This window comes from Bos taurus, chromosome 11 (genome assembly GCF_002263795.3).
Source record: "Bos taurus isolate L1 Dominette 01449 registration number 42190680 breed Hereford chromosome 11, ARS-UCD2.0, whole genome shotgun sequence".
Classification (NCBI taxonomy): Eukaryota; Metazoa; Chordata; class Mammalia; order Artiodactyla; family Bovidae; genus Bos; species Bos taurus.
Window position 1 is genome coordinate 97111249 of NC_037338.1, and position 286209 is coordinate 97397457.

Here is a 286209-nt window from a genome sequence, read left to right on the forward strand (position 1 = left end):
AAGTGAGCTGAGCTGAAAGATTGGTCTGGGGTCCCGTAAAGCATAGGAGGGCTGAGTGTTCCTGCAAAAGGGGTGTGTGTGTGTGTGTCCCAGTCCCTGCAAGAGGCATGCGGGTGTATGGGGGTGTGTAACATTTATCCCAGGTTCCAAGAGGCTGGGTGTCCCTGCAAAAGGCGTGTGTGTGTGTCGGGGGGGAGGGGGGGGCGGGTGTCCCTGTCCCTGCAAGAGGCATGTGGGTGTGTGTGGGTGTGTAACATTTATCCCAGGTTCCAAGAGGCCTGGGGGCTTCCGGAAAAGGAGGGCTGGGTGTCCCTGCAAGAGGCATGTGGGGGTGTGTGTGTGTGTCCCTGTCCCTGCAAGAGGCATGTGGGTGTGTGCGGGGTGTGTGTGGGTGTGTAACGTTTATCCCAGGTTCCAAGAGGCCTGGAGGCTTCCAGGGATGTAAGGACTGGTCTAGGGTGTAGTGATATAGTGAGGCCTAGGAGAGCAGAGGGGGCTGCGGGTCCCTGGAAGAGACCAGCTTGGCGGAGGGGGAAATCGGGGCCCAGGCTCCAAGAGGCCCGGGGCTCCCTCGGGTCTGGGCTGCTCCGAGGGGCCGTTGCGGACTCTTTGAGAGGCCGGGTCGGCGGCGCCAGGGCCCTCCCCGGGCTAACGGGCCAGGCCGTGGGGGAGGCCGGCGGCAGGGGGGGCGGGGGCGGGGTGCCGACCGGGCGGCGGCGCGGGCTCCGGACGCGAGGGCTCCCGCTCCCTCCTCCCGCCCGAGCTAGCCTCAGGCGCCCGGCGCCTCCCCCGGAGCCAGAGCCAGAGCCGGGAGGCCCGGAGCCCGGCCTGCCGCCGCGGCCCGCGAGGGAGCCGCAGCCGCCGTTGTCGCCGCCGCCGCCGCCAGGCCGCGCCCCGCCCCTGCCGCCGCCGCCGCCGCCGCCGCCGCTCCCCGGTGAGGCTCGCGCTCGAGCTGCCGGCCCCGCCGCCTGGGCCCCGGGCCCGGCCCCTTCCGCGCCGCCCGGGCGATGAGAAGCTGCTTCTGCGTGAGACGGAGCCGGGACCCGCCACCGCCGCAGCCGCCGCCGCCGCCGCCCCAGCGGGGAACAGTTAAGTGAGGGCGGGCCGGGCGCCGCGGAGGCTCGGCCGAGCCGGCCCTGCTCCTTCGGGGCACGGGCGGGCGGGCGGGCGCGGAACCCGGGCCGAGGGGCGGGCGGGCGGGCGGAGCCGGGCTGCACCGAGGCCTTGCGGGCTCCGTGCCCGGCCAGCCGCGGGGACAGGCCCGGCGGCCTCTGCTCGGCCCTGCGCGCGCCGCGGCTTCGCGTCCTGGCTTGGCCTTGCAGCCGGCAGGCGGGAGGATAGCGCGGGGACCCCGGGGCGAGCAGCGACCCCCTGGGCCGTGGCAGGTGAGGTCGCCGAGAGCCACGTCCGTACGGTGAAAGGTGAGGCGGCCCACCTGTGCCGGGGCGCGGCGGCCACCTGCACAGACCCGGACCTTCGTTTCACTGGCGGGGCCCGGGGTCCACTCTCTGTGGTCACGTGGGTGCCGAGCAGATTGCACCTGAGCCTCGGGCATGATCTGCGGCCTCATCTGTGACCTGAGCAGAGCAGAGAGGACAGCCAAACTCCAGGGCACCTGTCTGCAAGGTGACGTGCTGGTCGAGGCACCCAGGACCCAGAGTACCATCCTTGAAGGGTAGTGAGCCTGTTGATAGTCACCCCATGGGGACTCCAGTGCAAATGAGGCTCAAGGGCAGGGGCCAAGTGAAGAAGCCAGACCCATGAGCATCTTTGTCCTCTTTGTTACCAACACACAACTCTTCCTAAATCATCAGCCTTTCCCAACCATTAAAAATGATTCTTGTATTCTCTACCCCTCCACAGCCTCTTCAGCCTGGCCCAGAGGAGGTCCCACTGGAGGGCAAAAAGGGAGTGGCTGTTGCCCCTTCTCTGCTCCCTGCCCCCACCCATGAGCCAGCCCCGACTCAGTTTTCTGCCACAAAGCAGACAGCAAGCTGGAATCTCTTTAGGGGCCTTTGTCTCTGGTGGTTCCTTCTCAATATAATCTCATTGTACATTTCTGGACAGCTGGCTGGATCTCATCTCATTTTAACAGGGCAAGAAAATCTTATCAGCTGCACCAGAAAAACCTTAGAAAAGTTAGGAGATAAGCTCAGTGGAAGCCTAGACTAACTCAAAAACTCAGCGTACTCAGAAAGTTAGCACAGGAGACAGGTGACACCTTTCTTGCTTGTGGGAAATTGAACTGGCTATTTCAAGATGTTATGCCTTGCATAGAATATTTAAATGGGGCCTCTGAGAGATGGGGCCTCTTCTGGGACCTGGGCACCAAGACCTGTGCAAAGCAATTGACATAGCAATTACTGGTTCACTTGAACCCAGAATCATCTTCTCTGATCCACATTTTTCATTCCTTCCTTCTAGCTTTTAGGCCACACTCCTGATTTATGCTAAAGGCATTTCTCTGCTTTGCCTCCTTCCCACTGGTGGGGTTTTCCCCCACTTCTAGATGGAAGAGTACAGTACACCATGATTAAATGCGAGAACATCAGAATTAGACCTCAGCTTATGCCTTGGCTCTCCTTATTGTGTGTTCTTACGCAAATTAGTGAACTTTTCTGAGCCTCAGTTTCCTCATCTGTAGAGTGAGGCTCATGATAATGTCTATCTCATAGGATTATAGTTAAGAAATAAGAGAAAAATAACAGGAGCAATGCTCAGCTCCGTGCCTGCCACAGGGCAAGTGGTCAGTAAAAATTAGTGGTTAGTATTCAGGGTTTGTTAACTGGTTAATCAGAAGAGTAGCTTCAGTTTTGTTTACTGTGCTTCTCTGTTAGTGGTTGTATTGAGGGCCACTAGGAAAGGATGCGGAGAAGGCAATGGCACCCCACTCCAGTACTCTTGCCTGGAAAATCCCATGGACGGAGGAGCCTGGTAGGCTGCAGTCCATGGGGTCGCTAAGAGTCAGAGATGACCGAGCAACTTCCCTTTCACTTTTCACTTTCATGCATTGGAGAAGGAAATGGCAACCCACTCCAGTGTTCTTGCCTGGAGAATCCCAGGGATGGGGGAGCCTGGTGGGCTGCCGTCTCTGGGGTCGCACAGAGTCGGTCACGACTGAAGCAGTTTAGCAGCAGCAGCAGCAGGAAAGGATGGGAGTAGAATGAACACTGGGCTTGGAATCTCAGGATACCTCCTGGAACCTAGGTAACCCTAGGCAAGTCATGGAACCTCATGGGACCTTTCAGAATCCCCATTTGCTTATTTATTAAAGAGACCTAAGCGTAAAACCTACTCTGTAAGGCTGAACGAGTTAAGGTATGTGAATATGTGTGACACTGTGGATGGGGTGGGGGGATCCTCACTAAATTTAAGTGGGGTCTAACCCTAACCCCTAGTCAATTAACTAGGGGTCTAAGACCCTAGTTTTGTGGGTCTGCCATTTTGACAATTTGTTGTGGGTCTGCCATTTTGACAATTTGTTGTGGGTGGGAGGGGCTGGAAGAAAAACAATGCAAGAATATCTTGCTGTACATTTTACAAAACCACACGACCACGTGAACACTTTGTGATCTGCTCTCAGGGCCTTAGAAGGGGTAAGTGGGGGCTGGGGCAGGGGCTGTCTGGGTCCAAGCGTCCTGGGCCCCGCTGCCATAGCAGGTTGAAAGTGCTCCGTGCCTCGTGCTCAGAGCGCGGCGTCCTTGCCACGCTGAAAAGCAATGATGGTGTTGGAGTCAAGCGTGGGAAACGTCAGAGGTGCTGTTATGATGATGAAGATAACAAATGACTACATGGCTGGATATGATGGGCTGAGAACACTGCGTTTAGTTGGCTGCGGCTGAGTGAGCAGGGTCTTGTTTGCTCACTGGGTTGTGGGAGGGGAGGCCTGGGTTCCCTGAATGAGCTGCCTTTCTGCAGGCTGTCCTGGCTGTATCTGAGGCTCTCCCTGGCCTGTGGTGCCTGGCCACACGGGCTCTCCTTGGCCCCCTGCTCACTGGGCCGCCACTGGGAATTGTGGTTTCCCTAGTTGTCTGCACTGTTTGCAGTGGGGTTGCTTGCCTCAGATCTCTTCTTCCCCGCTGCTTGGGAGGCAGGGTGTGCTTGACATTACCTCCTTGCTGGGGACATCCTGTGGGCAAGCGTTGGGTTACACGACACACTTCTGGTGAGATGCAGAGCTTGTGTAGGCTGAAATGTGAGAGGCCTGTGGGCCCAGAGCCCAGGGGTCATGTACTTGAGCTTTGTAGCAGCTCAGACTCCCCTGAAAACTGGAGGGCCATCTTGTTGGGCCTGTGGCTTTGGGATTGTTCTACACACATACACACACACACACACACGCGTGCGCACACACACACACACACATTTTTTTTTTTTCAGGTACTGATCTGCCCAGGAAAATGTTCAAAAGAATATCCTTTGATCCTTTAGAAGAGAGAAATAAATGAATTCTTAATGAGCTAAATATCCCCAGGATGTTGATTGAAATGCAGATCCCAAGGCCTCAAACCCAGACTTTGAATCAGAATATCTGGGGAAGGGACCCCAGAATCTGCCTGTTGAACAAGAATCTTAGGTTGTACTTAATGCTTACTGAAATTTGAGGACCACAGTTACAGATGCTTTTTAAAAATACGGTGAAACACACAAAATAAAGTTTGCCATCCTAATTTGCTACCTAATGCATTGGTGGCATTAAGTGCATTCAAGTTGTTGTACAACTAACCGCTAGAACTTTTTCATTTTGCAGAACTGAAACTCTGTACAGTTGACCCTTGAACAACATGCGTATGAACTGCTCAGGTCCACTTACAGATGGAATTTTTTCAATAATAACTGTTGCAGTACTACACCTTTCCCAGTGAGTTGAACCCCCACATGGGAGGGACCGTGAATTTGGAGGGCCACCTATAAGGTATATTCAGATTTCTGACGACTCGGAGAGTTGGTATTCCTAACTCCTGCATTGTTCAAGGGCCGTCTGTGCTCATTATGCAACTCCCATTTTCTCCTCCTCCAGCATCTGGCAACCACCATTCTACTTTCTATGAATTTGACTACTGTGAGTACCTCATACCTCATATAAATGGAATCATGTAGTATTTGTCTTTTTGTGACTGTCTTATTTCACTTAGCCTAACAACGTCAATGTTCATCCACACTGTAGCATGTGTCAGAATTTCCTTCCTTTTTAGCAATAGTACTCCATTGTATGTAAAGACCCCATTTTACTTATCCATTTATCTGTCTGTGGACACTTGGGTTACTTCCACCTTTTGGCTATCGTGAATAATGCTGCTGTGAACATATACATACAAATATCTCTTCGAGACTCTATATCCAGTTCTTTTGGGTATATATCCAGAAGTGGATTTGCCAGATCATATAGTCATTCTACTTTTAATTTTTTGAGGAATCACCATACTGTTTTCCATAGTTGCTGCATTTCCTTTTCCACCAAGAGTGCCCCAGGTTTCCCATTTTTCCACATCCTCAACTATACTAATTTTCTGGGTTTTGCTAGTAACCATCTGGAGGGCATAGCAACCCCTTCCAGTATTCTTGCCTGGAGAATCCCCATGGACAGAAGAGACCGGTGGGCTACAGTCCATGGGGTGGCAAAGAGTCGGACACGATTAAGCGACTAAGCACAGCACAGTAACCGTCCTCATGGGTCTGAGATGATATCTCACTGTGGTTTTGGTTTGCATTTCCCTAGTGAGTAGTGACACTGAACATCTTTTCAGATGCTTTTTGGACATTTGTATATCTCCCTTGGAGAAAAGCCTTTTCAAGTCCTTTACCCTTTTTTTTTCATCAAGTTACTTGCTTTCTGTTATTGCTCTGTTGTAGGAGTTCTTTATAGACTTGGATTTTAACCTTGCATATATTTTGTTTGTTTTTCTTTCATTTATTTTTGGCTGCACTGGGTCTTCATTGCTGCATGTAGACTTTCTCTAGTTTCGGTGTATGGACTTCTCATTTTGGTGGCTTCTCTCATTGCTGAGCACAGGTTCTAGAGCACAGGCTCAATAATTATGATGCACAGGCTTATTGCCCTTTGGCATGTGAGATCTTCCCAGACCAGGGATCAAACCCATATGCCCCACATTGCAAAGTGAAAAGTGAAAGTTTCTCAGTCATGTCCAACTCTGTGCAACCCCATGGACTCTGTGTGTGTGTGTGTGTGTGTGTGTGTGTTAGTCGCTCAGTCGTGTCCAATTCTTTGCAACCCCATGGACTGTAGCCCACCAGGCTTCTCTGTCCAGGCAAGAATACTGGAGTGGATTGCCATTCCCTTCTCCAGAGGAACTTCCCAACCCAGGAATTGAACCCTGGTCTCCTGCATGGCAGGCAGATTCTTTACCATTTGAGCTTCTCCAGGCCAGAATACTGGAGTGGGTAGCCTTTCCCTCCTCCAGGGGATCTTCCCAACCCAGGGATCAAACCTAGGTCTCCTGCATTGCGGGAGGATTCTTTACCAGCTGAACCACCAGGGAAGGCCAAGAATACTGGAGAGGGTAGCCTATCCCTTCTCCAGGGGATCTTCCAGATCCAGGAATCAAACTGGGGTCTCCTGCATTGCAGGCAGATTCTTTACCAACTGAGCTATCAGGGAAGTGTGTATTGCAAGGCAGATTCTTAACCACTGGACCACCAAGGAAGCCTGGATTTTTAACCTCTTATCAGATATATATGGTTTGCAAATATTTTCTCCCATTCTTTTGTTTCTTTTAATGGAAGTCCTACAAGTACTTTATATAGTTTAAAACCCTGTAAAGAGAATATTATGCATTGTTCCAGTTTTATAGGAGTGGAAACTCAGGCCCAGTGCAGTTTGCCTGCCTGCGGTCACACAGCTGTGTCTGAGTTGCAGCTCAAGCCCTGGTTCCTCTGAGTCCAAAGCCCACACCTTTCCTATTTGTCTACTTTACCACCCAGCCCTCCCCGGAGCTAACAGCGTAGAGGCCCTGCCGGGTCTGCAGGAAGTGGCAATAGCTTGAGAAGCGTTCAGCTTCAGGAGAGGAAATGGGAACCCAAGACTTGGGAATCTCCCTTCCGACGACTGGGGCGCTCCTTAGATCCTCATCATTGCTTGGACCTTAGAAGGAGCAGAGAAGCGCAGACAGGTTTGGAAAGGTTTTGCTTGTTTAGCATTTCGTGAGCTTGTTTCAGAGCCCCTTGCTCCTAACAGTTCCCTAGACAGCCCGGCGCTTCGTGCCACTGCTATTGCCCTGTGCTCTCCCCGCACCTCTTGCAGCACTCTGTGCCCGCTATCTTTCAGGAAGGCCAGCACCCTGTCCGCACCCTCACCACCTGCCCCCGGCAGAAGGGAGTGTCCCCTTCATTTACAGTTCCTTTCTTTGAGGACATTTCCTCTAGCCTGTGAGCCCCGTGGGTGGTGGCCATGACTTACCTGTCGCTGTGTCACCCAGCACAGTGCCACTGCACCTGGGCAGTGCATTATCCAGCCTCTGCCCCAGCCCAGACCAATCAGATCAGAACCTGGAGAGTAGCTGTAGTTTTTACAAACTCCATGGGGAGTCTTCACGGAGCCCCCGGCCAGGTCCTTATCCAGCCTACTCTGGATCTAGGGCAGACCTGCTTCTGGAACTGCCCAGAGTACTGAGGTCCCACCTCCCTTGCTCGGCAGGTGGCTCGGCCCTGGAGTTGTGGTGTTTGTCCTGCACCAGGCATCAATGACCCAGCGGGGCACGCTCACCATTGCTCCTGCTGCTTTACGTGCCCCCTTAGTCCAGTGGAACACAGACAGTTTTGAAAGCAGGACAGGGACTTCGTTTATCCATCCTCCCATCCATCCATCCATTTATCTATAGTCTATTTATTGATGATGCAAATTTATTGAGTATTCACTATAGACTAGGTACTATGATGGACATATACCTTTGAACAACTAATGCTCTGCTTAGGAAAGTGTTGTAACCTTCTGAGAGTCAAGACCGTGTTTCTTTACGTGTGTGTGTATGTATATGTGTGTGTGCGCATGTGTGCCCATGTGCTAAGGTCATGTCCTTGGACAACATCAGGATTCTTAGTGACAGCATCTGTCTGGCTGGGCAGTGGGGAAGATTTGGGGTGAATAGGAGATGTGACCCAGAGTTTGAATGGTGGGGTGGGTGCCATAGGGGAGGGTTTGGGTGCTCTTGGGTAACCTGTGTTAGGGAGGGAAAGACTGAAGGACTTACTCTGAGGCTGCTCCCCAGGGATGATGACCTTTAGGTTCCTTCTTCCCTCTTCCCTCCCTGCCTCAATTTCCTTCCTTCATCAAACATCCCATGAGTACCTACTGCCTTTTACTCAGACTTTGGACTGTGGACCAGCTGTTTCAGCATCTACCTGGATCTTGTTAGAAATGCAGCTTCTCAGGCACCGAGTCAGCACCTCGGGGAGTGGGTGTACGACTTTGTTTTCGTAAATTCTCTAGGTGACTCAAGCATGCTAGAGTTCGAGAATGTCGGGCTTCCCATCTTCGTCGCTGCTCCATGCTCAGCACAAGAGCTTTCCACAGACATCTGTGAGCTGACTGTTATGCACCAGGTCCTGTTCGGTACTAGGGATGTGGAGATGCCTCGGGGGGAGGATGACGAGGTCAGCCAGGTTGAAGGTATCAATGGGACACGCAGGTGGCAATAGCCAGCAGGGCACCAGATACACATATCTGAGTCTCAGGAGAAAAATGCCAGCCTTGGAGGTAATTTGGAGTCATCAGCACACACAGGTAGAATGAGTGCATGACCAAAGAAACTCTTAAGGCCCATGTGAAAGTCAAGAGCGTGGGTGGTGATGAGGTGGGGTATCTACTGACCTGAAGCCAGGTGTTCTGACGATTCTGGCCTCAGGGCCCATTGCCCAATGTTGAGGTGACATGTTAGCATTTTTACTCAGCAGACACTGCTCATCAAGCCAAGGCTGTGACCGTTTCCCGTCACCGAATATTAGGCAAACGGCCAGCCGGCTCTTGGGGCCTCCTGGGATGGTTTCATTTGTAGGGTGTCTGCCTTCCATGGGGGTCCACCTTCTGCCTTCTCTCCAGGGGGCACTATGGCACTAAGACCTGATGGGAGTGGGTAGGGACGGCCTTCATCTGCAGTAAAGGTGAGCAAGCTGGGGTGGGGCTCACAGTGTTCTAGAGAATGCCCCCTCCTCCCCAGCACCAGGCTCCCTGGTTTTGCAGAGCTGGGCCTGTAGGGGCAGGCCTTTAGCCACGGCCGTGCTGTAGAACTTGATCCGGATTTATTTTGGGAGAGTATATTCTGGGATCCAGCACTGCACTGTACTGCAGCCACCCAAACCCCAGGTGTGCCTCACATGGTTTATGATAAATCTGTTTGGCTATCAAATGGTTAATGCCAGTCTAAGCAGAGGTCTGATGGGGTGGATGCATTTGTACACCAGATTCTTCTATTAGAAGTAACAGACTTTTACTGGGAAAAAAAGGAAGTGCTCGCCATTGTTAGTTCCCTGGCTGGAAAGTTCTTTGTGATCCAGGGGAGCTTAGGAAAATACTTGCTTTCATTCCCCAGTATCTTAGCAGCCTTCCCAGCAGCCTGTGGCCTGTTGCCACCAGATCGTACTCGACAGCATTTGTCAGAACGATTTGGTTTCTGACTGGTCACTCGGATCAAATGTCCAGGCCAAAGTACAGGACGCACCAGGAGGCTATCCTGAGGTTCCACGGTGGCCGCCTCTCAGCCTGTGTGCGCTATCCCTATGGGTGGTGCCCAGAGCTAGCTGGCCGTTTGCCTGGGTGCTGCATGGACCCTGACCTCAGCCTGCAGTCTCCTGAGGAGGTAGGGCTCTGCATGCGCCATGGCTGCCTGCGGTGGCCGGGTTTGTGTATTTGTGTGTGTTGTGGGTACCTGGGTGAAGCCTAGCCACCAACTTCCTCCCCTGTCCTTCTGTCCCCCGCTTAAGATTTGTTAGCAGGAAGGAACCGGTAGTTATGGGGTAACAGAGACGAGCAGGGGTTCCTGCAGCCCACCGCCACCACCGAGCTGCTGGGAAGCAGGCAGAGAGCTGCCTCACGCCGGGCTGCAGCTTTTCCGCAGGGAGGCTCTGCTCTTCGGCCGTTTGCCACGGGGAGTGAAATATTTATCCACTGCTTTTCCCCAGCTCTGCAAGCTGGTAGATGTGGGCAGACAATTTATGTCTTTTCTGCCCTTGACTTTGGATTTCAGACAATCCGATCTCAAGTTCATCCTTCTGTAGAGACTTAATTAACCCACTGGTTTTGTCATTTCAATCCCAGTAGCCCTATCTAACCTGCCCCACCCCCCAATACTTTGATATTACTCTCCTCCAAAGCTGTGTGCAAGTCCCACCTTCAGCCCTGGTGGGCAGCACTGGCTCCGCTTCTGAGCTGGTCTTCCTTCCTTGTCCTGGGTTCCTGCTGTGCCTCCTTTGAAGGCAGCATCCCCTGCCCCCCGGCAGTTGTTGCCTCCCCCCACCCCCAATGTGCTTTAAACTCCTCGGCTCATGCCCTACCCTGCTGCTGGAAGGGCCTCGGTGGAGAGAGGTCTCAGCTCTGTTAGTTGGGTTTTGATTTCAGTACAGGAGTTGATAAAACGAGATAAACCCCAGGCTCACAGGGCCGGGGAAATTAAACAGAGATGATATCAAAGTTCCCCTGAGTTTTCAACTGTGATTCAGTAGCTTAGTTTTCTCCCAGACTGCGGCTGGGAGGCACGCCTTTGATACTGAAACAATGTTGAGCATCAGTTAAGCCCAGCACTGCTGACTTTTAGGGATTAAGCACACTGTCGTAGTAATTCTTTGATCAGCTACAAGGGAGCCGTGTGCTGTCTGTGTGAAGGGGCTTTATAGTTAAAGTTCATTTCTCTGTGAACCTGGGGCGACAGCCTTGGTGAGGTGCTGCCGTGCCGGGGGGCTGGGACCTCCCCCGGGCACTGTTCGGTGCACACTCAGGAAGCTCTTCTCTTACCCAGTGTTGCTGGATGGAAATCATTGAGCACGGCTGGAAAAAATCCTGCTGGGTCTGGAAAACACACCTCGCCCTAACTGGCCCCATCCAGTCCCCCAGTCCCAGGATGTACAACACACACACTTACTCTCATCCTCGCGCTCGCTGTCTCTCTCTTTCTCCCCCTGCTTTGTGGAGAAATCCTCTTGGGACAGACACAGGCACAGCTGCCCAGGGTGAGGCTCTGTAGCCCCCAGCCTTGGCGATGGTCTGAGTGAGGCTGGCTGCACGCTCGGGATAGACAGGGACTGGACGACCTGTGAGGTTAAGCTAGGAGGACTAGGTCAAGGTCAGTGCTGCCAGGGTACTCTCTACTCTTCCGACCCTGCCCGAAATCAGACGTGACTCCCAGGTGCTGCTACTGTCGTCATTCCTCTCCTGACATTTCCTGGAAATCCACTTAGCTTCAGGTTGGCTCCTTCCTAGAGTTCTCAGAAATCTCGGTCTCTGTTATCTTGTCATCTAAAACACTGAGTGAACTTTTGGCTTTTCCTCTAGGGACCCTCCTTGCAGCCACAGCTGGGGCAGTAGAAGTTTCCCCATCCCCTGCCCCCGCCTCCGCTGGCGGTGCAACTTGCAGTTGGCAATGGAGGCTCCCCCGCCGGCCCCCCCCCGGGTGCTGTTGATTGTGTTCACACCATGCTGTACATCACCCCGTTCCCTCCTGTGCAGCACGCGGGTCTCCCTCATTAGGCCTAAATTTACCTCTGTCCTACACAAACATGGCCTTAGCTCATTTTTATTGCTGTAAATTATTTATGAGGGAAATGTTGCATCTCGAAACTGAGGTGTGAGGAAAATTAATCCCATGTTACTTTTATCTCTCAATACTTTTCTCCCCCTCGCTTCACTTACTGGGTTACTGCTAGAGAAAAGAGAGCTTTGGCATTTTAAAATATAATTGGTGCTGAGAGCACTTTCTTGATCAGGTATGGGATGGGAAGTTGGGTCTGTCTCTGCCCAGTGTGTGGAAAGTAGACCAGACTGGGGAGGGAGGGTCAGAGGCCCCTGGGGCTCTGCCTTCTGCCAGCCCATGGCATCTGAGAACTCCAGGCCTCTGTTTCTTTCCTCTGAAATAGGGATTAATATGCTCCAGTCCACTTCCTAGGTTTGGTGTGAGCATCAGTTGAGAAGGAGCTGGTGAAAGCTTTTTTGGTAATTGCAGGGCACTGCTCAGATGCGGGGAGGTGTGTGAGTGCGTTCTGTGTGCAGCTAGAATTTGGAGCTGGAGGTGGATGCCAGGCTGGGCAAAGAGAGCTGAGGAGGATGCCTGTTGTTGCAAGCAGGCCTGGCATTTTCTGCTTCAGCCCAGCGTCAGCGTCTTGCCAGACAGGTTAATGGTGGTCTTAAACACCCCCGCTCGTCTGCCCCTCTCCCCAGGCAGCTCTGCTCTGCAGCACCCACCCCCCCACCCCCCCCCACCCCCCCACCCCATTAATGGCCTCTTCTCCCCTTCGCCGAGGCCTGGCTTGTGACCCGGGCAGCCGCGGCCGCTGCCGTGCCATCCCCTTCGGGCCGGAGGTTCCGCGCAGCCCAGGGAGCGCCGAGTGCTAGTTAATAAATGGCCTTTTGTGAGGAAGGTCAATTGAAGTGACGGTAGAGACGCTGTTAAGAGTAATTTGCAGTCAGAAAATATGTAATTCAGGGCAAGCGGCTCTGAGTGATTGCCTCTGCCATGGATATCTTGGGCGTTTCTCATTAAAAGCTTCCTTTGCTGGTGGTGGCGCTTTCCTCCGCCGTCCCAGCGAGGAGTCATTTGTCTGTATTTCACAAAGGCTGCTGGATCCCCCAGGGCACTGCCACTGGGGGTGTGTGTGGGGTGTGGGGGCGGGGGTGGAGGCGTGCATCTGAGATGCTCAGTGCTAATGCCCTGCCCGCCGCATCCTCCCACCCTGCAGGCCCGCAGCCCGCCGGCCGGCTCCTTTGTCTGCTCAGGAGGCTGCCCGCAGCCATCTTGGGGCCCGGTGCCCGGCTGCCCGGTGCATTGTGGGAGCAGCGGCGTCAGCTTCCCCCGCTCCCGCAACTTGCTCGCGCTGCAGAGCAGAGGAGGGCGGTTGGTACCTGGACCGGGATGCAGTGACCCGAGGATGGGGCATCCCTCAGCGAATAAAATATTTCTTATTTATTCCCATGCTCCCCACCCCCACCTCAGATAGTAGAGGCAGCACTATCTTAATAATAATAATAATAATAAAACTTACGTCTTATGTTCTTTATTAAATTCACAGCATGATATTTTAGCACTGGCAGAATTCAGTGTCTTCTGTTAATGAGTTGTTAATTGCAAAGCATTTCGGTAACCAACAACAGGTATAACAGTATTTTGCTAACGGCAGCGATGTTATTTCCATGTTAACCAAGAATACCGAGTTTTCCAAATGAAGTACTTTTTGATCAGTTTGCTTTGGATTCTGCTGGTGCAGATAGTGAATTCTAAACCTTCCTGACTGGGGGCATCCCTGCGGATTCATTCAGGAAATATTCACTCAGTGCCTACTGTGTGCAGGAAGCACTGAGCCCTGTGCTTTATGCAGATAAACTCGCCTGGTAAATAAGATCTGAAAATAGAAAACGATTCAGTGATGCGGTGTGATGTCCTGCCCCCCTGCCCTTTACTTCCAGAAGCTTATTTTCAGTAGAATTAAGTAAAGCTTAACTTAGTTTGGCTTTTGTCATAAACAGAAGCTGAGACTGTGGCTGCTGGCAGGCGCTTCCTAGCCTTGATCAGAGAATTAGCTCCCTGGCACTGACGAGCCTGTTTCTGGAGCCTTTCGTGGGTTCCAGGGAATGCTGATTACACGGTGACTTGCATACAGCCCTCTGGTTGTTTTTACGGAGGAGGCTGTAGTCATTTTTAATGGCCTCTGCCTTTTCTGATTCTAGGCTGAGAACTTAAAATATTCCTACTGGCTGCCCAGTTAGACGAGAGTGTTTGGTTTGCTTTAGCAGCAGTAACCAGCCTTGAGAGATCTGACAGACCCTACAGCCAGTGGAATGAAATCGCTGCAGAAGGAGGTAGAATTTAACTTGCTGTTTTCCACTGCTGGTCCTTTGAAAAAGCTCTAGAAGTCATTTACATAAGGTGTTACCATTTTATATGCTTTCTGGTACACTGCCACTGGAGCTGCCCAGACCCAGTGCTCTCTACATTCTGTTGGTCTCCTCCGGTCACATCAGGAGGCAGGCAGCAGCAGAATAATAATTTCATTTCCCTCCCTTCCTCCCAGTGTCCAACAAGAATTACAGTCATTGTTCGTGTTTAGCTTTGAGTAAGTGTCCACATGACCCTGGGATTAAACACAACAAAGGGACCCCCCGGTCCTCTTGGGAACAGCTGTGACCACGCTTCTGGCTGACTACACTGGACCTTTGTGTCCCTCACCCACCCTTCTCACCTGCATTTTGCTGAGGGCCTACTGTGTGCCAGGGGACCTCTCCAGGCCCTTCGTTTACGGGATTCCCTTAGTTGTCACAGCAGCTCTGCAGCTGTCGGTGTCCTGAATCTTTGCTTGCCTGCTCACCAGCTGTAGTCATGGAGCCTGGACTCCATTGCCTTTCTGTGTCCTCCATGGCAAGAGCACTTTCCTCTATGTGTTCACAAAGCTCTGCCTCCCCAACAGCCCACCCTTGGATGTAGTCATGGCTGTGGATTTGGAGGGCTGTTCTTCTGCCAGGAGATGCTGTGAGGGGGAGAGATGGAAGGTGTTGCTAGATTTAACCATGTCTGATTTATCCTCAGAGAAGCTGCTGGTATCTGTACAGAAGTCAGACAGCAGGGCGGGAGAGTGTTCAAAACTCACTTGAGACGAGCAGGAGCTGGAGATGACTTGATTTCTTTTTTTTTTTTTTTAATAGAGTATTTGTTTATGTATTTGGCTGTGCCAGGTCTTAGTTGGGGCATATGGGATCTTTGATCTTTGTTGAAGCATGTGAACTCTTAATTGTGGCATGTGGGATCTAGTTCCCTGACCAGGGATCGAACCCAGGCCTCCTGGCTTTGGGAGCACAGAGCCTTAGCCACTGGACCACCAGGGAAATCCCTACTTGAATTCTTGATCTGAGGAAAGGGTCGGGTAAAGCCAGGGCTCCCTTAGCTGGTCCATGTATGTGAAGCTGAGTTCAGGATATTTGCCCCAGGATTCTGGTTCTGTTTGAGACTTTGTATTGCTCACTTTAAATGCTCCATTTGAATTTTGTGCTTTCTTTTTCCTTTTTGGAATCAGGAGCAAGCCACCATGCCTGAAGTCAAAGACCTTTCAGAAGCCTTGCCAGAGACGTCAATGGATCCCATCACAGGAGTCGGGGTGGTGGCTTCTCGGAACCGAGCCCCAACAGGCTATGATGTGGTAAGTCAAGATTCACTGATTTGGCAAATATTTGTTTACTTTGTTCAAGACCCTCTGAACGTCGTGTGTAAGATGTGTTTCTGCACTCTAGGAACTTAAACAGGAAGGGAAAGCACCACCAGCGGCAAGGTGTGGCAAGTGTCCTGGCTGGACCTGAGCCCATCTGGGCTGTTGCTTGGCCTTAGCTGGGTCACTTGACCTCTGTGATGGTCATCTTCACATTCTGTAAAATTAAGGGATTGAATTAGTTGATTTCCAAAGTCATTTTTAGTTGTGACATTTCATGAAAAGAATCCAAGCATCTGAAAGACCCTTGGTTGTCACAGATTGTCTTGTATAAATGTTAAAAATATATTGACATGTGTTTATATAGCTTCTTACAGTTTACAAAGCAGTTTTTCCCACCCATGAACTCAGCTGGCTCTTACAATTCCCTGAAGGGTGGGAGGGCAAGTTGCCTTCTGTCCACTGTGCTGATCAGGAGAACACAAGCTCCGAGAAGGGAAGTGATGGAGACCCAGCGCTTGGGAGTGGTGAATCTGGTGACTCAAGCCCAGGGCTGTGATGACCGCATCACCACAATTTAGTAGAGAATTGGCTTTGCTTTTCAGCACACGTCTGTGGTGATGTTCAGTAGTACCGATGGCTTGAATTAATTATATTGTTTTTTCAGTAGATAAATTCCAACTTGGGTGGGGCTTAAAATGTGCAGAGGAACTATTGGGAGGCTTTAGTTAACGGTGACTATTGTCATGTGTTCTGAACTTCTAAGGTGGAGGGTTTTTTTTAATTATTATTTATTTTTGGTTGTGCTCGATCTTCATGGCTGTGCGAAGGCTTCTCTCTAGTTACGGTGAGCGGGGACTACTCTCTAGCTGTGGTGTGAGGGTGTCTCACTGCAGTGGCTTCTCCTGTGGCAGAGCGCAGGCTCTAGGGCATGCGGGCTTCAGTAGTTGTGGCACAGGGCTTAGTCGCTCCGTGGCATGTGGGATCTTCCCGGATCAGGCTCAAACCTGCGTCTTCTGCATCGGCAGATGGATTCTTTACCACTGAACCACCAGGGAAACCCCTAAGGTGGTCTTATTTTTCACTTTCCTTATTTTGTTTGATGACAGAGGACGAGATGGCTGGATTGCATCACTGACTCAATGGATATGAGTTTGGGTAAACTCCGGGAGTTGGAGATAGACAGGGAGGCCTGGCATGCTGCGGTTCATGGGTTCGCAAAGAGTTAGAGACGACTGAGAGACTGAACCGAACTGAACTGATTTTGTTTGGGATGACGTTTTATTCTTGCTCATTGAAAATGTATACCCAGAATACGTAAAAGAATATAAGTCTCATTTGTCAGCACTGAACACCTGGCGCAGTGATAAAATCAGTGTCTGATGTGAGGTGTGAGTTGGGGGGGCATGCCATGCCTAGTCCAGAAGAAGCCCTAAGGCAGGGTTTCTCACCCTTGGCATTACTGACGTCTTGGGCCAGATGATCAGATAGTAGTATGTGGTGGGGCTGTCTCGTGCATGGTGGGGACAGCATCCCTGGCCTCTTCCTGCTCGATGCCAGTAGCCCCAACCCCCAAGGTGTGACAGCCAAAAATGTGTTCAGACTTGCACAAGTCCTCAGGCGGAGGGGGCAGGCAGGCAAAATCAGCCCCATGGTGAACAGTGCCTGTCGCGTCAGCCCACGCTGGCTCCCGTGTGAGGAAGGGGGAGCCTGTTACAATCCTCCACATCACTTTCCCAGCTGCTGGAAAGCTTATAAACATTTTTAAAGTGAATGAACGGGGGAATCTTTTTTTTTTGACAAAGATTTGAGTTTCACCTGCTGCCTGACTTCAAAGCACTGTTTGAATGTATAACTTGCCATAAAATAGAATCATTAGGTATGGCTTTGTGCCATAAAACTCTTGGGGAAGCTAATAAAAATGTTCCTTATTTGAGAAGCCCAAGTGTCTTTTGATGAATTAGATATGAAGCAGTGCGTCGTGAATCAGGGCAGGGGCTTGGTGCGCGCCTGTCTCTGGGAGGACCGTCTCCAGGGTGACTCTCTGGGTGGGGGGCAGGGCTGGGGGGGAGGTGGAAACCCGGGTCTTCTGACTGTTCCCTCGTGTGGATCTGTGTCTTTAACATTCTGCTGGCCCCTTTGGGGTCACTGTGAATGCCGAGCAAGTGGGCGGCAGATGGCCTTTGATAGTCTGGTTTTCTGAAAGTCTTGGTGAGTCTGACAGGAGCAGAATCTATCCCTATCATTTTCTCCTAACGTCGAGCTCAGGGCAGAAGAGCGCGGTGTCAAATGAGTGAGATTAATAAGCACATTTCACGGTGGGGCTGCACCAGGCATCATCGTGAAAGGTGAGCAGGCCAGGAGGCTCCAGAGGGTCAGCTCGGCAATTACCCAGCCTCCACACGCCAAGACTGAGTGTCCGAGCTCCTCCAAAAGCTCTTCTGGGGAGAGATGTAGGAGTCCTGTCTTTGTGCTGACCGCTAGACAAGCATCTGCTTCCTCAGAGGTCTGACCCTGAGTTCAAGGGGGATGGGGGAGGACACCCCCCTTCCCTTTATCCAGAGTTTAGTGGGAGGTTGACATCCAAACCGAAGTGCCAGGCTTTTGGCGGTGGCCGGGCTACAGAGATGCTGAGACAGAAGTGCGGCGGCCGAAGGAGGCTCTGCTGTGGACTACGGCTGGGGCCTCTCCAGCATGTGCTGGAGGCCTAATCCCTCTGTGCGCTCAGAGCACGCTAGGTACCCTGACACACAAACCCGAGAGTGGACGCCAGATGGACCGCTGACTCTCAGTGGCACAACCATTTTAAAATGAGCAGAGGCCCTGGTGCTGCTTGAAGTAAAAGATGCCAAGTGTTTGTTTATAAAAATTGAATTTGACAAATTCTCTGCCCGTCAGGGGATGGTTCCTCAGGTAGGGGCTGGGGATCACTTGCTAAACTTCTCAGTTTACCGTCTCTGTTTCTGCAGCTGCCTCTGAAATAGCCTCCCCTAGCCTCCCCTTCCTGCCTGGCAGCCACAGGCTCAGATCTAGAACGTTGCTGCCAAGGCCCAGGTCTTTCCTCTGGCCCCTCCGTGCCCAGCTTCTGCCCTCTCCTGGCTGCCTTCACTCTCCCTGACGGCAGCGTTTAGAACTGCCAGGTGTGGAGGCCCAGCCAAACTGAGTCTTGGCCTCCGAGAGACTTGGAGATTTTTTTTGTCTTTTTCTTCACTGTGCTCCAAGAGCTCCTTCCTTCCCTTCCTGAGAAACCCCGTGTGCAAATGGGAGTCTTTGTGGCATGGTGACCCAGAAGTGACAGTTTATCACCTAGTTCAAGGACTGTTCCCAGACGCCCAGGTCGGGGGTTCTCGCGCTTCGGAGGGCCTCAGTCCTCTGGAGAACCCCACACCCCAGATTCCTGCTGCAGTAGGTCTGGGGTGGGGCTGAGAGCTTGCATTCTAACCGATTGCCCACTGATGTTGATGCTGCTGGTTCAGGGGCCACACTTTGAGAACTGCTGGTCTAAGTTAAGTCATTCTTAAATAATATGTACCTGTGGACCCCACAAGTCTAACTCAGGAAGGGCTGTACTAGCTTTTCCTGTTAATTTTTGACGTGTCCTGATTTAGAGTTTAGAAGGTCTCGGGAGACTTTCTGTGTATGTGTTTGTGGGTTTTTTAAAAATACAAATGAGATGGTACCATTTATACTCTCATAACTTAAAAAATTTATTGTGGGCTTAGCTCAGTATCAGTCTATATAGATGTATCCCCTCCTCTTAATAATGCATATTTATTGTTTGGCTGTTTCCTAGGTGGTGCAAGCAGTAAAGAAGCTGCCTGCCAATACAGGAGACATAAGAGGAGTGGGTTCAATCCCTGGGTTGGGAGGATTCTCCTGGAGAAGGGCATGGCAACCCACTCCAGTTTTCTTGCCTGGAGAATCTCCTGGACAGAAGAGCCTGGCAGGCTAAAGTCCATGGTGTCGCAAAGAGTCGGACAGGATTGAAGTGACTTAGCACACATGCACACCAAAATTTGGCTAATAATTCAATATTGAAGAATATTGAATTTGTTCCCATTTTTGTTTTCAATGCAATAAACAACACCCTTGTGTCTGTATTTTGGCATGGTCATCCTGTTAGTGCCATAGAATAATTTCATAGGTTGAAATTACCGGGTCAGAGTGTTCACATTTTAAACTTGATAAGTGTTGCCTATTGTCTTCGAAAAATGTTGTTACATTTTGTGTTTCTGTTCTCACTCAAGCAAGTGTTGAGTAAAGTGAAATTTTGGGGCTGGGGGATGAATTGATCAAGTCCCCCTTCTTCCAGACTCTGTGTCCAGTTTCCCATCACCAGTAAGTCCAGGCAGTCCTCTGGGGTGAGGGCCTGGGCAGTAAGCAATAAGTGGTAGCCATGGATCTTCTCTCTAAGAGCATCCTCTTCTCAGACAACCAGAGAGAGGACAGATACCCAAATCCTTTAACTTGACACACGTGTCTTCCAGTCTCACTTCCTTCTACTCTCTTCTCCTCCAACCTCATCAGACCTCTAGTTTCTCACATTTGGAATAAGGGGCTTCCCTGGTGGCTGAGACGGTAAAGCGTCTGCCTGCAATGAGGGAGACCTGGGTTCGATTCCTGGGTCGGGAAGATCCCCTGGAGAAGGCAATGGCAACCCACTCCAGCACTCTTGCCTGGAAAAATCCCATGGATGGAGGAGCCTAATAGGCTACAGTCTATGGGGTCACGAAGAGTTGGACACGACTGAGCGACTTCACTTTGTACCATCAAACCCTTGAACCCACTTGGCCCATATTTTCAAAATTCCTGTGTTCCCACCTTTTTGGATAAAATTTTTCTCATCCTTCAGAACCCAGTTTGAAAACTCCTTGGTGAGGCTTTTCCCGATGTTATGCGTTTATTGCTTCTCACATCGGCTTCACAGGTGTTTATTGACCCCCTACTATTGTGCAGAAGCCCCGGGAATTCCAGTATCCTGGGAGGGGTTCCATCATGTGAAAGGGGAAAGGTGAGAGATGAGGTAGTGGGGGTGGATAAGGTCGTGTCACACCAGAGGATTACAAGCTACACAAAGGCATTGGCCATAATTCTGAGGGTGGTAGGAGTCATTAAAGGACTTTAAGAAAAAGGTTCTTACATTTGTGTTTTTAAAAGTTTCCTTGATGTGTGTAGAAGGAGAATTGGAGGGCATAGATATTGAGTCAGGGGGCTCAGTTTGTAGGGTCTGTGTTGGTGTAGGGTGTGAGGGTAGAAACCTAACCCACCAACAATGGAGGGAAGTGGGAGCATGGGGCCTGGGGACCCAAATGCACATTCTTTCACAGAAAAAAACATAGGCTGAATGTTGGGAGATAGGTGCAGAGGTGAAGAAAGGGAAGGACCAGAGCGACATGAAGGGTGTCGTGCTGAGCAGCTGGGGGGATGTTGATGCTCTCTGTTGAGATGGGGACATAGACAACCAGAAAGATTGAGGGTGGAGGGGAACCGTTGGTTCAGTTGTGGACACACTGAGCTTGGGGTGCTCATGTGATATCTGGGTAGGGATGTTGAGCAGCCTTAGGTCTGAAGTCCAGGGAGATGTCTGAGTGTTATCATCACATGGGAGACCCTGTAGCATCATGGAGATGGTCCTGTCACCTCAGACTCCTTGTCAGAGTCCACTGTAGCATCAACAATTAGGAGTGGGGAGAAGGAGGCACTCGGGGGCCTAGGGCTGAGCATCCAGAGAGGTGGATGGAAAATTAGTAAGAAACGGGGGAAAAATGAGTATTTCTAGAAGGGGTGGTCAGTATTAGTCAAAGCTCTGTAAGGGGTAAATAAAATGAGGCTGAACTGTTTCTGGGAGAAAGCAATGGCACCCCACTCCAGTACTCTTGCCTGGAAAATCCCATGGACGGAGGAGCCTGGTAGGCTGAAGTCCAAGGGGTCGCTAAGAGTCAGACCTGACTGATCGACTTCACTTTCACTTTTCACTTTCATGCATTGGAGAAGGAAACGGCAACCCACTCCAGTGTTCTTGCCTGGAGAATCCCAGGGACGGGGAAGCCTAGTGGGCTGCCATCTATGGGGTCGCACAGAGTCGGACACGACTGGAGCGACTTAGCAGCAGTAGCAGAACTGTTTCTACTGGGCTGAGTTACTAGAAGGTGCTTGTGAAGTTGGTGGTGGCTCAGAAGACTGCCAGTGGGCTCAAAGGGTCCACCTGAAGTGGGAGGTATGGGCACAGATGCCTTAAAGAAGGGAGGGTGGCGGCTAGAGGATGCCTTGGGATCAGGAGTCTTCTTGCCTTTGTTTAAGGGTGGGCAGGTGTTGAGTGAGTGTGGTCGGTGATAGCTGTCTGATGAAGCAAGGCCCCCGAGGAGCCGAGGACTTGGTGTCCAGAGACTGGTCAGAGAAAAGCCCAGGAAGTCGTGTGTTTTTAAAATTAATGAATGTTTGGGCTGTGCTAGATCTTCTCTGTTGCCCGCCAGCTTGCTGTAGTTGCGGTGAGCCGGGGCTGCTCTTCATCGTGGTGTGTGGGCTTCTCATTGCGGTGGCTTCTCTTGTTGGGGAGCGCAGACTCTAAAGCACAGGCTCAGTAGTTGTGGTGCCTAGGCTTAGTTGCCCCTTGGCTTGTGGGATCTTCCCAGACTAGAGATGGAACCTGTGTCTCCTGCGTTGGCAGGCAGACTCGCACTCAGTGGCCCACCAAAGATGTCCCAGAAGGCTGTGTTTGTGTCATTCTTGGCCCCTCCCAGGGCTGCGTGCTAGGAAGCCAGCCTTGCTCATGGCCTCTGACCAGCAAATGGGCCCCCGAGGGCCATGCGTGGACCCATCCTCCCCTAGGTCTTTACTTCCCGTTTCTTCTGTGCTTCCTCTTCTCCCGCTTCCTTTCTCTCAACACTCCCATTTATTTCTGGGACTGATTAAACAGCAAAACATTTCTTATAAACTGCTGGACCTGTATAGTTTATATATTTGAGATTCCTAAATAATGGGAAATTATTCAAAGATTCTGATGCTTAAACTGCCAAATGAGGGGCTCTGGGGTGCTAGGAGAGGCCAGCCCCCCTCTGGGGCTGTGGGCTGTTGTCCAGTGCCATAGAGAAGGATGAGTTTAAATCTGCAAGTGAAGTTCAGCCTACAAAACTGGAGAAAGAAAAAAATAATTCGCCAAGTGCTGAAGCCTAATTCAAGCACGTTGGTATTTTTACATACAGCTCAAGAAATTTTAAAAAGTCAGTGAAAGACATGCGAAGATGGTCATGATATCTAATTAAAAGCATATTGTAGATATCAGGTGGAAACTGTGGAACATAATCACACGTCCGGCCTGAGCACAGCTGTCACGTGAGTCTCCAGAAAGCTGATGCTGTGGGGAGGCCCGAGCCAGGCAGGAGGACCACCCCACTCCTCGGGGCCAGAAGACAGGAGGGCCTCGCCCTCCTCCCCGCCCCCGAAGCTCTGGCTCCACGAAGCAGATGCAGAAGCAGGTGCGGCAGCCTCTTCCCACTCTCCCCAGCTCCTGCCCCATGTGGCTTCGCTGCCCAGGGCCTGCTCCCAAGGGCGGATGTGACCGCAGACCCGAGCCCCACCACACGCTGGTTCATTTTCAGAACCAGAGCTGGTTTTCATAAAAGGCACCAGGTGTTCCTGCCTTTTGTTTTGTGGGAAAATAAAATGATAAAGATTCACTGAAAACACAGAAGGTGACTTTATGGCCCGCCCTTGGGCCTTTGTTTCCTGTGGTCTGGATTAGCCAGCTTCAGTAACAGCATCAGCCCTGCACCTTCCCGGGTGCCCTGCAGAGCCCTGGCCAGTGGAGCTGCACCGGGTGGCTGGGCAGGGCCACTAACATGCGCACGTGCCTGGCTTCCAGGAGGGGCGTGCAACGCAAGCATCGCTGTTGTCAGGATGACTCTCAGAGATCCTGGCTTGAATTGCCTCCTTCTAGGCTGCTCTCCCCCACCAAGTATGCATTTTGGTTTTGACCCAAAGACTTTATTCTCGCTAATGACTTGTTCCATAGTGGGATCAGTGGGAAAGGAGAGAGGACTGGGGGGCACTGCAGCGTGCTGGCACTCCATCCTGCTCACTGCAACCTCCTATTCACCATTTACAAAGGCTCCTGACAAAGAAACCTCACAGAGTGGATTAATGGGAAAGAAGAGGGACTTGCTTTAATCTTTCTTTCATTTTTTTTCAGTCAAACTTTTAATTTTGAGATAGTTAGATTCACATGCATTTGTAAGACATACTACTGGGAGAGCTTGTTTTTAACCTGTTTCCCCCCAACGGTAACATCTTTGAAACTCTAGTAGAGCATCATAACCAGGATATGGACAGGGATACGGTCAAAATGCAAAACATTTCACTTCTAAAATGTACTACCTGGGATTTTATTTTTATTCGGGTGTGGTGAGGCCAACAGATCAGCAGAACACTGCCACTGGAAGGAGAGTTTATTCTCACAGTTTAAGAGGAGGGATCCATCCACTCCATGGAGGGCCACACGGGGAGGCACCAGGGCTTGGTCAGCAGGCAGAGGGAGGGAGGAGCGATTTCTGTGGGGAAGGCAAGGCAAGGCAGCATAAGCAGATTTAGGATTGTCTAGTTTAAATAATTTCAGCTTGCTCTGGGCTTTCAGGGTGGCCTTAGTTGTCACATCGCTGGCCTTGGGGTGATTTAGGGCAGGGAGAGAGTGTTTCAGACTGAAGGAGCCTGAGAAAAGAAGGCAGGTGGGCATATGGCCTCAGGATTGGTTGGTTTGCATATCAAATTGTGTTCTGTCTCTAGAAATTAACTAACTCCTCTTTAACCACTGACAACCATTAATTTGTTCTTCATTTCTATAATTTTGTCTTTTCAGGAATGTTATATGAATGAAATCATATACCATGTAATATTTTGCAAGTTTTTTTGTTACGTTTTCAAAAACTCGGCATAACTCTCTGGAGATTTCATCTAGAAAATCTATTGCGTATGTCAATAGTTTGTTCCTTTTTATTGCTGCATAGATTTAATTGATACGACTGCAGCGCAAATTGTTTAACGATTTACCCATTGAAGGACATCTTGGTTGTTTATCCAATTTGGAGCTATCATGATTAAAGCTACTATAAATGCTTTTCACAGGTTTCTGTGTTAATGTGCCCTTTCATTCCTCCGGGATAAATGCCTAGGAGTGTGCTTGCTGGTCGTGTGGTAGTTGGATATTCAGTTTTGTAAGAATATGCCAAACTGCTTTCCTGGGTGGCCCGTAACCTTTTACATTTCTCCCCATTTTGCCACTTCTTTTCCAGCGTCTTTCACTGTCAACATTTGTTGTTCTTGTTTTTGTTTTTAGCCATTCTGATAGGGTTGTGGTAATAACTCGTTTGGTTTTCATTTATGTTCATCTAGTGGCTAATGATGATCTTTTCCTGTGCTTATCTGCCATCTCTGTTTCTTCAGTGAAATGTTGCTTCATTTCTTACTCATTTTATAATTGGATTGTTTGGTTTTTTACTGTTGAGTTTTAAGAGTTCTTTGTATATTATAAATGTGAGTCTTGTTGTTTGGAAACATTTTCTTCTAGTTTTCACTTGTCTTTTTATCTTATCAGGATCTTATATAGAGCAAAAGCTTTAAATTTTGATGAAATCCAATTTATCAGTTTATCAATCGTATTTTTGGTGTTAAGTCTTATAACTTTTAGTCTAGCCCTGGATCCTGGAGATTTTCTCTTATATTTTTTCTACATATTTTACAGTTTTACATTTAACAAGTCTGTGTTAAATTTTGACTTAGTTTTTGTATAAGGTGTGGATTTAGGTCAGAGTTCTTATTTTCCTCAATGCATGAACAGCTGCTTCCGTACCATTTGTTCAAAGTTGAATTGCTTTTGAACCTTTATAAAACAAATCAGTCGGGCATATTTGTGTGACTCACCGTTCAGTTTTATTCTGTGTGTCTAGCCCTCTGCCAGTACCACTGAGTACTGATTGTTTTAGCTTTATAGAAAGTTTTGAAATTGGGTAAAATGTTTTCTTCAACTTAATACTTCATTTAAGGTATTGTTTTTAACTATTCAAGTTCCTTTGTCTTTCCATATAAATTTTAGAATAATCTTACTGGAATTTAGATGGGAATTAATGTGTAAAAGGGGCTGTGGACCAACAGGGAGGTGGTTCCCTATATCAACAACAAGCAGTTCTCGGACACCACCTGTAGGTGCCCTATAGTTGAACACTTCTGACACTGTCTACCTGGAAGTAGCTTCAGAGTCCACAGGTTAAGAGCTCAATCCCACAAGACTGCGCCGTGCCCCACCCCAACTTAGGTGCTAATCACCAGCCCAGATTATCACCTGTGTATCTAACCAGTTGGCTGTAGTTCAGGGGTTCGAATGACCTCATTCCTTAGGTTCAATTACTTTGCTAAAGTGACTTACAGAACTCAGAGAAACATTTTACTTACTAGGTCATTGGTTTATTATGAGAGGCTATACCACTGGAGCAGCCAGATGGAAGAGTTTATAGAGCAGGGTGTATGGAAAGGGTGAGGATCTTCCATGCTGTTTTTCCTAGCATGCAACTCTCCCCAAATCTCCTATGTTCACCAAGCCGGAAGCGCTCCGAACCTCATCCTTTTGGGTTTTTATGGATGCTTCTTTACATGGGTATGACTGATTAAATTCATGCCCATTGGTAACTGATTCAACCTCCAGCCCCTCTCCCCTTCCTGGAGATCAAGGAATAGGACTAAAGTTCCAGCCCTTTATTCATGGTTGGTTTCCCTGGCAACCAGTCCCCACCTTTAGGTGCTTTCCAAAAGTTACCACATTAACATTAACCCAGTTGTGAAAAGGGACTTGTTATGAATAACAAGACACATACTTCACTTTTATGGCTCTGAAGTGATTGCAGGAACTAAGGAGAAGAGACCAAATATTCTGACAAGGGACTTCCCTGGCAGTCCCTGTTGAGACTGTGTACTTACACTGTAGGGGCCATGGATTTGCTCCCTGTTTGGGGAACTAAGATCCTGCATGCTGCATGGCATGACCAAAATTTCTTTTTAAAATAAATGTTATGACAAAAGATGCTCCCATTGCCCTTATTATTCAGGAGATTCCAAAGTTTTGGGGAGCTGTGAGCCAGGAACTGTGGGTGAAGACCAAAGATGCATTTTTTATTATAAATCACATTATCACAGCCTTAAATTTGTACATAAATTTGAGGAGACTTCACATCTTTATTATGTTATGTCTTACAACTCATGAACATAGTATGTCCATCCGTTTATTTGTTATTTTTAAAATTACTTTCAGCAGCATTTTGTAGATTCAAGCAGATAAGCTTTGTATGTGTTTTGGTTGATTTAAGCCTAAGTGCTTTATTTTTTTTTTTGAACAATTGTTAATGGAATTGTATTTTTAATTTTGATGTCCATGTGTTCATTGCTATTATATAGAAATATTTCAGTAAAATTGAGTTTTGTATGTTTGTTTTTGCTGAATTTTAAGACCTTGCTGAACTCACTTATTAGTGTATATTCCTTGGGATTTCTCTGTAGACTATCCCATCATCCTTTTTTCCTTTCTAGCTGGTATGTCTCTTATTTCTCTTTCTTGCTTTATTGTAATGGCTAGAACTTCTAGCACTATTTTGAAAAGAGTGGTAAGAGTAGACATCTTTGCTTTATTCTTGATCATAGGGGGAAAGCATTCAGTCTTTCACCATTAAGTATGACATTAGCTGTGGGGTTTTATTTTTTATAGATGCTCTTTATCAAGTTGAGAAACTTTCTTTCTTTTTCTGTTTTTCTAAGAATTTTTATTATGAATGGGTATTTTGTCAAATGCCTTTTTTGCATTGATTAATATATCATGTGATTTTTTTTCCTTTAGCCTGTTAACATGGTGAATTACATTGATCTTTAAAGAATGAACTGGCCTTGCATCCCTTGAATAAGTCCCAATTAGTCATGGTGTATTGCTGAATTTTCTTTCCTAATATGTTGTTTAGGATTTTTGAGTCTGTATTCATGAGGAATGTTTATCTGTAGTTTCCTTTTTGTACCATTTTTATCTAGTTTGGTAATACTGGATTCATAAAATGAATTGAAAAGTGTTCCCTCCTATTCCATTTTCTGGAAGAGATTATGTAGAGTTGGTGTTAATAAAATGTTGTTGTTACTGTTCAGTCACTCAGTTGTATCCACCCCTTTGCGACCCCAGGGACTGCAGCAAACCAGGCTTCCCTGTCCTTCACCATCAAGTTTGCTCAAACTCATGTCCATTGAGTCGATGATGCCATCCAGCCATCTCATCCTCTGTTGCCCCCTTTGCCTCCTGCTCTCAGTCTTTCCCAGCATCAGAGTCTTTTCCAATGAGTTGGCTCCTCACATCGTGGCTCAGCCTCTTCATTCCTTCTGCAGCTATTTCTCTGCTCTTCTCCGGTAGCATATTGGGCACCTACCAACCTGGGGGTTCATCTTTCAATGTCATATCTTTTTGCCTTTTCATACTGTTAATGGGGTTCTCAAGCTAACAATGCTGAAATGGATTGCTGTTTCCTTCTCCAGTGGACCATGTTTTGTCAGAACTCTCCATGGCCTGTCTGTCTTGGTTGGCCCTACATGGCATGGCTCATAGTTTCATTGAGTTACAGAAAGCTGTGATCCATGTGATCATTTTGGCTAGTTTTCTGTAATTGTGGTTTTCATTCTGCCTGCCCTCTGATGGATGAGGATAAGAGGCTTGGATAGGCTTTAAACATTAGGTCAAATTGTCTAGTGAGGTCTAGACCTGGAAATTCATTTTTTGAAAGTTTTAAAATGATGAATTCTCTTTTCTTACTAGTTATAGGGCTATTCAAATAATGTATTTCATATTGGGTAAGTTGTGATAATTTTTGTTTTTCAAGGACTTGACCTATTTCATTCAAGTTACCAAATTTACGTGTGTAGAATTGTTCGTAGCATTCCTTTATTATCCTTTTGATGTCTGCAAAGTCTATAATACTACTCTGTGTTTCTGATATTAATAATTTGTCTTCTCTCTTTATCTGTCTTCCTAGATAGAAGTTTGTCAATTTTATTAACATTTAAAGCAATTTTTCTTTATTTCATTGTATTTTCTATATTGTGTTTTCAAATTCATTGATTTCTGCTTTTATCTTTATTATTCCTTTCCTTCTGCTTGCTTTGAGTTTATTTTGCTCTTTTTCTTGATCCTTGAGGTAGGAGCTTAGATTATTGATATAAGTCTTCTTCATTTCTAATATATGCATGTAGTGCTAAGAATTTCCTTCTCAGCACTGCTTAAGCTGTATCCCACAAATTTTCATATGCTTTATTTTTGTTTTCATTCTCTCCAAAATATTTTTAAATTTCTCTTTAGAGTTCTTTGACCCATGGAGTATTTAGAATTGTGTTGTTTAGTTTCCAAGAATTTAGACTTTCCGTAATCTTTCTGTTATTGATTTCTAGTTTGATTCCATTGTGATTGGTGAACACACTCTGAATGACTTCAGTTCTCTTCAGTTTGTTGAGGTTTGTTTTATAGCCCATGAAATGGTCCATTTTGGCATGCATTCATGGTTGCTTGAAAAGACTGTGTTGTCTTCTGTTACTGAGTGGGATTTTCTTTAAGTATCAATTAGATCCTTTTGCTTAATAGTGCTGTTTGTGTTTCTCTGTATCCTTGCTGATTTTCCGTACATGCATTTTATTAATTTTTGAGAAAGGAAAGTCTCAAACTGTAATTTTGGAATTGTCTTTTTTTTCCTTTCATTTGTATCAGTTTTTTTCTTCACATATTTTTCAGCATTGTTGTTTTTACACTTACCATTTAGGATTGCTATGTCTTTTTGGTGTATTGGCCATTTTGTCATTATATAATATCCCTTTCTGGTAATTTTCTTGGCTCTGAAGTCTGTTTTATTTGATATCAGTATAGCTACTCCTGCTTCCTTTTTATTAAAACTTTCATAATATATCTTTTTCCATACTTTTACTTTCAACTTGCCTATAGAATTATGTTTGAAATAAGTTTCTTGTAGATGTCACATAATTTGATCAAAGGTTTAAATCTCCTTTGCCAATCTCTTTTAATTGGTATATTAAGACTTTGTATTTAGTGCAATTATTGATATGGTAAGGCTTAAAGCTGCCGTTTTATTTTTTATTTTCTAGACGTTTTTTCCCCTGTATTTTTCTCCTGACTTCCTGTGAGTTACCTGAACATTCTTTAGAATTTCATTTTTAGCTTAGCGAAGTGTTTTTGCGTGTGCTTGTCTGTATGGCGTTTTTAGAGGTTGCTCTAGGTCTTGCATTTTTTTGGTATCTATGTGTGTGCCTTGTAACACTCGCCTGGTGACATCATTTTACTGGTTTATATGAAGTGCGGAACCTCTGCTCTCTTCTGTATCGTTTTGTTGTTTGTGACTGCTGTTCATGTCGGACAATTTGTGACCCCATGAACCGCAGCACACCAGGCTTCCCTGTCCATCACCATCTCCCTGAATTTCCTCAGACTTATGTCTATTGAGTCAGTGATGCCATCCAGCCGTCTCATCCTCTGTCTCCCACTTCTCCTCTTGCTGTCAGCTTTTCCCAGCATCAGAGTCTTTTCCAGTGAGTCAGCTCTTCACATCAGGTGGCCAAAGTATTGGAGCTTCAGTTTCAGCATCAGTCCTTCCAGTGAATATCAGGGTTGATTTCCTTTAGGATGGACTAGTTTGATCTCCTTACAGTTTGAAAGTGGCAATTCTTCGGTGCTCAGCCTTCCTTATGGTCCAACTCTCACATCCATACATGACTACTTTTACTCTCCTTCATTTATAAATATGATTATCTTAAATATTTTTTTCTACATATATATAGAACCATGTCAGCAGCGTTACAATTTTTGTTTCTAATTATCAAACATAATTTTAAAAATTCAAGAGGCATGAAAAGTCTACTTTATTTGCTCATATTTTTGCTTGGCATATTTTTTCTTCCTGCCCAGTGTTTTGAAGTTCCTTCTTTTATCATTTCTTTTCTGCTTAGTGAGTGTCCTTTAATGTTTTAGAGTATGTCTGCTGGAGACAAATTCACTTAGTTTTTCTTTATCTGAAAATGTCTCTATTTCTTGTTCATTCATGAAGGATATTTCACTGGATATAGGATTCTGGGTTGATAGTTCTTTTAGCACTTGAAAAAGGATATGTCATTTCCTTCTGGCCACTATGATTACCAATGAGAAATCTGCAGTCATTCAAATTGTTCTTCCCCTTGTAAGTAAAGTGTCATTTTTTTCTCAATTCTTCAAAAATGTTTCTTTGTCCTAATTTTTCAGAAGTTTGACTGTGATGTGTCTTGGTGTGGATTTATTTGGATTTATTTATGTGGATTTATTCTGTTTGAAGTTTGCTTACCTTCTTGATTCTGTGAATTTGTGCCTGTTGCTAAATCTGAGAAAGTTTTTAGACATTATTTTAAGTTCTTTTTCAGCCTCACCCTTTCTTCTCTCCTGAAACTCTGATGGCAGGAATGTTAGATCTTTTGTTATAGTCCCATGGGTCCCTGAAACTGTGTTCATTTTTTGTTTCAGTCTGTTTTCTCTTTGTTGTTCATACTGGATAATTTCTATACTCTCTCTCAGTTCACTGATTCTTTCTTCTCTGTCTTCTTTTCTGATGTTGGGCCCATCTATTATATTGATTTCAGTTATTATATTTTTCAGTCCTAAAATTTCATTTTGGTTCTTCTTTTATTTTCTATTTATTTATGAAACTTTATGTTTCTTTGCTGAGACTTTTTGTCTTTTCATCTTCTCCAAGCATGTTCATCATTGATCAGTGAAGCATTTTCACAATGACTGCTTTAAAAATTTTTTTCTGGTCATTCTGACATCTCTGTAATCATGACCTTGGCATATTCATTTTTTAATTTGTGTTCAGTTTGAGATCTTTCTGTTTCTTGATGATTTTCTTTGATTAGTGAGTTTTGATAGGAGACTGGAAATTTGGGGTACTATGCTACATGACTTTCGATTTTATTTAATCTATTTTACCTGGCTTCTTTTGACACTGCTCTGATTCCCGACAGGAAGTAGTAGTCCAGTTTCTCCCCTTGGTGACACCTGAGGAGTTGGGGCTCCTCATTACTGCTAGATGGAGGTGGGGGGTTCTAACTCCCTACTGCTGCTGCTGCTAAGTCGCTTCAGTCCGACTCTGTGCGACCCCATGGACGACAGCCCAGCAGGCTCCTCCATCCCTGGGACTCTCCAGGCAAGAGTACTGGAGTGGGGTTCCATTGCCTTCTCTGCTGCTGCTGTTGCTAAGTCGCTTCAGTCTGACTCTGCGACCACATGGACGACAGCCCAGCTGGCTCCTCTTTCCCTGGAACTCTCCAGGCAAGAGTACTGGAGTGGGTTGCCATTTCCTTCTCCAATGCGTGAAAGTGAAGTCGCTCAGTCATGTCCACTCTGTGCGACCCCATGGACGGCAGCCCAGCAGGCTCCTCTGTCCCTGGGATTCTCTAGGGAAGAGTATTGGAGTGGGTTGCCATTTCCTTCTCCAATGCATGAAAGTGAAAAGTGAAAGTGAAGTCGCTCAGTCGTGTTGGACTCTGTGCGACCCCATGGACTGCAGCCTTCCAGGCTCCCCCATCCCTGGGAATCTCCAGGCGAGAGTAGTGGAGTGGGGTGCCACTGCCTTCTCCAGGCCTCACTTAAACCTTCCTAGCAGGAGTTTCTCATTACAGCTCCCCCTGTGGCCTCCACTGACATCACAGGGCTGGGGAGCTGGCCTCGGTAGACAGATTATCATGGTGAAAGTCCTGGCTCCCTACTTGGCCTTCCCTGGCACCATCTTGAGGTGTGGGGATATCTTGTTATAGCTTGGTGAGAATGGAAGTCTGGGCTCCCTATCTTGGTTTTGCTGGCATGAGTAGGGGTGGGGCTGCTGTATTTTATGTGATATTTGGCTGGAATCTGTTACCGCCTGAAAGTGTCTGTCTTGCTAGGAGCCGCTCTAGCAAAAGCAGCTGTCAGGGGCGGGGGGCAATTTTTGGTCTGTGTCTGTTGCTGTTTCCGGGTTGCTGGCCTCTTTCACTCCAAGTCAGGGATGTGTCAGGCCGACGGAAACCCAGAAACTCACCGCCATGTTGTACCTTGGGTCCCGAGGTCCCTACCTGCTTGCCTTCTTCTCTCACCTTTCAGAGTCCACTTACTGTTTGTTTCATATAATGTTCAGGGTTTTCAGTTGTACGTAGGAGGAATAGGAAAAAGTATATCTATTCCATACTCCTGGAAGTGGAAGTTCTGGTTCGCTTTAATTTTATGTTAATTCAGGGTTAACTAGAGAATCTGTTTGTTTCTAAGCCTGTCAGAAATCTTCCCCCTAAATTTATGATCCAGGCTTACATTACATATGTAGGCAAGAAATACACTATTGCATGCTTGTGAAATACTTGTTGGATTACTCCTTAATGCCCAAGACTCAGAATGCTTCAGGGCCACCTTTCTCAAGTTTTGTGGTCCACATTTACAGTGTTAAGAGGCTGTTTGTGTGAGGATGGTGTGTATCAGGAAGAGGAGATGTGGCTGGAGTTGAGAGCTGTGGGTGGTGAGCTGTGTTTTTGAAAGATCCAAATCACTGAAAGGGAGAGTTGGTACGATGTCTCCAGATAAGGGAGATGAGACCTGAAGGGAGCATCTGCACTGGTTCTTGAATAGGCAGACATCCAGGGGATCTAGTAACTGGTTCTATTCGTTAACTAGCGCATTATTTCGGAGAAGGCAATGGCACCCCACTCCAGTACTCTTGCCTGGAAAATCCCATGGACGGAGGAGCCTGGAAGGCTGTAGTCCATGGGGTCGCTGAGGGTCGGACACGACTGAGCGACTTCACTTTCACTTTTCAATTCCATGCATTGGAGAAGGAAATGGCAACCCACTCCAGTGTTCTTGCCTGGAGAATCCCAGGGATGGGGGAGCCTGGTGAGCTGCCATCTATGGGGTCGCACAGAGTCGGACACAACTGAAGCGACCTAGCAGCAGCAGCAGCTCATTATTTGTAAAGTGTTGTTTTACCCCAATAACAAGTAACTGTTGTTAACAGTTTGGTCTGTATCCTTCCCATTCTTTTTTGTGAATTTGCAAGTACCTGTTTATATATAGAGAGAGGCTGTAGTCTAGTGGTCAGAAGCATAGACTCTAACTCTCCAACCTGGGTTCAGATCTTGGCTCCTCCAAGTATCCTTGGACCAAGTATCCTTGGTCAGGATACTCTACCTCTTACTGCCTCAGTTTCCTTGTCTCTAAAGTAAGATCAACAACAGAACTTTCCTCAGTTTAATCCTTTCCTGGTGAGGATTAAATGAGCTAATAATGTTCATAGAGTAGCCTGAAACTGCCCAAGCTATGTAGCTGTTAGTATGTTGTTGTTATTATTATTTGTGTAAATGCTATATATAATATTCTTTGACTTTCCTCTTTCCTTAACAGTATGTATAAGAAATCTATCCATGTTATGTCTGGGCAAATATATCAGTCTCATGTTTTCCAGTGGCTGTTTTCCTGCTGGGTAGTAAGTAGCTTGTTAACCCCTTGTTCTGCAAATGAAAACTCAGGTTTTTTGTCTTTGTAAAGCAATGCTAAGTATCCTGGTACATACATCTCTAGGTGTGCGCTGATGGATCAAAAGATATGTACATGTATAATTTTTCCATCAGTAGTTACTATCAGTAGCTTTTCACAAATGCTTTACCAGTTTATCTACACTCCCAGTAAATGATTTACAAAAGTTTCTATTTACCCTCATCCTTACCATCGTTGTTTATTATCAGTCTTCCTATTTTTATTTTTCCAAACTAGGGGTTTGTGGTGTAAATTTGCAGTTCTGTAAATAAGGTTGAGCACCTTTTCATGTTCATTGGCCATTTGTGCTTTTTCTATTAATTTCCTGTTTTTACATTTGATTCATTTGGTTGGCTTTTTCTTATTGATTTATACAAATCCCTCATATTTTCTGTTTATTAATTCTTCGTCTGTTATATTTGTTACATATATTTTTCTCAGACTATCATTGTCTTTCAAATTTGTTCCTAGTATCAAACTTTGATTCATCTTATCAGTTTTTCATTTTATGTAGTCACATCTGTCAGATTATTTCTTTTTTAAAAATATTTATCTTTGGCTGCACTGGCTCTTTCTTGTTGCATGCGGGCTTTCTCAAGCTTCGGTGAACAGAGGTTGCTCTCTATTAGATGCTCAGGCTTCTTATTGCCGAGGCTTCTCTTGTGGAGCAGGGACTGTAGGCCCACTGGTGTCAGGAGCTGGGGCTTGAGATTCAGTATCTGCAGCACACAGGCCACTAGCTGTGGCTTGTGGGCTCTAGAGCTCAGGCTCAACTGTTGTGCTGCATGGACTTAGTTGCTCCATGCCGTGTGGGATCTTCCCGGATCAGGGATCAAACCCGTGTCCCCTGCGTTGGCAGGCAGACTCTTAACCACTGGATCACAAGGGAAGTCCCCAGTTTTTTTCTTTTTGGACTTAATGGTTTAAAAGATCTGTCTAGATGCTAAAACTAGTAGGTACGAGTTTTAGGGGGGAAAAAACGTATATTTACATAGTCCTGAAGTATCTCTCACAAAATACAAAAGAATAAAAGTGGGTAAACCAAGCAGATACCACCTTAAGCAAGTCATAGAAGTTAACATTACCAGTGACAAATCAATATCATGTTCTCTTGACATGGTTATAAATATTACATATATAATGTACGTGAGAGGAAAGAAAAGAGAGAAGAAGCAAATATGGTAAAATGTTAACATTTCGGGGAATCTGGGTAGAGGGTATGTAGGAATTTTTTATATTATTTTTGTAACAGCTCTAAATCTTACAAAATAAAAATTAAAGATACAAAGCACCTTCCTGTCTCGAGATTATAGAAATATTATCCTATAGTTTTTACTAATACTTCATCTTATTGATTTGGCTTTTTAAACATCCAGATTTTATTCTGGAGTACAGTGTAAGGTGGAGTCTAACTTATTTTTTCCAAATGTGTAGCCACACTCTGAGCACACCTTCTACCTATCTGATGTGCTGCTGTTGTAAGCTCCATCCTCCAGTGGGTTGTGCTTGAGAAGCTTGTTTCCTGACCCAGCGGTGGAACTCTTCTCCTTAGGGACAGGGCCCTTCTGCAAACAACACAGGATGTGAAACAAACAAAAATATTGCAGTCTCCTTCTGACCTGTGCTGACCCCCCAACCAGACCACCAGAGTTGAGGTTATGGAGTAGGGGAGAGAGAGCCGCTCTGGCGGTTGGCGGGTGGGGTGGGGGGTCCTGCAAGGAATGCTGGGTAGCCCTTGCCTGTAGGGCTGGGACGTGAGGTCCATGTGCCTTGTTAGTAGGTTTAACAGCTCCACTGCAGCAGGCCCAGGGCCAGAGATAACACCCCAGTTTGGTCAAATTATACCACTGACAGCAAATTGTGCCCTTAATATTCAACCCTGGCTTTTGTGCTTAAATCTAAACTACTGTATTATATCAGTGTGGCAACATCTGCTTCTAGCTGGAGGCCTGCAGCCATCAACTGATTTAGGAAGCAGTTTGTTGACCAGTCTTGTCACAGGATAGCATTTGCTGGAGTCCCAAAGAGGGGAATTTTCCAGACTATTTTCTTCTGTTCCATTAATTTATCTAACCTGTTCTTCTACAGTAACACACTAGTTTAGTTATTGAAATTTTATAGCACATGGGTTTTCTTGAACTCAGCAATTCCTTGGTTTTCTAAAAACATACATGAAATTCCTGTAACATAAAATTAACCATTTTAAAGTGAGCAGCTCAGAGGTGTTTCATGCAATCACAGTGTTGTGCAACCATCACCTCTGTCTAGTTCCATAACATTTGGTCACCCCAAAAGGAAACCCTCTACCCCTTAAGAGGAGAAGGCAATGGCAACCCACTCCAGTACTCTTGCCTGGAAAATCCCAAATGGGCGGAGGAGCCTGGTGGGCTGCAGTCCATGGGGTCGCTAGGAGTCGGACACGACTGAGCGACTTCACTTTCACTTTTCACTTTCATGCACTGGAGAAGGAAATGGCAACCCACTCCAGTGTTCTTGCCTGGAGAATCCCAGGGACGGGGGAGCCTGGTGGGCTGCCGTCTATGGGGTCGCACAGAGTTGGACACGACTGAAGTGACTTAGTAGCAGTAGCAGCTACCCCTTAAGAAGTCACTGCCTCCCATGTTCTGGTCTCTGGTAACCAGCACTGAGGTTCTGTCTCTATGGGTTTATCTATCCTGGGTATTTTGTTTATTTGGAATCATCTAAGTATGACTTCTTTTCCTTTCACTCACCATAAAGTTTGCAAGGTTTTCATCGCATGTGTGATATTTGATGGAGTGGTTTCCTTCCTTTTTCTCATTTTTCCAAAATATTTGGTTATTACAATCTATGATCTTTTCTGAAAGAACTTGAGAATCGACTTGTCACATTCCACAAAATATTATGTTTTGACTCTCAGTACAATTATGCTGAGTTAAACATTGATTTTAGGGGAATATGTATATTTATGATATTGAATTTTTCCATCTAGACACATGGTTTACATTTCTATTTATTTAGGTCTTATTTTATCAATGTGTCCTTAAGTAAGGTTTGTAGTGTTCCTCATATGTCTTATCATTTCTAGAAGTGCTTTACTTTGATTTCTGTTATATATGGGTTTTTTCTAATACAGATTGTTAAGATATAATTGATCTATTGCATACATCTAGTGTTCAGTTTGATGAATTTTGATGTAGGTATGTATACATTTGTGAAGCCATCATCACAATCAAGTTGATGAGCAGGTCAGCCAGTGCCCCAAACCATCCCCAGAACAATACTGGTCTACTTTCCTTTATTGGAGACTAGGTTGCATTTTTTGCAATTTTATATAAATTTTTTTTATTTGACTTTTTTTCTCTCAGGTTTTTTTTTTTTTGGTCTGACTTTTTGCTCTCAGAATATTTATTCTGAGGTTCATTCATATTGTTGAGCATGTCAGTAGTTTTTATTTTCTTGTTCAGTTCAGTTCAGTCGCTCAGTCATGTCTGACTCTTTGCGACCCCATGAATCGCAGCACGCCAGGCCTCCCTGTCCATCACCATCTCCCGGAGTTCACTCAGACTCACGTCCATCGAGTCAGTGATGCCATCCAGCCTTGTTAATGAGTGGTAAATACTTCATTGAATTCTTACAGTTTGCTTGTTGATGACTTTTTGGGTTTTTTCCAGTTTGGACTATTAAAAGTTAAACTTCTGAACTTTCAGATACAAGTCTCTGTGTGCACATATGCTTTCATTTCTCCTGGGTAAATGCCTAGGACTGGATGCTGCTTTGAATGGCAGATGTATGTTTAAACTTTTAAGAAACTGCCAGACTATTTTCTAAGTTCTTAAATCATTTTACATTCCTACCAGCAGGACATTAGAGTTCAGTTGTTTTTATATCTTTGTCGACACTTAATATGTTCATTCTTTTAAAGTTTACCATTCTAGTGCATGTGTACCCACTCCAGTGTTCTTGCCTGGAGAATCCCAGGGCTGGGGGAGCCTGGTGGGCTGCCGTCCGTGGGGTCACCCAGAGTCGGACACCACTGAAGCGATTTAGCAGCAGCAGCAGTGCATGTGTAGTGGCTTTAGATTATGGTTTGGGTTTGCGTTTCTCTAATCACCAGTGATTTTCACAAGTGTCTTACCTTGTGCTTTTTTCCATTAGTATATCTTCTTTGGTGAAGTGTTTGCTCAGTTTTTTTTTGCCTGTTTTCTTATTGGGCTGTTTGTCTCACTGCTCAGTTTGAAGCGTTCTTTATATATTTGAAATGCAAGTCCTTTATTGGATATATGTTTTACAAATATTTTCTACCAGTCTCTAGATGACCTTTTCATTTTCTTCACAGTGTTTTTGAAACTTTTAAACTTTGATGAATTCAATTCATTAATTTTTTTGTAGTTAGCATTTTGTATTGCATTTTTTAAAAATTGCCTAGATCAGATCAAGATTTTTCTTTATAGTCCCTTCTAGGGGTTGTATGATTTTAGTTCTTAACATTTAGGTCAATGACTTCTTTCAAACTGATTTTTGAGTGTGCTATAAGGATCAAGTGTCGCTTTTACGTACAGCTGTCAAATTGTCCTAGTGCTCTTTCTTTAAAAATGATTGTCCTTTCTTCACTGAATTGCTTTGGCACTTCTGTCAAAAATCAGTTGATTTAGTGTATAGGTGTATCGCTGGACACTATTCTGTTACTGACGATCCTTCAGTTCTGCCGTCTCCCACCTCCTCTCCCTCCTCCACTTGATGCCAGTCCCTGAATGCCAGCTCTTATACTGTACTACTGTACCTTCCAAGGTATTTTTCAGTAAGCTTTGGAACATTTTTTCATTGTTTGTATTTGGTGTATTATTTGTGTGAAAAGCATTGTAAACCTATTACAGTACAGTGCTATATAGCTGATTTTGTTAGGTGAATACCCAGGCTAACTTAGTTGGACTTAACAAATGTACTCTCGGAACTAAACTTGTTCACATGTAGGGAACTTACTGTCTACTTAATGTTATTTATTAACATCTTATTTAATTCCATGTCATCAGAGAATAACTCAGTTTTATGGCCTAGCATAAATCAGCAAGAGATGCAGGTTTGATCCCTGGGTGAGGAAGATTCCCTGGAGGAGGAAATGGCAAGCCATTCCAATATTCTTTCCTGGAGAATCCCATGGACAGAAAAACCTGGCAGGCTACAGTCCATGGTATTGCAAAGAGTCAGACACGACTGACCATGCATGCACACAAGTCAACAAACATTTTCTGTAAATGTTCACATAGTAAATATTTTGAGTTTTGTGGGCCACATATGGTATCAATTGCATACTGATTTTTTTAACCCTTTAAAAAACATAAAAACCATTTGTAACTCACAGTCTGTACACAATCTACAGTCTGGATTGGCTTACCTGACCCCAAGCCTAAACGATGATCCATCTTGGTAAATGTTTCTTTTCTCCTAAAAGGAATGTAGATTCTGCTGTTACTGCAGTTGAAAAGTTTCTGATAGTTATTAAAATTAAGTTTTTCATCTCTCCTTTTCTCTGAGACTCTGATTACATGTATGTAGACTACTTTATATTGTCCCAGCTATACCTAGATGAACACATGGAAGGAAATAATACAGATATAATCAGAAATTAGAAGTAAGAAAGAAGAGAGGAGAGTTGTTAATTGAGAATCAATTCTCAAGCATAATAAACTTGGCAAATATAATAGTAAAAGAAAATAAAATAATTGTAAGCAGAATTTAGATGGCAAAGAGTAAAGTAAAAGTGTAAGGAGATTTGAAAATTATAAAAGAATATGTTGCTTAGCTCTTACGTGTAGCCCTATACAGCTAAGATTGAAATTCTTGATGAGTTAAATCATTTCTACTGCTATTTAAAAAGAAGGAATTGGATGTCAAACCCATATCGAAGGAAAAAATTGGAAAAGTCATTAGAGAATTATTTCCAACAAAAGCACTTGACCCAACTCTTTTTAAGGTTCAGTTCAGTTCAGTCGCTCAGTTGTGTCTGACTCTTTGTGACCCCATGAATCACAGCACGCCAGGCCTCCCTGTCCATCACCAACTCCCAGAGTTCACTCAAACTCACATCCATGAGTCAGTGATGCCATCCAGCCATCTCATCCTCTGTCGTCCCCTTCTCCTCCTGCCCCCAATCCCTCCCAGCATCAGAGTCTTTTCCAATGAGTCAACTCTTTGCATGAGGTGGCCAAAGTACTGGAGTTTCAGCTTTAGCATCATTCCTTCCAAAGAAATCCCAGGGCTAATCTTCTTCAGAATGGACTGGTTGGATCTCCTTGCAGTCCAAGGGACTCTCAAGAGTCTTCTCCAACACCACACTTCAAAAGCATCAATTCTTCGGTGCTCAGCCTTCTTCACAGTCCAACTCTCACATCCATACACGACCACAGGAAAAACCATAGCCTTGACTAGACGGACCGTTGTTGGCAAAGTAATGTCTCTGCTTTTCAATATGCTTTTTAAGGTAGAATTCTATAAAATTCTCAACAAAAGGTAATCCCCCCATTCTGCGAACTATCTTAAAACTTTGAAAAAAGATGGGAAGCTTCTCAGTTTGTGTAGTGGAAAACGAATCTTTTAAAAATACATTTATCGTATGTTCAACAACCTCATTGAATTCTTTTATTGTTTCTACTTTCCCACCTTCTTTCTTGGCTATTTCATGACCCTTTGGATTATGTTTGGGGCTGATAAGTTTATGAGTTTTATGTGATAGGAATTATGTGATTGCAGATTCCATGATGTTTGTGAAGAGGAGCAAATGAGAGGGGAGAAGTTAGCAAACTTCCAGTGATTCTATTCTCCCCTCCTTTTTCAGTCCTGTTGAATGGACTCCCAGCATCTCTCCCTGACTCCATTCTAACCTGTCTTTCCTGCATTCTCACCAGTGGAAATTTTCTAAAGATCAGATTACTCACCTGCTTAGAATTGTCCTCCAACCCTCCATTTTTAGACTCAAAGGCAAGTTCATTGATTTATTTACTACTGGATGCTCACAGCTAACACTCAGTAGGTGTCTATGCAATGGGTGGACCTCCCTGGAGTCCAGGACGTTTTTAGATGTGCCCCCTCCCTACCTTTCTAGCCCTCCTCCTGTCAGGGGAACTCCATGCAGTTCTCCAGACCTGCTGCTGCCATTTTTGCCTTTGTGCACACTCCGTTCCTCTCCCTGTGGGTTATGTTCGGCTCTGTGTTGTGATAGTGCCTTTATTTCCCTCCATTGCAGCTCGTACCACTCTAGGCACGGGGCAGTGAGCGTGCCTCTCCCTGCAGCCAGGGCCCCTGGAGGCCATACGAGGTGCCTTTCACCCGCCCTCCCTCCAGCACGCTGCTCGGGTGTGTCCGTGCTCCAGGAGGCATGCAGCAAGCCTTCATTGAGTTGTAGTCGCTGGCTCCTTTCTGGTTGGCGTTTCTATGTCTGGGATATTGGATGCCAACCTCCAGCTAAGTTATGTTTGTGTTAAACATGAATTGAAATGTAATTACACCTGGCAGTGTGGTTTGGGGGCTGAGTAATAGAGTAAATAAGAAGGGTGGCTTCGTCCCGAGCGCCAGTTCATCTCCTTTGCTTTCCTGCCTCCTGTCATTGAGCGTGACTCATGAGTTCAGCTTGTCTCCTCTTAAATCCCATCACTTTCGCTCTTCCTGTCCTTCTTGCATTGTAGGAGCGCTTGCAGGGCCCCTTTGTTAAAGCCAGTCAGAAGCCCACGAGCCAGGCCTTTGCGGTCTGGTTGGCCTCCACAGCACCTCTGCAGCTGGCTCCGGTGGTCTGTGTGGAGCCTGGGCAGAGGGGCCACTCAATAGCTCTTTCCTAATTCTTATTCTTCTTGACCTCATCTCAACTCTGGATGCTGTTGACCAATTTCTTCCTTCCTTAATATATTCATTTTCTGAATATAGAACTAACGCATGCTCATTGTAGCCAACTTGGAAGAAAAGTACAAGGGAAAAAATGGCTCATAATTCTACAACTCAAAAGAAATATGCTGTTAACATTTTGAGATGCATCCTTTAGTTTTTTCCCGCCTCCATGTGTGTGTTAGCGATAATGGGATGCTATCATATATGCTCTTGGATAACATGCTTGTTATTGCACTGCATGTTGTTGTTATGCTACCGCAGTGTTTTCTTGGCTCATCAAGTATTCTGTAGCCCTTCTTTCCTGAAGCACTCTCATCCCTTAGATGTAACCTCACCTCTCTTCTCCCTTGTGTTTTCCCGATTTCCCCTTCGCTTGGGGTCTCTGCCACGCTGTACACGTGACCCAGCCTCCTTCCCTGTGAGCCCTCCTCCAGCCTGGGGCCCAGCCACTCCCTTCCCCACCAGTCACCTGCGCCAGCCTCTCTCCTTAGCCAGGCCCACGTTTCCTGCCACTTCTGTGTCCTCTCCACTCCCCACCCAGGCCCCCAACCCACAGCCTCCCCTGGCCTGAACTTCCTCCCAGGTGGAGGCCAGGTTCTTCCTAGGGCTCCTCTGCCCTCCCCCACCCCTCCCGTACCCCGTCTGGCAGTTTCTTGGATTCTCCTTCTGCCTCATCCTTTGCATCATCCTTTCCTGTCTTTGCCTCCCCATGCAGGTCCTCACCATTCTTGTTCTGGATGGGCTCTTCCAGGGGGACTCTAGTCCCTCCCTTCTCAGTGCCAGGTTTTCTCCTCTAAGCGTCACTCTTAGAATTTCAGCTCCTGCTCTGAGCTCCCCAGAGACTGTCCCTCTTGCACAGGGCCGAGTCCTGACTCCTGCACTTTCCCTGACACCCCAGCCCTCTGTCTGCTCTCACCGTCCAGCCATTCCTGTTCCTCCCATGCAGGCCTCTTATGACCCAGGTCCCTGCCGTTCCTGCTCCTGTCTTTTCTGGGGCCGTGCCTTCCCCGCTTCCTCTGCTCCATTCCTGGCTGTCAATGCTTTATGAGACCCCCACCTAAAGCTGCCTTGGATTCTCCTCTCACTCACCCGTCCCTGCATCCTGAATGTCCATGCTAGGTCTGCCCCGGTGGTAGGTGCTTCCATGGATAGTGTTTACCTCACAGAATGACCCCATGAAGATACTATTATAATTGCACTTTACAAATAAGAAAACAATCTCAGAGAGCTTGAGGGCTCTTCCTAAGATCACACAACAGGTGTGGATGAGCTAGAATCAAACTTGGGGGTTCTCCTGCCTCTCAGCATTGTGCCCTCCTGCTGATCCAGAGTATCTCCAGGCTTTCCTCCAAGGGAGGTTCCCCGCCTTACTCATACTTGTAAATACTGAAGCGTGTGGTGCAATGCCTTGCACATTGTAAGTGCTTAGTAAATATTTACGGAAAGAAAAGGCTTGTGGCCCGAAGGGATGAATTGCAGCCTAGTGACGACTGTACCTGCACGTAGAAGTCTCTGCTTAAAGCCAGGTCAGGCTGCATACCCCAGGGCAGCACGGGAAAGACCCAGAGCATATCATACAATTTGAACACCAGTATTTACCACTGAGGAAGTGTTTTCTCTGTGCTAAGTGAAGTGAAAGTGTTAGTCAGTCATGTCTGACTCTTTATGACCCCATGGACTGTAGCCTGCTTGGCTCCTCTGTCTCTGGAATTTTCCAGGCAAGAATACTGGAGTGGGTAGCCATTCTCTTCTCCAGGGCATCTTCCCGACCCAGGGTTCACACCTGGGTCTCCCTCATTATAAGCAGATTCCTTACCATCTGCACCACCAGACTAAGTGCTGGGCAAAGCACGTTACTGACACTTTAAATTATTACTGCAACTGCTTGAGATAGAACCTGTTGTCTCCATTTACAGAGGTAGAAGCTGAGACTCAGAGAGGTCAAGGAACTCAGCCAAGGTCACACAGCTACTAAGTGACAAAGCCAAAGTTTGAATTCATATCTGTCCTGTACCATAGTCAATGTTTTTTTTTAAATTAATTCATTTATTTTAATTGGAGGCTACTTTACAATATTGTAATGGTTTTTGCCATACATTGACATGAATCAGCCATGGGTGTACATGTGTCCCCCATTCTGAACCCCCCTCCCACCTCCCTCCTCATCCCATCCCTCAGGGTTGTCCCAGTGTACCAGCTTTGGGTGCCCTGTTTCATGCATTGAACTTAGACTGGTGATCTGTTTCACATATGTATCAATGCTGTTCTCTCAAATCATCCCACCCTCGCCTTCTCCCACAGAGTCCAAAAGCCTGTTCTTTATATCTTATGTCTCTTTTGCTGTCTTGCATATAGGGTCATCGTTACCATCTTTCTAAATTCCATATATGTGTGTTAATATACTGTATCGGTGTTTTTCTTTCTGACTTATTTCACTCTGTATCAGTTCAGTTCAGTCTCTCAGTCGTGTCCGACTGTTTGGAACCCCATGAACCGCAGCACGCCAGGCCTCTCTGTCCATTACCAACTGCTGGAGTCTACCCAAACCCGTGTCCATTGAGTTGGGGATGCCATCCAACCATCTCGTCCTCTGTCGTTCCCTTCTCCTCCTGCCCTCTGTCTTTCCCAGCATCAGGGTGTTTTCAAATGAGTCCACTCTTCGCATCAGGTGGCCAAAGTATTGGAGTTTCGGCTTCAACATCAGTCCTTCCAATGAACACCCAGGACTGATTTCCTTTAGAATGGACTGGTTGGATCTCCTTGCAGTCCAAGGGACTCTCAAGAGTCTTCTCCAACACCACAGCTCAAAAGCATCAATTCTTCGGCACTCAGCTTTCTTTATAGTCCAACTCTTACATCCATACATGACTACTGGAAAAACCATAGCCTTGACTAGATGGACCTTTCTTGGCAAAGTAATGTCTCTGCTTTTTAATATGCTGTCTAGGTTGGTCATAACTTTCCTTCCAAGTATAATAGGCTCCAGTTTCACCCACCTCATTAGAACTGATTCAAACTCATTCTTTTTAATAGCTGAGTAATATTCCATTGTGTATATGTACCACAGCTTTCTTATCCATTTGTCTGCTGATGGCATAGCCCATGTTTTAAGCTGCTGTGTTCTCCTGCTTCCTTGGCTTAGGAGAGAAGGTATTTGGTTGTATGAGGTCTAGGTTGTCAGCCCAGAGTCCAGCCAGAAAGGGACTTTGGAATGTTGTCCCGTGGTTAGCAGGGACAGAGAGGGTGGTCTTGAGGAGCCAAACTAGCCTTCAGCAGTAGCTTCTCTTTTCTTCTCTTCTCCTTCCTTCTCTGTCAGCAGACACATCCTCCATAATGAAGTTAACCCTCCTGATTCTGTGATAGAGAATCGGTGAACCCTGCCTTTTTTTTATTAAAAATATCTTCGTGACATTTTAAAAACTATAAAAGCTCATTTCAGAAAATCAAAATCATGTAGAATTATATAAACCGAAGAGCAAAAATGCTACCTTTTCTTCCGTGTAATCCCACGCCTTTTCTTAACAGTTCGGAGATAGCCTGCTTGGGTTGTGTTTCCCTTCTGCAAGAAATCGTATTTATTTTTAATTAAATAAGGAATACAAAAGCTTCTTATTTAAAAATATCAAACAGCACAGCCAAAGCTCAAGCACCTTTTGACCACACTCCTTGTTTCTGTTAGTCGCTGTCCTCAGTTTGCTTTTTCGTCCTTTTCTCCTTCATTTGCACATGTAAATAACTGTCAGAAATACAGCTTCATGGCTTGTCCTCTCAGTATGACTTATATCACGCAGTGAGCTCTCGCTTTGTCTCTGCTGGAGGATGCATGTGTCATTTAGATCTTTCTGTATCAGCGTGTGTGTCTCACGGGTTCTCACTCCCCCATGTGTGGTGTGTGTGTAGGCTGAGCGCTCTGCTCAGGCAGCCCCCTCTCACTGCTCAGATTCAGTTTCCTCCCAGTTTTTCACTAAACAAAGCCTCAGTAGAGGCCTCTTGTTTGAATCACCAGATTTAGCAAATAAGAATACAGGATACCCAGTTAAATGTAAAAATTTGAAAAAAATGATTCATTGTTTACCTGAAATTCACATTTAAGTGGGTGTCCAATGTTTTTTCTGGCAACCCTCCTCCTTATGCACATTTGCAAGTATTTAAAGGCCCAAGTTTTTTGCTTTTAAAGTCTCTTGTCTGATTTTCTTAGATTAAAAATTGTGTTACAAAGCATTTCATATATGTACAAAAGTATAGAGAATAAAGGAGCAAATATCCATGTAATCACCATGCAGCTTTTCCAGGTCTTAATGTTTCACCAAGTTTATGTGGTTTTTTTCTTTTTTAATAAAAGAAACAAAACATCATTGGTGCCTGTGTACCCTTTAGGCCCACGTGTCCTTCCTAAACCAGAGTAACCACTGAGTTCGGGGTTTATCGTTCCTGTGTATTTGTTTCTGCTTTCATATCGATGCTATCATCATGTGGAAAGCTTATCCTACTGTACATATTTCCAACTTGCTCTTTTGCTTAGCGTTGTTTTTGAGATTTCTCCTTGTGGGTGCATGTAACTCCAGTTCACATGTTTTCAAAGCTGTGTGGATTTTTGTTGCATGAATATACTGTGATGTACTTATTCACCCTTCTCTTGATGAGGATTTGCATTGCTGCCAATAATTTACTACTATAAACTGTATTACAAATAATAATCCTTATGTCTTTATGCTAAGAATTTCTTCTCTAGGGAACAATTTAGGAGCAGAATTGCTAGGTCGTTTCCTCCTTACCAAAGTTAGTAAGTGTGTTTTCCAAAGGAGCTGTGCCAGCTTGTGCCCCACTCATTTTGGTCAGATAGTTATTATGATTTAGTCAGTGATTTACCATGAATGGTATAAAATTGTCATTTTAAATTTGTTCTTAGCCACTTCCCTGGTGGCTCAGTTGGTAAAGAATCTACCTGCAGTGCAGGAGACTGGGTTTGGTGCCTGGGTCAGGAAGATCCTCTGGAGAAGAAAATGGCAACCCACTCCAGTATTCTTGCCTAGGAAATCCCATGGACAGAGGAGCCTGGTAGGCTACAGTCCATGGAGTCTCAAAGAATCAGACATGACTCAGTGACTAAACCACCGTCAGAGTGGTCGAACATTTTCTTATGTGGCTTTTACATGTTGTATATTATTTTTCTTTTCTCTTCCTTTTTTTCTTATTGATTTGTAGAAGTTCTTTATTTATTTTAGATATTGTCAGTTCTGCATTGCTCACAGTATGAGACTTGTCTTTTCACTGTTTTGAGTGGCCTCTGTTGTATCAAAGCTTTTAGTTTTAGGATAATAAGTTTCAATGAAACTATGAGCCATGCCATGTAGGGCCACCCAAGATGGACAGGTCATGTTGGAGAGGTCTGACAGAATGTGGTCCACTGGAGAAGGGAATGGTAAACCTCTTCAGTATTCTTGCCTTGAGAAACCCATGAATAGTATGAAAAGGCAAAGAGATATGACACTGAAAGATGAACTCCCCAGGTCGATGGGTGCCCAATACCCTACTGGAGAAGAATGGAGAAATAACTCCAGAAAGAATTAAGAGACAGAGCCAAAGCAAAAACAATGCCCAGTTGTAGACGTGGCTGGTGATGGAAGTAAAGTCCAATGCAGTAAAGAACAGTATTGCATAGGAACCTGGAATGTTAGGTCCATGAATCAAGTAAGTTGGAAGTGGTCAAACAGGAGGTGGCAAGAGTAAACATAGACATTTTAGGAATCAGTGAACTAAAATGGATGGAAATGGGCGAATTTAACTCAGATGACCATTATATCTACTACTGTGGGCAAGAATCCCTTAAAAGGAATGGAGTAGCCATCATAGTCAACGAAAGAGTCCAAAATGCAGTACTTGGGTGTGATCTCAAAAATGACAGAATGATCTCTGTTCATTTCCAAGGCAAACCATTCACTATCACAATAATCCAAGTCTATGCCGTAACCAGTAATGCTGAAAAAGCTGAAGTTGAATGGTTCTATGAAGACCTACAAGACCTACTAGAGCTAACACCCAAAAGAGATGTCCTTTTCATCATAAGGGACTAGAATTCAAAAGTAGGAAGTCAAGAGATACCTGGAGTAACAGGCAAAGTTGGCCTTGGCGTACAAAATGAAGCATGACAGAAGCTGATAGTTTTGCCAAGAGGACGCACTGGTCATAGCAAACATGCTCTTCCAACAACATAAGAAAAGACTCTACATATGGACATCACCAGACGATCAGTACTGAAATCAGATTGATTATATTCTTTGCAGCCAAAGATGGAGAAACTCTATACAGTCAGCCAAAACAAGACCAGGAGCTGACTGTGGCTCAGATCATGAACTCCTTATTGCAAAATTCAGATTTAAATTGACGAAAGTAGGGAAAACCACTAGACCATTCAGGTATGACCCCAAATCAAATCCCTTACGATTATACAGTGGAAGTGACAAATAGATTCAAGGGATTAGATCTGATAGACAGGGTGCCTAAAGAACTATGGATGGAGGTTCATGACATTGTACAGGAGGCAGTGATCAAGACCATCCCCAAGAAAAAGAAATGCAAAAAGGCAGAATGGTTGTCTGAGGAGGCCTTACAATTAGCCGAGAAAAGAAGAGAAGCTAAAGGCAAAGGAGGAAAGGAAAGATATAATTGAATGTAGAGTTTCAAAGAATATCAAAGAGAGATAAGAAAGCCTTTCTCAGTGATCAATCAGTGCAAAAAAATAGAGGAAAACAATAGAATGGGAAAGCCTAGATATCTCTTCAAGAAAGTTAGAGATACCAAGGGAACATTTCATGCGAAGATGGGCACAAAAAAGAAGAGAAATGGTATGGACCTAACAGAAGCAGAAGATATTAAGAAGAGGTGGCAAGCACACACAGGAGAGCTATACAAAAAAAGATCTTCACGACCCAGATAACCACGATGATGTGATCACTGAGCTAGACCTAGACATCCTGGAATGTTAAGTCAAGTGGGCCTTAGGAAGAAGCATCACTACAAACAAAGCTAGTAGAGGTGATGGAATTCCAGTTGAGCTATTTCAAATCCTAAAAGATGATGCAGTTAAAGTGCTTCACTCAATATGCCAGCAAATTTGGAAAACTCAGCAGTAGCCACAGGACTGGAAAAGGTCAGTTTTCATTCCAATCCCAAACAAAGGCAATGCCAAAAAATGCTCAAACTACCAAACATCTTACATGCTAGCAAAGTAATGCTCAAAATTCTCCAAGCCAGGCTTCAACAGTATGTGAATTGTGAACTTCCAGGTGTTCAAGCTGGATTTGGAAAATGCAGAGGAACCAGGGATCAAATTGCCAACATCTACTGAATCATAGGAAAAGCAAGAGAGTTCCAGAAAAAGATCTACTTCTGCTTTAATGCTATGTCAAAGCCTTTGACTGTGTAGATCACAACAAACTGTGGGAAATTCTTCAAGAGCTGGGAATACCAGACCACCTTACCTGCCTCATGAGTAATCTGTATGCAGGTCAAGAAGCAACAGTTAGAACTGGACATGGAGCAACAGACTGGTTCCAGATAGGAAAAGGAGTACGTCAAGGCTGTATATTGTCACCCTGCTTATTTAATTTATATGCAGAGTACATCATGTGACATGCTGGACTGGTTGAAGCACAAGCTGGAATCAAGATTGCCAGGAGAAATATCAATCACCTCAGATATGCAGATGATACCACCCATAAGGCAGAAAGTGATGAACTAAAGAGGCTCTTGATGAAATTGAAAGAGGAGCGTGAAAAAGTTGGCTTAAAGCTCAACATTCAGAAAATTAAGATCATGTCATTCAGTCCCATCACTTCATGGCAAACAGATGGGGAAACAATGGAAACAGTGACAGACTTTATTTTCTTGGGCTCCAGAATCACTGCAGATGGTGACTGCAGCCATGAAATTAAAAGATGCTTATCCTTGGAAGAAAAGCTATGACCAACCTAGACAGCATATTAGGAAGCAGAGACATTACTTTGCCAACAAAGGTCCATCTAGTCAAAGCTATGGTTTTTCCAGTAGTCATGTATGGATGTGAGAGTTGGACTATAAAGAAAGCTGAGCACCAAAGAATTGATGCTTTTGAACTGAGGTGTTGGAAAAGACACTTAGAGTTCCTTAGAGTCTCCTTGCAAGGAGATCAAACCAGTCAATCCTGTAGGAAATCAGTCCTGAATATTCATTGGAAGGACTGATGCTGAAGCTGAAACTCCAATACTTTGGCCACCTGATGTGAAGAACTGACTCATTGGAAAAGACCCTGATGCTGGGAAAGATTGAAGGCAGGAGGAGAAGGGTATGACAGAGAATAAGATGGTAGGATGGCATCACCGACTTGATTGACATGAGTTTGAGTAAGCTCCAGGAGTTGGTGATGGACAGGGAAGCCTGGCATGCTGCAGTCCATGGGGTCGCAAAGAGTTGGACATACTTAGCAACTGAGCTGAAGATTTATCCATCTTCTCTTTTATAGATTTTCTTATACATGTGTTTGTTTCTTTAATAATTCTCTCTATTAAAATTATAAAGCTAGCTTACATCTTTTTTTGAAAAGTTCTAAAGTTTTGCTATTCACATTTAATCTTTAATTCACCCAGAATTTGATTTTTATGTGAGGCAGAGCTCTAATTAGTCTTTTATTCTACAGTGATTGTCACGTGTCTGCATGCTGTTGTTGTGTAGTTCATGCCTTGGCCCCTGGTGTGTCAGCAACAGCTCCGTCACAGACTGAATGTTCGTGGCTGAGAGGGGCGCACCCTCCACGTGGGTGCCCACCAGCCACGAGGAAACCTCTGTGCCACTGATAATGCTCTCCACGGGGCCCATGGAGGAGGTCCAGGGCTGTGTCCTGGCCTGGCCGTCTGGGGGCGGCAGAGGCAGAAACAGGGCTCCTATTTTCCAGGGGTGTCTCTAGGGCCCTTTGCTTTTTTCTACCCTCCCAACCTCAGGAACCAGCCCTCTCTGTGCCTGCAGTAACCATGGCAGCTGGTCAGAGGTGGAACAAAGAGAGGGCCGTTCCGTGCAGCTCTGATGTGCTCCCTTCACTCCATGTGCATTTTTCAGACTGTATGTTTTTTACTTGTTCACTCAGACATCTGGTCAATATCTGATTGTGTTCCACCAGCAGGGCCTTGGGCTGGGTACTCTGAAAAACACCCAGGGAGTACAGTAGGATCCTTATTTTAAGGAGCAGAAGTAATCGTAAAGAACTAACATTTTTGGAGTATCTGCTACATGCCAGGTCTAAGGCTTTTTTCCAAAATACAGCTTTATTGAAATATAATTAACCTACCAGAAAACCCTCCCCTTTAATAGTGTATAGTCCAGTAGTTTTTTGTATATTCACAGAGTTGTGTAATCTTCAGTTTCAGAATATTTTCATCACCCTAGAAAGAAATCTCAAACCCATTAGCAGTCACTCCCCATCTCCCCATGCCTCCAGGCCCTGGCAACCATGAAACTACTTTCTGTCTGTGGATTTGCCTTTTCTGGAGGTTTCACATAAATGTACAGTATCCTTTCGCTTGTCATAATGTTACCAAGGTTCAGCAGTGTTGAACTTCATTCTGTTTTTATGGCCAAGTAATATTCCATGGTATGGATAGATCACATTTTGTTTATCTGTTCATCAGTTGATGGATATTTGGGTTGTTGCCACCTTTTGCCTCCAAAAACTCAAGTACTTTCCTCTGTCATACAGTTTCCTTAATATTAGAGAAGGTTTGATGCAAGAAGCTATGAGAAGGGAAGATCCTGGAAGAAGAGAGCATAATCCTGACTGGTGGGAGCAGGGAGACGCGGCAGTGGGCTCTGTCAGCCAGGCCCTGAGTGATGAAAGGGAACCATGGGGACAAAGCCTGGAGGTCGCCAGGTGCATTCAGGGAAGGTGAATTTGAGGAGGGAGAGCTGGGGTGTCAGTGGAGGGACCAGCCTGGAGGCGGAGGGAGCCGTGGCAGGCTCGGGACGGAGCCACACATTCATTTCTCTGGCTAAGAAATACCCGAACTTTTAGCTGAAGATTCCTGGCAGGCTTGAGTCTCCATTCAGGATTCAAAACAATAAGATAATGCAAATCAGATCAGAACCAAAACTGAAGACTTCCTGGGCTCGTCACCAGATAAGTCAAAAGGCTCATTTCACTTTATCATTTTCAGAAAGCATTTTGGTCACACCTCCTATTAGAGATCCAGAAGGATGTTGTGCCCACACTGGTCTGAGTAAGGGTGTGGGGCTCCCTGGTTGGCCACTGTCTGACCTGGGCCAAGTGTGTGTGTTTCAGCAGTGAATGATCTAACACTTCAAGAGCCCTTTGAACGCGACTCTTATTCCTAGCGTCTGCCAGATATTTCCTTTGGAATGTCTGCAGAATTTCCTGGCCCTTTGACTGCTTTCTGTCTGCCAAGCACATCTTTGAATTGTGGGTGGGCTCTCTTAAAACACCAGGGTGTGAACGGGTTGATGAAACCCATGGTTAGCAGTCTTTCAATAGCTTCTCCTTGGGCAAGAGTACTTGATCCTGACATTGAAGGACCTCTGACAGTTTTAAGGATTTACTGCCAGCCCCTCTCCAGTCAGCTTAGTTGGGGAGCTGATTTACAAAGTGTTTCTTAGGTTTAAATCCAGCAGATCGTTATTTCTCATTCCATCGAATGAAGTCTTTTAAATTGTTGTTTTTCTTTTCTTAATATTAAAATTTTTTGTTTTTCTTATTATGAAAACCATAAAGAGTTAAAAGGTACAAACTTCTAGTTATAAAATAAATAAGTGATGAGATGTCATGAACAGCATGGCAACTGTAGTTATATTTACTTGTGACTGTGTCACATATTTGAAACTTGCTCAGTGAGGGTAGGTCTTAGAAGACCTCATCACACACACACAATTCTGTAAGTATGTATCATGACAGATGTTAACTAGACTTACTGTGATCACTTCACAGTGTATAGAATGTTGAATCATATGCTGTATAACTGAAACTAATACAATGCTGTATGTTAGTTACACCTCAATAAAAATAAATGTAAAGCAATAACATTAAAGAATACCCATAATGTCAACTGTGCAGAACCAAACAGTAGTTTAATACGTTGCTTTGATTTGTTTAGATCCTTTCCTGTATAGCTAACTTTTAAAAACAAAATATAAGATTGTATTTTTAAAAAATTTATTGGAGTATAGTGGATTTACTGTGTTGTGTTAGTTTCAGATGTACAGAAAGTGAATCATTTATATATATATATATATATATATATATATATATATATATATATATGAAAAAGTGTTAGTTGCTCAGTTGTGTCCGACTCTTTCTGATCCCATGGATTATAGTCCGCCAGGCTCCTCTGTCCATGGAATTCTCCAGGCAGAAATAGTAGAGTGGGTAGCCATTCCTTATCCAGGGTATCTTCCCTGCCCGATGATCGAACCCATGTCTCTTACTTTATTGTCTGAGCCACCAGGGAAGCCCATGTATATACATGTATGTGTGTATATCCATTCTTTTTCAGGTTCTTTTCCCACATAGGTTATTGCAGAACATTGAGCAGAGTTCCCTGTGCTATAGTAGGTCCTTGTTAGTTGTCCGTTGTCAGGGGATGTTTGACTTTAAGGAATCCAATATGTTGTCATTTCTCAAGGATTCTCTGTTCCTAATCAGTTCCTATTCCGGAAACGAGTGAAACAGCACACTGTTCCCAGGACTGAGGTCATAGGATGACACATGTATGAATCCCCTTCAGTGACTCTTTTCTGCATCAGCGACCTTGTATGTATCAGACTATCCATATTGTGACTATTGATAAAATTTCATCCTGTAATCATCTTACTAAAGATAAATAAGCCTGCATTTCTGCTAATAAAGCACCCTTGCTCCATCAGAGCTTGGGTCCCCGTGTCTGTCTTTCTTTCTCTCTCTCTCTCTCTTTCACTTTCTTATCGTCAACTCCGGACCGCCGGGTTCTGGTCCATTAAAGGACCCCAGCAGTCTGTTTTATATATAGCGGTTTGTGTATGTTAATCCCAGTCTCCTAATTTATCCCTTTCCCCACTTTTCCCCTTTCACTGGTTTGATTTGGAGACCTGTGAGTCTGTTTTGTAAATAAGTTCATTTGCATCATTTTTTTTTATTCAATCCCAAGATTGTACTTTAGAAACCACTGTGTAACTTACTCTTTCCCTTCAGCTTCCCTTGTCAGGCGATGTGTCCTCAGCGTCGTTTGAAATGCTGCAGAGTCCTGCGTTGTAAGGACATCCTCTGATCATCGGAAGTGTGTCACTTGCTCCCCTTGTTTGCCTCTACACTGTTCAGACTCCGCTTCCTACCAGGCTTTGGCCCCAGAGCCCTCCCCTTGCCCCTGTGGCCCACCCGTCAGCCTCATCTTCCCCTTGCTGCACACAGCTCTGCCTCGAGGTCTCCGGACAGCATCTTCCCATCACAGGCGTCGGCACTGAGGCCCCTCCTCAGAGAGGCCCTCCCTGGTCACCTGTCCCCATTACTCTGCTTTATGTAAGACTCTTAAGACTCCTAAAATCATCTGACATATTTGTTTGTCTACCTGTTTGTTATGCATCGTGCCCCATTGGGAACGTCCCCTGTGGGGTCAGGGCCCAAGTCCACCTCGTCCAGCCCTCTGTCCTCTGCACCTCGTCCACGTCCGGCGCCCAGAAGCTCAGTGTGAAGGAACAAGTGACGATCCACTCTTGTGCACAAAGCTGATGTTCTGCTTCAACTCTCTGCCCAGAAGTGACGTTCCTTGGTCACGGGACATATATAGCTTTAAGGCTTTTGATAGGCAGCACCAAGTTAATGGAATTTAATACTCATTTCAGGAGTAACTGGTATGTCCATGTCCCCCTTATATGGATTGTCTCACATGCTTTCTAGTACGAAGATCCCTGCTCCCCCGCTTAATATATTATGGACATAATTCTCTACATATACGTACTTTGTCTTTTCTAAGAACTGAATATGTGTCCTTCGGTTCTGCATTGGTTCTGCACAGTTGACATTATGGATATTTTTTAATGTTATTGCTTTAAATTTATTTGTATTGAGGTATAACTGACATGCAGCATTATATTAGCTTCAGTTATATAGTATGTGTCCTATGTATGTCCATCACATAGACATACCATAATTTATTTAGCCACAATCCTTTTGTTCCTCAATTTCCTCATCTATAAAATCAGCTAGTAACCGATTATTGCAGTAACTCACGTAGGGCTGTTGTGTTAAATGAGGTGACTTACACTAACGAGAATAAGATACTTGGGGCCAGTCCCGGCACCTAGAACGCACCCAGTGAATGTGCGGTGTTGCTGGGACCCTCGCAGCGTCTAGAACGCAGTGAACAGACTGGAGAGTGGGTTCATCTGTGACGAGTGCAGTCTCTTGCACAAGCCGCTGCATCTCTTCTCTGAGCAAGTGAACCCCCGTGTGTTCTCTTCCTGAGGCCTGCCTGCTGGCTGGAGTGCTCCCTGGTCCCCGTGGGCCCGTGTCCTCCACCCTCCCCTCATGTGGGTGAACTCAGGCGTTCCTGTGTCATGCAGGTTAAAGAGCAGCGTTAGAACACTGGGCCCTGTGTGAGCGCACAGGACCTTTTAAAGCGTTCTAGTTAGTCTGTTTCCTTCTCTTCTCCTGTCATCACAGCAAAGCTCTCCAAACCCATGGGCTTCCAGACTGTTCCCGAGCGCTGTCTTCTCTGCAGCGTTCAGGGATGCCCTTTCTCAGGGCGTCCTCTTCACAGCATTCAGTTCATATGCTCAGTCATGCCCGACTCTGCGACCCCATGAATCCCAGCACGCCAGGCCTCCCTGTCCATCACCAACTCCCGGAGTTCACCCAAACTCATGTCCGTTGAGTCGGTGACGCCATCCAGCCATCTCATCCTCTGTCGTCCCCTTCTCCTCCTGCCCCCAATACCTCCCAGCATCAGGGTCTTTTCCAGTGAGTCAACTCTTTGCATGAGGTGGCCAAAGTATTGGAGTTTCAGCTTCAGCATCACTCTTTCCAATGAACACCCAGGACTGGTCTCCTTTAGGATGGACTGGTTGGACCTCCTTGCAGTCCAAGGGACTCTCAAGAGTCTTCTCCAACACCACAGTTCAAAATCATCAATTCTTCATTGCTCAGCTTTCTTCACAGTCCAACTCTCACATCCATACAGGACCACAGGAAAAACCATAGCCTTGACTAGACGGACCTTTGTTGGCAAAGTAATGTCTCTGCTTTTGAATATGCTATCTAGGTTGGTCATAACTTTCCTTCCAAGGAGTAACCGTCTTTTAATTTCATGGCTGCAGTCACCATCTGCAGTGATTTTGGAGCCCAGAAAAATAAAGTCTGACACTGTTTCCCCATCTATCTGCCATAAAGTGATGGGACCAGATGCCATGATCTTAGTTTTCGGAATGTTGAGCTTTAAGCCAACTTTTGCACTCTCCTCTTTAACTTTCATCAAGAGGCTTTTTAGTTCCTCTTCACTTTCTGCCATAAGGGTGGTGTCATCTGCATATCTGAGGTTATTGATATTTCTCCCGGCAATCTGATTCCAGTTTGTGCTTCTTCCAGCCCAGCTTTTCTCATGATGTACTCTGCATAGGAGTTAAATAAGCAGGGTGACAATATACAGCCTTGACATACTCCTTTTCCTACTTGGAACCAGTCTGTTGTTCCATGTCCAGTTCTAACTGTTGCTTCTTGACCTGCATATAGGTTTCTCAAGAGGCAGGTCAGGTGGTCTCGTATTCCCATCTCCTTCAGAATTTTCCACAGTTTATTGTGATCCACACAGTCAAAGGCTTTGGCATAGTCAATAAAGAAGAAATAAATGTCTGCAGCATTCAGGGATGCCCTTTCTCTGTGGCACTGTTTTCAGTGGCCTGGGTGGTTCTTTGTGTCAGAGAGGCCTGCCTATGGCTTGTCAGCTGTCCCCAAGGCAGGGCCCAGAGGTGCCCTGGTTTTGACCCGGAAGGTGGACCGTCCTTCCCTGGGCTGTGTGTGGGTGCTCTGCTTACTGGATGCTGAGGGGGCAGAGCCAGAGGGCACAGAGCCCCACCTCTGCTCTGACCACGGAGTGACTTTGAGTTAGTTTATGGAAGTTCACCAAGCCTCATTTTCTCATCTGTAAACTGAGGGGGAAGTAGTACCCCTTGCATCAGGTGATTGGGAGGATTCAGTGAGACTCTGCACAGAAGCTGCCTGGACCAGAGCCCCGACAACAGTGAGTACTCAGCCGGGATCCCTGCCCCTCTACCTGTCCTCAAACCAGGAGGCTTTCCTGCAGTTATGCTCAGGGGTTCCTTCCCGCGCCCATGGGCTCTCTGGGCTTCCTGAATACACATTTCCTTCTGGGACTGCCTCGTGGTCATGCAGAATGTGACCTCTGAGCTGGAGCCCGAGAAGGAAGGAAGTCGGGGGCCTGGGCTGCATGAGCCAGAGGCTGAGCCCAGGCCGGGCAGGCAGCTGTACAAGGCCCTGGTGTGGTTCTGCCAGGCTTGGGGCCGCGGCTCCTCCACATGCTCCTGTTCCCTTGGGGGACTCGGCAGTGGAGAAGGCACGTGCAGCTTTGGACGCTGTCACACACTGGGACACACTAAGGAGATGACAGGAGCCGGGTCACGCTGTACCCGCAGGAGCATCCCTGTGGTCCTCGCAGTAATGGCTTCTCTCCAGGGAGTATCGCCCCCATCCTGTCTTCCATGAGACATCTCCCCAGCTCTCTTGAGTTTTTAAAATTAAAATTCACTTTTCTGTTTTTAACAAAGTGATGCCTACACAGTTAAATCAGAGAGTACTAAGGGACTTTTAATAAAGTATAGCCAGCCCGGCCCTGTCTCTGCCTGCTCTCCCTGTTTCGTTCCCCAGAGGCAGTTACTTTCAGCTCTTTTAGATTTTTTCGCTTCTGGTACTTCATCTCCATATCTCTAAGTAATGTGACTGTACTGTTTATTTCTTGATCGCCTATCCTGCACATGTAGTTTTCTCGTGTTCTCCGCCTATCAGGCAGTATCACAGTTTTGGAACATTAGTGGGCAGCGTTTATATATCATAACAAGGCAAACATTGGGTAGCACTGGATCAAGTGATGCAGCAGGACTGGAGATTCTTTCTTGTAACCATTTCCTGTTCTTGGAATTAGTTCTTGGCTTGTCTCTTTCATTTACTTCCTTGTCTAGATGCCTACTGAGTTTTACATGAGAATTTAGTTTTTCCTTAAAGTTTTCAGGTTAGTTACTAAGTTATATTTTCACGCAGAGCTTCAGGCCTGTAAATGCTCGCACGTCTGTCCCTCGCCCATCCGCACCTCTTCCCAGGGTGCAGTCCACATTGCCCCCTCCCCCAGAGACGGCCCGCATTGCTCTTCTTTCCACGACCTGCTCTCCTTTCCCTCCGTCCAGGCTGTCCCCGGGCTGTCTTGTGTGGGGCCTGTCCAGGAGCTCTAGGTTCCTCTGTATGATTCAGTCCCCAGTCATGCTGGCACATCCTCCCCTAGGCTCCCCAGAAAAGGCAGCGGGATGAACTTTGTGAGTCCTTGGATGTCTGCTAAGATCTTCTACCTTCATGCTTACTTGACGCTGGTTGAGGTGGAGAAATCCAGAAATCCTTGGAATTTTGAAGAGGTTGTTCGTGCCTTAGTTTTCAGTGTTGCTGAAGAGAAGTCGAGTGCATTCTGATTCTGTTCCTCTGTATGTGGCCTGTTACTTCTCTCTGGAAGTTTTAAGGGCGGTTTTTTCATCCCAAAATCAATGGGATTCTCCATGGCTGTGCTTCGGGGTGGACTTTTTTATTCACTGTGCTAGAACTCTCAGGATCTCCTTACTGTGGAAGCTCACTTTTTCTTATGTTTTTTATTTCCCTTTCTGGAATTTCATTGTTGGATACTATATTGATTCTTCGGTTTTCTTAGGGTTTTTTTTTTTTTTCCCATCTCTAGTTTCTCTCTTCACCTTTGTATTTTATCTTCTGGGAGATTTCTTCAATTTTCTCCTCCAATATGTTTTTTTTTTTTAATGTTTAATTTTAGCTACAGGTTTTTATGTCTAAAGTCCATGTGTTGTCTTAAATTGTTCCTTTTAAAATGTTTTCCACAATATTCTATTCTCGTTTTAAAAAAAGTGAAAGTGTTAGTTGATCAGCTGTGTCCAACTCTTTGCAGCCCCGTGGACTGTCCATGAAATTCTCCAGGCAATAATACTGGAGTGGGTGAGCCATTCCCTTCTCCAGGGGATCTTCATGACTCAGGGGTCGAACCTGGGTCTCCGGCATTGCAGGCAGATTCTTCCCTGTCTGAGCCACCAGGGAAACCCAGTTCTTTCTTGGTGACTGTGTATCTTCACTTATTCCTCTGAAGATATTCATTACAGGTTTGGTTGTTAATTCTTTAGCTTTTGTTGTTTCCTCCTGTTTGCTGTGCTATCTTCAGGTTCCCTTTCTTCTAATAATTTGGACCCTGTTGTCATATTTGAGACTCCCCCAGTGCCTGGTAATTCTTTGTTGTCAGTTAAGAGCCAGGCCCTAGCTCCTAGGGTCGGAGCCCTGTGGTAGGGGTGGGGCCTGATGACTGGTGGGCTGCACAGCAGCTGGTGCACCAGGGAGCTGGCTCTTGTAACCGTAACCAGAGACCTCAGAGCCTGTGGGTGCTGGTCTTCTCTCTGGCACTCTTTAATTTCTCCAGAGACACATCCTTCAATTTGCAACATTTAGGGGTACACCTGGCTCCCAAGGTTCCAAAAGCAGGAAGGAGGGTGGGCCTGGAAGGGACAGGGGAGGGCCCACCTTTCAGTCACTGTTCAGCTCAGTGTGCATATTTATTACCCTCTGCTCTGACTCTGGAATTTTACTTCCTCCTTCACCTCCTTCCCCACCAGCTGGTGTCCTGGAGCTCTGAGCCCTGCTGATCCCATCTCTGCAGAAAATACTTCTGAAGCAGAGTGGGGCTCTAGGAATCTTAATGGCTTTGTTCTGCCTGTCTCCAGTTCTAAACTCGCATCCCACCCATCTCCAGGCCCTCCACCCTCATCCCAATGGTATCTGGGGCCCTGGGTATCTGTCCCCCCTCCTCTGCTGCACCCTGGACCTTCCACTTCCCACGTCTCCACAGACCCGATGGCCTCTGCCTCGTGCTGTACTCCTCTCTTGCTCTTTATTTTAGTGGCTCTGTACTGTCTCCACTAGGTTGTCATTTTAGAAGAATGTTGGCGGGGAGAGCGGTAAACCCAAGTGCCCTGTCTGTCACTGCCCACCTCTTCCTCCACAGAGGCAGCTCCTATACTGGGAAGATGGGAGAAGGAGAGGGAGGGTCTGAGTGTGTGAGTGTGTAAGAGGGGGGTGTGTGTGTGTGCATGCACGTGTGAACCCCTACGACAGACACGCCCGGGGCACTGCAGCCGGCAGCAGCATTGGGCATCCTCTAGTCATTTTGGGAACAAGACAGGGTACAGATAAAACCGAAGGAATAAGTGGCCTCGCTGTTGAAATTGGGGTTTGACCTGTGAGTGGTGATTTTGAAGGGGACACATACATTCAGCTCAAGGGATTAAGTCCTGGAAATTTCATTTTTTAAATTTGTATTACCTTACTCCAGCAGCTAGCGGGGTTTCTTGGTTTTTCACAGTTTGCTGCAGACCTACAGGCTGATTTGTCCATTCACTCCTTCAGCCAGTTGTGGTTGAGCCCGTGTGTATCAGGCAGGATGCTGAGTACAGGGAATAAATGGCCATTGGACATCGTCCTCGGCTTGGCGAAGCTTTTGTCAGTGGCGGGGCAGTAGAGCCGGCAAAGGTTAATCACACAAGTACATAATCTGTGTTGAAGACCAGGTCTAGTCCCAGAGATGGGAAGGAACCCCAGGGACCAGAGGCTGGAGCTGAGCCCTCATGTGACAATGCAGGGCTTTTCAAATCCTGATGTAGTGTGTTGTAGCTATAAAAGCGTGTTTCACATCGTCACGTTTGCGTAGACCTGTCAGTTGGCAGTGGCTTCATGGGATCGTCATGTTTACGTAGACCTGTCTGTTGGCGCTGGCTTCACGGGGTCATCACGTTTGCGTAGACCTGTCTGTTGGCGCTGGCTTCACGGGGTCGTCACGTTTGCGTAGACCTGTCTGTTGGCGCTGGCTTCACGGGGTCGTCACGTTTGCGTAGACCTGTCTGTTGGCGCTGGCTTCACGGGGTCGTCACGTTTGCGTAGACCTGTCTGTTGGCGCTGGCTTCACAGGGTCGTCCCATTTGCATAGACCTGTCTGTTGGCGCTGCCTTCATGGGGTCGTCACGTTTGCGTAGACCTGTCTGTTGGCGCTGGCTTCATGCGGTTCCGGGTGAGCACTGAGGCAGGTCTCGTGCATTATCCCCTCTGTCCCCACAGTGCCCTCAGGGGTGGGGTTTGCTTAAGCCTGGAATGTCAGGTTGGGGTCTGCTGTACCTAGAGTCCTCTTCCTCCACCCACAGCCTGCCTCCCTGTCCCCCACTTCCCATCCTGGGACTCAAGACTGAGTTCACAGGGACAGAGTTTAGATGTGAACTTCTGTGGGGCACCCATGTAGCTACTGACCACATACTTACCTCATATGCTTGGTCACTTCAGTCATGTCCGACTCCTTGTGACCCTATGGACTGTAGCCTGCCAGGCTCCTCTGTCCATGGTGTTCTGCAGGCAAGAACACTGGAGTGGGTTGCCATTTCCTTCTCCAACTTACCTCGTAGCTAGTCTAGCTTGCCATGGGGAGAGTTTAGGTTGAGAACTTGCTCCAGGGAAGGCAAGCTGTGAAGGCCCAGCCTTGTTCCTCCAGGGACTTCCCTAGTCCTGCTGCTGAGCCAGATCTGGGCTCCCCACACCTCAAGCAGCCTTGGAGGTGGATCCAGCCCAGGCTGTGGACCCCTGGCTGCAGGCACCTTTGTGTTCTGCACATCCACATCCACCCATGCACACCCACATCCACCCATGCACACGCATGTGCACACGCACACCCACACACACGCTTCTCTCCCTCCTCTTCTGTCTCACTCTCACCTCCCTTCTCACTCCCCTTGGCTGGGGTTGGAGGGCGTTACACGTTTTCACTTCACCGCACGTGAGCTGTGGCTCAGGGCAGAGCTGGGCCATGGTGGACCTTGTTGAATGGGTATCAGGAGCAGGTTGGAGGCCTGTTAACTGCAGGGACAGAGGGAGGGAAGGGGGCCTCTGAGGAGGGAGCAGGCCTGCTCCTGCTTCCCTCTCCCCTCTTTGCATTCCTGCACCGGCCTCTTCGTCATACCAGGGTGTCTTCTCATTCAGAAAAGGGAAGATTCTAGCAGTGGGGTGAGAGAAGGGAATCCTCATTTTCAAACCCTGGAAACGATGGCCTTGAATGAGGGGGCACACCACCCCATGGTAGCCAGGAATACCCTCCTGAACCCCCAGGCTTTTCCGTGGAAGGCTGGAGGTACCACAGCCTTTGCATGTTCTGCAGACTCTCTGTTTTTTGTAAAAATTTATCAAAAATAATATTTATTATAGAGAAACTACATAGGTTCCCTTCTTTGTTTGTTCCTGTGGCATCTTGTCACATTTTAATGGTTCCAAAATTGCAATGCATCTGAGAAATTGGTTTCTGCAATTTGACATGATGTTTCTTTTTTTCCTAAAGGAGCGTTCTTTAAATCCACAGGTGATTCTCAAATGGCTACATCTTTGAACTGAGGAAATACAAGTACAGTTTGGGAAACAAAAATCTTTCAAACATGGAACATGTGGGAGAAGACAAAGCATAAGGGATCCTTGGTGGTAGAAGTTGGGGCCACGGCCTCAAATCTCAGGTTTTCTGAGGAACTTTATGTGTGACCATTGTGGGGACAAGTGCGGACAAGGCCTGGTCTGTTCGGCCGTGTTTCTTTTTGTGGGAGTGACATACTTGAACCAGACTGTCCCTGAGATTGTCACCATACCATTCCTCCTTCAGATTTCAGGTCAAACATCTTTGCACATTCAGCACGAGGACCCTTCTTTTCCCGTATGGCATTTATGAACTTACCAATTGTTCGGTGTGAAAGCAAGCCCTTTTCTTTTGCCAGTTGGCCTTTGGTCTTTTCAGGGGCTCCCTCAGAGAACATGGACGTGGGGGCTCTGGGACCCTCCTGGTGGAGTCGGCCCCCACACTCCGGGCTTCGCACGTGACAGTCCGAGTCGTGTGGGCCTGCTGTGCAGTGTGGACACAGGACGGGGCAGAATCAGGGCAGTTTTGTGTAAAGAACAAAGGCGTTTTCAGCAGTTTGTGAGGACAGCCCGGAGCTTGTCAGATCAAGGAAGGCTTCCCATAGTCTTCCCCAGTGGCTCAGCTGGTAAAGAATCTGCCTGCCGATGCAGGAGACTCAAGAGATGTGGGTTCAATCCCTGGGTTGGGACAATTCCCCAGAGAAGGAAACGGCAACCCACCCCAGTATTCTTGCCTGGAAGATTCCATGGACAGAGGAGCCCGGCTGGCTACAGTCCATGCGGTCGCAAAGAATCAGACCCAACTGAGCACACATGCCTCCCACAGTCTAAGCCTCAGAAGGAGGAGCAGGGAGATTCCAGAGTGCACTTCAGGGGGCCAGCTGCAGAGGGCACTGCTCCCCAAAGGGGCCCTGCTCCCAGTCTTCTTGGAGTCCCGTTAGGGTGCAGCCAGGATGTGGATTCCTCTGACCTGTTAGGTGCTGAGGGAAGCAGCAGCACAGAGCCTGATTGTTCCTTAACGAGCATCGTGGAGAGAATGGGGAGAGCATGTCCCGGCCAGCCTTCCCCTCCTCTCCCGTCTCCTCGTGAGCTCTTCCCACTGATGGCCTTGGTCCCATGGCCCAGGGCCCAGGCCCTGTAAGACTCACATCAAGGCTGGCTTCATCCTTGAACGCGTCTTGAAACTAAAAGTGAAAAGTGCTAGTCCCTCAGTCATGTTCGACTCTTTGCAATCCCAGGGACTATAGCCTGCCAGGCTCGTATGTCTATGGAATTCTCCAGGCAAGAATACTGGAGTGGGTTGCCTTTTCCTTTTCCAGAGAACTTCCCAACCAAGGGATCGAACCCAGGTCTCCTGCATTGCAAGCAGATTCTTTACCATCTGAGCCCCCAGGGAAGCCCTTAGAGGGAAATTCCTACAGCCATATACGAGACTATGGCTCCTCAGTGAGACTAGAAACTAGCAGCTGAGTCTTTTTTTTTATTTTCCTATCACGCTGGTTTTCAACCTTGAATTCCACTCACAGAACTTGTGCTGAAAAGAAGCGGGGCAAGGCAAACCTCCCTGACGCCCTGCCCGCCCCCCGCGCCCAGTGATAGCAGCCCCTGGCCAGCCCAGTCAGCCCCGGGGCAGGAAGCTGTGCCAGGCGTCTGGCAGGCGGGCCCCTCTCAGGTGGCATTTCACGCCCCATTCTTCCCTCTGCGCCCTGTACCGTCCCCGGAGTGACTGGTAATGAGCACCGTAACGCGCTGACTTCTCCAGTCCCTTCTCGGTCCACGACAAACAAAAGTTCCTCTTTTCTCATTAGAAGCACTTTTGTCAGGGTGTCTTTAATCAATGACTTCCCCAGGGACAGTATTTTTAGAAGTTGTATTTTTCACACTCTCCCTTGGCCCCTCTTGGAAAAATCTCTTCCCAGGGCCTGGTGAAGGGGACTAATGAGATGCTGCGCGAGTCCAGGCGGAGTTAACTGGCGCAGGCACGGAAGCCCCTCGCGCCCGCCCTCCGTGGCCCCTGCCTCACCTGTGTCCTCCTCCCCGTCTCTCTGGTGCAGGTTGCTCAGACAGCAGATGGTGTGGACGCTGACCTCTGGAAAGACGGCTTATTTAAATCCAAGGTTACCCGATACCTGTGCTTCACGAGATCCTTTTCCAAAGAAAATGTAAGTCTAGCTTTCCGTTTGCTAAGTGAGCACAAGTCATTTCCATTCGTGTTTGAAAATTTCCTCACTTTTTTGGTGGTGGTTTGTTTTCATCGCTGTGTTAATTTATTGGTGGTTTTAAGTAAACAGGGTAGGATCAGCAGCCACCACTGGGTTTCATTTATTAACAGTATTATTAACCACATACCCAAGTGTGCCGTGAGTTCCATTAAAACCTGTTTTCCAAAGGAAACACGGAAAAGATTTCTCTCACAGCTCTCATCCTGCCTGCCTTTCATCGAGTAACAAATTGCAGGGTAGTATGATGGGAACATAGCCAGAAGATGCCCCACGGTCACCCCTGCCCGAGACTTTCTCCCCAGGTCTCTCTGCCACGTGACCTTTCATTGTTTCGGCAGGTAGGTATCCACCACACATGCAGATTACTTTTACTGTGTTGTTTTTAATACTTAAGCCCATAAATTAGGAAAGTTTAAAGGCACTTACTAAAGGTGTTCTAATAGGTGGTTTAGAAAAAAGAGAAGTGGCTCTTGTGAGTCTCCTTTCCATGTGAGGCCTGTCCTGGGCACTCTGCAAATATGCTGCCTCCATCCTCAGACTCTTAAAGTAATAGCTCCTGAGATCAGGGAGTTTATGTGCTTGTCTAAGGACACCTGTCTTCCCTAACCCTAATAGGGAGCAGTCAGATTTTCATTTTTAGGGGTGCCATTTTATTTTGGGCCTAAATGCAAAACAAAAATCAGATGGGAAATATTTTTATTGTTTTTTTATTGTTTTTATAAATCTTATGGCAACAATAAAATATGTTCATAAGTGATTTAAAAAATAATCAGGTTCAAGCATCCCCATTCAGAAGCCTGGAAGGGAAAAGATCACCGTCTTTCTCTCTGTCACAAGCCCACAGCCCCGTGGTCCCATCACAGTCCTCGTGCGTCCCTGAAGCATTTTCTGGCTGTGGCTCGTCACATGGATCTGTGGTCCACACTCTTGTCCAGCAGCTGTTCCCATTTGTTGATAAGTGTTTGTTAGGAAAATGATTTCTAACATACTCAGGGAAGACTCGTTGCTCTCATTTTTTCCCACTCATGATGCGAGTAATAAATACTCACTGTAAAGGACAGAGCTCCTGATGGAGGAGGGAAGTTCCTGGCAACTGGGCCCGCGGTGGGTCTGAGCAGGACCTTCAGGTCACAGAGCAACAAGGAGACCCCAGGGGCAGGTCTGAATCCGGTCACAGAGCAGCGAGGAGACCCCAGGGGCAGGTCTGAATCCGGTCACAGAGCAGCGAGGAGACCCAGGGGCAGGTCTGAGGTTGGGTCACGGTGCAGCGAGGAGACCCCAGGGGCAGGTCTGAAGGCCGGTTACCTTTCCAGATGTCAGGCCTGTGACATTTGGGCAGTGCCCCTGGCTCCATCCCTCCATCCTGCGTCCATAAACACCTATGGTGCTCTCTCGTCCCCTTTGTCCTTGGAGGTTACCTATACCCTCTTTGAAACCATCCATATTCTTAGCGTTTGTCACCTCTGTTCTGCTGCTGGCTGCCCCTTTCCGCGGGAAGTCCGCGTGTTCACTGCGTGCAGGGCTGCGGGACCACCTCCTGAGGCTTGAGCAGCACGTGTCCACACCCGTACTCTGCCCAGCGGTTTCGCACGTTCACTCCTGACCTGCACTCAGCCTCAGCCCCTCCTGCTGAAGAGGAGTCCGCGGCTGCAGAGGACAGATGATCTCATTGGCTGTTTTTGATTTCTGTTTTTGTTGCATTTCCTTGAAGGCTTATAGGGTGTCTGTACTCTCGGCCCGAAGAGCCCCTGATCCCTTGGAGTAGGGACACTAAAAAGTTAAAAAATGACAGAGAGAAGTCACTGGGGCTTGTTAATTTTAGTGTCATGGGTAAGTGGATGGTAGAAAATAGATCGATCTAATCATTTGTCAAACATTCAGGAGATGTGTGTTGAGTGCCTACTTTGCATCTCTTACTCTGTGAGGGCCAGGCAGGCATGGTGAGGTGCCTGTGGGAGAGGATGTAAGACGAGGACAAGAGCAGTGGGAGAATCCCCTGCCCCCCTTTTGAGGCAGTAAGGAAATTAGGTGCATTTTATTTTCAGAAAAAGAATGAATGGGTCCTGTAGTGAGACACAGAAGGAAGGCAGTTCAAAGGGGGGGCAGGGGCCCCCTTGCCAGCTGAGGAGTAGAGCAGGAATGAGCCATATTTTAATCTGTTACAGCCGGTCTGTCCCAGTCCCGCTGTCAGAGCCAAGACTTTGCATGGCATAATTTTTTACAACTGCAAAGGAGGGATGTAGAATCTCAAGACTGGACGGATTCTTAATTAGGCGACTTGAGACTCCCTGTGTAGGAGTTTGGGGAGACTCCTCTGGAACCTGAATTCCTTTCCCCCAATAATGCTGTTAACACAGAATCCTGGCTTTGGAGTGACATTGCTTCCTGGGGAAGGATCGAGATTAATTGCACTTTTCATGCCCTGTACTTTCTGCATTACCTGTAATAATAATGTACATAGATTAGGTAGGGAGGATATTAAACAGAAGGATTTATGAACATTTGAATATTAAGTTGGTTATCTGTGGCTACCTTAAATGCAAGGTTGTCAAAAATAATTACAGTATACTAGCAAATACTGGCTACCAGAGACAATATAAATACCCTGAGTCAGTGCATATTGGGCTTTTGGCATGAATCATTTGCTCAACAAGGATTGGGAATATGTTCTTCATATTTATGAGGAGGAAATGAAAGAGAGCACAGGATGGGGGAAGGGAGAGGAACAGGCAAAATTAATGGTGTCGCAGACCTACTGTATTAAACCCGGTGCAGCGGCAGCCCGGGGCGCCGAGGGACCTCACTTGGGCTGCAGGAAGCTCTGACAGTGCAGCCTCCCATTCCATGTGCACCGGAGGGGGGTCTTCATGCCTCTTTTAATGGCTGCACCACTGACGTCCTGGCTTTATGATCAGGGACGTTCGTAGAGTGTGGAGGGTGAGGTCGCTAAGTGGTTTGCAGTTGACTTCTGTTAAAACCCAACTTGTCAGATAGAAGACGTTGGAGAAGGATATTGATGAACGCCCATCCATCTACAGGGCAGGGAAACATACCCAGCTGTTAATTTCTCAATGCAGAAAGCAGTGATGACATGGAAAAGCAACTGCCATGAAAAAAAAAAAATGTATGATAGATTAGATCAGACGATTCTGAAAGCAGCTGATGTTTGCGAGTTGGGTTAATGGTTCCAACCCTTCCTCCATGGTCAGAGATTTATTCCGTGTAGGGTTCCACTCTCCACTTGCTGTGCTGGCCTGTGTGTTGTTTTCCTAGACCCAGCTACCTGAAATGTAATCATTTTAAATCCTCCTCAAATACCAGCTTTTGAGAGAGATGGCTTTCTGACCACAGTGCCGAGAAAACACTGGTCATAGTTTACACTCGACACTTTGACCTTCATGGCTAAATTTCAGGAATTTATTTCATTTGTGTACTTTTGGTTTATAATGCACTTATTAACTATACTTTTAATATTTTTGTTGGCATTATTTAGATTTGTCGTCCGAGCAAGTCCATTTTGATTTCAGATTCTGAGTGGCCCGTCTGGTTGAAAATGTACCCCAAAATAGTAATTTATTCAGCAGTAATTATTGAGTACCTACTGTTTGCCAAGATCTATGCTAGGCTTGGATGTATAGTAGTAGCAGAGATGGTTTTGGTCCTCGTGGTTCTTAAACCCTGGTGGGGAAGCAGATACTACATAAAAACCTCACAAAGAAGATACTACCTAAAAACCTCACAAACATGCCATTAGAAACTTATACGAAGGAAAGTTGAGCGTGCCAAGAGAGAACAAAGCATAGAGTATAGATGATAGGAGTTCCCTGCTTGGTTTTCAGTGATGGTGTTGGCACTGGGCAGGACGGGCGGGGCCGCAGAGACTGAGGGCCACACCCTTCTCTGAGCAGGCCAGGCTTGACTCCAGAGGAACTGCTGTGCAGGGCAAGGTGGTGGGGTCGTCTAGGAATGCAGAACAAGTAAACCACGTGTGTGCTTATGGGGGCTTAGGCATTTCTGGAAGACGGGCATGCCAAGTGCGTTGTTAGCATCCTAACAGGAGAGATTTGGGATGGGAAGGCATCATTCTTTTTCTAACTGGCTCTAACTAGAGAGAGGGGGAGCTAAGTTGTAAATGACTCTGAAGATGTTAATGAAACCTCCGAGGTGGCCCCACTTTGTTTAAGTTGTAGGGTAGATCTCTCTAGAGCTCGTTTCCAACTTGAAATTCGGGCTGCAAGTGCCAGGGCATTTGCAAAGAATTCTCTCTTGCAATTATAGGACTGCATGCCATCTTCGAAGATATTTTTGCTCTGGTTACGGCAAACTGTGCACTGTGGACCCTGTGCACCACCACTAAGCAGAAGCTTTAAGAGACCCCTGTGCACGTCATTTTAGAAGATGTGTAATATTAGGCAGCAGGGCTTTCCCACTCTGTGTGAGTTTACGATTTGTGGGGTTTTACAGAACATATCTAGCCACCGAAATGCGTGTCAATATGCAGAGACCAGGGATCACTGGGGAGTGTGGTTGATTCTCTGTTAGAGATGTAGCTCCCCCGCCTCCCGGTGCAACAGCCACCCCGGGAATGTGCTCTTCTAAACCTGCTGCCCCGAGAGCTAATGCTCAGGGCTAAGGGGCCACATGGCCCCGGGACGTGGGTGCACAGCTGCTCTCTGCTCAGTTACATCTCGGGCATCTCCTGAGCCACTCATTCTGCTAACCAAGGCCACGTCTAGGTGAGTGGCCTTGAGGTTCTGCAGACGAAATCCTTTTCTGGGGGCCACCAGAGTCCCCGTGTAGCTGCTGGGGATCATTAACTGGCACCTACTCTAATTAACCTGCTGTCGTAAAGCTGCATGAGTCATTGTGTTAAATATGCCTTTTGAAGCCAGAATGGCAGACCCACCACAGGCGTGTTCAGATTAATCGTCTATATCTCTTTTCTTTCTTCCCAAGAGCCATTTAGGGAATGTGTTAGTGGACATGAAGCTCATCGACATCAAGGACACTCTGCCTGTCGGCTTCATCCCGATTCAGGAGACGGTGGACACACGTGAGTCACCCTCTGGCCCTCCTCACCACAGTGAGCGTTTTCTTCCTCCAGGTGTATGTGTAGACATTTTTATGTGCGGTTTGCTTCAGAAACATTTTAGGCGGCCTTACTGCGTGCACACAAATAAACCCTGCTGCTTCTGACATGTGTCTGACTTGGCTCTCCTTTGGCATGTTCTGGGTAGGGGCGTGAAAGTGAGCAGAACTCACCCTTTTCTCTGAGATTGGGGCTCCCCGCTGGATCAGTTCACTTGGGAAACCGGTTGTAGTTTGTCCTTAGCCCATCCTCCAGCAATGCTGAAGCCAAGCTTCGCACAAGACCCAGAAGCAAAAGGAAAAAAAACCAACAAGTGCCCTGATAACCCCCACTTTTGGTTCTTGGAGCGTACAGGAAAAGTCAGAACCAGAAAGACTGCAAGTTAGAGTCCTCAAGATCTGAAATTGAGGGAAGACCCTGAGCCACATGGAGCAGGAGTGAGTGGCTGACATGTCAGAAGCTTCTTCAGGATCGCGTGGCAGTTTGAGGTTCTTGTCGAGGTGTCAGTCATTAAACAGGGCTGGAAACCTCTGCGTGGCTGAGCCTCCTCAGTTTGATATACGGCGACTAACTTGCTTTATTTTATATTACTTAGGACCAGTGTTAGGATATCCACAAGAGTGATGTGGCAAATAAGAAACAAATCCAGAGAATCCTTCCTTTATCATACACGATCCATTATGAAACTTTGCATCTCACTTTTTGTCGCACATACTTTGTTTTTCCCATTTTAGACCTACTTTTTTTGGGGGGAGGGGCTGTTTTCCTGCAAACGTTTCTTATAGATCAGACTTTCCATATCCACACGGATCCCACAGAGCTATTATTTTAATGAAACAAGTGGATTCCATTGGTAGCATACTTTTGTTAATGCTCTCTTCACTTTTGGACATGGGTCTACTTCTAGTTGTTTGTTATTAACATGTATTAGCAATAATTTCACAGCAGTCAGTATTTAGTATGTATTTACTATGTAGCCCCTATCGTGAATGTTCTACATACTTGATCCCATTTGATCTTCAGAAGACCCCTGAAGATAGGTACCTATTTGGAGATAGGTATTATTAATACATACCCATTTCACATATGAGAAAAATGAGGTGCATTAGCAACTTAAGGATTAAAGAGCTTATCCAAGGTTACACATCTAGAATGGAATGGAAAGAATACACGGAGGAACTATATAAGAAAGATCTTAATGAACTGGATTACCGTGACGGAGTGGTTAGTCACCCAGAGCCAGACATTCTGGAGTGTGAAGTCAAATGGGCTTTAAGAAGCACTGCTGTTAATAAAGCTAGTAGATGCAGTCAAATTCCAGCAGAACTACTCAGATCCCTAAAGGATGATGCCATCAAGGTTCTGCATTCATTATGTCAGCAAATCTGGAAGACCCAGCAGTGGCCACAGGACTGGAAAAGGTCAATCCTCATCCCAATTCCCAAGAAGGGTAGTACCAAAGAAATATGCTAACCATTGGACAATTGCACTCATCTCCCATGCTAGCAAGGTCATGCTTAAAATCTTGCATGCTTGGCTTCAGCATTATGCAAACCAAGAACTTCCAGATGTCCAAGCTGAGTTTAGAAAAGGAAGAGGAACTAGAGATCAAATTGCCAACATTGGCTGGATTATAGAGAAAGCAAGAGAATTTCAGAAAAATACCTATTTCTGTTTCATCAACTACACTAAAGCCTTTGACTGTGTGGATCATGACAAACTGTAGAAAGCTCTTAGAGAGATGGGAACACCAGACCATCTTACCTGTCTCTGGAGAAGCCTATATGCAGGTCAAGAAGCAACAGTTAGAAACCTGTATGGAACGACTGATTAGCTCAAGGTCGAGAAACGAGTACAACAGAGCTGTCTGCTGTCACCCTGTTTGTTTAACCTATACGCTGAGCACATCATGAGAAATGCCAGGCTGGATGAGTTACAAGCTAGAATCAAGATAGGCAGAAGAAACATCAACAACCTCAGATATGTGGATGATTCCACTGTAATGGCAGAAAGTGAAGAGGAACTGAAGAGCCTCTTGATGAGGGTAAAGCAGGAGAGTGAAAGAGCTGGCTTAAGACTAAATATTAAAAAAAAAAAAAAAACCTAAGATCATGGACATCTAGCCCAATTGCTGCATGGCAAATAGAAGGGGGAAAAGTGGAAGTAGTGGAACAGATTTCCTCTTCTTGGGATCCAAAATCACTGCGGATGGTGACTGCAGCCATAAAATCAGAAAACGATTGCTTCTTGGCAGGAAAGCAATGACAAACCTAGACAGTGCGTTGAAAAGCAGAGACATTACTGTGCCAACAAACGTCCATATAGTCAAGGCTGTGGTCGTCCCAGTGCTCACATCAGGTTGTGAGAACTGAACTGTAAAGAAGGCAGAATGCCAAAGAATTGATGCCTTTGAACTGTGGTCCTAGAGAAGACTCCTGGGGCAGAAGGAGAAGTGGCTTCAGAGGACGAGATGGTTGGACAGCATCACCAGTGCAATGAACGTGAACTTGGGCAAACTCCAGGAGATGGTGAGGGACAGGGAGGCCTGGCGTGCTGCAGTCCATAGGGTCACAAAGAGTTGGACACGATGAGGTGACTGAACAACAACAGCAGCAACACATCTAGAAGTAGGGAGATAACTAGATTACACACAGAAGCGTGCCTCCCCACACTTTTAACCACAACGCCACCTGAAAAAGCATGTGTTGAAGCACCTTTTACTGATTTTATATATTGATATATTTGAGTTTGGGGATAACAGCTTTATTGAGGTATAACTCACATACCATACAATTTACCCATTTAAAGTTGCAGCCCAGTGGTTCTTAGTATATTCACGGAGTTGTGTAACCATCAACACAATCAGTTTTAGAACATTTCATTACCCCAAAGAAACTGCATACCCATAGTGATCACTCTCCTTTTCTCCCTAGTCCTCGCCTGCCTACCCTCTACCAGCCCAGCCATAGGCAGCCACTAATCTTCTTGCTGCATAGATTTGCCTATTCTAAACGTTTCATGTAAGTGAAATCATGTCACCTGTAGTGTTTTGTGTCTGGCTCCCTTCACTTAGTGTAAGTTTTCAAGGTAGGTTCGTGTTGTAGCACGTCAATACTCCATTCTTTTTTGTTGCCAAGTAATTTATATGCAGAGTACATCATGAGAAACGCTGGGCTGGAGGAAGCACAAGCTGGAATCAAGATTGCCAGGAGAAATATCAATAACCTCAGATATGCAGATGATACCACCCTTATGGCAGAAAGAGAAGAGGAACTAAAAAGCCTCTTGATGAAAGTGAAAGAGGAGAATGAAAAAGTTGGCTTAAAGCTCAACATTCAGAAAATGAAGATCATGGCATCTGGTCTCATCACTGCATGGGAAATACTTGGGGAAACAGTGGAAACAGTGTCAGACTTTATTTTTCTGGGCTCCAAAATCACTGCAGATGGTGATTGCAGCCATGAAATTAAAAGACGCTTACTCCTTGGAAGGAAAGTTATGACCAACCTAGATAGCATGTTCAAAAACAGAGACATTGCTTTACCAACAAAGGTCCGTCTAGTCAAGACTATGATTTTTCCAGTAGTCATGTATGGATGTGAGAGTTGGACTGTGAAGAAAGCTGAGCGCGAAGAATTGATGCTTTTGAACTATGGTGTTGGAGAAGACTCTTAAGACTCCTTGGACTGCAAGGAGATCCAACCAGTCCATTCTAAAGGAGATCAGTCCTGGGTATTCTTTGGAAGGAATGATACTAAAGCTGAAACTCCAATACTTTGGCCAGCTCATGCAAAGAGTTGACTCATTGGAAAAGACTCTGATGCTGGGAGGGATTGGGGACAGGAGATGATGGGGATGATGGAGGATGAGATGGCTGGATGGCATCGATGGATGTGAGTTTAAGTGAACTCCAGGGGTTGGTGATGGACAGGGAGGCCTGGTGTGCTGCAGTTCATGGAGTTGCAAAGAGTCAGACACGACTGAGCGACTGAACTGAACTGAACTGAATACTCCATTATATGGATATAGCATCTTGCTTATCCATTCAGTTGATGGATATTTGGGTTGTTTCATTTTGGGTTATTGCAAATAATGGTGCCCTGAACACTGGATGCACAGGCTTTTGTGTGGGCATATGTTTGCACTGCTCTTGGGTATACACCTAGGTATGGAGTTGCTAGGTCATATAGTAACTCTATATTTAACTTTTTAAGGAACTGCCAAACTGTCCTTCAAAGGAGCTATACCCTTTCGCATTCCAACCAGCAGGGTTTGAAGGTTCTGGTTTCTCCACATCTTCACCAACGTTGGTTATCATCTTTCTTTTTAATTCTGACCATCTTAGTGGGGATGCAGTGGTCTCTCGTGGTTTTGGTTTGTGTTTCCCTCGTGGCTAGTGATGGTGAACAGTTTTTCATGTGCTTATTATCCATTGGTATATTTTCTCTAGAGAAATGGCTGTTCTAATTCTTTGCCAGTTTAAGATTGGTTTTTCTTTTTATGATTGAGTTATAAGAATGTTTTCATATATTCTAGATGTAAGTCCTTTATCAGTTACACGAGTGGAAAAAAATATCTCCCATTCTGTGGGTTTTCATTTCATTTTCTTTTTTAAAATCAAAGTAGAGTTGACATACATTCATTTCCTTTTCTTGATACTGTCCTTTGACACAGAAAAGTTTTCTATTTTGCTGAAGTTCCATTTATCTTTTTTCTTTGTTCATGCTTTTGGAGTCATACTTAAGAAACCATTGCAAATCCAAGGTCACCAAGATTTATGCCAGTGTTTTCTTCTAAGAGTTTTATAGTTTTATCTCTTTCACTTAGGTTTTTGATCCATTTTGAGTTAATGCTTGTGAACTGTTCAAGATAGGAGTTCAAATTTATTCTTTAAAAAAATTTTTTTTTGTTGAAGTGTAGCAGCCATGAAATTAAAAGACGCTTACTCCTTAGAAGGAAAGTTACAACCAACCTAGATAGCATCTTCAAAAGCAGAGACATTACTTTGCCAACAAAGGTTCGTCTAGTCAAGGCTATGGTTTTTCCTGTGGTCATGTGTGGATGTGAGAGTTAGACTGTGAAGAAGGCTGAGCACCGAAGAATTGATGCTTTTGAAGTGTGGTGTTGGAGAAGACTCTTGAGAGTCCCTTGGACTGCAAGGAGATCCAGCCAGTCCATTCTGAAGATCAGCCCTGGGATTTCTTTGGAAGGAATGATGCTAAAGCTGAAACTCCAGTACTTTGGCCACCTCATGCGAAGAGTTGACTCATTGGAAAAGACTCTGATGCTGGGAGGGATTGGGGGCAGGAGGAGAAGGGGACGACAGAGGATGAGATGGCTGGATGGCATCACTGACTCGACGGACATGAGTCTGAGTGAACTCCGGGGAGTTGGTGATGGACAGGAAGGCCTGGCGTGCTGTGATTCACGGGGTCGCAAAGAGTCGGACACAACTAAGTGACTGATCTGATCTGATCTGATAGTTGATATACAATAGATTTATTCTTTTTTCAAGAATCATTTGTTGAAGAGACTATCCTTTCCCTCACTGAATTGTCTTAGTATCCTTGCTGAATATCAGTTGACTGTAAATGTGTAGGTTTGTTTCTAGACTCTGAGTTCTTTTCCTATGATCCGTAGGTCTTGCCTTAGTCCAAAACCACAGTCTTGATTACTGGAGTTCTGTAGCAGGTTTTGAAACCAAGAATCCTCCACCTTTGTTCTTCTTTTTCAAGCTATTTTGGTTGTTCTGGGTCCCTCAAACTACCACACCAATTCTAAAATTAGTCAATTTCTGCAAAGAAACTATCTGGGATTTTGATAAGGAATGGTGTTGAATCTGCAGGTCAGTTTGAATATGTATAGATTTTGAATGATTTTCTTGTGATAAGTTTACAAGTACTTGAGGTTTCTGGGTCCTGGTCCTCTACGCCTGCCCCCGGCCTTCCTCTGCAAGCATCTTCCTCATCTTCAGGCACCAGTGCTTGACCCAGACGAAGCCACTCACTGTGCCCTCTTGTGCATCTTTCTTTTCGTTCTTTTTAAAAAGCTCCCTTCTGTCTGTTTATTTATGGCTGTGCTGGGTCTTTGTTGCGGCTCGTGGGCTTTCTCTGGTTGAGGCAAGTGGGCTTTCTCTAGTTGTGGTGGCTTCTCTTGTTGCAGGGCACATGGGCTTCAGTAGTTGTGGCACGTGGGTTCTGTAGTTGCAGTTCCACACTCTGGTGCACAGGCTTAGTTGTCCTGCGACTTGTGGAATCTCCCCAGACCAGAGCTTGAACCCATGCCCCCTGTGCTGGCAGGCAGGTTTTTAACCCCTGGACCGCGAGGGAAGTCCATTCGTGCTCCTTTTTTCCCTGACTCCACGGATCTGCTTTGTTGTTTTCCCTGCTTGAGATGCCCTTTCTCTCAACTCCGAATGTCACACCCCATGTCTTTGTAGGGTGAGCTCTGATCTAGATGCAAGTGTAAAGCAGGCTCTCTCCTCTCCTCAGTCAGCTACTGTGGGTGCATGTCTTCTGCAGGCTTTGCAGACTTGGCTTTGGGATACAGAGATGAGCCTAGGGAAAGAACCCACAAGGGGCTTAGTCCAGAGGGTGACTATAATCACCTGGTCAGGAGCCCTGTCTGCTCTGTACTACTCTTCAGCTGCTTGACACAGCACACGTTTGTTGAAGGGCGGGAGGAAAGTAGGCAAATGTAAAGAACAGTGGTGGAAAGCCCATACGATTCTGGTCCTGAATGCCCATCATTCCCTCTGTTAGCACAGACTGCACTTGGCATAGTGGGAGGAACTTGGACTCTGGAGTCAGTCTCGCCTAATGTGGAGTCTGGCTCTACCACTTACAAGTGAGGGACCCTGGGCAAATGACTTCACCTTCCTGGGCCTCAGTTTCCTCATCTGTAAAATGGGGCAGCACTGTCCACCTCATAATGTTGTTCTTAGCTTACATTATAGCCATTTACATGTTTTCTTCATGTCTTTGCTACTTACCTTTTTCTTGAAGGGCAAGATCTGTGTTTGATTCACCTTTGAATCACATAAGATACCTGCCATACACAGCTCTGAGGATGAGCTCAGTAAAGATAGGCTTTATTACCCTCTGTTGTCAAATTAACTTCCAGAACACCAGTTCACGTTGCCCCTGATGATACCGACTTGTACCTTTTTTCCACAGGCCTGCCAGCATAGGCTTTATATTTTTAATTTAGCTTTACTATTCTCATTTTATTTAATTTTTACTTATTATTTATTAGCAATACTGAACATCTTCACAAGTTTTTGCTTGCTTCTTTTGCTTACACTTATATGGTCTGCTTAAGAAATAAAATTGACTTGTATTAATTTCCTACTTCTCCCCGTGTTTTTCTTAGTTTTAAAATTTGCATTGTCATTTGTTTTTGACAACTAAGTGGCTTAAAATGTCTTTCTATCGATTTACTATAGAGTCAAGGGATTTCTCGTTCTGCATTTTCCTCAATTTGTTGAATCCGTTCAGTGAGGAGGCCCAGGACTGAGTCCTGGTCCAGCTACTGTGCAGCCACATGATCCTGGGAAGTCACCCCGGTGACTGGGGGTGTGTTGGTCACTACCCACATGGCAGAGTGAGGTTGGGTCCTCATGTCTCCAACAGGTGTCGTATCCCACAAGGAAGGATGACCGTAGAGTCACCTATTCATTTAGGGTCATCCAATCTGTGGTCAGCTCCGGGACATTTGAGAGCATTTAAGATCCTGATTTTTTTTTTTTTAATCAGCCAGCAAGATGAGACTCCTGTAATTAATTTAATATACGTTTTGTTGCAATCCATATAGCACTTAAAAACTGGAAGACTGTTTGTTTTAGTAAAGTGCTGTGTCCTTTCTCTGTGTTCATTAGCATGACTGAACACATTTCTATTGACTCTGTATAATATGTTTACTTAAAGTCAGGCCTGTTTAAGCATGTGTAATTAGCGGCTCCATCTCTTACCCCCAGTTTGCTGTAAATGGAAGAATGGAGTGAAGAGCAGCTGGCAAAGCAAGTACATAAAATACCTGCATCTTTGTTTACTTTGAGGAAAGGTCTCACCTCCTTCACACTTTCAAAGGCCTGAGTTTACTGGCTAATAGTTTTTAAAGCTGCAGGGTTGCTGTGAACGGTGTCCCCGCAGGAACCCCTCCTGGCTTGTTGGATCCGTGTTTGGGGTCTAGATTCAGTTTCCAGTATTATTATTCAGAGCTGGTATGTCTGATCAAGCGCTCCATTTCCTCTCCTAGGAAAAGAATTCACAAAGTTTCTGAGTTTCCAGCTGGTAATCCCAAAACATCAGCACCTGATTCTCATCTTCCCTTGATAAAATCAAGACTAACAGCAACACAGCGCTCTCCTCTTGTGTCTTGCTGTCCAATGTAAATATGCTTATTTCCTGCAACAGAACTGAAAGGCCTTGAAAAAATCAGTGCCAAACACTGACACAGATTGCACGCTCGAGGCTTCCTCACAGTATTAAGATGAGAGTGACCACGACTATTCTTTACTGATCACATTCTGCATGCCAGGCACCAGGCTAAGTGAAGCATACGTGTCATCACGTTTCATCCACCCCATGTCCCTACAGTGTCAGGCTTCATTAACTCCCTTTTAGTTGATGAAACCAAGGCTCAGAGAAGTTAAGTCCCTTGCCTAAGATTAGGGTGCTGGAAAATGATGGAGTTGGAATTTTAACCCAGATCTGTCCCATGTATTGAATGGCTGCAGTGATTGAAACTCATCCTGTGTGGTTTAAAAACCAAAACCATGTGGGTAGTCACCCCTTGTGGTTGTTAGGCAGCAACTCCTTACCCCAAGACTTGATAAATTAGAGAAAAGAATCACAGATGTGTCTGTCCTTTCCTGCACTAGAGCATGTTTCAGGGAGACCGAGTAGTTGAAGAATGAAAGATTTTTTTATAGAAAAATTCCAACTAATAAATGCAGAAGGAATGACAGTTAGAAAATCGCTATTTGACACCTTTAATGAAGTTACGGATCTACGCACGGTCATCAGGGGATGAGAAGACCACCCAGAGCAGGGTGTTAGGGACTTTATAACCAGGGCACCAGGCTGAGGGCACTAAAACCCACCGAGAGTGTCATCACATTTCATCCATCCCGTCACCCATCAGATGTACATGCACCACCCGTGGAGTCCTCCTGCCTATGCTGTCTAACCTGAATAGAATCAAACCTTTCACTCAGCCATGTTACAGGAGATACAGCGGGTGACCTGAGCTCTGCATCCTCTGAGTGCCCTGAAGATGAAGGGTAGGTGGGGAGGTTACCACAGAGCAAAAGAGACATAACCACCGAATGCCATGCACAGACAGTGTTTGGATCTTGGTCCAGACGAACCGACAGCTAAATGACATTTTTTGCGATAATGGAGAAAACCTAAATGCAGACTACTTGGTGATATTAAAGAATCATTGTTTGTTAAGAATAATAACATCTTATTATTAAGATGGTTATGGTTAAATATATATATATATATATATATATATATTAGCCTACCCTGGATGCCTTCCAAGATATTGGTGGATGAAATGACATCGTGTTGGAGAGTCATTTTAAATCTCCGCAGAGCTGAAGAGAGTGGGGGAGAAGACGAGAGGGTTCCTCCATTGTTGACAGTATTGAATTGGGTTCATGGGAACACGTGGATTCAGCTTATTTCCTGTTCTCTCTATTGGAGGGAATGTTTGAAAATCTCTGTAATAAAAAGTGAAAAAGAGAAGGCCCGTGTAGTGAAATGTGTTAACGCTGGGGGCGTCCGTGTGCTTGTGTCCGAGGGTTGGAGCAGCGAGCAGGCTGCCGCCAAGGATTTATCCCAGGCTTCTCCTGGCAGAGGTGTGTGTGTGCCCCGTGGGCCCCTTCCCGGCAGTGGGCATCGGGGATCAGGCCCTGACGGCAGGGCAGGGTGACCAAGACCGTCCACTGTGGCCCTGCCCGGGCCGGAGTGGTGGCGCCCCAGCCTTTCTGTCGGGTGTCTTGGATGACCGGTCATTTCCACCGCTGGGAAGGGAACACGACGGGAGACATGGTGTTGAGGATAAAGATGTGGGCATCTCTGGAAGACTCATACCTCTTCTTGTGGTCCTTTCCTTCAGAGGAAGTGGCTTTTAGGAAGAAGAGGCTGTGCATTAAATTTATCCCGCGGGATTCAACTGAAGCGGCCATTTGTGACATTCGAATCATGGGCCGGACCAAGCAGGCCCCGCCTCAGTACACGTTCATTGGGTAAGTCTCAGCAAGGCCAGGCTCGTCGATGCTGTCTGCTGAGCACGCTCAGGTCCCTCCCAGGGGCCAGTCCGGAGACCTGTGTGACCCACAGCCTCTCAGCCGCCTGCCTCTCCTGGGCCTCCATCTGGCCCTAGCGCTTCTCACTGCCCTTCCCACCTAGACGACAGCCAGTCCAGGACACCACCCTCCCAACTTCTCCTCCTGTGCTCACGCCACCTGCTCCACCTAGGGGGCTCTCCTTCCCTCTTCCTCCTGTGTGTTCATCCTCAAGCTCTCAGGGGTCTTTCCAGATGCCTTGAGCCAAGGGGCTGCCTCCTCTCCGACCACTGGGCCTCAACTCTCCCCACGGTTTATTCACCCCATCACAGTTTAGGGAGCACCCCGTGTGGTGCACAGGGCCAAGCCCCTGGATATGGCGGTGAGTGAGGCAAAGAGCCTGCTCCCGTGGAGCTGGCATTCAGAAAGGGAGACGAGCAACAAACAAGAAACCTATGGGTGAGACCTATTTCAGCTGGTGAAGAAATGGGGGCAACTAGGAATGAGGGGTGTCTGCTCCCCAAGTGCAGAGGGGAGGTAGAGAGTCAGAAGGGGGATGAAGGGGTGCTGGCTATCCAAGAGATAACAGACGTTCAAGCATCAGGCCTCTGAAATTCGGGTCTCTCAGATTAACAGTGTGGTAGATGGTTTTTGGCCTCTTGGCCACATGCCATCTCCCTGGCAGCTTTGCAGGCTTCTTGCCTGCCCCTGTGGGTCCCCAGGGATGTGTTCTCCTACTTGACTTTGGAGGTCGACTTCCTGGATCTTGCTCATTTGAGCCTAAACCCTCCTCTTTACTCAAAAAGCCATGGCCTTTCCTTGAAGGCTGCATACAGGCTGGGAGGTAGATACATAGATGGATAGGTGGATAGATAGATAGATATAGCCAGCTGTAGTGTTTGCTTGAAGCGCTTGGGGAACAAGTGTCACAGAAATAGTTTATTTTCATCTTGGTGCACAACAGCTTGTTTGACTCTTCAGCTATGGAATCTGAACACTCTTCTCTGAGATTTTGAGGTCCCTAAGAAGGACTCTGTGATCACACCCTTTCTACACACTCAACACTCCTATTTTGCAACACGGTTTAAACTCATTATGTAAACAAGATTACTAGAGTAGAAAACAGTTAAGAAAATAACCATACTTCAGGTATCTTAGAAACAGCCACTTACATACAAATAGTAGAAACCAACAATTTAATAATTGTTACATCTATTATGTATATTCAGTTACTATGTGTATTCAGGTTTTTTGAATTACACCCTATACTCTTTTCAAAGATTCAATTTTTAACCAATTTAAGCAATTCTAAAGAATAGATTCTTACCATATATGTCTTGGTAATCAAAACTAGAATCCTTTTCTTACATCATTTTGAGAAGATTGCTAAATAAAGTATATTTTTGTTTCATCTTGGGGCAAAAATTCTTTTCCAGAGGAAGACAAGTCCAGTGTTATTTGTAAGGAAAGAGATTTCAATGTTCAGAACTCTTAAGTCACTTTTTCTTAAAAATGGACACACCCCTACAGGTTACTTTGCAAAGGTTTGGGGTTGTCGGCTGTGAGGGATAGAAACCTCAGACCAGGAACAGCTCCTCCGAAGCCTGACTGTGGCCGTGACCGAGAGGTGGCAAAGTCAGTGCAGCTGATTAGAATCAACCAGCTAATAAGACACGACTGGTTGAGAATAGTTCCTGCAGTGTACTGATACAGAGAAGCTACCAGAAGGATCCACTGAGCAAATCTGTTCTTGTTTTTTGGAGAGATGACCTTCCTCTACATCCCAAGATGCAGATCTAGGGGGCAGCTGAGAAGTCGGAAGTTGGATGTGGCTGAGATAATCCAGTTACAATTCCAAAGAGTACACCTGTCTCGTGGGCACCTGACTGTGGGGTGGGGCTGGGCGGGTACGCCGGTCAAGTAACAGGAAGCCAGACGTGGCCAGCTGTCAGCCCCACCTCGGTTGTAGTGGTTCATGGGGCACGTGCCTGGCATTTTGTGATGCAAAGATGTCTCCCAGACAGGCCCTGAGAATGACGGGCAGTGAGGGGCCTGGAGGAGGGGCGTGGCCCGTTCTCCTGGCAGTTCAACACCAGGTACAGGTGGTCTGCCCTCTTGAAGTGGATTACGGCGCAAATACCCTCAATGAAATGACAGTAAAAAGAATTTTGCAGACTCAGAACCGAGGCACACATTGACAGCATATATGTAGGACGGCAGGCCCCGGGATGGAGGAAGATGACCACGCCCGACAGGCCTGCAGGGTTGGGACAGTTGCCATCACCTCAGGCTCTGAACCGTGACACCTTCATGGGCCAGAATCGACTCCCTGAGGTCTGAGGCCATGACCCTCTGAAAATGAGTCGGTCTGCTCAGGTCATTTTATGCTAAACCGCCTCCATGAAGATTTCTCTTTTCTCTTAAAGGGAATTGAACAGCATGGGGATCTGGTATCGAATGGGCCGAGTACCACGAAATCATGATTCATCTCAACCCACAACGCCTTCCCCGTCATCCGTTGCTTCCACCCCAGCCCCCAACCTTCCCAGGTGAGGCCCTGCCCGTGGCTCTGTTCGGTTATGCATGTCCCAGAGGAATGTGGTCTTGGGTCGCACTGCGTAACTTCTTAAACACTTCCACTTAGGATCTGCAGAAACACTGCCAGAGCAGTATACCTTTAGAGGAAATTTTGCAAAACCGGTTAGAAATCTTTGCATTACATGAATGTAAAAGCCGTTCTGTGTTTTGTTGTACATATTCTGCAGGATTCTAAAATAGCAGAATATGCAACTTAAAATGGGCTTGTTATTCTGAAGAGCTCATAGCTGCAACCAGTCACATGATCTGTAGCCTTGCGGTTGGGAAGGCTAGCCATGGAAGGTGGAGTTCTTTCTCTGCCTTGGCCAGCAACTCGTTTCACTCTAGGAGAGTTGGTAAGTGATTTTGTTCATTTCCATATTGTTTCTTTTCCCAAAGAGCTGCAGATAAGAAACAGGTAGTTTGGGTATGAGAGAATAGCAAGAAGTTTTTCAAGGGCTGTTCATTTTAATACTTGTTTCCACAAAGAAACGTGGCTGAGCAGACTGGTCTCTGCACCTGATTTAACTTGATTTCCATCGGAGCAGAAATCTGGTAATAGCAGATTACCTGAGTAGTAGTCTCAACACTTTCTATCTGATCAAAAACGTCTGCATCGTTAGCAGTAAATTATTTGAGGACAAGGAGCAAATAGCAATAATAGACTGAACTTGAGAAAGGAATTACAAAAGTAAACAAGCAAGAAGTTGAGAGGCAGTGCCATTGGAGGTGGATGAAGGTTAAGGAGAAGAGATCTCAGAGCTTCCATTTGGGTGAACAGAGGTGACAGAATCGGTCAGGAGCAGGACAAAGCCTTTACTGGGTGCTTGCCCCTCCGCATGCCCAAGGTCCACACCCTGCGCCCCAGAAGTCGGAGGAGAGGGCGGCATGGCTGGTCCCTCACGCCCTGTTCTCCGCTGAGCCTCCCCTGCCTTCAGGGGAACGTGCTTGCAGGAGCTGGCAGCTCGGAGGCCTGTCCTTTGGGACTTTTCCAAAAGACAGTCAGGTGTTTCTCGCTCAAGACAGGTTCACACACCAAGAGTGGTGGTTAATCGTAACTATCCCTGGCCTCACCTGAAACTTGAGAAGTAGCTTTTAGTTTCACTTCGGGGTGAAGAGCAGTGAACAGCTTCCCAGAGCTTCCCAGAGTTGTGTCTTTGGTTTAGGAGTACGAGGCTCATGCAGCTCAGGTCAGCCCTTTGGAGTTCGTTTCTCACTCCCCCAAGCACCGTCACAGCTGTGATCACTTTCACATGTGCTCGGGGTTGGCTCAGACCCATCACATGTGCCCAGGGTTGGCTCAGGCCCATCACCTGTGCCCAGGCTCGGCTTGGACCCATCGCCTGTGCCCAGGGTCGGCTCGGGCCCATCACGTGTGCCCGGGGTCAACTCAGGCCCATCACCTGTGCCCGGGGTCGGCTCGGACCCATCGCCTGTGCCTGGGGTCAGCTCGGACCCATCACCTCGGAGAGTTTACAGCTGCTCCCTGTTGTCGTCATGTGTTCTGGAAGGGCCTAGAAATAGGTGCCATCTCCAGGCAGGTTTAACTTTTTGTGAGATAAAGAGCTCCACTACTCCAGTTAAGGCAGGAGGAGTGCCCTCTCCCCACCCAGAAGCTAGCCGGTCAGCACGAGAGCACAGTCACTGGGACCTGAAGCCAGGGGACGCAGGAACACAGGCCACGGAGAGTCTAAACTGGAGGTAGCACATCAGACGGAGCCTTACAAGGCTTGTGTATTTTATAACGTCTTGTTGTTCAGTTTATGGTTTACAACGGCTGCAAGAAAATTGGATCAGTTTCATTTTACTTGCCAAATAAAGCAAATGTCAAAATAGTCAATATAAAATGTATTCTAATTTGACTGAGTTAAGTCAGCCAGGGTGCAGTAGGATAATTGAATGTTACGTTAACGCTCCCCTTGTGTGTCCCAAGCCCTCCTCTCTCATTGTGCAGTCATTTATAGATAGTCCACACACCTATGAGCCTCCTAATTCAACAGGGTTTTTTTTTTTTAATGTTCTTCAGTTTTTGTATTGTTTTCCTACTGCATGTGTTTGATTTTTTTAAAAGAATGAAATGCTGATAATTCAGATTATCCACTGAAGATTTGTGAAGTGATGAGTGTGTTATTCCGTGTGGCTTCTGTCCAGCAGAGGAACCTGGCAGCTTTCTGGCGGAGAGCTGTGGGTGACGCTTGTGTTCCCGCTGGGGGCCTGTAGGATGGAGGCCTCTGTGCCTAGATCCCAGGAATGGTCTTCTCTCTCTCGTCCGAAAGCCTCCAACTCAGAACCAGCAGCCTGTTTTTCCTTTCCTGTCTTGTGCTTCTGCGCCTTTGTTCATGTGTACACTTGTGCGTCCGATATGTCTCGCATTGCCTGCCTCGGATGTCAGCTCAAATACTGCCTCTTGCAGGAAGCCTTCCCTGAATGCGCTGTGCCAGGCTCTGCCCTCAGAGCCTTCTCAGCCGTTACCCCTTCACTTTGTGATCATGTTGTAAACTCCTGGAAGGCGGGGACTGTGTCTAGCGTCTGTTACCTCCCTGAGCTCAGCCCAGGTGCAGACACGTTCAGTTATGCAGGAAATGCCTCTCCAACAGCCTGGGACCCCATGCTGCGGCCTCCCCAACCCCAACCGCAGATGACTCGTGAGCCCCTGAAGACTCCTCAGGCTTTTCTGATTATGAGAGGAAGACAAGCTGGTAGAAAGTAGCATAGAAAATGATGAAAGAAAAAAAAGACTCCAGTAAGCAAAGGCTCATTACCTTTGGGTACATTTCTTTCAAGTTGTTTTCCTGTGTACTTTTTACATAGGTGCTATTATATCACAAAAAAGCAAAGTCTGTGTTTCGCTGCTGCTTTCTCTTGTGAAAGCACAAGCAATACCTCAGCTGTGGTCTTTGTGTGGACGCAGGGATCAAGTTGCAAAGCCAGGGCTGCGGTGAGAGCGTGGTGAGGCAGCGCCCTCTACTGACCAAGTGTGGAGGAGGCTGGAGGACGGGCAGGCTGTTGGAAGCAAGGGCAGCGGGCCATTTTCCCAATTTCTCCTTTCCCTGGGGGCGGGAAGGAAGCCAGGGAGAGCCAGTAGCAGGCCTTGTTGCCTCCGTGAGCTTGACTTTATGTCTCAAGAGCCAAAGCATGCTCTCTGCCTTCATTTCTTTTGTTGTTAACTCAGGTTTCAAATAATTTCCAGTCGTTTTATGGAGAGCTGTCACCCCCGTTGATCTTAGCACATAGGGGCAGTTGGCAAGATGGTGGGTCACCACCCGAGGACCTCGCGGTCCTGGCAGAACCACCTTCTCCTTCCAGAGGCAGGTACTGCCCCTCGGAACGCGTGCTTCCTGCCCGTTTCTTCCCTGTTGTTGCAGAGAATGCCAGCTGCGGGGCCAGACGTGGTGGTGTCCTTTCAGGATGGGCAGGCCCCTCGGCTGTATCCGGCGAATGGGGCAGAGTGTTTGAAGTTCATGGCAAGATCCAGGATAAGGTGTGTTGGCAGAGCTCCTCTTGCTCGTCCAGTGAATCTTTCTCTCACACGCACATCTCTCCACTCGTTTCTTGACAGTTCTAGCCACGTGAGGAAGGGCGTGTCACTTCTTCCCCGGGGGCCTGGAGCCTCCATTTCTCCCTGGGCCCCAGCGCTGCTCCGTCCTCTGCCATCTGCTTCACGAACGTTGACCAGCAGGGTGGGCCTGGCCATGGGCCTCGGGCGTGATCCTACGAGCCCACCCGTCTCCCGGGCCGGCCTCAGAGTTTTGGGTTGGCCCAGTGCGTGTGAGCAAACACTGGTGTCCCTGGGTCCTGGCCCTTCTGATCCTTCTCTGCTGCTGCCTCGTGATGGGTGCAGACAGAGCAAGCACCTTCCTTCCCCCTTCAGCCTGGGCAGCCCCCTCCCCAGCCCTCATATGTCATTCTGCCAGGACGAGAAGTTTCAGCTTCTGCTGGTACCAAGGTCTGGAAAATCTTGGGGAGGCAGGAGGACTTGCAGCTGATGGAGCACCAGCTGCCCCAGCATGTGGGAGAGGGAACGGTTCTGTGCCCTCCCAGGAGGGGCCCTGGTGGGCTGCTGCCCCCCGGCTTGCCGAACGGTAGAACCCGTAGCTTGATAAAGACATCAGAGGCATGCTTATCAAATGTGCAGATGACACAGAGTCATTAGGGAGAGCTGATGTGCTGAATGGCAGAATCAATACCCCACGTCTCCTCTACAGTCAGAGCATCCTGCCGCATCCAGGAGATGAAAGTTGATGAGTGAAAATGGACAGGGCCCCCCACAGTTCAAAACATCCAACTGCATGGGAGCCAAACTGAGGAAACCTGGCTTAGCCGCGGTCTGTGTGAAGCGGGCGCGGGCTTGGGTGCGTAGAACGAATGCAGCCTCATGCGCACAGTGGGACGGCTCGCCTTGTATTACGCAAATCGAGCATTGAGCTTGAGTGCGAGGAATCGCTGAGCTTTGATCTGAGTAAAGATGGGGCAGCTGGCTTCAGATGTCCAAATAGTTACCGTGTAGAAGGGAGCGTAGAAGTGCTTCCAGGTGGGGCTGGGGCACTGGGAGCCCCTGGAGGCAAAATTAAATCAGGTGGGCTGAAGTCACAAGGAGGTAGATTTGGGCTTAACCTTTTAAAGTCAATAAAGAGAACTTACCAAGGGTGAAAACCCCATGGCATTAAAGAAGCCAGCTTAGGAGGCCATGTGCACCCAATCGCTGGCAGGATTCAAAAGCAAATGGATTTTTCAGGCCTTCAGTGGTTCTTCTTTAGCCCGTTAAGAAATGTGTCACACTCTCCAGCCCCGTCCTCAGGAATCCAGATTCAGCTGGCCTGCATGTTAGGGCCGCAGACCCCTTGCCCATGGGGTGCTCCAGTGGGCGCCTTGATACCCAGGTCTGCTCACAGCGGGCCCAGTGCTTCCCCACCCTCCGACCTGTAGCCCGGCCTCCTGCAGCTCACCCAGAACCAGTGTCAGTGGGTCGGAGCTTGGGGCCTGCGGGTGGCGGCACAGAGCCCTGTGTGGTGCAGCCGGACCACACGGTTCCAGCGGCTCCTTCTGGCCGTTCTGCTGGCTGGGGGTCCCCAGGGAGGAGCTGCCCCCCCAACTCTGCTCCTGCAGACCTCAGGCCTTGGGCGGTCCTGTGACCCTCCACAGACACTGTCACCCCACCCCCTGCCCCAGGAGGAAATGTTATCTTCCCTCCGGGAGCCTCTCACCCGTCAGGCGGGGGCTGAGCCTCCGTATAAGGTGTGCGGCGCTGCTCCGAGTTGTTCAGGAATCTTCCGGTGATTTGTCAGCTTCCAGCAAGTTGTCAGTCACAGGTTCCGAGGTATGTTTCTTAGTGACAGACATAATTGTACTTAACTTTCTGTGTGGATGTTATCAATCTGTGACAGATACTCTGGGAAATGGGGCATTTTGATTGCAGAATATCTGTCACCCACATTTACTCTTCCACTCAGGGACACAGGGATTCAGTCACAACTTTCGCATGTCCATGTCAGGTTTTTGAGAACATAGATCCTCGCTGACCTCAGAAATGGTTCCGTCACTGCCATCCCGGGGCTGTCATCTGAAAGGTTAATGGCTCCTCCTAAAGGAGAGGCAGCATCCCGCAGAGGCGATCTAGCATTCAGGCTGCGCACACGCAGGCTCGTCCCCGCCACATCTGTTGTCAGGAGCCTGCGGGCTGCCGCGCTCCATCCTGGCCCCCTGGCCCCCGCTTCTTATGGACGTAGGATCTACCGAGCCATTTGATCTACCCACAGAATACTCCGACAGCCGGGATGGAGCCTTGCTCACCAGCTGCAGTCCTGCTGGCTTAAAATCCTCGGGCTGCCTTCTGTCCATGTTGGTTTATAAAGGTGCTTTTTGTATGACTAGACCACACCTGTTGTGGCAGGACTCGAACAGGAGGCCCAGGGCTGCACAGACCAGGGAGGCTCTTTTCCCTTTCCTGCCGAGGTGCCTGCCCCCGCCCCAAGGGGCAGCAGGCTTGGCGAGGGGACGTTTGCCTATAGGGAGGCCTGGCAGTTTCACCGCTTTTGTAGCTTTACTAGGAGAAGGCTTCCCTGGTGGCTCAGCGGGTAAGAATCCGCCTGCCAATGCAAGAATCGCAGGTTCAATCCCTGGGTCGGGAAGATCCCCTGGAGAAGGAAATGGCAGCCAGCTCCAGTATTGTTGCCTGGGAAATCCCACAGACAGAGGAGCCTGGCAGGCCACTTATAGCCCACGGGGTCGCCAAGATTTGGACACGACTTAGCAACTGAAGGACGACAACAAAAGGAGAAAGCCCAGCCCAGAGGGTTGGAGGGAGTTCATTTTCGAGTTGAAAGCTGTTGTGTAACAAGGATTCATCATTTACGAGAAGGGTTACACGGGTCCCACACGAGGGTGAGATTAGAAGGCGAGTCCAAGGGCCGGTTCTGGTGACGTTCCCCCTGACCTCCTGATAGCAAGCAATTTAGGACATGGATTTTGAGCTCCACTTCTGCAGTAGCAACAGTTTGGGGGTGTTTGAGCCCAGCGAGGGCCTGTGGGACCGTGCCCGTCTGCAGGACAGGTCCAGGCACAACTGTGAGTCTGGCTTTACTTAGGAGAACTAGACTTCCTTTTTGTTCACACGCACACCACACGCCTTTTTTGTTTCAGTCTGAAAATAGGACACACGTGTTGTATCCTTCCTGCTGTGACCGTCCTTTGAAGATGGAGATGGTAATGTGGCTTTGCCGCCGCCTCCCCCTGCTCACGGGCACCCACCCACCCAGCCAGCTGAAAGCACCAGCCTCCAGGGGCATCCCAAAGAAGAGGGGGCGGAGCCAGACCACAAAATCAAACTTAGGCTCCTGGGGCTCGGTATTAATTTCATCTAAATAACACACACCTACATTCTTTGTCTGGAATTTTAAAGTCCTAGGTCGCCTCCCATCCTGTTGGGGTTTTCAAACACACACACACACACACACACACACACACACGTCTTTTTTTTCCTCCCCCAATTCGGAGCCTTCCCTGGCCTGTTACCTGGGCTCATGTGAGTCAAGTCCATCTCCTCTTGGCTCCTGAGCACGTTGTCCTTATCCCCCACCCATCTCTGCTCGGGCCATTGCTGTGTGCCTCGTCTTCTACCAGCCCCCGCATCCCCCGAAAGCGGCAGATTGGACTCCACGGAGTGTGAAGGCCTGGTCCTGTCCGCCTCCAGGCTTGGCCTCGCCCTCGCCACTTCTGGAAGGCCTTCCTCCCCTCCGTTGCCCGCACCCTGCAGTTTGGCATTTCCCGTTTCCCTGTCATTGCCATGTTTGTTTATATTTGGTCTTGTGACTAGATCTGCTGGCTTATTGATGACAGGGAGTCTCACATTCCTTTTTTTTCCCTCCCTTAAAGCCTCAGAAAAGGCTAGTGACAGAAATAGAGATGATGACACTGCATCACGTGTATCAAAACTTACCAGGTTCTTTAGGCTGCATCCTCTCATTGGAGACTGTAAGTGTCCAGTGGAAAATGGTGTGGCTCTAAAACGGTAGGGACCTTTGAACTCCAGATGCCTGGCACGTGGTGGCCAATGTTTACTGAATGTATAAAGTGAGCTGGTTAGACACATTGGACCAGGTATCGTATACATCTCTCCTTCCGTCCAGCCAGCCAGCCAGCCAGCCAATCGAGACTTACATTTGCATTCTCTGGGTGTCAGGCACTATTCAAGTGCATTACAAAGAAAAGCTTATCTAATCCTCATAACACTTTTTGAGTTGGGTACTGTTTTTTTCCTCCTCTTCGAAATGTGGAAACTAAGATCAGGGAGGTTAAATTCCTTTCCCAGCATCACACAGCTACTAAGTGTCAGAGCTGGGATTTGAACCAAAGCACGGATGAGCTGCCAACTCAATGGACATGAGTTTGAGCAAACTCTGGGAGGTGGTGAAGGACAGGGAAGCCTGGCGTGCTGCAGTCCATGGGGTCGCGAAGAGTCCGACACAACTTAGCGACTGAACAACAGCAGATGAGCTACCCCTGGTTGGCAGACTGTCCTCGTGCCCTGGTCACAGGCTTCCTAGTGTGAAGCATGTCCCTGGGGAGCGAAGCAGGTGCCTCAAGGGGCCGGTGGTTGGGGTGTAGCTTCTCCAGGCTCCTTCGCGGCTGCTGGAGAGGACTTCCCAGAGCCTGTGGTGTGGGCAGCAGCCCATCGCGTTCACACACTTCCCGGGAGACGTGTGGACGCTGGCTGGGGGCCAGTCCTCTCGAGTTGTGATTGCTGCCTGAGGAGAACATGTGGGAGCCATACCCCAGCGGGTCCCTCGACCAGCTTCAAAGCCCTCGATTACGCAGGGTTACAAGCAGTTTGATTTATTCTGGTGATTATGAGAGTGGTGTGAAAGAGACCTGCAGAGCGAGGTTATTTGAATATCTTTGAAATGCTTGTGCCGCAAAGCCTGGACTGCCTTTATAACAATACCCAACTTAGTTTTGGTGTCAGAGTAATTCTGAAGGTGAAATTTCATTAGAATACAGTTTGGTATTGTTAGATATGAATGATGAGTTTAGGCTGAGCGATACGCTTTTTGATATTAATTTTTAATATGGCTTCTTGGGAAGTCAGAGCTTCTGTTTAATGAAGAATTGACTAGTAGTCAATACAGCTCCCACCTCTGAGCAAGCCTTCTCTGTTTTCACTCTCCCGAGTCAGATTTTTGACAAGGTATTTGCTGCTTGTAAGTGTGTGATTTTTGTGATCTTTGTGACTTTGTGAGTGTCTTATTTTTCTTGGTGGTTATGATGGTTATGCAGGCTTGTTGCTGTTGTCCCAGAAGGCAGGGTTATAAATGTGAAACGATTCCCTCCAGTGTCTGCTTCTCAAATGTGCAAGTGCTCTTTGCACAGTGGGTATAAGCTCTGGGGTTTGGAGAAAGGTCTTTTTCAGGATTATGAAAATAGTTTTCCATGTGTCAGAACAGATTTATCAGTTCACTTTAGGGTCAGTGCTGTGAACCAGACCATTTAGAGGAGGATATTTTACCTTTTATCAGAGTGGAAGCTGACAGTCTATTTGCAGGTAGCTCTCTGGAATATTTCACCTGGGTCTCTCCGTGTAAATCCAGCCGCTAAACAAAGTAAAAATGAGTGTGAAGTGGAATTTCCTGGTATTTCACCACTCCTGCATGTGCTGCCCACCCCCGCCACTATTCTATTTCAAGACAGGGTTTCAATGATTAATTTGGGTATTTAATAGAATTTTTTGCTTGTAGTAACTTTTCAAAGGCCTTTGGATTTACTCGGGTGGGGCTTTTGCCCATGAGTAGGGTGGCATTCAACTTGAACTCCCTTCTGAGCAGCAGATGTTTTGTTTCCAGTTGAATAATAATATTAATAATTATCAGAATAAATGCAATTATCACCACCATCATTATTATTTCAGCTACAGGGTTTTTTCTTTCTTTTTTTTTGGGGGGGGGGCATCTAGTACCAGGCATTGAGTAAACACTACATATTGTGTTTAATCGTTCCAGTCTTTACAGCCATGCAGTGGGGTGAACAAACATGTCCTTATCTTGAGAAATGAGAAACCCAAAGCTTGGTGAGATGGCGACTTACCCCAGGGCAGAGGGTTAGGATGGAGAGGAGCCAGGATGGGAGCCCAGGTCCCTGCCTTCAGGGAGCCTCATTTGGCATTCAGAGCCCTCCCCACCTCAGCGTCCCCTGCAGCCAGTGGCACAGCCGAGGCCAAAACCCAGCCATCCAGCCATCAGAGCTTCGGACCAGGGCCCACATTCCTCCACCCGATTAGTCCTCGTTTCACTTTGTTTTCCGCAGCTTTTGACACTGAGTGGGCAAGAAGGGGAAGAACGCGCCTTGGGTTCTTTATGAGGGTTTGTTTTCCGCCCCGGGCCCCTGCCTGTCCTCCCCGTGCTCTCACGCGCACGGGGCCTTTCATGAATCTGAGTTTTGGCAGGCTCGCTCCCCTTGAATTTTGGAGAAGCGGATATTTTAGTAGGCTGGAAGAAGATGAAAAGCTCGCAGTGCCCATATGTTCCTTGTTTTTAAAAGCAAGGTCAGTGAAGTTTAGAGACTCTTTAAATATTTCAGTTTATAAGATGAGACGAGATCATCTGGAATGGACGTGCGGTGCCCCGAGTCCCCAGCTTGGTTCTTTCCTTCTGTAATGGAGGTAGGTGTTCTGGCGTTTTAGGGTTCAAGTGTAATAAAACTTAAAGTAGTGCATAAATACCATGATTTGGAACATTGCTGCAGCTATGAAAGTTAGATTTCCTCCCACCCTTTTTTTTTACCCCCCTCTCTTTTGCTTGTCGAGTAATCAGTGACTTGAAAAATAGCAGATTGGTCTAAGGATGGTAGTTTCAGAAACCAAAAACTCCCAGCTTTCAGGGAGTACTGTGTTCAACATTTTTCTAAGAAAGCGTTTTCTTCATTCAACTAAACCTTCCCCATTTGAGATTAGACATATGTTCCGAAATGTGTGGCTACTGTACTTTGAAATGCTACACAAGCACCCATTTTTAGTTAAGACAGTGCCACCCTCTGCCTCCGTCTTCTCTTGAATTTCACAAAACAAATGACATGGTGGGTGTTTTTCTTGATCCCAAGTTATTTATAGAAGCCCAGAATCCAAGTGACTGTCCAGCCCATCCCTAAGGATACACTGAGGGGGCCACTGGCATGACCTGTTGATGCTGGCATGTGGGCAGGAGGATCAGGTCTGGGACCAGGTCTCATCTCCCTGTTACCACATTCCTGGGAGGTGAGATGCTGGTTACCAGCCCAGGTGCAGGCGGGGGATGGCTGTGGTCATAGCCTTGGCAGGACCTCTGAAGGCCCAGAGAGGCGGCCTTTGCCCCTCATTGTTTTCCAGGGCCTGGCCTTCCCCCACCCCTGACACCCCACCCCATGGAGGAAGCAGGAGCTCCGTGCTGCCGGTATTTCCTGTCATGTTCCCTGCACTCTTTATACCTCTCCGATTCTAAATTTCAGAAGTAATTTGTCAGTCTAGAGGCGGGAGTCATTAATAACCATTATTTAGAACTGTCGAGTCTTCCCCTGTGTGTGTGTGTGTGTGAGTTAAGCATCCAAAAAATTGGCTTTGTTGGTGGCAAACAGGGCATCTCTATTGACAGATCAGGCCCGCCCCACCCCTGCTGACCTTTCTCAGGTCTGGTTATTCCAAGTCTGGCTTTAATCACCAAAAAGGGTGGTGGCAGAGTGGTTAACGCATGTCCTCCTGGAATTCATTAGTATTATTACCAAAGACCGTGTTGTAAATTGTTAATTTTTTTTTTAACTGCTTGGAAAAAATGTCTCTCTATTTCATTTTAATGTACTTAAAGAAAAAAATTTGTTTTTTCCTCGTCAAACATTTGAAACAGAATAGTTGAGAAGCTGGGACTTAGATCGCACTGGGGTGGGCTCTGCGTGGTCGCCCTCGATGGCGCTGAAAATGTGTCACCATCAGACTCACACTGGGGTGGGCGCTGCATGGTCACCCTCAGTGGTGCTGAAGCTCTGTCACGAAGCTGGGACTTAGGTCACACTGGGGTGGGTGCTGCGTGGTCGCCCTCAGTGGTGCTGAAGCTGTGTCACCATCCGGTCGGGGTGCAGCTTGAGCCCCCAGACCGTCCAGCCGTGGTTACGGAGAGGTGTCGGCATTCAGTGTCTGTTAATGCAGGCTGTTATTCTTTAACATTAAAATTCCACTAAAGGACTAATAATTACTGTTGATATCTTTCCGTGGAAACTTACAGTAAAGGAGCAATAGCAGAAACAGTATTTAAGGGAGAGCTGCCGGCATGAGAAGAATGCAAATAAGTGTTATTAGCCTAATGATTTTGCCGTCGCCATGGTTGTGCAGCAGCTCTGTTGTGAATATGTCATCCGGCACCCGTGAATTTGGAAAGTGTGTCAAAACACAACTTCAATTAGTTTGCTCTAATTATGGCTCTGGAGAGTTTGTAACTACATCACTCCTCATTAAAAGAGATTTTCTTATATGGATTAATGTAATATACAAAGGAAAGTTTCAAAGTTCCCGACGCCATTTGCTCCCGCAAGGAGCAGGCGCCGAGGAGACATTCTGGATCCCGGGTTTCCCGCTGCCCGCTCGGCTGGGCAGGGGGGCTGGGCAAGGGGGCTGCATGGCCAGCTCTTCCCTTCCTGCTGGAAGTGGCCACTGCCCATGAAACTCTGGCCACATCCACGTCCACAAGAGGGTAAGCGAACCCATCTCCAGCTTTTAGAAGAGACCTGCTAATCAGAAACCATCAGGACGCCCACCCCCACCCAAGCTCCTCTGTGGAGTCTGGAAGCAGAAAGATCTCTGGACCCACCACGGCCAAGTGCAGGGTACGAAGTGAGCCTTTGTCCCCGTTCCAGGGGCCATGGGGGAGATTGCACGGAAAAACGTGTTACTTTTGGTCACGCAGAAACGCATGGTGCTCACAAAATGTCTTAAGTCTTTTTCATACAGTGAAAAGAAGACCTTAAGGAAATGCAATTCTCTTGGCCAAACCAATAGGTAGTTATAAAGGCTATTGCTGAGCCACTGCCATTTCAAAAGAAAAAAACCAGATTCACATTTTCTTGTCCCATTACCAACCTTCACCCCCTGGCCTGACACCAGTGGTGTTCCACAGTGACCACCTTGGCACGGCCCCCTTATGCAGGGTCGGGGTGGGAGGGAGGGGGCAGGACGGGCAACAACTCAAGGCCGCTTCCTCAAGCTTTGCTACCCATCCCTTTGTCCGGCTCCTGAGCAGCTGGCCATAGTGGCAGAGTGATGTCCCAGCTTGGGGAGCTCAGGGATGCATTTTGAATCCAAGAGTTGAAGTTTAGATTGCTGCTTGAGGAGGCCTGGGTCTGTTGCCCTTCCCCTCCGATTTATTTGCAGGATGCAGAAAACCAACAATGCAAAACAATGCAGCTTTAAATACATTTTTGTTAACCATTAAGTGTCCTATTTGTTACTTTTGATGAATACAAGGTAGGGGTGCCTGAGTGATGAGTAACTCGGCCTTGAGACTACTCAGAAGCAGTGTCATGTTGAGTAAGTTACATCACTCCTCTGAGCCTCAGTTTCCTTGTCTGTAAAATGGGGACAAGAACGCCTTCTCTGCAGGGTTGCTGTGAGAACCAAATGGGAAGACACACGGAAGTGCCATGCTGGGCACACGGTGGGCACCCATGTGTGTGACTTTCTGTCTTGGTCCAGGGTTTGTTTCCAAGTTTCCTTTGGGCACAAGCAGCCAGTCCCCTTGAGACCTTTCTGTTGTCCCCATCTAGCCCCTTTCAGCCTTGATCGCCAGCATCCCCAGCAAGTTCCCAGAGCATCAGGCTGGTTACAGGCCTGCTCCCCCACAGAGCTGCGCTCACAGGTGAGCAGCTGGGAAGGGGTTAAGATAGTAATTGTGTAAGTCTTCCAGGCTTTCTCCCAGTTCTGCGATAATTTGATGAAGAACTTCACCCTAATTAAATATTCAAATTAGGAATAAGTGTCAATATGGCTTCCCATTGCCTGGAATGATGATTAATTGTATTCAAAACTCTAGTGGCCCACTGTAATGTAAACTGAACCGTTGTTCTTGATTATTTCTGCACCACACTTGCCATGTTTTTGTTTTAAGATTTAAACTAGTAATTGATTTGCCATATGCTGTCGAGCTGCACATACTTTAAAGTTATGCGTTTAGGAACTTGGGGAGTTTGGAACTGAAATTCCCTAGTCTTGCAGAGGCAGCCCTTTATTCCTGGTCCACTGCAGAGTGATTTGGTTGGAGGGTGCGTGTGTCTGTGCGTGTGTCGGTTGTCGTCCACAAGGAAAACTCATTATACCGTCAAGTTGGTAGGTTGAAGTTATATTGATCATGGCAAATGGGTTGCTTGAATGGAAAATGAACAAGTCTGCATTTATACTTCTGTGCTTCTGCCGTCTCGGTAAAGCAACATGGCAGAGTGGAAAAAGCATGAACTCAAATCCCACTCAGTCAATTCCTTTAGCTGTGTGACCTTGGACAGATTCCTTAACCTCTCTGAACCTTCTTTCTTCCTACCAGTAGAACCTCCCCTGGGTTGTGAAGATTCAAGGTGAGTGAGAAGCATGAAGAATAGTGCAAGTTTTCAGTAAGGGGTGACTGTCGTAGTCACAAGTGATTCTAGGAACAAAGCCTTCAGTGGTCCCCTGCTTCCAGGAAGCCACTTCCAACCCTGAGTCAGAAATGATGCCTCACTTGTCTCACTGCAGGAGGCTCTGTTGCCCGTCTCTGACTTTGTCACAAGTCTTAGGTCATTGTCTTGACTCTTGAGTTGCTGTTGCTGTTCGTTGCTCCAGCCTTTTCTCCGCCACCACATTCCTCCCACTTGGCAGGTAACGCCACGACTCCCACGTCCCTGGGTACTTCACAGGGCCTAGTCGAAGGCCTGGTGTGTGGTAGTTGCTGAACAAAGGTTTGTTTTGTTTTATGCCATTGTTTTAAAATTGAAGCATGTAGCCTTATAGTTTTCTATTTGTATATCTTGTGATATTTAGAATTTTTAAGTTTTATGATAGAGGGGTTTCCCTGGTGGGTCAGTGATAAAGAATCTGCCTGCCAATGCAGGAGACTCCGGTTTGATCCCTGGGTCGGGAAGATCCCCTGGAGAAGGAAATGGCAACCCACTCCAGTATTCCTGCCTGGAGAATTCCGACAGAGAAGCCTGACGGGCTGCAGTCCACGGGGTTGCAAAAGAGTCAGACACGACTTAGCGACTGATCACGCGCGTACTTTATGATAGAGGGAATTTATATGTGTGCTTCAGTTTACTTACAGATACATCTAAAAGGGAATGATGAGTCTTAATTGGGTTTGGGGTTTTTTTTTTAATCATTTTTAAAAGACTTTATTTTTTAAAGAAGTTTTAGCTTTACAATACAGGGACTTCATGCCCACATCTAGCTTCCTCCATGATCAATGTCACTCACCAGAATGGCTGTTTCCTTTTTATTTTTAAAAGAGGAACCTACGCTGTCACTGTGTAATCACCATAGTTTACCTTAGGGTTCAGTCTTGGTACTGTGCCTTCCATGAGTTTGGACAAACGTATGACGACATATGTTAATCGTTATATTGTCATAAATGGTATTTTCACTGCCCTAAAAAGTCTCTGTGCTCTTCCTGTTCATCTCTCCCCGTGGCCCCTCTGGCAACTACTGCTCTTTTTCCAGTCTCCATAGTTTTGCCTTTTCCGGAATGTTGTAGAGTTGGAATCATACAGCATGTAGTCTTTTCAAATTGGCTTCTTTCATTTAGTAATAGGCACTTCTCATTTAAAAAAAACCTCTCAAGAGCCAAACACAGTGCTGGGACATAGAGTAGGAGCTCAGTTAAAAACCGGTGCTCTGTGTTGGTCACAGCATATCAATTCTAGCACCTCCAGGTGCCTCTGGACCCCATGGTCTGTATCCCCTTGGATGGCATCAATTTACTGGCTGTATTTGGAATTAAAGTTTCAGGTCTGGGCATGGAAAGTTTGAGATGGTGAATTGTCATTGCAGAGGAAATAGGTCCATTGTTAGGTTTTTATAAAACCTCACTTGACTTCGCTGGTGTCATTTACAAAAAGAAAGAAAGCAAAAGGTCTCATCAATAGAAAGGGTAGTAAACTTTGCACTTTCTGAGGTTGACTTCAAAGTCAGTGAGGCAGAAAAAAATCACCTCACCTAAAAATATCCTAGGGCCCAGGTCATTAAAATAGCTGACTCTCTATTTTATTAGAACCTAGTTACAAGAAAATGCAGCGTTTTCTCGCCTCCCTGGGTCTGCATGGATCTGAATGGTAACTCAGGATCTCGGTCTGGAAGCACAGGGGACCTGGTGCAGGGATTCTACCTGTGAAGTCTTCGAGGAGGCTGTGCATGCTGGCCAGGCCCTTCCAGCTGAAAATGATTCATTTTAATTACCTTCCTGGACGCTCCGTTACCTGAGCATATGGTCCTTAAGAAATCAGCTTCCCCAGACTGTCAGCGAGTGTGGGCAGTGGTCAGGGACCTTGGTTCTGACACCGCTGACCAGCCTTGGAGAGCGGACGCTCGAGAAGGTGCTTATTAAAATGCCAGCAGGTGCGGCCAAGGTCCCCCTTCCTGTGACTCCCTCACCCCGCTTGTGCCAGGTGTTCTATAAGAGCCTTTTTCTTCATTAAATGGCATTCATTAAGCACGTCCTTACACCTGGCACAGAAGCTGTGTGTCACAGATGACTTCTTCCCAGTGGTGTTTTGCAGGAATAAAGTGGAATTTCATTTAGCCGTTTGCCGTGTTTCTTTTCCCCTACCCACCTTAGCTCAATCCCTGGCTTTTGCATAATACATTCTTCCTCCATCCCTACCCCCGTGCTGTGACTGTCTTTTGCACGCATTGTCTCTGGTCCTTGTCCCCCAGCAGCCACGTTAGCACCGAGTGCCGTGCAGGACGATTCTGTAGACTGCAGCTCTTGCAGAATTCTCCTATTGTCTGCCGTCTTTGTTTTCTGATAAAAAGGAAAATAATTTCTCATTGAAAAAATTAACATAAAATATATGAAAAGCAAGGAGAATAAGTCTTTTCTCTGACCTCAGACAGTGATTTGTGTCATCTACACCATGGTCATAGTCCTGCCATGAGCCCAGGGCCATCGCTGCTCTGAGCAGGCACGTCCTTCCAGGTCATTTTCGTCCTGGGGCATGTGTATATCTGTTGCCTGTAGGAAGATGTCATTCTTGTAGTGGTTTTCGTATATGTCATTCTGCAATTTGGTTTTCGTTTTGTTCCCTTTTATTTCAACCTAACAGCCATGTCTTTGAGATCTGACCACGTTAACGTTAGTATAAAAACATCCAGCTCACTCCTCCTTGGTCTGTCCCGCTAGCATCGTATGAACACTTTCCCAGTTCCCTGCTCTTGTAGACACCACCCCAAGGATCCACTTTCTGCCTCTTGCTGTAGCCAAGATCATTCTCCCACACAACCTGCGCCTGAGTTCCTCACTTAGCATCATGTCTTAAGAACCATCCCCCAGTTCCACCCAGAAAACCTGGAAACATCATTTTAAGTCTGTAAAGCATTCTGACATCTTATAATGTTATTTCCAGTTTTTAAGTAGAGCGTTGTGACTCAGAGCTGAATTTTGTAATTTGCTCCATCAGGGTTCAGATCCAAGCTGTGCCCCCTCAGGCCAGCTGCTGAACCTTTCTGAGACCTTCTGTCCGGTAGAAATGATCTCAGCGCCTGGTAGTAGGATTCAAGCAGGATCACATGATGCCTGTGCAGGGTAAGCCCTGCAAAAATGTCAGTGAACGTTATTTTACTGTTTCTATCTTAAGCAAGTCATCTCTCATGTTTCAGATTGTTTCCTCAGGCTAGGTTTCCAGAGGGAGGGAATAAACGTTGGTCTTTTTGTCCCATTACTTCTCCATTCTTAGGTCTTAATTTTGAATCACCTGGAGCATGTTTTAATGTATTTCTTCCAGGGAAAGGGGCATGATCTTCTTTGTTGTCATGTTCACATATAAAAGACAACCCGGGGTTCAGAACTGTTTCATCTGTTGCGCATTCTTTCCCTTCCTGACTCTGTGGCTCCCCAGCCTTCAGCATGTCGTGTAACAGGAAAGGTGTGAGGTCACCTCCAGTGTTTGCTGGGATTCATCATGGGTCTCTGTTTACTGCCCTTTCTGGAATACTGTGAACCCCATTGGCTTCTCTATCTAGGTATTTTTTTTCTAAGATCAGGAAAATGTTTTCAGCTTTGCTGAAATATACTAGATGCACAATAAAGTGTACATATTTAAAGTATAACTTGATGAGCTTTGACATAGGTAGGTATACACCTGTGACACCATCACCAAAATCAGGATCGTGACTATATCCACCACCCCCAAAAGTTTCTCTGTGCTCCTTAGTAATATATCCTCTCTCTTCGGCCAGCAACAGATCTTCTTTCTAACCCTAGAGGTTAGTTTGCATTTTCTAGAATTTTATACAAATGGAATCATACCATGTGGATTCTTTTTTGTCTTTCTTATTTTGCTTAGCATCATCATCCTGAGATTATCCATCTTACAGGTATCACCAGTTCCGTTTTGATTGCTGAGTAGTATCCATCATATGGCTGGACCGCAACATGTTTATCCCGTCACTTGTTACTGGACATTGGGCTTGTTCTTAGTTCTTCACTCTTACATATAAAGCTGCCCAGTACCTGTGTATTGGAATCTTGGTAAAGACATATGCTTTTGCTTCTCTTGAGTGAAAATCTATCCATGTAATGGCTGTCTTGTACTAAGGGTATGTTGAAGTTTTTAAGAAATTGCAGACTGTTTTCTGAAGTGATAGTACTATTTTACATTCCTACTAACAGCGCATAGGAGTTCTAATTGCTCATTTGCTTTGTCTACAATTGATATTGTTGGTCTATTTAATTTTTGTCATTCTAAAAGACATGTAGTAATGTCTCATTGTGGTTTCAATCTGCATTTCCCTAATAACTCACTGGTAATGCTGAACATTTTTTCATGTACTGATTAACCATTTGTGTACTTTCTTTAGTGAAATGTCTGTTTAAATCATATGGTCTTTTTAGAACTGGCTTGTTAGTCTTCTCTTAGGCTGTAAGAGTTATGCATGTATCCTAGTTATAAGTCAGATGCGTGTTCACAAATATTTTCTTTAGATCTTTAGGTTGCCTTTCAATTTCTGTAATAGCGCCATCTGAATAACAAGAGTTTTAAGTATTGGTGAAGTCCTGTATATCAACTGAAAATAGTTTGTGCTTTTTTGTGTCTTGTGTAAGAAGTCTTTGCCAAACCTAAGTTCACAACGATTTTCTCCTCTCTTTTCTTTGACAAGAGGCCACTCTACACCTGGCCAGTCGAGATGCATTTAAATAAAAAGTATCAAATCCTGGGCCTGGACTTAATAATTTATACCTTCCTCTTTTCTGGAATCTCTGTGAATCTCTTGGGTTATTTTATGTATGTGTGTGGTGTGAGCTAAGTGTCCAGGTTCTTTTTTGTTCTCTTTGCATGTGGCTATCCAATTGTTCTAGCACCATTTGCTGAAAAGATTTGTTTCCCCACTGAATTGTCTTGGCACCTTTGTTGAAAATCAGTTGATCATGTATGTGTAGGTCTATTTTTGGACTCTATCTGTTCTATTGATCTTTATGTCTGTGTTAATGCCAATACCACACTGTCTTGATTACCATAGCTTTACACTAAGTCTTGAAGTTACATAGTCTTGAAATCGGGATTTATTTAGCTCTGAGTCTCTTTATTGATTTTTGCTTAGAATCTTGGAAGCCATGTTGGCTTCTATATTTTGTTGTTTGTGGGTTGGTTGGTTTTTAATCAGGCAAGCTTTCAGTATTTTTTTTTTTTTTTTTTGGTTTTCACTTTTAATTGTTCTAATTTCTTTCTAATACCTGGAATGTTTAGGTTGGTCTTTGTTCTCCACATTTATCAAATTTTTCCTCATCATGATCATCTTTGTTTTATTTCTTTCTCTGCATTCTGGAAACTCAAGAGGGGCAGGGGTTTATCCATGATGCTGCTGATTTAGTTTTGAGGGATTTTATTTCTGCATTATTTCTAATGCAGATAGCTTTTTCTACATACTACAGGAAATTTTTTTCCCAGAAATAATGTTCTTTTCCTCTTGTGTGACACTTTTTTTACAGGCCCTCACAAGGAGATGTATTTGTAGACTGGGTATTGGCCAAAGGGCCGGCTGTGTGCATGCCTCCTCCCCTCATCTCTCCTGGGCACTCGTTATTTGAATGATTCATCTTCCGAATCTTCATTACCTTTCTCTATTCTCGTTAGCTTTTGTAGACCCTTGGTGACCGGAGGCTAGCTGGAGCTATCACTGGCCCTACAAGTCATGTAGTACTGTTATATTTTTAAGACACGTATCATTTCACCCTCCTAGTTTGAATTTTTTTTCGTTCTTTTAAGTATTTTCAGCTAACAATTCTTTATACCAGTGAAAGTGAGTAAGCAAATGATACTTCTCATTATGGAGGGGATTGTTGTTGTTCAGTCACTCAGTTGTGTCCAGCTCTTTGCTGCCCTATGGACTGCAGCACGCCAGGCTTCCCTGTCTCTCTGCAGCACCCAGAGTTTGCTCAAACCTATGTCCACTGGGGGAAATGCTGTTTAAAAATCTAGAGTAGGCTTGTCATTCTGACTCAGGAGGCTTATGTCTGGGGAACATTCTGACCCAGAGGTCGTACAACCAGACATCTGCCTCCGCCCCACTGGCCGGATGTTGAGTCTTCTGCAGAGTTATGGTTAACACATTATCCCCTATTAGTAGTTTTCAAACCTTTTGGTCTAGGACTTTTGTTTGTATGTTTTGATGTGGACCATTTTTAAAGCTTATTGAATTTGTTACAATATTGCTTCTGTTGCTTATGTTCTGGGTTGTTTTGGTTTTTTTTTTTGGCCTTGAGGCATGTGGAATCTTGGCTCCCTGATGAGGGATCAAACCTGCACCCCCTGCCTTGGAAGGTGAAGTCTTAACCATTGGACTGCCCAAGAAGTCCCAAGGTCTTACAAACTGAGGATTCCCTCTTGCTGGGGAAAAACAAATTGAGAATTAAGACTAACTTTTGTCTGTGTAGGTTATATATATCTATATTTATTGTTGTCATTATTTAGTTGCTATGTCATGTCCGACTCTCTTGCCACCCCATGCATTGTAGCCCACCAGGCTCCTCTGTCCATGGGATTTTCCTTCTCCAGGGATCTTCCCAACCCAGGGATTGAACCTGCATCCCCTGCATTGCAGGCAGAGTCTTTACCACTGAGTCACCAGAGAAGCCTTGTCTATATTTACCTTATAAAAATTAAAATTCAGAAAAATGTAAAACATGAGACTACCTATGCAAACACCAGAGTGATGACAGCCTCACGAGTCACACGGCTTCTGGAAATTTTTTCTGCCTACTTGTGAGGATGGAGAAGGAAATGGCAACCCACTCCGGTATTCTTGCCTGGAAAATCCCATGGATGGAGAAGCCTGGTAGGCTACAGTCCATGGGGTTGCAAAGAGTTGGACATGACTGAGCAACTTCACTTTCACTTTTTGAGGATAAGCAGGGAAAAGACCAGTGATGTCATATTATTATGAAAGTAGCAGTGACCCAGTGGACTCCCTGAGTCTGAGGAGCCCCCGGAGGTCCCCAGAGCACACTCAGAAAACTGCTGCCAGAAGGTAGTCTTAGTTTAAAATACAGCAGAAAACAATGGCAATTGTGATTTTAACACCACAGAGTGCATTGGTTGCAAGGGTGCGTGTAGGGGGTGGGACATAAAAGTAGCATCCATCTCTAACCACGAGGCTGCCTCTGCCGTTCCAGCAGCCACTGGCCCCTCGGCACTGCCCTCTGATGGTCTGAGAGGAGAGCGAGCATCGTGGCTGCCTGGGCAGGGCCATCTTCATTACATGTGGCCACTGGGTTCAGAAGATTAATAGCAACATTTTAAAAATTCACACAGACCTGGAATCAGCACGAGAAAATACAGATTTAAATTAACAAGGAAAAAGCAGAATCCCATCAAAGGAAATAAATCGTACTGGCAACTATTGTCACATAATAAAATGTATTCTATAACTGAAGGGCTTTTATATGGAGCTGTCTGCGGCTTAGTGGCCATGTTAATTGAATAAGGTGCCAAAGACTGACTTGGGGGAGAAAAATGAAATTTCCCTCAGCCTCTATTTATCAGGAGCTGTTGTCGGCAGCACGTGTGATGCTGACCTATTTGTTACAGAACAGCCAGGGCCCCTGCAGGCAGACATGATGGCTCTCGGGGTGTACCTGGTCTCCTCTGGGCTGTCCTGGAGGCAGGGGCCAGGGTGGGGAGCTTGGTAAAGCTCCCCCAGGATTCAAGGGCTCTTCTAGTTGGAATTCTCCAGTGACCGAACAGATTTTGGGATCAGGATCCATCATTTGAGTCAAGAGGCAGAAATTGTTGTCCTCTAATGGTCAGTGCCCTGTGCCAGTGGTCCAGAACCTACTGGGGATGATAGCCGAGGGTCTTCATCTCTAGGTGACCCCCAAGGTAGAGCCAGTTTCATGAGTTCTTGGGTTTGCTTCTCCTTGGTCTGCTGGTAATCTTTATGAACACACTTAAAATCTAAAGCATACTCTTCTAGATCAATAGAGAGTGGTCTGGAGGGATCACAAAGTGATCAATAGCTTGGGGTCCATTGAAATGACTCCAGTGAAACTGCTGTCTGTGGGGGCCCCAGCCAGCATCATGTTCACAGACTTCTCAGCTTTGTTTGATGCCATCGAGTACCAACTCTTGTAACTCCCCTAGGCTTAGGTACTTCGGAACACCTGAGCATTTAGTGCCATGATCTACTGAAGTGCCTGGCTCTTTCTTTCCTCCTCCAGTAACCCCCAGTGTCATGAGTCAGGCATTCCTTCAATCTCATTAGACAATCAGGTTATGGGAAATAAGCCACAGAGTGTTGGGTTAACTGATTACAATTCCAAGTGTAAAAATAAGGATTTTATATATTTTTTCTCAGTAGATGGCTATGGTAATGGGCATGGGCCCAGGCTATTAGTCTTCTAAAATATTTCAAGTGACTAAAACATTTTATCAAATGGCTGTACAATAATTTTTTAAGTAGTCCTCTATTTGATCTCTAATTTGACTCAAGTTTTTTGGCTTTGTAGGCAGTGCCATGATGAATGTAATTCTTGTTTGCATAAAAATATTCATGAATCAGAAATAGTCACATTTTCCAAACTGTTACCCAGCCCAGCCCCAGGGATGAAAAGACAATGGGAAGCCCTCCCCAGTGATCTCTAATTGCAGGTCAGAGTCAGAGTCATTCATTTTTTCAGCAGCATTGGGTGATCTTGTACGGTTCTCCCTAATGTTTTCTTAAATGCCCGCTGTGTGCCGGCCACAGTTGTAGACACTGTGGATGTGGTAGAAAGCACCACGGAGATCATATTCTGGTGGCGTGTAAACAGATCGACAGTCTTACAGAGCTGGAAGGGCTCTGTAGAAGGGGGAAGTGATGGGAGAGCCACAGGGGAGGCGGGGTGCCTCCCACAGGAGGAAACAGCAAGTGCAAAGCCCCAAAGCAGGAATGAGAGTGGGGAGGGGAGGACCAAAGGCAGCGGGTGAGGCTGCAGGGTGCAAGTGCTGGGACCACCACCAAGACCAGAGCAGAGAGGAGGGATGGGCCAGAACCGGAGAACTGGCAGCGCCTGGCAACCATGGGATTGCCAATCAGATTTCCTTCTAGTACAGAGGGAAGGTACAGATGCGCTGTCATAGTCCTGTACTGAGGCCCTCGTGCAACTGTTAGTCGCTCAGTCATGTCTGACGCTTTGCGACCCCATGGACTGTAGCCCCTCAGGCTCCTCTATCCATGGGATTCTCCAGGCAAGAATACTGGAGTGGGTAGCCATGCCCTTCTCCAGGGGATCTTCCCATCCAGGGATCGAACCCAGGTCTCCCATATTGCAGGCAGATTCTTTACCCTCTGAGCCACCAGGGGAGACCCAAGGCCCTCATAAGTGGGACTTAATGCCAGGGAAGCAGGAAGGGGAAGAAATCAAGATAGGAGTTGTGCTCCCATGCGCTCAGTGCATCCTGGTTCTATACTGTTGGCTCTGCCTGCATCTGTGTGCTGGGAGGCAGCCTGCCCATGATGAAGGGCACCCAGCTCCTGCTGCTGGCACTGGGATTTGAACCTGTGTCGGCTGGACACTGGGGTTGGTAGCCTTCACCACCGCACCTGCTCTGCCTTCCCAGGTAGATGGTTGGGCCATTGGTTGTCCACGTCTGTATGTAGCTCTTCCCTTGTTACCAGTTAGATTGACTGTGACCAGTCGTCAGGGTCACTGAGCTAGCAAGTGGCAGAGAGGTTGGGTCCCCGGCACCATCGCTTTCCCAGGTGGACCCCAGTTTCCTGGTTGAGTGATCTCAGCCTGTGTATGGATGGTGAAGATGGTCCATCAGAGTGACTTCTGAGATGCTGATGGTGACCCCCAGGGGACTCGTGGACCCACCTTTGCATGAATTCTGGCTCACTCTCTGTCAGCTTTGCCTTGGAAGACCTACAAGTGATTGTTCCTACCTAAAAAGCTTGCTGAGAGGATCAGGCAGGTAATGTCCATGGAGGAACCCAGCCCAGTGCCTGGCAGATGGGCTCCCACCAGACGCTGAGGAATTAAGACTCTCGTTGCGCTCCAAGGTTCAGCTGACCACTGGGCCAGTCCTGCCCATCCTCACTTCCAGGCTGATCTGACACCGAGCCCCTGGGTCACTCCTCCTTCGTTGGATTTAAACCACGGGTGCCCTGTCCCCTCAGCCCGAACTGTCCACTCTCTTTAACAGGAGACCTTGATGTACCTTTGTGGCCTCCTGTCCCCATGCCCCTTCCTCCCTGCGTCCAGTAACCAGAGAAGTGATGATGCCAAAGCAGCTGTTTGTTATGTGGGGTCTCCTCCCTTCAGCCCTCTCTGGCCAGGGGTCTTCTTGCTGCTCAGATTGCTGCCCTAAAACCCCCTCCCCACCTGGTGGCTATCAGCCACCAGAGCTGAAGCTTTTGGTGACTTGACTTCAGTTGGATGGATTCCTGTTGAGCAATTAGCCTCTGAAAGAGTCAGGCCTGTGACTTGAATTCTCTTGGAATTTCCCACTTACCTGCACCAGCCCCACATTGTCTGCCCGTTGTATAGTGCTCAGAGCCTTTTCTTTCTTTTTTCCCTTGTGAATTCCTGGTCACTGCCACCACTGACTTCTTACACCGACCTGTTTTCCTCTGTAGTGTCAGGGAGTGGGGTGTGTGGTGTCATGGGTCTCCTAGAGACCTCTGAGTCTAACTGACCAAGCCCACAGGCAGAAATGCAATAGTAGAGGCAACAGCAGTTCGTGTCCAAAAAGACCCAGGGGTTTCAGTGGAGTCTGTTCAGCACTCTTAATTGTTCAGTGATCGTCTGCCCTGGGGAAGAACCTGTCCTAGAAAATGGGGTACCAACTTGATGAGAGTTGGCCTTTTCCTTGACGTGTCTTGAGACAACCAGAGTGAGAGAGGACATCCAGGCACCCAGTCCCCCCCGGGACAAGCCCAGGAAGGGTTTTTACCAAACGAGGATGCTCAGACAGAGTCTTAAAGGACCAACAGGAGATTGGAGAGGAAGTAAGGAGGAAGTGGAGACCGCAGGAGGAGGGAGCAGGGTAGACGAAGGATCAGGCCGAGGCAGACCCAGAGAATCACAACTTTCTCGCTTTCTGGTGGAGACAGGAGTGACAGGAGTGTCTGGAGAGGTGGCTGGTGTGTGAGGACGGCTCAGACCAGGGCACAGGTGCCGGTTAGGCTGCCCAGGGAAAGTGCGTGGAGTGAGAAGAGAGCTAAACCAAACCCTTGCCAACAGCAGGCCCCGCAAAGTGGAAGAGGAGCCAGGAAGGGCCATCTGCGAGGGGGAAAGAGAACCAGGTCCCAGGGTGGGGGCAGAGGGAAGGGGGTTGCAGTCTGCAGGATGGGGTCAGCCAGGCAAAATCTGATGCCCTCGAAAGGCAGGCAAGCTTGGACGGAGAAGTCCTTGTGGATGGGGCAGCTGTAGAGCCAGGCAGCTTGATTCTCTGATCTACACTTCTTAAGTTCTGTGGGCCATAGAATCCCCCTGAAACTGTCTGTTTAGAGGATCACAGCAGGAGATTTGGGTGGGAAGCATTGAGTCTGCACATAGTAGGTGCTGCATAACTGCTTGCAGTTCCATGAAAACCCTCATAAAAATTGGCTGCTCTCTTCCCATCTACAGTACATCTCAATTTTTCCCCCTCACTTTCCCATAGGGAGGTAATCTTCTAAAGTTATTAATTGGAGCTTATCCCTTCTCAGCTTAAAACTCTTCAGGGTAAAGTCATAACTTGTGCAGGGCCCTGCATGCAGTGACCCCAAAGCGCTCTCTTCAGCCGGCTTCAGGCCCTAGCCACCCCCACCTCCTTCCAAGCCCCCCTCCTCAGCCAGACCTCCTGCTGCTTAGGAGTTACCCCAGAGCCCCTCCTTGCCCCCCATCCCCAGCTCCCAGGGGGAACAGCACTTCCTGGGGGAGCGTGGAGAGTCTTCCCACTCGCCCCACATCAGCCATGGCTCCTGTAACCTGGTGGCATGTCCCTGACCCCTGCTACAGGGTTCGGTTCAGTTCAGTTACGTCGGACTCTTTGTGACCCCCTGGACTGCAGCACACCAGGCCTCCCTGTCCATCACCACCTCCCAGAGTTTACGCAAACTCCACCGACTCCATTGAGTCGGTGATGCCATCCAACCATCTCATCCTCTGTCGTCCCCTTCTCCTCCTGCCTTCAATCTTTCCCAGCATTGTGGTCTTTTCAAATGAGTCAGCTCTTCACATCAGGTGGCTGAAGCATTGGAGTTTCAGCTTCAACATCACCCCTCCCAATGAGTATTCAGGACTGATTTCCTTTAGGATGAACTGGTTGGATCTCCTTGCAATCCAAGGGACTCTCAAGAGTCTTCTCCAACACCACAGTTCAGAAGCATCAATTCTTTGGCACTCAGCTTTCTTTATAGTCCAACTCTCACATCCATACATTGACTACTGAAAAACCATAGCCTTGACTAGACAGACCTTTGTTGGCAAAGTAATGTCTCTGCTTTTTAATATGCTGTCTACGTTGGTCATAACTTTCATTCCAAGGAGTAAGCGTCTTTTCATTTCATGGCTGCAGTCACCATCTGCAGTAGGGGAGCTCTGCAAAAGCAGGACCCTGCCTGTCCTGCCACCCTGAGTCCCCCCTCCCCAGGTCTGGGTTGACTGGACCAGGGCTCCCTTGGCCATCTCTGATGGCCATCTAGCTGGTCTGGCTCTGTCTTCTCAGCCAAGGAAGAGACCCCCCTGTGCTGTCACCCGGGTTGGCCTGTCATCTGAGGTTCCGCCAACACCCTGCCTCCTCTGCAAGGGCCCTGGAGCGCTGCCACACCATGCCAGCGGCGTGGTGCGTCCTTAGGTGTGGCGTACCTTCTTAGGGCTTTCAGGGCTCAGTGGTCTCAGGGCATGGCAGTGCTGAAGCTCAGTTCTTCCCCAGCTCCTGGAAAAGGCCTCGGGGCACAGTGGGTGCAGCGCCAGCACGTGGGGCACACCAGCTGCACGAATGTGTGGCCAGCGCATGGCACAGGCCCCCGTTCTGGAGGGCCCCACACTAGGTTCAAGGCTCTGCTGTCGCCCTCTTGAAATGCTTAAAGATATTCGACACAGGTGCCCACGTTTTCACTCTACACCAGGCTGGGTTCCTGCCTTGCAGGGCCGGTATGCAGAGCCAGAAGAGAACCCAGGGATCTGCTGACCCCGAGGCCCCCGCTCAGGGCCAGCCGACCTTCTCTACAGGGCCGCCTGTCATTGTTTTAGCTCTGCTCAACCACAACCACAGTCAGTAATTTATTCTTCTGTTTGCTCAGCTCCACTGACTGAGTGCTGCGGTCGGAGGCATCGATCACCTGCTTCCACCCTCTGAAGCTCTCCTCCCCCTGCCAGGGTTCCCAAACCAGCCCATCCTCAGAGTCACTGCTCACCTGGTTCCAGGGATTTCTAGGGTGCACCCCCCCCCCAGGCCTCTGAACAGACTCCCCAGGTCGGGGAGCTGAGTCTGTGTTGTTAGCGAGCTCCCAGGTGCCTAGAGCACTGCCTCTGCACTCTGACGAGCAGAACAGAGTTCAGGAACCTTCATCCAAGCGGATAGATCCCAAAGCCCATAGTGTGGCTTCTGGCATCCTTTCCTGTCTGGCTGTGGCTTTGTTTCCCACTCTAGCCCTGCAGCAGAGTGGCTCCCTGACTGCCCGTACGTAGGTCCTGTCCCCTCCTGTAACCCACATCCAGCTCGGAGGGGCTGCCACTGTAAGCCCTGCACCCCCGCCTTCATGCTGAGTGCACAGATTTTATCCTCCTTGGAGCACATCTCCTGGTGCACCCCAGTTTGTTCCAGCCCTTCTGTCCCCTGTAGCCTAGAGCTCCTTGTGGAAAGAGCTCGCCTCGGTGTCACCCTTTGATCAGGAAGGAGCCAGCAGTGCAAGTTCACAGCACATGCATCCCAGCGCCCTGTGGATACTCCTCTCACGTGAAGTGTCACCGGTCCCCCCGTGCCCAGCAAGGCCCCGCCGCCTGCTTGAGCGGCCGGCCGGATGGCACCGGTGTTCACCTTCAGGGCTCACCCCGCAGCTCAGCCACCTCACTTAGAGCCCTCGGCTTTCATCTTGGCCCTGGGAGGGCCTCTGCTCCTCCTGGCCCCGTGAGAACAGGCCCCACCTCCCTCCCAGAGCCGTTCTAGAAGACTACGTGTTTGTTGTATGAAACGGGCAGCGTGCAGAACGTCAGCTTCCTTTACGTGATCGGTACCCTCCATCCCAGCCTCTCCCGTTTTGGGAATGACTGTGTGACTGGAGCTCAGGCTGCTGAGCGACTTCAAACCAGCCCGTCGTACCACGAAGGGGTGACTGTGCCCCCCAGACCTGTTGGGTTTTAAATGTCTTTCCTATTATCATCATCTTTTCTTCTCAGCATTCACTAAAAGGCAGCTGATAACCACACCAAATGGGTTATATGCTTTGAACGAGGATGCACTTACACTCTGGGCGTTGAGCCTTAATGGGCCAACACCTGTGCCATAAAAGATACACTGGGTCAATGGAAGGTGCTTTCTGAGCATCTACTGTGTGCTGCCACCTGAGGCGGACGTGTGCCGCTCACAGAATTCAGAGGAACGTGCCATTCTGATTCTCAGTGGGCCTCGTTTCCTGGGCTCACCTGGTAATAACCCCTAACATCTTCCTTCACCAAGTGCTTCCTGGGACAGGCGTGGAAGCCACTGGGTGGGTAATGGGACCAAGATGACGGGACAAACCGAGGCTTGTGTTCGGAGCTGAGCATCCTGGTCCCCTTGGTGTGCTTTGCCCAGTAAGCAGAGATCAGGGTTAAGTCACCCGCCTCCTCCAGGCACCTGGGACATCATGTAAGGCTTGGGAAACCCTTTCTTCCTCTTGGATGTCCTTCTGTGTATAGAAAAGGTAGCTGCTGATGTCCAGAAACTTCTCAATTCCTTGGGGAACTTGAGCTGCTTGGGTAGATGGAGGCCTGCTGCGCTGTGGGCTTATGGCGGCACCTGCGCTTTCTGAGCCTTGGGGACTGCTCCATGCTCCCTGTAACCTCCTTTTCTCTCCTCTGTCTTCCTCAGGCACATCTCTCTCACGCTCCCCGCTACCTTCCGAGGCAGGAACAGCACTCGGGCTGACTATGAATACCAGCACTCCAATCTCTATGCCATCTCAGGTAGGTGGGCCACCGCCAAGGGCCAGCGAGCATGCCTGTGTCCCGGGCACCACCTCCCTCTGCGCGTCTCACTTCTAACGGCACCTGTGCGTCTCGTTGCTCTTTCTTCCCCTGCAAGGGGCCTGCTCCCCACAGGGTCCAGGCCTCCCCTTTCCTCCGTGTCACCGCAGCACTTAGTGAAGGGCCAGAACCTCAGCATGTTTTGAAACTAATGATGAAAAACAGCGTGTGGGTTTCGCAAGCTTGAAGGGAGGTTTCGGAGAATAGTGACCACATTGTTCACCTGCCAGGTCCAAGCCGAGTTCCCCGCAGGGACCGGGGACTGTGCAGATCCGAGGCCCGGTGCCGCCTGCCCTCCTGTCCACATCTGTCCTCGCCTCTTGTTTCTCAAGACCGGGTTTGCGACCAGAGGGTACACAGGGGGCCTCCCTCCCGCTCCCCCCAACCCCCATCATCTGAGTCTGTGATTTCTGAACTCGGCCTTGAAATGGATAGTGTTACCTTGGCAGGAACTTCATCACAGTTTTCTTTTTCACCTTACCCAGAGAGGGAAAAACTTACAAAGCCTTATTACGGAATTGAGATTCATTAGGTGGCGGGCAGTGCAGGGGAGTTGCTAAGAGTTGAGGAAACCCACGAACTTGACTCCGATTATACAGGGGCCTCCAGTCGGAGGCCTTGGTGTATCAAGGGGAAATGGCACATCGGTGCCACTTACCAGCATGCACCCCTAATGGTGAGTGACGTTTTGAACACGGGAACATGGCATTCATTCATGTACCATAATGAACCGGTTATTTGAAAGGTAATCTTTTTTTCTAAAAATTGCAACTTCAGGGTACTAAACAGATGAAATAGAACAATGGTATAATTCGTGTCAGTATTCGTTTTTCTTTGTTATGATCGCTCCCTAATAGGTTTGGAAGGATAAGCAAAGGCCAGTTGTTCCATTTCTGGGTGGCACTCCTGCCGGGAAAGGGGAGCGACAGGGAGGTCCCCACAGCCCTCCTCCTAGCCCCATGCCAGGAGCCGAGTCCCCAAGGGGAGCGGGCTCATGTTGTCTGAGAGCAGCGTCTCCAGGGAGAATTTCTTCTGTGCTCTGGCTATTTCAGCAGAGTCGACAAGGAGCATAACAAATGTGGAAAGATGACCTATTTTGTAGAAAAGCTGGATATTTCCCCAGATGCTTAGTGGCAGAGTGGTGCAAAACAGGCCTGTGAAATCCAGCGGGGTGAAATCCCGCTCTGAATGCACATACAGGCAGCTCAACCAAAGCAGATGCCTTTTTCCCCCCTCCAGCTTGCAAATTTTTTCCAGCCACAGGGTCCAGCTGCCCCCACCTCACCTGGGTTCTCTGATGGCTTTCCCAGCTGTTGACGTTTCTGCAGAGAAGGGCCCACGAAGTGAAATCTCCTCTGGTTTGGCAGGAATGTTCCTGTCTGCCCCTGGACCACTGCTTCCTTGCCCCGCAGCTTTGATGAGGTGTTGTCTGGGTTCATTTCAGCTGTTAGTTTAGCAGTACCGAGGTAACAGCCTCAAGACACAGGGGAAGCCATTCAGGAACTTCCTGTTACATTTATGTAAGTGGCAGTCAATTGGATTTTATCTTCCAAACAGAGGTAGTTGAGGCCGCAGCCCATAACAGCAGGCAGCTCAGGCCTCCTCGGCGGCTGCAGGCCCCAAATTGCTCTGCCAGGGTCCAGGACTGCTTCATTGTGAGGCTGCCAGGCGTGCCCTGCAGGGCCCGCTGGCTCCGTAAGGCCTGCAAGCTCAGCACTGGGCAACCATGGTGCAGCTGGGAAGCCTGCCCGCCCACCAGCAGCCTGCCTGCAAGCCGATCTGGCTAGAGGGAAGCAGAGACACCCTCCCCGCCGTCCCCCCCCGTTCCAACGGTGCTTGGCACCGAATGGCACGTCTCAGTTTGGTGTTGCGAAGTTAAGGTTTCAAAGGTTTATTCCAGAAACAGTCAAGGCAGCGGGTGCCGCAGGCCCAGCCCGGGCCCCGTGCCTGCTGCCATAATGGCTGGTGCTCTGCTGGTAATGGATTGAGCCACCACACTGTTCTCCTTCTAAACCAGCCCTGCACACATTCACTGCAGACCTCAGGCCCTGAGCCTTTGGTACAAACTCCTGGTCTGCTCTGGTTCATTCCTGAAAACACTTGATTACCGCTCCCTTCATTTGCAGTCCCTTCCTAAGATAAGTAGATTTCCAAACAAGGTAATCAGAAATTTGAAAAGCAGCCCACATTTCATTTGTACATATGGTTATTAAAGTGATATTTACTTTTGCATATTTTCCTAAGGGCGTACCTGTTAGGATCTCCCCTCTGTACTCTCACTGAGACAGTTCATCTGTGTCCTGCCTGCAAAGGGAGTGACACTGCTGGGGAATCTGGTATGGACCACGTGTAGCTCTGTCCCTAGCACACAGAGGTGCTCCTGAAACAGTTGTGGGAGGAAGGGAGGGAGGAAGAAAAGCTTTTAGCCCATGTCTACCTTGCCCAGGAATACCCTTTATGACATCTCAGGGAGGTGATCATTCTAAATGCTATTTGAGCCCTCCAGCAGCTGGGGCCACCACCTCCGAGCAGCCCAGCCCATCTCCGCAAGGTCCTCTGTGTTGTTCAGCTGTGCTGTCTCGCTGTGCATTCATATCCGCCCAGCCATTTGGGATACCACGCATCCCATCAGTGATGCGTGCCAACTATTCTCCACCATCCAGCCTGTGGGTAGCTCTCTCCTGCCCACAGAATTGGGGTGAGGAACTTCTAAGCCTCTGTGCCAAAATCCTGAGATGCTTACTCCCTTCTCTGCCAGCTATTACCCTCATCAGAATGGCCATGAAGCACAACTTTGATCCTCACACTTCCTCTTCCAGGAATTTCCTCTGGAAAATGCTTACAGATGTGCAAAAAAAAGACTTATCCGCAAGGGCAAGCACTGCTGCTTTTTAAATGTAATAACTCAAAAAAAGAGGTGTGGGGGGTGGATATCCTAAATGTCTAAAACAAAGGCAAGTCGGTTAAATTATGAAACCTCCATACAGTGGCCTTAACTTCTCAAGCATCAAACAGATTTTTTATTTAGATAAAAAGGTGTGCATGAATAATGCTAAGTGACAACTGGAGTGTGCAGTGTGATCTCATTTTAAAGGATATATCCACAGACCTGGAAACGTACACACACAAGACATTCACAGTGGTTTTCACTGGGTTTTCCAGCTCTTCTTTTTGTTTCTTTGCAGTGTCTCACTTTTCTATGATAGCACGTGTTATTCCCATAATAAAAAATACCGGCTTGGGGTTAATTCAGCACACTCTTGGGAAGCTTCCCAAGTGGCCACCGTCTTTTCTGAGGGCTCACAAGCCTCCGTCTGAGTGCTTCACAAGGACTTCCCCGTGGCTCAGATGGTAAAGAATCTGCCTGCAATTCAGGAGAGCCTGGGTTCGATCCTTGGGTCAGGAAGATCCCGTGGAGAAGAGAATGGTGATGCACTCCAGTTTTCTTGCCTGGAGAATCCCGTGCACAGAGGAGCCTGGTGGGCTACAGTCCATGGGGTCACAGAGTCGGACACGACTGAGCAACTAACACTCTCACAGACTCATACTGTGCTTTCGAATTCTAACGGAAATCACTTCCAGACCACAGATCAATATCTGCTTCTTGTCCCTTTTTGTGGACATGATTGTCCTCTGTTGTCCCGTCCCCTGGACCCTCCTATCCACTGATGTTCCTCAGAGATCACTGACCATCCTCTGCGTCTGCTGGCCCTCCAGTCCCCAGCTGAGCCCGAAAGCACCTGGACGCACCTGCTGCCACCTCACCTTTCTTGCCCCTCAAATCCCCCATCTCCATGGTATTCACTCTCTAAGGTTTGAGGGTGGTTTTCCTTGAAAGAGGAGATGAAGTAAAACGGTGGGTGCCTGGTGTGGCCCACTCTGTAACCCGCATATATTAGGGTCGGCAAACCACTTTTTAAACTGGTCTCACTTGTGATCCATGGCAGCTGGCAGGCGCATGCTTTCCCGGTCGTGTTCTCACTGCTGTGTCTCCCTTGGTTAGATGCCCTTAAGGTGTTGTCCCCCGGGGGGACTCTTCAAGGCCGTGTTGATTTCTCTAGATTGTGTCCCAGAGCCCCAGCTCCTAAGTTTCCTTGTCAGAACTTCTAGTGACTGTTAGTTTTCTTTTAAAGAATGTCTTCTTGCTCCTCAAAGTCTTCTATTTTGGTCCCAGGTGGTGGTGCCCTCCCTTTTTTTTTTTTCTTATCATTTTTTTTTTTTTTTTGATGCTTAGATGTCTGAGCACTTATTCATTTCTCTTCCACTTATTCCAGATTTAAGGTAGCTCTGAAAACACATGTAGCGAAGTGAAAATGGAAGGGGCAGAGCAGGAGTGGATGAAAATACAGGATAGCAGAGGAGAGTGCAGCCTTGGGTGGGGTTTTGCATGAAGGGGAGATTCCAGGTTTGGTCCAGAGTCAAATCTTTTTATAGGCAACATAGAGACAAGCCAGTTGATCGGGAAGAATGTAACTATTCCTTTTATGAATTCTTCCGCATAGAGAGGGCCCGGTAAGGTGCTGGAAACAACAGAAGAGCCGCTTTTCAGTGAGCTTGATAACGATAGAGTGTGACCGACTCATGTTGGAAACCCTAAATGTTTGGAAGTTGAATGCAGTGATTTTTTTTTACTGCGCTGAGTCGTCCTTGCTGCCCACGGGCTTTCTCTAGCTGAGTGGGGGCTGCTCTAGTTGCCGTGCACACGCTTCTCATTGCAGTGGCTTCTCTTGTTGCAGAGGAGGGGCTCTAGGGCACACAGGCTTCAGTCACTGTGGCGCAAGTGCCCAGGGGCTCCGAGGCACGTGGGATCGTCCCCGACCAGGGGTCGAACCCGTGTCCCCTGCATTGGCAGGTGAGTTCTTAACCACTGGACCACCAGGGAAGCCCGAGTGAGATGTTTCTTAAGAAATGTCCTTGTGCTGGGCATCAGACCAGGGGCTGGAGACCTGGGGGACGTCAGGAAAGAGGAGCTCCCTGATGTCCTGTCCACCTTGAGGGTTTCCTGTGCCGAGGGTCCCTATAACGAGTAGCGCAATTCAGAGACCCCAGAATTGCTTTTTCCAACCTAGGAACGTCCCATCAGTCTCATGGCAGGTTTTACTTCATGAACAGGGAAGCGACACGGTAACGTTCTTTTGTTTTTGTGGTGGTTATAAACGGATTCATAGCTCCACGTGAAGAATTTTTTCCCAAAGAACTTATTTTTCTTGCTTTTGAAAAAATCAACATAGTTGTGTAAAATAGTAAAATAAAGCAGGTGCACATTAAAACCAGCACGTAATAAAGCCAAAACTCTCAAACAGCCCAGTTTGAGGGTGAGCCACACGCAGACGTGCATGGAGGCCACACGGTGCGGGGAGCACCTTTTAGTGCCTGATGTCTTCATCTGTCCTTCGGTACCAGGCTGACCACTTAATGTGTTTTCCACGTCGTCACTTTTGAGAGTGAAAAGGGCGTGGAGCTGCCCCAGACAGAGCCAGGGAACCCGGAGCCGACCTGGCCAACTGGGGGTGCAGTCACCCTGTCTTGAGCTCTTCTGGGTTTTTCAGGTTTTGGGGTTTTTTTTTCCCCTTTTTGGTTTTCTTTTTGATTGTGGAAAAGCCAGCTTATTGCCCTCCACAGCTGTTCCCTCTTAAAAACCAGTCCGTTTTCAAGATGTTTGACATCAGGAAGCATGTGAGCATGGACAAGCCCGAGTCCATCAGCAGGCAGTGTAGCCATGACCCTCATTCAGAGAGAAGGGGGATTTTATCTGAAACACAGAACCCCGTACCAGCTGTGTGACTCTGACATCAGACCAGGAAAGCGCAAAGCAATTAAAAATAATTAATGATTTCTGAATATCAGCCTTCTCCATGCAGTTTTAATCTAGTCCTCATTTAAATTGGAAGATGGACATTTAATTATCAGTATTATGAAATTCATGATTTATATATTTCATCCAACTGGATAAAATTTCTGCCACCGGCTCTTCATCTTATTATGAAAAGAAAACGAATCTGTGTGTTTTACAATGTGATCCTTTAGAAACTTGTCTATAGCATACCAAACAATTACGAATGTATTTTCCTTTCATTTTTAGTGATTGCGTTATTTCTGTCTTTCAATTAGGAGAAGAAAATCTCTCCAGGAAAGTCAGAAACAAACTTGATACTTTAATGACCATAAAGCAATGCCAGGTGGGAAAACGAGCAAAAGACTAAAACAATCGGGCATGTGAGAAATGAGAAATGCCCTTCTTTTTTGTGTGAGGTGTTCTGACTGACAGCCGTCCACGTGCCATGTTTATGCTGCAGAGTTTGCGTGTGTTTTGTGTGGGTGTCACATGTGTGGGTGAGTGCCAGCCTGCGGATGGGTTCACAACCTCAAAGCTGGGGAAGGGCTGCTAGCTTCCAGCGGGAGCCCCAGAGTAAACGTTAGTCAGCCTCTGCATTCACAGTTACCTCTGTGGCCTGTGAATTAATGGACATGTTCTTGCGGCTTCTGTGGCCTTGAACTTCAGACCTCCCCCCACCCCCCCGCCCACTTCTTTTCATGTATCCTCCACTGAGGATTTCAGACTCACCTAGGACTGCTCAGAGTGGTGGGGGGTGAGCTGGAGGGAGGAGAGGCAGGGAACCAAGGGAGGAACGTGGGTTTGACGGGTGCCAGATGATAGCATATGGGGAAGATTCCTCAGTGGAGTGAAAAAATATATATATTTATAATAATGGTGCTCGAATCAAGAAGGAAATAAGTCATTTTAAAGGCATATAAATTTTTATCATCCCCTCTAACATGGCGTCCCTTGTCTATCCATCTCTTCCTGCCCTGACAACAAAACCGAGCACAAAGGAAACGAGGAGAAGAGCAGGCAGAACCGAGCGGGCGCGGGTGGGGACTTGCTCGAGTAGTAGATCTGTACATCCTGATGCAAAGGTGCGGGTGACAGGTGGCCAGGTTTGCTCTGTACACAACCATGTGTGTGCTGTCAGGCGCTCACACGCCGCCTTGTTGCGATTGATGAATTGCCTGCTTTCTTGATTAAACCTTCCGTCACTTAAGAAACAAAAAGCCTGTGTTTAGATGGCAGAGTGGGACACGTCAAAAAAATCTGTCTCCTTTACCTTTGTGCAGATGTTGGGCACAGACTGTAACATGTATTATTAAAATGAATGTGGCATTTACTGTGCATTATTCCTTTCCTGGGAGAAAGGACTGTAAATTATATGCTAATAATAAGCTTTAACCCTTTCGAAATGCAAAAGATTTAAGAGTGCAAATATTCATGTAGGCCCGGCTAATTGGACGTGCCTTCATACACCCAACCGTGGTTGCCGTGTCACCGGAGTTAATGAACAGCGTGTGCGGGCAGACACGCAGGGCGCTTGGGGAGCTCTCGCCTCCTGGAGGGGCTCCGCTCTGCAGTCACCTCTGCTAGGATTTTGCAGAGAGAGACCCCGAAACCCCTGGGCTGGGCTCTGGGTCACCCTTCTGACAGATGAGGGCCAGAGCCTCGTCCAGTTCCCCCGGCCCATCTTCTGGACCCGAGCATCGGGCGTGGTCCTCTGTGCTCTGTGTCCCCGCCTCCGGGGCCAGCTGGGCTCGGGCCTGGCAGGTACCTTGTTGGTACTCAAACTTCCTTGACCTGGCTTATCAGTCCCCAGTCCAGTTGCCCAGGTGGCAGACTGACGTCCCCAAAGCACACCTCTTCAGATCACGTTCACGCCAGCCCCAGACCACTGCCGACTGCGTTCATGTGTACCTCACTTGCCGAGAGTGGGGGCTGTCGATGGCCAGTCTCTCCCTGTGCGGTGTCTCTTCCTCCAGGCCCCCCAGCCCAGGTAGCTCCCGGTGTCCTCTCTCCATTGTGTCTTTCTGTGCACCTGTCCCTGCCGGTCCTGTGGCCTGATGGCCCCAGCGTCTCCTCTGCTGACCCATCCCTGACGTCCTGCTCCCACACTGCCTCTGCCACGAGGCTTGTCTCATTCCCTCCCAGTTGGGGTGCTGGTTTCCTCCCCCTCGGTTTTGTGTTGGAGCCATTTCACCTGTGAGCACGCTGAGACAGCAGAGGCTGTGTTTAGAATAGAGGACGGAGGCTGTCTTCACTCCTTTTTGAGTCATTGAGGATGTTATTAAAGGCAGAGAGAGAAGAACGACTGTTCACTTCTCTCTTCATTCAGCAGACAGCGCTGCCGTGTGCCAGGCCCCGTGTTCCCACTTCCAGGGCAGCAGGAAGGTTCAGCATGTGACTGACAGGGCATTTGGGGTCAGAAGCGCATGCAGCCATCGCACAGAGCCACCGTGAATGGCCGCACAGGTGGTGTGCTGAATAACCCACACAAATGGTTCCCAGGTAGAGCTGTGCAAGGGCCCTGTGTTACGTGGCCCTGGGCAAGTCGCTCGATGCTAGTTATTCACCCCTCCCTGGTGGCTCAGATGGTGAAGAATCTGCCCGCAATGTGGGAGACCTGGGTTCAAGCTCTAGGTCAGGAAGCTTCCCCTGGAGAAGGGAATGGCAGCCCACTCCAGTATTCTTGCCTGGAGAATCCCCATGGACAGAGAAGCCTGACAGTTACAGTCCATGGGGTCGCAAAGAGCCAGACATGACTGAGTGACTAACACTCTCACTCTCGAGACAATGCAGTAACCGCCTGTTGCCTTCTTGTTACGAGGGTCCAGGACGTGTGAGAGTATTTCATAAATCGGGAAGCACCTCCCCTGCCGGAGCCCAGAGGTTTGTTGAGAATTATCACCCAGGGCACACTGGCTCATCTTCTCAGTCCTGCGCTCCGTTGTATGATTTTGTGCGTAAGATTTCTTCTCAGCAGTCGGCGTGCTCTGAGTGCTCAGGGAAGACGTCTTCCTGGGGCCGGAGAAACTTGCAGTAAAAGCTCTGGCGCAGCTCCGCTGGGCACCACCCAGAAAGGAAACGTCCTGTCACGCGTTGTCACTTAGACGTGGGCTGTTTTGCGTGGCCAGCGGCCCACAAGCCCTTTCTCGGGAAAGTGACGGGATGCTGGTGTGGGGGCAGGAAGGGAAGACGCGCTTGGCAGAGTGAGCCGGGGACCTCCATAAAATCTTGCAACACGCCTTTGGTTTTTCGGAGGAAAAGTGCTTGCGGCGGGGGGTTGGGTGTGCTGCTTTCGTCTCCAGGTTTTCATTTCTGCTCTTCCTGTGCTCCCCCGGCAGGAGAAAGTTAAGACTTTTTCCAGTTTCGTCATGGTGAAAAATAAAAATATAATGAGGTGACGGATACTTGAGTGTTCTTAAAAGATGGCCACCCCCTGCTGTGCCTTCATTCTCCATATTTTTCTTTCACGTGTGGCAGAGAGTAGGCGGCGTTGGTTTAATGGGCCACGTCCCCCTCCCTCTTAAATCCTTGAGTGAGGCAGCTGAGAGGTGGTGGGAAGATTCTGGGCAGGAGCCAGAAGGGTAGGTGCAGCGAAGTTTCTGCCACAGACCTGCCCAGTGACGTCAGGCACAGCACCAAGCCTTTCTGGACCTGATGCCCCCGTCTCTCAACATCAGTAATTGCAATAATGTTAATCATTCAATTGTAGCAATAGTTCAGCTCATGTTTTTTGGAAGCATCCTCTGTGTCTGCCATTGTCTGGCATCTAGGGGAGCAGTGATAACACCTCCAGGGGCTGGGGCCGTGTGGGAAGGAGCTTGTGTGGTTTTCACATTGGGATACCCGAGACGTTACCAGCAAATGCACACTTACTGCCTCCACACTTCAGAGAAATGCCATCCAAACGCTGTCTTGACCATAAAGGTCCCACACGTGGACAGAGAAAAACCATCTCTCTGACACCTTTCTCTCTGCATGTGTATCTTCTTTGTCTAGTTTTTAAGCAGAAATATGTCTCCATTTCCCATCATAGTTCGCTTCCTGGCAGGCAGCGTGACTGTGGTCCTTTCTGAAGGCCTAGCCAGAGAAAGGTCTACCCAGGTGGCGCTAGTGGTAAAGAACCCTCCCACCCAAGCAGGAAAATGCACAAGACCCAGGTTCCATCCATGGGTCAGGAAGATCCCCTGGAGAAAGAAATAGCAACCCACTCCAGTATTCTCGCCTGGAGAATCCCATGGACAGAGGAGCCTGTGGTCCATAGGGTCGCTAAGAGTCGGACACGACTGAAGCGACTTAGCACGCAGCCAGAGAAATGCTGAAAACAAATAGAAGACACTCAATCTCAGCTCTTCATCTGCTCTTAGCACTTCTTCAGAGGTTTTCTCTGGGGTGAGTGAAGTCATCGGGGTTACCAAACACTCCTGCCTAGGAGCAGCTTGTATCAAAGTAGCCTTTTGTTTCTCTTTATACCTGTGTCTCTGTCTTGCAGTAACAGACTATCAGCTGAGAGGGAAAAAATGATATAATTAAGGTGACTTCTTTAAGCACATTTTGGGAGCTGAAGTTGTTTTTGCTTTTATTAAAATGGATCACTTTAATTTATTTTAATAAATCTAACCTTCCTTTAGACTTACCATGTACAAAACTCTGTTGTAAGCCCTTTCCATGCATTTTGTTATTTAATCCCAGCAAATCCTTATCAATAACCTTACAGAAAACCTCTCGGGGTTTGTACTGTTACTGCTGTGATCTCTGTTTTACAGATAGAGCTTCCAGTGTTGCTGAGTCCCCATGTTCAAGCCTTGTTCAAAGCCTTAGAGAATGAATCCCTGTAATAATAATGAAAGTCAAGCCACTCGGTTGTGTCTGACTGAGTACAGTCCATGGAATTCTCCAGGCCAGAATACTGGAGTGGGTAGCCTTTCCCTTCTCCAAGGGACCTTCCCAACCCAGGGATCAAAGCCAGGTCTCCTGCATTGCAGGCAGATTCTATACATTAATATGACAATAATAATAATAAATATTGTGCAGGTGGAGAAACTGAGGTTTAAGAGTGATTTACCCATAGTTAGCAGTGCTAGTCAGTGGAAGGGCTGACATTCAAGCCCAACCAGCCCCTCAGCTCTCCGCCACTACCCTGGGGACAATTCCTCCTAGCTGGGGACCCTGTCCCTCCCTGTGTCAAGCGACGCTGGAAGGACACACACTAGAGTGGCTCACACAAGGACTCATCGGCTAATTAGGTCTCAGTGTAGTTTAACCTCAGGTGGCCCCTGGACCATCGTCTCTGGGACCTCGTCAGAGTGAGGCCTTCATGCTTGACTGAAGATGCCCTCCCTGACCCCCACACCCTCAGGGCGCCTCCAGGGGTAAGTGTGGGTCCTGCTGGGCAGAACAGTGCAGAGCTGAGCACACAGCCCCTCTCGTAAAGCTGAGTGGCCTTAGGCAAGGGCCTTCACCTTTCTGGGCCTCAGTTTCCTCGTCTGTCAGATGGGAACAGCAGTGGTTTGCAGTGAGGATTGGAACCAAGCCTGGCACATAGGAGGTGCTGCAGGGGTGCCCTTATGATTGTAATTATCCCACAGCTCCTCCCTCCGCCCCGTCTCAGATCCTTTCCAGACCAGCAAGGGCAACACTCCGGATGCTTCAAGGAACCTCCCCGCCATTAGCAGGCAAGGCTGCCGCTGGTCCTGCTGTTGGAAACCTCTGTCTGGGGTTGGGGGGAGCTCTGGGCACCTGGGTGTCCCCTTGCCGTGGTCTTCCCTCAGCCCTGAGGTGACAGTGGACAGCCCAGACACACCTTCTCACGTCTTGGGACTGAACTGTAGGCGTCTCCCCCGACTCCAGCTCTCTGAACCCTGCACACAGGAGGGCTCCTACATGAACTGACAGTCACCGTAGTGCCACCTGCTCTGAAGCTTCACCCTCTAGGTTGGGCTTCCTAAAGTGCCAGCCTCTACCGAGGTGACCGAGCTGTTCCAGACCCTGTGCGACCCCGTGTGCTCCTGGTCCCAGGTCCCCTCCTGCCGGCTCCGCTGCCTGAGTTCTGCTGCCGTCTGTGTGTCCCCGCTTCCAGGCTCCAGCCTGGCTGACCTACCTCAGTAGTCCTCGGGGATCAGCTGCCAGGTGGGCATCTGTAGACTCCTGATGACTTAGTAATGATGGGAGAGTTGGTAGAACTCGGGGAGCGGCTGGACGGCTACACAGGATCCCATGATGAGATGGGAAGTTTTCTCTGTCCCCCACACAGGATGTCAGGATGGGAGCATTTAACTGCTGGCCTCAGGACCAAAGAGTTCTGATCTGTTCTGTAGCAACGAAGCCACTTTTCCCGTGGACGGAATACCTGCATCCATCTGTTGTTGTGCGTTTGGCGTCCGTGTCCTGAATACCCAGTACTTTTTTTCCCCATCTGTTTATAAATGGCCAGTGACGGTCTTAACCTGTTTATGTTTAAAGAACAGACTTCATTGCTCCAGCCTGGAGTTGGGATAGGGTGTATTTATCACATGTCCCAGAGAACGCGGGGCCCTCAGTCCTCAGATTTGTCTTTTGATTGTCTCCGAGACAATGAGTGATGCAGAGCTCTCAGCCAAGGTTGAGATCCTTTGTTAGCGCGCGGTTTCTCGCGCCTGGCTTGTTTTATAGCGTGAACGATCTGATGATCCACCGGCGAGGCGACATCCATAATTTTGAATGAGAGAGCAAAGCTTGCCTCGTCGGCCCTAAGCATCGCTCCTGGTGACACGCTTAGAAGTACTTAATCGCTTGCTACCTGGAGGCAATAAACGCACCCATCTTTCTGTTCCATTGCCTCCTGTGTTTACCTTAAATATGCCCTGGGCTAACAGAATGCCACTGACACTCCTGTCAGAGGGTCCCTTGGCTTGTGAATTACACAGCCGCCTCTCACCCTTCTTCCGGCCAAAGGTGGTTGGGCCTCCCATAGGCCCAGCGTGGGCGCCTTCTGTGTCCAGAAGCCTCTTGGCTGTTGATGCTGCTTGTAAACTTTGCCGTCTGATTGGTTTTCCCAGTTCTGAGAAGGGTGACCTGTTCTTGGTTGTAATGTCTCGTTCTGTGCTCAGTTCTCCGCTGGAGTCCATGGTCTGTCCCGGGAGGTGAGGACCACAGGTCTCACACCCAGGCAGCCCAGCCTGCGGGAGCTACTGAGATCCTCATTGTTGGACTGATTCTTGAGACCCACCCTTTGTATCCACTCTCCCCGGCTGCACGACTTTGGACAGTTTACTAACTCTTCAGTCATTTCCTCTTCTAAAACTTGGGGATTAGGGATAATGTATGTGAAGTGCCTTGTACTGAGCGGGCCCCCCAGAAATGGTAGCTCACATGACTGTCATAGACCCTGGCATTCCAGGGAGCATGGGTCTTATTTCCCCCTGAAGCAGGACCCCAGCCCCACCCCACCTAAAATGCAGTCAGGAGGGGGGCTTAGGCCCACTAAGGCAGGGCCGGACGGGGACTCACGGGTCGGAGCCTGCCCAGGTCAGGGTCCAACCCTCCACCCTAGTTCAGAAATCTATAATTGCTTGAGATGCAAGTTTGTTAGTGGGTGAAACAGTTTTGAAGAGAACTTCTCAGCGTTTAAATCAGCCTCCGATTTACCTTTTCCCTTCTCCTTGAATCAGCTCTGGACTGAGAAAGGAGCATTACCTGTTCTCAGCGCTCGAAACATTTGACTCCTTTCTTCTTTGTCCTTTGGCTCTTTCTTTCCTGCCCCTCCCATCCCAGGACCCTTGCCCCAGAGTCCTTACAGACCTGTGAGCCGAGGCTTGGTCTCAGGATATGTCGAGAGTCCCACCACCCACTGGGCACATCCTGAAGGCTCCCTCATGCTCCAGAGCAGCCAGTAGAGCTCTAAGGCCTGTGCCAAAGGCTGGCTTGGCAGCCACGGGACACACTGTCCACTGAAGACCATCTTTCTTGGGGTTTGGGAGAGTAGTTTAAGCAACTTTCTGAGACATTCCCATTTTAAGAAAGGATGCCAGACTATCTGTCAATGCTCAGGGATTGCTCCTTTCTTCAGACTACCTTTTTAAAAAAGATATTGTATCTTTTATTTGGATTTAATGAGGGCAGACATTTTAATCAGAGGTTAGTCATTTATTTTTGCAAACTATTGTTTTGATTCATCATTTATGCAGATAATTAAATGGTTCAGTTGGCACAGTGTGTCTACTTTATTAAAACAGGTAATTTTGGGGGGAAAAAAGAGAGAGATGCTGTTTTTTGGATCACTGCACAAGAATTGCTTTTATCTCCATCTCTGTGCATAGTTTCTGGTTGTGTTGCCACAAGGTCTCTCACCTTCAAGTGTTTGGTGTCCTCTCTGGTCTGGGGGGTGCTTGCCCTGGGATGATTGGGGTGTAAGCCGTTATGCCCTTTGAACTGGGAGATGAAGAAATCCTGTGCTGTTACCTTTTGGAAAGTCTCCAAGGTTTTAATTGGATTGGGGGAGAAGAGCCTACAAGTTATGAACTTTGCAGAGCAGCAGTTCTTATGCTAAAAACAGATTAATTGTAGCCCTCGCAGGGGGTGGAGTTTAAAAGTCAATTACTACTTGTCCTATTATAATTTATACACCTAGGATTTGAAAAAGTCTGTCACTTGGTGCAAAAATGAAAAGGTTACGTGTACTAGTGTGAGTATTGCCGTGACTTTTCATTTGTAAATGCTTTAGCTACACACATCTGTATGTATGCAGCTTGTAGGTGCAGAGCTCCGATATTATTGCAGCTTAGAGCAGGGTTTCTCAGGAAGAGTAACCTTTAAGATTTCAGTCTTTAAATCCATAATGGCTTGAAACTTAGTCCTTTGTCTGGCAGTTCACTCCATTTGTAGGCACCCTGGCAGCCCCAGCTAGGGCCCTGGGGACACTCCACTCCCGGGTCACAAACCAGTAAGAGATGGCCCTTTAGGGGTCAATTTTTTAAAAACAACAAATTGCTTGCGAGGTTTGCTCTCCTTGATTTTTCCATGTTTGCATCCTGAATCAGTTCATTCACTCATTAAAAGGATTTATTTTAGGCAGACCAATTAAAACTTTGGAAGCTAATTTTTTGCTGAGCAGCGCACAGACCTCAGGAAGCACGATTTATAACAGGGCTTCCGCCCTTTTCCACCAAGAGCTGTCTGATGGCGCTGCGATCCCCAGTGCTCAGAGCACAGAACGTCGGTCCTTCGCGGGTGGGTGGCTCCTGGCCTCCATTGTTTCCTGGGGAACCCGCAAGTCTGAGAAGCCCAGCCCAGCCCGGGAGTGGCTCGAAGGATTTGTTTGCTTGCACAAACCCCACAGTTTAATTTTTTTTAATAGGAAGCTGCTGTGTAGTTTGGATATTTAAACAGTTATTAACCGAATGACAATTAACAGATTGCATAGACAGATTTTCTTTTGAAAACCTCTGAAATTGAGTACAGTTTGCAAAACTATCACGGCCTAGTAATGACAATGAATTTTGATTTCCCGGAACTGATATTAGACTCCTTATTAAACTATGTGCATCTGCTTTTAATTTACTCCAAATAATTGGAAAATGCAATGAAGCTTTCCAATTAAAGCACGGCTTTATGCTGTTTAATAATACCCCCATAATATTATAGCTTATGAAGTGACAGGTGAGTTGGTGTATGAATAAAACATAAAGGCAGCAATAAGGGACAGAAAACCGGAGACAGTTGTGGGGATTTTAAATGCTGGATGTAATTTGCATATATTAATCTCTTCTTTTCAGCCTTATCAGGCGTTCTTCAGTATTTGAAGTTAAAATAGCGTTGACAGGCGGGAGTACGCTTAGTTTTTTCAAGGATTTATTACTTGTATAATTTCTGATCTTTAATAAGCAGATATGACTGATCCTCATAGTTCTATAGAAATCGGTTAATTGTTCCAGATGGCGTGTACTGATTATGCAAAATTACTTTTCACACCATTTTTTTTGTGATGGAGTTTGGAGTAAAATTAAATTTTTTATAGCCTTCTTATCATGCTGTTTTACAGTGGTTTTTCCACAGAAGTTGAATTTAATCTACTATATTACATTGACCAGCACAGTTACTCTAATGTAGCATTTTGTGATTTGACAAAGAATAATAGAACATATTGCTCATTGTTCATTACTGTGTCCCTAATAAAAAGGAGCTCCTGTGTATAGAACATAGCTGTTATTTATGAAGAATGCCTAATTCATACAGTTAAAAATGCAAAATTGTACTATGCAGTAGTTCCTTGTAGGGAGAGAGTATCTGAGGAAAGCAAATGGAAATAGGCTTGTTGCTACAGATTTTACATGCTAGAAGAGAGGTCTTCTTTTAATGACCAGAGAGTTTAAATTGTGCTGCTGCTTCTTCTGTGAGTGGGGGAAAGAAAAGGCTAGATAATCTCATTCTATTGATATTAAGAGAGGTGTCACCGGTTGACTTGTCTTGATTTACATAATCCCAGAAGCCTTTCGTAACTGAATAGCGTTTATAAAAGGTGGTTATACTTTGGTATAAAGTATCAAAAAAAAAAAAAAATAAAGCCTAAAAAGCCTCAAAGATAATTAGTCTCTAACATTTTCCAAAGCGTCAGTTTTTGCAAAGCATCTTGTGCTGGTGTCAGATCCAAGTCCAGGCTGTGCATTTTACCAGGTGACATTAATCTAAGCTTATCCTTGTCCAGGTTCTCGGATAACATTCTCTCTACAGTTCAGCTGGTAGCGGGAGACGACTCAGCAGGCGCATCCCAAAATGGGATTGTAGGCCTGTTACCGTGATGCAGGGAGAGATCCAGTTTCTTTCCTTTGGGAGAACTCCTCCCAAAAGCAGAGGGAAGGAGGACAGGTTTTTCTGTTGCATGAGAAGAATCCTGTTTGGGTGTGTAGTATTTTAAATACAGTGCAGAAAGCAGTAACGCATTTCTGTGTATATAATCTAAACTTTGACTTGTTTTCAAGGGGCCACTGTGCGTATGAAACCTTATCAGGATTTGTATAGACTTGGGATGTACATTTCTGTTTCAGGTAGAGTCAAATCCCTTGTGCAGAGAGACTCACAGATCTTTCTGTGGCCCAACTGCTCCATCCAGGTAGTTTGTTTAGTTCTGTGCGTCATCACCCCTTGCCCATAGCCGTCTTCCCACAGGCCTTGAGAATGCTTCCTTGTTTGAACAGACTTGAGGTGGATTTGGATCTGTTTAAAACGTTCAATTCCTTTAGCCCTGGGGGAATCACACGTCTTTTTTAAAAAATATATTTTTCTGCTAGCAACACTGATTGCTGATCACAATGCTCCGTCCCTGCTTCCCCACCAATCCTCGAGTAGAAGCAGGACTTTATTGATGCCTCTCTGGCAGGTTTGAGGGGACCAGACCAGCTGTGTCTGCTGAGGGTGGGACTTGGGATGCAGGGCAGGGGTGCTCTCGGGGTGTGAGCTCTCCAGAGGGCCCAGGAGAAGAGATTCAGTTAGATGCCCACGTTACCATTGCCAGTATTGTGTAGATTGTACTGTTTTCTAGTCTTCAAAATATTTTCAGTTAAGTTCTACTTTGTATCTAGTCTAGTCTTGAAAGAAGTTAAATAGGAAGGTAAATATATTTGGCTGCCTACAGTACGGAATGACTAATTAGACCAAATATAAAGAAATGTAATTCAGAGCCCAGAGCACTTTCAGTAACCTGTACTAACTGAATTCTGTATTCTCTTTACCTCCAGAGTACTCAAAAAACCTGAAACCTTTCACCTGCCCTCTTTTGTAAACTCAAGATATATTTTTGTGAAAATGAAAATTATATGAAAAAGAGCATGCATAAATCAGACATGATTAAAAATATTTGTTCTAATGCAGTAATAATGTGGTAGTAATGCTTTCATCAGTATAGCTTAAGGCTACATTAAGTGGACAGACTTTATATGGATTCTCTAATTTTAATCTTCAAAATGCTATCTAATGTCTCATTAAGACTTGCATATAATGTATCTTAAGTACAGTCATTAAATATAGTTTAGGGAGATTTATGTTCAGATATTGCTTAAAGATGTTTTAATAGGCCCATTTACTCTGATGATATTAATGAGCTCTTAATACAGACTAAGCTTCTAAAACTAGTTGTAAAGACTCCAGCCTGAACACAACAACTTGAGATTAAAGCCCGGTTTGCACGAGAGCCTGCAGGTTTGCCCCACCAACACGCAGGGTCAGGGCCACCCCTCTGCGGAGCCTTGAGCTTTGCAAAAAGAGTCTCCCTTGCCTTGGTCTGGCTGCTGACCCAGACGACTCCTTCCTTCTGCCAGCCCTGAGTACAGTCCCAAACCGTGCGCTGGACACGTGCTAATCTGGCCAAATCGCCCGTCTCCAAGGTCACCTGAGCGGCGTTGATGCCCTTGGCGGTATCGCTGGGGCACGGGAGGGTTAAAGGGGCTTTGCTGTGCTTCTCCCATAAGCATCTGCCAGGTAAGGTGTGCGCAGTCTGGCGACATCATGTGAACAGCTTCGACCTGCCATAAGCAACCTGTAAAAGGTCGCACGGGTGTACTTTCATCACAGACATTCGTGGTGACTGAAATACATGTATTAAAGTGTCCTGCAAATTCAGAATTGGAAAGAAAAGCCCAGCCCACCAGGAGTCTTTATGTGTCCACTCTTGTGTATAGTCACCCCACCCCACCTGACCCCCTGCTACCAGGCCCCACTTTTAAACATGTTGAAAAAAATAAAACTCCATGTTGGTGTTTCCTTTTCTTTCAGAAAAATACTGAAAAGCATTTTTTGTTTGTTTGTTTCAATTATTTTAGGGGAGGGAAGAAAAAAAGAACCTATGAATTCAGAGACTTTTCTAATTACTAAATTGGTTTGTTATAAAAAGATAATAGCAAATTTCTTCTTTTCGTAATTGGACATCTCTTCCCTGTAGGCTGATGCGTGCACAGCCCGTGCATGCACAATAAGTTGTGCTTTTGAAAAGCCATAACTAGCTAATAACAGCTACAGTGTCATCAGAGAGTAATGGTGTGCTGATTAGCATAATTAATGACAAATGGTGGTGCGGAATTGGTGGATTGGTTTAGCGGATGATGAATGCGGGCGAGGCCTGGGCTGGGGCCTGCCAACTAGGCCTCGCTGGCTGTCAGCCCTCCTGTTCTCGCCGAGGCAGCCCTCATTAGTCACGATGGGAGGTGCCAGTTCGTATTCTGTTTGGAGCACAGAAAACTTAATAATCCAAGCGAATGTGGCTTCCCTCTCTCCTGTGTATTTACTCACAAAACTCTCTCCTCGCTCGTTCCCACTGTGGGCTGACCCATGAGGACACAGCTCCTTCGAGAGGCTGCCGTGATCCTAGAAGCGGGAACAAAAGGTGGTGCTGTAGAGACACACGCGTGTGGCCTGGTCCTCCCCTGACCACAGATGAATTACTCCCATTTGGAGGACTTCTGCTTGTGACTCTGTTTATCTGGGTCTTTATAAGGGGAAAAGAAATGAACTCAGTAAGCTATACATTCCGTCCTGAAATAAGACTAGCACATTTATCTTTGGCTTGATTAATCAGACCTAATTTGCATTCTCAAATGAGACTGATAAAAATGGATTTACCTTTTAACCTTTAGAGGGGGGAAAAAGTATTTCTCTGCAAGATTTCCAGGGCTATCTTTCCTTAACTGATAAGAAGCAACTCCTTTATCAATAAAGATGAAAATCCTTAATTTGCATTAGTGAATGAGACTAATTATTATATAGTTAATTAGCATCTGGAAATGAGGATTATCTTAATTACAAAGCACAATTTCCCTAATAGCTGCAAAACTGTAAGTTTGATCCGTGTGGAAATTGGTAACTATTATTATGTAATTAGTGATAACATTAATAGTACAGAGTATTTAGACATCATTTGCATATGCAAATGTAATTTACCTGAGCCAAACAAGTGGACCATTAATGATTAAAGCATGATAGAGCTGAGTGAAAGTTCTAGATAGCTGAATAGTATCCATTATGCAGAGTATCTAAATAATTGTCGTAGAGTAGACACGGACCTTTTATATTTAGATGGTCAGAATGGTTTTTGTTTTAAGAAGGATTAGGACCAGAAAGATTAAACACAAGGCTTCACTGCTTAGGGAAGTAGCTGGCCACATAGTCATCTCCTCGACTCTGCTTTCCCCATGCTTCCCAATGTGCCTTGAACCTTAGATGTTCTTTCCCTGTATATCTTAACATTTCTGGGTACTGGCTTTGTCTTTCAGCTGATGCGTACTCCTAAAGCAGTTTTACCCGCACATGAGCGTGGTGAACTGTGAAGTTGATGGTGCAGCGTACAGTTCTTAGGGGGTCTTCAGAGCTCTCTGAATTTTATCTGTGTGGCCGCAGTCTGCCCGGTGCAGAGCTGCTGCTTTGTCTACATCTCCTCTGGGGCCCAGCCGCTCCCTTTCAGGCTGTAGCAGTGTTTGCCAGAAGATGGGTGTGTGCCTGTGAGGGAGTGTGAGATGTGGGTGGCCGTTAAGATGTTTTTATTTCAACTCTAATAGCATATCAGCAGATAGTACTGTTGAGAATAAGATTAAAGCAGGTGCAGTCAACCAACAACCCCCCAAACCACCGTGGCTTCCCGTACCACCATTTGGTATGCCACTCAGGTTCCAAGCTGGGGAGTGCAGGTCGATGGGGTTCCTGCTTCATGTGTCATCTCTTCCTGGGGCCTGGGCTGAAGGAGCAGACCCATCTTCTGAGACATGCTGTTCTTGGAGCAGAGGGCAAGGGCAGGAGACCTGGAAGAGACACCCAGTGGCTCTGAAGCCTCTGCTCTGACATCAGAAGCCTTTGGACAAGACATCCAGACCAGTCAGGTCCAGGTGCGGGGTGCCTGCTCTTCCCCAGGAGACCCTGACCTCCCACCTCTCACAGGGAAGTAGGATCATACACCCAGGAACGGTGACTTTGTGGGGTTTAAAAAAAGTAGTTCAGAAAAAAAATTTTTTAATGAAGTAACATTTAATTTAAAAAAAATTTAAGTGAGTTTTCAGATGTAAAGGAAAATATAAAGTCAGTAATTATACATGGAAGAAAACAAGTGAACCTGAGACACGGGATAGTTTCCTGACGTGCGGGAAACATTGGCCTAGAGTGTCTGTTGCTTATCTTCAGCTTGGCAGGAGCTTGAATTCTCCTGGGAAGGCTGGGGAGTCGCTCAGGGATTTGCACAGCTGTTCCAGTGTGGTGGAAATAGCACTGCCCTCTGGGATTTAAGGCTCATTTTGACCGCTTCCAAACCTGAGAAAGCGGCTTCCTTTGCCAGGTTCACTTTTCCCAGCTGCAGAATGAGGCTTTGGGGCCAGGTGGTCCCTGTTGCTGCTCAGCCCGCCCACTACCCCTTTGGAGCACCTGTTGAGAGCCTGCTCCTCGCAGGGGCTAGAACAGAGGTGCTCCAGAAAGTTCTGCCTCAGGGCTGGTGGGACTCAGCGGTTCCTGTAAGAACCTAAAAAACAGTTTGTTGCTAGCCAGAACAATTTATGATAGCTGTTCTGGTATCCATGTCTGATTTTTTTTTTTTTAATCAAAAACATATACAAACTTTTCTGATTTATAAAAGTAGAAAAATGGGAAAATATATAAGCACATACAGAAAAGCATACGGAAGAAGATAAAGATCATTCATAACCCCATTATCCAGAGAAAAAATTATTTTAAGGTATACACCATGTATTTGTTCTTGATTATTAGTTACTAAGTGTGTCTGACTCTTTGCTACTCCGTGCACTGTAGCCCGCCAGGCTCTGCTGTCCGTGGGATTTCCCAGGCAAGAATACTGGAGTGGGTTGCCATTTCTTTCTCCAGGGCCTCTTCCCAACCCAGGGATCAAACCCAAGTCTCCTGCCTTGGCAGGCAGATTCTTTACCACTGAGCCACCAAGGAAGCCCCTATACACCATATATATTTATATATAAAAGTATATTTCTACCTAATTGTCCATTATGGGGTTTTTTGGTTAGATTTATTGAGGCATAATTTACATACAGTAAAATTCACCCTTAACTTTATCGTGCATTTCTTAAAATTATAATGTGTACAGTTACTGAATTTTGACAAATACCAAATCACATGATAAATGTCATGTATCTACCACCAGAAGTAAGATAGGGAATCTCCCCATTACCCCCCGAGTTCCCTTGTTCCTGTTTCCAGTCGTGGCGTGCACCACCCCCAAGTCCCTGGCAGTCACCCATGTGCTTCATGTACAGTCATGGACTCGTACAGTACTGTAGTTTCGTGTGTCACCTGGTGTCATGTTTTTGAGATTCGTCCACGTTGTTGAATGTATCAGCAGCTCTTCTTTATTCCTGGGAATGTCCACTCCTTTTGACTCGTCATCTCCAGAGCCTTCCTCGGGGCTCGTTGAACAGATGCACAACTTCCCTCCTGAATCCAATGCACGTTTTCCGACCAGTCCTCGGTGGCTGGACACTTCTGTCATCTTCGCTTCTCAGAGTAGTACTTCGGTGAGCGTTCCTTTAGACAAATCTTTGTTCCTTAGGGCACGTATGTGTTTTTAAACATTTCGATGTGTAATGGCAGATTGCCCACCAAAACGGTGGAATCCCTCTACAAGTCCATGTCAGCCAAAGAGGCTTTCTTGCTCTGAAACCTTACTAACTGGCTGCTGTCTCCCAAACTCGTTATCGGTCTGAAAGTTGGGGTAGTGAGGGGCGGTTCCCTCCAGCCCTTTCCTGGCCAGCCATCCCTCTTTTCCGCTGAAGTCCAGTTTTTGCTTATTGAGCTGCAGCATCTCCTTAAAGAACAAAGTCTTTTTTTGACTCTCACCTTACTACTGCTGTTTTTCAAAGTTTGTGATTTGACCTTTAATTCTCCTTTTCCTTTTTTTGTTGTGCTTTTGCCATCACATTTTTGAAACGCCTTTTCCATCTTATCATATATTCTGGTACCTCCCTTTTTTTTAACATTTACATCTAAATTTCTTCTAGAAATTGTTCTGATATATGGTATAAGGATCTAATTATGTTGTCCTAAAATTATTTGCCTTTGTCCCAGCTCTACTACCCTGGGTCAGGAAGATCCCCTGGAGAAGGGAATGGCTACCCACTCCAGTATACTTGCCTGGAGAATTCCAAGGACAGAGGAGCCTGGCGGGTACAGCGCATAGGTTCACAAAGATTTGGACATAACTGAGTGACTAACATTTAACAGCACTACTTATTAAATCTTTTTTTTTACCAACTCATTTGAAAACAATCTTACATTAACTTCCTGTTACCCACTATGATAGATTTTGTGGCTTATATCCTGTTTCATTGGCCTGGATGCATATTCTAATGAGTAGATCACACCACTAAGTATTATTCATGTGTGTGTTTTGATATCTTATTATTCTTTGTAGTTGACTTTAGGAATGTTTCTGGTAATTCTAGCTCAATTTTTTATCCAGTTGAAATTTGGAATCACTTTACGGTCCAATGAAAATACTTTCAAGGTTTTGATTAATAAAATATAAAAATTACAACTTAATGTTGGGAGAATGATCATCTTTAAAGTACTTGATCGTTCCTTCTAGAAATGTAACATGAATCTCCATCCATTCAAATGTTCCTTTATATCACACAGTGAAGTATTGTAGTTTTTTTCCTGATGATCTAATTCCTAGTTTTTATATTTGTTGTTATTATTGCTTTGCCCATGATGTTTTAACTGAGGATTGCTTATATGTATTTTAAAAACTACTGTTGGTTACTTTTTTTAGATTTTTTTTTTCCTTTTTAAAATGTATTTATTTATTTTGGCTGCGCTGGTCTCCATTGCTGCTAGCAGGCTTTCTTGAGTTGCAACGAGCAGGGGCTGCTCTCTGTTGCAGTTTACGGGCTCTAGAGCGTGGGCTCCGTCGTTGCAGCACACAGGTTTAGTGCTTTTTGGCATGTGGGACCTGCCCAAATCAGGGATCGAACCCGAGCCCGGGTCCCCTGCATCGGCACGCAGCTTCCTAACCACAGGACCATCAGGGAAGTCCCTACTATTGGCTTTTGAATATTCATCTTGTGACTGGCCCCCTCTCTGTTTGCTTGTTATTTCCAGTAGTTTCCAATCCATCACCTGGGTTTTCTCGGTAGACAGCAGTGCCATCTGCAGATATGATTTTGTCTCTTTGATAACATTGATACTGCATTTCTTTTTCTTGCTTTATATTATTGGCCAGAACATCAAGAACAGCAAATGATAATGGCAGTAGCTTACATTCTTATTTGGTTCCAGCCTCAGAGAGGATGTTTCTAGTGTCCTGCAGTCAAGGCTAAGGTAGGCTAGTAATTTAGGAGAGAGAGTTTGATTATGGAATAATTCTTCCCTTTCTATATTCCTGGGTTTTTTTTTTTTTAATTCAGACACTAATTTCAATTTCTTATGAAAATAACTTCAGAAGCTATCAATGTATTATTATATTCATTCTCACTTAATTTATTGATATGAATCATTTTGGTGATTATCATTTAGAAAATTATCACTGTATTTCATACTAAATCTTATTTTAGTACGGTGCATTCTTTATGGTACTAGATTTGAGCTGCTGTTATTTAAGTTAGAATTCTGATATATTTTGTATATGTGAAGTTGGATTTAATGCTTATTAAGATATTGTTTTTGTGTGACCTAAAAATTGTTTTTTTTTTCAAATATAAGTATATTTTAATTTCTTTTCTTGGGGGGAAAGAAAATGAAAAAAAATCCCTGTAAAAACTAAAGGGACTTGAAAGCATTTGGGGGAGCTAAGGGTGCTTTGGGGAAAAGGACACAATTTCAGTTTCTTTCACAAATGATAGATTTTTTTTCAATGTTATCATTTACATTTTCTTGGGGAAAAATCAGTGCTGAAAAAATTTCACTTAAGTGTTAAAGTTGAGTAGTACAAAATTGTGCCTAAGAGTTTATTTTAATTTTAAAAGTAGTATACCCATGGTCATATATATCACTATTGGGCTTTTTTTTTTTTTTTTTTGCCTTTTTTCTTAGTTATCCTTACTAAGGGCTTGTTTTATTTATCTTTCAAGCAGCCAGTTTTTAATTTTTTTTATAAAGCCATTAGGCTTTTGCGTTACCTTTCATTGTTTACTTTTATTTTTATTAGTTCCTTTTACTACTTTCTTTTGGCTTATTCTGGGATTTTTGTAGCTTCTTGGGTTGAACCATCACCTTATTCGTTTAATTCTTAATGATTTTCAGTGAAAAGTGTTCAAAGCTATATAAATATTCTTGTGTGTTACTTTGATGGCAGTCTCATATGTAGTACTCATATTTATAAATACATAATAATTTTAGTTTCGTTGCCTCTTTGACTCAAGTGGTTAGAAAACTTTTTTTTCTGAGTGATTGGGATTTTGTTGGATTAGTTTCAAATTTTATCTCATGGTGATCAGAGAATGTGACCTCTGTAATTTTTTTCATGTGATTGGATCTTTCTCTGTCTTCTAGCACATGATCAGTTTTAGTAAATGTTCTGTTGACACTTGAGCTGTGTCTTCTTTCTGTGAGGCACACACTCTACCATTCTTTGATCAACTAGGAGGAATGGGTCCCTATCCACGTGCACATATACATTTGTCCATCATATTTGACCCAAGATGGTAACCCTTATTGTTTTTCAAATTTCTTCTTGTGTCATTATCATTTTAATCATTGGTTTTGTTTGTTTCAACATACTGTTATTCGGGCCACGAAGGTTTACGATTGTGTGTTTTGTTGTTGTTCAATCACTAAGTCGCGTCCAACTCTGCAACCCCATGGACTGCAGCACGCCAGGCTTCCCTGTCCTTCACCATCTCTCAGAGTTTGCTCAAACTCTTGTCCATTGAGCCAGTGATGCCATCCAACCATCTCATCCTGTCTCACCCCCTTATCCTCTTGCCCCTAATCTTTCCCAGCATCAGGGTCTTTTCCAGTGAGTAGACTCTTTACATCAGGTGGCTAAAGTATTGGAGCTTCAGCTTCAGAATCAGTCCTTCCAATAAATATTCAGGGTTGATTTCCTTTAGGATTGACTGGTTGGATCTCCTGGCAGTCCAAGGGATTCTCAAGAGTCTTATCCAGCACCACAGTTTGAAACCATCAATTCTTTGGTACTTAGCCTTCTTTATGGTCCAACTCTCACATCTGCACATGACTATTGGAAAAACCATAGCTTGAACTATGTTGTTGGCAGACCTTTGTTGGCAGAGATGTCTCTGCTTTTTAATATGCTAAGTTTGTCATAACTTTTCTTCCAAGGAGCAAGCGTCTTTTAATTTCATGGCTGCAGTCACCATCCACAGTGGTTTTGGAGCCCAAGAAAATGAAATCTGTCACTGTGTCCACTGTTTCCCCATCTATTTTCCATGAAGTGATGGGACCAGATTCCATGATCTTCGTCTTTTGAATGTCCAGTTTTAAGCCAGCTTTTTCACTCTCCCCTTTCACCTTCATCAGAGGCTCTTTAGTTCCTCTTCACTTTCTGCCCTTAATGTTGTATCATCTGCATATCTGAGGTTGTTGGTATTTCTACTGGCACTCTTGATTCCAGCTTGTGCTTCATCCAGCCCCGCATTTCGCATGATGTGTGTTTTACCTTTCATCAAAATAAAATTCCACTTTTTTTATTCCATTTGTGTTTGGGGCCTCAAGTGCTATAATGTTCTTGTCCCATATTGGCTCTCAAGTGATTTGCAAGGGCCCTGTAGCTGTGGGCTCTGTCACCCCTCCCTGTGCTCTGGCTGAGTGAGGCTTCTCAGGGTGCTGCCTACACGGGCCTTGCTTGGGGCTTCCTCCTGCCCCAGAGAGCCTTCCTGTCCCCTCCACATCTTCACCAGCCCCGTCCTGCACTCCAGCCCCAGTTGTTCGCAGAGACCATTCATCCTTGGTGATCCCTGCTGCCCTCTGGTTCCTTCTGCAAGTGCATCCAGCCCACCTTTGTACCTGTATGTGAGCACAGTCTCTCCACTGCCCTTCACATGCACGCCAGCTGCCCTGCATAGGCTTGGCCCACTCCCTGAGGACAGGACCTCTGCTCTGTGAGTCTCCCAACCCTGGCACGTGGTGCCCAGTCCCTCCCTGCTCACTCTGTCTTCGCCACATAGTTCCCTTGTTACCACAGGGGCTGATTGCTGCTACTGGACTGTTTTGTTCTTAGAGTGCATCATGAAACACCAGCTATTTCACCTTTCAGAAATTACTCCAAGGCCCTTGCTCTGAAACTTTGATCACTGGCAGTGCTGCACATAAGCCATGCACATTCCATTTCAATATTCCAGTGGCACACACACAAGAACACTAGGCAGGAGGGTGTAGGGGGGAGCAGTGGCTTTGGAAACCCCCGCCGTCCAGTATCTTGCAGCCACTCTCACTTGGACTCACAAGGCTCCCTGCACCCGTGTCAGACTAAGGCCTTGAGTATTCATGAGGCCATGTGCTCGTTCAACAAGCAGTTACTCAGAAACTCCTGGCCAGGGTAGGGGGCAGGCAGTGACATTCAGCCTGGGGGCCAGGCATGGTTGATGACACATACAGTGCCTGGCAGAGCCTGGGGCCAGTGGGTGGGTGCTCAGAGTGTGGCCACCCACACAGACATTGCTGTAACCCAGTCCCAGAAATGTTCAGATCAAACTGTGGAGATCAGACATGTGCATTAACTTGTGGGGATGTCACTGAAGAAGGCCCATAGCGCCACATCCACAGAGCAAGCCTGGTGGGTGGGGACAGCCCCAGAGAGCCAGGGTCCTGCTCCCTCAGGTCATGAGGCTGACAGACTTAAGCCATGAGTATTCACGAGGACATGTGCTCATTCAACAAGCAGTTACTCAGAAACCCCTGGGTAGGGCGGGGGTTGGGGGCGCGCATCCAGCCTGGGGGCCAGGTATGGCTGATGAGAGCATGGCCTCCCTGGCTTCCTGTCACTAGCGTGGTTTCAGATGAGAGTAGATGTGCCCAGGCGCCTCCTCGCTAAGGCTTATCTCCACAGGAAGGCAAAGACTCATCCTTCATGGCTAAGAGTAAGGACGGCCTCTAATTGGGGCAGATTTAGGCACTTGCTACCTTTCCTGCCCAGAGACCCCAGTAATTCCTGAACCTGGAAGGGCTGACCTAGGCCCAGGAAACCCTGAGCCCCGTGGGCAGCTGTACCCAGGCTGAGATGGCTGCTGTATCGTCATTTATACTGAGAAGGGTCGGCCCTTGTTCTCCCCGGACCAGCCTTCCCACAGAGGAGCATGTGGCATGCTTCTGCTTGGTTTTAGGAATAATAATGTGCACTGAGTGGAACTGCTTTCACCACAGGGATTTATTAAACTGTTATTCCCATTTTATACATGAGGAACAGAGGTTCAGAGAGGTTAGCGGGTTTTCCCCAAGGTCACACGGTAAACCGTGACCACGCACCTGGGTGTGTCCATGGCGCCTTTCACGGAATCCTGTCACAGCTTTTGACCATCTCCTCTTGGTTTCAAGTTTCTTTTTTGTTTCCTGGACTGGATGCTCCGTGGGGAAGTGCTTGGCCTCGTCAGTCTTTGTACCCTCAGCGTCCTGATGTGTACAGCGACTGAGTTGATTGTGAAGGCTCTGCGGTCAAGTTACTATCCCCCGACTCCGGCCCCACAGCACAGCAGGGGCAGAGCAGCACGGGCAGGGCGGTCACCAGGTGACGAGCACTGCAGGTTACCCGCCTCGTGCAGCGCCAGGACCCCAACCCTCCCTGGGAAAGAAGGCCTGGCTCCCAGGGAGCGGCTGGGGAAATTCCATCTCCTCTCATTAGGCAGCGTAACTGATGGCCTGCTGAGCTTGCAGTTCTGTCCAGGGACTGGTGGGCCCTCCTGTGGGCTCCCAGAGCAGCCTGGGAAGCCGGCCCCGTCGGGGTAGCACAGATGGCAAGCCCAAACGACAAAGTAAACTCCAATATGTCTTGGAGACATTGTCAGCCTGCAGCTTATTTGTCATGTCACAGCGGCCTCGTGGAGCAGGGACCCCACCCCCCAACCCCGTCCGGCTCCCTTCCTGTGTGGGGATTATTTACAGGAAAGTGATTTTTAGTAGGGTTGGGGGGAAAGCACGGAGACAGCGTTTCCACAACAGACGTTGGTCGTTTTCCTTCATGTTTAGAGGCGACTAATAACAACAGGAGCAAATACCTGGCATTGATGAAGTGCTGGCCCCTGTTCTGGGCGCTTTACCCAAACCGTTTCTCTACTCATGATAGCCCTAAGGGGCATGCTGCTGCTGCTAAGTCGCTTCAGTCGTGTCCAACTCTGTGCGACCCCAGAGGTGGGGCCCACCAGGCTCCCCCGTCCCTGGGATTCTCCGGGCAAGAACACTGGAGTGGGTTGCCATTCTCCAATGCGTGAAAGTGAAGTCGTGTCTGACTCCTAGCGACCCCATGGACTGCAGCCTACCAGGCTTCTCCGTCCATGGGATTTTCCAGGCAAGAGTACTATTAGAGTCCAATTCCTTTCCATTTATTACAGGAGAATTAATGCTATTGTTCATAATTCCTTTGCCAAATCTAGAAAAAAGAAACTTCGGCGCTCAAGCAGATAAACAGCCCACGCAGGCAAAGGACTATTTTAAAAAGAGCCGGCCAGGCCTATAAAGATACAGAAGATCTTCCTGAAGTCTCTGTGCAACTCAAAGCTCTGACACTTGTAGAAGTATAAATGCTACAAACTTACGAAACATCACCTGAGAGTCGACTTGAACTTCCTCCAAACTCATCAAGTTCTGTAAATTTTAAACAGTAGGCTCTTAATTTCAATTTTCTGTCTTAGCCCATTGTTCGCCATCTTCAAGAGAGACTGAAACAAAAAATCAAAACCAAGAGCTCAACATCCAAGACCCACAAAATTAAATGAGTTTAGAAGAAACCCAAGCAAACTCTCAAGTGATGCCTTGTGTCTGTAGCACTTATGCTTCTGCGGCAGTGTCCTGGAGTGGGGCAGAGGTATCCTTAATCCCAGCTTACAGATGCAGAGATGTAAGCTCAGAGGTTAGTTAACTTACCCACAGTCACTCAGCTCTGGCAGGGTGGGTCCACAGCTACTCTTAACCTCCACACTCTAGCGTCCAGCATGTGGTGGAGGGTAAGAGGTCCCCGGCCCCTTACTGAGGGCTGGGACTGCTGGTCACTGCTGCGGGATCCTGTGGGTGCCGACCAGCTGCTCCCCTCAGCCTGAGACCAGAGACAGTAAGGCAGGGTGTCCGGGCCATCAGGTCCTCCTCCCCCAGTGACAAGGCCCCGGGGTGACAAGCCGTGGCAGGGCCAGGCGGAGATGTCTGCTACAGCCCAGGTTGTGACCCGGCTCCTCAGTGGTGACATCTTTGCATCGCTGGAAGGGCAGGGGTCAGAGGAGGAGCAGGGGGCCTGGGGCCCAAGCCTCCCCCGGGTCCGCCCTTCACCCCAAACCATGATCAGGAGGCAGGCCATCTGGGCCTCAGTTTCCTCAGCTGTAGAAACAGAAATGGAGGCACTAAAAGCCTTCTCAGAGAAGACAGTGGTGCTTTGAGAAAATGCCTGGCCCACAGCAGGAGCAGAAAGTGGGCGCAGTGAGGAGGGGACACCGGTGGCCCTGCTGGGGGACAACCCTGAGGGGTGGCTGTACCCACAGGCCCCGCAGTGCTCTGAGGAGGAGCCCTGGGTGCCAGGCCATGGCAGGACTCTCAGAGTGGGGTTCACACATTCTGGGGGAGCAGGGAAAAGAGTGAGAGGGGACCAGTGTAGCTCCAGGTCTGACTGCCTTCGTCCCTGCCTTCCAGAGGCAGAAAGAGAAAACCCTCAGGGCCAGGCTGGGTATCCAGAATGCGTGTCCCTCGCAAGGATTTATTTATCTTTCCAATTGAGCTTTAAAGATGCCCCGGAACTCACAGCCTCTGGTCACAGGTGAGCCGTAAAAAGCCAGGTAGAATGTAAAGAGCCGATTCGGTGAACTGTGATGAGTCGAGAGCTGTGTTCCCAGTCTCTGTGTAAATTCCAGGCTGGTTGGCTGACGAGGACCACCTGGAATGTACCAGGCTCAGCAGCGATGAGTCACACGCTTTACCCTCTTACTGAGGAGGTGACGCTTGTAGGAACAGCCCGTTCCCAGCAGCCCGAGTGCACACAGAAGCAGGGGCAGCTGGTGAAAGCCTTCTTCAGGCATTCAAAACGAGGTGCCTTTTCTCCCCTTTGGAAGATGGAGGAAGGAGAGAGGTTGCCGAGTGCCCTGGTGGGTCTTCACACTGCGTGTGCCCTTACCGTGTACAGGATATGCACTAGCACGTCCGTGTGGCCGCACACACACGCAGGTGCGCACCAACACACACCCAGGGCTCCCAGGTAGAGTTTGCTTTGTGCCTGCTGTTGGGTGTTGGCCTTTCAGCCAGTGGTTTATCAAGCCCAGAAGGGCTGCTCCGCAGCGATCATTCTGCTCGATTCTGGGCCGCAAACGGCGGAGAAGGCAGCCCAGGCAGGGGCTCTCCTCTGGGGACACGTGCGCCCAGTCCCGGCTCCTGCCCATGTCGTCAGCATCACCCGTCCTGCCACAATCCAGACCTGGGCTGAGGGCTCTCCAGGCCCCGAGAGGGCAAAGTGAGAGAGAGAAAACCAATGTCTTTTGTGCCATCAGGGAAGCTCTAAGCCAGGAGGCGACACAGTGAAACCAGGGGTCAGAGGCAGATGTGCGGGCCCGTTGCTCTGATCTGGTGCCACCCGCCGCCCGTTAGCGCCTTGCCTTGGTCCCTCGGCAGTTTGAAACCATCTCTCTGTACCAGGGCCTTGCCCTTCTGCTTTTACTTTCAGACTTCAAAGATCCCTTTTGAAATAGTTTTTCCAGTGAAATTCCAGAGGTTTTACACATGTGTGAAAGGAGGAGTTTGGCTGTTAAAACACGTTTGCTCTGCCCTCGGTCCTCTTAACTACAAAGGTTCCGAGACCGCCCCCACTTTGTTCCCTTAAATGTTAAACCAGCTACCTCGCTGCCGCCACGTGGGGCTTCGCCCCAGCCTCTTCCTGGCGTCCCCAGACTGGTTTCTGTTCAGCTAGAGCCTCACGGGGCAAAATTGATCATTTTCTATTCTTTTTTTTTTTTTATTATTACTGGAAGAATTATTTTGTGTTTGGGCGCTGTTCACAGCTCACTGCCATGAACCCTGGTCTGTGTAACCGAGACAGCTCTGGGGTCCAGTGCTGGGCAGAATGGGTGGTGGCCCTGGCTGCAGCTCACAGCACTTCCCATCTGAGAGTGGGAGTAAGTTTTCGGTGGGTGGAGTGTGGGCATGGTTGATTTTAACCCCTGCATGTCTTTAGCCCCACAGAGACCCAGTAAATAACTGGGGTGAGGGTGGATTTCTGTGTCCCTGACGCCCACCTTGTGTTTTTGGTGTCATGGGTGATTCCAGAATAGTAAACTTTGATAGGCCATCTTAAACATCTCTTCCGAATACAGTAATCAGACCACAGATGTTTTCAGGGAACGGCTCCCTGAAAGATATTCCCCAGATTTGAAAATAGCTCTTTAGCCCATAATTTCTCCCACAAAAGCCTGGCAACGTAAAAGTAAAACGTTTTGTTGAGCCTGTAGAACTAACGATTCTATAAATAAAAGTTGACATCATTTATAAAGTTTTTAAAATAAATTTTGTCATTTAAATAAATTCCTCCGTATATTACATCACCGTTCATAATAATTTTAACTGTGGGTTTTATTTATGTAAAAAAGAATTGGGCCAAGACCCAGGCTTTTGCTGATCAGGCTCTTGGTGTACTTGGCCCGGGTTCCTGTTTCACCCCTTCCCACGCCCCCAGATCAGGACGTTCAAAGCAATAGTGTGAATCCAAAGACAGCCGCAAAGGGACTTCTGTGGCAGTCCAGTGGATAGGACTCGGTGCTTTTGCTGCGGGGGCCAGAGTTCTGTCCCTGGCTGGGGAACTAAGATCCGGCAAGCCACACAGTGCAGCCAGAGAAATAAAGACGGCTACGGAGCCCCAGGAGCTGCTATTGTGAAGCCTCCTCGGACTAGGAAGCTTCCTCTGCTCCAGGATATTAGGTCAGGGGTGGTATTTTCTTACAACAGAGGCCAGTTTCGTCTGCACCGACTCCTCGGCCCTCAAGCCTGGTAATGAGGCTTCACCAACAGCCACGTCTGCCCGGAGCTCCCTCTCTAACACCCGCTTGTAAAATACAGAAGAGACAGAAAGGCCTCTGAAAATTCTCAAGCTGCCTTTAGTCTTGGAGGTGTTCCCGGGTCCCTGCTTTCTCCGGAACCACCTCGAGAATCTGTACTTTCTGCGAACGTCCTCACACCGCAGGGCAGTTAGGTCTTCGCCGTCGCCCAGGGTCGCCCTCCGTCCCTTGGCGAGCTGTCCTCATGTGCTCAGTGCCCCGCCGTGCCCCAGGCCAGCGGTGCCCCTGCCCCACCTCCTATCCCGCTCTGTGATTGACCCTGTGCTCCGCCTCTCACCCCAGCGACGCCCCCTTCACTGTCTTAGCCCTTTTTGACTCCCCTTTCCCTTCCAGCACCAGCAGTTGGCTCTTGGTTGGGGTCAATTATTTAATGTAAAGAAAGTTACTGCTTTTGCAGGAGAGAAGCTTGGAGTAGCTCAGTTGGGCTGCAGTTCAGGTGCGGAGTATCTGATGGGCTTCCTTGCTGACCAGATGCCCCTACTCATGAAATCCCAGCGGTGCCTTAGCAAAATGAGCAGTTGCTTCACATCACGGCCTGCAGGGTTTCCGCGGATAGCAGATCCCATGAGTCCGAGCCTTGAGTACCAAGTACTGAAGGGGAGGCTGTTTCAGGGGCAAGGACAGCTCCCTCTCTGCTTCCGGTCACACTGCAGATGACCTCGGAAACAGGGTGGTGTTGCCTCTCGCCTCAGAGGGAAGAGGTGTGCTGGAGGGTCGCCCCTCACCCCTGGCCACCTGGGCCTTACAGGCAGAACCGGTAACGCCACCTGGTGTTTTCACAACCCTCCGTGTAAATGAAGTCACAGCTTGGTTCTGGTCCAACAGCCTGGACGAGCATCAAGCTGTGAGCCCCAACCGGCGGACGCCGGTTTGCTCTCCACCAAAACCTAACAATAAAAACAAGCAAAAGAGGTGTGCTTTCAAAGTGCATCCGTCAGAAGACGATTTGGAAACACTTTCACAATAAGAACTGAAGTCTGAAAGTGAAAGGCGCTCAGTCGTGTCCAACTCTCTGCGACTTGCATGGAGTGTATAGCTGTTCTGGCCACGGAATTCTCCAGGCCAGAATACTGGAGTGGGTAGCCTTTTCCCTTCTCCAGGGGATCTTCCCAACCCAGGGAGAAAACCCAGGTCTCCCACCTTGCAGGCGGATTCTTTACCAGCTGAGCCACCAGGGAAGCCACCCCCCTCACCCCTCCCCAAGCAGACTGTTAATGATTTGTGTCCTTGCAGTCCCCAGGGCCCTGAATTTTCTCTCACTGAAAGACGGCCTTTGATTTTGGATTCGGAGTCTCTTCCAGGCCTCTGCTCAAATGGTTCTTCCATTGACCCAATAAATGATTACACGGCAGTCAGGAGACCCGTATCCAACACTCGACGTTGTTACCAGCCTGCTGGTCACGCTGAGCAAGCCAGTAACCCTCTCCGAGCCCCGTGTCGTCCTGGTGAAACCGGGCCAGGGTCAGCCTCATGGGCACAGGGTGGAGACCAAAGGAAATCCTGGGTATGGGGCCCAGAGGCCAGTCACGAGGCCCTGCGGGCATCCACCTGGAGCTGCTCAGACTCCAGTGAGTGCTCCTGGCCTGGCCCATCTGTCCCTCCCCACTGGCCTAGAGCTGTGCCCACCTGCAGGGTTTCTGTTCCCCTGTGGGGTCTGGTTTTTTTTTTTTTTTTTAAGTTCATGTAATATTACCCCTTCCCTGGGACTTGAAAGAAATGTATTTTTAAGAACAGGCCCCTGGTTTCCTACTGACCTGCTTTACTTCGTTTTCTTTTTTTTTTTTTCAATTTTATTTAGTTATTTATTTTGGACTGTGGTGGGTCTTCGTTGCTACACAGGTGTTTTCTCTAGTTGTGGAGAGCAGGAGCTCCTCTCTAGTTGCCGTGTGCGGGCTTCTCGTTGCATTGGCTTCTCTTGTTGAGGAGCACTGGCTCTAGGGCATGAGAGCCGCAGTACTTGTGGCCCGTGGGCTCAGTCGTCACAGCTCCCGGGCTCTAGAGCACAGGCTCAATCGTTGTGGCTCACGGGCTTAGTTGCTCCGCAGCGTGGGGGTCTTCCTGGACCAGCGATGGAAGCCATGCCTCCCGCACTGGCAGGCGGATTCCTTTACCACTTAGTCGCCGGGGAAGCCCTGACCTGCATTTCCTGAAGATTATCTGCTTCTGGCCTGCAGTTTTTCCTCCTCCGTTATTACCTCCACAGCCCTGAAGTCCTCCCAGTGGAGACATCACTTAGGTGTATCTTTTTGAGCCCTTTGTTCCTACTGAAGTATGGGCTTTCACACTTTGTCCTGACAAAAAGATTCCTTTAAAAACTCCAGGACAGATTTTCAAGCTTCTGGAAGTCCTCACTCAAGAGAAGCCCAGAGGGGTTTAAGGAGGAAGCTTGAGTCTCAAGTGAGCAAGTGAGAGCTGAGTTCCTTGACTTCAGAGTGTGCCGAGTTCACTTTGAGTAAGGTAGACAGAGAAAAGCCTTCAGTCTGGAATCCAGAAAGACAGCCACAAGTGACGTCAATCTCTTTTTCCTGATATTGAAGGTAAAAGCCGTAGAAACCCTGAGTACTCAGAAATCTGAGTACAGAGAGATACAGAGACAGAGAAACCAAGGACTGTCCTGAGTTCCTTCTCGCTTGTGAGTTTTAGAGGCTCAGTCCACAGAGGGTCTGAACCAAAGAGACTCCCAGAGTTATATTACAGCATAACAAATAATCTCCCTTATGGATCACAGCCTTGTCGTGGCAAAGGGACCTGGGTAACCCAGTGAAGCTATGAGCCATCCAAAAGGAAATCAACCCTGAATATTCATTGGAAGGACCGATGCTGAAGCTCCATGCAAACAGCTGACTCACTGGAAAAGACCCTGATGCTGGGAAAGACTGAAGGCAAAAGAAGAACAGGGTGGCAGAGAATGAGATGGTTACATACAATCACTGACTCAATGGACATGAGTTTGAGCAGACTCTAGGAGATGGTGAAAGACAGAGAAGCCTGGCGTGCGGCAGTCCATGGGGTGGCAAAGAGTGGGACACAACTGAACTACTGAACAACAACATACTGAATAATCCACTAGTGAACAGAGTCTCTGATTATGCTTTGGCACTGCTGTTACTTGACACCAGATTTTACAGGAGTGTCAAGAGGCCGGTCTTCTGAGCTAAATGTGGGTGACGGTGCTGCCTTCCCCTTTCGACTGGAAGCAGGGCTCTCTTGCTTCTCGCAGACATAGGACAGAGTGATCCCATCTGCCTCACAGGGTTGTGACAGCTTTCTCCAAGTGACCGCTGTGGCCAGTGCTGACCACCCCACCCCCCCGCCCCCTGACACCGTTAGTCCACATGGATAACGGAGAGCCTTGCTCGTGCAGAAAAGCTTCACGGAGCTACACCCATGAAACCCTCAGCGAAGCACTCTCTGGATCCTAGCCCAGAGAGGAGTCGCTCCTGTTGCCATTGTCTCTAGGTTCCTGAGCCGATCTCTGGAGGTTTGGGGCTAGGAAGCTGCAGTTTTAATGAGCACCCCCAGGCCATTCTGACATACCTGGAAGTCTGAGAACCTGCTGTGGGAGAGTCTGGGGCCAGCTCTGAAGACACAGTCTTTAAAGCCCTCCCCCCCTGCCGCCCCCACCCCCCACCAGTCTGGACCAGTACGTTGCCCATGAGGGTGCCCCTTGTCTTCTCGCGGGATGTCGTTTGCTCTTTAGAGAGAGGGCGTGCGTGGCCAAGAGCGTGAGCTGGTGCCCTGGGTGAGCAGCAGTGTCCTGGCGGTCAGGGTCATCTGCCTGGACTCTCCATCAGGGCTCCTATGAAAACCACTTGTGTTTCCTGCCTGGGGCGTCTGCGATCTCTTGGAGCTCACTCAGCTGCTCTGGAGGTTGCCAGCCTGTGTCCCCAAGGACCCCCTGGCACTCCCCCACATAAATCTGTGGTACCCCTCGCAGCCTCTAAACCTGGGCGAGTTCCATCAAGCCATGTTTGCTTGTGTGAGTCCGCTCCGAAACTGCCCTGACAGGGCAAAAAGAAGCCCTGCTCGCCACGCGGGACCAGCGCTTACTGCAAAACAAGGCAGGATATGGGAGGAGGTGCCCTGGGGTCTTAGGCAACGTGGACCTGCGCTCTGGCTCTGTGGCCACCTTGCTGTGAAAATCACGAGACCCTGAGCCACGTGTCTTCACCTGAAAAAGTAGGCCTTTCCACAGACAGGCCAGCAGCCTGCTGGCTTGGACCTTTCCTGTGTGTCCTTTGACTTTATCCTCGGAGTCCTCACTCCCGTTTCAGCTCCCACCAGCCGTGTTTTCAGCTGTTCCGCCTGGGCAGTCCACTGCTGCTACACTTCCTGTGATTTAATAATAATAACACAACCCCATGGGGTTGTCATGAGAAATCAGTCGACACACGGAAAGCACCCAGACAAGGGCCTGGCACAGGGCAGTTCAATTGAGATTGAACCGCCACCACCACCCTCTTTGGATTTAAAGGACTTTGGACTCAAGGTGCGTGAGGACAGTGGAATTTAAAAGTATGAGAGAAAGAGCAGGGTCCTGTGGCTCTAGGCGACCCCCAGGTGGGGGTGAGAGATGGGGAGTGGTAGAGCCTTTCCCCAGGATTGGGAAAATGAAACAGGAAGCTCTGTCTAGGCAAGAGGGAACCCGATCCACCCTTGCTTGCTTCTCTCTCGAAGGAGGGCAGGACAGTGCCTGTGGCCTCCACCGTGGTCCCCTCGTGGGCTCAGCCACATGTAGCGAGCGATTCCCACCCACAGGCAGCACCGCAGCTCTTCAGGGATTGCTGTCTCCTATCTGTGAATCACACTGCTGGGGAGTAGTTTGCATAGATTCCCAAGTTTGTAATTAAAACAACTGAGAAACAGTTTTCACTATACATTAAAAAAAAAAAAAAGCATAGCTGAACAGGAAATGTCTTTTAAGCAGATATTGTGCTGTGAGCCCCGTAGAAATATTATCTTCTCATCAGGCCAGCACGGTTATCTCAAGGCTCAAAAGAAACTAAGGGAGCATCTTTTCTCCTAACCTAGCATTTCTTTAGCGCCTGATATGATTTCACATTTAAAGGTGACAGCAATATCTTTAACATTTTTCTATTGGATTAATAACATTTAATGTTCAAAGCAATAAAGCGAAATGCTTTTGTGAGGGTTCCTTATATCAGTAGCAGAAAATTCAAGTTTAAAAACAAAAGACCACACACTCAAAGTACAACAGACGTCGAGAGCCATAAACTCAGAAGGGAGCACTGGCGTGGAGGTGGTTTCGCGGAGTCGGTGGGTGTGGGTGTGCAAGGCCTGCCCCACCTGGTGCCTGGAGGGACTTGTGCACTTGGCAGGGAGCGCTCGGCACCCTCGCCCACTCCCCCAGCCATTCATCTCCCCCCGCCCCGGCAGCAGAATATGACAATGTTAGCATTTTTCATTTCCCTGACGTTACCATTAATAAAGCAATGATCCAAAAGGGGCTTTGCTGACTCTGTTCTTTATGCTTCCATCACTCACGACTAGATAATTTCACACAGGATCGTTTTAAAATTAAATGACGATAAAAACGCTCTGCTGTTCTGTGTTCACCAGTTCATAGAAGTCTATCAAGTCATTAATGTGTCATGACAAACTGCTCGATGGATACAAGAGTAATTAATTATTTGAATAAATAACAAGTTGAACTTGGGGCTTTGAACCACAATGACACCATGCATCCCATTAAGGGAGTCTTGGAACCTTTTCAGGGCGCCGGTCTGAAGAGTTAAAACGCAGGCCAGGGTATTTGGAAACGATGAAAAACAATTTCATAAACACAGGGTAACGTTTTAACAGGGAGAAAGCCAAAAGTGTCACGTTGCCATGCCCACATGGAGTTCATTCGGTGTTAAAAAAGTTCTCCTCTGCGGCCGTTTCAAGATACCACTTCATCAGTGATGATTTCAGGGAACAATTATACAGATTTTCATAATCACCATTAATCTCTGCATGTTTTTCAAGATAATTACAGCAATTATTATTTAGATTTCTCTTTCTATGTGCCCATTGTAGAAAGGAACAAGTGCTTATTATACCGGATAGTTCAAAGAACCTTGGATTAGAATTCTCTGTCATCTCTGCACTCATTATTTCAACTCGTGTTGCCTCTGAAAGTTCATCAGCTCTAGAAATGAGCGCAGTATGAGCAGGGCTCTATTATTAAACCTTAAGGTTGAGCTCAAACCGTGGTGAATTGTTCGTCTGTGGGACTGCTGGGTTCGGTTAGAATTACTGTCAGGTAGAGGGAGACGCCCCTGACAGATGCAGTCGGAGACGGGTGGCAGCCTCACACCCAGCTTCCGTGATCGACTTACAAAGTGAGCTCACAACCTGTATTCAGAGAGTACATTTCTGTGACATGCCCTTTAAAGGTTAATATTAAATCTGAAATCTGAGCACTTGGTGGCATTGTACTTCAGAGACACTCCCCAGTATTCCAAATGAAAGCGGGTGTCAGCCTAGGCATCAGTTTTGTCTCTGGCTGCTCCTTTTTCTGACATCACCGTGGTCCTGGGAGCTTGTCTGCCGGAGCTGAGTTTGGGGCATGTGATATATGGTTCTCATGAGAAGTTGTTTCCAGGGAAGAGCCCCTTGAACATCCCGCTGGTTGGAAAGGCGCCTCTGGGCAGGTCGATGGGCACGCCTGTGCCCCGTGCCTGCTACGGAGTGCAATTTTGTCATCTCCTGTCATTGCACACTCTCCGTGGGCACCAGCAGCCTGCCCACCTCAGCCAGAAGCTGCAGGTCTGGCTACGTGAGGGGGAGGAAGGCCAGGCCTTCGGTTTTTAACTGGGAATTCCAGTGTTTGAGAAAAATGCAAGACAGAGAAATGGTTTGATTTTTTTCCTCTCTTCAAATTAAGTTTTATTATAAAGTTATGACCTGGTTCAAAGGCACACGGCAGTGCGGTCTTACTTAAACAGGTTGGATTTCGATTGCTGCCAGACTTCCCACGTCATTTGGTCCATTTCTGTCTGCCACTGTGCCTGGGCTTTTGGAAACCCCCGGCAGCTTGGGGAGGATGAAACTTGGGGCCTTCGGGGGTGGCTGCCCCTTCGTGGCTCAGGCCATGGCTCCAGGGTGCTCATCCTGAGTTCTCCCCTGCACTCAGGGGTGCCCAGGCCCTGGTGAACGCGATCCCACTACTCAAGATCAGGACATCTGTGTGCTGTGGAGCCAGAGGATCACATTTTGTTCCATTTTCCTTTAACCTGTGGGCAGTCTCTTTCCAAATCTTAAAATTTATAACGTATACCTTTCTAGCTGTGTGATGCTCTAGCCAGTTGTCTTATCATTAAAGTACTTGGGCAAATAAACAGTTAATTAACAGCTTACTCATTGATCGTGGAATCAGAAGAAAAGGAATTAGAATGTCCCTTTTCATAGAGTCCTACTAGAGAATTCTCATCTGGAAACACAGCTTCCTTCAGGAACGCCGGCCTTCCCTCGTTTTCCAGGGTTGCCACGTCCTTGCAGGCCCCGGGCTAGCAGGGAGCTCCTGATCTGGGGAAAGGCACTGGGGTGGGTTACAGGAGCAGAGTAGTACTGGGAGCAAGGCCGTTGACTCCAACGAGTGACAGCTCAGGAGGTGACCCAGAGGGGTAACTTTCAGCCGGTTTAGGGGTTCACAGGCAGGAATGGGCTCTCCAGGCAGAGCACAGAGCAAGGAGCCAGGTGCATGGTAAACAGAAGGCCTGGCTTGGTCAGAAGTGGCAAACAGGTTACAGTAATTAGATCTCAAGGTGTACGGAGCCGGTGGGGGAGACTGCAAAGCTAGGTTGGGGTCAGCTTGCCAGGGCCCGGGCTAAGACCTTTGGATATCAACCTTTAAACTTGAGGAAACAATTGAAGAGTTCACAAAAAGGAATTACATGAGGAGTCGTGCACTGAAGCCAGCTCCAAAGATCCCTGGGGTGGATGTGTCTTGGCCACAAGTGTTATATCCCTGGGGCAAGTGCTCAGAAGACCCTGTGGAGACCCCCCCTACCCATCACCACTGCCCGCCCTGTGCTGGCCGCTTCACAGCCTCCACTCGGCGTACCTTCCATCCTGGTGCTCACCCTTCCTGACTGCGGCTTTCTGCTCCCATCCTTCTCTGACTGCTTCATGCCACGCAGGGAGGTGTCCCCATTTCTGCACCAGTTTTGTGGCCCTGACCTGGCCCCTCCCTTCTGGGCTCTGGAGCCCTTTGCAGAGCCGGGGTGGTGACACTCATGGGGCCGTGCAGAGGCTTAATTCTTGTTCAGTCACCAAGTTGTGTCCGACTCTTTGCCACCCCAGGGACTGCAGCACCCGAGGCCTCCCTGTTCCTTACCATCTCCCAAAGTTTGCCCAAATTCATGTCCATTCAATCGGTGATACCATCCAACTATGGATGCATGTGTAAGTGTCCCTGACGCTGTCTCCTGGACAGGTACCCCAGGGCAATGCTCCCCTGAGCATGGGTCAGTGCTGGACAACCTGGATACCTTCTCTCTGCCCTTTAACCCCAGGAGAGGGGAGGCCTCTGGTCCAGAACTTACTATAACCCTTCGTGATTGTTGCTTTTGAGGCTTTTTGCATAGAATCTAGAGGAAGGGTAGAGAAATCAGCTGTTACCTACAGTGGGCCAGCCTGGGTGGATTTCGTCCATTGTTTCTTCTGAAGCTTAAATCCAGGTCTCCAATCACCAATGCGTATTTAATACTTAGGGTGATTCTTACCGTTTGTGAGACTGAAGAAGGTCAAGGCTGGGGCAGATTTTTGACATCATCTCGTGGCCCAAGGCTGTGCAGACCTAGCTGCACACTGCGGCCACCTGGGAGCTTTGAAGACTGACTGATGCCTCAGTCCCCCTCCTCAGACCAAGTAAAGCAGAACCTCCCAGGGAGAAACAGCAGCAGCAGCAGCAATTTTTGAAAGTTGCCAGGTGAGCACCAGCCAGGTGGCTGATGTAGCCCAAGCCGCTCACTCACTCAGATGAGGATGCTGAGACCAGACTGGCCCCATGTGGGCCCCCTGGCTCCACGGCCAGTTCTCTTCACTGTTACTTATTCTTGGTGTATCGTATCAGGAGGTCTGTGATGTGGGTGTGACTCGGCCGTGGTGAAGTTTTGCTGGTTGAAGTGCTGTTTGCCAGGTTTCTTCACCATGAAGTTTCTGTTTTTCCTTTTGTAATTAACGCATACGTTGTGGGAAATACTCCAGACTATGTAAACAGCTCATTCCAAATCAGATTTTCACCTCCTAGTTTTAGCATCTGTTGATTTTGTCACTCCATCCTTCCCTCAGTATTTCTTAGTTGGCATTTTATTATAAAGAAGAGTTTTCTCTTATCCCCAGTTTGTGTATATTGATGTGGACTAATGGATTTGTATTCATTCTTACCATTATTTATTTTGAAGCTCATCACTGTGAAGGGAGGCCCGACCTTCTGCTGCTTTCCCCTCGTTCTTTGAGAAAGTCTTTACTTTCTGGTACAACAAGATGTTACGTGTTCCTTCCCTGCCCAGCACTCAATTGGCCACTTCTCCAAAGAGCCCCATTTCTTTTAGAGAAGAATCCTGGAATCCCAAATCGGGGCACTGGGCATTCTCATCACTTTCCAGGTGCCACTGCTTCTCTGGCCCCAGGAAATAGAAGTGTATTACATGTGTGTGTGTTGGGGCACATACACATACATGTAAATGTGTGTATGTATATACATATACATATCTACATGTGTTCACCTCTGTAGCTGATTTTCTTCTTTTGAAGTATAGTTGATTTACAGTGGTGTGCTAATTTCTGCTGTACAGCAGAGTGACTCAGTTCAGTTGCTCAGTCGTATCCAACTCTTTGCAACCCTATGGACTGCCGCATGCCAGGCTTCTCTGTTCATCACCAACTCCTGGAGCTTACTCAAAATCATGTCCATCAAGTCAGTGATGCCATCCAACCATCTCATCCTGTGTCGTCCCCTTCTCCTCCTGCCTTCAATCTTTCTCAGCATCAGGGTCTTTTCCAGTGAGTCAGTTCTTCACATCAGGTGGTGAAAGTATTGGAGCTTCAGCCTCAGCATCAGTCCTTCCAATGAATATTCAGGACTGACTTGGTTATACACATGTATCCATTCTTTTTTTTTTTTTTTTTTGATATTGTTTCCCACTATGGTTTATACAAGGAGATTGGATATAGTTCCCGTGCTGTACGGCAGGACCTTGTTGTTTATCCGTTCTAAGCGCGGTAGTCTGCATCTAGTAACCCGGAACTCCCAGTGCATCCCTCTTGCCCTCCCTCTCCCGCTCGGCAACCACAAGTCTGTTCTGTATATGGTGGAATACTGTGTTCAGTCACTCAGTCGTGTCCAGCTCTTTGTGATGGCAAGGACTGTAGCTCGCCAGGCTCCCCTGTCCATGGAATTTTCCAGGCAAGACTACTGGAGCAGGTTGCCATTTCCTCCTCCAGGATACCTTCCCAACCCAGGGATCGAAGCCATGTCTCTTGCATCTCTTGCATTGGCAGGCAGATTCTTTACCACTGTGCCACCTGGGAAACCCACAATGGAATACCAGTCAGCCGTAAAAAAGAATGGAATGTTGCCATTTGCAGCAACATGGATGCAACTAGAGATTATCATACTAAGTAAAGTAAGTCAGACAGAGAAAGATAAATACCGTATGACTTCACTTATAAGTGGAATCTAGAATGTGGCACAAACGAACCTATCTGCAAAGCCAAAGTATACCCATAGACACATATCTGCTTATTAAAACCAGGTTCCTGCTGACACATCTACTTTCAGAGTACATTCTCGTCTTCTTCCCGTCATTTTGCCAACTTCTCTGCTGCAGCCTGCACATTAACAGTCAGCATCCTTCAGTGTTCCATCCTGGGCCCACCTGTCCTCAGTTATCACGATGCAGGTAACAGCCAAACACTCCCTTAGATCTCCTTCCTGTACTTGTATCCGGGCAGTCCTCACCAACCAGCCTTGCACTCCTGGTGCTTGTTTCCACACCATGTTGGCCAGTGTCTTCCCTTGGATGTCTCACAAGCCCTTCAGACTTCACACATCCAAAATGGGACCCTCCAGCTCGCCCTGCACTTCCCGCCCCCGCCCCCACATCCATGCCCAGCACCCTTTCTCCCAACTGTTTGAACCTCAGAACACCTCAGAAGCACCCTTGACTCCTCTGCCCTTGCTCCTCCATAGCCCATCGCCGCATCTCTTGATTGTGCCATCTAAATATCCCTCCCCCTGTCCCCTCCCCTCTGTTCTCACTGTCACAGTCCTAGCCCAGGCCCCCAGCATCCCGTGATTTGCTGTCAGAACCTCCTCCAGGTTGCCCCACCTCCAGCCTTACTCTCATCGCAGCATGGGAGACATCCCTAAAATATAAACATGATAGGTCCTCTCCAGCTCAGAACCCTTCAGTGCTTTCCCAGGGGCCTCACGGGGACATTCAGGCCACTGTAGATGACAGTCAAGGCTCCTTGTGAGCTGGCCCTCCGTTGTCTCCACCCTTTTTTCGGTGCAGCTGTAACAAAGACTGGGATAGATCTGTAGCCACCCCAACACAAGTTCTCTGACAGGTGGAAAAAACAAACTGCAGAACAGTCAGTTATGCTGTAATGCTATTTTTGTTAAAAACACCAATGAAAAAGGAAAAAGTGAAAGTGTTAGTCGCTTCAGTCATGAAGTCTTTGCCTGGACTGTAGCTTGCTAGGCTCCTCTGTCCATGGAATTCTCCAGGCAAGAACACTGGTGTAGGTAGCCATTCCCTTCTCCAGGGGATCTTCCTGACCCAGGAATTAAACCTGGGTCTCCTGCATTAGCAGGCAGATTCTTTACTGTCTGAGCCACCAGGGAAGCCTATACCCAAAAAAATGCTACATTTCTTCTTGACTTGCAAGCTAATAGGCAAACACAGGAAATGGAGGGACTGCAGGGGCCGTATGCAGACCACTACCCCGGCTGCCCCAGAGGACAGGGCTCTGCAGTCAAGGGGCACTTTCACGTAACTGGACTATTGGAATTGTTTCTTTAGAAAACATTCATTTATTGAGAAGTTGAGAAAAAGAAAACTTAAAAATATGTATGAGTTGGTTTTGAGACAGTGGGAAGAGCCCTGGAGAACAAAGTTCATCTCCTGTGCTGGGTCCGACCCTGCCAGGTCTGTCCCGTCCCCGTCAAGGCTTGGCCTCAGTCACGGGACAGTGGCTGTGGGTTGACCGGCTCGGTTTAGACCTCGCCCACCTCCCTGAGCAACATGCTTGCCCCTGGTGGCAGTACCCCTGGGCTGGCCCCTCGGTTCTGCCTCTTGTTCACAGAGGCCCTTGTGTTGCTCTCCAGCTCATGGAGGAGATTTTGTGTGTGTACACTGGGGAAGCAGGTGTGAACACATGGTGATAGTGACCCGCCCGGGAGCCCCTCAACAAGCCACAGGGGCAGGTGTCGCTTAACTGGATTTTATCTTTACTTTGAGGGAAATGCAGTTGGTCCCTGCCCCAAGCCTTGAAGTACTTACAGAGTTTTATACTTCCCTGGTGGCTCAGACGGTAAAGCGTCTGCCTCCAGTGCAGGAGATCCGGGTTCAATCCCTGGGTCCGGAAGATCTCCTGGAGAAGGAAATGGCAACCCACTCCAGTATTCTTGCCTGGAAAATCCCATGGATGGAGGAGCCTGGTAGGCTACGGTCCATGGGGTCGCAAAGAGTCGGACACGACTGAGCAACTTCACTTTTCACTTTCTGCAGCCGAGTGAGGGTGTTCTCCTTCATGTATTTTGAGGGCGTGGTGGGCGTGGCAGCCACCCATGGCCCAGCTGCATGGGCTCCCACCGCCCAGCAGAGACCCTCGAGGGTCCTCCTGCACAGCCCCTGGGGCCCTCTGGGGTGCTTCTTGGAATGGTGGGGCAGGAGGGCTGGAGGGCCCCCAGACTCCTCCTAGGATGTGGGGATGCAGAAAAGTGAAGCAGGCTATAGGACTGAAGTGACAGTTATCGTCAGGTGCTGTGCATTTGGAAGGTAGGGGCAGAGATATGGGGGGACTTCCTAATTACCCACACAAAATAGAACCTCAGAGACCATTCATTTGTGGCGTGAAGGCATCTTTATTTGAAAAGTGCCGTATTTCTGCCTCAGTTCAGTTCAGTCGCTCAGTCGTGTCCGACTCTTCGCAACCCCATGAATCACAGCACGCCAGGCCTCCCTGTCCATCACCAACTCCCGGAGTTTGCTCAAACTCATGTCCATCGAGTCGGTGATACCATTCAGCCATCTCATCCTCTGTCGTCCCCTTCTCCTCCTGCCCCCAACCCCTCCCAGCATCAGGGTCTTTTCCAGTGAGTCAACTCTTCACATGAGGTGGCCAAAGTATTGGAGTTTCAGCTTTAGCATCAGTCCTTCCAATGAACATCCAGGACTGATCTCCTTTAGGATGGACTGGTTGGATCTCCTTGCAGTCCAAGGGACTCTCAAGAGTCTTCTCCAACACCACGGTTCAGAAGCATCAATTCTTCGGCGCTCAGCTTTCTTCACAGTTCAACTCTCACATCCATACATGACCATTGGAAAAACCATAGCCTTGACTAGACGGACCTTTGTTGGCAAAGTAATGTCTCTGCTTTTCAATATGCTGTCTAGGTTGGTCATAACTTTCCTTCCAAGGAGTAAGCGTCTTTTAATTTCATGGCTGCAGTCACCATCTGCAGTGATTTTGGAGCCCCCCAAAATAAAGTCAACCACTGTTTCCACGGTTTCCCCATCTATTTCCCATGCAGTGGTGGGACCAGATGCCATGATATTCGTTTTCTGAATGTTGAGCTTTAAGCCAACTTTTTCACTCTCCTCTCTCACTTTCCTCAAGAGGCTTTTTAGTTCCTCTTCACTTTCTGCCATAAGGGTGATGTCATCTGCATATCTGATGTTATTGATATTTCTCCCGGCAATCTTGATTCTAGTTTGTGCTTTCTCCAGCCCAGCATTTCTCATGATGTACTCTGCATATAAGTTAAATAAGCAGGGTGACAATATACAGCCTTGACGTACTCCTTTTCCTATTTGGAACTAGTCTGTTGTTCCATGTCCAGTTCTAACTGTTGCTTTCTGCCTAACCTGGTAAAATTAGCCTCCTGACACCCAGGGGCAGTTTTGTTCTCTTGGCTTTGGGGGCTCTTTTCCAGGGGACGTTTAGCATCTGGACCAGCATGGGCCTTGCTCTCACAGGTGAGCTTGACCTGTGACTGTAGGGACGGCAGACACCAGGAGAGCCGAGGTCGGGGCACCCAGGGAGGCCGTCCCGGGCAGGCTTTGCCTCTGCACCCCCAAAAGCCTTTGGCCTCAGATTACGTAATTGAATGTGGATGCAGTTGTGTTTTTATGTAAAAGCAGAGAGAAAGAAAGGTCTATCTTAGATGGCTTTTCCATCTAGTGCAGGGCTGTTGATGGTTACTGAGGACTTAGTTTATACCTGGGGCTTTACATTTTTAACCTCATTTAAACTTTGCAGCCGTCCAGGTATGACTTCCTTCCTTCTGCAGTCAAGAAGCAGGCTCAGAGAGATGACATGCTTGTCCTGAGTCAGAGGTGTGGGCAAGGGGGTGCCTGCCACAGGCCCCCAGCCTCTTCCCAGCAGTGTACTGCGGACCAGGCGTGCCTGTTCCCCTCCACGAGGACAGTTGCCTCCTTCGTCCCACGGAGCCGCGTCATGCATGGGACTTGGGAGGCTCTGGTTGTGGCCGATAAAGCAGTGCTTTTGGCTTACAAGTAACGTGGCTAAACTGATTACTATGGGGATCCAGAAGGAAGCTGTTGGCCTTGTGTAAACTCAATTGGAATGTCACCTAGCAGACAGCTCTGGGGCGTCCACAAATATCTTCCAAGGAATTTCCCCAAAGTGAAATCAGAGAAAGCAGACCAGGCTTGGCCGTTTTGGTTTGCAAATGAGTTTTGAGAAATGGCCCTGAGATCTTGAGTTGTTGGCATTTTCCCATCACAGACTGTAAAGGACTTTTGAAATGCCCTAGGAAAGGGGGAAAGAAAGGGCCGGGTTGCTGATTATTTACAGCTCTGAGCCCCAAGCAGGTACACAGAATTAAAGGCCTCCCACCATTCCAACTGCATGTAATTTTATTGTGAAAATGACTGCCTGCCAATAAGTCACGTTGTTCACCCTCATCTCTGCGAGGACTTCTGAGGAAGCACAACTGAGCTCACTTAACACCACTTGGCAGCTGTAAGCAGATGACAGTTGAGATGCTGGTGGTGGAGTCTTTTTAAAAATTTTACATTTTCGCCATTGTTGTTCAGTCTCTTAAGTCGTGTCCGACTCTGCGACCCCCTGGACTGCAGCACGACAGGCTTCCCTGTCATTTACCATCTCCTGGAGTTTGCTCAAATTCATGTCCATAGAGTTGGTGATGGCATCCAACCATCTCGTCCCCTGTCGCCCGCTTCTCCTCCTGCCTTCAGTCTTTCCCAGCATGAGGGTCACATTTTAACCTATGACTTTATGAATCTCTGGATCGAGTGTGCTGGAAGTAATTCATGTGTCAGTTGGAGTATTTCCTCTTTGAGGAAGGCATCAGCTGGTCCTGGGCCCGGTGCCTTTGGGAGCTGGTCAGCAGTGGGTTTGTGTTGAGCCTGCAGAAGTCCAAAGGTATGTGTGTGTGGAGGCGAGAATGAAGGGAAGGCACCGAGGGATTGCCTTGGCAAGTAAAATTATAGTTCCCATACGCAGGAGCTATGGCCCTCTCTTGTTGCCAGGCAGAGTTCCCGCAGATTCATGGCAGAGGTGTCTGTGCAAACGAATCCAATTTATGTCCAAACAGAAATGACATGCAAATCGGACTTCTTCCCCCAAGGAAAGCAAAGGCAGGTAGCACGGTCAGTTGGGAAAAAAATAAATAAATAACTGCCCCCCCCACCTCCTTTCCGTCTTTAGAAGAGGGAGTGGTATTAATATAGTAGCAGATTAGAGCTTTATTTGTTTAAACCTTGCAGATTCTGTAAGCATTCACAATCCTCTTGACTTGTAGTGCCTGATTGTAAAAAGAACAGTTGAATGAGCTCATTGTTTCCTGGTTTTTTTTCTGTAATGTATTTTACAAACACTCCGGTGACAGGCCTGACACGCTGATTTCTATGTAGTCGCACTTCAGTTTGGGATTACAGCATTAATAACAGAGTTCCATGCATCATGCCATTTTTAAGCATGATCGTTATGATAAAGGGCATATACTTAATTACAGGCCTGCTTAATTACAGCTCTGTTGAAGCTCGTTTGTTTAGGAGAATGCTAATTGCGCTACGGAGCCCACGGCACATCCTTGCTTTCATCTGCTGTGTACCGCTCGGTGCCGAGGATCAGCGTTTTGTTAAAACTGCCACCAAAAGTAAAATTGAAAAAGAGAAAAAGGGGGCGGGGGGAAGGAAGAAGACGAAGAGAGCACTCGTCCTAGTCCTGAAAGGTGGCCTGCCTGGCGCGGGGCTGTGGGCCTGCACAGAAGCCCCTCCTGGGCAGATGCCCTGTGGTCCCCGCTTTACAGGCAGGGCGGCCAAGGCCCAGAGGGGTGAGATGGCCACACACCTGCTGCACATCCTCCCTGCCACAGCCATGGCATTGCCACTGCCAGCTGGGCACCTGGGCTCAAATCCTGGCCCCATCAAACTCCCTAACGCCTCAGCTTTGGGTTCCTTAAACGTTAACTTGCCCGTGACTATCGTGGAGGACGTTATTTGGTGCACGTTGGCTCTCTTGGGTGTGGTCAGTAAATGCGGTTTCCTTTCCTTCACACTCTCTCTGGCCTAGACTTGGGCAGGGGAGAAGTTCTGCTACATCCAAGGTTTCAGGGGGTCATGGGACTGGGACAATGGATTGCTCTGGGCCCCGGAAGCTCCACCTTCAGTGCCAGTGAGGAAAGGACAGACCTCTGTGTCCTGCCTCTGGGTTGTGCCCATGGATCGGTCAGGCTGTGTTCATGTGAGAGCCTTGTGCAAGCCCAGGCTGCCTGGGAGGCCTGGTGAGGGGGGGAACGAACATGTACCCCCTGAGTGGTGGCTCTGTGGGGGCTGCCCCTGCTCACGGCTCCCCCTCAGCCCCTCCACTGCGTGTCACTCTGACTGGGACTCGGCAGTGGTTGAAGGCTGGGGGAGGAGTGGGATGAGGACAGAGCACCAGAGCACAGTGAGGAAGACACGTGCTCCCCCATGAGGAGCACGGACGATGATTTATGAGATCTTTTGGAACATGTAAAAAATGAGCACCATTGATTTTAAGAATTATGTCTCACAAGCCTCTAGATATCTTAAAATGTGGAAAAGCTGCCCAGATAGGGAGAATAGAGATGGATGTCCTGGAATTAGAAGGGGATGTAGCAGTCCCACAGATCAGCTTTTCTACCGATACACAAGATCCCTCTCTAACCCCCTGACAAGTGGCCGTGTGTCTGGAACTTTCTCAGCCAGTGCTGTGCCCTTCCTTCCGGCTTCTCCAGAGGAGGACAAGGTCTCCCCCGGAAATCGTGCCCTGACGCCAGCCCCTCTTCTTGTGACAGCTCTCAGAACACGTGCAGACGCTTGACCATGTTCACCTCCAAGGCTTCTCTTATCTGGTGATGGCGGCTGTTCAGTCACTCAGTCGTATCCGACTCTGTGCGACCCCATAGACTGTAGCCCACCAGGTTGCTCTGCCCATGGGATTTCCCAGGCAAGAATACTGGAGTGGGTTGCCATTTCCTTCTCCAGGGCCTCTTCCTGACCCAGGAATCAAACCTGCGTCTCATGCATTGCCGGGCAGGTTCTTTACTGCTGAGCCACCAGGGAAGCCCCTCTTCTGTCTGGACCAGAACCCATCTAGCTGCACTTCTTCTCGCATGCGGGACACTGGGCTCTTGGGTGCCGGGTATGGTCAGGCCTCCCTACAGCAGCAGATCTGATGACTTCCTCTCCTTCCCTCCTGTGGGCTGGCCTCAGGTCCCTCACCAAGCTGTCCAGGACAGTGGTCTTGAGAGTGCAATCCCAGCATGGAACCCCTCCGTTGAGCCCAGAACAGACCAAGGTGGTGATTCCCCAACCCTGGCATGGGGACGGCTGTGCTGTCGCGTACAATGGCAGCTCCCAACTTCTAAACAGCCAGGTCACATTGTTGACTTGTTCCACTACAGACAAGTGTTTTTTTGTGTCTTCTGCTGTTATTCCAGCGTGAACATCTCTTTCATTCCATCTGACGCAGTTGGCATTTTGGACCCAAGGTACAGGACTTAACACTGACCTTTAACAAATTCCATCTATTAAATTTAGCCCATGACCCTGACTTCTTGAGATCTCTATTGGATTTCTCTCCCTTATCCAGTCTGTGGGCTGTCCCCATCGGCCGCATATCGGATATGCCTACTCTGCGTGCCTTCACTGAAGTAATTGATAACGCCCTGGGCACCCTCCAGAGAGGTTGCTTGAGGTCAGTGTCAATCTATTAATCAGCTTCTTGAACATCTAGTCCAACCAGTTATGGATTCTCCTACCCTTAACATTGTCCAACCGTACTTATCTGTCTTGTCTGTTCGGATAACGTGAGAAATTTGTCAAATGCTTTGCTCAAATCTGCCTTCTTTCAGCCTACCATAATCTTGGCTATGCTAGGGTTTTTTTTTTTTAAATAAATGAAACTTGGTTGGCAGATCATCTGTTCAGCAGACTCTCAGCGGCTCCTGGGGACCTGGCTCCCCTTTTCAGGGAGTCCGAGCGTGTCACCCCAGAGGCTGTTCCTCTTGAGGCAGCGCCTGCCCATTCAGCAGCTTCTGCCCCCAGGACCCCGTGGATTCACTCTCTTTTCCTCCAAGACTGTTAGAGTCTGTTCTCTAGAAGAATGCAAGGAGTATCTGGCTCTGCCCATCTTCCCATCCTGAACCTTAAGATGAGGTGGAAACTTATCCCCAGATTCTCATCTCTCTCTCCCTCCCCAGACGGCTCCCCTCAAGGTGGGATTAGGTCTGCGTGGTTCTCCACAGCAGCCCCTCTGCTGCTCAACCCCATCAGGAGGCCATCACCCCACTGTGCTAAGGGCCACCCTCACACTGCCTCTTGCTTCTCAGTCTTGGGAATGCATCCTCCCTTCTCCCCAGAGGTATCCCAGCCTGGAGCCCCGTTACAGGGAATGCTGAGCTCCCCAGGCACCCCCTGTGCTGGGATAGGAACACAGAGCTGACTCAGATGTGGACAGTCAGAGGCCCATGGCCAGCAGAGGAGACGCGGCCCTAGCCAGGCACCCAGCGGGGCAGGCAGGACTTCAGGGACAGCGTCCTGCAAGAGGACATGCTGAGCTGACCCCAGAGGGATGGTGGAGGGACGGGGGTGGACACAGGGTGAAGGGGGGGAAGGGAGCACCCCTCCTTGGCAATTCCTGTCCCTTCCCTTTGGGTGCAGCTGTGACTCCAGCCTCGTGTCTCTCACTCCTGCCCAGTGCTCCCCAGGACTCTCATTTCCTGTAGTAATCCGGCCCTTGCAGGTCAGCGTACCACATTTTCAGAACACAAGTTCACAGAACAGACATTGACATTTTGATGGAAACAGATGTCACCAGTGAGAAGGGCAATCTTCATCATATCTTTCCAGAACCTCCAGACACAATGATGGGCAGAAAGCCCAGTGAATGACCAGACAGGGTTCCCAGCCCAGGAATGCAGCCAGGGCAGGTGACCACAGGGGCTTTGAGAGTTTGAGGGACAGGTAAAGTAGGCTGTGGTTCCCAGCATCTGACATGGGGTGGGCAGGATGTGGGCGGTGGCTTCATGACGAGGGGACTGACTATGGAGGGAAGTGTGGGTCCAGAGGACAGTGGTGGGTGTGACTTGGGGCTGTTGGCGCACATAGTCACCTCCTGGCCCGTAGGTCTGTTGGAAAAGAGCTGGCCAAAGGCCAGCTAGACACTTGGCGAGCATGTAGTATTATCAAAACCATGAAAGGCCCTGGTGTGGAAGAAGCAGGTTTGCTGTCAGAAATAGCAAGTATCCCTCATAGGAGGGCCAGAGACTAGAGTCACTGCTTCCACCTATGTGGCCCCTGACCACCTGTCTGCGAGTGATCAGAAATGCTGCCAGTGCTGCATGTCCACTGGCCTGCATCAGGAAGCAGCCAGGGTCAGAGTGCCACGTGAGGTGAGCCTTGACTTCCAGCCACGGTGGATGGATGGTGGCAACTGCGGGGAAGGGAGCTTGGCCCTTCCCTTGGGTTCTGAGTGGGCCTTGTCCTGTCTATTCTAGAAGGCATCGCAGCCTTTCAGGGATCATCTGTTAAGGGCTGTATTTTCCAGCTGTGAATGCGCATGCATGGCTGTGTCACTTCAGTCATGTCCGGCTCTTTGTGACCCCATGGACTGTAGCCCACCAGGCTCCTCCGTCCATGGGATTCTCCAGGCAAGAATCCTGGAGTGGGTTGCCATTTCCCTCTCCATGCATGTAGAATGCGTGTAGGTGCTCAGATTTCCTTAGTATATTTGTGTATATGACATACTGCTTAAGGTGACAGTGGGCTCCCTGCTCCTTCCTGGGGAGGTGTCACACTGTCCCCAGTGCTTAGCTGGGTCTCCAGGCAGGGAGGGCAGGTCCCCGGGGCCTCTGTGATGCAAGGTCTCTGACCACAGATATCTCTGTCCGAGCCCCATGGCCCAGGCAGCCCTCCCAGGAAAGGAGGGGGTGTCCCATGCCGTAGTAGGGCCGGCTGCGGGGAGCTGGCCCAAGGTCCACCCCCGGCTGATCCAGGGTAGCCGGCCGAGCTAGTTCCTTTTCATACTTCCCAGAGAAGGTCCATTTTCTCCCTCCCCAGAAATGATGGAAGTAGCTTAAAATGAGACATTTGGCTCATCTTGTTGATCAGAGAGGATTTGTCCCAGAATTCTTTGCTTACTTCCTTTTCTTCTTTCTGCTTCTGCGACTCTCTATTTCTTAGGACTAAAAAAAAGAAAAACCATTGTCCACCACCAGTGTCCCAGACAAGGCCCTCCAACCCCGAGACGACAGGGAAAGTGGGGACCTTCATTTCCAGGGAACTAACTCATCACTCCACATCTTTCCGTAACCACAACTCACCAGAAAACCGTGAGGCCCCCCCATGCCGTGCCTGTGGCTGGGACTAGCGAGGCCAGTTTGGCCCCTGCTCGGGGCTGATGGGGACGCTGGACCCCGGGAGAAGCCCCTGCCCATCTCCCAAGCCTGTGGCTGCCCAGCCTTCACACTAGGAGCGCCTGTGTCACGCTCTGTCCAGGGTGACCTGTTTCCCTGGGTGCCAGGGTTTCCACATGGACGTAGGAATCCCTCATCCCAGGAGAAGAGGGGCAGCCCCAGGTCATGACTTGGTGGCGATGATGACCTGGGGACACTGTGGATGCAGGGCGGCGGGAAAGAACCTGAACCCCTGACCCCTGCCTTCCCTGTTTTCCCTTTTGGGGGCCCATTCCCACCGCTTCTGTGTCCTCTGAACACTGAGCAGACAGTTGAGCCTCCATGCAGCCCTAAAAGACCAGGAGCCAGCAGTGGTGGCTGCATAGGCCCACCTGCCGAGCTCACATGGACAGCTCACACCAACTCCTACACAGGCCGCACTGCCCTCCTTTTAAACCCAAGCACACCCAAGGTCATGGCCAGGGTTCAACCCAATCTTTTTGACTCCAGAACCACTCTTTCCCCCCAAACCTGGACCTTTCCTGTGAGCCTGACAGCCTGGCTGTGATCAGGACTCGGCCAGGAGGGCACCTCATGAACACACTCACTGCCCGCCTCCACCCCGAGCCCCCAGCCTTGTCCCTTCCACCCTGTGAGCCTCTGTCCTGCTCCCAGCCCCTCAGTAGCTCCCCCCACTCACAGCTGGGACCCTGGGTGGGCTCCAGACTGTCCTTGCTCTCACAGTTCCTGTCTGTACTTCCCTCTGGGTGTCTGCCTCGCTCACCAGGTGTGTGTCCTGGGAGCACGGATGGTACCTGGGCACACGTCGCCCTCGGCCCCACTCACCTGTGCACGTGTCAGCCGGCTCCAGCCCCTGACCGCCCTGTACTGTCCGTGTCAATAGCTCAAGTTACTGAACGTCAGTGGATCTGCAATGCCATTTATTTTCACTTTTTTTTCCCCCTTTTCTTTTGCAGCCATGGATGGTGTGCCTTTTATGATTTCAGAGAAGTTTTCTTGTGTTCCAGAAAGTGTAAGTTTCTTGCATGATTGCCCTCCCCCTCAGCTCCCTCCACCCCTAGCCTAAGCCCTTCTCTTCACAGCGCTGCAGGGCCATCTTGGCAGCCCCCAAACCCCTCCCTTGCCAGAATCATCCATCGCTACCTTTGTGCCTCACCCCCCACCACCGGAAGCTCAAGAGCAGGACTCTGTAGCTGTGCCTAGAAGGTTCTTGATAAGTGAGAGAAAAGAAAGGATAAGGGTGGGGAGGGAGCAAGACAGACGAACAGACACACTCAGACGCAACCACAGCCGAGGCTTCTTGATTCAGCTGTGATGGTGAATTGTTCTGAACCTCGCTGGCTGTACATGTTCCTGGTTTCCAAGCTCACCTTGTTAATTTCTGCTCTTTTTTATTTAACATTGACAACGTTCAGCAGAAAGCAAGCTGCTAACCCTTTCCCATTGTCATTGCCGCATCCTGTGATGACCACATTCTCTGCTCTGAGTCACAGGCGTCTGAATGGCAGGGCTGGGCCTGTTCACGCAGGCAGCTGCCCGGCAGCTGTGGGTCCATCGCCCACGGCAGGCCAACCCAGACCCCACGGTACACGAGAGGGAACCGAGGCCAGGCTGGGCCCCCAAACCGTCTTTAGTGACAGAGGGATGAGTGAACTAGCCAGACCTGAAGGCCAGACCCCACACCTTGAGAGGCATGCACGGCCTTGCAGGGCCCATCTGGCACCCCTGTGCCCTGTCTCCGGCGGTGCCTGCACCCCTCAGTGGTGCAGGCCTGGTCTGCGGGCTCAGTAGACTTGTTTCTGGATTTTTTTCAAATCCTTGCTGCAGAAGTTTGCTCTTGAGTAGTTAATAAACATGACAGCCCTGGTTTGGGCACCAGCTCGGAGTCCTTCAAGCAAAAGTGTTTTTCTTGGATCCAGTTTAAAACCACCCAGCTTGTGATCTGACCTGCCCTAGAGTTTCCATTTTCATGAAATATAATAGGCCTCCTCTGAACCCTTCTGGTAAGCAGCTTAATCTTGAAAAAAAAAAAGAAAAATACACGCCCGTGATGTTGACACGAGGAGCCTGTGTAACTTCAGCCGACCACTCACTCCACTTGGCTGTGTTGCCATGGAGACGCTGGCACCTCTCCCGCCCGCGCAGTTGGAGAGGCCATTCTGTCCTGCGCTGCGGCTCCAAGCGGGCAAGTTTAGTGGGGCAGTTAGAGCCTAATGATACAACAGCTGGACCACCGCTGGATCCCGGGCCGTGTGGGCAGGCGGCCCCATGCTCACGCCGCGCGGGCTGGCAGCAGGAGAAAGCCAAACTGTTTTGTGGTCGCAGGCAGCGCAGCTCCAGGAGCCGAGAGCCTAATTCGGTGGCCCTGTCCCAAGTCCGGGCTCTGCCAACTCAGCGAGTGCTCAGGCAGGCGGCCACGGGCCAAGTCCAGCGCTTCCCCTCGCTTCTCTCTCTAATCTCCCGGCAGCCCGGCCTGGCCAGGAGGGGCCCGCCCACCGATGCTTTGTAACCAGAGAGGAGGTTGATGGAGGGATTAACCTGTCCTGCTACATCCCACCTAGAAGCAGGCGGAGGCACTGAGTCCCGTCAGAATCCAGGTCCTGGGGCTCAGAGCCGGCCTTCAGGGAATCCCCCCACTGGCCCTGCTCAGACTCCAGCTCTTGCCCCCTGCCTCTGGGCTGCAGTTCAAAACCACGAAGGCCTCCGGGGGTTTTATCCGACTCTCGGGTTTCACCTGTTCACCCCCAGCTGCTAACCCCACAGAGCTGCCTTGGGAATACAGACCATGGGGATCCCAGAGGGGACCCTGGCCAGGGACCTTGGAGACAGGGCTCCCTCTGCCCCTCACCGGGTGCTTCAGCCCAGGCTTCTCTGGGCCTCCAGCTGACTCTCGTTGCCCTGTGGTTTAATTTTTCATGCTGGCTGTGGAAAAGCCAGTGTTTTCAAAGAAGAAAGGTCCCCATCTCTATGACGTTTTAGAAACAAACACCCCATTAAAATGGTGTTATTATTTTCCACCACTGTTGATTTCTCAAATGACCATTGATAGGCAGTTGGTTAGTTCATTCACCTGGCATTTTAAATGACCTAGAATTCCCTCCACCCCCTTCCCTGATGTTAAGGAGTCCCAGGCAAGAAATGGGCTGCCTGCCTCCCCAGAGTTCCTCAGACCTGTTCCAACACACAGGCGGGGGTGGTCAGGGCAGTGTAGTGAAGCCGTGGGTACCTGCATCCCCCTGGCTGCAGAAAGAGCATACTGGCCTTTCCGGGGAGGGTTATGGGGGTGCAGTCAGAGAGAGACGAGAGGCAGAAATGACTGGTGACAGCGATGGTCTTTCAGGAGCGCTGTGACCGCCCCCGACCTGGGTGCCTAAGCAGGAGTCCCCACCAGAAGGGGCCCGGCGGCAGCCAGGTTTTCTGAGTCTGCTCCTGCAGCACTGTGGAGTCACACTGATGGTTTCTGTGGCAAAGGAGTGGAGAAAACACCAGATCGCAGTGGGGTTTGAAGTGTCGCAGTTGTGAAGAAGAGCAAATGTGAAGCAGCAATTTTTCCAGCCACGTAAGAGGATGACTCGATGTATTTTCAGATGCAGCCCTTTGATCTCCTGGGAATCACCATCAAATCTCTGGCAGAAATTGAAAAAGAGGTAAGCAAGCTCCCCAGGATGGGGCAGGTGGGGCCCGGGTCCTCGCTGGCCGGCCCGGCGTCTCCCTTCCACATTAAGGGTGTGTTCCAGGCACAAGAAGGGACCTCGGGGTGGGGCAGCCCTCTGAGAAAGACGCTTTCACTCAAGTTTACTTCTTAGAAAAAGAAGCTCTCTTTTTAATGTGTGTATTACTTAAAGTAATAAGACGGAAGGTTTTACATGATAACACGGAACAGTCAACGCTGCTTCATTTTGTTAAAAAAAAAAAGTCTCGGCTTAAAGAAGGCAGAGGCTGGGGCCAGGGCGCGGAGTTGGCTCTATCCTTCAGCTGTATTATTTGCCTCCAGTAGGGGTTTGAGGAAATGTCCGAGCCGTTTCACAATTTAGAGGAAGGATCAGGACACATTCCATTGTGCTTGATAAAGCCAAACCCCACTTGGCAGCCTGGTTAGAAAGAGTTTGGATGTTTTCCTAATAAAAAGAGATCCCAGGATTTGGAAGCACATGTGACACCTCTGAGGACAGAGAGTGGCGATAACAGAACGAAACTGGGGGTCAGCTCTCCCGGTGGTCTCCCCACTTCCATCAGACAGTGCCGGCGTGCGTGTCGTCTTCTGTGTGGAGACGGCTGTTAAGCGGTCACATGCTTGCAGCCGGCTCTCCTCAGAGAGGGACATCCGTCTCAGAGATGGAAATGGAAGAACCATTTCAATATTCTCAGCTCCTCTGGGTGTTCTCTTGTGTACCCGGCTAGCAGAAGCAGGTTGCATTATTGAAAGATGGCTGAAATCAAGGAAAATTGAATCAATATAGTACAACAAATTTCTAAACCTGTCACAGCAAAAACAAGACAAAAAAGTCCCCCCTTTGTCTTGGATTTTCAGTAAATCGTAAAACCCCAAGCTGACTGTCATCTATAGATTTTAAGAGGGGTAGAACAATGACCGGCTGCCACATCAGAAAAACACGGGTGGGTGGAGCCCCAGGTCAGCCCTGGCTGAAAGTGAGGTGACGCCCCCCTCCCCGGACTGCCTTTGTGTGGGGTCCCCACAGGGTGGCGCCGGCGAGCGTGTCCAGACGACCTTTGCAGAGACCTGCAATGGCAACCCACTCCAGTACTCTTGCCTGATGGATGGAGGAGCCTGATGGGCTGCAGTCCATGGGGTCGCTGGGAGTCAGACACGACTGAGTGACTTCACTTTCACTTTTCACTTTCATACATTGGAGAAGGAAATGGCAACCCACTCCAGTGTTCTTTCCTGGAGAATCCCAGGAACGGGGGAGCCTGGTGGGCTGCCGTCTCTGGGGTCGCACAGAGTCGGACATGACTGAAGCGACTTAGCAGCAGCAGCTCTGGCCACAGGCTGTGAAGCGGGGAGCGGCCTGTGACCTTTCAGGATGGACAAGGTCGCACGGACTTTAAGGGGTGGGGGTGGGGGGGCCAGGGGTACGCCCCTTCTCTGCTTAAAGCTTGGATAACAGGAAAACCTGTCTCATGAACACTAAAGGGACAGGTGTGAAAAACACCATAGACAGCAAGTGACCATCACTGTGGGTTGGTGGGGGTAGGTGGCCAGTGCTGGAAACAGGGCAGCTGTGAATGTCACCCCTTCTCTCTCCGCCTGTCCTCCCGGGCTGTAGCCAGAGCCCCGTTTATTTAAGCACCTGTTACATGCATAAAGTCCAGGCTCTGGGCCTGGACTTTACCTCCATTATCACCGATTCTCACCCCAGGCTGACCAGGTGACAACATTCCTCCCCATCTTGTGGGTCAGAACTTGAGGCTCAGAGAGGTGAAGTTATCTGCTCAAGACAAGATGGAGATCTAGCGCATCGTACTCCAGACACCCTCCGTTATGACGTAAAGTCCATGGCCCCCTGTCCTCAGGCTGGTGAGGACAGTGGTACTAGGGAGGCCCATCAACCTGGGTCCTGACCCCACCTGGGCCTTCAGGTGACCAGGACAGGGTGAAATAGGAGAGAGCCCAGTGGTAGAGCCAGTGTCCATGGTGGAAACCACCATCAATTCTCTTAACTCTCTTGCCATGGAAGGGCCAAAAATGTGTTTGTTTAGAGTACGGTGTGCTGATGTCGGGCGCTCTGAGCAGAGCTTGGCAGGGGTAGCATCCTCAGATTTTCCATGTAACCTTTCTGAGCCTCAGTTTCCTCTTATGTAAAGCCAGGAAAGTATTAATAATGAAAACGCTCTGTAGCATTTGTGGGTATCACTGAGACAGTCATGGAAATGGCCCAGAGCAGCACTTGCTGTGGCAGCTGCCCAGTTAGGTATCAGTTCATTTAAGTCACTCAGTCGTGTTCAACTCTCTGTGAGCCCATGGACTGTGGCATGCCAAGTCCCCCTGTCCATCACCAACTCCCAGAGTTTACTCAAAGTCATGTCCATCGAGTCAGTGATGGACCAACCATCTCATCCTCTGTTGTCCCCTTTTCCTCCCACCTTTAATCTTTCCCAGCATCAGGGTCTTTTCAAATCAGTCCATTCTTACATCAGGTGGCCAAAGTATTGGAGTTTCAGCTTTAGCATCAGTCCTTCCAATGAATATTCAGGATCGATTTCCTTTAGGATGGACTGGTTGGATCTCCTTGCAGTCCAAGGGACTCTCAAGAGCCTTCTCCAACACCACAATTCAAAAGCATCAACTCTTTGGCGCTCAGCCTTCTTTATAGTCCAACTCTCACATCCATACATGACCACTGGAAAAACCATAGCCTTGACTAGACAGACATTTGTTGGCAAAGTAACGTCTCTGCTTTTTAATATGCTGTCTAGGTTGGTCATAACTTTTCTTCCCAGGAGCAAGTGTCTCTTAGTGAGGTATAGCAAGTGTCATGATGGTGGGTGGTGTATTTTTATTTATTTTTGGCTGCGCTGGGTCTTCATTGCTGCACATGGGCTTTCTCGAGTTGCGGGGGCCCAGGGCTCCTCTCTCACTGTGGTGCACGGGCTTGTTATCGCGGCGGCTCCTCTTGTTGCGGAGCTCGGGCTCTAGGGCGCGTGGGCTTCAGTAGTTGTGGCACACAGGCTTAGTTGCCCCGAGGCACATGGAACCCTTCAGGACCAGGGATCAAACCCATGGCCCCTACATTGGTAGGCGGACCACCAGACAAGCCCAGTCATGTTGTGGTCATTGTCACCACCACCCCCCTGGTCCACAGGAAGCGGGTGAGCTGGTGCAAGTCCGCCCCGCTGCAGCCTGACGCTCTGCCCTCTGTGGCAGAGCAGAGAGAGCCAGTGGACCACGCCCGGCTTCCTTCCTTGCTTTCAGTGATAGGTTAAAAGCACACACTGTGTTCTCTGTTGAAGGAGATTAAATTGGAGTTAGAGAAAATGTAGGGAAATGGGGAGAGGTTAGACATGCTAAATAGGCTGGGAAACCATCACTGACATCCCCACCGTCAGGGAGGCCATGAGGGTTTTCATTTAATCTGAGGATTTAGAAGTTACTTCCACCAGCCATCCGCGTGCACATAATGGTGATTAGCATGTTGACATCCACACACTCCCGCAACATCAGCGAGCATTCTCCATAAATAAACTGGAGAACTAGCCCCTCTCAGCCCCTGAACTCAGCATAGCTCCTGGAGTTGGAGGCAGAGGAGGAGCTGAGCCCACAGCTCCCTGGCCCCCTGGCCCCGCTCTCGGGCTCCGTGGGCTGGCCCTGAGCACCTGGGGGTCCCCTTGATTTTGCCCCTTTTCACTCACACCCAGTCTGTCTGTCCTTCGGGGGTGAGGGGCGTTGCTTGGGGAGGAGCCTGGGAGCAGCAGGAGCTCGGATGGGGGCTTGCTTTGCTCTTGTTTACGGCATCAAGCCCAACGCCCTCCCCCAAGAAGTCAGGAGACTGCCTTTGGGTTCAGGGCTGACCGTGACCTGCACCATCCCCTTGCCCATCCTGAACACCACTCCCCCCGGCCCCGCCCCAGATCTTGCCGGGGATTCGCAAACAGCAGGGAGAGCCTGGCATCTGTGGGGGCTGCCTTGTAAGGGGCAGGCTCTCCCCTCCCTTATCCCTGCATGCCTCCAGGGGGAGGTGGTGTCATCCTGGCACACAGCAGAAGCGTGGGCCCCGGGTGGTCCTGGCTGTAGAGGAAGTGGGAGTGCTCGCCCCGAAGCAGCCCGTCCAGGAGTGGCGTTGGCCTGCTTGCTCCCCTGCCGGCTTTACCGTCCCCCACCCTGCCCTGCCTGGGGGATGCTCTGTCGCCATCATTTGGCCTCAGGGACAAGTCACCCCCAAACCAGCCTCATCACTCTGTCTGTCTTGAGCTTGGTGATTTGGGACCAGAGAGGACACCTGTCCCCAGGTGCCCCCGCCCCCCCAGAGCAGGGACCCACCGGACCCCAGCCTGCCACTTCCAGGAGTAACAAGTGCAGGGAGACTGGGTGTCGCCCCTCCCCCCCCAGCAGTGGGTGGCAGTGCTCCTCCAGCTCCCCCACCGTGGAATCTGACCACCTCAAGGAGAGGGTGCCACCTGGCCCTGCCAGCAGGGAGGTGGCACAAGGCTCGCTGGCAGTGTGGACCAGAGCCATCCGCCGCTGTGTAGACACCGATGTCTGTGGACTGTGCGGACCGCGGAGGAAACATGGCATAGTGGAGGGACACAGTTCTTGAGTCCAGCCCCCCTCCCCGAGATAGCACGCCAAATCCGCCACCTATGCTGACCCTGGAGCAAGTCCCCTGGCCTCCCCATCCTCAGGGTGGCATGCAGGCCCGGGGTCCCACCATGGCCATAGCGCCCACAGGAGGCCCCCCGCAGGCGTGGTGACACCAGGCTGCGTTTCACGAATGGCCCCCAAGGAAGGTCACGATTATAAAGTCAGTGGCCGTGCCACCCGCCACGTGTGGGGGGAATTCTTTAGGTGCTCGCAGGTGGTGTGGGCTGTTGAAGTAAACGAAGCCGAGGTGAGTAAACCAGTCCTCGCTTTGAAGGCTGTCACTCTCCAGGCTCCAGCAGCCGCATCCCATGCCATCCACGTCTACCCTTGGCTCGGGGCAGGGGCTTTGCCACGTAAATTACCCCTTAAGTCAGGAGAGCATGTTTTTGCTCACCCCCTCCGGGCCACGGGAGGTGACCAGGGAGCAGCCAGCAGCAGCTGTTGGGCGGGCAGGGGCTGGGGGGTTTGCAGTGGTCCCTTCTGGCCCTGACCTGGCCCCCGTGCCCCAGGCAGCAGTCATTGGGCTCTGCAGGAGGGCGGCAGGGGTCCCCAGAGGGCTGCATCCAGTGTGAAGCCCTTATCGTCCTCCCTGTTGCCCAGACAAAAGGTTCTCTCCGTTCAAGAGTCGGGAAAAGTGTAATTTCGCAGCCGACCCGGTGATGAAGCGTCTTCTCTCAGTGCCAGGAGATGGGCATATAAATATTCTCTGTCTCTGCTGCTCTTTATTTCCCTTGTAAGCAGGCGCCCCATCCCTCCCTCTGATGGATGCCCCTCGCAGCCAGCCCGGGAGCTCCCCAGCTCCTCAGTTCGGCAGCGATTCTCCTGTCTCCTTGCCTCTCCCGTAGCCTGTTCATCCTACCCCCACCCCCAGCCCCACCTCCCTCACCCACGGCCCTGTCCCTTGTCTCCAGAGCAGTGGCCCAGAGACAGTGGCCTCGACCATAGATTCCATGCCAAGTGCACAACACCGCAAGCCTCTATAAATAGGAGCCAAGGGTTCCTATGCCTGAAAGGGCAACCCGAGAGCCTCCCAGCCCCATACACAAAGACTTTCCCCACCATGGCTGCCGCCCTCCCCTGGAAAAGACCACAGCGTTCAACCCCCTTCAGTGGTCACCCCACTCAGAAACGTGGCGGGGAGCGTCATCATTAGCCCAGCACACTCCCTGGTGGAGCAGACGGCCTCCATTTTCACTCGACTTTAAGGCTAAAAGACAAGGGAGAGTCTAATTAGTAAAGGGACGATCTGATATTAATCACTCCCTTAAAATTGACAAGGGAGGCAGTCCATTTAACCACTTAATGGCTACAGGTTTTTATGGGCTGCTGTTTGCAGATGTATTTAATGATGAAGTTATAAATCCAAAGGAGCTTACAATTTTAATTTTATACCTGAATATTTCCCTTGTTCTCATGTTTGTGGTCGGTCCTCCAGAGTGTAGTCACGTGGAATGTTCCTTAAATGAACATATTTGCTAACTGGCGTGATTTCAGTTTTTAAAACATTGGTTCCAGCAATTAGGCATTTTTTTTTTCAGTTCCCAAATGACTAGAGAAATTCGTCTTGATTATAATTGCTCTTAGCCACGCATATCTAATTTGTGTCTTTTTAAGTGTTAATTAGTAAACAGTTTGAGCTGACATCTTTATGTGTTTGTGTGTTGAAAAATGGGGCTTATTGCTTATTTAGCTTGGGGCTGATTCCACTCACATTTACGTCACGACATTGAGGTGAAATTAATGGAAATACAATTGGCCTCACGAGGTAAAAAGAATTTTTGGAACCAACTTGTGGACGCCCACTTTGCACGGACTTCTGCAAGCGCTTCCGATATATGAGATTAGAGTGGATTTGGGAGCTGCATGTGCGGAGAGAAAGTGAGGCAGAAGATTTTTGTATCAGTAATGAAATGGCAGAGTCCCAATTTTATAAAAGCCAAATGTTCATATCCCAGTGCAATTGTTCATTCTTCCTACTTCTGGAAAGCTTTTATTGTGCATATTAATGTTAGAAGAATTTTGCAGAGGGCGATGTCACAAAATGCGTGATCACTTTGCACCATCTAGTGGTCAGGTCTCAAACTGCAACAGGAAATAAGGTGTCCTTTATCCGTGAGATTCAACGTTTTCATCCCCCAGCATCTTTTTTATCTTTTGTTTTCAGTCAGGAAGCTGATATGTTTGGGGAAAGAAATTCACCTACTTCATTTATTAAATGAAAGTTAGTTAATTAGATAGAGGTTAACCTTTCTTATCTATTGTTCTGCTCCCCCTTTGTTTATATTGTTTTCAAAGACCCAGTTGTTCAGTCATGCCACTGAATTCTTTTTTTTTTTTTTTTTAACTTTACAATATTGTATTGGTTTTGCCATATATCAACATGAATCCGCCACAGGTATACACTGAATTCTTACAGAGATATCACACTAGGCTGAGATCATTTCAGCCAAAAACAAAGGAACCTAATGAATTAGTTTAATGGATAGCCATTCCAAAGACATAAAAGAAGGGTTGTTGTTGTCACTCAGTCGCTAGCTTGAGTCCAGCTCTTTGCCACCCAATGGACTGCAGCAATGCCTGGCCTCCCTGTCCCTCATCATTCCCTAGAGCTTGCCCAAGTTCACGTCCTTCAGTGATGCCATCCAGCCATCTCATTTGCTGCCACCCTCTTCTCCTTTTGCCTTCAGTCTTTCCCAGCATCAGGGTCTTTTCCAATTTGAAATGTGGGAAGTAGCTTGGGGACCTGCCTCTCATGGACCCTTCAGGAGTCTGACCACAGCTCGGGAACCACTGTTTGAGGCCACAGACAAGACTAGTTCTCTCCCCATAAAGTGTGGCAGCCATCGTGGGCAGTTCATCATCTTCAGGATCTACCCTGCCAATCAGAATCAATTTTTAACATTTAGTGTTTTCTTTCCAAGTGCAAAGGTCATACATGTTTTTTAAAGAGAGCCCCCCATGGTCCACTCCTGGGAGAGATGCCCGCATCCAGCAAGCATCACAGATGTCAGTACCGCACATACCGCTCCTGGGTCTTGCTTTCACACCGACTATATCTTGCACAACCTTCCATGTCATCGCACACAGATCTGCCCCATTCTTTTTAATGACTACATGTGGTTCCCTTTTATGATTGTGTCATAATTTATGTTAAGCAATCCGCTATTGATTGACTCTTGAGTTGTTTCCAATCGTTCACTATTTCACTGCTGCAGTATGTTTCCTTGTACACGTCTTTGCTCTCCTGGGTCTTTCTTTAGAAGAATGCATGGTATTACCATTTTGCTTTCCAAAAAGAGAGTGACCCCCCTGCGCCCCCTGTCCTGTGGTGTGTGAGGGGTACCTGTTTCCCACACCCTCACTATAAGCATCACAGGTATGTAAAGGTGGACATCTTTTCATATATTTATCAGCCATTTGTATACTTCTTTTGTGAATCTATTCTGTGTGTGCCCTTTGCCCAGTTTTTTCTATTGGCTTTTTTAGTTTTTTCATTCATTTGTGAGTTTTTTATGTTCTTTGTAACAGCCTGCTTTCTGTCCTATGTTCAAACACACACACACACACTCTTTAACCAGTGGCTTTTCACCTTGTTAAAGATGTGTTTTGCTATATAATAGTTTTTAATTTTTCATGGGCAATCATGACTTTAATGTTTCGTTTTTGGTTTCATGTCATACTTAAGATTATAAAAAATACTCCTATTTTCTCATACCCTTTTGTGTTTTAATATCTTACAGTATTAAACAGTTTTCAACTATTTGATCCATCTGAAGTTTATTAGAAGGTAAAAACTAGAACCAGCTTCGTTTTATCCTAAACCGTTAACCAGTTTTCTTACCATTGTTTACTTCCTTCGGTAGTTTTAAGTGTTACTCTTATCGTCTAGTTCCATCTGTAAGTGAACCAATGGTGGTTTTTCTTGACACTCATCTCTGTTCTTTTTGTATGATTACCACACTGCCTTGACTCTGATAGCTTTATAATAAGCTTTAATATATGATAAGCTTAGTTCTTCCTTCTCCCCCCAGCCCAGACTTTTCTAATTATAGTCCCTTGATTATTCTTCCAGTGGAACTTTAGACTCTTTTCAGGGGGAGAAACTCCACCCTAGATGTTTATTGTTGACTGCACCGAGCATGTAGGTTAATAGATGTTTGGTGAAGAGTCTCCACCTGGGGCTTTGTGTCTGTCGCTCAGCAGGGTAGAAGGGTGTTCTTTGCAGAGAGTCTGCACACTTCTTTGTAGGTTATTGCTAAGTGTTTGATGTTTTTGTGGTTCTCATGAGTAGGGTCTTTTTTTCCATTATATTTCCTGTCATTTTTTTTGTATCAAAGAGCCGTTGACATTTGTATTTTATTTTAGGGGCTGGCTCTCTCGCTGACTTCTACTTCTGATGGTTTTCAGTTGCTTTTCTTTGGTTACGCAGGCCGGCGTTAATGTTGTCTGCAAACGCTGACACCGCCCCCTTCCTGAACCTTCAGCCAGCATTGCGGCCGGAACGATCAGGTCACTGGGCCTCCTTGTCTGAACGGAAATTTCTAGTTTCAATACTCACCCACAATGCTGCATTTTGGCTTGCTATATATAGGCATCATTTTTTTAATCATGTTAAAGAATTAGCCATCTATTTCTATTTTCCTAAGTGTTTTTATCAGGAATGGATAGTAGCTTTTGATAAATGTCTTTTAATCACCCATTGAGATGATCATATTTTTTTCTCTGCGGGCATATTAATATGGTAGATTATATTAATAGAGTTCCTAATTCTGAGAGTCTGAGTCCCCCTCCCCCCACCACCCTCTCTGGTTCTATCAGTAGCAGGGCCGCCAAGCGCCAGCCTCCGCCCAGGTCTCCAGGTTGCTGGTGCAGCAGCCCAGGGCGTTCATCATACAGATGAGGGAGCCAGGCTGAGCCCTTGGAAATGAACCTGAGGCAGAGCCGATGTTTGACAGACAGAATTATCTGCCCTGGATACCGTCGTGAGTTATACCTGGCTCATGTAGAATAGAGGTCAAGGTGAATTATTTGGTCTTTGGAAAGTTCATCCTAAAAGGATTTTTCTGTCCTTTTCTTGTGGTTTGGGGAACTGTCATCCCCCAAGTTTTAAAGTAATACCCCATACACCCCAGGGACTTCCCTGGCAGCCCAGTGATTAAGACTCTGTGCTTCCACTGCAGGGGGCGGGGGGTGGGGGCGGCGCGAGTTCAATCCGTGGTCAGGGAACTAAGATCCCACATGCTGCGCAACTTGGCCAAAAAAATAGTTAATAACCCCCCCAAAAAAAATAGTAACACCCCCCCAAACTGAACTCTTAGAAGGTTGCCTGACGTGTAGGTAAAAAATGAGCATAAAGATGACGAGTAAGGAGGGCATAGTCCTGTAGTGATCACACAGCTGCCTCTTCACTCAGAAATCAGTGTCAGAAAGCAGCGTCGTTCCAAATATTTTCCACAAATAACCTGGGAGAGGGAAAATACAAATACCCATCTTTTAGGTGATACTTAGATGAATTCTGAAATGCCGGTTCACTGAGGGGGCTAGCCCTGTGGCTGTTTGTTGACGCACACCAGTGTTGAGTTGGCCACAAAGGTATTGTCAGCCCCCAGCCTTGCCCAGAGCCCCACGCAGACGACGCTGGTTGACACACAGGTTCCCGCCAGGCCCCCAGCCCCGCAGCACAGGAGGGGCCTGGAGAAGCAGAGCTCGTTAATACTCACACAGAGATCTAAGTCCCACCGTGGAATGCACGTTCCCCCGTTTCCTTTAAAATGCCTGGCCTTCTCCATCTGTATTTCGTTTTCCTACTTTTAAGCATGATGGGCACAAGAAATAGTTCTTGCTTACTCTGTCCCCATCAGTCCAAACAAAATGCAGTCATGGTGATAAAATGGCAGAACACTCTGGTTGGGTGATTTATAGGGAGTGGTGGGGACTGTGCAAATTGGAAAACCTGTGTGTTTCTAGAGGCGGCAGCCTCCATTCACCTGTGTGAAGCTCATGGTCGTGGTGCGAGAGTCAAGCCATAGCCCCCTATTTTTTTTATATAAAACCTGGAAAATGTTGGCATTTTATGCCAAGTCTCTCAACTTTTCCACGTTTATGACTATTTTAAACCCAGGAGGGAGGTGTGGAAGCTTCCTGCACAGACCTGTCCCCAGGCATGGCTTCTCAGATCCCACCCCCACCCCCGCTCCCTCCAAGCACCATGACTTGGTGCCTTTGGGAAGGCTACTCCCCCCGGGACATCTGTCCTCCTCTGGGGACGGTTAATTACTGGCCTCCAGCAGCATGAGCCTCCAGCTTGCACATGTCTGAGATACAAACACAGATCACATCTATACTTATACTGTCACCATTCATGGTGGGGGGTGGGGGGGGCAGTGGTGGCAATGTGGATGAACCCTGGGATCAGCACTTTACCTCCATGAGGTAAACACCCCAGGATAGGGGCCAGGACACCATCAGCCCAGAGGCCATGGCAATGCAGAGGACCCAAGGCTGGACTGACACACTGCTGCTTCCACAAAAGACTGAGAACCCAAATGACCTCCCCGTTGTCTGAGAACTGAGTCCCTAAGCTAGCTGTCTGCTCTGCATGGAGCTGCCCCTCACCCATCCACCCACTCACCTCTCACATCCTGTACCATCATCCATCCATCCATCATTCGTTCGTTCATCTCTTCTGGGCCACAGCGTCTACCAGACTCTGGAGCTACAGAAATGGCTGAGCCCCCACCCCAACCTTGCACTTAAGGAGGAAATGGACAGTGATGTGGGGCCCTGGAGGCCAGTAATTAATCGTCCCCAGAGGAGGACAAATGTCCCGGGGGGAGTAGCCTTCCCAAAGGCACCAAGTCATGGTGCTTGGAGGGAGCGGGGGTGGGGGTAGGATCTGAGAAGCCATGCCTGGGGACAGGTCTGTGCAGGAAGCTTCCACACCTCCCTCCTGGGACTGGAGCTCTGCCCCAGGTGGGGACTTGGGAGGCACTTCGCCACTCTGTGCTCCATCGGATCCTAGGTGGAGATGCTCCTGAGCAAGGGTGCCCTGCCCTGAGTGAGGGGCTCTCCCAGCACTGAGCCCAGGGCGGCAGGCTGTGAAGGGTGCAAGTGGGTGCTGCCATCCCCTCCCAGGAAAGGGGCAGGAAAGGGAAGGGGGTGCTGACAGGCATTGACGAAGACGACCTGGGTGTCCCAGAGTCAGAAGACGCAGGGGCTGATTCTGCACATGGTCTCAGTCACCCTGCAGCCACGCCGGGCACGGTGCCCAGACAGGCGTGGTCCCTGCCCCTGGAGCAGGGGCATCTCAGAGGGGAGCTTTTCCAGCCCTTCATTTAGGGTGAGACCGAGCAGCGGGACTGGGTGCGGCTCAAGGTTTCTGACTCTGGGGTTGCTGCTTGCAGGTTAGCACTGGGGAACCCGAGGGGAATGCAGAAGAGGCTTCCCAGAAGGTTCACACCAACCCCGCTGTGGGCTTGTCATGGGACCCGCCTGCTTCCCGACCCGGTGGCCTCACTCAGGACAGTCACCCATCATCGGAAGAGCGGTGGCACCAGCTTCACTGGCAGAGACGATTCTGTCCCCAACCCTGACTAGGGACCCAGCAGCTCCTGCCCCTCCCGTCCCCTTACGAGTGGCCACACTAGTGACCAAGGGCTCGTGGGCTGTAATCCAGGAGCCCTGACCTCCAGGCCCAGCTGTGGACTCTCAGCAGCTGAGGGGTGAACAAGGCACCACCCCAGCTCTGGGGTATTCTAGGACCCCCTCCAGGTCTGGGGGGCGGCCTGTCTTGGCTGCCCCATGTCCCCTGAGCCCCAGTCTGCATGTGACAGCCTTTCCCTGGAGCCCTTTTAGAGCCCTTCTACGGGCTTCTCAGCCCGGGGCCTTCCCCTTTCATCCAGGCTTTCGGGTGTCTCTCTGGAACCGTAATCCAAGTGGGAAAATGGGGAGACCCGGACTTGTCTCTGGGCCTCCCTGGCCCTTCCCACAGCTCGAAGGGGTGGACATGTATTCACATCAGCTGGACGGGCCCTCCCAGCACACAGAGGCCTGCTCCGTGGGCCCTGGGGGCCCTCAGGGCCCACTGCTCACAGGGGCACCTGCTCCTTCCCTCCCCTGGAGAGGGGGGCCAAGATCCAGCAGCCAGGCTTCAGGAAAGAGATGGGAGGACACGAGCCCTTGTGTAGGGAGAGGAAGCTTCCAGAGCTGGAATTCCCCGAGGGTCTGAACCAGGCATCGAGCATGGCAGGTATCGTGTCCTGGCCCCCGCGGCCGGGCAGGTGCCAGGACAGGCTCCAGGAGAGGCAGTCTGGGGACCGGTGGGGCCACTGCTCAGAACTCACCCACCACCGCGTGCCCCAGGCACCCTCACAACTGTGGCTCCAGCCCCAAACCAGACTTGGCATTGGCCGGCATCTTGCTCCTTCACCCCCCAGCCTGTCTTCACCCGGCCAGGCCCCTGAGGCCCAGCCTGGGCTCCTTCAGGCCTGCCCCTACCGCCATCCTGCCAGGCCCTTCTGTAACCCCACCTGCCCCCCCATCTCAGAAGCCCACCCGTGTAAGTGGTGAGTACAGACCCCTGTCCTGAGTCCGGGTCTCTGCCCCTGGTGCCCTTGGGGCCTCGTCCAGCCCCCAGGAACCTTGGGAAGTCTGATCCTCCCCTGAACCTCAGCTCCCACGTCTCAAAATTCAGGTTCTAAAAACAGCCCCTCACTTCTGTTTCTCGTCGATGTGATGGTTACGAGACCCAGGGAGGGAAGCGGGGAGGGTACGTGCTTGCCTTACTCTGCTGTCCGTTTAATTTAGTAAAAGGTCTCAGGTAGTGGTTCTCTGCCTGCCTAACCATTGAAATCACTTTAGTGCTTTTTAAAAAAGCACCGATGCCTGCCCCGCCCGCCAGTTAAACCAGAACTACCCTCAACCCGCCCGCTGCCAGGCAGGGTCCAGGTTCAAACCCTTGACTCTCCGATGCAACCCTTGACTCTGACGGAGGACCGGGTTTTCACTTTCAAGGTGCTTTCACGCCAGTTGTCTCACGTCTCCGCGAGTGGATGCGGGCTTGCTCCCCCACCCCCACCCCCGTCCCTTTCTGCCTCGAGGCTGAGGCTAGGGTGCCTTTGGCTCCACGGTGTGGCCTCCCAAGGCCAGGACGTCAGCCTCTCTGTGACAAAAGCTCTCGGAATCTGGGAATTGAGCGCCACGGCTTAAGAGTTGTCATGATGGCTCTTGTCCACCAGAGGGCGCTGTGGCTGGGGGCGCTGCTCCGCGGGGGTCTCAGCTCTGTGAACCAAAATGCTTTTTAATTGAAAAATTTTTTTAATTCAAAAAGGATTTGCTGTTTGTGCGCGAGTGCAGGTCCTCCTTATGCAGGAGACTTAATGTCTTGAGTAAACAGATCCGGGCCCAAATCCACCTTCAAAGGTACTCACTGTTTGCCCAAGGGAGCGAAAGGGCTTCCAGAAGCGGCCTAGTCTCTTGGGCAAACACTCGGGGCCAGCCCGTCCCGGGCAGGGGACAGCGTCTGTGGGAAGGGTTATCCGCGGCCTAAGGGGGATTATGGCGGGGGGACATATGTTGAAATTTCATTTGGGGAGTTAAGAGAAAACAAGAGTGGGGGGAGCAGTGCTTTTCTCCAGCCAAGATGACCTAAAAAGGGAAAAATCTCAAGGGTAGGAGCGGGGCGGCAGTGGGGGTGGGGTGCAGGCTGTGCAGTGGGTCCCTGGCCCTCTTTGGGGGGGGGCGGGGGAGGCGGTGGCATACTCGGCAGCATACTCGGCCCTGAGTCAGGAGAAGGCGGCTGTGTACCCCTGATTTCCCCCCCAACACATGCCCACACCCCCTCACCCCAGAGAGTGAAAGAAGCAAGAATTTAGTTTATCCTTGAAGGCTCTTCTACACCACCAGCCCGCCCCCCACCACCCAGGGACCCTGTCCGTTCCTGGCCACAAAGACGGCCTCCCAACCACCCCACAAGGCACTTCGACCCCGGCCCGCCTGCACCCCCTTGTCCCCACTGCCCCATGCCCTCAGAAAGTACCCTTTCTGGGCCTACCCCTGGCAGTATCCAGGTCTCTGGGCCTGGCCCCTGGGCCCCTGGCTGTGGACATCTGGGGGCCCGTGCCTCCGTCCCCTTTCACGCACCCTCTGTGGCCAGCTGGCCCCCAGCAAACTCAGGCGGCTTCCCTGCCCTGGGCATTCCTGCCACCTGGGAGCCGGGCACAGCAGGCACTGGAGGGTAGAGGTGACCCAGCCCACAGCTGGTGGTGCCACTCCAGCGGCTGACACTGGGCTGGCTCCCTCACTTAAGTGCCTCACTTCGGCTGTGCCCCAAGCAAGGCCTCAGAGCAGCCCAAGTAGAGCCCCCCCCCCCGCAACCACCACCAGCCTCCTCCCCACACCCCCCCCCCATTCCCTCCTCAGCGCCCCCTCAGCCCTAAAGTCTCTGGCTCTTCCTCTCTGCCCCTCCCGTCCACTCCCACATCCCACATGTGGTGGGGCCACAGAACCGACCTGCAGCATCGGGTCACCAGGGAGCTGGCTGACGAGGCGGAATCTCTGGCCCACTCCCCGGACCTACTAAGGCGGGACCTGTGTGTGTTACAGGCTGACCAGCCTGCTGCTTTCAGTCTGGGTGCCACCCTCTGTCCACCCTTGAGGAGAGACCACACTCTGCTGCCCACGTCGGCACCGCCCTGGAGCCTGTGCCCACCCAGCACTGCCCCTGCTGAGGTCACCACGTGTTTTTAGTGACCCCATCCCCCCCGCCCCAGCCTGTACAGCTCAGGCCAACTGCTGCCCCCTGATCCACCCCGTCCTCCTACCTGGCCCTGGGTCCATCGCCAGGGCTGGGGTCCTGCCTTCCAGGCCCGTCCTCTTTGTCTTCTGATCCTGTGAGCTTTCCTACAAACATCCCTGCACTGTAACTCCAGATACCCTCTCCCCCAAGGGCTCGCACTTCCATCCCTTCATTCCTGGTTCATCCACGTCTCTGCAGCCAGGCAGGCGGCACCCCTGAGTACTCCTCAGGGACCACCCTTGGCCATTGGCAGAAATGCCTTCATGTTCTCTCCCCAAGGCTGCTATCTTTCTATTGCCCATTTGGGTTAAAAGCACCGGAGTTCCGGCGTCCATCCCCTGCCCCTCTTGTAGGGCTCCCTCCTGACCCCAGAGCCCAGCACAGGCGGATGTGGGTGGGTGAGTGGGTGATAGAGGCAGAGATTGTTTCCTGCCGTGATGCTCCTGAGCAGCCACCAGGTGGCGGTGTTGTCCCAAACTTTACCCAAAGTCCTCCTGGTCTGAGGCTGCACTGCTCCTCCAGCCTCCTGGAGCTGGAGTGCCCGGACCATGGCTGGAGCCCGGGTCATTAGCAGGAAAGTGCGGCCACGTCGATGTCTTCTCTTACATAGCCAACAAATGTACAGTGAGTGCTTGCATGGTGCCGGGGCAGGCGGGCCCTTAACCTGCCGCACCTCATCCCCCCCTCAAAGAGGGCCCCGGGAGTAGAGATTGTCACCCCCACCTTCTTTATTGAAGTATAAAAGGCATATTGGCTTCAGGTGTACAACATGTGTCGATAGTTGTATATATTGCAAAGCAATTATCATAATAAATATAGTTACCATCTTTTATCTTACATAGTAACAACTGTTTCCTTCTGATGAGAATTTTTAAAATTTAGCAACTACCAAAATACGAATTGCAGTATTGATATCCATATCCACGACGCTGCACAGTCTGTCTTCAGGACATAATCACTCTGTAACTGGGTGCCTGTGCCTTTCCACCGTCTTGCCCCGTTTCACCCGCCCCACCCACCTCTGGCGTCTGCTCTGCCCAGTGAGCTTGGTCTTGCTGTATTCTGGGTTCCACATATAACTGAGATCACAAAGTGTTTGTCTTTCTGTGTCTGACTGACTTCATTCAGCACAACGCCCTCAAGATCCATCCATGTTGTTACAAATGACAAGATTTCCTTTTTTTATTCTTTAAATTTTTGTTCTGAGTATAGTTGGTTTACAGTGTTAGTTTCAGGTGTGCAGCAAAGCAGTTCAGTTTTTTACACAGATACACACACACACACATATATACACACACCCTTTCTCAGAGTCTCTTCCCTTATAGGTTACTATAAAATATTGAGTATAGTTCTCTATGCTACACAGTAGGTCCTTGTTGGTCATCTGTTTTATATACAGCAGTGTATATTTGTTAATCCCCAACTCCTAATTTATCCCTACCTCCTGCTTCCCCTTTGGTAACCACATGTCTCTCTTCTGTGTCTGTGCGTCTATTTCTGTTCTGTATACTAAATTCATTTGTATCCCTTCTTTTAGATTCCACATATAAGTGATTTCCATGATGTTTGTTTTAGTCTGATTTACTTCATTTAGTATGATAATCTCTAGATCCATCCATGTTGCTGCAGATGGCATTATTTCTTTTTATAGTTGAGTAGCATTCCGTTGTGTATATATAGGCAAAATTACTGGAGTGGGTTGCCATTCCCTTCTCCAGGGGATCTTCCCAACCCAGGGATCGAACCCAGGTCTCCTGCATTTGTAGGCAGATTCTTTACCATCTGAGCCACCAGGTAAGCCCAGGTGGGGTGTATATATATACAGGTATGTGTATATATATACACATACATTTTCTTTATTCATTTCTCTGTTGATGGGCATTTAGGTTGCTTCCATGTCCTGGTTATTATAAAGAGTGCTGCAGTGAACATTGGGGTACGTGTATTTTTTCCAGTGATTTTCTCTGGATATATAGCCAGGAATGGGGTTGCAGGATCATATGGTAACTCTATTCTTAGTTTTTTTAAGGACGCTTCATACTGTTCTCCATAATGGCTGCACCAATTTACATTCCCACCAACGCTGTAGGAGAGTTCCTTTTCCTTCACACCGTCTCCAGCATTTATTATTTACAGACTTTTTGATGATGGTCATTCTGACCAGTGTGAGGTGATACCTCACTGTAATTTTGATCAGCATTTCTGTATTAGCAATGTCGAGCATCTTTCTATGTGCCTTTTGGCCATCTGTATGTCTTCTTTAGAGGAATGTCTGTTTAGATCTTCTGCTCATTTTTTGATTGGGCTGTTTGTCTTTTTATATTGAGCTGTATGAGCTGTTTGTATTAATATATTTTGGAGATTAATACCTTGTCGGTCGCATCATTTGCCAATATTTTCTCCAATTCAATAGGTTGTTTGTGGTTGTTTTGCTGTGCAAAAGCTTTTGACTTTAATTAGGTCCCATTTGTTTTTTTGTTTGTTGGTTGGTTGTTTTTATTTCCATTCCTCTAGGAGACAGATCCAAAAAGAGATTGGTATAATTTATGTCAAAGAGTGTTCTGCCTGTGTTTTCCTCTCGGAGTTTTATAGTATCTTGTGTTCACATTTAGGTCTTTAATCCACTTTGAGTTTATTTTTTGTGTATAATGTTAGAGAATGTTCTAGTTGTATTCGTTTACAGGTAGCTGTCCAGTTCTCCCAGCACCACTTATTGAAGAGACTGTCTTTTCTCTATTGTATGTTCTTTCTTCCTTTGTGGTTGATTAATTGACCACAGTTGTGTGGGTTTGTTTCTGAGCTTCCTATCCTGTTCCATTGATCTGTATTTCTGTTTTTATGCCAGTACCATACTGTTTTAATTACTGTAGCTTTGTAGTGTAGCCTGAAGTCAAGGAGTCTGATTCCTCCAGCTTCATTTTTCTTTCTCAAGGTTGCTTTGGCTATTCAGAGTCTTTGTGTTTCCATACAAATTAAAAAATTTTTTGTTCTGGTGCTGTGAAAAATGCCATTGGCATTGAATCTGTAGACTTTCTTGGGTAATATAGTCCTTTGACAATACTGGTTCTTCCAATCCAAGAATGTGGTATAACTTTCCATCTGTCTGTGTCATCTTCCATTTTTCATCAGCATCTTATAGTTTTTGGACTCCAGATCTTTTGTCTCCTTGAAGTGAAGTGAAGTCGCTCAGTCGTGTCCGACTCTTTGCGACCCCATGGACTGTAGCCTATCAGGCTCCTCCATCCATGGGATTTACCAGGCAAGAGTGCTGGAGTGGATTGCCATTTTGATGCAGTGGTAAATAGGATTTTCCTTAATTTCTCTTTCTGATATTTCATTTTTTAGTATATAGAAATGCAGATTTCTGCATATGAATTTTGTACCCTGCAACTTTACTGAATTCATTGATGAGCTCTAGTCTTCTGTCAGTGTCTTTAGGATTTTTTATTAGTATGTATAGTAACATGTCATGAAAATGGTGACAGCTTTACTCTTTTTTTTCCAATTTGGATTCCCTTTCTTTTTATTCTCTGATTAATTACCATGCCTCGGACTTCCAAAACTATGTCGCATAAAAGTGGAAAGAGTGGACATTCCTGATCTTAGAGGAAATGCTTTCAGCTTTTCACCATTGAGTACGATGTTTTAATACCTGTGGGCTTGTCATATATGTCCTTTATTATATTGACAGTATTCCCTTTGTGCCCACTTTCTGGAAAATTTTTACCATAAATCAATATCAAATTTTATCAAAAGCTTTTTCTGCATCTATTTAGATGATCATATGGATTTTACTCTTCAGTTTGTTAATGTGATGTATCACATTGATTTACAGGTTTTTTAAAAATGGCATTACTTAAAAGATAGTTTTATTCCCTGAAATAAACCCACTTGATCATGGTATCAGTTCAGTTCAGTTCAGTCGCTCAGTTGTGTCCAACTCTTTGCGACCCCATGGATCGCAGCATGCCAGGCCTCCCTGTCCATCACCATCTCCCGGAGTTCACTCAGACTCGCATCCATCGAGTCAGTGATGCCATCCAGCCATCTCATCCTCTGTCGTCCCCTTCTCCTCCTGCCCCCAATCCCTCCCAGCATCAGAGTCTTTTCCAATGAGTCAACTCTTCGCATGAGGTGGCCAAAGTACTGGAGTTTCAGCTTTAGCATCAGTCCCTCCAAAGAAATCCCAGGGCTGATCTCCTTCAGAATGGACTGGTTGGATCTCCTTGCAGTCCAAGGGACTCTCAAGAGTCTTCTCCAACACCACACTTCAAAAGCATCCATTCTTTGGCGCTCAGCCTTCTTCACAGTCCAACTCTCACATCCATACATGACCACAGGAAAAACCATAGCATACGATCCTTTTAATGTATTGTTGGCTTCAGTTTAGTAGTATTTTGTTGAGGATTTTTGCATCAATGGTCATCAGTGATATTAGCCTGTAATTTTCTTTTTTGTGGTATCTTTGTCTGATTTAGGTATGAGGATGATGGTGGCTTCATAGAATGAGTTTGGGAGTGTTCCTTCTTCTGCAATGTTTTGGAATAGTTTGAGAAGGACAGGTGTCAACCCTTCCCTCAGTGTGTGATAGAATTCGCCTGTGAAGCCGTGTGATCCTGAACTTCTGTTTGTTGGGAGTTTTATAATCAGAGGTTCAGTTTCAGTGCTTGCAGTTGGTCTGTTCAGATTTTCTTCCTGACTCAGTCTTGGGAGACACACCTCTCTAAGAATCTGTCCTTTTCTTCCAGGCTGTCTGCTTTTATTGGCATAGAGTTGCCTGCAGTGACCCTCGTGGTCCTTTGTATTTCTGTGGCGTCCCCTTGTAACTTCTCCTTTTTCATTTCTGATTGTATTGATTTGGACCCTCTGCCTTTTTTATTCCTTGATGATTCTGGCTTGAGGTTTATCCATTTTGCTTTTCTGATTTTAGTTTCATGAAGATTGCATATTTTTTATGAATACCCTATGTACGCACCACATTTTCTTTATCCATTCATCCATCGATGGGCACAGGTCGCTTCTGTATCTTGACTGTTGTGAATGATGCTACAGGGAATACAGGGTTCCCTTTTCTCCACATCCTCACCCACACTTGTTATTTTTTAATAACAAGAAATTATTATTATAAAGGAGATGAGTTCACTGAGGTTCAGAGGTGCTGGGGTCACCCTGCAATGTCAAGTCCTTCCCTCCCCACCCCTTCTGTTTGTAGGGAGCACCGTCCTGTCACTGGCGTCCCCTGGCCCCTTTGGCTGCTCACACAGGACGGCCGGGGCCCGCCCAGACCTCGCCCCCACACCCAGCGCCAGCTGCCCCTCTGTCCTGGGCCAGTCTGTGGGCCATCGGCGGGTGGCCGAGGATGAAATGCTGGCTGCCTTGTTCTCCCCACCCTTTCCCCCGGGAGGAATAAACCCCTCCAGCATCCTCTGCTCCCCCCTCATTCCCAAGTGACCCCCAAAACCCCTCAGCTGTGCTCCCTCAGCTCAGCACAGCCCCTGGAAGGGCCTCGTGGCTGCAGGCAGCTCACTTTGGGGCTCGGGGACCATTTGGAGCCCACAGCTGCGGCACCTTACTGGGTGGGCACCCAGTGGTCACCCCCCCACACCCTTGCTGGGACGATTCCATGTCATCCTGGCAGGCTCCCCCAACTGGGTCCCTGAGAGGGCAGCTTCAGGCAGAGGCTGAGTTCAGCCAGGTGGTTCAACTCTGCTCTGCTTTATGTAGGGGAGCCCTTCCTTATGGCAATTTTAGTGCTGAAAAGTTTTTGAAAATATTATTTTAAACGTTTAATGACCACTGATCTAAGCAACTCATTCCTAAGACCCAGGGTCCCGCGTGGCTGCCGCCCCTGGTGTCCAGGCCCTTCTCACGGCCCACTCCCAGTCCCGCAGCCTGCGCCCCACTCTTCTTGCCTGGCACACCTGCCCCACATTTGGGTGTAGAAATCCCCCCTGGCCATCAGGGTGAACCACAGGTGTTCCCCCTCCTCTGAATTTCCACCAGACTCGGAGCCCACCATCTGTCATTTCCGTGACCCGGGTCAGGTGGGTAGGCTTGGGTCTCCAGCATGAGAACTGAACGCAGGTTCAGGCCGGCAGCTGGGCAGGCGAGCCCAGGTCCACTCCGCTGGTCCTACCCTGGCCCAGGCTCTCATAGCTTATTACAAACTGGCCCCAGGAGCCCAGGGAGGAAGGCGCTGGGGGCATGGGGTGCCCTGTCCCTGTGGCCCACGCCATCTGAGGCTTGTCTTCGGCTCAGAAAGCACTGAGCAGGCGGCCGGCCCCAGGGGCTCCCCAAGCCTGCAGCCACAGCCCGCCTGCCCGGCCAGGTCTGGGGTGGCGCCCAGGGCCATCCCTCCCCATCCAGGAGACTCCTCCCGCAGCGGGAGTAGGGGGACTGTCTGCCGGGAGGCGGGAGGGCGTGCAGCACACCGCCTGGCATGCAAGCTGCTGCTGCTGAGGGCTCATACCATCCGGGGAGTGGTGCGCAAGGGTCCAGTCATCACAGATGAGCGAGCCAGCCAGCCACCATGCAGCACCAGAGGCGTGCCCCCTTCCCTGTGCACACACGCACACACACGCACAGCCCACGCCTGCGGTACGTGTGCACGTGCCAAGGGCAGCCCTCCAGTGTCCTCGGGGCCTCCGCCCAGCTTGTCCACACCATGGGCTGGTTCTCTCCAGTGTCCCCTGCCCTGACTGAACTTCTCTCCCCCCTGACCTCCCGCAGTACGAGTACAGCTTCCGCACGGAGCAGAGTGCCGCGGCCAGGCTCCCGCCCAGCCCCACCCGATGCCAGCAGATCCCCCAGTCCTGAGGGGCCGCCCACCCGCCCGCGGGGAGACGACACAGCGCCCGGACTACTGAGCGCCCCCTCGCCCGGCCCCTCCCGCCGCCCATCCACACTGCCCTGCTCGGCGCTCCTGGGAGACTCTGGGCAGCTGAGCTGTTGCCTCCTCAGTCATCGGTCATCAGCTTGCCCAACGTGACACCCCCTGCCTCCCTGGGGATGCTCTTCCTTAACCTCCACTAACCTGTGTGTGCTGTAGTGACCAGCGGCTCCTCCCGTATCTGTGTGATGCCCAGTAGTCCTCTGACCAACCCTACCCACCACGGGAGCCATCTGAGGGCCCTGGACAGTTGTCTGGCCGCCCAGTGATGCCACCGGCTCCCTGCCCTCCTGACTCTGCCACCATGAAGCCATCGCCTCCTCCCAGAAGACCCTGAGGGGCTGGTGGCCTGGCACAGGGCACCCACCCACCACCCCCCCTAGCACTGATGGGTTGCCCCGTGGAACAGATCTCTCACGCCAGGGGCCTCGAGTGCCCGAGAACTTCATGGGGACCCTAAGGAAACACGGAGGGGCGGCCGGTGATGCCCAAGTGGACCTGGGCCTAGCTCCCCTCTGACTCACCCCTCAGTTCACACACTGGACGCCCTGAGGACGGGGGCCGGCCATCCCACAGCCACCGGCCCAGAGAGGACTTGCCTGAGGCCGAGGCAGCCGAGGGGCTGGGTGCTTGCGTGGACATGAACTTTGCCGCCAGGTCCCCATGCCCAGCCTCCTCACCATCATCCCCACAAAGGGCTCATCTCTGCAGTGCTCACGTGCCAACAACAGCTCCAACTGCCTGTCCCCACGCCCCGACCATCATCACGTGGGTAAAGAGGCTCTGTGAGCCGGTGCCCAAGGACGTGGACACACAGTCACCAGACTGAAGCCAGAACTGACCCTTCTGCCACTAGTGCCAGTGACCACACCATCGTTCCCCAAGGTGCTGGCCACCCAGCCCAGCTCCCCACACGGGCACCGTGGGAACGGGGCTGCTGTCCTCCCTGGAGGCCCGGTCCTCATCCGGTGTCTGCTTTGTTTGGCCATGGGACTGTCCTAAACTCCCGGAACCTGGTATCTCACACCTTGGAGGTGGGGGGCAGGGGTCAGCAGATAGTTGGAGCATTGGACGTGAGCTTTGACACGTGTCTGGCGTAAGCAAGCAGCCCGGGAGAGGCCCTGCCCAGCTAGGAACAGAGCCCCTGCTCCCTGCAGTTCCTCGAATGACACCGGGGTGGCTGGGGTGCAGTCAAGAGGAGCAGCCTCTGGCTGAGACACAGGGCCAGGGCAAGACATACCTCAGTCAGCCGGCCTCAGCTCCGCCATCTCCAGACCCTCCGCCTCCCCCCGCAGCTGCCCCTGATCTTTCCCTTCCGATACCTCCTGATTCCTGTGTGTCGCCGCTCCCCACTGTCCCCAAGACCTGAGGACATCCCTGGCAGGGCCGGCCTCCCCGGGAACCGCCAGGGCCCAGGAGGCACAGGTGGAAATTCCTCGGGCAGACCTTTGGGATGGGTGCTCGCCCAGGGCTGAGCCGATGACCTGGCCTCAGACATACGCACTGAAATGAGCTGGTTGTTCCTGGATCGGGGTGGGGAGCCCTGAAGGGCCCAGAGAGCCTGCGTCTGCTGCTGCTGCCAGGATGGCGGAGCCGGTCCAAAACCAAGAGCGGGGTGGCCCCTCTGCTCACCTCTGTCCGGCCGTGTCGGCTCCGTCCCTCAGTCTCTCCTCACACCCCGGCCGTGGGGTCGTCCCGCCAGGTAACACCCGCGGCCTTTCCGCGGGCTTCCTCCACTGAGAAGCAAGCATTTCGGCTCCGTGGGCCCGAGGAGGTCCAGAGACGGTCACGTGAGATTTCCTGTCAGGGAGCAAGAGGGCCATGAGGGTGGCTGTTGGGGAAAGGGTCTCCCCTCCACCCCCCAACCAGGCCGATAGAGGCAGGGTCCAGGGCCTCCAGGAGAGGGCCAGGCCTCCCCTAGCAGGGAGCCTCAGCGCGGGGTCTAGCGAGTGACTGTGGACGGCGCCGTGATGGCAGCTGGAGAGAATGGAGCAGCGACGGTGTTGGAGAAGCCGGCGTCCCCGGTGGGTCTTAGGCAGCTCCTGACCTCTGTCTCTTTCCTTCTGAGGGGGGCTGCCCACCCGCGTGGAGGTGAAGCTCGCTCACTGGGGACCAAGCCCCCTCTTCCCCCTTCCTTTCTGGGACGGTGCTTTTCTCCGCAAACCCTCTGGCCACGAGGGGCGGGGAGGCAGGGCTTCTCTCAGAAACACGAAGGGCAGTGACCTCCACCCTTCCCAGAAGGACTCCCCAGAGCACAGCGTCCCCCGCTGCCTCCTCCTCGTCCCCTGAAAATTCTAAGCCTGTCTGCACAGGCCTTGGAAATGGCACAATGGCACTAGGGAGCAAGCAGCCGGCCCAGGTTCACTTGCAAATTTATAACAAGGTTTTCCCCCACCCCCGAGTCCAGGAACTGACTCTGGCCACGACCTCCTCTCAGAGGGATGGTCAGGACGGCGGGGGACGGGAGGCGAGGGCCAACACGTCCGAAGCACCTACTCCTTGCCGGGCACACGGCCGGCACTTGAAGCACATTTTCTTCTGTCACTCCCACCCACCCCACCCCGCCAAAAAAAACACCACCAATACCCAGAAGCGGATGCTGGTTCCAGATGAAGATGCTGAGACGCGTCCACAGGCACAAAGCCGGCGCGCGGCAGAAGCGGCCCAGGCCCCGCTCTGTCCCGTCTCGAGCACCTGCCTCCCGTGCAGTAACGGGCCTGCGGGCGTGATGGTGTCTCACCGAGCACGGGGTGAGTGCCGGGTCCAGTCCCCAGGGCTGCGGGCTGCCCCTCACCGTGCACACGGATCCCAGCCCGCAGCTCCCTGGAGCCGGCCGGCGAGCCTGAAGGTGAGCCTGAAAGCCGAGCTCGCCTCCCGGGGCCTGGAGCGGCCGGCGCCCACTCTCACCGCAGCTGCCCGCCCCCCAAGGGCGGCTGGCCGTCCTCACCTGTTGGACCCTGCCGGCCCGGCCTGTCACCACCAGGAACCGGGCCCCGGGCGGGCGGCTGGCTGCGCTAGGTTAGGAACAGCGTTGTACTGCGTGTATTTATTTGAGGTGACTCTAGTACTTGGCAAAGGGAAGTTTCACTGTGTGATTGTCTTCTTAATATAATTTGTTAAATAAACGTTTGTTTTAACCTTTTCCTGACTCGCTGCTGTCTCTGAGGCATGGAGACCGGGGTCCCTCCAGCTCATTCTGGATGCAGGCCGGGCCGGCACCATCCTGGCCTTCCAGCCTTCTAGAAAGAGCTGGTGGGTTTTCTTGCCCTGTTTGGATGACCTGGTGACAAGCCAGAAGGATCCAGGAGGAGCGGCAGCCCTCAGGAATGCTCCTGGAGGGAGAAAAATGCCAGTTTCCATAAAAGCATGTGAAGTGCACGTGTATTAATGGGTCTCCAGCAAGGAATGCAGAGGGCGCTTTCATCTCCAGCTCGCCCCGAGCCTTGTCTGTGCCGGGGCGGGGCCGTCTGGCTGCTGGAGCGGGGGTCATACAACCACACGGCTTCAGCACCACTGGTTTTGTCCCATCCCCTCGCTCAGCTGCTGGCAAGACGCTGCCCCAGATGCCCGGGAGGGGCTGCCAGCCCCAGACATGCACAGGCTCCTTGTGGGACACGACTGGTCAGGTTACACCATCAGAGCTCTTTGCCTCCTTTATAAAGTGACCTTAGTGGCTCAGAATCTGCCTGCAATGCAGCTCGATCCCTGGGGTCGGGAAAGATCCCCTGAGAAGGGAATGGCAACCCACTCGTGTTCTTGCCTAGGAAATCCCATAGAGGAGTCTGATGGGCTACAGTTCATGGCGTCGCAAAGAGTCAGACACGACTGAGCAACTAACACTTTCACTTGTGCATTTTGGGGCCAGACACCTGGGTCTCAGCCATCTCCACCTCCAGGCCTATTAACACCAGGCTTGGGTGACCCATAGCTGTCATCTCACTAGAACCGTGAAAATCCCCCAAAAGGTAATGGTACCTCCAGCCCAGGCCCCCATGCCCGGCACCCCTCAGGTCTTTTTCCCACGGTGGGAGAGGGAGAACAGCCCAGAGAATTCTGTGAGAAAGCCACGAACGCCGCTCAGCATGGAGTTCAGAGAGCTGACCTCACGTTCCGGTGCTGCTGCTTCCTGAGCACGTAGCTCGGAGCACCCCACGCCTGTCTAAAGGGGCCATGCCTCCCTCGGCGGCCTCCCCTGGGAGGACGGAATGAGGACACTCAGGGCAGTCAGCTTGGAGACCGAGTGACCTGCCAGCTATCTTTGGGGCCTGGTTCTGTGTTGCCGCCCACCGGATGTGCCGGGTCCCTCCCGGGGCTGCATCACCCAGGAAGGTCAAGTGGTGGCCTTTGACACCCAGGACACAGAACCTGTTTCCAGAGGGGCCTCCAGCACTGCTCTGGAGAGCCCCGGGAGAAGCCTCTAGGCAGCAAGAAACTGAAGTCCACACACAACAGCCTGGACCAAGGAGGGCTTTGTGGCCAGACCTGGAGACACTCGGAGCCCAAAGCAGGACGCAGCCGAGCCTGTGAGGGGCCAGAGCCAGGTGGCAGCTCTTTGCCCTCTGTCTGGACACCTGCTTGCTTCTCGTCCTCTCACACCCCGGCCCTCCCCCTCACCTGCTCTGTGCACCAGCACACTTGGCACATGCATGCTCACATGACCCTCCATGTTTCCACATTCTCAGTTCAGCAGACCCAGAGACAAGAGTCCCAGGACAGACTGTGATTGGCTGCCTGGGTCAGGTGACCCCTTCTGCTCCTGGCTGCTCTGGCCCTGGTGGGAGGGGGGCTGTGCGACCTCAAAGCGCCTGGAACAGGTGTAGGTTTAGACCCTTGAGAAGCATCTGCTACAGAGAAGGGAAGAGTAGGCAGAGGGGTGGGACACCTCCCCGGGTGATGGTGGAGCCCTCCACCACTCGGACAAGGAGGGAGGCCAGTGAAGGAGGTGGAGCACCATTCATCCATCCACACATCCGCCCAGCTGTCCAAGCCGTGTTATATATCCACGTGCAGGCCCCAAGCCGGGCACTGCGGGCTCAGCAGTGACTGGCACCACAGACCTCCCTGTCTTGTGGTGCTGATGGTCTAGCCCATCCCACTGCACGCACGCCCCCACACACACACATCCCAGCCATGTCTGTCCTACTCCCCGCACTAACTGGCTTGTTGCTAAAACCCAGGATGCTCCCTGAGCCCAACTTCACCTCTTCCCGCTGCTCCCCACTCCTGGCAGCTGGGAGCCAGTGGGTCTTTATGCTTAGGTCTGTCATGGCCAGTCTGCTTGAGCTCCAGCCGCACGGCCGCAGCAACAGTCTCCACGTGGACATTTCACCTTAATCTCAGCACATCCCGAGCCGAGTGTGCCACCTGCCCCCAGGCCCCACACTGCCTGCCTTCTGCTAACGTCCCCATCTCTGGAGCAGCCCTACCATCTCTCACCAGAGCCACCCACGCCCCCACCTGGAGCTGCCTGTGATCACCCCATTTCCAGCTGGGCAGTTCTCGCATCTAAACTTGCTTTCAAACTCAGCCCCTATTTTTCTTGCTGCTCCTTTTTAAGTTCCAGCCTCAACACCTTTGGCCTGGATGACAACATCGACCCCTTAACTATTCCCCCCACTGCCTCCCCTGTCTTGCCATCTCTTCCATTGTCCTCACGGCCAAGATCCAATAGTACTCCCCCACTTCCTGTGCTTCATCCCTCACCCTGAGAATGAAATCTGAGCCCCCAGGTCTCCATACCCCACTGTTCTAGGTCTGCCCCCACCTCCCATCCCAGCCTCACCTGCCGCTAATACCCCTGCTGAATTATTCACACTTCCTCAACCCTTCCTGGTGGCTCAGAGGTAAAGCCTGCAATGCAGGAGACCCAGGTTTGATCCCTCAGTCAGGAAGATCCCCTGGAGAAGGAAATGGTCAACCCACTCCAGTACTCTTGACTGGAAAATTCCATGGCTACGATCCATGGGGTCACAAAGAGTCAGACACAACTGAGTGACTTCGCTTTCACTTTCTTCAACCATAAGCTCTCCTTTCTTGCCTTTGCATATCCTATTCCCCTCTGCCCAGAATGCTTTTCCCACATTTTCTTCTGCCTGGTAAACTCTGTTCATCCTTCAAGACTTGCTCATATATCTCCTCTGTGATGTCCTTTCTTGACTCCCTTCAAACCACTGAACACCTTTCGTTTAAAAGCCATTGATCTATTGGTGGTATTGGAGCCATTTGATCCTCTTATTGGGTTATCTACTCCTGGAGGAAGGGGTATATGTCTCATTTATTACACTTCCTCCCTGGGTACACATACTCAGAGCACCTAGTACAAGCCCAGAGGAATAGCAGGCATGGGCAAATGCTCTTTGAATGAGTTTCCTGAAATGGGTGCAGAGACAGGTGGACCGAACTCAATTGATGAGGAGCCCAAGAAGAATGGGCCTCAGTGGCACTTGCTGGGAGGCTTGTGACCGCCCCAGGGACCATGATGAACAGCACTGGGCTTCCACAGGCTTTCTATGCTGGCTTCAAAGACACCAGAGACAAGGGTGAGAGCTGGGCCCTCACCTGGCTCGTTTCTGAAGCTACAGCACCTAACACAATCAATGATGGTGGTGGGGTTGAGACAGGAAGGTGGACTGACATGGGCTGCTGTTTCTCTCCCTTGAGCCCAACTCAGGGGGGTGTCAGAGAAAGAGACAGGGAGACTGGTGGATCACAGGACCCAGCACTAAAACTAGGAGGGGCTTGGCGAACACCAGGCCAGAGAGAAAGACAGCCAGTGCTACAGATGCAAGATGGCGCGGGGAGGCGGTTTTCTGGCTTTGCTCGTTCATCTCTCTCCCACCCTCCCACCCTGCCCTGGCTGGGTCACTGCCATCCTGTCACTGTCCCTTCACTATTTCACCCTTTTACCACCAAAACAATAGCTGGGCTAGACACGTCTCTTCTCCCCACACCTTGGGCCAGGTAAATGCAACTAGAGACACAGATCTCAGGAAAGGTGGTTCAGGGGCATAGGTCTTAGACACTGAAGATCTGAATCCCCTGATGGGGGAGGACACACAGGCAGAAGTTGGCACAGGCTGGAACCCCCAAGGTACATCAATCCCTCTATAACCCTCTTATCCTTCTCTGGAGGGAGTTGAAGGGTTTGCAACCTTGATTGCTCATTAGAATCAACTGAAGAGTTTTTAAACCTTCTTATGCCCAGATCATAGTTGCAGGATACAAAAATCAGTTGTTTTAGTACACTAATAATTAATTATCAGAAAGGGAAATTAAGAAAACAATTCAGCCTATAATTACATCAAAGACAATAAAACATCTAGGAATAAATTTTAACCAAGGAGGTGAAAGGACTGTATATTGAAAACTGCAAGACACTGGAGAAAGAAATTGAAGACACAAATAAATGGAAAAATACCCCATATTCATGAATTAATAGGATTAATAGTCCTAAAATGCCCATATTCTCTAAAGCAATCTACAGATTCAATACAATCCCTATCAAAATTCCAAGGGCATTTTCACAGAAAGAGAATAATCCTAAAATTTGTATGGAACCACAAAAGATACCAAATAGCCAAAGCATCCTTGAGAAAAAAGAACAAAGTTGGAGGCATCATGCTCCCTGATGTCAAACTATTGATATATTTTAAAGTTTTATTAACCAAATCAGTATGGAATTGGCACAAAAACAGACAGACAGATCCATGGAACAGACAGCCCATTAATAAACCCACACACTTATGGTCAATTAACCTACAACAAAGGAGATAAGAATATACAATGGAGAAAAGACAGTTTCTTCAGTAAGTGGTGCTGAGAAAACTGGACAGCTATATGCAAAAGAATGAAATTAGAGTATTTCCTCATATCATATACAAAAGTAAACTCAAGTGAGATCTAAAAGTAAGATCTGAAACCATAAAATTCCTAAAAGAGAACCTAGTCAGAACATTCTTTGACATAAATCATAGCAATATTTTTTTGACCTAAGGTTAAAAAAAAAGTAAAAAATAAACAAATGGGACCTAATTAAACTGAAAAGCTTTTGCACGGCAAATAAAACCATCAACAAAATGAAAAGGCAATCTGCAGAATGGGAGAAAATATTTGCAAATGATATGACTGACAAGGGATTAATATCCAACATACATGAACCGTTCATACAACTTAATAACAAAAAACAAACAACCCAATCAAAACATGGGCAGAAGACCTGAAATTTTTTCCAAAGAAGACATCCACATGGCCAACAGACATGATGTTGAGCAACATCATAATCATGAAGGAAATGCAAATCAAAACCACAAGATGTCACCTCACACCTGTCAAAATGGCTATCATCAAAAAGTCTACAAATAACAAATGTTGCTGAGGATGTGGAGAAATCCCACTGTTGATGGGATTATAGACTGACGCAGCCACTGTGGAAAACAGTATAAAGTTTCCTTTGAAAACTAAAAAATAGAGCTTCCGTATGATCCAGCTATTCCACTGCTGGGTAATCACCTGAAGAAAATGAAAAACCTAATTCAAAAGATAATTTCATCCCAGTGTTTATAGCAGCATTATTTATAATAGCCAAGATATGGAAGCAACCTAAGTGCCCAACAACCGATTAATGGATAAAGAAGATGTAGTATATGTGCGCGTGTGTGTATACATATATAATGGAATATTACTCTGCCGTTAAAAAGAATGCAAGTCTGCCATTTGCTACAATATGGATGGGCCTAAAGAGTATTATGCTTAGCGAAATAAATCAGATAAGAAATACAGATACTCTATGTTATCATTTGTATGTGTAATCTAAAAAATAAAGCAAAGAAATGGATATAACAAAACAGAAACAGACTTATAGAGAACAAACTGGTGTCACCAGTGTGGAGAAGGAAATGGAGAGGGGTGAGATAGGTTATGGAATTAAGAGACACAGACTACTTTGGATAAAATAAATAAGGATATTTGCAGACTATAAAACAATAAGGATATTTGGATAAAATAAACAAGGATACACAGTACAGGGGCATTCTGCCATTATATTGCAATAACATTAACTGAGAATAATCTGTAAAAACATTGAATCACTGTTATACACCTGAAGCTAATGTCATATTGTAAATCCACTGTACTTCAATTAAAAAAAAGATAAAAAGGGCAGCCATCACCATCATTTTACAGATGAAGAAACCAAGTCTTCAAACAGGTTAAAGTGATTGCCTAAGGACATTAACTGATAAACGGTGGGTTTAAAACGGGAACACAAAGGGCTTCCTGGTGGTCCAGTGGTTAAGAATCTGCCTTGAAAGGCAAGGGACACCAGATCAATTCCCGGTCCAGGAAGATCCCATATGCCACAGAGCAACTAAGCCCATGCACCACAACTACTGAGCCCACACACTGCAACGACTGAAGCCTGTGTGTCTAGAGCCCGTGCTCCGCAGCGAGAAGCCACCAAAATGAGAAGCCCGTGCACAACAACAGAGTAGTCCCCTCTCGCCACTAGTAAAAGCCTGTGTGCAGCAGTGAAGACCCACCAGTCAAAAAGCCAATTAATTAATTTTAAAAATCAATAAAATGGGGACACGGAGCTAATTTCTTTAATACATTCTCTGATTTGTAAGCACTTTGCAGTGTATTATTGATAAATAAGTAAATAACACCACCACCACGACAATGAACCTAGTGCATATTATAGAGAACGGTAATTGCCAGAGACGGGGGTGGGGGATGGGCAAAATGGGTGAAGGGGGTCAAGGGATACAAACTTCCAGTTATAAGTTCTAGGGATGTAAAGAACAGCATGGTAACTGCAGTTATTAATACTGTATTGCACATCTGAAAGGTGTTAAAAGAGTAGATCATAAAAGTTCTCATTATGAGAAAAAAAGTTTAACTGTATGATGACAGATGACTTCCCAGGTGGCACAGTGGTGAAGAATCCGCCTGCAAAGCAGGAAGCACAGGAGACGTGGGCTCGATCCCAGATTTGGGAAGATCCCCTGAAGGAGGAAATGGCAACCCATTCTAGTACTCTTGCCTGAAAAATCCCAGGGACAGAGGAGCCTGGTGGGCTACAGTCCACGGGGCAACAAGAGTTAGGTATGACTGAGCATGCATGCACCATAGGATATATAAAAACAGATGTTAAACAGATTTGTTATGGTCATTTTGCAACATATACAAATATTGAATTGTTATATTGTACACCTGAAATTAATATATGTCAATTACTGAAATCAGATTGATTTTATTCTTTGCAGCTGAAGATGGAGACGCTCTATACAGTCTGCAAAAACAAGACTGGGAGCTGACTGTGGCTCAGATCATGAACTCCTTATTACAAAATTCAGACTTAAGTTGAAGAATGTAGGGAAAACCACCAGGCCATTCAGGTATGACCTAAATCAAATCCCTTATTATGGTACAGTGGAAGTGACAAATAGATTCAAGGGATTAGGTCTGATAGAGTGCCTGAAGAACTATGGATGGAGGTTCGTGACATTGTATAGGAGGTGGTCATCAAAACCATCCCCAAGAAAAAGAAATGCAAAAAGGAAAAGTGGATATCTGAGGAGGCCTTACAAATAGATGAGAAAAGAAGAGAAGCGAAAGCCAAAGGAGAAAAGGAAAGCTATACCCATCTGAATGCAGAGTTCCCAAGAATAGCAGAGAGAGATAAGAAACCCTTCTAAGTGAACAATGCAAAGAAATAGAGGAAAATAATAGAAAGGAAATAGAGATCTCTTTAAAAAATTAGAGATACCAATGGAACACTTCATGCAAAGATGGGCAGAATAAAGGACAGAAACAACATGGACCTAACCAAAGCAGAAGATATTAAGAAGAGGTGGCAAGAATACACAGAAGAACTATACAGAAAAGATCTTAATAACCCAGATAACCACAATGGTGTGATCACTCACTTAGAGCTAGACATCTTGGAGTGTGAAGTCAAGTGGGCCTTAGGAAGCATCACTATGAACAAAGCTAGTGGGGGTGAAGGAATTCCAGCTGAGCTATTTCAAATACTAAAAGATGATGCTGTTAAAATGCTGCACTCAACATACCAGCAAATTTGGAAAACTCAGCAGTGGCCACAGGACTGGAAAAGGTCAGTTTTCATTCCAATCCCAAAGAAAGGTAATGCCAAAGAATGTTGAAACTACCACAAAATTGCCCTCATTTCACGTGCTATCAAGGTAATATTCAAAATCCTTCAACCTAGGCTTCAATAGTATGTGAACCAAGAACTTCCAGATGTACAAGCTGGATGTAGAAAAGGCAGAGGAACCAGAGATCAAATTGCCAACATCCGTTGGATCATAGAAAAAGCAAGAGAATTCCAGAAAAACATCTACTTCTGGTTCATTGACTATGCTAAAGCCTTTGACTATGTGGATCACAACATACTGTGAAAAATTCAAGAGATGGAAAGAGTAGATCACCTCACCTGCCTCCTGAGAAACCTGTATGCAGGTCAAGAAGCAACACTTAGAACTGGACATGAAACAATGGACAGGTTCAAAACTAGGAAAGGTGTGTATCAAGGCTGTATATTGTCACCCTGCTTATTTATCATATGCAGAGTACATCATGCAAAATGCCAGACTAGATGAAGCACAAGCTGGAATCAAGACTGCAGGGAGAAATATCAATAACCTCACATATGCAAGTGACACCACCCTTGATGAAGGTGAGAGAGGACAGTGAAAAAGCTGCCTTAAAACTCAACATTCAAAAAACTAAGATTGTGGCATAGATGGGGAAACAATGAAAACAGTGACAGGTTTTACTTTCTTGGGCTCCAAAATCACTGTGGACAGTGACTGCAGCCATGAAATTAAACGACACTTGCTCCTTGGAAGAAAAGCTATGACAAACCTAGACAGCATATTAAAAAACAGATGCATTACTTTGCCAACAAAGGTCCATATAGACAAAGCTATGGTTTTTCCAGTAGTCATGTATGGATGTGAGAGTTGGACCATAAAGAAGGCTGAGGGCTAAAGAATGGATGCTTTTCAACTGTGGTGTTGGAGAAGATCTTGAGAGTCCCTTGGACTGCAACAAGATCAAACCAGTCAATCATAAAGGAAACTCTGACACTTTGGCCACCTGATGCAAAAAGCTGATTCATTCGAAAAGACCCTGATGCTGGGAAAGCTTGAAGGCGGGAGGAGAAGGGGATGACAGAGGATGAGATGGTTGGATGGCATCACCGACTCAATGGATATGAGTTTGAGCAAGCTCTGGGAGCTGGTCATGCAGCTGGCGTGCTGCAGTCCATGGGGTCGCAAAGAGTCAGACACGACTGAGTGACTGAACAACAATAGCAACCTCAGTAAAAAAAAAAACTCAATATTTAATTTTTGAAGTTATTAATATAGTCCAATTATCAATCTTTTCCTTTCTGCACCTTAAGAATCTTTGCCCATCCTCTCTAATCCTTTAAAAATGACTTTTGTTTCCAACTAGTCCCCATCCCTTGGAGAGGAGTCCTGGAAGACAGTAGAAGAAAGGTTTTGGAAGAGACAAGGTGGGTACTGAGCTCTGAAGGGGATGGACTGGGATGAAGGATGTTCCAAGTAAGGGGCAAACAAATGGAGGGGGGTTTGCATTTGGTCACACAGCCCCCGCACACGTTTACGGAGGACCACAGCAATCTGCTTTGTGTGTTACACCACAGTCCATGGGCTCAGACTCTTTCTACCTTCATAGGTTATGCCTATGCAGAAACCAGGCTGCAGAAGGATGGGTCAACCAGAGGGAGCTCAGGGTGTCCAACCAGAGTACTCCCAGAGCCCATGCTGAGCCTGAAGGCAGCCGGGATTCCATGCTCTGGGTGTCCTGTCCCGTTTGGGGATGACTCCTGAGGTTCGATGGCCCCAGCTCAGCACCCAGCTCTGAACACAAGCCTGGGGCCCTGAGAAAACAGCCAGCAATCACCAGGGCTTTCCAGGGGAGGATCTGAAGTGAGACCCTTAAGATGCTTGGCACACAGTGTGGCCTAATGCTGGCTACCAGCCACAGAAGGTACTGGGCTCCAAGGAGGCCAAGGAAGGCCCATTTAGGATACGCAGGAAGGGGGAGAGGCACTCTTAGGAGACCCCAGCCCACCCCAGACCTATCCACCCAGTGTGGGGGCCCCTGGCCTGGGTGCCCCATCAGTATTCCCTGGCTGGATTTTGCCAGAAAATTTCCAAGAGCTCCGTATTTGGAATTTGCTTCCAGCACCACCTCACCCATCAGCGCTTCCCGCTCAGGTAGAGGGCCGCGGTGGGCCCCCCAGTACTCCACCCCTCGGAGGGGCGGCAACAGCCTTTGGTTGCTTCCAGGGAGCAGGCCTTTCGCAGGGAGGCACTCCCCCACTTTGAATTCCATTTCCCAGTCGGGGGAACCTGGGAGGTCTCTTGCCCCTATCTTCTGCCTGTTTTCCCCTCTGTAAAAACAGGGCTTATCGCGTCCTAGACCTCCCTTTCCGGCTGGTGCAGAGCACGAGGCCCCTCTCCGCCCGCAGCCTGGGACGCGGGCTCGCGCGCCCCAGTCCGGCCACGCGAGGGCGCTCTGCCGCGCCCGGCCCGGCGCCGGCCCTCGCTGGGCTCTGCGGGGGCCCCGGCTCTGCGTGCTGGCGGCTCACCCACCGTTCGGAAAAGAAAGCAGAGCTCCGAGAACCCCTCTGACAGTTCGGAAAACGAATCCATCGCCTCCGCACTGCGGACATTTGTTTGGATGGAGGCCAGCCCGCCGCGCGAGCCCCTCCGCGCCTCTCGGAGGTCCCACCCCAGCCGCTCCCCGCAGGTTTGCGGAGGGCGGCCCGCGTGGGCTCTCGACCGCCGCAAGGGAATAACCAGCCCCGCTCGCCAAGCTCGGAATCCGGATCAGCTGGAGGGACCCAAAGCCTTCGGCTTCGCCCTCCCCCAGTAGCTTGGACCACATCCTAGAGACCAAACTCTGAGCCTCGACTTCCACACATAAATTGGGAAAGACAACAGTCCCTACTGTGGAAGTTGCTGAGAAAGTTAGAGATGGGTCTCTATCGTCCGGGCTTTAGACAAACCACCTGCGTCTTTCTGAGCCTCAGTTTCCCCAGCCGCAAAATGGAGATAATAAAAGTCTTTACCTCCCGGGTCACTGAACAGGCCAGATTGCAGCAGCCACTTGGCACCCCCTGAGCTTTCAGGCAGTGGAGCCACTGGGGTGGTTAGGAAGGCTCTGCAGAGGCACCGAGTTCACAGCTCATTCCAGAGCCCCAGAACCCCATGGGGTTGTCTATTAGGAACCAGGTCCCCCAGCTGGCTTAGAGCATGGCTGATGATCCCTCACTTCCCTGGCTCAGATGGGGGGCTCGCTGTGCAGCCCACACGGGCATGTGGGCAGGGGGCTGGGAGGCAGGGCCCCCCACTCCTCCTGGTTGGTCTTCAGGGCCCTCTCTGGTTGAATCACCAGGCAAAAACACACAGCTCTGACACCATCCAGAAAATGAAAATGTCTCCGGCATCTAATCCTTCCCTTTCTTTTGTCAACTTAAATCTCCCTGAAACATAACCGAGATACCAGACGCAGTGTGAGCGTTCATGATGGAGCCGGCCTCCTCCCATAAAGCCGGCCTCAGGGACTTTGTGCAGCAGAGCAATGCCTCCAGTCAGGCTCTACCTCACCAGGTAGGTGATGACCTCTGACCTCCCCAGTCCACATCACAACGTGCCTCCACACTGGCCCTGACCTGACGGGCACCCTCAAGCCCTGACTTCCTTCCCAGACAAGGGCTGCTACCCACCCCCATCTACTCACCCCCCAAATATTTGGAATGGTCTTTGACTGAAATGAGATTAATCCTCAGTTCCCTGACAGTGTCTTTGGGCATGTGTTTTTATAACCTCCCTTTCAAATGAGAACCATTTGTCGTGGGGAAGCTGGGGAGGCCCAGCCCTAACTGCTGGGCCAGACATCATCGGCACCTGATTGAATGTCAAGGACAGTGTGAGGGGGCAGGGCCAAGGTGACGGCAGGCTGTAAGCAGCGATGACCTGTCCTTTGCTAGTCCCCGGCCCAAGCCAGTGTCATAAGTCTGAGGATCCTGGCTCCAACCCAGTCTCTCCCACCCGCCAGCCAAATACCCTTGAGCTGGTGAGCCTTTAGCCTTTGCCTCTAGGAGCCTTACTCTCCTCATCTGTAAAATGGGAGAGTTGGGCTTCCTAGGTGGCGCTAGTGATAAAGAATCTGCCTGCCAAAGCAGGAGATGCAAGAGATGGAAGAGCTGCAGGTTGGATCCCTGAGTTGGGAAGATCCCCTGGAGGAGGGCATGGCAACTCATTCCAGTATTCTTTCCTGGAGAATCCCATGGACAGAGGAGCCTGGCAGGCTACAGTCCAGGGGGTCACAAAGACACGACTAAAGCAACTTAGCATGCACACACGCTGGGCCCAGCCCAGTGCCTGATAAATAATAGATCTTCAATGTCCAAAGAGGCTTTTGGTGGGGAGGCAAAGCAGCCCACGCTGGGGTCTTCCAGGGGGTTGCAAATGTCTGTCCAATGTGTGACTCAAGTCTGTTCCCTTTCCGGGCTCACCCTAAGTGAGGGGCACATCCTTGCATAGAACTTGAGTGGCTGGCACTTGAATAGGGAGAGGGTCGAGTTTATAGGTGCCCCCACGCAGTCTCTTTAATTAGCTCCGAGCCCTCTGTCGGTGGCCTCCCTGCTCAGCACCATCTCCCCCCTACCCCCACCGCCACCCCAGGTCCTGTTTGAAGTTGGCAGACCCCCACCCGCTTCCTGCCGCCCCAGCTTGCTGAACCAACTACAGACCCTTGGGGCTCAGCTGGGAGGAATTTATTGGTGGAGAATTTCAATCATGGGTTCTTGGCTCAAACTTGTTGCTTCCCCCACCCCCAAAGTCTCCCCAGCAGTTTGATACTCATGGAACTGAGGCTCAAAGGAGGGACTTCTGACGATCTCAGAATTCCACCTGGGCAGGTCGGAGAGTTCACAGCCCCTCGTCACTCGGAGGAAGGGAATGCAGAGGAGCAAGGATGCAGGTTCCTGAGACCATACAGAGGTACCGGAATTTGCTCACCTTCCAGGGCTGCTTAGAAACACCATTCCCACCTTCACTAGCATCCCCTCCCCAGCACCGCGGCAGGTGTCTGGATCTCTGAGGTGTGAGCTTCCCCTCTCCCCAAAGTTGGTCTCGGGGCTGGGGGAAAATGGGGGAATCCGAAGAGCCCGGAAAGGCAGACCTGGTCACCAAAGCCACAGAGATGTACCATTTTTCTGAAGCCGTGTGCCTTTGCCTCCCCAGAGGCCTTCCCTGGGCGGTTTCCAGACCAAGAAGCCCACGCCCTTCCCCGGGAGCCAAGCCAAGAAGGTCCTGGGACTGAGGGCCCCATATGCCGCTCATTTTCCAACCCCTCTGGGCAGGGCTGCCTCCGCTCCATGCCTCAGAGAGATCTTTGCAATGATGGATAAGCCGTGGCCCCGACGGCCCTGGCCCTGGGGAGGAAAAAAAACATCTTTTGCAGTTTCGTGTAAAGCCTCCCACTTTTCGCTTAATAAGTGCTGAAAGAGGCACAAACAGAGGGACCCCGAGCTTGCCATGACTAACAAGATGACCACATCAGGCAGAGCCGAGCTGGGGGAGAGGACCGCGCCGGCCGGCCGCCCGGCTTCCCGGCGCGGAGGTGTCCGATTCCCGATTCCCTCCCGGGACGCTCCGCCAACAGTGCTTTGAAGCCATGCCTAGGAGCCCGGAGCAGGGAGGCACGGAGCGAAGTGGGGAAAGGGCTGGTCCTCCCTCCCGCCTCCCGCAGGATGGGCACAGATCGCCCAAGATAAAGGAACCGCAGCCTCCTCCAACTTGTGCTGAGTCGCTCTTTTCAAAAGCCCTTTCAGATGGTTTCACTTCTCCGCGCGCGCTTTGTTGAAAGATGTAAAAATTTCAAACCACCACAGAGTAAACATTTCAAAACTCGCTCTTTGCAAAAATCAGTCACATTTTCCCAAAAAAAAAAAAAAAAAAAAATCTTGAATTCCATCTCTCCACGCACCACCACTCCCCCCGTCTCCCCCGCCCCCTCAATCCCTTTTTCTGCGCTCTTTGGATTCGAGTGTTTTTCATTAATTTAGAAGCAGTCCAGGTAAAGCTGGTGTTTGCGAGCTGGTGTTTTACGGGCGGGAAGTAGCTTTGTTATTTAGGAGATGTTTTAGATAAGTCAATGTCTTGTCAAAATCAAGCAGGTTTTCTTTATTAGGGTGAAATCGTAATGAACTCATCTGCTTCTAATATTTATAAAGAGAAGAGAGGCCATTAATTCTACTGCTTGTGAATAAAACCATCTGTGATTTCTTTCCATTTGATGGGTTTTGGTTTTAATATACATTTTTCACAAATAAGCGCAGAGATTTTTTGGTGAAAATGTCACATTCAGGATCTCATAAAGAAAGAATGCAAAGAGAGGAAAACGAAATGTTTTGTTAGCTAAGTAATTTCTCACCTTGCAGAGTGGGGAACATTTGAGCCAACTTTAGCACATTTGGGTGATGGAATCGCCCGTTCAACGCTAATGCAATCCATGACATGTTACAAGGCGAACCGCGTCCGTTTTGAAGTTTGTTTTCCTTCGGGAATTACACAGTTCATTTAACCTAATCTGTCCTGACACTTGAATTATAATATCATGAGCTTCTTCAGGGAAGTAAAACAGTAGTTGCCTGCTTAAAAGCAAAGCAGAAGTTAATAAAGCGGGCAAAATGTCAAGGAAAAGGAGCTAATCGAATCGCAGTGTCATTCTCTAGAGAAAATACAGTCAAGTTGTATTTTTTTTCCAGTCGAAATCTTGGACGCCTAATGACACATTTCTGTCCAGGAAGAAATTTGAACTCCGAAACCAAACTTGATTAAACCCCAAACTGCAAGACCTTGCCCACTGGGGACCGCTCGGGGACTTTGACTTCTGGGTGTCAGAGCTTAATTAAAATATTCATCCAGCTGCTCTCCCCTTGCCAAGAGGACCCAGAGGAATTAAACCAATAAGCCTAATTCTATTAGTTCACCTGCCTGTGTACACAGAGATGCAGAAGACCATTTACAGGTTCAGAAAAAAAGAAAAGGCACCAGAGCCACCCTGCATGCTCAGCGTCAGTGAAGTGGCCCCCTAGACAGAGTTCCACGTACTATTTGGGGGTCTCAGTTCCCGGCTCCAAACATACATGACAAGTTAAAAATTCTCTTTCAAGAAAACAAAAATGCCAAGTAAGACATTGTAAGGATTTGTGTGTTATGATTTATGTATCATCTATAATAACATCTAACATTCACTGAATTCCCTGTGCCGCTGGGCTGACCCTGTCCCTTTCACATCTCAAGGAAATCTTCAGTTCCCCTTTGTGAAGTAAACACTGTTATTACCCCCACTCGACAGATGAGGAAACTGAGGCTCCTCAGTGAGACAAGTAGCTTGAAGCCCAGAATTCCCAGACCACAGTCTGAGCACTTAACCTCTAATATAATGATGGCTTCCCTGACATTCTGATCTTTGTTTCAAATTTTAATGATTTTGTATTCACCCTACACACACACACACGTACAAAATTAGGAAAATAGAGAAGCTGTAAAGAGGAAAGTCAACCTCGGTCTCAGCCTTCCTTGGTCCCGCCCCCAAAGCAGTCTCTTTGGACCATTTCTAGTGTTTCCTTCCAGAGTCGAGGCTTATTCCAACAGTTATGCATATATTTCCCTTTCAAAAAAAAAAAAACATATATACAGAGCATACCAGTACACAATTCTGCAGCTTGCTTTTTTCCATTTTCTAATACATCTTGGAGGGTCCTCCATCTTATCCTTTTTAAGACTGCCTGTTATAACACAGAGAACTATATTCAGTATCTTGTAATAGCCTATAGTGGACAAGAATCTGAAAAGAATATACACACACACACATATATGTATAACAGAATTACTTTGCTGTACACCTGAAGCTAACATAACATTGTAAATTAACTATACTTCAATAAAAAAATTTTATTTAAAAAAAGTGCACACCATCCTATTCGGTAGAGGTGGTAGATGGACCCATATGAGATTATCAATATTCAACCATTTTTGACCAGCAGAAGTGGCAGCTTAACGTGGTTCTGCCTAATATCATACTTTTTTTTTTAACCCAATCTCCAGTAATGGATGTGGAGGTGGTTTCCCCAACTTGGCACCTCAAGCAGTGCTGTGTTGAATATCCCTTCACACAATGGCAGGTACCATCTATAGGGCAGACTCCTAGAAGCGCTACTACCCGGGAAGAGGGGAAGTCAGGTCCCATCCTTGACCCAAAGTCTTTAAAATGAAGTGGTCACCCTGGCTAATTTCCGAAGCCCCTGTTATCACTACGTTTGTAATCCCACAGCATAACTAGAGATGACGCCCCCCGCTCCCCACAGACACACACACACACACACAAAACCTCACAGCTCCGGCCTCAGGATCCCCCAGATCACTGTGAACATAAATGTTTTCCACCAAACACGGACTCCCTCCCTACTGGCTGCATTTGTCAGCCAGGGAATGAGACATTTCCCTGTGATCAATACAAATGAAATAGAGATCCAGCCTGGGCAGCCGCAAGATGTGGTTTTTTAATAAGGAGACCTCCGGAGGATATTGCATTCCTATGACAACAGCCGGCAGACCTTGATTTTTAGTGTCAGAACCTGTTTAACGTGAAAGCCTGTGGCTGGGGCCTGGTCGAGCACTGGGTGGGTGGGTTGTCTGAGGCTGGAATCAGGCTGGTCCTCCAAGGCTGCGGCGGAGACCAGCCACCGCCCCTGCGGGCCACCTGTTCCCAAAGGCGGCTGCGTCTACCAGCTGGGCGGCCGTGGAGGTGGCGTGGCTGTCCAGCCAGAGGTGATCTACAGCCACGGACTGGGTTATTTACAGCTCGCCTGTGGTCCCCGACACCTGGGCGTCTCTTGGATGACGGCAGTTTGCCTTGAACAGGACCGGTACCTAAGCAGAGGTGGCAGCGAACGTGAGCAACTCTATTGACCATCTTTTTCTTTTTATAAATTCACTGGTAACAGAGCAAGTCAAGGAGACGATATGAGTTGGTTGCTATTTGAAAAGACTTGAGAAGGAACAGCTACGAACTATACAGGATAGAGTAGGATGTTCTAAAAACACAATCCTTGCCCAAACAACCTAGATGCCTCTGAGGTTTCTCTCTCGATTCTCCAGCCTCTTTTAGAATTATCTGCTAATACAGACCAGGGCCAAGGACGACAGCAGAAACAGAACAGCTGGTGCTTAAGGGAGATGGGATCGGCAGTGCTTTATTCCAAGGATTTGATATTTTAAGTTATTGTTGTTGTTATGTGTGTGCAATAAATCATGTTTTAAAGTATCTGTTAATAGAGTGTTTTATTCTTTAAAAATAATAATTCTTTTTTTTTCTTTCAAGTGGATGGGTTGTTTCTTGAAGCTGAAACTCTCAGGTTTTATGAAGAGATGTGACAATCAGTAAGAATGTGTCAATAAATTTTTCCACTGGGAAAAAATTTTTCACCCAATTTAATCACCTAGAAAAGGTCTTGTCCTTTAAAAAATTAGAAGGAAAAGAAGAAACGGAGCCTTAGCTAGTATGGCTTAAAATACTTGGTTTGAATTTACGTAAATGTATTTAGTCCTTTAGCTTTTTTAACCACTGAATTCGCATTTAGGAATTTTAAATACCAGGATGGGTGCTCTTGAGTTTCAAATGGCAACTCTCAAAGCAGCATCTGCCAAAGCTCTTGAAAACCAGGGCACAGTGGTCCCCCAAGGAGGGTCTTAGAGGATGATTACAACATTCCTTTGTGTGACACAATAACACCCCGCTCGTGGACACTCTCGGACCCTCTGCTGAAAGTAACCGGCTGGGCCGCGGCTTAAAACTAATCTTGTCCGCGGCTCCCGGCAAGAGGTCAGGAGGCGAGTCTTTCAGAAAATGATCTCCGGCAAGATCTGAAGGGCTCCGGGAATATAACAAGTTGGAAAAGGGAGGGGGAATGGGGAGAGAGAGGGAGAAAAGAAAAGAATAAAAGGAAAATGAGATTTTTACAATTAAGTATACTCCTTTTTTTTTTCATTTAGTTAATTTCCAGCCGCTCACATTTATTGCACATTAATTATGCATACAGCTTTTGTGCGACTTAAAAATGTGAAGACTGTGATCCTTATCCTTTTATGGAGGATCTGGCTGCCACGCTGGAGGCCCCACCGGAGAAGCTTCAGGTCAGACGGGGCAGGAGTTGCCGACAGCCAGCGGCCCGAACCAGCCAGTACCCTCCAATCCCCCTCCTGGCTTTCACAAAAGAGATTCCTATGGAGGGGCGGGGGCGGGGGTGGGTGTGTGACTCAGGGCCCCAGAGGGTCTGAATCAAGGGAAAGGATCCCAAGCAAGCCCTTGGCTTGACCAATATTTATGTTCAAAGCCACTGGCCAGGCCTGGGGCTAAAACAGAATGTCACAAACAAGAGGTGTTGGGATCTATTTCCTTCCTCCAAGTACCCATCCCACACGCCAAAGGAAGCCAAGGAGGCAGCAGGCATAACCTGGTGGGAGACTGTTCCCCAGTCCCACCCAACCCCAACCTCCACGCTCCCACCAGTGGCCTCAGGAAGGTATTGGCAGATGGCCCTCGGCCAGAATGCTGTGTGAAACCAGACAGGGCCACAGCCTCTCCGTACCCTCCTATCAGGAACTGTGCAGAAAGCCCTCTGGATGCCAGCAGGCCCAGTGCCTCTCTGCCTGCCCCCATTTTGCCTCGGCAGGCCACAAACAGAAGACCACCAGAGCCCAAGCAGAGACGGGGATTCATCATTTGGTACATCCACTTGTGGGGAGGGGCCCAGGAGCCCCTTCACCAGCTGATCAGACCTAGGCTAAGAGCATAGATCCAGGAGCCCCAGGCCCCTACTCGAGGAGGGAGAGACCCTTGGGGACTGAAAGTTGCCATGTTGGGCCAGGACCCCCAGGTTCTTCTCAGATCGGGGCTCCCAGCATCCTCAGAAGCTGCACTTTGCTCCCCAGCCTGAGGTCAGCTGTCTGGTCACCCCAAGGAGCCCACCCTGAGCCAGTGGGGCAGGGCCGTCCCCCTACTTCCTGCACAGGTTCTGAGCAGACAGCCTGGGGTCCCCAGCACAGGCCCACCCTGACCGCTGGGCAGCTTGGGTAACAGGGCTTCCCTCTCTCAGATCCCAGATTCCTCATCTGAAAGTGGGGATCAGATGAGACACAGTCACCCTAGGGTCAGGTGGAATGGCCTCCAGAGCATCCAGCCCCAGGAGAGCACCCAGGAAATGGGGCACTCACAGCAGCCCCAGGGTGAGAGTGAAGCCCCCATGTCACAGATGGGGAAGCTGAGGCTTTCGGGGAAGGAAGGCACCAGCCGCCCACCACAGTCTTGGTGGCAGGACCAGCTGCATGACACGCTCCAGGAGTCTTCCTCAGGGGTCCCCCTGCCCTCCGCTCACGAAGGGCTGGAACCCCCACCCCTTCTCCAGGCACTGCATCGGAGGGGAGAAGAGAGAAAACACACACTCAGTCCCTCGCTCCCTCCCACGGACAGCTCTTGTGACAGGTTTGCCGAGGGGTGTCACAGCCCTCATGGGCTCTTGTCCCTGTTCCCTGCAAGTACAACCACACACCAGCCCCTCTGACCCCCAGTGCTGGCCTGGGGAACAAAGGCAGTAGAAGCTGCCCAGAGGCCCACAAGCCTGGCCGGGCAGTGAGCGGCTCCCACCACAGCCAGACCTCAGGAGGTCAAGGCCGGGTTCCAGGACAGGCGCCCGCAGGCCACAGTGGCCCCCTGACCCGCTCTTGGGAGGGGGGCTTTGGGCCTGGACAGCTTCCTCTTCCTCTGTTGTTTTAATAACAACTGCTCTCTACTGGGATAAACTGGCAGCGATCCTTCCTGCCCTTCTCTCCCAGCATTGCCACCCCGTTCGGCAGGGACTCTGTGACAAACTTTAAAATGAAATTGTCATCATAAAGAAGTCAACCGCGCGTACTAATAAACAGCACGCTTAACATTTATTACTCTGCCTTCTGACAAACTAAAATGTGAAAACATGCCAAAATTCGGGTTTCATAAAACAATTTTTCATCAAGTTCTTTCCTCTGACAAAATGCCTCTGTTTCGTTCCTGGCTGGCGGGACTCACTTCAAACGCAGCAGCGTTTCCAGAAACGGGTCTCTGGTCTGACGCTCCCAAAGCCATCTCTGGCTTTCTGAGACTTTATCTGATTGATCACGTTCTGGGCTTTGCTAGCAAGCACCCACGGGGGACAGGGGGCACCATGGTTCTGACGCAGAACCTTACAAAGCCGCCAGTCACAGGCACCACAATCCCACCATTTTATTGTGGTAAAATACACAACATAATATTTACCTAGCCATAATCCTAACCATTTTTAAGTGTGACATTCAGTGGCATTAAGTACCTTGACATGTCATACAACCATCACCTCCATCCTTCCCCAAAACCCCTTTCACCTTGCAAAACAGAAATTCTGTCCCTATTAAACAGCTCCCCACTTCCCCCTGCAACCCCTTCTCTACTCTTTGTGAATCTGGCTGCCCCAAGCACCTCACATAAATGACACGGTACAGTCCTCATCCCTTTGTGACTGGCTTAATTGCACTGAGCTAATGACCTCCAGGTTCCTTCAGCTCGTAGCCTGTGTCAGGATTTCCTTCCTCTTTAAGGCTGAATACTATTCCATCAGCTGCCATCCAAGCTCTCCTAACCTCACACAGGTATAGGTATATGATGCTCCCCCTCGGCTGGGGAGGGCAAGGGGCCTCAGTGTCCGAGGAGGTTCCACATGGCACCATGATCCTAGCTCAGTGTCGACGGCCCCGAGGGAGCTGGAGATTTGGGGGTACCCCAGTCAGCCCAGGTTTTAGAGACTCAAATGGCTCCAGTCTACCTACCAGGCAAACCCTGACTCTCCCCCCACACCTCCCTGCTCTGGGCAAGGACGGAACCGGGAGAACAGAGCCCTCCCTGTACTCAGGGGCATAAGGGGCTGCTTCAGGATGAGCTCTAGCCAGGAGTGAAGTCAATCAACAGCACCTGGAAGGTACCCACAGTGCCCCCTGCTCTGCTCTCAGAGCTCACGGGCTTGTTACCAGAGTGCCACCCCTTCCTCTGCCAGCTGCCCTGGATGGAGACTGAAACCAAGGGAAGCTTTTAAAATAACAACACTCTGCTGGGCTTTTTGTTTTTCTTCTGAGGTACCAGACCTTGTGTTTTAACTAATTATCAAAATTCTTCTCTCTCAAATTACGGCTAATTTTCTTCACATGGTAATGGTGTTATGGTTCCAGAGGAAAATGTCCTTATTCTTAGAAAAAGCACCCTGAAGTATTTAGGGATGGCACACAGAATTTAGTTTCAAACTTGTAACAAAAATTACAGGTATAGGTATGTGTATACATCGGCTTCCCTGGTGGCTCAGATGGTAAAGAATCTGCCTGCAATGTGGGAGACCTGGGTTTGATCCCTGGGTTGGGAAGATCCCCTGGAGCAGGGCATGGCAACCTACTCCAGTATTCTTGCCCGGAGAATCCCATGGACAAAGGAGCCTAGCAGGAGGGCCTGGCCTGGTGGCCATGGGGGTCACAAAGAGTCAGACACGACTGAGAAACCAAGCACACAGCACATACATAGATAAAGTATAGTAAAATGTTCATGTGTATTGAATCTAAGAAGGGGGTATATTGGCATTCCTTGGACTGCTCTCAATTTTTCTATATATTTATAATTTTTAAAAAGTCTGCGTGTTTGAATATATTTGTAACAACAAAAAAACCTAATCAGAAAATGAGCAGAAGACCTAAATAGACATTTCTTTAAAGAAGACATACAGATGGCCAACAAGCCCATGAGCCATACTCACCATTGCTAATTATCAGAGGAATGTAAATCAAAACTACAACAAGGTACCACCTCACACTGGCCAGAATACCTATCATTTGAAAAGCTACAAATAACAAATGCTGGAGAGGGTATGGTGAAAAGGGAACCCTAGTATGCTATGGGAGGGTAAATTAGTGTGGCTGCTATGGAACACAGTATGAAGATTCCTCAAAAAATTGAAAATAGAGTTGCCATGTGTACCCAGTACTCCCACTCCTAGGCATATATCCAGACAAAAATATAATTCAAAGAGATACATACACCCCAGTGTTCATTGCAGCACTGTTTACAATAGCTAAGACATGCAAACAACCCAAATGTCCATCAGCAGATGAATGGATAAAGAAGATGTGGTGTATGTATGTATATACACACACACATATATACACACAATGGAATACTACTCAGCCAGAACAAGAATGAAATGCCATTTGTAGCAACATGGATAGAACTACAGATTCTCATACTAAGTGAAATCAGACAGAGAAAGCCAAATACCATATGATATCACTTATATGTGGAATCTAAAATATGCCACAAATGAACATATCTAAGAAACAGAAACAGCCTCACAGACATAGAGAACAGCTTGTCGTTGCCAAGGGAGGAGGGGTGGAGGAGGGATAGACTGGGAGTGCGAGATTAACAGATGCAAACTATTATGTATGGGATAGAGAAACAAGGTCCTCCTGTAGCGCAGAAGGAACTATATTCAACATCCTATGGCAAACCATGTATGTATATGCACAACTGCGTCACTGTGCTGCATACCAGAGAATTAACACACAGTAAATCAACTATACTATCAATATAAATACAGCTATATTTACACAGTAAATCAATACATTTCTTTTAAGTTGGGGAGAAGCCCTTTGCTCTCATCTTGCCCTTCCTTTTATCATTCTGCATCCTCTTACCACAGATGTGACCCAGGGGTCCGAGAGCGCATGTCAGTGACGGGACATGGGAAGAAGAACCTGCCCGAGGCTCAAGCAGGAGTACTCCATTCTCTGGCTCCTAATGGAGGCATCACATGGCTCAGCCCAAAAACTGCAGGTCCAGGTGGGGGCAGGAGGCATCAGGACCACCACTACTCCGGTATCCTTTAGGGACCCACTGGGACCCCAGGAGAGCTGTCACCCAACAGTGAGGGCTCTATCCCCAGCCCTTGCTCAGGAACCCTGGGGCATCCATGATCTGCTGTAGATTGTGTGACCCAGAACCCGTTGCTAATCAGAATCAGAACCACCTCCCCCCACTTCCCCGCCATCTCCCTGGCCACTGTGCCCCCAGCACCAGCCCAGGGCCTGGCACAAAGCTGGGGCCTGGCAGGGTGAGTCAAGGCTTCCAACTGAGGTTCTCTCTTCACAAGTTAGATGAACCTTAAGGTCCTTCCTCGCAGACAGCTGACCAGAGGTCAGGGGGACTGGGCACACCTGCCCCATCTTCCTGGCAGCAGCAGCGGAGGGCAAGAAGTCAGTGGGCCCGAGGCACCCTGACGGGAGAACCTCAAGGGCAGGTGGCTGGGATCCAAGCATGGGGAAGGCAGCAGGCCACCAGGCCAGGGACAGTTCTAACCCTGGAGTCTAGGTGAGCCTCTCCAGAGTCCCTTTGAAAGCAGGACCTCTCTCGCGGGAAGGCTCTGGGAGGGGACAGTCTCTGGCCACTCACTGTCTGCCAGCCAGAAAGGGGGCTTCCCTCCCTGATGAGGAGGAAACCCCTGGAGAGGGTGCTTTCCTTTAACCAGAGATCAAAGACAAGTCCCCCTGGGCTAGGGGTCCTCTATCTCTCCTTCCCACTCCAGGGTGCCTGACTCTCGGCTCCCCGCTTCCAGAGCTGCTGCCTGGGGCCACCTCTGGACACCTGTGGGGTGGGGGAGCAGGACCTCAGAGCTGGGGTCTTGCTAACTTTATGGCTGTGGTCTTACTGAAAGCCCAGGCACAGGTAAGAAGAATCGAGGAAAGGGCTGCGCACCTGGAGAAGTGGTGCGTCGCGGGGGCCTGAGGACCAGCTCAGGCTCCCACCCTTCCAGCGAGGCCAGTGATTAAGAGCTGGGCGGTGGGGTGACAGGTCTGGTCCCACCCTGCCTCTGACTGGCAGGCCACCTAACTCGGAGCACATAGGATCATCCTCGTCAAACGCTTGGTTGGTCCCCGGCGGACTGAGCGCTCCGTAAGCAACCAGGGTTATCTTTGCCGGCACTGTTCTTACTGACTCGGGTTCACTCCCCACGCCAGCGTCCCCCGTGGCTGCTGAGGTTGGCTAAGATGCATCGTAGGTGAGTTTTTTTCACTGGGAGCCAGTGAACCTGGCATGACAGGCACGTAGGTCTAAACACGGAGGCTAGGAAAGCCCCCTCCCTCGGCCACAGCCCGTGGCCTGGGCCAGCACCCCCACTCCAGGGCCAGCCACCTCCCTGCCCTTCCCAGGAGGTGGGATGGCCTGCGTCCCCCGCAGACAGAGGCCAGAGACTTTGGCCTCCTCTGCCATGAAAGAGCGAAACCACCGCAGGGTTCAAAAGGAAAAGAGGAAAACCTGGTAACTCGACCCAGACGGTCCATCCGCTTTATCAAAGCTGAGTCCAGGGAGCAGCATTCCCACCAGGAGAGGCTGCGGCCTCATTAGGGACGATGAAAAAGCTTGGCCGCAACGCACATCCCAGGGACAATTAGGCCTTGTCTCCCTGCCTTCAAAGGCAATCTGTGTCTGTGTACATGTGCATGCACATCTTTTGCATTCGTTTTCTCTCCCCCTCCTTTCCGCCTACCCTCTCACCCCTCCAGCACTAAGTGACTCGGAATGTCATTAAAGACCCATCCTTGGCCCACTGGGTACCCACAGAGGTTCAAGACCCAAAAAGAATTCCCCCAAAGACCCTGCTTTCATGCAACTGGCCCTGAGACACTGCCCCCAGACACTCAGCTCAGCCAAAAGACAGGCGCAGTGCGATCATTTTCGAGCGTTACTCCTCCTGAACGCCAGTTCTCCCATCCGAGACACAGAATGCAAACTATTCCCCTAGAGCAACTCCTGCTCCGGTTTCCGGATGCCTCTCTTCTAGCAGCAACAGTCTGAGCCCCGGAGACTCTTCTCCAAATCCTGGCGAGCACCTCCCCGCCCCTTCCCCTGGAATGTTCCTTACCCACTGGCAGGAATCCGAAGCCGGGACACTAACACATTCCTTCGCACACGGACACTGCCTTAGACCGACAGGCATCCCGCTGTCAGGAGGCAAGGACTTGTTTTGGGATTGCCACCCTGAAACGGACCCAGGCCCCGAGCACAACCCAGGCCTGCCTGGTCCTGCCAAGGCCACCGCCCGCCGCCCAGGCCCTGGCACCGTGAAAGTTTCCTGTAACCGACAACGCCACTTGTGAGATGCCGATTCTGACATCAGGCAGTTATTTGAGGGGATCAGCGTGTTGCTTTTAGTGAGAAGGCAAATTCTAGATACTTGTTTTTGTCATAACACCGGAGGAAGCGGGAGCAATATTTGCGAAATTAGAAACAGCCATAGGTCTCAGGCCCTCGCTGATGGCACCCAGGTATTAATCCATTAAGGGAATCAAAAGAGCTTAAATAAAAGTCTGAAGCCCGCAATATACATGTCCATGAACAAGCAGTAAAACTTCCTGAAAAGGTGATTTCAAAGCCATATTGCCCACGCTTGGCAAATTGCATATTTAATTATTTTGTCATTCCCTCTCTCTCCTCTAATCTTTGGGGAAAATGCCTTTGGACATATGAAACCAGTTAGGATAATTAAACTATGATGGAATTAGGTGTCGGCTGATTCCTCAGGAAGATGGCATACTCTAACCTGGTATGAGATGTGTACAGGCCCCAAAAGGCAGTAACGTTGCTAATGCCTGCCTTTCTATAGAAAGATCAAAGGTCTTTTGCCCCTTTCAAGATGTCTGTAGAATTTGTTTCCCAATTATCCCACATTTGCGCACTGGGACATCCTAGTTAACTCTTTGATAGCACCTCTAGAATTGGGGCATAATTGACATCAAGCCGCACCTCGTGGCTCCAGGCTTGGGGCCAAGATTCCCCTCTGAGGTCTATGATCCCAGAGGGAAGAGGAGGGATGGGAACTGGAAAGGGGGTGCTGGCTGAGGTTTGGGTCCCTTAGGTTTCAGCCAGCGTCTTTGCTCAGGAAAGCAGGACTCACCCCATTGTTCAGATTTAGCGGATGGAGCATAGGTGAACTCCCCTGGCTCTCATTCTGATGTGAATTGGGACTCGGGTTTTGTCTTTGCAAAATTTTGCCATCTTAAAAGCAGAGCCTGACTGCCTTTAAATACTGTTCTCCAAAGGAAATTCACTGAATACATATTTTCCCGCGTTGGAATATTTTTTCTGGTCTGGGAAGATGTTTTAAAAAAAAAAAACAAAAAGAAAAAGCCATCAAATATTTAGGAGAAGTGCGAAAAATCCAAGATTTGATGTTTTAGTTACGGCATCTTGAAACTGTGACTAGGGTAGCACAAGGTAGAAAGTTAGATGTCAAAAAATATTAACAAAAATCTAATATAAAAGACTTTTTTTTCTCGTGTGTGTCTTTTACTTGCTTTTTATCTGTTTCCTATTTTCAAGTTCTGTTGATCTTTCTTGACTCTGCAAATATTTTTTCCTGATTGCCTAGTTCAGATAATGTCTTTAACATCTATGTGTTAGCTTAAGAAAGAGAATGGGAAAGAAAAAGATCTAAGTCTCTTTATATGCAAAGGCAGCAGCCCTTTTGGGAATAATTTTTTGGAAAAGGACCTCAACAGTTTGAAAAATGAAACATCATTGATCCCGAGAATTGTATTTCAAGAGCTGCTCCGAGAACTTTTGCTAGAACTTTTGCGGGTATTTTGTGTTTTTCTTTCATTTTACATCTTAAAAAAAAAAAAAAAAAATCCACCTGTGTTCCAGCAAGTTTTAAATCGAGGAGATGAGCTTCCAGAAACATCAGAAGGAAAAGTTCGCAGGGCACCATCGGCTGTTTTCCATATTCGTCAAGAGAAACTAGAGACCACAGGAACAGTCCGCCCGGCACTGCCATACCCTCCACAAGCGACAAACTCAGGACCGCCCCGTTTCCCAATAAATAATTCCCCTTGAGAGGGAGCCCTCCAAGCCTCCTCCAGAAGCAATACCGGAAGAAAAATTCCGCAAGAAAACGCATTTGCTGTTCTTCGCAACAGTAAAGGAATAATTATGGCTTCTGGCGTCTCCAAATTGTAAGACCGGTACCTCCAGCCCAGGGTCCTGCTGACAGAGAAGAGCCTAGAAGATTCTCCCCGGAAGGGAACAGCAGCCCCAACTGGGGAAGGGGGCCTTGGGTAGAATCGCCAGATTTTAACAAATAAAATACAGGATGCAGGATTTAATTGTAATTTCAGGTAAATAAGGAATAGCTTTTTTTCAGTATAAGTGTGTCCCAAATATCGCACTGGACAAACTTACACTGGAAAATTATCCCTTGTTATCTGAAATTCCAGTCGGATGGAGAGTCCTATATTTAATCCCACAACCCCGGCCCAGGGCTCTAGAAGGGGTCGAGGAAGTTGAGCAGGGACATCCTAGTTTTCCGCCCAGAAGCAGAACCAAAGCCATCAAGAAAACAGTGCTTTGCGTTGGGCTAGAACAAGGCTGGGCCACCATCGTGTGGCTGTGACCCCAGAGACCTGTCCCATCCTCTCGCTGCACCCAGGTTTCCGTATTGTGGGTTGCAGGTTGGGGTGAGGTTTGCAGGAAGGAAGGAAACTGGTTCAGCTCAGCCCTGAGCGTGGCTTTCCAGGGTCTCTCCTGTCCCCAGCTCTCCAGGGTCAGTGGCCCTGGTCCGAGGGAGGAAGCGCCAGGCTGGGTCACCCTGTGAGCAGACAGAGCCTGTGCTTAGGGCACCAGCTGAACACAAGACACCTAGAGGTTTCAGCCGAATTGTTTTAAAACACCAAAGTGTTCATTGTGGGGAGAACTGGGACATTGCAGGCCTTCCTAACCCTTACTGAACAGTTTTGTACTTTGACAGTTTATTTTCATGAGCTACGGTTTAGGGTGTGGGGGGGCATCATGATGTTTGGGGGGGTGCCTTTGGCCGCTAAAGGTTTCACCTTCTGGGACCGGCTGTCCTCAGCCTGGGTGGGCTGAGACATGAGATGCCCCAGAACCCTGACTGTTCAGCAAGCTTGGAGGGGCAGCCTCAGGGGCTCCTATTTAAAGCTTGAGAGCCCAGACGCTGGGCCTGCTGGAAGAGTGGAGCGTCAGACCCACAGGCAGGGCTGGGAGAGGGTGATGGGTTTGTTTAAACGTGTCATGGAGGAGGAGAGTCCTTGGGGCTAACTTTCTGAGTTCTCTCTGGCCCCCACGAGCTGTTTGGAGCTGCTGTCCTGTTCCTTACAGCTCCTCAGAGCCTGACCACCCCCCTCAGCCAGTTCTTCCTCCTATCCCTCCTAATTCTCTCCTGCTGTAGAAGCCCTATCTGGCTCTGCTGGGCCTCCAGGGAGACAGAGAACAGCTGGTCAGCATCTGGTGCTCGCCATTAGCCGGGGCCCCTGCCCCCTGGGCCTTCCGCTCCCCGGGAGGAATAATCCCGCTTCCTCTAACCTTTCGGCTGGGTCCCGTGCTCCGGGCCTTTCATCATGTCCATCGTGGCCTCTGAAGCCACTCCAGGCTCCCTGGCCCTCCTATGGCTTCTGCTGGGCTGGGCCAGGCGAATCGGCAGGGGTCGGGGCAGGGGGTGAACAACCCGCTCTCTTCTCGGCACAAAGAGAGGTGGGGGTGGGGGCAGCCACGTCCAGGGAAAGGAGGCGGAGGTCAGGGCCCTGCCCAGGTTCCCCGCTGCCAGGTGAGTCTCGGCTTGTCTGGAAACCGGGGGAGCCTACGCTTCCCTTTAAGGTTTGACGGGAGGGTGCCTGCAGGCGATCTTGGTAGGATCCTCTGCTTTTAGTCCCAAACGCTCTGGTCCATTGGGCGACTTCAGGTCAGTAAGCTCATTGCTTAAATCTGAGCTTCCTCGCAAAGGGGTAGTTAAGGCCCCAGAGATAAACTCACCCCTGACTCGCCTCTGCACGCTTAGCCCTGGCCCATAGTGACGGCTCAGAACCTGTATTATCACAGGTACTGTGCTCAGCGGTGGGATCGTCATCAATATCTTCCCAGGCCAGAAAAGTGCCCATCCCAAGGCTCAGCTGGCTCAGGCCCAGCTCTACCTCCCCGGCCCCCCTGGCTGAAAAGGAGGGACCTGCGAGCGCAGCTGAATTCAATGTTTCTCCTCGGGGCTTCCAGAAAGAGGGGGGCTATCTCCTCTTTCCAGAAGCTTCTGTGACCCCAGCATGGTGCCTCAGCTGAATCTCACATCCCCTCTCCCTAGCGTGGGTGGCTTCCCTGAGCCGGGCCAACATGCCCCAAGCCATATGGATAGACCTGGGGGCATGTCCCTACCACACCACCATGGAAGCATCCCAGAAATGCCAGTGGTTAAGCGTCCAGAAGCAATGTGTACTCTCTGACTTGGAGACCAGTGCATCACCCCGCCTTGGGTCCTCCGAGGCACCTTGTCCTGAAAGGGGCTGCAGATCTATCAGATCCCCCATCTGCTTGCCCCCCCCCAGCCCTCTGTGATCCCCCCAGGAGTATAGACTCCTATGTGACCTTCCAGCTCACATCGAGGTTAAGAAAGAGCCACTGGCCGCATCGCCAGCTGCCTCAGCCACAGGGCCTCATATCTGCCCATAAGCCAGCACACACCTCGCGATTAATTTGGTGATCATGACTTGGAAAGAACCCCAGAGACCAGAGACATATTTATTAAATGCAAACTTCTAATTATTTCTTGGAACACTGATGAAAACTACTCCTTAAGTAATCTTTTTTTTTTCTTGGCTAGTGACTGAGCTGCCATGTAGTTTTCTAGCAATTATTTTTAACATCCCAAAAATTGCCCTGAAGATATGCAAAACACACTTCCTACGAATCGCACTTGAGAGAGGCAAGCAGCTCTTTTCTCTCCATTTCAGTTATTAAGAAAATGGGAAGTCAAATTTATTGATAAACACACTTCCACGGCAGATCCTAATGGGGGCAACTGCCCCCACAGCGAACAAGAAATCAACCAGAGAATGCATCTTTGTGTGTCTGCCATGACTGCCAAGGGACACGGGTTTCCGGAGTGGAGTCTTCCCCAGGGTCAAGGGGCACCAGGCTCTGGGAGCGGCTCGGATGGAGTCCAGGGCCGTGGGAACTTACCTGCCGGCGTCCGAGGGGCAGGGCGAACTCAGGAGCTGGCGGTGCCAGGGCCGGCCCAGGAGGTACGGCTGCATGGAGGCTCTCTGTGGACAGGTGCACGGGCCCATCTCTCTCCCAGGCTACCTGCGGTTTAGTGGACGTTTATTAGAAGTCCACGCAATCTCATGAAGCACCTGCAGGCCATAAAACCTCACATGTGTGAGGCCTTGAGGAAATTAACGGCTCCTCCCTGGGGGTGCATATTTTGTGAAGATGTTTATTACAGATGAAGTGCTCCTGGGGTGGAACATTAACAAGTTGTAGAGTGATAAAAGGATTTTTATCCTTTTTCAGTGACAGAAGTAGGAAGAAGGCTTTAACGGAATCTATAAAAGACCCACTTCCTAATGAATTTTCTTAACTCTTTATTAATAGGGTCGGCTGAGTGGAGTCAGGGTCTTTGGACTGTTGGACCACTGGATGAGGGGGGTGGGGCCGAACGGAGACCACGGGGCCTGGATGCTGGACAGAGGATGCCCAAGATGGATGCGGGTTGGAATTCCAGGCGCAGAAGGCCATCCGAGCCCGGGCGCATGGGGAAAGCTTTCTGCCCCAGGAAACTCATTTGGAGGCCCCTCCAGGTGATGGGGTGAATTGGGCCTAAAAGCAGGTTCTAAGCCCCTCTTTTTAACCCCCTGTTCCCCACTCCGGCCTGCAGACCATTACCGAGATGAAAGCCCAGAGAATGCCTTTGGACCACGACTGCGGGATCTAATTGAATTATATGAACGCAGTTAAACGCCTGCTTCAGAGAGGCAGGGCTTGCTTTCAAGACTGGATGCTTCAGGAGTTAATGGGCTATTTGAACAATATAGGCCGAGAGCCGAACACAGGTGGGCTGTGTTAATAACTTTATTTAGACCCGCTTTTTTTTTTTCCCCTTTGAGGCGCACAAGCCTTCCATTAATGCATTCATTAGAGTTTATGGCCAGGCTCTGGTTTTCTCCTAATGACACTGTCCAGACCCGGCTCCCCGGCTAATTGAGGCCAGCTGCCCGGCTGCCCCGCCCCGGCCTCAGGACCCAGTGTCACCAGGATTAGCCACTGGGGCTGGAGCTGGACTCGGCCTGAGCCGGGCTGGGGATGATAGCCGTTCAGGAAGGGAAACCTGCTACTCTCCCCAGCCCACAACCACTGTAGCTGAGGGGGAGGAGGGGTCAAGGGAACCTGTGTGTCTGGACACCCTCCAGCCCCACCCACGCACAGCGAAGGAGCCCGGGTGGGTGGGCTCCCATCTCCACGTCTCCTCACCATGGCCTGTACCGCCTCCACTCCTGTCCACTCCTGGGCCTCCTCCCCACCGCAGTCACACTGACGATCCCTGAGACCAACCTGATGCCGTCGGGCCCTCTGAGCAACCTGTTGTGGCTCCCCACAGCCCTCCGAGGAAAGTTTAGAAGATATGTCTGCATTCACAACCTTCTTATTGCCTTAGGTCTCATCTCTCATCCCTCCTCCACTGTGTGGACCGTCAGCCAGGAATGCCTCCCTCTGTCCCCCATGGACCCCCCTCCATCCTGAGTCCTCAACCCTGCTGGAGTCAATTTAAATGCAACCTCCTCCAGGTAGCCTTCCTTTGCAGAAAAGAATCCCATGAATGCATATAGGTCTTGTCATTGCCCACCTCCCCCCCTACTAGAGTATGAACACCCTGAGAGGATATATGTTCATTATTTTTACTAAAGAAACTATAACACACTAGTGGGTCCCACTTGTCAAGCGTTTGCTTTATGCCAGGTGCTTTACAAGCTTTAACTCATGAAATCTCCATAGCACCCCAGGAGATACATTTTATTGGCCCCATTTTACAGATGAGGAAACTGAGGCTCGAGGGCAGGAAGTTACTTGCTCAAGAATACTCAGTTCTCCCATTCACCAGCTGGGTGACCTCACTTCACCTCCCCAATGACAGCAGCTATGTCATGGGATTGTAGCAGCCGTGTACTGAAATTGGTTCAGACAAGCTCCCAAGAACTGCTTGTTAAAATTTCAAGAATTAACTTTGTGGGCTGGTCATTAAAAATAGCCTTTGTTAAAAATTAAATTAGGTAAACTTACAATTAAATATTGTGATATTGAAATAAATACTCCAAATCTGTCAATTCCTGTAAAATTACATTTTACTATCATCAACGCCCTGAAGGTTGTCTGGGTCTGTTGTATCTGTGGTGGAAATCCCACATAGGGGTGTGTTATTGCCTATCTCTTCTAGTTCCACATCCCATGACATCATGGGTCACTTGAAATCAACCACGGTTGGAGTATTTACACCAGGGAAATTGGCAAACTCTACAAATCAGGGTGTGGCCACCTCATACGAAGAGTTGACTCATTGGAAAAGACTCTGATGCTGGGAGGAATTGGGGGCAGGAGGAGAAGGGGACGACAGAGGATGAGATGGCTGGATGGCATCACTGACTCGATGGACGTGAGTCTCAGTGAACTCCGGGAGTTGGTGTTGGACAGGGAGGCCTGGCGTGCTGCAGTTCACGGGTCACAAAGAGTCGGACATGACTGAGCGACTGATCTAATCTGATCTGATCTGATGCTTTTTCTCTGGGGAACTGGTGGCGAGACCTGTATCAGCACACCACTGGATTATAGGGAAGAGTCAATAATAAAGAGCACAGTGCCTGCTACCTACTAAGTGCTTAATTAAAGTTCGCTTAGATGAAGACTGGGCGTCCCAGGTGGCTCAGCAGTAAAGAATCCTCCTGCAGTGCAGGAGACACAGGTTCAATCCCTGGGTTGGGTAGATCCCCTGGAAAGGAAATGGCAACCCACTCCAGTATTTTTGCCTGGGGAGGCCCAGGGTCAGAGGAGCCTGGCCAGCTACAGTCCAGGGGGTCACATGAGTCGGGCACAACTTAGCAACTAAGCCACCATCTCAGTGAAAATCATGAGTGGCGATGACAACGAGGATGTCATGCTCCCCGGGCTCCAAGCCCAAAACTGTCCAGGGCAGGATGCTCTCCTAAGCTTTAGATCCCTGGCCCCAACTTCCCAGATACCCCTGACTAAGATGCCTGAGAGCCCCTTGGACTTGACACCCCCAGAACAGAATCATTCCTCTGGGATTCCCCAGCTCAGTGAATGGCATTTCACCCCTCAGTGGCCACACCAGCAGCCTGACCATCAGACTTGGCTCCTCCCTGACTCCCTCCCCTACAACCAACCCTTCACCACTACCCCTTACCTGCACTGGGGTAGCTTGACCACACTGGCTGCCAGTCTCACTCCTTCCAGGACATGCCCCTCCCAACCAGCAACCTGACTATCCATAAGCATAAGTTCAACCACTCATCTTGCCCGGCTGACTGACTCCAGGAAAAGATCCAAGCTCCTTGCCATCATCCAAGGCACGCCCCACCCCCAGCCTGCCGGTGGAGTCTACTGGTTCTAAGCCTCATCTCCCGCCTCCCTCCTCAAGTTTGCTCTGTTCCCAGCAATGCCAAACTGTTTGAAGTTACTGAACATAGGCTTCTAGATGGTGTTCTAGTACTAGGACCACAAGAGTGAATAAAGTCCCTATTCCCTTGAAACTCCCATTCTAACCGGCAAAAAAAAAAAAGGTTAAAAATCATACATATATATCACATCACACATTATGATATATACATACATATATATGTATACATATACATGTGTATGTGCATGTGTATAAAATCAGGTGACTTTATAAGCTCAGAGGAAAATAAAGCCAGGTGAAGACAGAGAGTAACTGAGAGTTTATACAGGGGTCAAGGACAGCCTCACCAGTTGGTGACATTTGGGCAGAGACTGGGGGAGAATGAAGGTGGGAATCTCCAGGCACAGGGAGCAGGCAGTGCAGAGGCCTGAGCCAGCACTGTTTGGGCTCTCCGAGAAACAGCAGTGGTTGGAATAGAGTGATCGGGTAAATTCAGAGAATCACTGAGGCCAGATACATCCGGTCTTGCTTGTGTCAAGGACTTTGGGATTTATCCGAAAGTGAAAGTTAAAGTCACTCAGTCATGTCCCACTCTTTTCGACCCCATGGACTATACAGTCCATAGAATTCTCCAGGCCAGAATACTGGAGTGGGTAGCCTTTCCCTTCTTCGGGGGATCTTCCCAACCTAGGGATTGAAACCAGGTCTCGCACATTACAGGCAGATTCTTCACCAACTGAGCCCCAAGGGAAGCCCTGGGATTTATGTGGAGTAAGCTAAAAACCATCAGTGGATTTTCAGCAAAGGAGGGACATGACATGCTAGGAGGAAGGTACTACAGTCGTCCTGAGAAGAGATGACGGAGTTGTGCTGGTTCTTCCCTTTGGGTCTTGGTTCCTTGTGTCCCCTTAGCATGGATACCCTCTTCTCCTCATCATGCCAGACAAATTCCAGGGCCACCTTCTCCAGGAAGCCTCTTTGACCTCTCTTCCTGGGTTGGGTCAGGTGGCCCTTCCTGGGGTCCCACAATGCCACTCATGTCCTCCTGACTGCAATTACATCACTGTGTATAAGATGTGTTTACTCACCTGTTTCCCCAGTAGCCAAACAGCACCTTGAGTACAGGTGCCGAGATTCTTTCCCCCAGGATCAGCATATGACCAGGCACAAAGGAGATGCTCAGCAAACATGTGTTGACATGAACTAAAAGATACAATAAAAGTAACACAGTGAATGCCGTTCAACATGAACTCAAGGAATACCTGTCAAAGGGAAGTTTCTACAGGGTGTCAGAGATTCTGCCCTGAAAACAACCTACCCTCTTGAATCTCCTACTCTAGGGCCTGAGGAATTTTGAGAAGTTAGGTGTGGCCAGAGGGATTGATCCCTGAGTCAGGAAGATTCCTTGGAGAAGGAAATGGCAACCCAGTCCAGTATTCTTGCCTGGAAAGTCCCACAGACAGAGAAGTCTGTAGTCCAGAAGGCTGTAGTCCAGTTGGACATGACTGAGCATAGCACAGCTAGAGTATAAGAGAGTGAGGGAGAGTAGTGACAGACGGTGCAGAGGTCAATCATACTGCAACTTGAATGTCAGGCTAAAGGATTTTTGCTTAACTTGTAGTCAATGAGAAGCTGTTGAAAGCATATGGCATAGTTAAATTTCAGTTTTAGAAAGATGACACTAAAATGGCACCAGGCCCAGAGGGTTTTATGTACTCTCGCAAAGAATGGATAATCCACCTGCAATTAATACTTTCCTGAGATTAGGAAAAGATGAAAATGTTTGCTTATAATAGGAAAGTATGGAAAGTTTCACTTATAATTCTATGAAGCAATCAAAAATCTCATGTCATAACCCAACAAAGACAGTTCCGTAAGCCCTATAGACCAATCTATCAAAGAGAATCTAGTAGAATATAAAAGTATAATACACTGTGATTAAATAGCAACTATTCCAGGAATGCAAGTCCAAGAATACATAGTTAACACCAGGAAAAACTATGTAAATAGCCCGTTACATTCAATGCCCATTTAAATATCACGCAGACTTTGTACTTAGGTGTCAAACAGCAGACAGATGAGCCAGCCCAGGTTGTTGACAGGGTGCCTGTGATGGCAGCTAGGCTACAACTTTGCCCAGGAGTTCTCCTCCTTTTGTCTTAGAGACATGCTTACGTTCCCTTTTCCTCATGGCCACCTCCAGATGCTTAAAGTGGTGCTCAGCATCACTAAGCCACATCGGAGGTTATTGGTGATTCCCAGATCACACACTATAACCCATCCATTCCAAATAATCATGACATATAAGGCTAAAAGGAAGTATAGATACTGGAAAAGAAAGCATCACCATTCTTCAAATGAAGATGCTGTTTGCCAATAAAACCCATGATAACGAAATAAAAAATTATTAGAGCTAAAGAGAGAGTTCAGTAAAACAGCTAGTGTGTTGTTGCTGCTTAGTCACTTAAGTTGTGTCCAACTCTTATGTGACCCCGTGGATTTAGCCCGCCAAGCTCCTCGGTCCATGGGATTTCCCAGGCAAGAATACTGGAGTGGGTCACCATTTCCTTCTTCAGGAGATCTTCCCAACCCAGGGATTGAACCTGCGTCTCCTGCATAGGCAGGCAGATTCTTTACCACTGAGAAACCAGGGAAACCAATAGTTAGATGATTAGAAAGAAATAACTTTTCTAGACTTCAGTAGCAAGCAGTTAAAATATATAATGGGAAAAATCCCATTTATAAACACCATTAAAAAGTACCAAATGCCTACAACTAAGCACGACCAAAAATGTATTAGGACCTATACAAATGAAACTTAAGAACTTCCTTGAGAGACACAGAAGAACTTTTAACTGGCTGGGCAACAAGGCATTTTACTGGATAGGAAGGTGGAGCGCTGTAAAAATCTATAAAATGCCTACCTTCTTCAAAGTAATCTGCATATGCAACACAAACAAAAAGTCAACGGAATTTTATTTTTCAAATTAAATGATTCTAAAGTTCATCTGGATATGCAAACATATTAGAATCACCAAGAAAGTTTTGAAAAGAAAGATTAATGAGAAGGGTTTGCTTGTAAGATTACAAAACATATTATAAAACTACAGTAATTAAATCAGGGAGATACCAGCAGAGGGAGAGACAAGCATGCCAGTGAGATAGATCCAAAGACAATAAGAATTAATTACAGCAAAAGACAATTCAAATCAATAAGGAAATAATGGAACTTTTAATAAAGGATCAGAGACATTAGAAGAACCACTGAAAAAAACATAGTTACATCCCTACCTTAAGTGAAAATAAATTTCAGATAGATTAATGATTTAAGTTTTTAGAAGGGAATTTATTTTTTCGATTACCAGAAGAAACTATTGGTGAATATGTTTATAATCTTGAGGATAGGGAATATCTTTCTAGTTTGACTTCCAAAGATAAATAACAAAATTTACTCTAACTACATAAATTATAAAATAATTTGGCATAGCAAAGTATTCCAAATGAGCAAAATATAAAAGATACACTGTAAATTGGAGGGAGGAGGGCTATTTGCTAGATATATGACAGAAAGAAGTGAGCATATTTACATATAAGTACATATACATATGGGCTTCCTAGGTGGCTCAATGGTAAAAAGAATCTGCCTGTCAAACAGGAGACGCAGAAGACTTGGGTTTGATCTCTGGGTCAGGAATATCCCTTGGAGGAGAAAATGGCAACCCACTCCAGTATTTTCCACTCCTGGGAAATCCCATGGACAGAGAAGTCTGGCGGGCTTCAGTCCATGGGGTGACAAAGAGTCAGATATGACTGAGCAACTGAACACTCCTGCATGCACATTTACGTATAAGAATCTCTCACAAATCTAGAAATATGTCAGAGACAATTCACAAAACAAATGAAAGTGGTCCGTATGTGTAAGAAAAGGTGCCCAACCTCACCAATACCCAGAAAAAGGCAAATTAATACAGCATCAAGATAGAATGTTTGGCTTATCAGATTGGTCAAGATTCAAATGAATGATAATACTGGGTACTGGTGAGGCTGCAGGAAAAATCGATTGGTCAGCCTTCTAAAAGAGGCAGCATACACTGACAGTCTCTAAAATATACATAGGGGCTTCCCTGGACTTCCCAGGTCGTTCTAGTAGTAAAGAACATGCCTGACAAGACAGGAGACCTAAGAGACGCAGCTTTGATCCCTGGGTCGGGAAGATCCCTTGGAGGAGGGCATGGCAACCCACTCCTGTGCTCTTGCCTGGAGAATTCCATGGACAGAGGAGCCTGGTAGGCTATGGTCCATAGCATCACAAAGAGTCAGACACGACTGAATCGACTTAGCATGCACGCATACTAAGGCTTCTCTGGTGGCCGGGTGGTAAAGAACCCACCTGCCAACGCAGGAAACACGGGTTTGATGCCTGGTCCAGAAACTAGGATCCCACGTGCTGATGGCAACTAAACAACTGTGTCCACCTGCCTCAACTACCGAAGCCCGTGCACCCTAGAGCCTGTGCTCCAGAACAAGAGAGCCAGCTCAAGGAGAAGCCCACGAACGGCAATGAAGCATAGCCCTCGCTCATCACAACTAGAGAAAGCCCGATCACGGCAACGAACAGCCCATGTGCTCCAGTGAAGACCCAGTGAGGCCAAAAATACATTAAAAAAAAAAAAATATATATATATACATTGTTTTATTTAACATTTCTGCTTCTAGGATTTAGTGAAGATAGACAAGTTCCATACAAAAGCATATGCAAGGAGGCTCTGTTAATAAATATGTGACAACCTGGATACAGCTAGAAGTCTACGAGATGGATACATTTTGCACAACCATCTTAAGTAGCCTTAAAAAGAATGAGGGAAACCTTTGTGTGCTGATGTGGAACCATCTCCAAGACTGTGGATAAATAAGTACGTAAGCAAATGCCAAACTATTTATAGCATGTTTATAGTTATGGGGGGGAAAAAACATATTTACATGTACATGCATAAAAGTTCTAAAAACATGCCCTCCCAAAACTGTTAACAGTGGATGGTAGTGGGGGAATATAGCTGCTGCTGCTGCTACTGCTGCTAAGTCACTTCAGTCGTGTCCGACTCTGTGCGACCCCAGAGACGGCAGCCCACCAGGCTCCCCTGTCCCTGGGATTCTCCAGGCAAGAACACTGGAGCGGGTTGCCATTTCCTTCTCCAATGCATGAAAGTGAAAAGTGAAAGTGAAGTCGCTCAGTCGTGTCCGACTCCTAGCGACCCCATGGACTGCAGCCCACCAGGCTCCTCCGTCCATGGGATTTTCCAGGCAAGAGTACTGGAGTGGGGTGCCATTGCCGTCCCAAAACTGTTAACAGTGGATGGTAGGGGGGAAATACAGCTATTTATACTTTTAATATTTTTATCTTGTGGTTTTTTTTTTTAATTAAACAAAAAAGTCATGGTAAATATGAGTGTGTGCTCTCACATGGGAGAGCTATCAAAAATTAGCAGTTACTAAGTGGTATAAACAACAAGATACCATCTTTTAAAAAAAAGAAAGAAATACGTGTGTGTGCATGTGTGTTTGTGTGTGTGTTTTGTTTCTGGCTTAGTTATTGTTTCATTTCATATTGTGTGTGTTTTATTCTGGACACAAAATTGGGGCTTAATAACATTTGTTGGACAGTCTAAATGTACATTGCTAGAAGATGCATGTTGATATCTTACATGGTGCTGGTCCCTCAGTAATAAGGTTATGAATGATTTTTTATTTTCTTCTATTTGCCATTTTTCCTTAAAGTTTCTTAATAAATAGATATTGTGTTTATTTCTGTCATTATCTTTTTGATTAAAAAAATAAAAGCCAATCATTTCCCTACAAAATGGGCTGGTCAGTGGTTGAGGTCTGGTGACCTTATGGAAGACAGATGGGAGGGGCTTGACATCCTGGCCCAGTCTGCCCAGGGCGCACACCTACCAAAGAACCGCCCGCAACATTCCCTTCCCCAACATCCTGGTTTCCATCCCAAATAAGCATCAGTTGCACCCGGAAGCTTATTAAAAACAGTTATGCTCAGTCTCAGCTTAGACCAGCCTGAAATGGTGAGTGAGCCCACTCACCAAGGTGGCCGAGGGCACTCTGGTCTGGAGCCCCCAGAGCCCCATTGGTGCCAGGGTATGGAGCAGCCCACAGATCAGGGCTCGACCACGATGCTCTGGGTTCAAGTATGCTCATGATCTGGCCTCAGTTTAGAGCCCTGAAGTCATATGGAACTTGAAAAAAAGTGAAGTGAAAGTGAAGCCGCTTAGTCGTGTCTGACTCTTTGCGACCCCATGGACTATAGCCTGACAGGCTTCTCCTGCCATGGGATTTTCCAGGCAAGAGTCCCAGAGTGGTTTCCATTTCCTTCTCCAGGGGATGTTCCTGACCCAGGGATTGAACCTAGGTCTCCTGCACTGCAGGCAGAGGCCTTACCCTCTGAGCCACCAAGGAAGCCCTGTATGGCACCTTCTTCCCTCAAATCGCATTCCCCTCTACGCCCCACTAAAGCCCTCACTCTTCCTAGAACAGACCTGACCCCTTTTCCCCTTTGCCCTATTGCACATACAGCTCCCTTATCTGAAATGCCCCCTCTTTGCCTTCTGGCTCCTTCCTACCCATGGAAGCCAATTCTGGGCACCCATTCAGAGACACCCCCCAATAACAAGTGGGGTCTGGATGCTCTTTGCTCACTCCTGCCCTGGAGAAGGCCTTGCCCAGGGAGGCCCATGGGACACAAGGGCAGGGAGGGGCTGTAATGGAACAGCTCTGGGCCCTGGGCCCTGGGCCCTGGGGATGAGAAAGGAATGATGCTCAGAGCCTGGTGGGGGGTCAGAGAGACAAACAGATAAGGGGGCCTTCCGGGGCTGGGGTCGGGCCTGCTCGGAACCCCTGTGAGCTTCAGCTCCCTGTCCCTGAGGGGGATCTTGCTGCCAGTCCTCTGTGCTTTGCCCATGGCACCAAGCATCACTGGGGACACCTAGCCAGGCCCTCCAGCCGTCCCCTCAGGCATCCCCTTCCTGGCCTTTCTCACTACCCACCCTAACCCAACAAACTCCCCTTCCCAAGGCAGTGGGGGCCTTCTGAGGAGAAGTCCCCTTAACACTTTGGGGCCCTAAATGGAAGTCTCCCCACTGCGGTGCCCACCTGGCCTGCAGTGACCAGGTGGGATCTGCCTCCAGCCCCTTCATCAGAGGTTCCTTTTCTTTCTCCATCCCCCCTCGGCCTTTAACCTCTCAGGTCTCTCCACACTGGAAAGAAAGTCCTGGGACTTCCCTGGCAGTCCAGTGGTTAAGATGCCATGCTTCCACTGCAGGGGGCACAGGTTCAGTACTTGGTTGGGCACCAATGCCTTGCATGTCGTGGCCAAAAAAAAAGGCAAGTCCTTTGAATCCCTCCCCCAGTAGCCACACCTTCACACTGCTCCATTGCACGGCAAGCTTCTCAGAAGGGTCCTGGGCATCCCAGCCACACCTTCGCCCCACCCCTCCACCAAAGCCCTGCTCTCCCAGCCTCCTGTTCCAAGTGCATCTCCACCCCATGTCAGCTCCTCCCTCCAGCTTTCCTCAGAGACTCGGCCTTCCCTGGGGTTCCCTCCCCCTCTGCACTCTGGTCCCCCTGCCCCCCAACTCCCCGACCTTCACGGGGAGTGGCCATTTTGTTCTTTGCTGAATCCTGGACACCTGAACAGCGCCTGGCACAGCTGATGAGTGAGTGAGTGAGTGAATGAGTGAGAGAAGCCAGAGCTCAGCGTGGGGCAGGGGGGCTGAGAGGGTCCAAACAGAACTGGGTGGGAAAGGCCACTGTGGCCAGCAGAGTGGGTATCATTGTGCCAACAGGGACCCCAGTGAAGCTGGGGAAGTTGGTGATTAAGGCTAAGGATCACGGAGTCAAACAGTGCTCATTCCAACCTTGACCCTGCCTCCTGGGCCTCTGTTTCTCATCTGTAAAGTGAGTCTAATACCCCCCTGGGAAAGTATTTGTGGGGATTAAGCAAACACAGGACACAACTTGCCTGTGTCTGGGGCTTGCTGTAAGGAGCCTGGGTTTAGCTTCTTTTCACCACAAGCCTGGAATTAGTCAAGACTATTGTCCCCATTTTAAAAAATATTTATTTACTCAGGTGGGTCTTAGTTGCCATGCACCAGCTTTGTTGCCCCACAGAACGTGGGATCTTATTTTTTCTGGTCAGGGATCGAACCCATGTCCCCTGCTTTGGAAGGCAGATTCTTAACCACTGAACTGCCAGGGAAATCCCCATTGTCCCCATTTTTCAGATGAGGAAGCCAAGGCTAGAGAGGTTAAGTGGTTTGCCCAGGGCAGCAAGGCTCAAAGGCAAGGGGCTTCATATTTGAACCCAACAGTGTGACCCCAGAGCCAATATTCCAAGCACAGCAAAGCAGCCAGCACACTGAAGGTGCTCCAGCAACAAGGGTGCCCACCCGGCACAGGGCTTACTCTCTGGGGTTGCCCAGAGATGGAGGCCCAAGAAGACAGTAAGGAAGCCCATGAAACTGAAGGCTTTCAGCTAAAAAGTAAGGATGCACCAGGCTAGAGGAGAAACAACAGAGAATCATACACTTCAGGTTGGGGGTTGGAATGCGAGCCACAGGGAGCCATTGCAGGTTCTTGAGTGAGAGGAACCCTGCAGCAGCAGTAGGCAGGGTGGATGGAAGGCACTGTGTCCCTGGGGCTGAAGTTTACACTCTAAGAAGACAAGGATCAAGCTTGGCTCATTTGCCACTTGGCCCTCTGTGCCCTGCTTAGTGGCTGGCCCTTAGTAGGCAAACTATGGTATAGAGTAGTAGGCAAACTGTTGATAGATGGATGAATGGATGGATGGATGGGTGAATGGATGGATGGATGGATGGGTGAATGGATGAATGGATGGATGGATGGATGGATGGGTGGGTGGGTGAAGGAATGGATGGATGGATGGATGGATGGATGGGTGGGTGAATGGATGGATGGATGGATGGATGGGTGAAGGGATGGATGGATGGATGGGTGAAGGGATGGATGGATGGATGGATGGATAGATGGGTGGGTGAAGGGATGGATGGATGGATGGATGGGTGGGTGGGTGAAGGGATGGATGGATGGATGGATGGATGGATGGGTGAAGGGATGGATGGATGGATGGATGGATGGGTGGGTGAAGGAATGGATGGATGGATGGATGGATGGGTGGGTGAAGGGATGGATGGATGGATGGATGGATGGGTGACGGGATGGATGGATGGATGGATGGATGGATGGGTGAAGGGATGAATGGATGGATGGATGGATGGGTGAAGGGATGGATGGATGGATGGATAGATGGGTGGGTGAAGGGATGGATGGATGGATGGATGGATGGATGGGTGAATGGATGGATGGATGGATGGATGAAGGGATGGATGGATGAATGGATGGATGGATGGATGGGTGGGTGAATGAATGAATGGATGTATGGATGGATGGGTGGGTAAAGGGATGGAGGGATGGATGGATGGGTGAATGAATGGATGGATGAATGGGTGAATGGATGGATGGATGGATGGGTGAATGGATGGATGGGTGAATGGACGGATGGATGAATGAATGGATAGATGGATGGATGGGTGAATGGATGAATGGATGGATGGATGAGTGAATAAATAGATGGATGAATGGATGGATGGATGGATGGATAGGTGAATGGATGGATGCATGGATGGGTGAATGGATGGATGGATGAATGGATGGATGGATGGATGGATGGGTAAGTGGATGGATGGATGGGTGGATGGATGAACGAGGTTGCTATATTAAGAGAGATTCTACCCTTCAACCCAACAAGTTCTATTCTGGGAACTGTCCTATAGACAAACAACCTGATGATGTATGTATAAGGTTCTTCCACACATCTTTGTTAAAAATAAAAGACGGGCCACAATCAAAACATCTGTCACAGGGGTCTGGTTAAATCAACCCAGGCACCTGCACAATGGAATACTAAGCAGCTAGAAAAAGGAGAGGACCCTTCACGTCAACATGGGAAGATCTCCAGGACGTAGCATTAATCAGGGAAAGCAAGGTAGAGATCTTGGTGCACAGCGTTTTGTTTTGTTTTGTTTTGTTTGCACCTTGTAATCATACCTAAACATATACGTGCATAAAGAAACTCAAGAAGAGTACCCGAGAAGCCGGCAGTGGTGGTGCCCTGTGGGGGTGGACGTGGTGACTTCACTATTCTGTCTATAAATAACTTTGAACCATGTGAACTGTGATGTATTATATATACAGGGATCTCCCTGGTGGTCCAGGGTTAAGACTCCATGCTTCCAGTGCAGGGGCTATGGGTCTGATCCCTGGTGGGGGAACAAAGATTCTGTATGTCTCAAGGTGCAGCCAAAAGAAAAAAATAACAAATAGGTATATATTTTGGCCACATTGTAGGGCATGTAGGATCTCGGCTCCCTGACCAGGGATTGAACCTATGCTTCCTGCATTGGAAGAATGGAGTCTTAACCACTGAACCACCAGGGAAGTCCCATGTATTTTAAATAATTAAACTTAAAATATTTTTTTGTGGATTCCAGGGAGAGACAGGGTCTGGAAGAAGACTAGCTGAGCCCTGAGTCTGACCTGGGGGAGCCAAAGCCGGAGCTGTGCGTCGCTGAATGCACTATGGGTGCCCCTCGGGCCCCTACTGGGGGGTGGCAGGGACCATACCCATTCCCCGGGCAGAGTGATGGGTGCTCCTGATGTGTAGTTGAGGAAACTGAGGCACAGAGAAAGTGAATCATCTGCTTGCTTGGTTCCTAAAACCAGTATAGGAGCCTCTGTTCCAAACTCAGGGTTGCTTGTCGGCTTCGTTCATTTATTCATCCATTCATTAGATCCAGTAAGTTCCTTACATGCAAATGAGCTCTGTTCTGACAGCATGTTCATAAGTCCAACAAAGTCAGCCTAGGTACCCAGCTAACACAATAGGCTTTATAGTACTGTACTGTAATAGGCTTATAATACTTTTCATACAAATACTACATTAAAAACATAATAAAGAAAACATTTTTAATCTTACAGTACGGTACCTTGAAAAGTACAGGGTACAGAACAACAGCTGGCATACAGGGGCTGGAATTGAGTGAACAGGCAAGAGTTACTACCAAATGGAGCAGGGAGAGGAGGTAGGAGACGGTAGAACTAAAGGATCGTCAGCAGTAGGAGACAGAGGGCCAGCTGCAATGTCACTCTGTCCATGGGGTCGTCCAGGCAAGAATACTGGAGTGGGTTGCTAGGCCCTCCTCCAGGGGATCTTCCCTGGGTGGCAACAAGTAGGACATGACAAGCGATTCAGCATGCAGGCACTGACACGGATGACACAGGTTCTTGTTCCTTGTTGGAACCAGATGCACAGTTGCATCTTTGAAAGTTCGCAACTTGAAGGTTCATATGTAGCGGACTTCTTTATTCCCTGAGTTGATGCTATCTTGTCGGGCTCTGGACTCGGTGCCGGGGGATTCATATGTCATCAGAGGAGGCCAGGGAGGGACACGGTGGGCTGGGACATGAAAGACAAAACAGAATCTACAAACGGAAGGCTGGACAGAAGGACCCGAACAGGTGAAGGCAGGGAGGTGGGAGGGGAGGGGCTGCTGAGAATGCAACACTCGGCCTCACCCCATTCTCCTCCAGATACAGCCTCCAAGCAGAGCTGGAGATCTGCCCGGACTGTGGGTGGGGGGGAGGTGCGGGCAGGGCAGGGGGCAGGGACGTGGCAGGAGAAAGGGAAGAGCTGGGTGACAGGAGGTTGGAGCAGGGAGGGGGCAGCAGGGAAGGGGCAGCAGCTGCCGCCTCTGGCTGGGCGATGGGCAGGCTGATAGCAGCGGTGTCGGCCGGCCGCGGGGCTCACTGCATCTTCCTCGCACAGTTCCTTATCGGCAGGATGCGCCGTTGCCAGGGAGCCCGCTTCAAGCCCCGCTCCAGCCGTTGCTGGGAGGATTATCAGCAAGATTTGAGTCTTTTTAATTAAATCTGAGCTGAACGCAATTCTGCTCCCGCCTGCCCTGAGAAGCCCATTCAGTATCCTGTTGAAGACTCTGATAGCTTTGTCTCGAGAGCCCTGCTATCAGGGTACCTATCTGGTAGCAAGGCGCGGGCGCCCCTGTCCCCAGCCTGACAACTGCTGGCACCTGTGGGGATGGCTTTTAAAGCTGAGAGGAGGGTTGGCCCGGGGCTGGTTTTCTGGCGTGGCTCTGGTCTCTGCAGAGGCTCCCAGGCCAGCACCCAGAAAGTTCATGCCCCAGGGGCCTGCACCTTTCACTCGGTTCTCAGTCTGCAACCATAAAAGGAAGGCTCTAGGATCATTCCCATTTTACAGATGAGAAAACAGAGCCCTAAGGGGAGTTACTTACCCAGGTCCACACAGCTAGGAAGTGGCAGAAGCAGGATTTGAACCTAGACCCTTTTGACTCTCAAGTCTCCACTCTTAATTGTTGTATCTAGGAGCTTGAGCAGCCAGCATGGGCTTCCCCAGCCACCCTAGCCTCCCTCCCGCCAAGCCCTCCTGGGCTCCACACAGAAGCCCCCACCACCAGGGCTCAGGATGTCAACAATGTTCACAGCCCATGTTGGCTGAGTGGTCACTGAGAACCCAGCACCCTTCCTCACTGTCTCATGGGTGGGGGGCAGGGGTGGCAGCTTTAGCTTCTAACTCACTTCTCAATGCAGAAACAGACCATCTGGGCGGAGTGAGTCACTTGCCCGACATCACAAAGCCGGGGGTGTCCTGCCCGCTCTTTCACATCTCTAGCTGGCGTTCCTGGTTTTGCTCCTCCCCCAAGGAGGCAAGCATGTGCCTGGCACAGCCTGGGAGCTGAAGGCAAGTCAGGGTCGGGGCTCAGGGGCTTGGAGTTGGTTCATGCCATGGCCAGAGGATAAAATTAACTCGATAAATAACATGGGCATGCGGGGAGGGGAGCGTTCTTTTAGAAAACCCAGCAGCTCCCAGCACCCACGCCTGTGTGCTGAGTTTATAGAGCTAGGTTTTAATTGCAGGCCCCACACCCTGGCTGCAGCCGCCCTGCAGAGGAGGATGTGTGTTCTTTTTAATTAAATCTGTCTGTTATCACAGCAGATTGTGATGAAAGGAGGCCCATTAGCGGCGCATCGGCTGCTGGGAAACCTCTCGCTGCACTGGACGCATGGCCCTGAGAAATCCCCGATGGGGCCAGATTCCCTGACCTTTCCCCCTGTCCACACTGTGCCACCATGGAGAAGCTCTGGACAAGCCGCCTGACACTCAGCCCTAATACCCGCCAGAAGGCAACTGCCATCCAGAGCTCTTGCCAACAAGCCTCAAGCCCCTCACGCCAGAAACTGGAAGGACCTGGGCTCTGGGGTCAGAGACACCTGGGCCACTGCTTTGCAGCATGATCCTGGGAGGGCAACTTCACCTCTTTGGTCTTGGGGGTGACAGGCAGTTCACATAAACTGGCCCATCCTAGAGGGGAAACTATGGGCTCTTAGCGCAATCCTGGACTTCCCTTTGGCTCAATGGTATAGAACCCACCTGCCAACGCAGGGGACACAGGTTCGATCCCTGGTCCGGGAAGATTCCACATGCTTCAGAGCAAGTAAGTTTGCATGCCATAACTACTAAGCCCACGTGCTGCAGCCACTGAAACCCTTTCACCCTAGAGCCCACACTCCACAAGAGAAGCCCCCAAAATGAGAAGCCCCATGCACTGCATCAAAGAGTAGCCCCCACTTGCCACAACTAGAGAAAAGCCCAAGTGCAACAACGAAAACCCAGTACAGCCAAAATTAAACAAACTAATTAATTTTTTTAAAAGAGCAGAATCCTATTGACCACACACAGCACCTCAAGAAGTAGTAGTGGTTCAGTCACTCAGTTACGTTTGACTCTGCAACCCCATGGACAGCAGCACGCCAGGCTTCCCTGTCCCTCACCATCTCCCAGAGTTTGCTCAGACTCACGTCCATTGAGTCAGTGATGCCATCCTGCCACCCATCCTTCATCATCCCCTTCTCGTGCTTTCAACCTTTCCCAGCATCAGGGTCTTTTCTAATGAGTCGGCTCTTCGCATCAGGTGGCCAAAGTATTGAAGCTTCAGCTTCAGTATCAGTCCTTTCAATGAATATTTGATTTCCTTTAGGATTGACTGGTTTAATAGCACCAGTTTGAAAGCATCAATTCTTCAACACTCAGCCTTCTTTATGGTCCAACTCTCACGTTCATTCATGACTACTGGAACAATCACAGCTTTGACTATATGGACCTTTGTTGGCAAAGTAACGTCTCTGCTTCTAAGGCTATCGTTATTCCTCTTATACAGACTGGGAAACTGAGGCTCAGAAACAACTTACTATGGGTCACTACAACTGAGCTAGGATTTGGATGGATCACTGAGAGTTTCCCCACCTAGAAAGTGAAGCCAGTGATCCTCAACTGGGAATGGGGGCTTAAGATAGGACAGTGAAGGGCATGAAGTCTCAGCGAATGATGGCTGTTTTTATTTGAACTTTGTATTTTAAGTACCAGAGTGGCTATTAGCCTGATTATCCACACGAGAAAGCTGAGGCTTTGGCCCCCATCACCCACTGTATACCCACCCCAAGATCACTGCACCCCTGGACATGCCAACGGCCTCCTTATCAGGGTTCCTGCTCTGATTTCATGCCTTTCAAATCCTGTACCCAGAGCAATCTCTCATTCTATCATTAGAATAATGTATATTTGATTTTTCTTACTTGAGTATAAAATCAGGATAAACATGTGTTCAAAAGAGTATAAAAAGAAAATTAAAATCCCCTGTAATTCAATACTGTTATCTATTTGGGGTAATTTCTTTCTGACATTTTCCTGTTTGCTTATTCATTCGTTGAGTAAGTATTTGGTGAGCTCCTACTCTGTGCCAAGCCCTGTGTGCAGTGATGGAGGAACAGACTAACCCGCTCCCTGCCTTCAGTGAGTTCAACATAATGGGAGGAAGCCTATATTAAATAGGGAAACACATCTATGATAGTGAACCTTAGGTGCAAAATGTGCTGTACCATAATATTAGGAGGATTATACTCCATGACCAAGTGGGATTTACTCCTGGAATGCAAGGATAGTTCAACATATGAAAATTGTTCTGTGTAATATATCACATTAACAGAAGGAAGGGGAAAAAACCCATGTGATAAAAAAAAAAAGGCCATGATCATCTCAGCCAATGCAGAAAAGGCATTTGACAAAATTCAATACCCTTTGTGATTTTTTTAAAGAAAATGCATATAACAAACTGGGAACAGGAGGTAACCTCCTAAACAAAATAAAAGCCAGATACGAAAAACCTACAGAAACGTCATACTTAATGGTGCAAGATTAAAAGACTTTTCCTCCAAAATCAGGAACAAGGCACAGAAGTCTGCTTTTCCACTTCTGTGCAACATAGTACTGAAAGTCCTAACCAGAGAAATTAGGGAAGAAAGGGAAATTGAAGGCATCTCGTTGGAAATAAAGGAGTAAAATTATATCTGCTCACAGACAACATAAGCTTATATGTAGAAAACTCTAAAATTCCACAAAAATCATGGGCAGAACTAACAAATTCAACTAAGTAGGAGGATACAAAGTAGACACACAAAAATTAGTTGCAATTCTGTACACTAACAATGAACAATTAAAAGGAAAATTAGAAAACAATTCCATGTACAACAGCATCCAAAAAAATAAATGAAATACTTAGAAAGTAACTTAACCAAGGAGGTGAACGATTTGTACAATAAAAACTATAAAACATTTCTGAAAAGAAATTAAGACAAATAAATGAAGAGACACACTAAGTTCATGGGTTGGAAGAATGAACATTTCTGAGATATCAATGCTACCCAAGATCATCTATATACTTAATGCAATCCCTACCAAAATTATTATCTCAATAATTTTTTGCAAAAGTAAATATTAAAAAAAAAGTCATCCCCAAATTTATACGGAATCTCAAGGGACCCCAAAAAGCCAAAACAATTCTGACAAAGAGGAACAAAATTCAGGTCACACTTCCTGATTTCAAAACTCACTATTATACAAAGTTACATGAGAGAAAACAGTGTGGTACTGGCATAAACACAGACATACAGATAAGTACAATAGAATACAGAGTTCAGAAATAAATCTTTACATGTATAGTCAAACAATTTTTTATAAGAATGTCAAGACTAAAAAAAAAAAAGAATGTCAAGACTAATCAATGGAGAAGAGACCATCTTTTCAACAAATGGTTCTGGAAAAATTAGATATCCACATGCAAGAGAATGAAGCTGGACCTTTACCTAACACCATGTACAAAAATTAACTCAAAATAGATCCGTGACCTAAACGTACAGCCTAAAATTATAAAACTCTTAGAAGAAAACACAGGACAAAAGCTTTACCACATTGCCAGTGATATCTCGGATATGACACCAAAGGCAAAGACAACAAAAGGAAGAGAATAGACAAGTTGGACTCCAACAAAATTATAAATTTTTTATGCATCAAAAGATACCATAAAGAAAGTAAAAATGCAACCCACTTAATGGGAAGAAATGTTTGCAAATCAAATATCCAATAAAGTATTAATATCCAGAACACATAGAAAACTCCTAAAACTTAACAATGACAAAATTCAACAAACAACCCAATTCAAAAATGTGCAAAGTACTTAAATAGAAATTTCTCCAAAGAAGATGTATAAATGGTCAATAAGCACATGAAAAGATACTCAACATCATTGAGCATTAGGGAAATGCAAATCAAAACTACAATGAGATACCATTTCATATCATTAAGATGACTATTATGAAAATAAATAATAGGTGTTGGTGAGTATGTGACAAAATCGGAACCCATATGCACTGCTGTTGGGAACACAAAACGGTTCAGCCACAGTGGAAAATAGTATGGTAGTTCCTCAAAAAATTAAAAGTAGAATTACCAAATGATTCAGCAATTCCACTTTTGGGTAAATACTCAAAGGAGTTTAAAGCGAGGTGGCTATGGAGGGGAGACAAAGGCATGATCCTATTTCATACAACATTTGGATTTTGTTCCAGGTGACTTTCATAACTGAAAAATAGATAACATTCAAAAAATAAATAATACAGCTTTCAAATATTACAGTTTTTAAATTTCTCTTTGGGCTAGAGATGTATTATCTATTTACCTGGGTTCGAATCCTAACCCCATCACTTCCTGGCTGTGTGACCTTAGCAAGTGAGCTCATCTCTTGGCACCTCAGGCTCCTTGTTCACATTGTTCAAAGGACAGCAACTTTGTGAGACGCGAGAACAACATGTGTCAAGGTACCCAGTGCAGAGTGGGTGCTCAACTCTTCCCAACGGAGCTCAGCCTGGGTTCCCTTACTCCCTGCCTCACCTTACTACCTTAACTGTGGCTTTAGCCAGGGTCATCTCTTCCCCTGGGGTGGCCCTGACCAGCTCTGGCCCCGACCAGCTCTGGCCCCAGGCATGGCTGGCAAGTCCCATCCCCATGGGGCAGGGGACTGGAAATGGTGGCCTCTGGGGCTCAAGTCCCATAGCCCCTATCCATCTCCTGCCAGCCGGCCGGCGCATCTGAGACCCATGTGTGTGCTCTCCCAGTCAGGAGTTTGGGTTCCTTGTTTATGGCTTCCTAATCCGCACTTGGCAGAAAGGAAGTCGTGGGTCCACCCAGCCGTGCGGAGAGTGGCCGGAGGATCCACACAGGAAAGATTCATGGACCATCAAACGGGTCTTGTGCCTCCCAGGCCGCCCCAGCCCTTCCCATGGAGATAAATCACAGCCAGAGGAGGAAGATAAAAGGTACAGGATAGCAGGGTCCCTGTTTTTTCTTATGAGAAAAAACACGCAGAGGGGGACTATTCCCTGGACTCCTGCAGAGCTGGGCTGGTGACATCCTAGGGGCTCCTGAGACATGTCCCCCATAGGCTTTCCCCAGACCCAAAGGGCTGGGCTTCCTGGGCGTTCAATTTGTACAGTGACACAGAACCTCGAACTTAGAAGGGCCCTGTACTTGGCTTGCTGATCTGCTTTATTTTGAAATTCTTAATTTTTGAGCAAAGGGTTCCACATTTTCATTTTGCAGCGGGCCGTGAAAATGATATAGCTGGTCCTGCCTGTCCAGGAGCAGCTTTGGGCACCTGGTGCCCCACACCCTCTCTGGTGGGTGCTTACCCAGCACAACTTGCACACCTCCGGGGATGGGGAACTCACTTCCTCCTGATGGGGCGGCCCACTGAGTCTGCTGAGGGGCAGCTAAAATTCAGAGGTCTTATATCACTGTTGTTGAGGAAAGGCTCCTAGTCTTCCGGTCCTGGAAAGCCCTGGCTATGACCTGGGGCATGTTATTGAGCCTCAGTTTCTTTGTCTGAGAATGAGGTTAATAATAAGACTATAATTAGAAAAATGAGAATTCAATGAGATCTTGCATAGTCAGCACCTGGCACAAACTGCTTTTCACACACACATGTGGACACACACACACACACACACACACACACACACACACACACACACACACACACACACACACACACACACACACACACACACACACACACACACACACACACACACACACACACACACACACACACACACACACACACACACACACACACACACACACACACACACACACACACACACACACAGCCAGAGGCTCCCCTCTAAGGTCAAACGGAGTTTCACCTGGGCTCCACCCATCAGGTACCTTGTTCTCTGCTGCCATCTGCTGGCTTAAATAGGGCACTGCATCACAGGTGGCGCCGCTGGACTCCAAGCTTCATTAATAATTGGAAGATAATCGAATCCTTCCCTAGCTCTTTACTGAAGACCTGCTTTAAATTTTCTGATGAACATAAAAGACAAGGACCTTGTCCTCCCGGAACTGATATTCTTGTGGGAGAGATGGATAACAAGCAAGAAAAACAATCATTTGATTTCCACCAGTGAGAATTACAACAAAAAGGAAAAACAAAAACCGAGGGCGGGGAATGGAGCCGGTGCACTCTCACGGAGCCAAGAGAACGAAGTCCATTTGGAGGCTGGGTCAGAAAAGCCGCAGGCTGAAAAACTGTCTGGTGCGGGGAGAGCCTGTGGCTCTGCTGTTTGTCCGGTCCCCCCACTTCCTGTTTAACTTTGGGCAACTTCCGCCCTTGACCCAGGCCCTAGTTTACCGATCTGGAAAATGGGGAGAATCACAGGCACACCTCAAAATAGTGCTGTTGTGAGGAGTCAGTGGGATCCTGGAGAGGAAATACAGTTTGAACTGTATTATTTTGTTTCATTATAATCTTATTGTTAGTTAATATTTGCTCAGCATTTTTCAGAGCCCTTTCGTACATCGCCTCTTTGAATCCTTAGAAAAACCCTGCTTGGTAGATACTGTGATTACTCCCCACTTACAGATGAGAAAATCGCGGCCCAGGAGATAAAGCAGCTTGTCCAAAGACACAGAGTACGATGGCAGCTGAGGGGCTTGGATGAGTGAAAGTTTGGGGACCAGCATGTATCAGCAGAAGGCTAAGGGTCTTGCTCTTTTCCAGACTCACTGCTCCCTCCCACTCCAAGTCACCTCTATCCGTCCCAGTTCTCACCTCCATGGGGAGAGATGGTAAGAGTAGAGGGAAGGGCTTCTCTCATGACCACGGCCACGGCCGTGGCCAGCAAACCCTGGGCTCCACTGTCCAGGAAAACATTATCTATTGACCACAAGTCTCCCATGCCACGCAGACACAGGCGTTCCTGTAACCACGGAACTTAGTCGTTCACCCTCAGCAGGTCCTGTCTGACCCCAGATATGCTGCCTATTTCTCTCTGGCCTTAGTTTTCTCACCCTTATAGCAGGAAGAATAAGTAGGATCATTGGGAGGTTCATGAAATAAGAGTGGAAGTGTTATGTAAACTGTGAAGTGCAGTGCACACGGGGCCCCAGCCGTCGCTGCTCTTCTCCAAGACCCCATGTTCAGCACTTTTCATTCTCACAGCAACCCTGTAAGTAACTGACCAACTCGTCATCCCGGTTTGCCTGGAGTTTTCCAGGCTCGAGCACTGAATGTCCTGCGTCCCAAGAAACACTCAGTTTTGAGCAAACCTGTAAGGTGGAGAACATTGTCTCCATTTTCCAGGGGAGGAAACTGAAACTCAGAGTCCTGGGCCCTGGGGCTTCCCTGTAGCTCAGCTGGTAAAGAATCCACCTGCAATGCAAGAGACCCGGGTTCAATGCCTGGGCCAGGAAGATCCCCTGGAGAAGGGATAGGCTACGCACTCCAGTATTCTTACCTTGTGAGAATACTACCTACTTACTACTTGCCTACTACCTTACTCCAGTAGGCTTACCTTGTGGCTCAGATGGTAAAGAATCTGCTCGCTATGTAGGAGACCTGGGTCCAATCCCTGGGTTGGGAAGATCCCTTGGAGGAGGGCTTGGCACAACCCATTCCAGAATTCTGGCCTGGAGAATCCTAATGGACAGAGGAGCCTGGTGGGCTTCAGTCCATGGGGTCGCAAAGAGTCAGACGCGACTAAGCACAGCACAGCAGCCTGGGGTCCCACAACCAGAAAGGGGCCCGGATCGGTGGGCTCCAGAGCTGTCCTCTGGCTGAGGTGTCTGGCTGGTCCTCGTGGACACTGGGAGCCATGGAAGGTTCAGGGCAGTGGCAGGCACATGCTTGAGAGCTCACAGCCCACCCAGACAGGCCTGGGCCATGCAGCCATTGAAATGTCAGCCAGCAATACACTTCAGAGGAGGACAATCTGAATGAACAGCAAAACACCCTGTTACCCTCCCTTCCATGTTTAGGTTTCGACTTTGAAGACACAAATGCCTCAAATAAGTTCAACATGGACTCCAGGCCCAAGAGACTCAGGCCACAATTGCTTCCAAATGGGCCTGAAGATTCATCTCCCAGAACCCGTTGTCATGTACACGTGGTTTCAGACGCCTGAGGATCCCGGGCAGGGCAGAAGGGGCTGCGAGCGTTACTGGAAGGCCAGGCCTTGGAGTGGGAAAGCTTGGGCTCAGGATTGACAGCCGGGCAAACCCCAGGTCTGAGTTCTATTGTCAGTTGCCATTTACTGAGTAGTCACTGAGTAAGCCTGTAGAAGTCTCTGAACTCTAGCTGTGTTATTATCCCCATTTTACAGATGGACAAGTGAAGGCTGAGAGAGATGCCTTGCCCCAGGTCACCCAGTGGGAAGTGCTGGAGCCAGATCACACCCAGGATTCGACAGCCCCCCAAGCCCCACAGTTGGCCTGCATGTCCCACCTCCTGTATGCCCCGGGTATCTCTGCCCTCTGTGTCCTGGTTGGCTCACCTGGAAGCTGGGAGTAAGAGTCCATACCTCCTAGCATGTTGAGAAGACTCAGAAAGATTTGGTTTGCAGGGCACTCGGGAAGGACTGAGATCATGGCAGTGAAATGATTGATAGTTGTGGTTATCACTGATCTCCAGTGAAGGGGCTCTTTGGGTTCAAATACACAATTTTCTCCTGTGTCCACATCACCTGGAAAGGGGGCTAATGTCCAACAATCCTGAGATGGGCACATCCTCCTCCTCAGCCGCTCACAGGTACAGAAACACAGACCAGAGCAAAGGACCTTCTGCTGCTAGGTGGTGGGGCTGGGCTTTGAATCCAGGCAGACTGGGTCTACACTCCAAGTTTGATTCCACAGGATGGAAGCTCCCAGAGGTAGCTGGGACCCCTGGACAGGGCCAGGGCCAGGGATGCCTGGCTTTGGTGGGGAGCAGGAAGCCGGAGAGCTCTGCCAGGGCCCCACGCACCGTGGGCACCCAGTTTGGCCCACTGTTACGTGCCCTCATTCCAATCTGTCTCCTCTGTAAAATAGGAGGTGAAGCCCCAGAGGAAATGAAACCAGGGTGTGGGGATGGAGTATGGGTGGGTGGGAATGGGGAAGGAACCACGGAAGATAGAGTCGCCAGAGCAACCTTGCTGAAGAGGTGACACTGATACGGAGTCCTGGAGGTTGGAACAGGCTAGTCTTGTGAAGGACTTCCAGAGACAGCACACCTGCTCGTCAAGCCAGCCTCAGTTTCCCCATCCGTAAAGGATGAGGGGTAGAGCTGCTGCTGCCCTTCCAGAAACTAAAGTGAAGCAGAACTCCAGGCAGCTCTGACCCATGGGATCCAGGCAAAGCTCAGAGGAGGGACTTCCCCAGTGGTCCAGTGGCTAAGACTCCAAGCTCCCAATAAGGGGGCCAGGGTTCGATCCCTGGTCAAGAAACTAGATCCCGAATGCCAAAACAATGATCGAAGGTCCCCAGTGCAGCCAAATAAATATCAAAAAAAGAAAAACTCAGAGGAGTGAGGGAACCCTGGGAACTGGGGGACAGGGAGCTGGAAGGGTTGACCAGAAAGCCTGAGGAGCCCGACCCACAATACTGAAATTCCCCTTCTGGAGGGGCAGAGACGGGCTGTCAGGACAGGACGGAGGCCCCTGGGCTGGGAGGGGGAAGGGACCACAGATGGGAAGCAGGTGGGGGCGGCGGGTGGGAGGCAGGAGACAGATGAGGCCTGGACAGGGAGGAAGCGGAGAACAAGATGAGAGATAAGATTTCAAAGGCGCGTCAGACAGTGGCAGGGGCGGAATATAAGCAGCAGTGCCTGGACCCGGGAGGGCTGGGGTGAGGCGGGCAGGGAGGGCTGACGGACCCGAGGAGGGGGAAGGAGGACTAGGCTCCCTGGAGCCCTGTCCACACTGCTGTGTCTCCCAGGACCATCCCCTGTGTCTCCACCACTATCCGCTGTGTCCCAGACTGTCTATGTGACACACATGCTGTTCAGGGGTGAGCTTGGTACCCACTGTTGCCAGCATCTCCAGCCACAGTGTGATCCCAACCCCGTCCCTGTCGGAGTCCCTGTAGCTCTGGCCACGCCCTTGCCTGGGGACAGCACCCAAGCTCAAGGTGGGTCCCTGTGTGGTGGGAGGACAAATCCAGGCCCCAGACTCACTGGGCAGCCCACAGTGTGGGGACTCCTGCAGCCCCCACATTTCAGAATCAGATGGACCCCAAAGTGGGGGGTTGAAAGAGCACGGGAGAAACCTGTACAGAGCTGTGTCCCTGGAGCATCTAGAAGAACCTGGATGAGCTGAACATATCTCCACCCCCTGCCCCTCCTCCTGCCTCCTGTTTACACCTCAGCCTAGGTGCCCTACAGGTGGCTCTGGGGACACAGAGGCATGGAGATCCTACAGTAGCCCCTGACCTGCAGACATCAGCCCAAAGTGTCCCCCTCAACCACTCCGCACCATGGGTGTTGGCACCAGGCAGCCAGGTCGACACCCAGCTCCACCTGGCCCTGCTGGGGGCCCTCGGCAAGTATTCGGCTCTCAGGTGTGGATGGGTCGGTGGAGGGACCTGCATCCCACAGTCAGTGTTAGGAGCCAGGGAGGGTGTGGCACACAGTAGGACCTCGCTGCATTGGCATATGATGCCCTGCCATCTCCATGACTCTAATGGGAGTGATGGCATCTGAAGGACCCAATTGGAGGGTAAGACCTGGGGGCATCCCAGAGGCATTGCCCAGGAGCAGGAGGCGGTGTCAGAACCCAGGGCGGAAGGGGGCACCAAGAAGGTTTCCTGATGGAGTGGATTGAGAGGCAATGAGAAAACAAGAGGCAGGAGGGAATCTCCTGTGCAGAGACGGGGCTGGGTGGGTGGAGGCTGGCCTTTAGCTTCTTGCACTGAGGACAGCAGGCAGGCGCAGCGGAGGATGGGGCTGTGCGGTGGATGGCAATCTACAGTGGCTGCAGAAATGAGGACAGCTCGGGGGTCTCATCACAGAGGGTCTGTCACCCCCTTAGCTCCTGCACAGGTTGTGGAGAACAGCCCTGCACCACAGGGGTTGGGATCTGATCGCCCAGAGGGGCAGGAGTGGAAGGTGCAAAGCCAAGGTTGGGCCAGGTGGGCATGCCAGCAGGTAGGCGTGGGGATGGGGAGGAACCAAGGAATGGGCTCCGAGTGCTCCCTTAAAAGTCCTGGGACCCCTCAAGCCAGTGCGGGTGGTCTGTCTGCAGGCTCTGACACCAGGGCACATGGAGCAACACCAGGAACTTGGAACCAGGCAGGTCCAAGTTTGAATCCAGCCCCTCGACTTCCCAGTGGGCAACCCAGTTGGAGACATCTCTGGGTAAAAATCTCTCAGTGATATTGAATTTGGAGGTTTACATCCTCCCCTTTCTGTGCATTAGATCAAATCCAAATTCACTTTTGTAAATAACTTTATCTTGGCTAATGTCTGTCAGGCACATATTCCTCGTCGGTCATTCTGCTAAACAACGCTCCACAAATTATCTGGTTTAATTTAATCTCTCTCCTAACCTTAACCTTTGCCAGTTGACTCCTGGGCCAGTGATTGCCAATGGGCCAGTTGGCCACTCAGACTCTTCTAGTTTGTGCTAATAGAAACATCATCAGAATACACACAAAAACTATACTTCTAACCTCCAGAGCTATGCTGCCCAGCACTAGCCAATAGCCGCGTATAGCCACTGAGCACTTGACATCCAGCCAGGGCCAATGACACAAATGACCAGCATAAAATACACACCAGATCGCAAATACATAGATGAATGAAATACATAAACCAGCTCATTAATTTTTATATTGATTGTATGTTGAAATAACATTTTGGATATATCATATTAAATAATTTCTTTAATATTTGTTTATTTTTGGCTCCATCAGGTCTTCTCTGTGGCACACAGGCTTTGTTGCTGTGGGTGGGCTTCTCTCTCTCTAGCTGTGGTACCCAGGCTCCAGAGCGCGTGGGCTCAGAAATTGCAGCACTCGGGCTCAGTTGCCCAATAGCATGTGGGATCTTAGTTCCCCAACCAGGGATCAAACCCATGTCTCCTGCATTGGAAGGCGGCTTCTTAACTACTGGACCACCAAGGAAGTACCTAAATAATATTTTATTAAAGTTAATTTCACCTATTTCTGTTTTAATACAACTCCTAGAAAAAATTGCTGCATGCATTTTATTTATTTCTAGTGGACAGCACTGCTCCAGACCAACCAAAGTATCCACAATTATCATCAAATCATGAAAGTTCCAAGCCCTGGTTTACATCTCTGGACGTCTTTTCTGACTTCCCAGGGGGCACTCCCCACTGGCTCTAACTGTGCAGGACCCAGAGTCGGTTCTGTGTAGGCATCAGAAACCAGCTAGGCTTGGAGGCTTGACCCAAGGTCTCCCCAAAAGTCAAGATATGACCCATAAAAGCCACAACCACACATTCTTTCTGCAAGGTTCCCTCACAGGAAACCCAGAGGGTCAGGTTCAAGGCTGATTCATTCTCATCCCAGGCCACAGCCCCAATGTCACCTCCTCGGAGATGCTGTCTGGACACCCTTGAGCACTTTGGATGCCCAGGGCCAGTAGAACAATGCCTCACTAAGGTTGGGCAAACCTCGGCTTACCTGCCGTGGGGTTTCTCTCTGCACACTACACAGTGGAAATCCACTCAGAGCCCACATATTTGCAACCCAAACATTCAGGAAGAGATAATGCCCAGTGGGGTGAACCACTAACCAGCGAATGGGGTAAACCTTTGAGCAATGGGGGACTGGTGTGGTGGACAAGCCTTTCCCCTTCTTGCCACGGGTCCTACAGGACTGAGCAGACATTGTCCCTAGATGGCAGAGGTCAGCTTGATGACAAACTTTCACACTGGCTCCCCCTCCTCCCTGACTCACTCTCCAACCCTCAGCCCTCCCTGGGATCGCACTCCCCGTAAAGTATTGGGTTGGCCAAAAACTTTGTTTGGCTTTTTCCAAAGGAGCTTAAAAACCCAAAAGAACTTTTTGGCCAACACAGTACTTGCACTGATAACTTTGTCTCAGTCCCAGCTTGCTGGGGAGCCCAGGCTAAGACAGAGGCCCCGCCCCGGCTGCCTGTTCCCAGCCCCCAGTACCCCCAAATCACATCTTTTATGCTCCTGATGATCGTATTCATTTCATTTGCTTGACTTGTGTTTTCCTCTCTGCCCAACTAGACTGCAGGCTCCATGGGGGTGCCATCCCCAACACCTGAAACTGGACCAAGGGCATACTTGGTGCTTGATTGAAAGGAATGGCCCCAACCAAGCCTGACTGTCCTCTTAGAGCTCGTTAGACTGTGAAGCCCAGACTCTGCGTGTATCCGATGGGTCAGGCATGTTGAGAACAGACCACCTAGTAAGCTGGTAGGTCTTCGTCCTGGGGACAGATGATGTTGCTCCTCTGAGAAACAGGATCTTACCTTCTGGATCCACCCAGAGGGGCCCTTGCCCTTGAAGGTGATGGCAGTCAACAAAGAAGCACATGTTGAAATCCACCAGTCAGACAGCATTTGGAACATTTCTGGGGACACATAATCCTCCCTTGGAGACTGGATGGCCTTGAGCTTTTAAGTCACCTGGGATATTAGGAAGTTTCTCCAAGGTCCAGAGAGCAGCCCAGGGGAGCTGATGACAAGGACTTCCTTTGGCAAGTGGCAAAGGTCCTTTCTCACTCACCAACCTCGCAGGGAGTAGGGTGGGAAGGGGCTTCCTCAGGGGTTGGGATGGGGAACAAGTGAGGAGCGCCTGACATATGCATTGTCTTCATGTTCTTTATTCTTTCCGCTTATGATACTGAACCCTCATTGTCAGACCTAAGACACAAGCCCTGTTCCTCTCACACAGACCATGTCCATTCCAAGGAAGTATGTCTAGAGCAGAGGTCCTCTACAAGGGCAGTGTTAGCCACCCCCACCCCCAGGGCATGTTGGCCATGTCCAGAGGCATTTTGGGTGGTCAGAGCTGGAGGGAGGATGTGACTGGCAGCTAGTGGGTAGAAGCCAGGAAGCTTGATCCTCCAGCGCATGGACAGCCCCTCGTATGTCAGTCCCAAATGTCAGTAGAGCTCAGTTGAGAACCCCTGAGTTGGAGGATGCAGGGTGCGTATGGAATGTGCCCTGAGCCTCCTGCTGCATGGGACAGTGTGGCAACAGGACCCCAGCCGACTGGGTCTGAGGCCTGGATCCTCTCTGAGTGTCTGTGCATCCTCAGGCAAGTGAAGTTCCCCCTCTGAGCCTCAGCCACCTCAACTATAAAATGGGAAAGACTATACCCATCGCTATAAGTTGCAGGAGGATTAAATGAGATAATATTTAGAAGGGGTCAACTCAGTTCTTTGCAGAAAGAGCTCATGGAATGGGGACTGTGCTGGGTTGAATAGTCCCCACCTCACCACCATTCATGTCCAACCAGAATCTCAACCCGTGACTTTATTTGGAAATAAGGCTTCCCAAGTGGCACAGTAGTAAAGAACCTGCCTGCCAATGCAGCAGACTCAAGAGACTCATGTTCGATCCCTGAATCAGGAAGATTCCCCTGGAGAAGGAAATGGCAACCCACTCCAGTATTCTGGACTGGGAAATCCCAAGGACAGAGGAGCCTCTTGGATTATAGTCCGTGGGCTCACAAAGAGTTCCACACGACTGAGCAGTGACTGCAAAGGTTTTTGCAGATGTAATTAGTTAAACTATGATGAGGTCACGCTGAAGTAGGGTGGGGCCAGAATCCAATGACTCATATCCTTGTAGAAGAATGGAGGACACATTCAGACAGGCAGGCACTAGGGAGACCCCTTCGGGGAGAGACCAGATGGAGACAGAGGCAGAGACCGGAATGATGCAGTTACAAGCCACGGAGCACTGAGAGTCGTGGCCACCCCTCACTCCAGGAGAGAGCGTGGAGCAGGTCTCCCCGGGGCTGTGGGAGGAACCAACCCCACCTGCACCTTGACTTCAGACCTCGGGCTTCCTGAAACTGTGAGAGAATAAATTTTGGCTATCTTAAGCCCCTAAGTGTGTGGCTCTATTTTACAGAAGCTCCAGAAGCTTTACAGAAGCTAATCCGGGGCTGCAGCCATCCTGTGGCTGTGACCGACGTTACCTGGAGGGAACAGCTCCAGGGCACACAGATGTCTCACCCCACTGAGGGCACCTGCATGCAACGGGAAAGTCCAGGCTGAGTCTGGAGTGGGAAGGTTTTCTCCACGGATGGGGAGAGTGTATCTCCAGACATCTAGTCGTGTCTGGGAGTCACTGGCGGTCCGCAATGTATACCATCGGTGCCACCTGTGTGCACCAACCTGGGGGGAGGGTAGGGGTACGTCCAAGGTGGTGATGGCTGGCGCCTGGGGTGATGTGTGTATCAACACAGCTCGCCACATGTGCCCAAGGAAAGGCGGACAAATTTGGAGGATGCAGATAGAGCCCGTGGCACACTCGTGTGCGCACACGGCGGGAACACCAGGTGCGGCCCACCCACTGTGTCCCCAGCCCACCGACCATCTGGAGGACACAGGGCGGGTCTGCGGCACCCGGGCGCATGCGCAGCCCACCGTGGCTACCCGCGGCCTGGGAGGATGTCTGCCCTCGGAGATGGCTCCGAGAAACTCGGAGTAGCTATGACACATGGAAAGCAGAGAAGGAGGAAAATCCATTTGGGGCCAAGAGCTCTGTCTGAACTTTGTCCTTTTCTCAAGCAAAAGAAAATATTATTTCACCCTCTAAAGAACCACACATAATAACAGGCGAAATGTCAAGACCAATGTTGATATAAACCCCCAAGGAAAACAAACATCTCTGTACCTTCTCCGCGGCCTCCCCACCTCACCCTGCTCAGCTAGTTTAAACAGATCTAGCGGTGGGCAGAGGGGAGGTGGGGGAGAGCCTGCCTGGCTGGGAGCTGCGAGGGAAACAGGGTCTCTCCCGGACCAGGAGCCGTCTGGGCAAGCCTGGCCTGAGGGGACACACAGACCAGACCCATTAAGAAGTCATCCTGATTCCAAGTCCCGGTGTCGCTCGCTGGCTGTGTGATCTTGGGCAAGTAGCCTGACCTCTCTGAACCTGAGGTTCATCTTTGGCAAATGGAGAGGATGGCATGGGATCATGCAGTAGGGCACCAAGCATGGCACTTTATGATCATTACCCTCTAGCAGGCCAAGTGTCCCCTGGGGTTGTCACCAGGGAGAACCCCAAGGGGGCATGAAAAACCATGTTCTGACTACCTACTAGGTGCCAGCACTACTGAAGCAGCCCTATGGCAATTACTCATTGAATCCATGCAGTAATCTCCATGTGGAGATGACCATCGAGTTGCAAGAGGCAGAACAGGTTTGGAGAAGTGAAGGGACTTAACCAAGGTCACACAGCTGGGAAGCAGCGTTGAAATTTCAAGCCAGATCCGCTTGGCTCCAAGAACCCAGGCAGGGCTCAACCATGAAGCTGAAAGGCCCAGTTCTAGCCCCAGAGTTTGTGGAACTCTCTGCAGCCCAGGATGTATGCTGTGGGGTGTTGGATTATCCTGCCCAAGAGACCCTCCCCTGCTAAGTTTGGCTCTGGATTGAAACCTCAATTCACCAGCCTGAGCCTACTGGTCCTCCAAGCCCCACCCAGGTGATCTTCTAAACTTCAGTCTAGCTTTTCTTTTTATTTGCTTTTCTGAATTGGAAGCAATCTGACAAATATTCATTGAGCTCCTTCTCTATGCCAGACCCTGGGCTGAGCACTAGGGACCCAGAGTTAAATTCTCCCTGAGCCCAACTCTTGAGAATCTCCCCATCCAGTAGGGGTGGGGTGGGGTGAGGGAGACAGACAGATGTAACAAGACTATTACAGTATATACTAAGTACTCACTTTCATGGTGACTGTATAACCCTTAATAGGACCTTAGTGAAGGGGCACCTGAGACATCCAGAAGAGTCAAAGGGAAGCGGCATCTGAGAGAAGATTTGAAAAGGAACAGTAGTTTGCCTGGAGGATCAGAGAGGAAGAGTGTTCAAGACAGAGAGAATAGAGCATGTAAAATTGTGGGGACAGCAAAGCCTCAAGTGATGGGGATTGGCACGCAGTCCGTGTTGATACCAAGCGTGGAGACTGGCAAGAAAGGGTAGCGAGCTGACCCAAGATGCCCCAACAAGAAAGCAGGGTGGAGAGGCTCTCAGGGGCCACATCATGGGAAGTTTTACTGAAGTGGGTTTTATTTCAAGAACAACAGGAGGCCATTGAAGGGACGTAACCAGATCAAATTTGCATTAGAGAAAAATGTCTCTGTGTACAGTGGGGAGAGGGCTTCCCTGGTGGCTCAGTGGTAAAGAATCTACCTGCCAATGCAGGACATGTAGGTTCGATCCCTGGGTCAGGAAGATCCCCTGGAGAAGGAAATGGCAACCCACTTTAGTATGCTTGCCTGGGGAATCCCATGGACAGAGGAGCCTGGTGGGCTACGGTCCGTGGAGTCTCAAAGAGTCAGACACAACTCAGTGACTAAACAACAGCAACAGTGGGGAAACGAGTTCGGAGGAGCAGGGCTGGAGATGGGAGAGCAGTGAGGAGGTAAGGAAATACGGCAGCCTGAACGAGGGCGGAGGGCCAGGGGTGTGAAGAAAGAAGGGGAATAGAGGATGCACAGGAGGTAGAAATGACAGGGCCTGGTACCCAACGCAGAGCAGGAGTGACTAGAAGAGAAGATAGAAGGATCCACAGGGTGCTCCGATTTCACACTGGGCCAGTTGAGCTGCTGGACTTTGAGTCATGGGAGCTGACGGGTTACTGGAGGCAAGGGGGTCCTGCGGAGAAGACCAGGGTTGAGGTCTGGAGGCCATGGTAGGGGAGAGGGGTCTTGCCTTGAGACTGAGGGACAGAAGTGATGAGCTGGAGGGTCAACCTGGAGCAGGCAGAGGGAGAACGCTGGGGGCGCTCATCAAGGGCAGGCCGAGGACTCCAGCAGGGCTGGAGTGGCCGGGGCTTCTGGACTCAGCCTTATCTGGGTTTGTGTCCCAGCCCCGTCACCCACCAGCAATGCAACCCCACGGCAACCCCCCCAGCACACACTGCTGCTCCTTCTTCCCTGAGACCCGGGTAGCAGCAGTCCCTGCCCCACGGGAACACATGCACAAAAGGCATTCAGCCACAGGACTGGAGAGCGGAGGACCTGGATAAATGTGAGCGAATAAGAATAATAAATAATGCGGAGCCATCGAGGGGTTTTGAAGCCGGGAAGTGACAAGGTCAAATCTGTATTTTAGAAAGACCCCGCTGGAGGAGGAGTAGCCTTGGGGAGAAACTAAAAGGTCGTGCACTTCTCGAGGTATTTCTCTGAAGTCTGTGGGAAGTTTGTAGTGTCAGGTTAAGGATTTTATTGGTTCCATGTTTGGTTTTTGATTCGGCTGCTTCCTCGGGTCCTCACACGTCGGATGCCGGTCTTACTGACGGAGCTGCTGAGTTGGGTCTATCTGGGGTCTGAGGTGTATTTTAGGGATGAAATGAAGGGGCAGGAAAAGAAAATACAGAAAAATAAATAAATAACGGGGAGGGGGGATTGGGGGGAGGGGAAGGTGTGGCCCGGTGGCGCCCCCGCCCCACCCTGTTCAAAGGATGCTGCAGCAGGGCGAGGGTTGCTGGCCGAACCAGGAAGGGGCCGGGAAACTGAGTCCTCGTGAGATTTCCTGGTCGGCATCCAGGGATGACCTGCCACTGGGATTCACACGGGTCAGCTGCCCTCACACCCCTCATGGCCTCATCAGGGAAAGCTTCCATTTAGGAACAGCATGGACCCATCTTGTAGGAGACTCCTGGGGGCTGAGCCCCGGGGGGTTAGAACTGGGTGAGACGCAGCAGTGATAACAGCACTCACGGTGGCTGTATTGTGTTCTCAGTGGTCATCCGGCCGCACGGCTCTCTGATGAGACGGATGCTGTTATCTGTCCCATGACACCGAGGAGAAGGGGCTCGGGGAACGCTGTTTGCCAGAGGCCTGGGCCTGGATTTGAGCCCCTTGGAGGAGACGCCCACCTGCTTTTCCATCCTACTCCAGGGACCCCAGCCTGTGTGGAGCCCTTCGCGGGGCCTCCCCCATGGAGCCCCAGGGAGGCTGTTTTTTCTCTGCCAGTCACTCAGGCACAAAGTAGAGAGAGCCCAGGGGAGCAGGTGGCCTCCCCTTCCAGCACTCTGCTAGCCTGCTGTGTGACCTTGGGCAAGTGCCTTCCCTCTCTGAACCTTGACGGCCTCCTCAGTCATGTGACTCGGCGTCCAGTCTTGGTGGGGGTCGGGGGGGTTGGAGGTCTCACTGGCTCCCGCGTGCCTTGGGCCTAGCACATAGTAGGCACTCCACAGAGGCCCGAGCCCTCTTCCAGGGCTTCCCTGTCAGGGCCGATTATGTCCATGGAATCCACACTGTGAAAATAAACATGAACTCAAGTGGCCCCGGTCTCCGTGGCAGCCAAGGGGAAGCTGGGTCCCCAGCCTGTGTCTGTTCTGGGCAAGAACAAAAGTTTCCCTGTGAAGTTGCCCCCACCCCCGCTTCCCTTCTGGAGCCAGCTGGGATGGGAGGACGGGCAGGGGGAGGGGGCCCAGCCAAGAGCAGCCCAGGAGCCCAGCTGCCTGTCAAAACCCAGTCTCCCTCCCCCGCCCAAGCCCATCCCAACACACACCCCCACCCACCGGGGGCGGGGCTCAGGTAGGTGAAGGGCCCCCAAACTCAGGAGCCCTAGGGGCAGAGAGCTGAGTCTGGTTAAGGATTTGAGGAAGAGAAGGTTCCCAGGGGTGGTCCTAGGTACGGAATATGTGACACTATAGAGTCCAGGGATGCAGGTGGGAGAAGCTGCCCGGTTACTCTTGCACCAAGCGCCATCCGGTCCATGCCTCTTACAGCCCTTTACCCCCTACCCTAGCCTCTCAGCTCAGAGCCTCTCCCAACCAGGGGGAAATGGCCAGTTCTGGAGGACTCGGCCGAACCAGCACAGAACTTGGCATCAGAGAGAAATGGCACAGATTCTGGCTCCATCATAACCTGCAGTGAGACCTTGGGCCCGGAAGGCGCTCTCTGAACCACCGTCTCTGCCTCTGCATCACAGAATGGACTGGGGCCGAGCAGCAGCCGCATCCAAGTTCAGCAACACGCCTCTGCTCAGCAGCTGTTGTGCCCACCGGGGACCAGGCAGCGTCGTTGGGTGGACCTGGAGCTCACCCACCTGGGGGTCAGACGTGTGACATGCGACAGCCTGGGAGAACATGGGAGCGGGGTGCCGGGAGGAGCAGAGGGCCCCGGAGAGAGGGAAAAGAGCCAGACTCAACCCAGGGCCAGAGGAGCAGAGGGTGACTTGGACAGGATATGGCTGCTGTCAGTGTCCAAGCGGCAATCCTAACACCCACGTGGACACAGCTCTCCTAACAATGGGATTGCTCCCTGAGGCGGGGGAAGAACTGTGTGGAAGGAAGCTTCACTTCACTCTGCTCCTTCCTGGGCCCAGGCAGCGCTGCTGCAGGGTCCCCTAGCCAAACAAAAGCCGGAGGAACAACCTCCCCTTCCCTTCTAAGGTCATCGGGGCGCGAGAAGTCCACAGGGAGCAGCACTCTGCGTGGCCAGGGGCCATGGGGGAGAACTCTGCTCAGCAGGGCTATGACTGAGGTGAGGAAGGGGGAGGAGATGTCAAATGACAACCAGGACTTGCAGGAATTGTATCTCAATAATGCTGTTGAAGAAAACATAATTGTGATTGCTCATTCCTAGTTTATAGAAAGACAAGTGATTTGGGTTTTGTAAAATATATATTTATTTATTTATTTTTGACTGCACTGGGTCTTCATTGATCCGAGTGGGCTTTCTCTAGTTGCAGTGCATGGCCTTCAGTTGTTGCAGAGCGTAGGCTCAGTAGTCGTAGCTCATGGTCTTAGTTGCCCCTCGGCATGTGGGATCTTCTGGGACCAGGGATCGAGCCCCTGTGCCCTGCAATGGCAGGTGGATTCTTAACCACTGGCCCACCAGGGAAGTCCTGATTTTTGTATTTTGACGTAGTATCTTGCAACCTTACTAAACTCACTTATTAGTTATAGCAGCATTTTTTGTAGATGACACTGGATTTTTCTACATAGATGATCATGTCATCTGCAAGTAAATCAATGCTATGTTTTCTTTTCAAAATAAAATGACAACCAGGACTTACCTGTGGGTGCACGTTCCACACCCCTCAGGGTCTCCCTGGAACACCTCGAAGGATAGGGCCCTGCAAGGTACAAGGTCTCCTGAGTGAAAAGACTGATGCTGAGAACTAGCAAGATCCTGGTTAGTGTCATCCTAGGCTGATGAAATCAGTTTCCGAGATCACAGTCTCTGCCCTCTATGGGTATCATGAGAACTCATGATGTCAGAGCTGTAAAAGCGTCTGATGCAGAGAAGACTGGGAGCCCACAGAACTGGGATCCTTGCCATCTGGAAAAGAAAGTCATGTGTTTGATAACATTACTGTGGGCTCAGTGTTTGTATCCCCACCCAGATTCTATGTTAAAGCCCAATCCCCAACATGATGGTATTTGGAGTTGGGACTTTGTGGGGAGGTGATTAGATCATGAGGGTTCCACCCTTCCAAATGGGATTAGTGTCCACAAAAGAGAGACCCCAGAGAGCTCCTTCACCCCTGCCCCCATGTGAGGACACAGGTGGCTATAAATCAGAAAGAGAATCCCATCCCCAGACACCAAATCCACTGATCTTGGACTTCTCAGCCTACAGAACTGTAAGAAATAAATTTCTGTTGTTTATAAGCCACCCAGACTCTGTTATAGCAGCCCCAAAACACTAAGACATGTTTTAATCAAAAACTAAACATTCCAATAAAAATTACAAGGTAGGTTTTTAAATCTGCAAAATTTTTGATTCTGCGATCTTAGTCTTAGAAACTGATTATAAGAAAATTATGAAATGCACAAAAATACAGGTTAATTAATTGACAGATGATGGAAAATGCTATCACAGCATTAATTTCTACAAAAATGATTTGGAGATAATCTGAATATTCAACAACAATATAGAATGCTATGCAGCTGTGCTGCTCAGATATACCTTTGTGATGCGTTTTATTTCTGAGTGCAATAGGTTACAATACAGTATTAGAGAAAAATCTCATTTTGCTTTATACATGTGCATGCTAAGTCGCTTCAATTGTGTCCAACTCTTTGTGATGCTATGGACCATAGCCTGCCAGGCTACTCTGTCCATGGGATTCTCCAGGCAGGAAAACTGGAGTGGGTAGTCACTTCTCCAGGGGATCTTCCCGACCCAGGGATCAAACCCGTGTCTCTTCTGTCTCCTGCATTGGCAGGCGGATTCTTTACCACTAGTGCCACCTGGGAAGACTTTATATATGTCGCTAAGACTCAGACACAACTGAGCGACTTCACTTTCACTTTTCACTTTCATGCATTGAGAAGGAAATGGCAACCCACTCCAGTGTTCTTGCCTGGAGAATCCCAGGGACGGGGGAGCCTGGTGGGCTGCTGTCTATGGGGTCACACAGAGTCGGACACGACTGAAGCGACTTAGCAGCAGCAGTAGCAGCAGTCTCAGTTCAGTCACTCAGTCGTATCTGACTCTTTGCAACCCCATGTACTTTATATATGTACATGCATATACACACATATATATGAAATGTCCGGAAGAAAAATATTTAGCTGATTATTCCTAAGAGATAAAATTAGGAATAATGGAATAATGTACACTTTTTTCCTCTGGTATTTTTTGCTTTTTCTGAATTTTCTTGCTTTTCTACAAAATTATAATGACAACAATATAAATAACTACCATTTATTGAGCATGTACTTTGTTCCACACTGCACTGAGGGCTTTCTATATGTTTCCTTACTTAATCCTTACAACAATTCTGAGAGACAGGTACTAATCTTTACTAGGAAGGGTTCTTTCAATTGAAAGTGACAAAATACCCAACTCAAAAGGGCTTCCCAGGTGGCTCAGTGGGCAAAGAGTCCACCTGCCCACACAGGAGACACAGGAGATGTGGGTTCTATCCCTGGGTCAGGAAAATCCCCTGGAGCAGGAAATGGCAACCCACTCCAGTATTCCTGCCTGGAAAATCCCATGGACAGAGGAGCCTGGCAAGCTATAGTCCCTAGGGTCAAAAAAAGTAGGACACAACTGAGTAACTGAGCACATATGTACACACAACTCAAACTGGTTTAAGCCAAGAAAGAGGATCAATTCACTTGGAAGTGTCAAGTGTCAATGGAAAAATCATGATTGACTTCAAGCAGGGACTCAAACGTTTCCCACAACTGGTTTCTCTTGGCTCTGCTCCCCTGAAGCACACTCCCATTTGGGAGCAAGATGGCTTTGTAGCAGGGACCTGTCACACCCTCACAAATGCAAGGCTTTATGGAAAAGAAGTGGTTGACCAAAGCCCTAAGGAATACTCCATTGGAATGGCATGGGTCCACATGACCACCCACCAACCCATCTCTGTGGCCAGGTGATGGGTGCACTGAGTGGCTTAAGCCTAGGTCACATGCCCGAGAGAGTGAAATCATAGTTCAGGGTAGAACAGAATTGGTTCTCTCAAAGCAAAAGCACAAACAGAGTAGCAGGTGGATGGGAGGGGGAAAAGCTTTCCACTGCAACCATCATCTCCAACTTATTAAAGAAGAAACTGCAGCTCAGAGCTGGGAACTAGTTTGTTCAAAATGGTACAGATAGGGGAATTCTCTGGTGGTCTGGTTAGGACTCTACACTTCCACTGCAGGAGGCACAGGTCTAGAAACTAAGATACCCCAATCCCACAAGCCACCCACATGGCAAAAATAAAAAAAATCTCAAAATGATACAGATAGTAAGTAAGGAGGCAGGGACTCATTGTCTAGTTCCAGAGACTGGAAACTTAGTTACTATGCAATATTGCCTTCCAGGATTACTTGGGTAGTATTTTGGTGAATTTAGAAACAAAAGAAAGTCATAATTCCCCCATCAGTGGGTTTAGGGTGCCTGGCTGCTTAAGGTCAGGGTGAGGTCAGGGCACAGCTGAAATATATGTGCCCAATGCTTCCTTCCAAGATGGCAATCATCCAGTTGCTTCACATCCTTCCATCAAGACGAGCTGTCAGAGCAACACTGACACCAGAGAATGGCCAGTGCAGGTTGGGAAAAAAGAGAAGACCCTCCAAACACAAGTTATAATAATAATATCTGATATTTATTGATGGCTTATCCTGGGCCAGGCATGTGCTCTTGTGTCCTCGTGACCCCTAGTGGATGCAGGAGCAGGTGCTGCCCTGGGTTACAGATGCGGGAACTGAAGCACAGAGAGGTGAAGCTCCTTACTGAGATCACACAGCCATCTCAGGAGGACCCAGCTGAGAGTGAGTCTGACTCCAGAGCCAGCCCCTAATCACACTCTCTGATGCCAGCATCACAGCTCCTCACCAGCCAGGAAAGAATTTTAGTGGTACCTGCAGAGATCAGAACTGTAGAGAGTGAATGTGCTGATAACATAACGCTGAGCCATATAGGAGCCAAGTAAGGCTGATGTCTCCACCTGATTTCTTGAGGCATTTCCCTGGGCCTTTGTGGGGGAAAGGTTGTACAGTCAAGGCTGAGGCCCGGTACCCTGCTTAGAAACCTGCTTAATAGTCTTCCCATTACGATATCCACCTTAGTCTTGAGTTTATAGTTATTTTATGTGGTAAAGGAAATCGTCACTGGTGAAAATAAATCCAACCTCTAAGTAGACCCTTAAGTCTGAAAAGATGTTCAATTAAGAAAATGTTCATGATACACTGTTAGTGATTTTTTTAATGCAAACTACAGAGCTATTTACATATATAGAAAAGATCCAAATGTTGTTTCTTAAACAAAGATATCCATACATAAAAAAGGCCAAAGGAATAAACAGAAAGACTAACTCCAGGGGCTAGTATTACGGATTATTTTTATATTCTCATTTATGCTCTCTATAGTTTCTAAATTTTCTATAATTTTCTAACAGTAATAAAGTATATTATACCCATAATTTAAAAGTTATTAAATTTTTAACAAAGTTTTCTGAGTATAAGTGACATAAGACTTCCATAACAACCTCAAGCTTTGTTCTTTCAACCTCCTTTATTTATTTATTCATTCAACAAACACCACTGGTTTCTGCTGTGTGGGGTTCTCGCTTCGAGTGGAGCAGACAGAGTCCCTTGAGGCACTCCCTGTGCAGTGGGTGGAATGACAGACAAATGCTCAGACACAAATGATGCCCTAGGTGTGAGCCTCGTGAGGACAGGAGCCTGCCTAGTTCATCTCTGCATCTCAGCACCTGGGATGGAGTCTGAAACAGAGTTAGGAGCTTTGGAAATTCTTACAAACAAATGGGGGAAGTCAGGGAGACAAGAGTTCAAATCCTAGTTCATTAAGTTCCAGTTTCCATTTCTGCAAAATAGGGGGATAACAACTACCTCCTGGGATTGTTTGAGGGCTCCACTAACATGCAGGCATCTTTTTATACAAAACTGGAAATAACAGTAGGCCCTCAACAAAGAACAGAAATAATGAATTTCTAGTTGGGTGGATTCTGACAGTGTACAAATTCTGCAAACAGCCGACTCACTGGAGAAGACCCTGATGCTGCGAAAGACTGAGGGCAGGAGGAGAAGAGGGCAACAAAGGATGAGATGGTCAGATGGCATCACCGATTCAAGGGACCTGAACTTGGGCAAACTCCAGGAGACAGGGAGGAACAGGGAACTAGCATGCCGCAGTTCACGGGATATTGAAGAGTCGGACACAACTTGGTGACTGAACACCACCACCACCAACACGAAGTCCGGGGTCAGCAAGTATCTGGAACTTGACTAGGAAGAAATTGGGTTTAAAATTTGGAGAAGAGTGTGTAGACCATACTCTTATTTATCTGAGAAAAGAGGAGGCATTGTATTTTTAAATGAAAGGATAAACTAAAACCTTGAAGCAGCAAAAGTTACCGAACAGGAGAGGAACAGCATAGAGAAGCAGAGACAGAAGGTAGACTACGTGTCACATTGCATGATTTGTGGACCTGACTTGGAAACCAGGCAAATATTTTACATAATCATGTGTTAAATGTTTGGAAAAGGAATTCCAAATAACAAAAGCAAAGCAAAGAAACAAAAAGCTAACTTATGGCAAGTTGGTGATGAAGCCATGGAGAGGAATTCTTCCAAATAACTAAAACACAGTACTTTGGACTGTCCATCCCTAATAAGATATTCCCTGAAGGCAAAGCAAAAATAAACTGCAAAAGACAAAAACACAGTAATTGCACTGTGGGTGGTACTGTATTCTCATCTGAGAGTGTCATCTGGAATGCTCATGTGTGCTCACTTGTGTCTGACTGTTTGAGACCCCATGGACTGTAGCCCACCAGGCCCCTCTGTCCATGGAACTTTCCAGGCAAGAATACTGGAGTGGGCTGCCGTTTCCTACTCCAGGGGATCTTCCTGACCCAGGGATCGAACCTACACTCTCTTGTTTCTCCTGCATTGGCAGGCAGACTCTTTACCACTAGAGCCACCAGGAAAGTCCATTATGCGGAATAGGATTCAGCAAACGAGTGCATCTTTCACTGGGAACTGGGGAGAAAGGACACGCAGCATGGGGAAAAGGATATGCAGATGTAAAATGAATGAGGCTAAGTAAAAACACTGCAGCCCTGACTTTGAATAAGGAGTGTCAATATGAATTCATATTTTGAAAATAAATTAATGGATCTTATTTAACTTATATGCAGAGTACATCATGAGAAACGCTGGGCTGGAAGAAGCACAAGCTGGAATCAAGATTGCTGGGAGAAATATCAATAACCTCAGCTATGCAGATGACACTACCCTTATGGCAGAGAGTGAAGAGGAACTAAAAAGCCTCTTGAGGAAAGTGAAAGAGGAGAGTGAAAAAGTCGGCTTAAAGCTCAACATTCAGAAAACGAAGATCATGGCATCTGGTCCCATCACTTCATGGGAAATAGATGGGGGAACAGTGGAAACAGTGTCAAGAGTTTTTTTGGGGGGGGCTCCAAAATCACTGCAGATGGTGACTGCAGCCATGAAATTAAAAGACACTTACTCCTTGGAAGGAAAGTTATGACCAACCTAGATAGCATATTCAAAAGCAGAGACATTACTTTGCCAACAAAGGTCCGTCTAGTCAAGGCTATGGTTTTTCCAGTGGTCATGTATGGATGTGAGAGTTGGACTGTGAAGAAGGCTGAGTGCCAAAGAATTGATGCTTTTGAACTGTGGTGTTGGAGAAGACTCTTGAGAGTCCCTTGGACTGCAAGGAGATCCAACCAGTCCATTCTGAAGGAGATCAGCCCTGGGATTTCTTTGGAAGGAATGATGCTAAAGCTGAAACTCCAGTACTTTGGCCACCTCATGCAAAGAGTTGCCTCATTGGAAAAGACTCTGATGCTGGGAGGGATTGGGGGCAGGAGGAGAAGGGGACAACAGAGGATGAGATGGCTGAATGGCATCACTGACTCGATGGACATGAGTTTGAGTGAACTCCGGGAGTTGGTGATGGACAGGGAGGCCTGATGTGCTGTGATTCATGGGGTTGCAAAGAGTCGGACACAATTGAGCGACTGAACTGAACTGAACTGATTTTTTTTTTTTTTAGCAATTTTAGGTTTACAGAAAAATTGAGCAAAAAATACAAGAGTTCCCATATACCGCTGCATCTCTCCTCCTCCCAATGTCCTCCATTATTAACATGAGTGGGGTATACTTGCTACAGTTGATGAGCCAATATTGATACATAATTATGACTCAAGGTCCATAGTTGATATTAGGGCTCACTCTAGGTGCTGCACTATTTTTTAAAGAATCATTTATTGTTTTTTAATCAGGAATATTTTATTTACTTATTTATGGCTATGTTGAGTCTTTGTTGCCATGCAGGCTTTTCTCCAGTTGTGGTCCATGGGCTTCTCACTGCAGCGGCTTCTCTTGCTGCCGTGCGTGGGCTCAGTAGTTGCAGCATATGGGTTTAGTTGCCCCAAGGCATATGGGATCTTCCTGGACCGGAGATCAAACCTGTGTCTCCTGCATTGGCAGGTAGGTTCTTAACCATCGGACCACCAGGGAAGTCCCAGGCGCTGCACATTTTAAGGATTTTGACAAATGTATAATGACACATATCCATCATTGTAGAATCATTCAGAATAGTTTCAATGCCCTAAAAATGCCCTGTGTTCTGCCTATTCATCCCTCTTCCCACCAGTTCCTGGCAACCACATATCTAGTTGTCTCCAGTTTTGCCTTTTCCAAAATATCAGAGTGTTGGGATCATACGGTATGTAGCCTTTTCAGATTGACTTCTTTCACCTAGCAATGTGCATTTAAGGCTCCTTTATGTCTTTCCACGGCTTGATACCTTTTTTTTTTTTTTTTTAGCACTGAATAGCATTCCATTGTGTGGATGTACTACAGTTTGTTTATCCATTCACCTTCTAAAGGACACCTTTGTTGTTTCCAAGTTTTGGCAGTTATGACTCACAATGTATTCTACCTGTAAAAAACAAATGTATTTCCTAGCTCTGTCTACTGAAAATGCCCAGAAACAATGACTAGCCCAGTGGTGCTAAGCATTACTTAAACCTTGACTGTAGTCTCTAAATGCCACTCCCCACTCAAAGAAACCAGGGTTCCTTGGAGAAACGGTTGATTTCTGGTCTGGGCAGAAAATGTCCAAGGCAAATCCGGGAAACTAGGGTATCTTGCTGTTCCAGAAAGCAAGAAAGTATCAGAGTCTACTAAGGTCAAAAGGCTGCAGGAGCAAACCTGCAGAGCTTCACTCTGGCTGAGGGGGAATCATTTGAGTATCTTAAGAATAATCATTGCAGGGGATTAAAACACACCAAGTAACATTAAATTTCTATGTTCGTAATGATTCTAAAACAAAAAACTCCATTAAAAAATAACTTCAAGGATGTCAGGAAGCCAACTTATTATTTGAACACTGTTAAAGAGTCAAGTATTTTGTACTATCTGCATTATATGTATGAAGGATATTGTATTGTACCTCGGGGTAACTAAAGAGTTGAAGAAGAAAGTTTCTCTTTTACAAGCCTTCTAGCTAATAAATGAAGAAGGAAGACATAATTAGAATATCATCCTTTGGCAATCCCTAATTAAAGAATGAACTTGGGCAGTGAACCTCCATGAACTGCTAACTTCACAGAAACAGAGATCACAAGAATATGCAATAGCTCCTGTGAAGTATTGTGGCCAAAAATCGAACCTGAATCTGACCAAGCCTTAGATCTAATTACAGGAAATACAGAGGACAGAGGAACACGTTAAAGGACCCCACAGGAATACAATCCAGATTGAAGGAAACTCTACAGGACAAACAACCAGGTTCCTTCAACAAATAAATGACAAGGGCAGAGAGGGAGGGAAGGGGGATGCGGAGGGGACTACAGATTAAAAGGGACTTAAGAGACAGATATGGTCTTTTTTACAAGGTGCAAAAAAACATTTATGAGACAGTCCAGGAAATGTAAACAATGGCTAGATATGCGTGATGATGATAATTTCTCTAGCTGTGATGGTGGTATTATGGCTATAATCTCTTTTTTAAAAGAAGATTTTTTTATTTTTAGACATTTTGTTTTATGGAGTATAGCTGACTAACAATGTTGTGATAGCTTCAGACGCACAGCAGAGTGCACAACATACACGTGTGTTGCACACACAAACATACACGTATCCATTCTCCCCCATACTCCTCTCCCATCCAGGCTGCCACATAATATGCAGCAGAGTTTCCTGTGCTATACAGTAGGTCCTTGTTGGTTATCCATTTTTTTTAACTTTTTATTTTGTCTTGGGTGTTCTTGCCTGGAAAATGCCAGGGACGGGGGAGCCTGGTGGGCTGCCATCTATGGGGTCGCACAGAGTCGGACATGACTGAAGCGACTTAGGAGGAGGAGGATAGCTGATTAGCGGGCTTCCCTGGTGGCTCAGTGGTAAAGAACCTGCCTGAATGCAGGAGATGCAAGAGATCCAGGTTCGATCCTTGGGTCGGGAAGATCCCCTGGAGGAGGGCATGGACACCCACTCCAGTATTCTTGCCAGGAGAATCTCATGGAGAGAGGAGCCTGGTGGGCTACAGTCCATAGGGTCGCAAAGAGTCAGGCATGACTGAGCATGCACGCATGCATGCACACATACCCAATGTGTACACCCATGGCTGACTCATGTCACTGTATGGCAAAAACCACCACCATATTGTAAAGTAATTAGCTCCAATTAAAATAAATAAAAAACAATGCTGTGATGTTGTGACAGTTTCACGTAAACAGCAAAGGGACTCAGCCATACATATACATGTAACCATTCTCCTCCAAACCCCCCTCCCATCCAGGCTGCCACATAATATGGAGCAGAGTTTCCTGTGCTATACAGTAGGTCCATGTGCTATCTGGTAGGTCCCTGATGGTTATCCTTTTAAATGCAGCAGTGTATACACGTCCATCCCAAACTCCCTATCTCTACCCACCACCCTTCCCCCCATAACAATGAGTTCATTCTCTGAGTCGGTGAGTCTGTTTCTGTATTGTAAATAAGTTCATTTGTATCATTTCTTTTTAGATTCTGCATATAAGGGATATCATAGGATATCTCTTTATCTGTCTGACTTATTTCACTCAGCATGACAGTGTTCTAGGTACATCCATGTTGCTGTAAATGGTATTATTTCATTCTTTTTAATGGCTGAGTAATATTCTGTTGTATGTAAGAACAACATCTTCCTTATCCATTCCTCTGTCAAAGAAAAATTTTCTTATCTTTTAGAAGGATATAGCCAAATTGCTATGGTTGAGATGTTAAAGGGTCTTGGAATTGCTTCAAAATAGCCCACTGGGATAGAGGAACTGGGGTAGAATATGGATAAAACAAGACTGGGCATGAGTTATAATTGTTGAAGCTGGGTGATAGGTATATTATTCTCTCGACTTTTATGTATGCTTGAAATTTTCCATAATAAAAAAACAAGCTTACCAAAAATAAAAATATTAGCTCCTTCTAACAAAATAAGAGGTAACCCAGAGTCTCCTGTGCCTCTGATGTTTTTATGTTGTCATCTCTTTGTGTGAAACTGACCTGAATGGTAACTTTCTTCTCTTTTATCTTCCAAGTGTCTGATGGTGAGTTGGTTCTAACCTGCCTGAGCAGAAGTGAGGAAGAACCTCCTGTGATCCCCCCTTCCCGTATCAGCCTGCACCCTGGGGGCAGACCACCAACCAGCAGGCAGAAGGAACCAAGCCCAGTGTGGGTCCCAGCCCGGCATCCAACTCTGAACGGGCTCCCCTCTGGGTCACCTACAGTGCTGGGCACTCACAGCCTGGCACGGAATGGATAAAAGCAGAATCATGTAGTTTTTAAGAGCTCAGGTTCTGAAAGACACAGGTTCAAATCCCAGCTCTCCCAGCATGTGTCTTCACCTGCCTGAGCCTCAATTTCTCCATCTGTAGATGGGGAACAATATAAGCTCCTTCCTCGTAAGGCTGGTGGGTGGATTCCACGTGAGAATGTGTGTGAAGCAATGAACTCAGTGCCAGGCTGGAGTAACAAATGGTGGTTATTTCTGCTGCTACTATTATTCTCAGTATTTTATATTAATTATTTTATAGGTAGAATATAAAGTAAGGCTTTCCCCCCACCCAATTCCTTATATTTGCCTCTTTCCAAAGCATGGTGTGTTATGGGTCATTCTCTCAAGTATTTCGTTTGACCAACAGTGTGTTGTTTGGGGAAGACACACTGGCCTGAAATGACCTCACTGGGTGCTCATTTTGGATGTTAATTGCAGTAAGCTGACAAATGGGTTAAAGGAGATAAAGTAATTTCGTGTAGCTTTAGAATTTCTCCTGGGAGTGTGGCCTGGCATACATAGGGGTTGGATACTGTTGCAAACAAGCCTTTTACAATTCACTTTACGATGCAATACAGCAGCTCTGCAGATTATGAACTTGCACCTACAAGGAGAGTAAGTATAACCTAGTGCCATAATATGTGGCCAATCAGTATTTGTGGCTGGCATAGTTACTACACCAAGCATGAATGTGTCTGTCAAGCAACTTAGAGAAGTAAAGAGAGGTCCTCTGGAAAGTGATGCTGGACATTTTGAAAGGTGGCTTTGTAATGACAAAGGTCACAGACTCAAAAATGCAGGTGTAGCACAGGCAACAAAAGCAAAAATAGGTAAACTGAACCTCAAAATTGAAAATTTCTGTGTATGGAAGGACTTGAATCAACAGAGTAAAAATGCAACCCACTGGATGTGAGAAATATTTGCAAATCATATATTTGATAAGGGGTTAATATCCAGAATGTATTAGGAGGAGAAGGAGGAGACAGAGGATGAGATGGTTGGACGGCATCATTGACTCAACAGACAACAAGCTCAAGGATATAGTGGAGGACAGAAGAGCCTGGTGTGCTGCAGTCCATGGGGTCACGAAAACTCAGACACAACTAAGCAACTGTACAACAACTCCACAACAACCAAGATCCCTACCAAACATGAGGAAAAGACTTGATAGACATTTCTCCAAAGCAGATATACAAATGACCAATGAGCTCATGAAAAAATGCTTAGCATGGCTATTCGTTGTTATCACTGTTCAGTCGCACTATTTATTAGGGACACGTAAATCAAAAGTACCATGATACCACCTCACATCCATTAGGATACTACTATCAAAAATGGACGACATGGAGAAATTGGAACCCTGGTGCACTGCTGGTGGGAATGCCAAACGGTGCAGCCACTGTGGAAACCAGCATGGCGGTTCCTAAAAATAATAATAATAGAATCATCATATGATACAGCAGTTCCAATTCTGGGTCTATACTCAAAAGAATTGAAAGTGGGAATTTGAAGAGATATTTGTATACTCATGTTCATAGCCACATTATTCACCTTAGCAAAGAGGTGGAAGCAACTCAAGACAAATGAGAAATGGATAAACAAAATGTGGCGTATATATGCACAATGGAATATCATTCAGTCTTAGGAAGGGATTTCTGACACATGCTATAACACAGATGAGCCTCAAGGGCATTATGTTAAGTGGAATAAGCCATTTGTAAATGGACAAATATGTATGATTCCACCTAATGAGATACCTACTGCTGCTACTGCTGCTAAGTCACTTCAGTCGTGTCCGACTCTGCGCGACCCCATAGACGGCAGCCCACCAGGCTCCCCTGTCCCTGGGATTCTCCAGGCAAGAACACTGGAGTGGGTTGCCATTTCCTTCTCCAATGCATGAAAGTGAAAAAGTGAAAGTGAAGTCGCTCAGTCATGTCCGACTCTTAGCGACCCCGTGGACTGCAGCCTACCAGGCTCCTCCGTCCATGGGATTTTCCAGGCAAAAGTACTGGAGTGGGGTGCCATTGCCTTCTCCGAATGAGATACCTAGAGGAGTCAAATTCATAAAAGACAGAATGTTGAATGGTGGTTGCCAAGGGAGTCAGAGAAGGAGAGAAGAAGAAATTATTGTTTGATGTGGACAGAGTTTCAGTTTTGCAATGAAAAGAGTTCTGGAAAAGGGTGATGGCTCCACAACCAATGTGAATATACTTAAGGCCATTGTACACAAAAATAGTTAAATGGTAAATTTTCACACAATTAAAAAATAATTTAAAAAAGGAAGAAAGTCAAGTGAAGAGTCTAAAATTACACTATGTCACAAACTGTAAGAAAAAGCAATATTTATATTTACTATCGCTTCTTAACCCATTTACTAGGTTACTGCTATAAACATCCAAAATTATAACAAAATTTTTGATTACAATTTTACAGATAATACCCAACTCGTAATATTAATATTTTAAGTAGCCATTTGAAAGTTTCATTGTCTTGAGCTCCTATACTTAAATTGGCCAAAAACATTGGAGGGTAATCTTCTCATTAGGCAAATGTGGAAGAAGTGGAAGCAGTGATGAATTTTATTTTCTTGGGCTCCAAAATCACTGCAGACAGTGACTGCAGCCATGAAATTAAAAGATGCTTGCTCCTTGGAAGAAAATCTATGACAAACATAGACAGCATTTTAAAAAGCAGAGACATTACTTTGTCAACAAAAGTCCATATAGTCAAGCCTATGACTTTTCCAGTAGTCATGTATGGATGTGAGAGTTGGACCTTAAAGGAAGTTGAGCACCGAAGAACTGATGCTTTCAAATGTGGTACTGGAGAAGATCCTTGAGAGTCCCTTGGACTGCGAGTGACTGAGAGTCACTCCTAAAGGAAATCAACCCTGAATATTCATTGGAAGGACTGATGCTAAAGCTGAAGTTCCAATACTTTGGCCATCTGAGGCAAAGGGCTGACTCATTAGAAAAGACCCTGATGCTGGGAAAGATTGAAGGCAGGAGGAGAAGGGGATGACAGAGGATGAGACGGTTACATAGCATCACCGACTCAATGAACATAAATCTAAGCAAACTCAGAGAGATAGTGAAGGACAGGAAAGCCTGGTGTGCTGCAGTCCATGGGGCTGCAAAGAGTCGGACATGAATGAGCAACTGGACCACAACAAGGGTGCTCACCCTTCCTCCTCACGTGTTCAGGACACAGTGGAACCATCTCCCGTCACTGCCGTTCCCTCAACCTGGCTCTCCTTGGGCAGCCAGGACTGTTCTGGGCTCCCATATAGACTAGAACCTGGAGCTCAGGGCCCCAAAACTCCCACAAAGCCTCTGTCTCCCCCGTGGGGAGCTTCCTAAACACAGAAAACATTTATTGTCTAAAATGCTTGTGTTTGTGTTATGCTTCTTAATGTTCCTTTATTAAAAAGAAATGAGTTTCTGAAAGAAATGGTTGGAAACAGATTTTTTAAATTGCTGTTGTGCCCTAACACCCTGAAAATACAGTTTTCCTTTTGGGGGGTCCCCTCTGGGCTGTCACCCTCCAATTGCCCCCACAATGAGCTCCTTCCATGGGAATCTGGCCTCTGCTCAGCAGTGGCAGACAAAGGCCTGAGGCCCCACGGGTGAAATCCGATGGTCATCACCATGCACGGGGTGCTTATGAAGGGACCAGGCTCCTGGCTATCTCTTCTCGTCCCCTTGCACTGTGTGAGGCACCACCACACCCCTAGGAGTTGCCTCTGTGGTTGCCATCAAGAAGCCTTAGGTAGGGACATTCCCTGACGGTTCAGTGGTTAGGACTCCATGCTTCCACTGCAGGGGTGATGGATTCGATCTCAGGTTGTGGAATGAAGATCCTGCATGCTATTCGGCCAGAGAACAAAAACAAAACCAATATCTAACCTATGTAACCAAAAGATCTCATTAAACAAACCCCACTTGGAAAAATAAAAATAAAAGAGTCCCCAGGTATATCAACTATGTGTGCTAAGGTGCTTCGGTCGTGTCTGAGTCTTTGGGACCCCATGGACTGTGGCCCGTCGGGCTCCTCTGTCCATGGGATTCTCCAGGCAAGAATACTGGAGTGGGTGGCCAAGCCCTCCTTCAGGTAATCTTCCCCGTCCAAGGATCAAACTCGTCTCTTATGTTTCCTGCAGTGGCAGGCGGGTTCTTTACCACTAGCGCCACCTAGGAAGCCCATATCAACTATGAAGTAAAGTGAAGTGAAGTCGCTCAGTCGTGTCCGACTCTTTGAGACCCCACAGACTGTAGCCCACCAGGCTCCTCCATCCATGGAATTTTCTAGGCAAGAGTACTGGAGTGGGTTGCCATTTCCCTCTCCAGGGGATCTTCCCGACCCAGGGATCGAACCCGGGTCTCCCGCATTGCGGGCAGACGCTTTACTGTCCGAGCTACCAGGGAATCAACTATAGTGAAGTTCAAGTAGCTCAGTCATGTCCAACTCTTTGCGATCCCATGGACTTAGTCCATGGAATTCTCCAGGCCAGAATACTGGAGTGGGTAGCCTTTCCTTTCTCCAGGGGATCTTCCCGACCCAGGAATAGAACCCAGGTCTCCCACATTGCAGGTGGGTTCTTTACCAGCTGAGCCACAAGGGAAGCCCAAGAATACTGGAGGGGGTAGACTATCCCTTCTCCAGTGGATCTTCTCAACCCAGGAATCGAATCGGGGTCTCCTGCATCACAGGTGGACTCTTTACCAACTGAGCTATGAGGGAAGCCCCATATCAACTATACCTCAATCTTAAAAATACTTTTTACTTTAAAAAAGAAAAAAAGAATTCTATAAACAAAGAACAGCCTCTCCTTACCTCACCATCTTTCACCCCCATCCTTAGGCCTTTAAGCTCCTCCCCACCCCCAACTCTGCTGCTGCAGTCTCCCCAGACCATTCCACCGTCCCCTAGAATCTAGCAAGCCCAGGTCTCCATTTGCATGTTTTCCAGCCTGGGCTGTGAGTCCAGGTTTTCTTCTCCCACATCCTTAGGGCTCCCTGGCAGAGGGAAGGGCAGTGAAAAGGGACAAACTGGGGCAATTATTCAGTGCAATCAGCCTCATCTCATGCCATGAGAAGTGATTTCTTGCCTTGAGTCCTCAGCTGGTCTATGTGGGAGACATGTATCTTCAACCACTGAGCAAGCACAATATGGCCCATGTTATATTTCAAGAGCCCTTGTCCCCTCCCCATCTTACAGATCCCCTTCCACCCCCATCCACCGAGGAAGTCCTCCCCATCTCTCCTTCCTGAGACCGCGGGACTGGTGAAGAGTAGGGAAGACAGATAACCCATCGCCCCATGATGAAGAAATACACATTGCTGAAAACACATAAGAGGAAGACCTAAGCTAGTCCAAGAAGTGAAGGAAGGCTTCTGGGAGGTGGTGACATTTACACTGAGTCCAAAAGGATGAATAGGAGTAAGCTAGGAAAACGGAATGGAGAAAGCCTGCCAGGCAAAGGGAACAGCCTGTTCAGAGCCTGCAGGCAGGAGAGAGTAGAGCTGTCTGAGAAGCTGAAATAAGGCCAACAGTTTTAGAGAGTAATGCAGAGTGGAGGGGAAGGAGGTAGGGCTGAGGCCAGGGGGTGGACACAGGCCAAGAAGCCTTAGAGCCCATTGGGAGGACTGTAGACTTGGAGGCTTTTCCTAGGTTTGGAAAGCCTGAATTGCCAAGCTCTTCCAGGGAGAATAACTGCCGGGCAGATTATGTGGGCTGAAGTGAAGGTGGAGGCCAGGGTGCCAGGTTGCAATTCTCTGGCTTTTCTGCGCACTGGGAACAGCTGCAGGGCTGTCTGGATGCCACAGAGTTCAACAACACACCAGCTTGCCACCCTTCTGGGGCGGCCCAGCACCCACAAGTGGCAGCGTAAGGGCAGTGGCTACTGCCCTGGTTCTACCACTCAGTAACCACGAGCAGGCATTTCCCTACTCTGGGCCTCGCTTTCCTCATCTGTATAATGGGTATCAGTGCCGCTACCTCACAGGCTTATTTTAGGATGTCATGAGATCACAGGGCCTTCCCAGGTGGCACTAGTGGTAAAGAACCTGCCTGGCAATGCAGGAGACATAGGAGACGTGGGTTTGATCCCTGGGTCGGGAAGATCCCCTGAAGGAGGGCATGGCAACCCATTTCAGTATTCTTGCCTGGAGCATCCCATGGACAGAGGAGCCTGGTGAGCTACAGTCCATAGGGTTGTAAAGAGTCAGATATGACTGAAGCGATTTAGCATGCACGCAGGCACGCACAAGATCACAGATGTTAGAGACTTCACAAAAGCCTGGAATGGTCATCAATACAGGTTAGTTGCTATCATCATTACTATTACTGTTATTATTGGTGTTTGCAGCCTGTCCCAACTCCTAAAACACTGTTTCATCTGTTGGTTGCTGGATGGTTTCAGGGACAGACACCGCCAAGGCCCAGCACTGCAATGCTCTACTTTTTTGCATAAAAGTGCATTTTGCATTCAGAAGAGCCCCTCCTTCCACAGAGGGTCCAGCGGGGTTGCTCGGGGGACACATTCCAGAAAGAATAACTCTGTGTAACATGAAACCCTGAATCTGGAAACACAACCTCTATGGGAAATTAGAGGATAAGGTCTGCTCTGCGGACCGCCCAACCTCATTCCATACAAAAGGGATATTGAAACCCAAAGGCCTCGTCACTTGGCCTCTCGCCTATGGTCTCACCCTTCATCACAGCCAGAAAGATCTTCCTAAAAAACAAACTTGACTGTGGCATGATGTTGTTCAAGCCCTCCCGTGGCTCCCTGCTGCCCTTGGGTTCAAGTCCATACTCCTCGTCGTGACCTAGGATGTCCTGCGGTCAGACTCCTGTCCACACCTGCAGCCATGGCCTTCCTCTGACCCAGCCATTCGGGCGTCCAATGGATCGAGTTCTTTCCCACCTCAGGACCTTTGCATATCCAGTGACACCCTTGCCCCCGCCTCCAACAGGCCACCTCCAATTCTTCCAGACTCAAAAGCCCATAGGTCTTGTTGAACCTCCAAATAGTAATGAATAGTAATACTATCCCCATTTCCTAGATGAAGAAACCGAGGTCCAATGAAGTATCACATTGCTCCTGAAACTAAGCCTCAGACTAAGTCAGGCAAACTCCAGAAACCTTTGTGCACCCAAGAGGACATACCTGGGTGCACCTCCATCGTAACAGGAGACTGGAGGGGGACCAGATAAGAGGGTTGAGCCAGTGTGGCACAAAGGCATACCACTCACACATTCGTAGTTCAAGGCAAGAAATGTGACCTCGCTGAACCTCAGTTTTCTCATCTGTAAAGTGGGGCTAAATAACATCACATACCTCATAGGCACCTTGTGAATCTTCGGGAACAACATACAGGAAGCGCCTGGCATGTGCTGGATACTCAGTGACTGGCACAATGCCGCCCTCCCTGGCTGCATCTGGGAGGCTGCACCCGTCCAGACCAGCCCTTCCCAGACTAGACTTGCATCCCTCGAGGTTAGGCTGCTGGGGCCTGGGAACCATCCCTGCCCTGTTTTCTGTTTTGGGTTTTGTGTTTCCCAGCGTTTCCTTTGGAAAAAGTCCAGCTTCCTCCCTGCTGGAAGGAGGCAGAGGGGGATTGTTCACGCCTGGGCTGGGATGCCCAGGGGAGCCATGTGGGGAGGCGACAAGAGCCTGAGGTTTGGGGTCTGGCCAATCCAGGTTTGAATCCAAGATCTGACACTTAGAATGCTGTGTGACCCCGGGCAAGTGACCTCACCTCTCTGAGGTGCTGATTTCCTCACCTGTTAAAAGGTCTCATGATTTCTACCTCAGAGGATATTGGATATGGATGGAGGGACTAGGATAAGACTCTGAATCCACTTCCCCAGTGTACATACAGTAATTCCTTTGGGGGAAGGGGCTGAAGAGCAGGGGAGAAGCCACAGGTTTTATAGCAGGAGTCACCAATTCATACACTCCCTGACAAACTGAAGGAGATGGGTGTGTAGGGGTTAATTAGGGGCTGGGGGAGGGCACAATTCAGCTCCAGATTATCAACACCCCACTGGAATAAGGATCCAAGATAAGCAGACCTCTGGATTTTCAGGAGAAAAATCCCTATTTTCATGCAAAACCCCATGATTAAAATATGGTTAAGATGTACATACTCTATGACTCTGCACATATAAAATTCAAAACCAGACAAAACTCATGTATGGTGATAGAAACCAGATAGCAGTTTCCTTCATAAAGGGGGTGGGCAGTGCCTGGGAGTAGGGCTGCGGAGACATTCTGCATAGCCAGAACATTTCCTCTCTTGATTAGGGTCTTGGGGGCATAAGTGTGTCCCCTTCATAATTTTATGCATTGTGCACTTCTCTGCATGTTTTTGTTGTTGTTGTTTAGTCACTAAGTTGTGTCTGACTCTTGAGACCCCATGGACTGTAGCCCACCAGGCTCCTCTATCCATGGGATTTCCCAGGCAAGAGTACTGGAGTGGGTTTGTCACTTCCTTCTCCAGTGGATCTTCCTGACCCACAGATCAAACCCAAATCTCCTGCTTGGCTGGCAGATTCTTCACCCCTGAGCCATATCATACTTCAATAAAAATGCTAAAATAATTTGAGAACAAATAAATCAAGACGACAGGGCTGGGAGGAGAGACAGCCAGCATGAACCGAACCTGAGCACACCTGCAGGCCTCTCAGGCACCAGGTGGACACCTGAGACAGGGACACAGATGCTCCTAGCCCCTGACCCCCTGACCTGGCTCCTGGCCTTTAGGGAGCTCCCCTGCTTCCCCGGGCCACACAGGAGGAATGCCCATTCTGCGTCACCCTGGTCACCTTGTGCTGAGAAGGCTGGGGAGCCACATGCCCATTCCGCTGAGCTCAAATTCCAGAGAAGTAGGTCTACCCTGCCACTTGGATGATAACATGACACGTGCAAAACTCACCGTTATTTTTTATTCATTTTTCTTCACCAAGAATATCCAGAGGACAGTAATCAAAAGGCAGGCAGAGTTCTGTTTCCAAAAAAAGCCTTCCTAAAATCTGTGCTTCACCCAACCCGCCTCCTAACCCAGGGCAACTCCATGCAGCAAACCCAAATGCCACAAAACTTATTTGGTGGCATCCCCGGTTCCTATAAGCCCTCAGCAGAGGGTGGTGGTCTGCAGGGGGACGGCCTCGGCTCCGCCCCTCTGCCTGGGCCGGATATCTTGGTTTTATTTTTATTTTCACTCTCGTTCTTTTCTGAGGGCCAACAGAAGACGCACACGCCTCCTATATAAAATGGCACTAGCCAAAACAAATGCACATCAAATGCATTTATTTGCACAGACACTCATAAAAACTTTACTAGACACCAAATAATTACAGGAAGAGGCAAACCTCCAGCTCTGCCGATCCCCCGCTTTTGAAGTGGATTTAAGATAAAGATCAAATAGGCTGGGCGCTGGCCCCTGCATCACACCCAGCCCCCCTTCCCCAGTCACGGACCCTCGGGGTGGAGACCAATGAACTTTCTTGCTTTTGTGAATTTGGGTCCAATTCATATAAAATGTCTTTCTGCGAGTTATTCGTAAGTGTCCTAATGGGGGTTTTATGGCTCGAAATATGGTCCTGGGCCTTTTCTTTGTTCTGGCTCAGGTCCTCCATCAGGGAAGCCCCGGTTCTATAGGAGCCGCTGAAATACCCCAGCCTGTCCATTTGGCAAGAAATGCAAAGATTCTTGAGGAAAGTGCCTTTTAGGAAATAAATATAAATGGCACCTTGGGAGTCCCACACAGACAGCTTCGATGCATTAGGCTGAAGCCCCTAATTTTGTTGCCGTCTGAAAAACCCCTCAGCCTGGGCTCCACAGCCAAAGCGAGGAGTGAAGGCTGAGACTGTGCTGGGCTGTCTGGGCACTGCCTGGGCGGGGGGCAGGGGGTCTCCTGGACCCGGCCCACAGCTGCCTGGACCTGAGTTTCACCTCCCCTAAAGGAAGATAGATTGTTGAGCTCAGCATGCGTTTGGGCAGGAAGGAGGCAGCTGCAGTCTCCCCTATGTCCTGGGGACTCTCTTTCCTCCAGATATCTGAGTGGAGACGCACTATGTGCCAGGCACTGTGGTGAGCACTTGTAGTCCATTCTCCCAACGGCCCTGCGGGAATTCAGGCTATTACGCCCACTTTACAGATGAGGAAGTTGCAGTACAGAGCGAGGGGAGGGCCTTCTGGAGGTCCTAAACCAGATCTGGGGGGACTTCCTGAGACCTGCTCTTCACCCCAGTTCTAACCCACTGTTTGGCCAGTGAGAGATCTCAGCCCTGGGCCACCTGACTGGGGCACTGTCCCTCTCCAGCCCTGAGGGCTCAAAGCAGCCTTTCGATCTGCAATCCTGAGTCAGGATCTCCTGACCCACCAAGGAGAAATCTCATGACTAGTAACCCAGACCTTGTGCTGAAAAGTCATGAGTCCGTGGCCAGAGACTCCCCCACCAGCTGGTTGAGGATGGTGCTGGGGCTGGATAGACCCCACATTGCACACGGATACACACCCGCACACAGCCTCAGAGCCACACACACTGTGCCTCACCAGCAAGTTCTAACTAAAGTCTTCTCCCCTGCCGCCTCAGTCTAGAAAACCCCAGATGGGAGAGTGAGGCCTGCTCCCAGTCCTGAGTCAGAGGGACCCCCCACACACTTGGAAACCGCACCCCCCTCCCCAGTCATCCCTCTGGGCACCTCCACGGGACTCAGGGTCTCTGAGCTCTCCGCAGACATGGGAAGACCACAGACCCTCTTCCCTGGGCTGCGGGAAGGTGACCAGATTACTTATCACACACATGCATCTCTCTGCTAGCTGAGAAGAGACCTGAGCCTTTGACCCCTGTGTCCTGGGGGTCAAGTACAGCCAGTGATCCAAGGAGTCAAGGGTGATCACATCTGGCTCCAGAGGCCGGTACACTCAACCCCTTCAGTGCCTGCCTGCTTCACTTCCTGAGCACCCAGGTCTTCAGAGCCCAGGCTAGGTCCTGGGAGGAGCAGCCCCCAGCCTAGGTCTTGGCTGGGGGCCTCAGCTCTGGTCCAGGCTGGCTCCCCCCACGTTCCTACATGCACGCATCTGAGGATCTCAGGGGCCAGTGGCCAGCAAGCAAGGCAGGATGGGGTCTGCGTGCTCTGGCAGCCCTGACTCTACCCCTGGCTGGCAGGGTGGAATCTCAGATCCGCACAGCCCGGCGCCCGCGCCTCCAAGCTGTGCAGCACCAGGCTGGGCCGCGCCCTGTCCTCCACTCCTGCCCAGGATTCTGGCTTCCAGCTGGGGCTGTAAACTGGGAGGGGACTCACGGCTGGCTCTGGTCAGAAGCACGGCTGGGGGAGAACAGACAGGGCTCCACTGCCCAGAGGGTAGGGGTCCTAGGACCCTGCTTGTGGGCCGCTGGTAGCGCGCAGGCAGGCTGTGGGAGCACTAAGCCCTAAGGAAAGGAGCAAGGAGGTAGAGAGAAAGGCTCAGGGGAAATGAGGTGTCCATAGAATTGGGGAGCTAAGACTCCTGCCCTACAGCTTCCATCTCAGTTCTTGCTTCTTCCCAAGCGATTCCGCACCGTCGACTGGGTCTTCCCTTAGGTGGAGAAAACCCGAAGCTGTTTCTGACACCTTAGTCCAAGCCCAAGAGAATCCCGGATCGCCAGAGGGCCCGGGGTCGCCCTGGGGAGGAATTGGCGGCTTCTGTCGGCGGTCCAAGCAAGACAGCACTCGCCAGCTACCGGCAGTATCCAACTTCAGGCCGAGGCCCCGTTTCTACAGTACAGTCCGCCAAGTTTTCAGCAGGGGAAGCCCGTCGGGAGACGCAGGAGCCACAACTGGGCTTGAAAGAGACCTGGGGCCTCTGCGCACAGCGCGAAGGAGCCGGGACGCCGCCGACTCAGCTGGGGAGAGGGAGAGCAGAGACAAAAGGCAAGGACAGGATCCACGGGTTGATCCAGACGGTGGGGTGGGGTGGGGAATTAATGCTCAGCAAACCGGGAGGAGGAGGAGAAGGAGATGGGAAACCAGGTTTGTGGCCTAAGCAACCCCGCTCCCAGATCAGAGACAGCAGACTGCGGCCTGGGTCCAAGCCCGAATCTCAGCGGCTGCCGACAGCTCTGGGCACCCACCTTGGCCCTGGTGGTGTGGGCTGCGAAGCCGGCAGGAGCACAGGGTGGTGGGCCAAGATTCTGTGCGGCCCGGGGGCCAGGTGAGCCATGTACCTGAAGGTGGGTCGCCGGCTCACCCTTCTGCTTGGAGATGCGGCCTTTGAGCCGCCCCGGGAATGCAACCCTGGGCACAGTTCCGACTCAACTCTGTACAGCAGCCATAGAGTCCCAGAAGCTCAGAGGTCTCCATTCCGACAAAGGGGATAAGAGAGATGTGGAGAAGAGGCTCGGCACAGGGAAGGCGGGAGTGGGAAACAGGAAGAAGGGGATGACCTGCTGTTCCCGGAATTTGGAGTCTGGGGTGGGCCTGCAGGACCTGTGATGGAAGAGGATTCCTAAGTGATGGAAGAGAATTCCTAAGTGCGCTCTGAAGGAGGAGAGGGTCTGAGCCTGGAACAAGGACCCTCTCTCCTACAAGCAGTCCCCCGACAGAGGGTGCAAGAATGCAGCGCTGCCAGCAGAGGGCAGAATGTGCCCGATCGGTCCGCCAGCCCTGAGCCCGGCTCTGCGCCCAGGGCTCTGCGCGCCCGAGCCTAGTCCACCCGGCTTCACCCGCCGCTGCCTCGCCCCCAGTCCCAGTCACCCTGCAAGGACGGTCCAGGCCCAGGCCCGGCTTCGGGAGCTCAAGGCCTGGGGTTTCCAGGTTGCCCAAGGACAGGGCACCAAGGGCTTGTGGGAGAAACTCCACACCCACTTATCCGCTGTCCTGGATACAGACACACAAAGACGCCAAGAAATCAAGAAAAACACGGAGACACAAAGACATACACAACTCGGAGACTCGCGAGCACAATGAATCGTTCGGAAACTCGGAGGTACACACAGACACACAAAGGTGACACCAAGACACCAACAGAAAAGGATCCCATACACAATACGGAGGGTGAGAGTCATACAAAGACCTTGGGACCC

General features: G+C 48.7%; 1 protein-coding gene across 3 annotated transcripts; it reads left to right on the forward strand.

Moving 5' to 3' along the window:
- The first annotated feature begins 797 nt into the window (after positions 1–797).
- Positions 798–195376, forward strand: MVB12B (multivesicular body subunit 12B). Of its 3 annotated transcripts, none has more exons than XM_024999576.2 (10): positions 798–1088; positions 15223–15345; positions 64571–64678; positions 69695–69791; positions 79953–80082; positions 82548–82670; positions 111919–112013; positions 167187–167242; positions 169818–169877; positions 192075–195376. In XM_024999576.2, exons 1-10 carry the CDS (start codon positions 1008–1010, stop codon positions 192159–192161), a joined length of 960 nt encoding a protein of 319 aa, XP_024855344.1. In that variant the 5' UTR covers positions 798–1007; the 3' UTR covers positions 192162–195376. The 3 variants fall into 3 exon arrangements, with proteins under 3 accessions (XP_024855344.1, XP_024855342.1, XP_024855343.1); XM_024999574.2 differs by lacking the exon at positions 192075–195376 and adding an exon at positions 181954–184214; XM_024999575.2 differs by lacking the exons at positions 798–1088; positions 192075–195376 and adding exons at positions 13856–14014; positions 181954–184214.
- Positions 195377–286209: the final 90833 nt, after the last annotated feature.

Bases quoted from the DNA above. Each gene is read 5' to 3' on its own strand.
- MVB12B (XM_024999574.2), top strand. From the start codon at position 1,008: ATGAGAAGCTGCTTCTGCGTGAGACGGAGCCGGGACCCGCCACCGCCG. The intron at 69,792-79,952 runs GTGAGTCACCCT...CCTTTCCTTCAG, and splicing joins TCAGGAGACGGTGGACACAC to AGGAAGTGGCTTTTAGGAAG. The intron at 80,083-82,547 runs GTAAGTCTCAGC...TTTCTCTTAAAG, and splicing joins CCTCAGTACACGTTCATTGG to GGAATTGAACAGCATGGGGA.